Genomic DNA, 281173 nt, shown 5'->3' with positions numbered 1-281173 from the left:
CTCCTGAGCCGCTTCCTCCAAGAGAAAAATGCAGAGCATCCTAAGTACAGTTTATCCATGGTGAGTTCCAGAGGTGGAGCTTGGACTCCTAACCCTAACCCTTTGGGGGTGGGGGGTGGGTATATTTTCAGTTACACAAACAGTCTAAAGTCACCATGGAAGTTCTAAGAGGAATGCTGTTGAAGAATCAGGAGAGGGTTAGAGAAAAGATAATAGTGAACTAGCCTTGAAATATGTGTCGGGTTTGAATAAAGGTGAGGAAGACAAGGGGGCATTTTCCATGTGCAGAGAGCAGCCAAGGCCATGCTGTTTGGTGGGGTTGGCCCATGGGCAGCCTGCCTAGGTGAGGTCACATCCCTCTCCAGAGCCAGAGCGGTTGTGCAGAGCGCCTGCGTGGGGGTTGCGTGCGTGCCGTGGCGTGCGAGGGGGTTGCGTGCGTGCCGTGGCGTGCGTGGGGGTTGCGTGCGTGCCGGGGAAGGGAGCCCCCGGAGCGACTGCTGAGGGACACCGCGGCGAGCGAGCATGGGTGAAGGAGCTGAGGGCGTGAGCAGGGCTGCAGCGGGCAGGTCCAAGGTAGGTTTGTGTTTATCTTTTTGAGAAGGGAAGAGGGTGCCTAGGATGCTTGGGAAAAGGGGAGGGAAGGTCCCAGGAAGTGTTTGGGGGAAAGGTGCGTGGTTGGGGAGGGACCGGCTTCAGTGCAGGGCAGGTATGGGGGTTGAGTGCAGGAGGGTTAGCTGCGTGGAGGGGAAGGGAGCTCAGAGGGAATGGGGAGGGCCACCGCGAGCGTGGGGGAGGGAGGTGAGGATGGCAGCGGAGCCCCAACTGAGAGGTTGAAGTTAGGGTTAGTTTTGAGAGGCAGGAAGAGGGTGGATGGGATCCCTTGGAAAAGTGGAGGCGAGGTCCTAGGAAGGGTTGGGCCTGTGCGAGTGCGGGGAGCGTGGAGGCGGGCAGGCACCCCTTGCCCCCCGAGCGTGCGTGGGGGTTGCGTGGGTGCAGGGGAAGGGAGGCCGGAGGGAATGGAGAGGGACACGGAGAGCCTGGGGCCCTGCGGGGAGGTTGTGAGGGGCATTCTAGGGGATAGGTTCAAGGTAGGTTTTGGTGGCTGCTGTGGTGGTGGTGGTGGTGGTGGTTTTTGTTGTTGGTTTTTGGTTTTTGGTTGGTTGTTGTGAAGGGGGAAGAGGGTGGAGGATGAGGACCCCTTAGCACATGGGAGCGGAAGGATGTCAGGAAAGGAGCCCAGAGGGGTTCCTGTGGGAATGGGCCAGGGCAGCTGGGAGGGGCTTGTGGGTAGTGCCTGAACAGAGGGGAAGGGAGAGCTGAAGGGAGTGCTGAGGGCCAGAGCGAGCAGGGGGGGACTGAGGTAAGGCTGTCAGTGGAGTTCCAGCAGACAGGTTCAAGTGAGGTGTTTTTTGTTTTGGTTTTTGGCTTGCTGTGTGTGTTTGTTCGTTTGATTGTTTGTTTGAGAAGGGGGTAGAGGGGTGGGTAGGTTGGATGCCTTTGAGCTGATGGGGAAAGTTTCCAGGAAGGGGGGGGGTGTGGGTGGGGGCAGAGAGGGGCGAGGGGGGCGGGGACGCGGTTGTGCAGAGCGCGTGCGTGGGGGTTGCGTGCGTGCCGTGGCGTGCGAGGGGGTTGCGTGCGTGCCGTGGCGTGCGTGGGGGTTCGCGTGCGTGCCGGGGAAGGGAGCCCCCGGAGCGACTGCTGAGGGACACCGCGGCGAGCGAGCATGGGTGAAGGAGCTGAGGGCGTGAGCAGGGCTGCAGCGGGCAGGTCCAAGGTAGGTTTGTGTTTATCTTTTTGAGAAGGGAAGAGGGTGCCTAGGATGCTTGGGAAAAGGGGAGGGAAGGTCCCAGGAAGTGTTTGGGGGAAAGGTGCGTGGTTGGGGAGGGACCGGCTTCAGTGCAGGGCAGGTATGGGGGTTGAGTGCAGGAGGGTTAGCTGCGTGGAGGGGAAGGGAGCTCAGAGGGAATGGGGAGGGCCACCGCGAGCGTGGGGGAGGGAGGGTGAGGATGGCAGCGGAGCCCCAGCTGAGAGGTTGAAGTTAGGGTTAGTTTTGAGAGGCAGGAAGAGGGTGGATGGGATCCCTTGGAAAAGTGGAGGCGAGGTCCTAGGAAGGGTTGGGCCTGTGCGAGTGCGGGGAGCGTGGAGGCGGGCAGGCACGCCTTGCCCCCCGAGCGTGCGTGGGGGTTGCGTGGGTGCAGGGGAAGGGAGGCCGGAGGGAATGGAGAGGGACACGGAGAGCCTGGGGCCCTGCGGGGAGGTTGTGAGGGGCATTCTAGGGGATAGGTTCAAGGTAGGTTTTGGTGGCTGCTGCGGTGGTGGTGGTTTTTGTTGTTGGTTTTTGGTTTTTGGTTGGTTGTTGTGAAGGGGGAAGAGGGTGGAGGATGAGGACCCCTTAGCACATGGGAGCGGAAGGATGTCAGGAAAGGAGCCCAGAGGGGTTCCTGTGGGAATGGGCCAGGGCAGCTGGGAGGGGCTTGTGGGTAGTGCCTGAACAGAGGGGAAGGGAGAGCTGAAGGGAGTGCTGAGGGCCAGGGGAGCAGGGGGGGACTGAGGTAAGGCTGTCAGTGGAGTTCCAGCAGACAGGTTCAAGTGAGGTGTTTTTTGTTTTGGTTTTTGGCTTGCTGTGTGTGTTTGTTCGTTTGATTGTTTGTTTGAGAAGGGGGTAGAGGGGTGGGTAGGTTGGATGCCTTTGAGCTGATGGGGAAAGTTTCCAGGAAGGGGGGGGGTGTGGGTGGGGGCAGAGAGGGGCGAGGGGGGCGGGGACGCGGTTGTGCAGAGCGCGTGCGTGGGGGTTGCGTGCGTGCCGTGGCGTGCGAGGGGGTTGCGTGCGTGCCGTGGCGTGCGTGGGGGTTCGCGTGCGTGCCGGGGAAGGGAGCCCCCGGAGCGACTGCTGAGGGACACCGCGGCGAGCGAGCATGGGTGAAGGAGCTGAGGGCGTGAGCAGGGCTGCAGCGGGCAGGTCCAAGGTAGGTTTGTGTTTATCTTTTTGAGAAGGGAAGAGGGTGCCTAGGATGCTTGGGAAAAGGGGAGGGAAGGTCCCAGGAAGTGTTTGGGGGAAAGGTGCGTGGTTGGGGAGGGACCGGCTTCAGTGCAGGGCAGGTATGGGGGTTGAGTGCAGGAGGGTTAGCTGCGTGGAGGGGAAGGGAGCTCAGAGGGAATGGGGAGGGCCACCGCGAGCGTGGGGGAGGGAGGTGAGGATGGCAGCGGAGCCCCAGCTGAGAGGTTGAAGTTAGGGTTAGTTTTGAGAGGCAGGAAGAGGGTGGATGGGATCCCTTGGAAAAGTGGAGGCGAGGTCCTAGGAAGGGTTGGGCCTGTGCGAGTGCGGGGAGCGTGGAGGCGGGCAGGCACCCCTTGCCCCCCGAGCGTGCGTGGGGGTTGCGTGGGTGCAGGGGAAGGGAGGCCGGAGGGAATGGAGAGGGACACGGAGAGCCTGGGGCCCTGCGGGGAGGTTGTGAGGGGCATTCTAGGGGATAGGTTCAAGGTAGGTTTTGGTGGCTGCTGCGGTGGTGGTGGTTTTTGTTGCTGGTTTTTGGTTTTTGGTTGGTTGTTGTGAAGGGGGAAGAGGGTGGAGGATGAGGACCCCTTAGCACATGGGAGCGGAAGGATGTCAGGAAAGGAGCCCAGAGGGGTTCCTGTGGGAATGGGCCAGGGCAGCTGGGAGGGGCTTGTGGGTAGTGCCTGAACAGAGGGGAAGGGAGAGCTGAAGGGAGTGCTGAGGGCCAGGGGAGCAGGGGGGGACTGAGGTAAGGCTGTCAGTGGAGTTCCAGCAGACAGGTTCAAGTGAGGTGTTTTTTGTTTTGGTTTTTGGCTTGCTGTGTGTGTTTGTTCGTTTGATTGTTTGTTTGAGAAGGGGGTAGAGGGGTGGGTAGGTTGGATGCCTTTGAGCTGATGGGGAAAGTTTCCAGGAAGGGGGGGGGTGTGGGTGGGGGCAGAGAGGGGCGAGGGGGGCGGGGACGCGGTTGTGCAGAGCGCGTGCGTGTGGGTTGCGTGCGTGCAGGGGAAGGGAGCCCCCGGAGCGACTGCTGAGGGACACCGCGGCGAGCGAGCATGGGTGAAGGAGCTGAGGGCTTGAGCAGGGCTGCAGCGGGCAGGTCCAAGGTAGGTTTGTGTTTATCTTTTTGAGAAGGGAAGAGGGTGCCTAGGATGCTTGGGAAAAGGGGAGGGAAGGTCCCAGGAAGTGTTTGGGGGAAAGGTGCGTGGTTGGGGAGGGATCGGCTTCAGTGCAGGGCAGGTATGGGGGTTGAGTGCAGGAGGGTTAGCTGCGTGGAGGGGAAGGGAGCTCAGAGGGAATGGGGAGGGCCACCGCGAGCGTGGGGGAGGGAGGGTGAGGATGGCAGCGGAGCCCCAGCTGAGAGGTTGAAGTTAGGGTTAGTTTTGAGAGGCAGGAAGAGGGTGGATGGGATCCCTTGGAAAAGTGGAGGCGAGGTCCTAGGAAGGGTTGGGCCTGTGCGAGTGCGGGGAGCGTGGAGGCGGGCAGGCACCCCTTGCCCCCCGAGCGTGCGTGGGGGTTGCGTGGGTGCAGGGGAAGGGAGGCCGGAGGGAATGGAGAGGGACACGGAGAGCCTGGGGCCCTGCGGGGAGGTTGTGAGGGGCATTCTAGGGGATAGGTTCAAGGTAGGTTTTGGTGGCTGCTGCGGTGGTGGTGGTTTTTGTTGCTGGTTTTTGGTTTTTGGTTGGTTGTTGTGAAGGGGGAAGAGGGTGGAGGATGAGGACCCCTTAGCACATGGGAGCGGAAGGATGTCAGGAAAGGAGCCCAGAGGGGTTCCTGTGGGAATGGGCCAGGGCAGCTGGGAGGGGCTTGTGGGTAGTGCCTGAACAGAGGGGAAGGGAGAGCTGAAGGGAGTGCTGAGGGCCAGGGGAGCAGGGGGGGACTGAGGTAAGGCTGTCAGTGGAGTTCCAGCAGACAGGTTCAAGTGAGGTGTTTTTTGTTTTGGTTTTTGGCTTGCTGTGTGTGTTTGTTCGTTTGATTGTTTGTTTGAGAAGGGGGTAGAGGGGTGGGTAGGTTGGATGCCTTTGAGCTGATGGGGAAAGTTTCCAGGAAGGGGGGGGTGTGGGTGGGGGCAGAGAGGGGCGAGGGGGGCGGGGACGCGGTTGTGCAGAGCGCGTGCGTGGGGGTTGCGTGCGTGCCGTGGCGTGCGAGGGGGTTGCGTGCGTGCCGTGGCGTGCGTGGGGGTTCGCGTGCGTGCCGGGGAAGGGAGCCCCCGGAGCGACTGCTGAGGGACACCGCGGCGAGCGAGCATGGGTGAAGGAGCTGAGGGCGTGAGCAGGGCTGCAGCGGGCAGGTCCAAGGTAGGTTTGTGTTTATCTTTTTGAGAAGGGAAGAGGGTGCCTAGGATGCTTGGGAAAAGGGGAGGGAAGGTCCCAGGAAGTGTTTGGGGGAAAGGTGCGTGGTTGGGGAGGGACCGGCTTCAGTGCAGGGCAGGTATGGGGGTTGAGTGCAGGAGGGTTAGCTGCGTGGAGGGGAAGGGAGCTCAGAGGGAATGGGGAGGGCCACCGCGAGCGTGGGGGAGGGAGGTGAGGATGGCAGCGGAGCCCCAGCTGAGAGGTTGAAGTTAGGGTTAGTTTTGAGAGGCAGGAAGAGGGTGGATGGGATCCCTTGGAAAAGTGGAGGCGAGGTCCTAGGAAGGGTTGGGCCTGTGCGAGTGCGGGGAGCGTGGAGGCGGGCAGGCACCCCTTGCCCCCCGAGCGTGCGTGGGGGTTGCGTGGGTGCAGGGGAAGGGAGGCCGGAGGGAATGGAGAGGGACACGGAGAGCCTGGGGCCCTGCGGGGAGGTTGTGAGGGGCATTCTAGGGGATAGGTTCAAGGTAGGTTTTGGTGGCTGCTGCGGTGGTGGTGGTTTTTGTTGTTGGTTTTTGGTTTTTGGTTGGTTGTTGTGAAGGGGGAAGAGGGTGGAGGATGAGGACCCCTTAGCACATGGGAGCGGAAGGATGTCAGGAAAGGAGCCCAGAGGGGTTCCTGTGGGAATGGGCCAGGGCAGCTGGGAGGGGCTTGTGGGTAGTGCCTGAACAGAGGGGAAGGGAGAGCTGAAGGGAGTGCTGAGGGCCAGAGCGAGCAGGGGGGGACTGAGGTAAGGCTGTCAGTGGAGTTCCAGCAGACAGGTTCAAGTGAGGTGTTTTTTGTTTTGGTTTTTGGCTTGCTGTGTGTGTTTGTTCGTTTGATTGTTTGTTTGAGAAGGGGGTAGAGGGGTGGGTAGGTTGGATGCCTTTGAGCTGATGGGGAAAGTTTCCAGGAAGGGGGGGGGTGTGGGTGGGGGCAGAGAGGGGCGAGGGGGGCGGGGACGCGGTTGTGCAGAGCGCGTGCGTGGGGGTTGCGTGCGTGCCGTGGCGTGCGAGGGGGTTGCGTGCGTGCCGTGGCGTGCGTGGGGGTTCGCGTGCGTGCCGGGGAAGGGAGCCCCCGGAGCGACTGCTGAGGGACACCGCGGCGAGCGAGCATGGGTGAAGGAGCTGAGGGCGTGAGCAGGGCTGCAGCGGGCAGGTCCAAGGTAGGTTTGTGTTTATCTTTTTGAGAAGGGAAGAGGGTGCCTAGGATGCTTGGGAAAAGGGGAGGGAAGGTCCCAGGAAGTGTTTGGGGGAAAGGTGCGTGGTTGGGGAGGGACCGGCTTCAGTGCAGGGCAGGTATGGGGGTTGAGTGCAGGAGGGTTAGCTGCGTGGAGGGGAAGGGAGCTCAGAGGGAATGGGGAGGGCCACCGCGAGCGTGGGGGAGGGAGGGTGAGGATGGCAGCGGAGCCCCAGCTGAGAGGTTGAAGTTAGGGTTAGTTTTGAGAGGCAGGAAGAGGGTGGATGGGATCCCTTGGAAAAGTGGAGGCGAGGTCCTAGGAAGGGTTGGGCCTGTGCGAGTGCGGGGAGCGTGGAGGCGGGCAGGCACGCCTTGCCCCCCGAGCGTGCGTGGGGGTTGCGTGGGTGCAGGGGAAGGGAGGCCGGAGGGAATGGAGAGGGACACGGAGAGCCTGGGGCCCTGCGGGGAGGTTGTGAGGGGCATTCTAGGGGATAGGTTCAAGGTAGGTTTTGGTGGCTGCTGCGGTGGTGGTGGTTTTTGTTGTTGGTTTTTGGTTTTTGGTTGGTTGTTGTGAAGGGGGAAGAGGGTGGAGGATGAGGACCCCTTAGCACATGGGAGCGGAAGGATGTCAGGAAAGGAGCCCAGAGGGGTTCCTGTGGGAATGGGCCAGGGCAGCTGGGAGGGGCTTGTGGGTAGTGCCTGAACAGAGGGGAAGGGAGAGCTGAAGGGAGTGCTGAGGGCCAGGGCGAGCAGGGGGGGACTGAGGTAAGGCTGTCAGTGGAGTTCCAGCAGACAGGTTCAAGTGAGGTGTTTTTTGTTTTGGTTTTTGGCTTGCTGTGTGTGTTTGTTCATTTGATTGTTTGTTTGAGAAGGGGGTAGAGGGGTGGGTAGGTTGGATGCCTTTGAGCTGATGGGGAAAGTTTCCAGGAAGGGGGGGGGTGTGGGTGGGGGCAGAGAGGGGCGAGGGGGGCGGGGACGCGGTTGTGCAGAGCGCGTGCGTGGGGGTTGCGTGCGTGCCGTGGCGTGCGTGGGGGTTCGCGTGCGTGCCGGGGAAGGGAGCCCCCGGAGCGACTGCTGAGGGACACCGCGGCGAGCGAGCATGGGTGAAGGAGCTGAGGGCGTGAGCAGGGCTGCAGCGGGCAGGTCCAAGGTAGGTTTGTGTTTATCTTTTTGAGAAGGGAAGAGGGTGCCTAGGATGCTTGGGAAAAGGGGAGGGAAGGTCCCAGGAAGTGTTTGGGGGAAAGGTGCGTGGTTGGGGAGGGACCGGCTTCAGTGCAGGGCAGGTATGGGGGTTGAGTGCAGGAGGGTTAGCTGCGTGGAGGGGAAGGGAGCTCAGAGGGAATGGGGAGGGCCACCGCGAGCGTGGGGGAGGGAGGTGAGGATGGCAGCGGAGCCCCAGCTGAGAGGTTGAAGTTAGGGTTAGTTTTGAGAGGCAGGAAGAGGGTGGATGGGATCCCTTGGAAAAGTGGAGGCGAGGTCCTAGGAAGGGTTGGGCCTGTGCGAGTGCGGGGAGCGTGGAGGCGGGCAGGCACCCCTTGCCCCCCGAGCGTGCGTGGGGGTTGCGTGGGTGCAGGGGAAGGGAGGCCGGAGGGAATGGAGAGGGACACGGAGAGCCTGGGGCCCTGCGGGGAGGTTGTGAGGGGCATTCTAGGGGATAGGTTCAAGGTAGGTTTTGGTGGCTGCTGCGGTGGTGGTGGTTTTTGTTGCTGGTTTTTGGTTTTTGGTTGGTTGTTGTGAAGGGGGAAGAGGGTGGAGGATGAGGACCCCTTAGCACATGGGAGCGGAAGGATGTCAGGAAAGGAGCCCAGAGGGGTTCCTGTGGGAATGGGCCAGGGCAGCTGGGAGGGGCTTGTGGGTAGTGCCTGAACAGAGGGGAAGGGAGAGCTGAAGGGAGTGCTGAGGGCCAGGGGAGCAGGGGGGGACTGAGGTAAGGCTGTCAGTGGAGTTCCAGCAGACAGGTTCAAGTGAGGTGTTTTTTGTTTTGGTTTTTGGCTTGCTGTGTGTGTTTGTTCGTTTGATTGTTTGTTTGAGAAGGGGGTAGAGGGGTGGGTAGGTTGGATGCCTTTGAGCTGATGGGGAAAGTTTCCAGGAAGGGGGGGGGTGTGGGTGGGGGCAGAGAGGGGCGAGGGGGGCGGGGACGCGGTTGTGCAGAGCGCGTGCGTGGGGGTTGCGTGCGTGCAGGGGAAGGGAGCCCCCGGAGCGACTGCTGAGGGACACCGCGGCGAGCGAGCATGGGTGAAGGAGCTGAGGGCTTGAGCAGGGCTGCAGCGGGCAGGTCCAAGGTAGGTTTGTGTTTATCTTTTTGAGAAGGGAAGAGGGTGCCTAGGATGCTTGGGAAAAGGGGAGGGAAGGTCCCAGGAAGTGTTTGGGGGAAAGGTGCGTGGTTGGGGAGGGATCGGCTTCAGTGCAGGGCAGGTATGGGGGTTGAGTGCAGGAGGGTTAGCTGCGTGGAGGGGAAGGGAGCTCAGAGGGAATGGGGAGGGCCACCGCGAGCGTGGGGGAGGGAGGGTGAGGATGGCAGCGGAGCCCCAGCTGAGAGGTTGAAGTTAGGGTTAGTTTTGAGAGGCAGGAAGAGGGTGGATGGGATCCCTTGGAAAAGTGGAGGCGAGGTCCTAGGAAGGGTTGGGCCTGTGCGAGTGCGGGGAGCGTGGAGGCGGGCAGGCACCCCTTGCCCCCCGAGCGTGCGTGGGGGTTGCGTGGGTGCAGGGGAAGGGAGGCCGGAGGGAATGGAGAGGGACACGGAGAGCCTGGGGCCCTGCGGGGAGGTTGTGAGGGGCATTCTAGGGGATAGGTTCAAGGTAGGTTTTGGTGGCTGCTGCGGTGGTGGTGGTTTTTGTTGCTGGTTTTTGGTTTTTGGTTGGTTGTTGTGAAGGGGGAAGAGGGTGGAGGATGAGGACCCCTTAGCACATGGGAGCGGAAGGATGTCAGGAAAGGAGCCCAGAGGGGTTCCTGTGGGAATGGGCCAGGGCAGCTGGGAGGGGCTTGTGGGTAGTGCCTGAACAGAGGGGAAGGGAGAGCTGAAGGGAGTGCTGAGGGCCAGGGGAGCAGGGGGGGACTGAGGTAAGGCTGTCAGTGGAGTTCCAGCAGACAGGTTCAAGTGAGGTGTTTTTTGTTTTGGTTTTTGGCTTGCTGTGTGTGTTTGTTCGTTTGATTGTTTGTTTGAGAAGGGGGTAGAGGGGTGGGTAGGTTGGATGCCTTTGAGCTGATGGGGAAAGTTTCCAGGAAGGGGGGGGTGTGGGTGGGGGCAGAGAGGGGCGAGGGGGGCGGGGACGCGGTTGTGCAGAGCGCGTGCGTGGGGGTTGCGTGCGTGCCGTGGCGTGCGAGGGGGTTGCGTGCGTGCCGTGGCGTGCGTGGGGGTTCGCGTGCGTGCCGGGGAAGGGAGCCCCCGGAGCGACTGCTGAGGGACACCGCGGCGAGCGAGCATGGGTGAAGGAGCTGAGGGCGTGAGCAGGGCTGCAGCGGGCAGGTCCAAGGTAGGTTTGTGTTTATCTTTTTGAGAAGGGAAGAGGGTGCCTAGGATGCTTGGGAAAAGGGGAGGGAAGGTCCCAGGAAGTGTTTGGGGGAAAGGTGCGTGGTTGGGGAGGGACCGGCTTCAGTGCAGGGCAGGTATGGGGGTTGAGTGCAGGAGGGTTAGCTGCGTGGAGGGGAAGGGAGCTCAGAGGGAATGGGGAGGGCCACCGCGAGCGTGGGGGAGGGAGGTGAGGATGGCAGCGGAGCCCCAGCTGAGAGGTTGAAGTTAGGGTTAGTTTTGAGAGGCAGGAAGAGGGTGGATGGGATCCCTTGGAAAAGTGGAGGCGAGGTCCTAGGAAGGGTTGGGCCTGTGCGAGTGCGGGGAGCGTGGAGGCGGGCAGGCACCCCTTGCCCCCCGAGCGTGCGTGGGGGTTGCGTGGGTGCAGGGGAAGGGAGGCCGGAGGGAATGGAGAGGGACACGGAGAGCCTGGGGCCCTGCGGGGAGGTTGTGAGGGGCATTCTAGGGGATAGGTTCAAGGTAGGTTTTGGTGGCTGCTGCGGTGGTGGTGGTTTTTGTTGTTGGTTTTTGGTTTTTGGTTGGTTGTTGTGAAGGGGGAAGAGGGTGGAGGATGAGGACCCCTTAGCACATGGGAGCGGAAGGATGTCAGGAAAGGAGCCCAGAGGGGTTCCTGTGGGAATGGGCCAGGGCAGCTGGGAGGGGCTTGTGGGTAGTGCCTGAACAGAGGGGAAGGGAGAGCTGAAGGGAGTGCTGAGGGCCAGAGCGAGCAGGGGGGGACTGAGGTAAGGCTGTCAGTGGAGTTCCAGCAGACAGGTTCAAGTGAGGTGTTTTTTGTTTTGGTTTTTGGCTTGCTGTGTGTGTTTGTTCGTTTGATTGTTTGTTTGAGAAGGGGGTAGAGGGGTGGGTAGGTTGGATGCCTTTGAGCTGATGGGGAAAGTTTCCAGGAAGGGGGGGGGTGTGGGTGGGGGCAGAGAGGGGCGAGGGGGGCGGGGACGCGGTTGTGCAGAGCGCGTGCGTGGGGGTTGCGTGCGTGCCGTGGCGTGCGAGGGGGTTGCGTGCGTGCCGTGGCGTGCGTGGGGGTTCGCGTGCGTGCCGGGGAAGGGAGCCCCCGGAGCGACTGCTGAGGGACACCGCGGCGAGCGAGCATGGGTGAAGGAGCTGAGGGCGTGAGCAGGGCTGCAGCGGGCAGGTCCAAGGTAGGTTTGTGTTTATCTTTTTGAGAAGGGAAGAGGGTGCCTAGGATGCTTGGGAAAAGGGGAGGGAAGGTCCCAGGAAGTGTTTGGGGGAAAGGTGCGTGGTTGGGGAGGGACCGGCTTCAGTGCAGGGCAGGTATGGGGGTTGAGTGCAGGAGGGTTAGCTGCGTGGAGGGGAAGGGAGCTCAGAGGGAATGGGGAGGGCCACCGCGAGCGTGGGGGAGGGAGGGTGAGGATGGCAGCGGAGCCCCAGCTGAGAGGTTGAAGTTAGGGTTAGTTTTGAGAGGCAGGAAGAGGGTGGATGGGATCCCTTGGAAAAGTGGAGGCGAGGTCCTAGGAAGGGTTGGGCCTGTGCGAGTGCGGGGAGCGTGGAGGCGGGCAGGCACGCCTTGCCCCCCGAGCGTGCGTGGGGGTTGCGTGGGTGCAGGGGAAGGGAGGCCGGAGGGAATGGAGAGGGACACGGAGAGCCTGGGGCCCTGCGGGGAGGTTGTGAGGGGCATTCTAGGGGATAGGTTCAAGGTAGGTTTTGGTGGCTGCTGCGGTGGTGGTGGTTTTTGTTGTTGGTTTTTGGTTTTTGGTTGGTTGTTGTGAAGGGGGAAGAGGGTGGAGGATGAGGACCCCTTAGCACATGGGAGCGGAAGGATGTCAGGAAAGGAGCCCAGAGGGGTTCCTGTGGGAATGGGCCAGGGCAGCTGGGAGGGGCTTGTGGGTAGTGCCTGAACAGAGGGGAAGGGAGAGCTGAAGGGAGTGCTGAGGGCCAGGGCGAGCAGGGGGGGACTGAGGTAAGGCTGTCAGTGGAGTTCCAGCAGACAGGTTCAAGTGAGGTGTTTTTTGTTTTGGTTTTTGGCTTGCTGTGTGTGTTTGTTCATTTGATTGTTTGTTTGAGAAGGGGGTAGAGGGGTGGGTAGGTTGGATGCCTTTGAGCTGATGGGGAAAGTTTCCAGGAAGGGGGGGGGTGTGGGTGGGGGCAGAGAGGGGCGAGGGGGGCGGGGACGCGGTTGTGCAGAGCGCGTGCGTGGGGGTTGCGTGCGTGCCGTGGCGTGCGTGGGGGTTCGCGTGCGTGCCGGGGAAGGGAGCCCCCGGAGCGACTGCTGAGGGACACCGCGGCGAGCGAGCATGGGTGAAGGAGCTGAGGGCGTGAGCAGGGCTGCAGCGGGCAGGTCCAAGGTAGGTTTGTGTTTATCTTTTTGAGAAGGGAAGAGGGTGCCTAGGATGCTTGGGAAAAGGGGAGGGAAGGTCCCAGGAAGTGTTTGGGGGAAAGGTGCGTGGTTGGGGAGGGACCGGCTTCAGTGCAGGGCAGGTATGGGGGTTGAGTGCAGGAGGGTTAGCTGCGTGGAGGGGAAGGGAGCTCAGAGGGAATGGGGAGGGCCACCGCGAGCGTGGGGGAGGGAGGTGAGGATGGCAGCGGAGCCCCAGCTGAGAGGTTGAAGTTAGGGTTAGTTTTGAGAGGCAGGAAGAGGGTGGATGGGATCCCTTGGAAAAGTGGAGGCGAGGTCCTAGGAAGGGTTGGGCCTGTGCGAGTGCGGGGAGCGTGGAGGCGGGCAGGCACCCCTTGCCCCCCGAGCGTGCGTGGGGGTTGCGTGGGTGCAGGGGAAGGGAGGCCGGAGGGAATGGAGAGGGACACGGAGAGCCTGGGGCCCTGCGGGGAGGTTGTGAGGGGCATTCTAGGGGATAGGTTCAAGGTAGGTTTTGGTGGCTGCTGCGGTGGTGGTGGTTTTTGTTGTTGGTTTTTGGTTTTTGGTTGGTTGTTGTGAAGGGGGAAGAGGGTGGAGGATGAGGACCCCTTAGCACATGGGAGCGGAAGGATGTCAGGAAAGGAGCCCAGAGGGGTTCCTGTGGGAATGGGCCAGGGCAGCTGGGAGGGGCTTGTGGGTAGTGCCTGAACAGAGGGGAAGGGAGAGCTGAAGGGAGTGCTGAGGGCCAGGGCGAGCAGGGGGGGACTGAGTTAAGGCTGTCAGTGGAGTTCCAGCAGACAGGTTCAAGTGAGGTGTTTTTTGTTTTGGTTTTTGGCTTGCTGTGTGTGTTTGTTCGTTTGATTGTTTGTTTGAGAAGGGGGTAGAGGGGTGGGTAGGTTGGATGCCTTTGAGCTGATGGGGAAAGTTTCCAGGAAGGGGGGGGGTGTGGGTGGGGGCAGAGAGGGGCGAGGGGGGCGGGGACGCGGTTGTGCAGAGCGCGTGCGTGGGGGTTGCCTGCGTGCCGTGGCGTGCGAGGGGGTTGCGTGCGTGCCGTGGCGTGCGTGGGGGTTCGCGTGCGTGCCGGGGAAGGGAGCCCCCGGAGCGACTGCTGAGGGACACCGCGGCGAGCGAGCATGGGTGAAGGAGCTGAGGGCGTGAGCAGGGCTGCAGCGGGCAGGTCCAAGGTAGGTTTGTGTTTATCTTTTTGAGAAGGGAAGAGGGTGCCTAGGATGCTTGGGAAAAGGGGAGGGAAGGTCCCAGGAAGTGTTTGGGGGAAAGGTGCGTGGTTGGGGAGGGACCGGCTTCAGTGCAGGGCAGGTATGGGGGTTGAGTGCAGGAGGGTTAGCTGCGTGGAGGGGAAGGGAGCTCAGAGGGAATGGGGAGGGCCACCGCGAGCGTGGGGGAGGGAGGGTGAGGATGGCAGCGGAGCCCCAGCTGAGAGGTTGAAGTTAGGGTTAGTTTTGAGAGGCAGGAAGAGGGTGGATGGGATCCCTTGGAAAAGTGGAGGCGAGGTCCTAGGAAGGGTTGGGCCTGTGCGAGTGCGGGGAGCGTGGAGGCGGGCAGGCACCCCTTGCCCCCCGAGCGTGCGTGGGGGTTGCGTGGGTGCAGGGGAAGGGAGGCCGGAGGGAATGGAGAGGGACACGGAGAGCCTGGGGCCCTGCGGGGAGGTTGTGAGGGGCATTCTAGGGGATAGGTTCAAGGTAGGTTTTGGTGGCTGCTGCGGTGGTGGTGGTTTTTGTTGCTGGTTTTTGGTTTTTGGTTGGTTGTTGTGAAGGGGGAAGAGGGTGGAGGATGAGGACCCCTTAGCACATGGGAGCGGAAGGATGTCAGGAAAGGAGCCCAGAGGGGTTCCTGTGGGAATGGGCCAGGGCAGCTGGGAGGGGCTTGTGGGTAGTGCCTGAACAGAGGGGAAGGGAGAGCTGAAGGGAGTGCTGAGGGCCAGGGGAGCAGGGGGGGACTGAGGTAAGGCTGTCAGTGGAGTTCCAGCAGACAGGTTCAAGTGAGGTGTTTTTTGTTTTGGTTTTTGGCTTGCTGTGTGTGTTTGTTCGTTTGATTGTTTGTTTGAGAAGGGGGTAGAGGGGTGGGTAGGTTGGATGCCTTTGAGCTGATGGGGAAAGTTTCCAGGAAGGGGGGGGTGTGGGTGGGGGCAGAGAGGGGCGAGGGGGGCGGGGACGCGGTTGTGCAGAGCGCGTGCGTGGGGGTTGCGTGCGTGCCGTGGCGTGCGAGGGGGTTGCGTGCGTGCCGTGGCGTGCGTGGGGGTTCGCGTGCGTGCCGGGGAAGGGAGCCCCCGGAGCGACTGCTGAGGGACACCGCGGCGAGCGAGCATGGGTGAAGGAGCTGAGGGCGTGAGCAGGGCTGCAGCGGGCAGGTCCAAGGTAGGTTTGTGTTTATCTTTTTGAGAAGGGAAGAGGGTGCCTAGGATGCTTGGGAAAAGGGGAGGGAAGGTCCCAGGAAGTGTTTGGGGGAAAGGTGCGTGGTTGGGGAGGGACCGGCTTCAGTGCAGGGCAGGTATGGGGGTTGAGTGCAGGAGGGTTAGCTGCGTGGAGGGGAAGGGAGCTCAGAGGGAATGGGGAGGGCCACCGCGAGCGTGGGGGAGGGAGGTGAGGATGGCAGCGGAGCCCCAGCTGAGAGGTTGAAGTTAGGGTTAGTTTTGAGAGGCAGGAAGAGGGTGGATGGGATCCCTTGGAAAAGTGGAGGCGAGGTCCTAGGAAGGGTTGGGCCTGTGCGAGTGCGGGGAGCGTGGAGGCGGGCAGGCACCCCTTGCCCCCCGAGCGTGCGTGGGGGTTGCGTGGGTGCAGGGGAAGGGAGGCCGGAGGGAATGGAGAGGGACACGGAGAGCCTGGGGCCCTGCGGGGAGGTTGTGAGGGGCATTCTAGGGGATAGGTTCAAGGTAGGTTTTGGTGGCTGCTGCGGTGGTGGTGGTTTTTGTTGTTGGTTTTTGGTTTTTGGTTGGTTGTTGTGAAGGGGGAAGAGGGTGGAGGATGAGGACCCCTTAGCACATGGGAGCGGAAGGATGTCAGGAAAGGAGCCCAGAGGGGTTCCTGTGGGAATGGGCCAGGGCAGCTGGGAGGGGCTTGTGGGTAGTGCCTGAACAGAGGGGAAGGGAGAGCTGAAGGGAGTGCTGAGGGCCAGAGCGAGCAGGGGGGGACTGAGGTAAGGCTGTCAGTGGAGTTCCAGCAGACAGGTTCAAGTGAGGTGTTTTTTGTTTTGGTTTTTGGCTTGCTGTGTGTGTTTGTTCGTTTGATTGTTTGTTTGAGAAGGGGGTAGAGGGGTGGGTAGGTTGGATGCCTTTGAGCTGATGGGGAAAGTTTCCAGGAAGGGGGGGGGTGTGGGTGGGGGCAGAGAGGGGCGAGGGGGGCGGGGACGCGGTTGTGCAGAGCGCGTGCGTGGGGGTTGCGTGCGTGCCGTGGCGTGCGAGGGGGTTGCGTGCGTGCCGTGGCGTGCGTGGGGGTTCGCGTGCGTGCCGGGGAAGGGAGCCCCCGGAGCGACTGCTGAGGGACACCGCGGCGAGCGAGCATGGGTGAAGGAGCTGAGGGCGTGAGCAGGGCTGCAGCGGGCAGGTCCAAGGTAGGTTTGTGTTTATCTTTTTGAGAAGGGAAGAGGGTGCCTAGGATGCTTGGGAAAAGGGGAGGGAAGGTCCCAGGAAGTGTTTGGGGGAAAGGTGCGTGGTTGGGGAGGGACCGGCTTCAGTGCAGGGCAGGTATGGGGGTTGAGTGCAGGAGGGTTAGCTGCGTGGAGGGGAAGGGAGCTCAGAGGGAATGGGGAGGGCCACCGCGAGCGTGGGGGAGGGAGGGTGAGGATGGCAGCGGAGCCCCAGCTGAGAGGTTGAAGTTAGGGTTAGTTTTGAGAGGCAGGAAGAGGGTGGATGGGATCCCTTGGAAAAGTGGAGGCGAGGTCCTAGGAAGGGTTGGGCCTGTGCGAGTGCGGGGAGCGTGGAGGCGGGCAGGCACGCCTTGCCCCCCGAGCGTGCGTGGGGGTTGCGTGGGTGCAGGGGAAGGGAGGCCGGAGGGAATGGAGAGGGACACGGAGAGCCTGGGGCCCTGCGGGGAGGTTGTGAGGGGCATTCTAGGGGATAGGTTCAAGGTAGGTTTTGGTGGCTGCTGCGGTGGTGGTGGTTTTTGTTGTTGGTTTTTGGTTTTTGGTTGGTTGTTGTGAAGGGGGAAGAGGGTGGAGGATGAGGACCCCTTAGCACATGGGAGCGGAAGGATGTCAGGAAAGGAGCCCAGAGGGGTTCCTGTGGGAATGGGCCAGGGCAGCTGGGAGGGGCTTGTGGGTAGTGCCTGAACAGAGGGGAAGGGAGAGCTGAAGGGAGTGCTGAGGGCCAGGGCGAGCAGGGGGGGACTGAGGTAAGGCTGTCAGTGGAGTTCCAGCAGACAGGTTCAAGTGAGGTGTTTTTTGTTTTGGTTTTTGGCTTGCTGTGTGTGTTTGTTCGTTTGATTGTTTGTTTGAGAAGGGGGTAGAGGGGTGGGTAGGTTGGATGCCTTTGAGCTGATGGGGAAAGTTTCCAGGAAGGGGGGGGGTGTGGGTGGGGGCAGAGAGGGGCGAGGGGGGCGGGGACGCGGTTGTGCAGAGCGCGTGCGTGGGGGTTGCGTGCGTGCCGTGGCGTGCGTGGGGGTTCGCGTGCGTGCCGGGGAAGGGAGCCCCCGGAGCGACTGCTGAGGGACACCGCGGCGAGCGAGCATGGGTGAAGGAGCTGAGGGCGTGAGCAGGGCTGCAGCGGGCAGGTCCAAGGTAGGTTTGTGTTTATCTTTTTGAGAAGGGAAGAGGGTGCCTAGGATGCTTGGGAAAAGGGGAGGGAAGGTCCCAGGAAGTGTTTGGGGGAAAGGTGCGTGGTTGGGGAGGGACCGGCTTCAGTGCAGGGCAGGTATGGGGGTTGAGTGCAGGAGGGTTAGCTGCGTGGAGGGGAAGGGAGCTCAGAGGGAATGGGGAGGGCCACCGCGAGCGTGGGGGAGGGAGGTGAGGATGGCAGCGGAGCCCCAGCTGAGAGGTTGAAGTTAGGGTTAGTTTTGAGAGGCAGGAAGAGGGTGGATGGGATCCCTTGGAAAAGTGGAGGCGAGGTCCTAGGAAGGGTTGGGCCTGTGCGAGTGCGGGGAGCGTGGAGGCGGGCAGGCACCCCTTGCCCCCCGAGCGTGCGTGGGGGTTGCGTGGGTGCAGGGGAAGGGAGGCCGGAGGGAATGGAGAGGGACACGGAGAGCCTGGGGCCCTGCGGGGAGGTTGTGAGGGGCATTCTAGGGGATAGGTTCAAGGTAGGTTTTGGTGGCTGCTGCGGTGGTGGTGGTTTTTGTTGCTGGTTTTTGGTTTTTGGTTGGTTGTTGTGAAGGGGGAAGAGGGTGGAGGATGAGGACCCCTTAGCACATGGGAGCGGAAGGATGTCAGGAAAGGAGCCCAGAGGGGTTCCTGTGGGAATGGGCCAGGGCAGCTGGGAGGGGCTTGTGGGTAGTGCCTGAACAGAGGGGAAGGGAGAGCTGAAGGGAGTGCTGAGGGCCAGGGGAGCAGGGGGGGACTGAGGTAAGGCTGTCAGTGGAGTTCCAGCAGACAGGTTCAAGTGAGGTGTTTTTTGTTTTGGTTTTTGGCTTGCTGTGTGTGTTTGTTCGTTTGATTGTTTGTTTGAGAAGGGGGTAGAGGGGTGGGTAGGTTGGATGCCTTTGAGCTGATGGGGAAAGTTTCCAGGAAGGGGGGGGGTGTGGGTGGGGGCAGAGAGGGGCGAGGGGGGCGGGGACGCGGTTGTGCAGAGCGCGTGCGTGGGGGTTGCGTGCGTGCAGGGGAAGGGAGCCCCCGGAGCGACTGCTGAGGGACACCGCGGCGAGCGAGCATGGGTGAAGGAGCTGAGGGCTTGAGCAGGGCTGCAGCGGGCAGGTCCAAGGTAGGTTTGTGTTTATCTTTTTGAGAAGGGAAGAGGGTGCCTAGGATGCTTGGGAAAAGGGGAGGGAAGGTCCCAGGAAGTGTTTGGGGGAAAGGTGCGTGGTTGGGGAGGGATCGGCTTCAGTGCAGGGCAGGTATGGGGGTTGAGTGCAGGAGGGTTAGCTGCGTGGAGGGGAAGGGAGCTCAGAGGGAATGGGGAGGGCCACCGCGAGCGTGGGGGAGGGAGGGTGAGGATGGCAGCGGAGCCCCAGCTGAGAGGTTGAAGTTAGGGTTAGTTTTGAGAGGCAGGAAGAGGGTGGATGGGATCCCTTGGAAAAGTGGAGGCGAGGTCCTAGGAAGGGTTGGGCCTGTGCGAGTGCGGGGAGCGTGGAGGCGGGCAGGCACCCCTTGCCCCCCGAGCGTGCGTGGGGGTTGCGTGGGTGCAGGGGAAGGGAGGCCGGAGGGAATGGAGAGGGACACGGAGAGCCTGGGGCCCTGCGGGGAGGTTGTGAGGGGCATTCTAGGGGATAGGTTCAAGGTAGGTTTTGGTGGCTGCTGCGGTGGTGGTGGTTTTTGTTGCTGGTTTTTGGTTTTTGGTTGGTTGTTGTGAAGGGGGAAGAGGGTGGAGGATGAGGACCCCTTAGCACATGGGAGCGGAAGGATGTCAGGAAAGGAGCCCAGAGGGGTTCCTGTGGGAATGGGCCAGGGCAGCTGGGAGGGGCTTGTGGGTAGTGCCTGAACAGAGGGGAAGGGAGAGCTGAAGGGAGTGCTGAGGGCCAGGGGAGCAGGGGGGGACTGAGGTAAGGCTGTCAGTGGAGTTCCAGCAGACAGGTTCAAGTGAGGTGTTTTTTGTTTTGGTTTTTGGCTTGCTGTGTGTGTTTGTTCGTTTGATTGTTTGTTTGAGAAGGGGGTAGAGGGGTGGGTAGGTTGGATGCCTTTGAGCTGATGGGGAAAGTTTCCAGGAAGGGGGGGGTGTGGGTGGGGGCAGAGAGGGGCGAGGGGGGCGGGGACGCGGTTGTGCAGAGCGCGTGCGTGGGGGTTGCGTGCGTGCCGTGGCGTGCGAGGGGGTTGCGTGCGTGCCGTGGCGTGCGTGGGGGTTCGCGTGCGTGCCGGGGAAGGGAGCCCCCGGAGCGACTGCTGAGGGACACCGCGGCGAGCGAGCATGGGTGAAGGAGCTGAGGGCGTGAGCAGGGCTGCAGCGGGCAGGTCCAAGGTAGGTTTGTGTTTATCTTTTTGAGAAGGGAAGAGGGTGCCTAGGATGCTTGGGAAAAGGGGAGGGAAGGTCCCAGGAAGTGTTTGGGGGAAAGGTGCGTGGTTGGGGAGGGACCGGCTTCAGTGCAGGGCAGGTATGGGGGTTGAGTGCAGGAGGGTTAGCTGCGTGGAGGGGAAGGGAGCTCAGAGGGAATGGGGAGGGCCACCGCGAGCGTGGGGGAGGGAGGTGAGGATGGCAGCGGAGCCCCAGCTGAGAGGTTGAAGTTAGGGTTAGTTTTGAGAGGCAGGAAGAGGGTGGATGGGATCCCTTGGAAAAGTGGAGGCGAGGTCCTAGGAAGGGTTGGGCCTGTGCGAGTGCGGGGAGCGTGGAGGCGGGCAGGCACCCCTTGCCCCCCGAGCGTGCGTGGGGGTTGCGTGGGTGCAGGGGAAGGGAGGCCGGAGGGAATGGAGAGGGACACGGAGAGCCTGGGGCCCTGCGGGGAGGTTGTGAGGGGCATTCTAGGGGATAGGTTCAAGGTAGGTTTTGGTGGCTGCTGCGGTGGTGGTGGTTTTTGTTGTTGGTTTTTGGTTTTTGGTTGGTTGTTGTGAAGGGGGAAGAGGGTGGAGGATGAGGACCCCTTAGCACATGGGAGCGGAAGGATGTCAGGAAAGGAGCCCAGAGGGGTTCCTGTGGGAATGGGCCAGGGCAGCTGGGAGGGGCTTGTGGGTAGTGCCTGAACAGAGGGGAAGGGAGAGCTGAAGGGAGTGCTGAGGGCCAGAGCGAGCAGGGGGGGACTGAGGTAAGGCTGTCAGTGGAGTTCCAGCAGACAGGTTCAAGTGAGGTGTTTTTTGTTTTGGTTTTTGGCTTGCTGTGTGTGTTTGTTCGTTTGATTGTTTGTTTGAGAAGGGGGTAGAGGGGTGGGTAGGTTGGATGCCTTTGAGCTGATGGGGAAAGTTTCCAGGAAGGGGGGGGGTGTGGGTGGGGGCAGAGAGGGGCGAGGGGGGCGGGGACGCGGTTGTGCAGAGCGCGTGCGTGGGGGTTGCGTGCGTGCCGTGGCGTGCGAGGGGGTTGCGTGCGTGCCGTGGCGTGCGTGGGGGTTCGCGTGCGTGCCGGGGAAGGGAGCCCCCGGAGCGACTGCTGAGGGACACCGCGGCGAGCGAGCATGGGTGAAGGAGCTGAGGGCGTGAGCAGGGCTGCAGCGGGCAGGTCCAAGGTAGGTTTGTGTTTATCTTTTTGAGAAGGGAAGAGGGTGCCTAGGATGCTTGGGAAAAGGGGAGGGAAGGTCCCAGGAAGTGTTTGGGGGAAAGGTGCGTGGTTGGGGAGGGACCGGCTTCAGTGCAGGGCAGGTATGGGGGTTGAGTGCAGGAGGGTTAGCTGCGTGGAGGGGAAGGGAGCTCAGAGGGAATGGGGAGGGCCACCGCGAGCGTGGGGGAGGGAGGGTGAGGATGGCAGCGGAGCCCCAGCTGAGAGGTTGAAGTTAGGGTTAGTTTTGAGAGGCAGGAAGAGGGTGGATGGGATCCCTTGGAAAAGTGGAGGCGAGGTCCTAGGAAGGGTTGGGCCTGTGCGAGTGCGGGGAGCGTGGAGGCGGGCAGGCACGCCTTGCCCCCCGAGCGTGCGTGGGGGTTGCGTGGGTGCAGGGGAAGGGAGGCCGGAGGGAATGGAGAGGGACACGGAGAGCCTGGGGCCCTGCGGGGAGGTTGTGAGGGGCATTCTAGGGGATAGGTTCAAGGTAGGTTTTGGTGGCTGCTGCGGTGGTGGTGGTTTTTGTTGTTGGTTTTTGGTTTTTGGTTGGTTGTTGTGAAGGGGGAAGAGGGTGGAGGATGAGGACCCCTTAGCACATGGGAGCGGAAGGATGTCAGGAAAGGAGCCCAGAGGGGTTCCTGTGGGAATGGGCCAGGGCAGCTGGGAGGGGCTTGTGGGTAGTGCCTGAACAGAGGGGAAGGGAGAGCTGAAGGGAGTGCTGAGGGCCAGGGCGAGCAGGGGGGGACTGAGGTAAGGCTGTCAGTGGAGTTCCAGCAGACAGGTTCAAGTGAGGTGTTTTTTGTTTTGGTTTTTGGCTTGCTGTGTGTGTTTGTTCATTTGATTGTTTGTTTGAGAAGGGGGTAGAGGGGTGGGTAGGTTGGATGCCTTTGAGCTGATGGGGAAAGTTTCCAGGAAGGGGGGGGGTGTGGGTGGGGGCAGAGAGGGGCGAGGGGGGCGGGGACGCGGTTGTGCAGAGCGCGTGCGTGGGGGTTGCGTGCGTGCCGTGGCGTGCGTGGGGGTTCGCGTGCGTGCCGGGGAAGGGAGCCCCCGGAGCGACTGCTGAGGGACACCGCGGCGAGCGAGCATGGGTGAAGGAGCTGAGGGCGTGAGCAGGGCTGCAGCGGGCAGGTCCAAGGTAGGTTTGTGTTTATCTTTTTGAGAAGGGAAGAGGGTGCCTAGGATGCTTGGGAAAAGGGGAGGGAAGGTCCCAGGAAGTGTTTGGGGGAAAGGTGCGTGGTTGGGGAGGGACCGGCTTCAGTGCAGGGCAGGTATGGGGGTTGAGTGCAGGAGGGTTAGCTGCGTGGAGGGGAAGGGAGCTCAGAGGGAATGGGGAGGGCCACCGCGAGCGTGGGGGAGGGAGGTGAGGATGGCAGCGGAGCCCCAGCTGAGAGGTTGAAGTTAGGGTTAGTTTTGAGAGGCAGGAAGAGGGTGGATGGGATCCCTTGGAAAAGTGGAGGCGAGGTCCTAGGAAGGGTTGGGCCTGTGCGAGTGCGGGGAGCGTGGAGGCGGGCAGGCACCCCTTGCCCCCCGAGCGTGCGTGGGGGTTGCGTGGGTGCAGGGGAAGGGAGGCCGGAGGGAATGGAGAGGGACACGGAGAGCCTGGGGCCCTGCGGGGAGGTTGTGAGGGGCATTCTAGGGGATAGGTTCAAGGTAGGTTTTGGTGGCTGCTGCGGTGGTGGTGGTTTTTGTTGTTGGTTTTTGGTTTTTGGTTGGTTGTTGTGAAGGGGGAAGAGGGTGGAGGATGAGGACCCCTTAGCACATGGGAGCGGAAGGATGTCAGGAAAGGAGCCCAGAGGGGTTCCTGTGGGAATGGGCCAGGGCAGCTGGGAGGGGCTTGTGGGTAGTGCCTGAACAGAGGGGAAGGGAGAGCTGAAGGGAGTGCTGAGGGCCAGGGCGAGCAGGGGGGGACTGAGTTAAGGCTGTCAGTGGAGTTCCAGCAGACAGGTTCAAGTGAGGTGTTTTTTGTTTTGGTTTTTGGCTTGCTGTGTGTGTTTGTTCGTTTGATTGTTTGTTTGAGAAGGGGGTAGAGGGGTGGGTAGGTTGGATGCCTTTGAGCTGATGGGGAAAGTTTCCAGGAAGGGGGGGGGTGTGGGTGGGGGCAGAGAGGGGCGAGGGGGGCGGGGACGCGGTTGTGCAGAGCGCGTGCGTGGGGGTTGCCTGCGTGCCGTGGCGTGCGAGGGGGTTGCGTGCGTGCCGTGGCGTGCGTGGGGGTTCGCGTGCGTGCCGGGGAAGGGAGCCCCCGGAGCGACTGCTGAGGGACACCGCGGCGAGCGAGCATGGGTGAAGGAGCTGAGGGCGTGAGCAGGGCTGCAGCGGGCAGGTCCAAGGTAGGTTTGTGTTTATCTTTTTGAGAAGGGAAGAGGGTGCCTAGGATGCTTGGGAAAAGGGGAGGGAAGGTCCCAGGAAGTGTTTGGGGGAAAGGTGCGTGGTTGGGGAGGGACCGGCTTCAGTGCAGGGCAGGTATGGGGGTTGAGTGCAGGAGGGTTAGCTGCGTGGAGGGGAAGGGAGCTCAGAGGGAATGGGGAGGGCCACCGCGAGCGTGGGGGAGGGAGGGTGAGGATGGCAGCGGAGCCCCAGCTGAGAGGTTGAAGTTAGGGTTAGTTTTGAGAGGCAGGAAGAGGGTGGATGGGATCCCTTGGAAAAGTGGAGGCGAGGTCCTAGGAAGGGTTGGGCCTGTGCGAGTGCGGGGAGCGTGGAGGCGGGCAGGCACCCCTTGCCCCCCGAGCGTGCGTGGGGGTTGCGTGGGTGCAGGGGAAGGGAGGCCGGAGGGAATGGAGAGGGACACGGAGAGCCTGGGGCCCTGCGGGGAGGTTGTGAGGGGCATTCTAGGGGATAGGTTCAAGGTAGGTTTTGGTGGCTGCTGCGGTGGTGGTGGTTTTTGTTGCTGGTTTTTGGTTTTTGGTTGGTTGTTGTGAAGGGGGAAGAGGGTGGAGGATGAGGACCCCTTAGCACATGGGAGCGGAAGGATGTCAGGAAAGGAGCCCAGAGGGGTTCCTGTGGGAATGGGCCAGGGCAGCTGGGAGGGGCTTGTGGGTAGTGCCTGAACAGAGGGGAAGGGAGAGCTGAAGGGAGTGCTGAGGGCCAGGGGAGCAGGGGGGGACTGAGGTAAGGCTGTCAGTGGAGTTCCAGCAGACAGGTTCAAGTGAGGTGTTTTTTGTTTTGGTTTTTGGCTTGCTGTGTGTGTTTGTTCGTTTGATTGTTTGTTTGAGAAGGGGGTAGAGGGGTGGGTAGGTTGGATGCCTTTGAGCTGATGGGGAAAGTTTCCAGGAAGGGGGGGGTGTGGGTGGGGGCAGAGAGGGGCGAGGGGGGCGGGGACGCGGTTGTGCAGAGCGCGTGCGTGGGGGTTGCGTGCGTGCCGTGGCGTGCGAGGGGGTTGCGTGCGTGCCGTGGCGTGCGTGGGGGTTCGCGTGCGTGCCGGGGAAGGGAGCCCCCGGAGCGACTGCTGAGGGACACCGCGGCGAGCGAGCATGGGTGAAGGAGCTGAGGGCGTGAGCAGGGCTGCAGCGGGCAGGTCCAAGGTAGGTTTGTGTTTATCTTTTTGAGAAGGGAAGAGGGTGCCTAGGATGCTTGGGAAAAGGGGAGGGAAGGTCCCAGGAAGTGTTTGGGGGAAAGGTGCGTGGTTGGGGAGGGACCGGCTTCAGTGCAGGGCAGGTATGGGGGTTGAGTGCAGGAGGGTTAGCTGCGTGGAGGGGAAGGGAGCTCAGAGGGAATGGGGAGGGCCACCGCGAGCGTGGGGGAGGGAGGTGAGGATGGCAGCGGAGCCCCAGCTGAGAGGTTGAAGTTAGGGTTAGTTTTGAGAGGCAGGAAGAGGGTGGATGGGATCCCTTGGAAAAGTGGAGGCGAGGTCCTAGGAAGGGTTGGGCCTGTGCGAGTGCGGGGAGCGTGGAGGCGGGCAGGCACCCCTTGCCCCCCGAGCGTGCGTGGGGGTTGCGTGGGTGCAGGGGAAGGGAGGCCGGAGGGAATGGAGAGGGACACGGAGAGCCTGGGGCCCTGCGGGGAGGTTGTGAGGGGCATTCTAGGGGATAGGTTCAAGGTAGGTTTTGGTGGCTGCTGCGGTGGTGGTGGTTTTTGTTGTTGGTTTTTGGTTTTTGGTTGGTTGTTGTGAAGGGGGAAGAGGGTGGAGGATGAGGACCCCTTAGCACATGGGAGCGGAAGGATGTCAGGAAAGGAGCCCAGAGGGGTTCCTGTGGGAATGGGCCAGGGCAGCTGGGAGGGGCTTGTGGGTAGTGCCTGAACAGAGGGGAAGGGAGAGCTGAAGGGAGTGCTGAGGGCCAGAGCGAGCAGGGGGGGACTGAGGTAAGGCTGTCAGTGGAGTTCCAGCAGACAGGTTCAAGTGAGGTGTTTTTTGTTTTGGTTTTTGGCTTGCTGTGTGTGTTTGTTCGTTTGATTGTTTGTTTGAGAAGGGGGTAGAGGGGTGGGTAGGTTGGATGCCTTTGAGCTGATGGGGAAAGTTTCCAGGAAGGGGGGGGGTGTGGGTGGGGGCAGAGAGGGGCGAGGGGGGCGGGGACGCGGTTGTGCAGAGCGCGTGCGTGGGGGTTGCGTGCGTGCCGTGGCGTGCGAGGGGGTTGCGTGCGTGCCGTGGCGTGCGTGGGGGTTCGCGTGCGTGCCGGGGAAGGGAGCCCCCGGAGCGACTGCTGAGGGACACCGCGGCGAGCGAGCATGGGTGAAGGAGCTGAGGGCGTGAGCAGGGCTGCAGCGGGCAGGTCCAAGGTAGGTTTGTGTTTATCTTTTTGAGAAGGGAAGAGGGTGCCTAGGATGCTTGGGAAAAGGGGAGGGAAGGTCCCAGGAAGTGTTTGGGGGAAAGGTGCGTGGTTGGGGAGGGACCGGCTTCAGTGCAGGGCAGGTATGGGGGTTGAGTGCAGGAGGGTTAGCTGCGTGGAGGGGAAGGGAGCTCAGAGGGAATGGGGAGGGCCACCGCGAGCGTGGGGGAGGGAGGGTGAGGATGGCAGCGGAGCCCCAGCTGAGAGGTTGAAGTTAGGGTTAGTTTTGAGAGGCAGGAAGAGGGTGGATGGGATCCCTTGGAAAAGTGGAGGCGAGGTCCTAGGAAGGGTTGGGCCTGTGCGAGTGCGGGGAGCGTGGAGGCGGGCAGGCACGCCTTGCCCCCCGAGCGTGCGTGGGGGTTGCGTGGGTGCAGGGGAAGGGAGGCCGGAGGGAATGGAGAGGGACACGGAGAGCCTGGGGCCCTGCGGGGAGGTTGTGAGGGGCATTCTAGGGGATAGGTTCAAGGTAGGTTTTGGTGGCTGCTGCGGTGGTGGTGGTTTTTGTTGTTGGTTTTTGGTTTTTGGTTGGTTGTTGTGAAGGGGGAAGAGGGTGGAGGATGAGGACCCCTTAGCACATGGGAGCGGAAGGATGTCAGGAAAGGAGCCCAGAGGGGTTCCTGTGGGAATGGGCCAGGGCAGCTGGGAGGGGCTTGTGGGTAGTGCCTGAACAGAGGGGAAGGGAGAGCTGAAGGGAGTGCTGAGGGCCAGGGCGAGCAGGGGGGGACTGAGGTAAGGCTGTCAGTGGAGTTCCAGCAGACAGGTTCAAGTGAGGTGTTTTTTGTTTTGGTTTTTGGCTTGCTGTGTGTGTTTGTTCGTTTGATTGTTTGTTTGAGAAGGGGGTAGAGGGGTGGGTAGGTTGGATGCCTTTGAGCTGATGGGGAAAGTTTCCAGGAAGGGGGGGGGTGTGGGTGGGGGCAGAGAGGGGCGAGGGGGGCGGGGACGCGGTTGTGCAGAGCGCGTGCGTGGGGGTTGCGTGCGTGCCGTGGCGTGCGTGGGGGTTCGCGTGCGTGCCGGGGAAGGGAGCCCCCGGAGCGACTGCTGAGGGACACCGCGGCGAGCGAGCATGGGTGAAGGAGCTGAGGGCGTGAGCAGGGCTGCAGCGGGCAGGTCCAAGGTAGGTTTGTGTTTATCTTTTTGAGAAGGGAAGAGGGTGCCTAGGATGCTTGGGAAAAGGGGAGGGAAGGTCCCAGGAAGTGTTTGGGGGAAAGGTGCGTGGTTGGGGAGGGACCGGCTTCAGTGCAGGGCAGGTATGGGGGTTGAGTGCAGGAGGGTTAGCTGCGTGGAGGGGAAGGGAGCTCAGAGGGAATGGGGAGGGCCACCGCGAGCGTGGGGGAGGGAGGTGAGGATGGCAGCGGAGCCCCAGCTGAGAGGTTGAAGTTAGGGTTAGTTTTGAGAGGCAGGAAGAGGGTGGATGGGATCCCTTGGAAAAGTGGAGGCGAGGTCCTAGGAAGGGTTGGGCCTGTGCGAGTGCGGGGAGCGTGGAGGCGGGCAGGCACCCCTTGCCCCCCGAGCGTGCGTGGGGGTTGCGTGGGTGCAGGGGAAGGGAGGCCGGAGGGAATGGAGAGGGACACGGAGAGCCTGGGGCCCTGCGGGGAGGTTGTGAGGGGCATTCTAGGGGATAGGTTCAAGGTAGGTTTTGGTGGCTGCTGCGGTGGTGGTGGTTTTTGTTGTTGGTTTTTGGTTTTTGGTTGGTTGTTGTGAAGGGGGAAGAGGGTGGAGGATGAGGACCCCTTAGCACATGGGAGCGGAAGGATGTCAGGAAAGGAGCCCAGAGGGGTTCCTGTGGGAATGGGCCAGGGCAGCTGGGAGGGGCTTGTGGGTAGTGCCTGAACAGAGGGGAAGGGAGAGCTGAAGGGAGTGCTGAGGGCCAGGGCGAGCAGGGGGGGACTGAGTTAAGGCTGTCAGTGGAGTTCCAGCAGACAGGTTCAAGTGAGGTGTTTTTTGTTTTGGTTTTTGGCTTGCTGTGTGTGTTTGTTCGTTTGATTGTTTGTTTGAGAAGGGGGTAGAGGGGTGGGTAGGTTGGATGCCTTTGAGCTGATGGGGAAAGTTTCCAGGAAGGGGGGGGGTGTGGGTGGGGGCAGAGAGGGGCGAGGGGGGCGGGGACGCGGTTGTGCAGAGCGCGTGCGTGGGGGTTGCCTGCGTGCCGTGGCGTGCGAGGGGGTTGCGTGCGTGCCGTGGCGTGCGTGGGGGTTCGCGTGCGTGCCGGGGAAGGGAGCCCCCGGAGCGACTGCTGAGGGACACCGCGGCGAGCGAGCATGGGTGAAGGAGCTGAGGGCGTGAGCAGGGCTGCAGCGGGCAGGTCCAAGGTAGGTTTGTGTTTATCTTTTTGAGAAGGGAAGAGGGTGCCTAGGATGCTTGGGAAAAGGGGAGGGAAGGTCCCAGGAAGTGTTTGGGGGAAAGGTGCGTGGTTGGGGAGGGACCGGCTTCAGTGCAGGGCAGGTATGGGGGTTGAGTGCAGGAGGGTTAGCTGCGTGGAGGGGAAGGGAGCTCAGAGGGAATGGGGAGGGCCACCGCGAGCGTGGGGGAGGGAGGGTGAGGATGGCAGCGGAGCCCCAGCTGAGAGGTTGAAGTTAGGGTTAGTTTTGAGAGGCAGGAAGAGGGTGGATGGGATCCCTTGGAAAAGTGGAGGCGAGGTCCTAGGAAGGGTTGGGCCTGTGCGAGTGCGGGGAGCGTGGAGGCGGGCAGGCACCCCTTGCCCCCCGAGCGTGCGTGGGGGTTGCGTGGGTGCAGGGGAAGGGAGGCCGGAGGGAATGGAGAGGGACACGGAGAGCCTGGGGCCCTGCGGGGAGGTTGTGAGGGGCATTCTAGGGGATAGGTTCAAGGTAGGTTTTGGTGGCTGCTGCGGTGGTGGTGGTTTTTGTTGCTGGTTTTTGGTTTTTGGTTGGTTGTTGTGAAGGGGGAAGAGGGTGGAGGATGAGGACCCCTTAGCACATGGGAGCGGAAGGATGTCAGGAAAGGAGCCCAGAGGGGTTCCTGTGGGAATGGGCCAGGGCAGCTGGGAGGGGCTTGTGGGTAGTGCCTGAACAGAGGGGAAGGGAGAGCTGAAGGGAGTGCTGAGGGCCAGGGGAGCAGGGGGGGACTGAGGTAAGGCTGTCAGTGGAGTTCCAGCAGACAGGTTCAAGTGAGGTGTTTTTTGTTTTGGTTTTTGGCTTGCTGTGTGTGTTTGTTCATTTGATTGTTTGTTTGAGAAGGGGGTAGAGGGGTGGGTAGGTTGGATGCCTTTGAGCTGATGGGGAAAGTTTCCAGGAAGGGGGGGGGTGTGGGTGGGGGCAGAGAGGGGCGAGGGGGGCGGGGACGCGGTTGTGCAGAGCGCGTGCGTGGGGGTTGCGTGCGTGCCGTGGCGTGCGTGGGGGTTCGCGTGCGTGCCGGGGAAGGGAGCCCCCGGAGCGACTGCTGAGGGACACCGCGGCGAGCGAGCATGGGTGAAGGAGCTGAGGGCGTGAGCAGGGCTGCAGCGGGCAGGTCCAAGGTAGGTTTGTGTTTATCTTTTTGAGAAGGGAAGAGGGTGCCTAGGATGCTTGGGAAAAGGGGAGGGAAGGTCCCAGGAAGTGTTTGGGGGAAAGGTGCGTGGTTGGGGAGGGACCGGCTTCAGTGCAGGGCAGGTATGGGGGTTGAGTGCAGGAGGGTTAGCTGCGTGGAGGGGAAGGGAGCTCAGAGGGAATGGGGAGGGCCACCGCGAGCGTGGGGGAGGGAGGTGAGGATGGCAGCGGAGCCCCAGCTGAGAGGTTGAAGTTAGGGTTAGTTTTGAGAGGCAGGAAGAGGGTGGATGGGATCCCTTGGAAAAGTGGAGGCGAGGTCCTAGGAAGGGTTGGGCCTGTGCGAGTGCGGGGAGCGTGGAGGCGGGCAGGCACCCCTTGCCCCCCGAGCGTGCGTGGGGGTTGCGTGGGTGCAGGGGAAGGGAGGCCGGAGGGAATGGAGAGGGACACGGAGAGCCTGGGGCCCTGCGGGGAGGTTGTGAGGGGCATTCTAGGGGATAGGTTCAAGGTAGGTTTTGGTGGCTGCTGCGGTGGTGGTGGTTTTTGTTGTTGGTTTTTGGTTTTTGGTTGGTTGTTGTGAAGGGGGAAGAGGGTGGAGGATGAGGACCCCTTAGCACATGGGAGCGGAAGGATGTCAGGAAAGGAGCCCAGAGGGGTTCCTGTGGGAATGGGCCAGGGCAGCTGGGAGGGGCTTGTGGGTAGTGCCTGAACAGAGGGGAAGGGAGAGCTGAAGGGAGTGCTGAGGGCCAGGGCGAGCAGGGGGGGACTGAGGTAAGGCTGTCAGTGGAGTTCCAGCAGACAGGTTCAAGTGAGGTGTTTTTTGTTTTGGTTTTTGGCTTGCTGTGTGTGTTTGTTCGTTTGATTGTTTGTTTGAGAAGGGGGTAGAGGGGTGGGTAGGTTGGATGCCTTTGAGCTGATGGGGAAAGTTTCCAGGAAGGGGGGGGGTGTGGGTGGGGGCAGAGAGGGGCGAGGGGGGCGGGGACGCGGTTGTGCAGAGCGCGTGCGTGGGGGTTGCGTGCGTGCCGTGGCGTGCGAGGGGGTTGCGTGCGTGCCGTGGCGTGCGTGGGGGTTCGCGTGCGTGCCGGGGAAGGGAGCCCCCGGAGCGACTGCTGAGGGACACCGCGGCGAGCGAGCATGGGTGAAGGAGCTGAGGGCGTGAGCAGGGCTGCAGCGGGCAGGTCCAAGGTAGGTTTGTGTTTATCTTTTTGAGAAGGGAAGAGGGTGCCTAGGATGCTTGGGAAAAGGGGAGGGAAGGTCCCAGGAAGTGTTTGGGGGAAAGGTGCGTGGTTGGGGAGGGACCGGCTTCAGTGCAGGGCAGGTATGGGGGTTGAGTGCAGGAGGGTTAGCTGCGTGGAGGGGAAGGGAGCTCAGAGGGAATGGGGAGGGCCACCGCGAGCGTGGGGGAGGGAGGGTGAGGATGGCAGCGGAGCCCCAGCTGAGAGGTTGAAGTTAGGGTTAGTTTTGAGAGGCAGGAAGAGGGTGGATGGGATCCCTTGGAAAAGTGGAGGCGAGGTCCTAGGAAGGGTTGGGCCTGTGCGAGTGCGGGGAGCGTGGAGGCGGGCAGGCACCCCTTGCCCCCCGAGCGTGCGTGGGGGTTGCGTGGGTGCAGGGGAAGGGAGGCCGGAGGGAATGGAGAGGGACACGGAGAGCCTGGGGCCCTGCGGGGAGGTTGTGAGGGGCATTCTAGGGGATAGGTTCAAGGTAGGTTTTGGTGGCTGCTGCGGTGGTGGTGGTTTTTGTTGTTGGTTTTTGGTTTTTGGTTGGTTGTTGTGAAGGGGGAAGAGGGTGGAGGATGAGGACCCCTTAGCACATGGGAGCGGAAGGATGTCAGGAAAGGAGCCCAGAGGGGTTCCTGTGGGAATGGGCCAGGGCAGCTGGGAGGGGCTTGTGGGTAGTGCCTGAACAGAGGGGAAGGGAGAGCTGAAGGGAGTGCTGAGGGCCAGGGGAGCAGGGGGGGACTGAGGTAAGGCTGTCAGTGGAGTTCCAGCAGACAGGTTCAAGTGAGGTGTTTTTTGTTTTGGTTTTTGGCTTGCTGTGTGTGTTTGTTCGTTTGATTGTTTGTTTGAGAAGGGGGTAGAGGGGTGGGTAGGTTGGATGCCTTTGAGCTGATGGGGAAAGTTTCCAGGAAGGGGGGGGTGTGGGTGGGGGCAGAGAGGGGCGAGGGGGGCGGGGACGCGGTTGTGCAGAGCGCGTGCGTGGGGGTTGCGTGCGTGCCGTGGCGTGCGTGGGGGTTCGCGTGCGTGCCGGGGAAGGGAGCCCCCGGAGCGACTGCTGAGGGACACCGCGGCGAGCGAGCATGGGTGAAGGAGCTGAGGGCGTGAGCAGGGCTGCAGCGGGCAGGTCCAAGGTAGGTTTGTGTTTATCTTTTTGAGAAGGGAAGAGGGTGCCTAGGATGCTTGGGAAAAGGGGAGGGAAGGTCCCAGGAAGTGTTTGGGGGAAAGGTGCGTGGTTGGGGAGGGACCGGCTTCAGTGCAGGGCAGGTATGGGGGTTGAGTGCAGGAGGGTTAGCTGCGTGGAGGGGAAGGGAGCTCAGAGGGAATGGGGAGGGCCACCGCGAGCGTGGGGGAGGGAGGTGAGGATGGCAGCGGAGCCCCAGCTGAGAGGTTGAAGTTAGGGTTAGTTTTGAGAGGCAGGAAGAGGGTGGATGGGATCCCTTGGAAAAGTGGAGGCGAGGTCCTAGGAAGGGTTGGGCCTGTGCGAGTGCGGGGAGCGTGGAGGCGGGCAGGCACCCCTTGCCCCCCGAGCGTGCGTGGGGGTTGCGTGGGTGCAGGGGAAGGGAGGCCGGAGGGAATGGAGAGGGACACGGAGAGCCTGGGGCCCTGCGGGGAGGTTGTGAGGGGCATTCTAGGGGATAGGTTCAAGGTAGGTTTTGGTGGCTGCTGCGGTGGTGGTGGTTTTTGTTGTTGGTTTTTGGTTTTTGGTTGGTTGTTGTGAAGGGGGAAGAGGGTGGAGGATGAGGACCCCTTAGCACATGGGAGCGGAAGGATGTCAGGAAAGGAGCCCAGAGGGGTTCCTGTGGGAATGGGCCAGGGCAGCTGGGAGGGGCTTGTGGGTAGTGCCTGAACAGAGGGGAAGGGAGAGCTGAAGGGAGTGCTGAGGGCCAGGGCGAGCAGGGGGGGACTGAGGTAAGGCTGTCAGTGGAGTTCCAGCAGACAGGTTCAAGTGAGGTGTTTTTTGTTTTGGTTTTTGGCTTGCTGTGTGTGTTTGTTCGTTTGATTGTTTGTTTGAGAAGGGGGTAGAGGGGTGGGTAGGTTGGATGCCTTTGAGCTGATGGGGAAAGTTTCCAGGAAGGGGGGGGGTGTGGGTGGGGGCAGAGAGGGGCGAGGGGGGCGGGGACGCGGTTGTGCAGAGCGCGTGCGTGGGGGTTGCGTGCGTGCCGTGGCGTGCAAGGGGGTTGCGTGCGTGCCGTGGCGTGCGTGGGGGTTCGCGTGCGTGCCGGGGAAGGGAGCCCCCGGAGCGACTGCTGAGGGACACCGCGGCGAGCGAGCATGGGTGAAGGAGCTGAGGGCGTGAGCAGGGCTGCAGCGGGCAGGTCCAAGGTAGGTTTGTGTTTATCTTTTTGAGAAGGGAAGAGGGTGCCTAGGATGCTTGGGAAAAGGGGAGGGAAGGTCCCAGGAAGTGTTTGGGGGAAAGGTGCGTGGTTGGGGAGGGACCGGCTTCAGTGCAGGGCAGGTATGGGGGTTGAGTGCAGGAGGGTTAGCTGCGTGGAGGGGAAGGGAGCTCAGAGGGAATGGGGAGGGCCACCGCGAGCGTGGGGGAGGGAGGTGAGGATGGCAGCGGAGCCCCAGCTGAGAGGTTGAAGTTAGGGTTAGTTTTGAGAGGCAGGAAGAGGGTGGATGGGATCCCTTGGAAAAGTGGAGGCGAGGTCCTAGGAAGGGTTGGGCCTGTGCGAGTGCGGGGAGCGTGGAGGCGGGCAGGCACCCCTTGCCCCCCGAGCGTGCGTGGGGGTTGCGTGGGTGCAGGGGAAGGGAGGCCGGAGGGAATGGAGAGGGACACGGAGAGCCTGGGGCCCTGCGGGGAGGTTGTGAGGGGCATTCTAGGGGATAGGTTCAAGGTAGGTTTTGGTGGCTGCTGCGGTGGTGGTGGTTTTTGTTGTTGGTTTTTGGTTTTTGGTTGGTTGTTGTGAAGGGGGAAGAGGGTGGAGGATGAGGACCCCTTAGCACATGGGAGCGGAAGGATGTCAGGAAAGGAGCCCAGAGGGGTTCCTGTGGGAATGGGCCAGGGCAGCTGGGAGGGGCTTGTGGGTAGTGCCTGAACAGAGGGGAAGGGAGAGCTGAAGGGAGTGCTGAGGGCCAGGGCGAGCAGGGGGGGACTGAGGTAAGGCTGTCAGTGGAGTTCCAGCAGACAGGTTCAAGTGAGGTGTTTTTTGTTTTGGTTTTTGGCTTGCTGTGTGTGTTTGTTCGTTTGATTGTTTGTTTGAGAAGGGGGTAGAGGGGTGGGTAGGTTGGATGCCTTTGAGCTGATGGGGAAAGTTTCCAGGAAGGGGGGGGGTGTGGGTGGGGGCAGAGAGGGGCGAGGGGGGCGGGGACGCGGTTGTGCAGAGCGCGTGCGTGGGGGTTGCGTGCGTGCCGTGGCGTGCAAGGGGGTTGCGTGCGTGCCGTGGCGTGCGTGGGGGTTCGCGTGCGTGCCGGGGAAGGGAGCCCCCGGAGCGACTGCTGAGGGACACCGCGGCGAGCGAGCATGGGTGAAGGAGCTGAGGGCGTGAGCAGGGCTGCAGCGGGCAGGTCCAAGGTAGGTTTGTGTTTATCTTTTTGAGAAGGGAAGAGGGTGCCTAGGATGCTTGGGAAAAGGGGAGGGAAGGTCCCAGGAAGTGTTTGGGGGAAAGGTGCGTGGTTGGGGAGGGACCGGCTTCAGTGCAGGGCAGGTATGGGGGTTGAGTGCAGGAGGGTTAGCTGCGTGGAGGGGAAGGGAGCTCAGAGGGAATGGGGAGGGCCACCGCGAGCGTGGGGGAGGGAGGTGAGGATGGCAGCGGAGCCCCAGCTGAGAGGTTGAAGTTAGGGTTAGTTTTGAGAGGCAGGAAGAGGGTGGATGGGATCCCTTGGAAAAGTGGAGGCGAGGTCCTAGGAAGGGTTGGGCCTGTGCGAGTGCGGGGAGCGTGGAGGCGGGCAGGCACCCCTTGCCCCCCGAGCGTGCGTGGGGGTTGCGTGGGTGCAGGGGAAGGGAGGCCGGAGGGAATGGAGAGGGACACGGAGAGCCTGGGGCCCTGCGGGGAGGTTGTGAGGGGCATTCTAGGGGATAGGTTCAAGGTAGGTTTTGGTGGCTGCTGCGGTGGTGGTGGTTTTTGTTGTTGGTTTTTGGTTTTTGGTTGGTTGTTGTGAAGGGGGAAGAGGGTGGAGGATGAGGACCCCTTAGCACATGGGAGCGGAAGGATGTCAGGAAAGGAGCCCAGAGGGGTTCCTGTGGGAATGGGCCAGGGCAGCTGGGAGGGGCTTGTGGGTAGTGCCTGAACAGAGGGGAAGGGAGAGCTGAAGGGAGTGCTGAGGGCCAGGGCGAGCAGGGGGGGACTGAGGTAAGGCTGTCAGTGGAGTTCCAGCAGACAGGTTCAAGTGAGGTGTTTTTTGTTTTGGTTTTTGGCTTGCTGTGTGTGTTTGTTCGTTTGATTGTTTGTTTGAGAAGGGGGTAGAGGGGTGGGTAGGTTGGATGCCTTTGAGCTGATGGGGAAAGTTTCCAGGAAGGGGGGGGGTGTGGGTGGAGGCAGAGAGGGGCGAGGGGGGCGGGGACGCGGTTGTGCAGAGCGCGTGCGTGGGGGTTGCGTGCGTGCCGTGGCGTGCGAGGGGGTTGCGTGCGTGCCGTGGCGTGCGTGGGTGTTCGCGTGCGTGCCAGGGAAGGGAGCCCCCGGAGCGACTGCTGAGGGACACCGCGGCGAGCGAGCATGGGTGAAGGAGCTGAGGGCGTGAGCAGGGCTGCAGCGGGCAGGTCCAAGGTAGGTTTGTGTTTATCTTTTTGAGAAGGGAAGAGGGTGCCTAGGATGCTTGGGAAAAGGGGAGGGAAGGTCCCAGGAAGTGTTTGGGGGAAAGGTGCGTGGTTGGGGAGGGACCGGCTTCAGTGCAGGGCAGGTATGGGGGTTGAGTGCAGGAGGGTTAGCTGCGTGGAGGGGAAGGGAGCTCAGAGGGAATGGGGAGGGCCACCGCGAGCGTGGGGGAGGGAGGTGAGGATGGCAGCGGAGCCCCAGCTGAGAGGTTGAAGTTAGGGTTAGTTTTGAGAGGCAGGAAGAGGGTGGATGGGATCCCTTGGAAAAGTGGAGGCGAGGTCCTAGGAAGGGTTGGGCCTGTGCGAGTGCGGGGAGCGTGGAGGCGGGCAGGCACCCCTTGCCCCCCGAGCGTGCGTGGGGGTTGCGTGGGTGCAGGGGAAGGGAGGCCGGAGGGAATGGAGAGGGACACGGAGAGCCTGGGGCCCTGCGGGGAGGTTGTGAGGGGCATTCTAGGGGATAGGTTCAAGGTAGGTTTTGGTGGCTGCTGCGGTGGTGGTGGTTTTTGTTGTTGGTTTTTGGTTTTTGGTTGGTTGTTGTGAAGGGGGAAGAGGGTGGAGGATGAGGACCCCTTAGCACATGGGAGCGGAAGGATGTCAGGAAAGGAGCCCAGAGGGGTTCCTGTGGGAATGGGCCAGGGCAGCTGGGAGGGGCTTGTGGGTAGTGCCTGAACAGAGGGGAAGGGAGAGCTGAAGGGAGTGCTGAGGGCCAGGGCGAGCAGGGGGGGACTGAGGTAAGGCTGTCAGTGGAGTTCCAGCAGACAGGTTCAAGTGAGGTGTTTTTTGTTTTGGTTTTTGGCTTGCTGTGTGTGTTTGTTCATTTGATTGTTTGTTTGAGAAGGGGGTAGAGGGGTGGGTAGGTTGGATGCCTTTGAGCTGATGGGGAAAGTTTCCAGGAAGGGGGGGGTGTGGGTGGGGGCAGAGAGGGGCGAGGGGGGCGGGGACGCGGTTGTGCAGAGCGGGTGCGTGGGGGTTGCGTGCGTGCAGGGGAAGGGAGCCCCCGGAGCGACTGCTGAGGGACACCGCGGCGAGCGAGCATGGGTGAAGGAGCTGAGGGCGTGAGCAGGGCTGCAGCGGGCAGGTCCAAGGTAGGTTTGTGTTTATCTTTTTGAGAAGGGAAGAGGGTGCCTAGGATGCTTGGGAAAAGGGGAGGGAAGGTCCCAGGAAGTGTTTGGGGGAAAGGTGCGTGGTTGGGGAGGGACCGGCTTCAGTGCAGGGCAGGTATGGGGGTTGAGTGCAGGAGGGTTAGCTGCGTGGAGGGGAAGGGAGCTCAGAGGGAATGGGGAGGGCCACCGCGAGCGTGGGGGAGGGAGGTGAGGATGGCAGCGGAGCCCCAGCTGAGAGGTTGAAGTTAGGGTTAGTTTTGAGAGGCAGGAAGAGGGTGGATGGGATCCCTTGGAAAAGTGGAGGCGAGGTCCTAGGAAGGGTTGGGCCTGTGCGAGTGCGGGGAGCGTGGAGGCGGGCAGGCACCCCTTGCCCCCCGAGCGTGCGTGGGGGTTGCGTGGGTGCAGGGGAAGGGAGGCCAGAGGGAATGGAGAGGGACACGGAGAGCCTGGGGCCCTGCGGGGAGGTTGTGAGGGGCATTCTAGGGGATAGGTTCAAGGTAGGTTTTGGTGGCTGCTGCGGTGGTGGTGGTTTTTGTTGTTGGTTTTTGGTTTTTGGTTGGTTGTTGTGAAGGGGGAAGAGGGTGGAGGATGAGGACCCCTTAGCACATGGGAGCGGAAGGATGTCAGGAAAGGAGCCCAGAGGGGTTCCTGTGGGAATGGGCCAGGGCAGCTGGGAGGGGCTTGTGGGTAGTGCCTGAACAGAGGGGAAGGGAGAGCTGAAGGGAGTGCTGAGGGCCAGAGCGAGCAGGGGGGGACTGAGGTAAGGCTGTCAGTGGAGTTCCAGCAGACAGGTTCAAGTGAGGTGTTTTTTGTTTTGGTTTTTGGCTTGCTGTGTGTGTTTGTTCGTTTGATTGTTTGTTTGAGAAGGGGGTAGAGGGGTGGGTAGGTTGGATGCCTTTGAGCTGATGGGGAAAGTTTCCAGGAAGGGGGGGGGTGTGGGTGGGGGCAGAGAGGGGCGAGGGGGGCGGGGACGCGGTTGTGCAGAGCGCGTGCGTGGGGGTTGCGTGCGTGCCGTGGCGTGCGAGGGGGTTGCGTGCGTGCCGTGGCGTGCGTGGGGGTTCGCGTGCGTGCCGGGGAAGGGAGCCCCCGGAGCGACTGCTGAGGGGCACCGCGGCGAGCGAGCATGGGTGAAGGAGCTGAGGGCGTGAGCAGGGCTGCAGCGGGCAGGTCCAAGGTAGGTTTGTGTTTATCTTTTTGAGAAGGGAAGAGGGTGCCTAGGATGCTTGGGAAAAGGGGAGGGAAGGTCCCAGGAAGTGTTTGGGGGAAAGGTGCGTGGTTGGGGAGGGACCGGCTTCAGTGCAGGGCAGGTATGGGGGTTGAGTGCAGGAGGGTTAGCTGCGTGGAGGGGAAGGGAGCTCAGAGGGAATGGGGAGGGCCACCGCGAGCGTGGGGGAGGGAGGTGAGGATGGCAGCGGAGCCCCAGCTGAGAGGTTGAAGTTAGGGTTAGTTTTGAGAGGCAGGAAGAGGGTGGATGGGATCCCTTGGAAAAGTGGAGGCGAGGTCCTAGGAAGGGTTGGGCCTGTGCGAGTGCGGGGAGCGTGGAGGCGGGCAGGCACCCCTTGCCCCCCGAGCGTGCGTGGGGGTTGCGTGGGTGCAGGGGAAGGGAGGCCGGAGGGAATGGAGAGGGACACGGAGAGCCTGGGGCCCTGCGGGGAGGTTGTGAGGGGCATTCTAGGGGATAGGTTCAAGGTAGGTTTTGGTGGCTGCTGCGGTGGTGGTGGTTTTTGTTGTTGGTTTTTGGTTTTTGGTTGGTTGTTGTGAAGGGGGAAGAGGGTGGAGGATGAGGACCCCTTAGCACATGGGAGCGGAAGGATGTCAGGAAAGGAGCCCAGAGGGGTTCCTGTGGGAATGGGCCAGGGCAGCTGGGAGGGGCTTGTGGGTAGTGCCTGAACAGAGGGGAAGGGAGAGCTGAAGGGAGTGCTGAGGGCCAGGGCGAGCAGGGGGGGACTGAGGTAAGGCTGTCAGTGGAGTTCCAGCAGACAGGTTCAAGTGAGGTGTTTTTTGTTTTGGTTTTTGGCTTGCTGTGTGTGTTTGTTCGTTTGATTGTTTGTTTGAGAAGGGGGTAGAGGGGTGGGTAGGTTGGATGCCTTTGAGCTGATGGGGAAAGTTTCCAGGAAGGGGGGAGTGTGGGTGGGGGCAGAGAGGGGCGAGGGGGGCGGGGACGCGGTTGTGCAGAGCGGGTGCGTGGGGGTTGCGTGCGTGCAGGGGAAGGGAGCCCCCGGAGCGACTGCTGAGGGACACCGCGGCGAGCGAGCATGGGTGAAGGAGCTGAGGGCGTGAGCAGGGCTGCAGCGGGCAGGTCCAAGGTAGGTTTGTGTTTATCTTTTTGAGAAGGGAAGAGGGTGCCTAGGATGCTTGGGAAAAGGGGAGGGAAGGTCCCAGGAAGTGTTTGGGGGAAAGGTGCGTGGTTGGGGAGGGACCGGCTTCAGTGCAGGGCAGGTATGGGGGTTGAGTGCAGGAGGGTTAGCTGCGTGGAGGGGAAGGGAGCTCAGAGGGAATGGGGAGGGCCACCGCGAGCGTGGGGGAGGGAGGTGAGGATGGCAGCGGAGCCCCAGCTGAGAGGTTGAAGTTAGGGTTAGTTTTGAGAGGCAGGAAGAGGGTGGATGGGATCCCTTGGAAAAGTGGAGGCGAGGTCCTAGGAAGGGTTGGGCCTGTGCGAGTGCGGGGAGCGTGGAGGCGGGCAGGCACCCCTTGCCCCCCGAGCGTGCGTGGGGGTTGCGTGGGTGCAGGGGAAGGGAGGCCGGAGGGAATGGAGAGGGACACGGAGAGCCTGGGGCCCTGCGGGGAGGTTGTGAGGGGCATTCTAGGGGATAGGTTCAAGGTAGGTTTTGGTGGCTGCTGCGGTGGTGGTGGTTTTTGTTGTTGGTTTTTGGTTTTTGGTTGGTTGTTGTGAAGGGGGAAGAGGGTGGAGGATGAGGACCCCTTAGCACATGGGAGCGGAAGGATGTCAGGAAAGGAGCCCAGAGGGGTTCCTGTGGGAATGGGCCAGGGCAGCTGGGAGGGGCTTGTGGGTAGTGCCTGAACAGAGGGGAAGGGAGAGCTGAAGGGAGTGCTGAGGGCCAGGGCGAGCAGGGGGGGACTGAGGTAAGGCTGTCAGTGGAGTTCCAGCAGACAGGTTCAAGTGAGGTGTTTTTTGTTTTGGTTTTTGGCTTGCTGTGTGTGTTTGTTCGTTTGATTGTTTGTTTGAGAAGGGGGTAGAGGGGTGGGTAGGTTGGATGCCTTTGAGCTGATGGGGAAAGTTTCCAGGAAGGGGGGGGGTGTGGGTGGGGGCAGAGAGGGGCGAGGGGGGCGGGGACGCGGTTGTGCAGAGCGCGTGCGTGGGGGTTGCGTGCGTGCCGTGGCGTGCAAGGGGGTTGCGTGCGTGCCGTGGCGTGCGTGGGGGTTCGCGTGCGTGCCGGGGAAGGGAGCCCCCGGAGCGACTGCTGAGGGACACCGCGGCGAGCGAGCATGGGTGAAGGAGCTGAGGGCGTGAGCAGGGCTGCAGCGGGCAGGTCCAAGGTAGGTTTGTGTTTATCTTTTTGAGAAGGGAAGAGGGTGCCTAGGATGCTTGGGAAAAGGGGAGGGAAGGTCCCAGGAAGTGTTTGGGGGAAAGGTGCGTGGTTGGGGAGGGACCGGCTTCAGTGCAGGGCAGGTATGGGGGTTGAGTGCAGGAGGGTTAGCTGCGTGGAGGGGAAGGGAGCTCAGAGGGAATGGGGAGGGCCACCGCGAGCGTGGGGGAGGGAGGTGAGGATGGCAGCGGAGCCCCAGCTGAGAGGTTGAAGTTAGGGTTAGTTTTGAGAGGCAGGAAGAGGGTGGATGGGATCCCTTGGAAAAGTGGAGGCGAGGTCCTAGGAAGGGTTGGGCCTGTGCGAGTGCGGGGAGCGTGGAGGCGGGCAGGCACCCCTTGCCCCCCGAGCGTGCGTGGGGGTTGCGTGGGTGCAGGGGAAGGGAGGCCGGAGGGAATGGAGAGGGACACGGAGAGCCTGGGGCCCTGCGGGGAGGTTGTGAGGGGCATTCTAGGGGATAGGTTCAAGGTAGGTTTTGGTGGCTGCTGCGGTGGTGGTGGTTTTTGTTGTTGGTTTTTGGTTTTTGGTTGGTTGTTGTGAAGGGGGAAGAGGGTGGAGGATGAGGACCCCTTAGCACATGGGAGCGGAAGGATGTCAGGAAAGGAGCCCAGAGGGGTTCCTGTGGGAATGGGCCAGGGCAGCTGGGAGGGGCTTGTGGGTAGTGCCTGAACAGAGGGGAAGGGAGAGCTGAAGGGAGTGCTGAGGGCCAGGGCGAGCAGGGGGGGACTGAGGTAAGGCTGTCAGTGGAGTTCCAGCAGACAGGTTCAAGTGAGGTGTTTTTTGTTTTGGTTTTTGGCTTGCTGTGTGTGTTTGTTCGTTTGATTGTTTGTTTGAGAAGGGGGTAGAGGGGTGGGTAGGTTGGATGCCTTTGAGCTGATGGGGAAAGTTTCCAGGAAGGGGGGGGGTGTGGGTGGAGGCAGAGAGGGGCGAGGGGGGCGGGGACGCGGTTGTGCAGAGCGCGTGCGTGGGGGTTGCGTGCGTGCCGTGGCGTGCGAGGGGGTTGCGTGCGTGCCGTGGCGTGCGTGGGTGTTCGCGTGCGTGCCGGGGAAGGGAGCCCCCGGAGCGACTGCTGAGGGACACCGCGGCGAGCGAGCATGGGTGAAGGAGCTGAGGGCGTGAGCAGGGCTGCAGCGGGCAGGTCCAAGGTAGGTTTGTGTTTATCTTTTTGAGAAGGGAAGAGGGTGCCTAGGATGCTTGGGAAAAGGGGAGGGAAGGTCCCAGGAAGTGTTTGGGGGAAAGGTGCGTGGTTGGGGAGGGACCGGCTTCAGTGCAGGGCAGGTATGGGGGTTGAGTGCAGGAGGGTTAGCTGCGTGGAGGGGAAGGGAGCTCAGAGGGAATGGGGAGGGCCACCGCGAGCGTGGGGGAGGGAGGTGAGGATGGCAGCGGAGCCCCAGCTGAGAGGTTGAAGTTAGGGTTAGTTTTGAGAGGCAGGAAGAGGGTGGATGGGATCCCTTGGAAAAGTGGAGGCGAGGTCCTAGGAAGGGTTGGGCCTGTGCGAGTGCGGGGAGCGTGGAGGCGGGCAGGCACCCCTTGCCCCCCGAGCGTGCGTGGGGGTTGCGTGGGTGCAGGGGAAGGGAGGCCGGAGGGAATGGAGAGGGACACGGAGAGCCTGGGGCCCTGCGGGGAGGTTGTGAGGGGCATTCTAGGGGATAGGTTCAAGGTAGGTTTTGGTGGCTGCTGCGGTGGTGGTGGTTTTTGTTGTTGGTTTTTGGTTTTTGGTTGGTTGTTGTGAAGGGGGAAGAGGGTGGAGGATGAGGACCCCTTAGCACATGGGAGCGGAAGGATGTCAGGAAAGGAGCCCAGAGGGGTTCCTGTGGGAATGGGCCAGGGCAGCTGGGAGGGGCTTGTGGGTAGTGCCTGAACAGAGGGGAAGGGAGAGCTGAAGGGAGTGCTGAGGGCCAGGGCGAGCAGGGGGGGACTGAGGTAAGGCTGTCAGTGGAGTTCCAGCAGACAGGTTCAAGTGAGGTGTTTTTTGTTTTGGTTTTTGGCTTGCTGTGTGTGTTTGTTCGTTTGATTGTTTGTTTGAGAAGGGGGTAGAGGGGTGGGTAGGTTGGATGCCTTTGAGCTGATGGGGAAAGTTTCCAGGAAGGGGGGGGGTGTGGGTGGGGGCAGAGAGGGGCGAGGGGGGCGGGGACGCGGTTGTGCAGAGCGCGTGCGTGGGGGTTGCGTGCGTGCCGTGGCGTGCGAGGGGGTTGCGTGCGTGCCGTGGCGTGCGTGGGGGTTCGCGTGCGTGCCGGGGAAGGGAGCCCCCGGAGCGACTGCTGAGGGACACCGCGGCGAGCGAGCATGGGTGAAGGAGCTGAGGGCGTGAGCAGGGCTGCAGCGGGCAGGTCCAAGGTAGGTTTGTGTTTATCTTTTTGAGAAGGGAAGAGGGTGCCTAGGATGCTTGGGAAAAGGGGAGGGAAGGTCCCAGGAAGTGTTTGGGGGAAAGGTGCGTGGTTGGGGAGGGACCGGCTTCAGTGCAGGGCAGGTATGGGGGTTGAGTGCAGGAGGGTTAGCTGCGTGGAGGGGAAGGGAGCTCAGAGGGAATGGGGAGGGCCACCGCGAGCGTGGGGGAGGGAGGTGAGGATGGCAGCGGAGCCCCAGCTGAGAGGTTGAAGTTAGGGTTAGTTTTGAGAGGCAGGAAGAGGGTGGATGGGATCCCTTGGAAAAGTGGAGGCGAGGTCCTAGGAAGGGTTGGGCCTGTGCGAGTGCGGGGAGCGTGGAGGCGGGCAGGCACGCCTTGCCCCCCGAGCGTGCGTGGGGGTTGCGTGGGTGCAGGGGAAGGGAGGCCGGAGGGAATGGAGAGGGACACGGAGAGCCTGGGGCCCTGCGGGGAGGTTGTGAGGGGCATTCTAGGGGATAGGTTCAAGGTAGGTTTTGGTGGCTGCTGCGGTGGTGGTGGTTTTTGTTGTTGGTTTTTGGTTTTTGGTTGGTTGTTGTGAAGGGGGAAGAGGGTGGAGGATGAGGACCCCTTAGCACATGGGAGCGGAAGGATGTCAGGAAAGGAGCCCAGAGGGGTTCCTGTGGGAATGGGCCAGGGCAGCTGGGAGGGGCTTGTGGGTAGTGCCTGAACAGAGGGGAAGGGAGAGCTGAAGGGAGTGCTGAGGGCCAGGGCGAGCAGGGGGGGACTGAGGTAAGGCTGTCAGTGGAGTTCCAGCAGACAGGTTCAAGTGAGGTGTTTTTTGTTTTGGTTTTTGGCTTGCTGTGTGTGTTTGTTCGTTTGATTGTTTGTTTGAGAAGGGGGTAGAGGGGTGGGTAGGTTGGATGCCTTTGAGCTGATGGGGAAAGTTTCCAGGAAGGGGGGGGGTGTGGGTGGAGGCAGAGAGGGGCGAGGGGGGCGGGGACGCGGTTGTGCAGAGCGCGTGCGTGGGGGTTGCGTGCGTGCCGTGGCGTGCGAGGGGGTTGCGTGCGTGCCGTGGCGTGCGTGGGTGTTCGCGTGCGTGCCGGGGAAGGGAGCCCCCGGAGCGACTGCTGAGGGACACCGCGGCGAGCGAGCATGGGTGAAGGAGCTGAGGGCGTGAGCAGGGCTGCAGCGGGCAGGTCCAAGGTAGGTTTGTGTTTATCTTTTTGAGAAGGGAAGAGGGTGCCTAGGATGCTTGGGAAAAGGGGAGGGAAGGTCCCAGGAAGTGTTTGGGGGAAAGGTGCGTGGTTGGGGAGGGACCGGCTTCAGTGCAGGGCAGGTATGGGGGTTGAGTGCAGGAGGGTTAGCTGCGTGGAGGGGAAGGGAGCTCAGAGGGAATGGGGAGGGCCACCGCGAGCGTGGGGGAGGGAGGTGAGGATGGCAGCGGAGCCCCAGCTGAGAGGTTGAAGTTAGGGTTAGTTTTGAGAGGCAGGAAGAGGGTGGATGGGATCCCTTGGAAAAGTGGAGGCGAGGTCCTAGGAAGGGTTGGGCCTGTGCGAGTGCGGGGAGCGTGGAGGCGGGCAGGCACCCCTTGCCCCCCGAGCGTGCGTGGGGGTTGCGTGGGTGCAGGGGAAGGGAGGCCGGAGGGAATGGAGAGGGACACGGAGAGCCTGGGGCCCTGCGGGGAGGTTGTGAGGGGCATTCTAGGGGATAGGTTCAAGGTAGGTTTTGGTGGCTGCTGCGGTGGTGGTGGTTTTTGTTGTTGGTTTTTGGTTTTTGGTTGGTTGTTGTGAAGGGGGAAGAGGGTGGAGGATGAGGACCCCTTAGCACATGGGAGCGGAAGGATGTCAGGAAAGGAGCCCAGAGGGGTTCCTGTGGGAATGGGCCAGGGCAGCTGGGAGGGGCTTGTGGGTAGTGCCTGAACAGAGGGGAAGGGAGAGCTGAAGGGAGTGCTGAGGGCCAGAGCGAGCAGGGGGGGACTGAGGTAAGGCTGTCAGTGGAGTTCCAGCAGACAGGTTCAAGTGAGGTGTTTTTTGTTTTGGTTTTTGGCTTGCTGTGTGTGTTTGTTCGTTTGATTGTTTGTTTGAGAAGGGGGTAGAGGGGTGGGTAGGTTGGATGCCTTTGAGCTGATGGGGAAAGTTTCCAGGAAGGGGGGGGGTGTGGGTGGGGGCAGAGAGGGGCGAGGGGGGCGGGGACGCGGTTGTGCAGAGCGCGTGCGTGGGGGTTGCGTGCGTGCCGTGGCGTGCGAGGGGGTTGCGTGCGTGCCGTGGCGTGCGTGGGGGTTCGCGTGCGTGCCGGGGAAGGGAGCCCCCGGAGCGACTGCTGAGGGACACCGCGGCGAGCGAGCATGGGTGAAGGAGCTGAGCGCGTGAGCAGGGCTGCAGCGGGCAGGTCCAAGGTAGGTTTGTGTTTATCTTTTTGAGAAGGGAAGAGGGTGCCTAGGATGCTTGGGAAAAGGGGAGGGAAGGTCCCAGGAAGTGTTTGGGGGAAAGGTGCGTGGTTGGGGAGGGACCGGCTTCAGTGCAGGGCAGGTATGGGGGTTGAGTGCAGGAGGGTTAGCTGCGTGGAGGGGAAGGGAGCTCAGAGGGAATGGGGAGGGCCACCGCGAGCGTGGGGGAGGGAGGGTGAGGATGGCAGCGGAGCCCCAGCTGAGAGGTTGAAGTTAGGGTTAGTTTTGAGAGGCAGGAAGAGGGTGGATGGGATCCCTTGGAAAAGTGGAGGCGAGGTCCTAGGAAGGGTTGGGCCTGTGCGAGTGCGGGGAGCGTGGAGGCGGGCAGGCACGCCTTGCCCCCCGAGCGTGCGTGGGGGTTGCGTGGGTGCAGGGGAAGGGAGGCCGGAGGGAATGGAGAGGGACACGGAGAGCCTGGGGCCCTGCGGGGAGGTTGTGAGGGGCATTCTAGGGGATAGGTTCAAGGTAGGTTTTGGTGGCTGCTGCGGTGGTGGTGGTTTTTGTTGTTGGTTTTTGGTTTTTGGTTGGTTGTTGTGAAGGGGGAAGAGGGTGGAGGATGAGGACCCCTTAGCACATGGGAGCGGAAGGATGTCAGGAAAGGAGCCCAGAGGGGTTCCTGTGGGAATGGGCCAGGGCAGCTGGGAGGGGCTTGTGGGTAGTGCCTGAACAGAGGGGAAGGGAGAGCTGAAGGGAGTGCTGAGGGCCAGGGCGAGCAGGGGGGGACTGAGGTAAGGCTGTCAGTGGAGTTCCAGCAGACAGGTTCAAGTGAGGTGTTTTTTGTTTTGGTTTTTGGCTTGCTGTGTGTGTTTGTTCGTTTGATTGTTTGTTTGAGAAGGGGGTAGAGGGGTGGGTAGGTTGGATGCCTTTGAGCTGATGGGGAAAGTTTCCAGGAAGGGGGGGGGTGTGGGTGGAGGCAGAGAGGGGCGAGGGGGGCGGGGACGCGGTTGTGCAGAGCGCGTGCGTGGGGGTTGCGTGCGTGCCGTGGCGTGCGAGGGGGTTGCGTGCGTGCCGTGGCGTGCGTGGGTGTTCGCGTGCGTGCCGGGGAAGGGAGCCCCCGGAGCGACTGCTGAGGGACACCGCGGCGAGCGAGCATGGGTGAAGGAGCTGAGGGCGTGAGCAGGGCTGCAGCGGGCAGGTCCAAGGTAGGTTTGTGTTTATCTTTTTGAGAAGGGAAGAGGGTGCCTAGGATGCTTGGGAAAAGGGGAGGGAAGGTCCCAGGAAGTGTTTGGGGGAAAGGTGCGTGGTTGGGGAGGGACCGGCTTCAGTGCAGGGCAGGTATGGGGGTTGAGTGCAGGAGGGTTAGCTGCGTGGAGGGGAAGGGAGCTCAGAGGGAATGGGGAGGGCCACCGCGAGCGTGGGGGAGGGAGGTGAGGATGGCAGCGGAGCCCCAGCTGAGAGGTTGAAGTTAGGGTTAGTTTTGAGAGGCAGGAAGAGGGTGGATGGGATCCCTTGGAAAAGTGGAGGCGAGGTCCTAGGAAGGGTTGGGCCTGTGCGAGTGCGGGGAGCGTGGAGGCGGGCAGGCACCCCTTGCCCCCCGAGCGTGCGTGGGGGTTGCGTGGGTGCAGGGGAAGGGAGGCCGGAGGGAATGGAGAGGGACACGGAGAGCCTGGGGCCCTGCGGGGAGGTTGTGAGGGGCATTCTAGGGGATAGGTTCAAGGTAGGTTTTGGTGGCTGCTGCGGTGGTGGTGGTTTTTGTTGTTGGTTTTTGGTTTTTGGTTGGTTGTTGTGAAGGGGGAAGAGGGTGGAGGATGAGGACCCCTTAGCACATGGGAGCGGAAGGATGTCAGGAAAGGAGCCCAGAGGGGTTCCTGTGGGAATGGGCCAGGGCAGCTGGGAGGGGCTTGTGGGTAGTGCCTGAACAGAGGGGAAGGGAGAGCTGAAGGGAGTGCTGAGGGCCAGAGCGAGCAGGGGGGGACTGAGGTAAGGCTGTCAGTGGAGTTCCAGCAGACAGGTTCAAGTGAGGTGTTTTTTGTTTTGGTTTTTGGCTTGCTGTGTGTGTTTGTTCGTTTGATTGTTTGTTTGAGAAGGGGGTAGAGGGGTGGGTAGGTTGGATGCCTTTGAGCTGATGGGGAAAGTTTCCAGGAAGGGGGGGGGTGTGGGTGGGGGCAGAGAGGGGCGAGGGGGGCGGGGACGCGGTTGTGCAGAGCGCGTGCGTGGGGGTTGCGTGCGTGCCGTGGCGTGCGAGGGGGTTGCGTGCGTGCCGTGGCGTGCGTGGGGGTTCGCGTGCGTGCCGGGGAAGGGAGCCCCCGGAGCGACTGCTGAGGGACACCGCGGCGAGCGAGCATGGGTGAAGGAGCTGAGGGCGTGAGCAGGGCTGCAGCGGGCAGGTCCAAGGTAGGTTTGTGTTTATCTTTTTGAGAAGGGAAGAGGGTGCCTAGGATGCTTGGGAAAAGGGGAGGGAAGGTCCCAGGAAGTGTTTGGGGGAAAGGTGCGTGGTTGGGGAGGGACCGGCTTCAGTGCAGGGCAGGTATGGGGGTTGAGTGCAGGAGGGTTAGCTGCGTGGAGGGGAAGGGAGCTCAGAGGGAATGGGGAGGGCCACCGCGAGCGTGGGGGAGGGAGGGTGAGGATGGCAGCGGAGCCCCAGCTGAGAGGTTGAAGTTAGGGTTAGTTTTGAGAGGCAGGAAGAGGGTGGATGGGATCCCTTGGAAAAGTGGAGGCGAGGTCCTAGGAAGGGTTGGGCCTGTGCGAGTGCGGGGAGCGTGGAGGCGGGCAGGCACCCCTTGCCCCCCGAGCGTGCGTGGGGGTTGCGTGGGTGCAGGGGAAGGGAGGCCGGAGGGAATGGAGAGGGACACGGAGAGCCTGGGGCCCTGCGGGGAGGTTGTGAGGGGCATTCTAGGGGATAGGTTCAAGGTAGGTTTTGGTGGCTGCTGCGGTGGTGGTGGTTTTTGTTGTTGGTTTTTGGTTTTTGGTTGGTTGTTGTGAAGGGGGAAGAGGGTGGAGGATGAGGACCCCTTAGCACATGGGAGCGGAAGGATGTCAGGAAAGGAGCCCAGAGGGGTTCCTGTGGGAATGGGCCAGGGCAGCTGGGAGGGGCTTGTGGGTAGTGCCTGAACAGAGGGGAAGGGAGAGCTGAAGGGAGTGCTGAGGGCCAGGGCGAGCAGGGGGGGACTGAGGTAAGGCTGTCAGTGGAGTTCCAGCAGACAGGTTCAAGTGAGGTGTTTTTTGTTTTGGTTTTTGGCTTGCTGTGTGTGTTTGTTCATTTGATTGTTTGTTTGAGAAGGGGGTAGAGGGGTGGGTAGGTTGGATGCCTTTGAGCTGATGGGGAAAGTTTCCAGGAAGGGGGGGGGTGTGGGTGGGGGCAGAGAGGGGCGAGGGGGGCGGGGACGCGGTTGTGCAGAGCGCGTGCGTGGGGGTTGCGTGCGTGCCGTGGCGTGCGTGGGGGTTCGCGTGCGTGCCGGGGAAGGGAGCCCCCGGAGCGACTGCTGAGGGACACCGCGGCGAGCGAGCATGGGTGAAGGAGCTGAGGGCGTGAGCAGGGCTGCAGCGGGCAGGTCCAAGGTAGGTTTGTGTTTATCTTTTTGAGAAGGGAAGAGGGTGCCTAGGATGCTTGGGAAAAGGGGAGGGAAGGTCCCAGGAAGTGTTTGGGGGAAAGGTGCGTGGTTGGGGAGGGACCGGCTTCAGTGCAGGGCAGGTATGGGGGTTGAGTGCAGGAGGGTTAGCTGCGTGGAGGGGAAGGGAGCTCAGAGGGAATGGGGAGGGCCACCGCGAGCGTGGGGGAGGGAGGTGAGGATGGCAGCGGAGCCCCAGCTGAGAGGTTGAAGTTAGGGTTAGTTTTGAGAGGCAGGAAGAGGGTGGATGGGATCCCTTGGAAAAGTGGAGGCGAGGTCCTAGGAAGGGTTGGGCCTGTGCGAGTGCGGGGAGCGTGGAGGCGGGCAGGCACCCCTTGCCCCCCGAGCGTGCGTGGGGGTTGCGTGGGTGCAGGGGAAGGGAGGCCGGAGGGAATGGAGAGGGACACGGAGAGCCTGGGGCCCTGCGGGGAGGTTGTGAGGGGCATTCTAGGGGATAGGTTCAAGGTAGGTTTTGGTGGCTGCTGCGGTGGTGGTGGTTTTTGTTGTTGGTTTTTGGTTTTTGGTTGGTTGTTGTGAAGGGGGAAGAGGGTGGAGGATGAGGACCCCTTAGCAAATGGGAGCGGAAGGATGTCAGGAAAGGAGCCCAGAGGGGTTCCTGTGGGAATGGGCCAGGGCAGCTGGGAGGGGCTTGTGGGTAGTGCCTGAACAGAGGGGAAGGGAGAGCTGAAGGGAGTGCTGAGGGCCAGGGCGAGCAGGGGGGGACTGAGGTAAGGCTGTCAGTGGAGTTCCAGCAGACAGGTTCAAGTGAGGTGTTTTTTGTTTTGGTTTTTGGCTTGCTGTGTGTGTTTGTTCGTTTGATTGTTTGTTTGAGAAGGGGGTAGAGGGGTGGGTAGGTTGGATGCCTTTGAGCTGATGGGGAAAGTTTCCAGGAAGGGGGGGGGTGTGGGTGGAGGCAGAGAGGGGCGAGGGGGGCGGGGACGCGGTTGTGCAGAGCGCGTGCGTGGGGGTTGCGTGCGTGCCGTGGCGTGCGAGGGGGTTGCGTGCGTGCCGTGGCGTGCGTGGGGGTTCGCGTGCGTGCCGGGGAAGGGAGCCCCCGGAGCGACTGCTGAGGGACACCGCGGCGAGCGAGCATGGGTGAAGGAGCTGAGGGCGTGAGCAGGGCTGCAGCGGGCAGGTCCAAGGTAGGTTTGTGTTTATCTTTTTGAGAAGGGAAGAGGGTGCCTAGGATGCTTGGGAAAAGGGGAGGGAAGGTCCCAGGAAGTGTTTGGGGGAAAGGTGCGTGGTTGGGGAGGGACCGGCTTCAGTGCAGGGCAGGTATGGGGGTTGAGTGCAGGAGGGTTAGCTGCGTGGAGGGGAAGGGAGCTCAGAGGGAATGGGGAGGGCCACCGCGAGCGTGGGGGAGGGAGGTGAGGATGGCAGCGGAGCCCCAGCTGAGAGGTTGAAGTTAGGGTTAGTTTTGAGAGGCAGGAAGAGGGTGGATGGGATCCCTTGGAAAAGTGGAGGCGAGGTCCTAGGAAGGGTTGGGCCTGTGCGAGTGCGGGGAGCGTGGAGGCGGGCAGGCACCCCTTGCCCCCCGAGCGTGCGTGGGGGTTGCGTGGGTGCAGGGGAAGGGAGGCCGGAGGGAATGGAGAGGGACACGGAGAGCCTGGGGCCCTGCGGGGAGGTTGTGAGGGGCATTCTAGGGGATAGGTTCAAGGTAGGTTTTGGTGGCTGCTGCGGTGGTGGTGGTTTTTGTTGTTGGTTTTTGGTTTTTGGTTGGTTGTTGTGAAGGGGGAAGAGGGTGGAGGATGAGGACCCCTTAGCACATGGGAGCGGAAGGATGTCAGGAAAGGAGCCCAGAGGGGTTCCTGTGGGAATGGGCCAGGGCAGCTGGGAGGGGCTTGTGGGTAGTGCCTGAACAAAGGGGAAGGGAGAGCTGAAGGGAGTGCTGAGGGCCAGGGCGAGCAGGGGGGGACTGAGGTAAGGCTGTCAGTGGAGTTCCAGCAGACAGGTTCAAGTGAGGTGTTTTTTGTTTTGGTTTTTGGCTTGCTGTGTGTGTTTGTTCGTTTGATTGTTTGTTTGAGAAGGGGGTAGAGGGGTGGGTAGGTTGGATGCCTTTGAGCTGATGGGGAAAGTTTCCAGGAAGGGGGGGGGTGTGGGTGGGGGCAGAGAGGGGCGAGGGGGGCGGGGACGCGGTTGTGCAGAGCGCGTGCGTGGGGGTTGCGTGCGTGCCGTGGCGTGCGAGGGGGTTGCGTGCGTGCCGTGGCGTGCGTGGGGGTTCGCGTGCGTGCCGGGGAAGGGAGCCCCCGGAGCGACTGCTGAGGGACACCGCGGCGAGCGAGCATGGGTGAAGGAGCTGAGGGCGTGAGCAGGGCTGCAGCGGGCAGGTCCAAGGTAGGTTTGTGTTTATCTTTTTGAGAAGGGAAGAGGGTGCCTAGGATGCTTGGGAAAAGGGGAGGGAAGGTCCCAGGAAGTGTTTGGGGGAAAGGTGCGTGGTTGGGGAGGGACCGGCTTCAGTGCAGGGCAGGTATGGGGGTTGAGTGCAGGAGGGTTAGCTGCGTGGAGGGGAAGGGAGCTCAGAGGGAATGGGGAGGGCCACCGCGAGCGTGGGGGAGGGAGGGTGAGGATGGCAGCGGAGCCCCAGCTGAGAGGTTGAAGTTAGGGTTAGTTTTGAGAGGCAGGAAGAGGGTGGATGGGATCCCTTGGAAAAGTGGAGGCGAGGTCCTAGGAAGGGTTGGGCCTGTGCGAGTGCGGGGAGCGTGGAGGCGGGCAGGCACCCCTTGCCCCCCGAGCGTGCGTGGGGGTTGCGTGGGTGCAGGGGAAGGGAGGCCGGAGGGAATGGAGAGGGACACGGAGAGCCTGGGGCCCTGCGGGGAGGTTGTGAGGGGCATTCTAGGGGATAGGTTCAAGGTAGGTTTTGGTGGCTGCTGCGGTGGTGGTGGTTTTTGTTGTTGGTTTTTGGTTTTTGGTTGGTTGTTGTGAAGGGGGAAGAGGGTGGAGGATGAGGACCCCTTAGCACATGGGAGCGGAAGGATGTCAGGAAAGGAGCCCAGAGGGGTTCCTGTGGGAATGGGCCAGGGCAGCTGGGAGGGGCTTGTGGGTAGTGCCTGAACAGAGGGGAAGGGAGAGCTGAAGGGAGTGCTGAGGGCCAGGGCGAGCAGGGGGGGACTGAGGTAAGGCTGTCAGTGGAGTTCCAGCAGACAGGTTCAAGTGAGGTGTTTTTTGTTTTGGTTTTTGGCTTGCTGTGTGTGTTTGTTCATTTGATTGTTTGTTTGAGAAGGGGGTAGAGGGGTGGGTAGGTTGGATGCCTTTGAGCTGATGGGGAAAGTTTCCAGGAAGGGGGGGGGTGTGGGTGGGGGCAGAGAGGGGCGAGGGGGGCGGGGACGCGGTTGTGCAGAGCGCGTGCGTGGGGGTTGCGTGCGTGCCGTGGCGTGCGTGGGGGTTCGCGTGCGTGCCGGGGAAGGGAGCCCCCGGAGCGACTGCTGAGGGACACCGCGGCGAGCGAGCATGGGTGAAGGAGCTGAGGGCGTGAGCAGGGCTGCAGCGGGCAGGTCCAAGGTAGGTTTGTGTTTATCTTTTTGAGAAGGGAAGAGGGTGCCTAGGATGCTTGGGAAAAGGGGAGGGAAGGTCCCAGGAAGTGTTTGGGGGAAAGGTGCGTGGTTGGGGAGGGACCGGCTTCAGTGCAGGGCAGGTATGGGGGTTGAGTGCAGGAGGGTTAGCTGCGTGGAGGGGAAGGGAGCTCAGAGGGAATGGGGAGGGCCACCGCGAGCGTGGGGGAGGGAGGTGAGGATGGCAGCGGAGCCCCAGCTGAGAGGTTGAAGTTAGGGTTAGTTTTGAGAGGCAGGAAGAGGGTGGATGGGATCCCTTGGAAAAGTGGAGGCGAGGTCCTAGGAAGGGTTGGGCCTGTGCGAGTGCGGGGAGCGTGGAGGCGGGCAGGCACCCCTTGCCCCCCGAGCGTGCGTGGGGGTTGCGTGGGTGCAGGGGAAGGGAGGCCGGAGGGAATGGAGAGGGACACGGAGAGCCTGGGGCCCTGCGGGGAGGTTGTGAGGGGCATTCTAGGGGATAGGTTCAAGGTAGGTTTTGGTGGCTGCTGCGGTGGTGGTGGTTTTTGTTGTTGGTTTTTGGTTTTTGGTTGGTTGTTGTGAAGGGGGAAGAGGGTGGAGGATGAGGACCCCTTAGCAAATGGGAGCGGAAGGATGTCAGGAAAGGAGCCCAGAGGGGTTCCTGTGGGAATGGGCCAGGGCAGCTGGGAGGGGCTTGTGGGTAGTGCCTGAACAGAGGGGAAGGGAGAGCTGAAGGGAGTGCTGAGGGCCAGGGCGAGCAGGGGGGGACTGAGGTAAGGCTGTCAGTGGAGTTCCAGCAGACAGGTTCAAGTGAGGTGTTTTTTGTTTTGGTTTTTGGCTTGCTGTGTGTGTTTGTTCGTTTGATTGTTTGTTTGAGAAGGGGGTAGAGGGGTGGGTAGGTTGGATGCCTTTGAGCTGATGGGGAAAGTTTCCAGGAAGGGGGGGGGTGTGGGTGGAGGCAGAGAGGGGCGAGGGGGGCGGGGACGCGGTTGTGCAGAGCGCGTGCGTGGGGGTTGCGTGCGTGCCGTGGCGTGCGAGGGGGTTGCGTGCGTGCCGTGGCGTGCGTGGGTGTTCGCGTGCGTGCCGGGGAAGGGAGCCCCCGGAGCGACTGCTGAGGGACACCGCGGCGAGCGAGCATGGGTGAAGGAGCTGAGGGCGTGAGCAGGGCTGCAGCGGGCAGGTCCAAGGTAGGTTTGTGTTTATCTTTTTGAGAAGGGAAGAGGGTGCCTAGGATGCTTGGGAAAAGGGGAGGGAAGGTCCCAGGAAGTGTTTGGGGGAAAGGTGCGTGGTTGGGGAGGGACCGGCTTCAGTGCAGGGCAGGTATGGGGGTTGAGTGCAGGAGGGTTAGCTGCGTGGAGGGGAAGGGAGCTCAGAGGGAATGGGGAGGGCCACCGCGAGCGTGGGGGAGGGAGGTGAGGATGGCAGCGGAGCCCCAGCTGAGAGGTTGAAGTTAGGGTTAGTTTTGAGAGGCAGGAAGAGGGTGGATGGGATCCCTTGGAAAAGTGGAGGCGAGGTCCTAGGAAGGGTTGGGCCTGTGCGAGTGCGGGGAGCGTGGAGGCGGGCAGGCACCCCTTGCCCCCCGAGCGTGCGTGGGGGTTGCGTGGGTGCAGGGGAAGGGAGGCCGGAGGGAATGGAGAGGGACACGGAGAGCCTGGGGCCCTGCGGGGAGGTTGTGAGGGGCATTCTAGGGGATAGGTTCAAGGTAGGTTTTGGTGGCTGCTGCGGTGGTGGTGGTTTTTGTTGTTGGTTTTTGGTTTTTGGTTGGTTGTTGTGAAGGGGGAAGAGGGTGGAGGATGAGGACCCCTTAGCACATGGGAGCGGAAGGATGTCAGGAAAGGAGCCCAGAGGGGTTCCTGTGGGAATGGGCCAGGGCAGCTGGGAGGGGCTTGTGGGTAGTGCCTGAACAGAGGGGAAGGGAGAGCTGAAGGGAGTGCTGAGGGCCAGGGCGAGCAGGGGGGGACTGAGGTAAGGCTGTCAGTGGAGTTCCAGCAGACAGGTTCAAGTGAGGTGTTTTTTGTTTTGGTTTTTGGCTTGCTGTGTGTGTTTGTTCGTTTGATTGTTTGTTTGAGAAGGGGGTAGAGGGGTGGGTAGGTTGGATGCCTTTGAGCTGATGGGGAAAGTTTCCAGGAAGGGGGGGGGTGTGGGTGGGGGCAGAGAGGGGCGAGGGGGGCGGGGACGCGGTTGTGCAGAGCGCGTGCGTGGGGGTTGCGTGCGTGCCGTGGCGTGCGTGGGGGTTCGCGTGCGTGCCGGGGAAGGGAGCCCCCGGAGCGACTGCTGAGGGACACCGCGGCGAGCGAGCATGGGTGAAGGAGCTGAGGGCGTGAGCAGGGCTGCAGCGGGCAGGTCCAAGGTAGGTTTGTGTTTATCTTTTTGAGAAGGGAAGAGGGTGCCTAGGATGCTTGGGAAAAGGGGAGGGAAGGTCCCAGGAAGTGTTTGGGGGAAAGGTGCGTGGTTGGGGAGGGACCGGCTTCAGTGCAGGGCAGGTATGGGGGTTGAGTGCAGGAGGGTTAGCTGCGTGGAGGGGAAGGGAGCTCAGAGGGAATGGGGAGGGCCACCGCGAGCGTGGGGGAGGGAGGTGAGGATGGCAGCGGAGCCCCAGCTGAGAGGTTGAAGTTAGGGTTAGTTTTGAGAGGCAGGAAGAGGGTGGATGGGATCCCTTGGAAAAGTGGAGGCGAGGTCCTAGGAAGGGTTGGGCCTGTGCGAGTGCGGGGAGCGTGGAGGCGGGCAGGCACCCCTTGCCCCCCGAGCGTGCGTGGGGGTTGCGTGGGTGCAGGGGAAGGGAGGCCGGAGGGAATGGAGAGGGACACGGAGAGCCTGGGGCCCTGCGGGGAGGTTGTGAGGGGCATTCTAGGGGATAGGTTCAAGGTAGGTTTTGGTGGCTGCTGCGGTGGTGGTGGTTTTTGTTGTTGGTTTTTGGTTTTTGGTTGGTTGTTGTGAAGGGGGAAGAGGGTGGAGGATGAGGACCCCTTAGCAAATGGGAGCGGAAGGATGTCAGGAAAGGAGCCCAGAGGGGTTCCTGTGGGAATGGGCCAGGGCAGCTGGGAGGGGCTTGTGGGTAGTGCCTGAACAGAGGGGAAGGGAGAGCTGAAGGGAGTGCTGAGGGCCAGGGCGAGCAGGGGGGGACTGAGGTAAGGCTGTCAGTGGAGTTCCAGCAGACAGGTTCAAGTGAGGTGTTTTTTGTTTTGGTTTTTGGCTTGCTGTGTGTGTTTGTTCGTTTGATTGTTTGTTTGAGAAGGGGGTAGAGGGGTGGGTAGGTTGGATGCCTTTGAGCTGATGGGGAAAGTTTCCAGGAAGGGGGGGGGTGTGGGTGGAGGCAGAGAGGGGCGAGGGGGGCGGGGACGCGGTTGTGCAGAGCGCGTGCGTGGGGGTTGCGTGCGTGCCGTGGCGTGCGAGGGGGTTGCGTGCGTGCCGTGGCGTGCGTGGGGGTTCGCGTGCGTGCCGGGGAAGGGAGCCCCCGGAGCGACTGCTGAGGGACACCGCGGCGAGCGAGCATGGGTGAAGGAGCTGAGGGCGTGAGCAGGGCTGCAGCGGGCAGGTCCAAGGTAGGTTTGTGTTTATCTTTTTGAGAAGGGAAGAGGGTGCCTAGGATGCTTGGGAAAAGGGGAGGGAAGGTCCCAGGAAGTGTTTGGGGGAAAGGTGCGTGGTTGGGGAGGGACCGGCTTCAGTGCAGGGCAGGTATGGGGGTTGAGTGCAGGAGGGTTAGCTGCGTGGAGGGGAAGGGAGCTCAGAGGGAATGGGGAGGGCCACCGCGAGCGTGGGGGAGGGAGGTGAGGATGGCAGCGGAGCCCCAGCTGAGAGGTTGAAGTTAGGGTTAGTTTTGAGAGGCAGGAAGAGGGTGGATGGGATCCCTTGGAAAAGTGGAGGCGAGGTCCTAGGAAGGGTTGGGCCTGTGCGAGTGCGGGGAGCGTGGAGGCGGGCAGGCACCCCTTGCCCCCCGAGCGTGCGTGGGGGTTGCGTGGGTGCAGGGGAAGGGAGGCCGGAGGGAATGGAGAGGGACACGGAGAGCCTGGGGCCCTGCGGGGAGGTTGTGAGGGGCATTCTAGGGGATAGGTTCAAGGTAGGTTTTGGTGGCTGCTGCGGTGGTGGTGGTTTTTGTTGTTGGTTTTTGGTTTTTGGTTGGTTGTTGTGAAGGGGGAAGAGGGTGGAGGATGAGGACCCCTTAGCACATGGGAGCGGAAGGATGTCAGGAAAGGAGCCCAGAGGGGTTCCTGTGGGAATGGGCCAGGGCAGCTGGGAGGGGCTTGTGGGTAGTGCCTGAACAAAGGGGAAGGGAGAGCTGAAGGGAGTGCTGAGGGCCAGGGCGAGCAGGGGGGGACTGAGGTAAGGCTGTCAGTGGAGTTCCAGCAGACAGGTTCAAGTGAGGTGTTTTTTGTTTTGGTTTTTGGCTTGCTGTGTGTGTTTGTTCGTTTGATTGTTTGTTTGAGAAGGGGGTAGAGGGGTGGGTAGGTTGGATGCCTTTGAGCTGATGGGGAAAGTTTCCAGGAAGGGGGGGGGTGTGGGTGGGGGCAGAGAGGGGCGAGGGGGGCGGGGACGCGGTTGTGCAGAGCGCGTGCGTGGGGGTTGCGTGCGTGCCGTGGCGTGCGAGGGGGTTGCGTGCGTGCCGTGGCGTGCGTGGGGGTTCGCGTGCGTGCCGGGGAAGGGAGCCCCCGGAGCGACTGCTGAGGGACACCGCGGCGAGCGAGCATGGGTGAAGGAGCTGAGGGCGTGAGCAGGGCTGCAGCGGGCAGGTCCAAGGTAGGTTTGTGTTTATCTTTTTGAGAAGGGAAGAGGGTGCCTAGGATGCTTGGGAAAAGGGGAGGGAAGGTCCCAGGAAGTGTTTGGGGGAAAGGTGCGTGGTTGGGGAGGGACCGGCTTCAGTGCAGGGCAGGTATGGGGGTTGAGTGCAGGAGGGTTAGCTGCGTGGAGGGGAAGGGAGCTCAGAGGGAATGGGGAGGGCCACCGCGAGCGTGGGGGAGGGAGGGTGAGGATGGCAGCGGAGCCCCAGCTGAGAGGTTGAAGTTAGGGTTAGTTTTGAGAGGCAGGAAGAGGGTGGATGGGATCCCTTGGAAAAGTGGAGGCGAGGTCCTAGGAAGGGTTGGGCCTGTGCGAGTGCGGGGAGCGTGGAGGCGGGCAGGCACCCCTTGCCCCCCGAGCGTGCGTGGGGGTTGCGTGGGTGCAGGGGAAGGGAGGCCGGAGGGAATGGAGAGGGACACGGAGAGCCTGGGGCCCTGCGGGGAGGTTGTGAGGGGCATTCTAGGGGATAGGTTCAAGGTAGGTTTTGGTGGCTGCTGCGGTGGTGGTGGTTTTTGTTGTTGGTTTTTGGTTTTTGGTTGGTTGTTGTGAAGGGGGAAGAGGGTGGAGGATGAGGACCCCTTAGCACATGGGAGCGGAAGGATGTCAGGAAAGGAGCCCAGAGGGGTTCCTGTGGGAATGGGCCAGGGCAGCTGGGAGGGGCTTGTGGGTAGTGCCTGAACAGAGGGGAAGGGAGAGCTGAAGGGAGTGCTGAGGGCCAGGGCGAGCAGGGGGGGACTGAGGTAAGGCTGTCAGTGGAGTTCCAGCAGACAGGTTCAAGTGAGGTGTTTTTTGTTTTGGTTTTTGGCTTGCTGTGTGTGTTTGTTCATTTGATTGTTTGTTTGAGAAGGGGGTAGAGGGGTGGGTAGGTTGGATGCCTTTGAGCTGATGGGGAAAGTTTCCAGGAAGGGGGGGGGTGTGGGTGGGGGCAGAGAGGGGCGAGGGGGGCGGGGACGCGGTTGTGCAGAGCGCGTGCGTGGGGGTTGCGTGCGTGCCGTGGCGTGCGTGGGGGTTCGCGTGCGTGCCGGGGAAGGGAGCCCCCGGAGCGACTGCTGAGGGACACCGCGGCGAGCGAGCATGGGTGAAGGAGCTGAGGGCGTGAGCAGGGCTGCAGCGGGCAGGTCCAAGGTAGGTTTGTGTTTATCTTTTTGAGAAGGGAAGAGGGTGCCTAGGATGCTTGGGAAAAGGGGAGGGAAGGTCCCAGGAAGTGTTTGGGGGAAAGGTGCGTGGTTGGGGAGGGACCGGCTTCAGTGCAGGGCAGGTATGGGGGTTGAGTGCAGGAGGGTTAGCTGCGTGGAGGGGAAGGGAGCTCAGAGGGAATGGGGAGGGCCACCGCGAGCGTGGGGGAGGGAGGTGAGGATGGCAGCGGAGCCCCAGCTGAGAGGTTGAAGTTAGGGTTAGTTTTGAGAGGCAGGAAGAGGGTGGATGGGATCCCTTGGAAAAGTGGAGGCGAGGTCCTAGGAAGGGTTGGGCCTGTGCGAGTGCGGGGAGCGTGGAGGCGGGCAGGCACCCCTTGCCCCCCGAGCGTGCGTGGGGGTTGCGTGGGTGCAGGGGAAGGGAGGCCGGAGGGAATGGAGAGGGACACGGAGAGCCTGGGGCCCTGCGGGGAGGTTGTGAGGGGCATTCTAGGGGATAGGTTCAAGGTAGGTTTTGGTGGCTGCTGCGGTGGTGGTGGTTTTTGTTGTTGGTTTTTGGTTTTTGGTTGGTTGTTGTGAAGGGGGAAGAGGGTGGAGGATGAGGACCCCTTAGCAAATGGGAGCGGAAGGATGTCAGGAAAGGAGCCCAGAGGGGTTCCTGTGGGAATGGGCCAGGGCAGCTGGGAGGGGCTTGTGGGTAGTGCCTGAACAGAGGGGAAGGGAGAGCTGAAGGGAGTGCTGAGGGCCAGGGCGAGCAGGGGGGGACTGAGGTAAGGCTGTCAGTGGAGTTCCAGCAGACAGGTTCAAGTGAGGTGTTTTTTGTTTTGGTTTTTGGCTTGCTGTGTGTGTTTGTTCGTTTGATTGTTTGTTTGAGAAGGGGGTAGAGGGGTGGGTAGGTTGGATGCCTTTGAGCTGATGGGGAAAGTTTCCAGGAAGGGGGGGGGTGTGGGTGGAGGCAGAGAGGGGCGAGGGGGGCGGGGACGCGGTTGTGCAGAGCGCGTGCGTGGGGGTTGCGTGCGTGCCGTGGCGTGCGAGGGGGTTGCGTGCGTGCCGTGGCGTGCGTGGGTGTTCGCGTGCGTGCCGGGGAAGGGAGCCCCCGGAGCGACTGCTGAGGGACACCGCGGCGAGCGAGCATGGGTGAAGGAGCTGAGGGCGTGAGCAGGGCTGCAGCGGGCAGGTCCAAGGTAGGTTTGTGTTTATCTTTTTGAGAAGGGAAGAGGGTGCCTAGGATGCTTGGGAAAAGGGGAGGGAAGGTCCCAGGAAGTGTTTGGGGGAAAGGTGCGTGGTTGGGGAGGGACCGGCTTCAGTGCAGGGCAGGTATGGGGGTTGAGTGCAGGAGGGTTAGCTGCGTGGAGGGGAAGGGAGCTCAGAGGGAATGGGGAGGGCCACCGCGAGCGTGGGGGAGGGAGGTGAGGATGGCAGCGGAGCCCCAGCTGAGAGGTTGAAGTTAGGGTTAGTTTTGAGAGGCAGGAAGAGGGTGGATGGGATCCCTTGGAAAAGTGGAGGCGAGGTCCTAGGAAGGGTTGGGCCTGTGCGAGTGCGGGGAGCGTGGAGGCGGGCAGGCACCCCTTGCCCCCCGAGCGTGCGTGGGGGTTGCGTGGGTGCAGGGGAAGGGAGGCCGGAGGGAATGGAGAGGGACACGGAGAGCCTGGGGCCCTGCGGGGAGGTTGTGAGGGGCATTCTAGGGGATAGGTTCAAGGTAGGTTTTGGTGGCTGCTGCGGTGGTGGTGGTTTTTGTTGTTGGTTTTTGGTTTTTGGTTGGTTGTTGTGAAGGGGGAAGAGGGTGGAGGATGAGGACCCCTTAGCACATGGGAGCGGAAGGATGTCAGGAAAGGAGCCCAGAGGGGTTCCTGTGGGAATGGGCCAGGGCAGCTGGGAGGGGCTTGTGGGTAGTGCCTGAACAGAGGGGAAGGGAGAGCTGAAGGGAGTGCTGAGGGCCAGGGCGAGCAGGGGGGGACTGAGGTAAGGCTGTCAGTGGAGTTCCAGCAGACAGGTTCAAGTGAGGTGTTTTTTGTTTTGGTTTTTGGCTTGCTGTGTGTGTTTGTTCGTTTGATTGTTTGTTTGAGAAGGGGGTAGAGGGGTGGGTAGGTTGGATGCCTTTGAGCTGATGGGGAAAGTTTCCAGGAAGGGGGGGGGTGTGGGTGGGGGCAGAGAGGGGCGAGGGGGGCGGGGACGCGGTTGTGCAGAGCGCGTGCGTGGGGGTTGCGTGCGTGCCGTGGCGTGCAAGGGGGTTGCGTGCGTGCCGTGGCGTGCGTGGGGGTTCGCGTGCGTGCCGGGGAAGGGAGCCCCCGGAGCGACTGCTGAGGGACACCGCTGCGAGCGAGCATGGGTGAAGGAGCTGAGGGCGTGAGCAGGGCTGCAGCGGGCAGGTCCAAGGTAGGTTTGTGTTTATCTTTTTGAGAAGGGAAGAGGGTGCCTAGGATGCTTGGGAAAAGGGGAGGGAAGGTCCCAGGAAGTGTTTGGGGGAAAGGTGCGTGGTTGGGGAGGGACCGGCTTCAGTGCAGGGCAGGTATGGGGGTTGAGTGCAGGAGGGTTAGCTGCGTGGAGGGGAAGGGAGCTCAGAGGGAATGGGGAGGGCCACCGCGAGCGTGGGGGAGGGAGGTGAGGATGGCAGCGGAGCCCCAGCTGAGAGGTTGAAGTTAGGGTTAGTTTTGAGAGGCAGGAAGAGGGTGGATGGGATCCCTTGGAAAAGTGGAGGCGAGGTCCTAGGAAGGGTTGGGCCTGTGCGAGTGCGGGGAGCGTGGAGGCGGGCAGGCACCCCTTGCCCCCCGAGCGTGCGTGGGGGTTGCGTGGGTGCAGGGGAAGGGAGGCCGGAGGGAATGGAGAGGGACACGGAGAGCCTGGGGCCCTGCGGGGAGGTTGTGAGGGGCATTCTAGGGGATAGGTTCAAGGTAGGTTTTGGTGGCTGCTGCGGTGGTGGTGGTTTTTGTTGTTGGTTTTTGGTTTTTGGTTGGTTGTTGTGAAGGGGGAAGAGGGTGGAGGATGAGGACCCCTTAGCACATGGGAGCGGAAGGATGTCAGGAAAGGAGCCCAGAGGGGTTCCTGTGGGAATGGGCCAGGGCAGCTGGGAGGGGCTTGTGGGTAGTGCCTGAACAGAGGGGAAGGGAGAGCTGAAGGGAGTGCTGAGGGCCAGGGCGAGCAGGGGGGGACTGAGGTAAGGCTGTCAGTGGAGTTCCAGCAGACAGGTTCAAGTGAGGTGTTTTTTGTTTTGGTTTTTGGCTTGCTGTGTGTGTTTGTTCGTTTGATTGTTTGTTTGAGAAGGGGGTAGAGGGGTGGGTAGGTTGGATGCCTTTGAGCTGATGGGGAAAGTTTCCAGGAAGGGGGGGGGTGTGGGTGGAGGCAGAGAGGGGCGAGGGGGGCGGGGACGCGGTTGTGCAGAGCGCGTGCGTGGGGGTTGCGTGCGTGCCGTGGCGTGCGAGGGGGTTGCGTGCGTGCCGTGGCGTGCGTGGGTGTTCGCGTGCGTGCCGGGGAAGGGAGCCCCCGGAGCGACTGCTGAGGGACACCGCGGCGAGCGAGCATGGGTGAAGGAGCTGAGGGCGTGAGCAGGGCTGCAGCGGGCAGGTCCAAGGTAGGTTTGTGTTTATCTTTTTGAGAAGGGAAGAGGGTGCCTAGGATGCTTGGGAAAAGGGGAGGGAAGGTCCCAGGAAGTGTTTGGGGGAAAGGTGCGTGGTTGGGGAGGGACCGGCTTCAGTGCAGGGCAGGTATGGGGGTTGAGTGCAGGAGGGTTAGCTGCGTGGAGGGGAAGGGAGCTCAGAGGGAATGGGGAGGGCCACCGCGAGCGTGGGGGAGGGAGGTGAGGATGGCAGCGGAGCCCCAGCTGAGAGGTTGAAGTTAGGGTTAGTTTTGAGAGGCAGGAAGAGGGTGGATGGGATCCCTTGGAAAAGTGGAGGCGAGGTCCTAGGAAGGGTTGGGCCTGTGCGAGTGCGGGGAGCGTGGAGGCGGGCAGGCACCCCTTGCCCCCCGAGCGTGCGTGGGGGTTGCGTGGGTGCAGGGGAAGGGAGGCCGGAGGGAATGGAGAGGGACACGGAGAGCCTGGGGCCCTGCGGGGAGGTTGTGAGGGGCATTCTAGGGGATAGGTTCAAGGTAGGTTTTGGTGGCTGCTGCGGTGGTGGTGGTTTTTGTTGTTGGTTTTTGGTTTTTGGTTGGTTGTTGTGAAGGGGGAAGAGGGTGGAGGATGAGGACCCCTTAGCACATGGGAGCGGAAGGATGTCAGGAAAGGAGCCCAGAGGGGTTCCTGTGGGAATGGGCCAGGGCAGCTGGGAGGGGCTTGTGGGTAGTGCCTGAACAGAGGGGAAGGGAGAGCTGAAGGGAGTGCTGAGGGCCAGGGCGAGCAGGGGGGGACTGAGGTAAGGCTGTCAGTGGAGTTCCAGCAGACAGGTTCAAGTGAGGTGTTTTTTGTTTTGGTTTTTGGCTTGCTGTGTGTGTTTGTTCGTTTGATTGTTTGTTTGAGAAGGGGGTAGAGGGGTGGGTAGGTTGGATGCCTTTGAGCTGATGGGGAAAGTTTCCAGGAAGGGGGGGGGTGTGGGTGGAGGCAGAGAGGGGCGAGGGGGGCGGGGACGCGGTTGTGCAGAGCGCGTGCGTGGGGGTTGCGTGCGTGCCGTGGCGTGCGAGGGGGTTGCGTGCGTGCCGTGGCGTGCGTGGGTGTTCGCGTGCGTGCCGGGGAAGGGAGCCCCCGGAGCGACTGCTGAGGGACACCGCGGCGAGCGAGCATGGGTGAAGGAGCTGAGGGCGTGAGCAGGGCTGCAGCGGGCAGGTCCAAGGTAGGTTTGTGTTTATCTTTTTGAGAAGGGAAGAGGGTGCCTAGGATGCTTGGGAAAAGGGGAGGGAAGGTCCCAGGAAGTGTTTGGGGGAAAGGTGCGTGGTTGGGGAGGGACCGGCTTCAGTGCAGGGCAGGTATGGGGGTTGAGTGCAGGAGGGTTAGCTGCGTGGAGGGGAAGGGAGCTCAGAGGGAATGGGGAGGGCCACCGCGAGCGTGGGGGAGGGAGGTGAGGATGGCAGCGGAGCCCCAGCTGAGAGGTTGAAGTTAGGGTTAGTTTTGAGAGGCAGGAAGAGGGTGGATGGGATCCCTTGGAAAAGTGGAGGCGAGGTCCTAGGAAGGGTTGGGCCTGTGCGAGTGCGGGGAGCGTGGAGGCGGGCAGGCACCCCTTGCCCCCCGAGCGTGCGTGGGGGTTGCGTGGGTGCAGGGGAAGGGAGGCCGGAGGGAATGGAGAGGGACACGGAGAGCCTGGGGCCCTGCGGGGAGGTTGTGAGGGGCATTCTAGGGGATAGGTTCAAGGTAGGTTTTGGTGGCTGCTGCGGTGGTGGTGGTTTTTGTTGTTGGTTTTTGGTTTTTGGTTGGTTGTTGTGAAGGGGGAAGAGGGTGGAGGATGAGGACCCCTTAGCACATGGGAGCGGAAGGATGTCAGGAAAGGAGCCCAGAGGGGTTCCTGTGGGAATGGGCCAGGGCAGCTGGGAGGGGCTTGTGGGTAGTGCCTGAACAGAGGGGAAGGGAGAGCTGAAGGGAGTGCTGAGGGCCAGAGCGAGCAGGGGGGGACTGAGGTAAGGCTGTCAGTGGAGTTCCAGCAGACAGGTTCAAGTGAGGTGTTTTTTGTTTTGGTTTTTGGCTTGCTGTGTGTGTTTGTTCGTTTGATTGTTTGTTTGAGAAGGGGGTAGAGGGGTGGGTAGGTTGGATGCCTTTGAGCTGATGGGGAAAGTTTCCAGGAAGGGGGGGGGTGTGGGTGGGGGCAGAGAGGGGCGAGGGGGGCGGGGACGCGGTTGTGCAGAGCGCGTGCGTGGGGGTTGCGTGCGTGCAGGGGAAGGGAGCCCCCGGAGCGACTGCTGAGGGACACCGCGGCGAGCGAGCATGGGTGAAGGAGCTGAGGGCGTGAGCAGGGCTGCAGCGGGCAGGTCCAAGGTAGGTTTGTGTTTATCTTTTTGAGAAGGGAAGAGGGTGCCTAGGATGCTTGGGAAAAGGGGAGGGAAGGTCCCAGGAAGTGTTTGGGGGAAAGGTGCGTGGTTGGGGAGGGACCGGCTTCAGTGCAGGGCAGGTATGGGGGTTGAGTGCAGGAGGGTTAGCTGCGTGGAGGGGAAGGGAGCTCAGAGGGAATGGGGAGGGCCACCGCGAGCGTGGGTGAGGGAGGTGAGGATGGCAGCGGAGCCCCAGCTGAGAGGTTGAAGTTAGGGTTAGTTTTGAGAGGCAGGAAGAGGGTGGATGGGATCCCTTGGAAAAGTGGAGGCGAGGTCCTAGGAAGGGTTGGGCCTGTGCGAGTGCGGGGAGCGTGGAGGCGGGCAGGCACCCCTTGCCCCCCGAGCGTGCGTGGGGGTTGCGTGGGTGCAGGGGAAGGGAGGCCGGAGGGAATGGAGAGGGACACGGAGAGCCTGGGGCCCTGCGGGGAGGTTGTGAGGGGCATTCTAGGGGATAGGTTCAAGGTAGGTTTTGGTGGCTGCTGCGGTGGTGGTGGTTTTTGTTGTTGGTTTTTGGTTTTTGGTTGGTTGTTGTGAAGGGGGAAGAGGGTGGAGGATGAGGACCCCTTAGCACATGGGAGCGGAAGGATGTCAGGAAAGGAGCCCAGAGGGGTTCCTGTGGGAATGGGCCAGGGCAGCTGGGAGGGGCTTGTGGGTAGTGCCTGAACAGAGGGGAAGGGAGAGCTGAAGGGAGTGCTGAGGGCCAGAGCGAGCAGGGGGGGACTGAGGTAAGGCTGTCAGTGGAGTTCCAGCAGACAGGTTCAAGTGAGGTGTTTTTTGTTTTGGTTTTTGGCTTGCTGTGTGTGTTTGTTCGTTTGATTGTTTGTTTGAGAAGGGGGTAGAGGGGTGGGTAGGTTGGATGCCTTTGAGCTGATGGGGAAAGTTTCCAGGAAGGGGGGGGGTGTGGGTGGGGGCAGAGAGGGGCGAGGGGGGCGGGGACGCGGTTGTGCAGAGCGCGTGCGTGGGGGTTGCGTGCGTGCCGTGGCGTGCGAGGGGGTTGCGTGCGTGCCGTGGCGTGCGTGGGGGTTCGCGTGCGTGCCGGGGAAGGGAGCCCCCGGAGCGACTGCTGAGGGACACCGCGGCGAGCGAGCATGGGTGAAGGAGCTGAGGGCGTGAGCAGGGCTGCAGCGGGCAGGTCCAAGGTAGGTTTGTGTTTATCTTTTTGAGAAGGGAAGAGGGTGCCTAGGATGCTTGGGAAAAGGGGAGGGAAGGTCCCAGGAAGTGTTTGGGGGAAAGGTGCGTGGTTGGGGAGGGACCGGCTTCAGTGCAGGGCAGGTATGGGGGTTGAGTGCAGGAGGGTTAGCTGCGTGGAGGGGAAGGGAGCTCAGAGGGAATGGGGAGGGCCACCGCGAGCGTGGGGGAGGGAGGTGAGGATGGCAGCGGAGCCCCAGCTGAGAGGTTGAAGTTAGGGTTAGTTTTGAGAGGCAGGAAGAGGGTGGATGGGATCCCTTGGAAAAGTGGAGGCGAGGTCCTAGGAAGGGTTGGGCCTGTGCGAGTGCGGGGAGCGTGGAGGCGGGCAGGCACCCCTTGCCCCCCGAGCGTGCGTGGGGGTTGCGTGGGTGCAGGGGAAGGGAGGCCGGAGGGAATGGAGAGGGACACGGAGAGCCTGGGGCCCTGCGGGGAGGTTGTGAGGGGCATTCTAGGGGATAGGTTCAAGGTAGGTTTTGGTGGCTGCTGCGGTGGTGGTGGTTTTTGTTGTTGGTTTTTGGTTTTTGGTTGGTTGTTGTGAAGGGGGAAGAGGGTGGAGGATGAGGACCCCTTAGCACATGGGAGCGGAAGGATGTCAGGAAAGGAGCCCAGAGGGGTTCCTGTGGGAATGGGCCAGGGCAGCTGGGAGGGGCTTGTGGGTAGTGCCTGAACAGAGGGGAAGGGAGAGCTGAAGGGAGTGCTGAGGGCCAGGGCGAGCAGGGGGGGACTGAGGTAAGGCTGTCAGTGGAGTTCCAGCAGACAGGTTCAAGTGAGGTGTTTTTTGTTTTGGTTTTTGGCTTGCTGTGTGTGTTTGTTCGTTTGATTGTTTGTTTGAGAAGGGGGTAGAGGGGTGGGTAGGTTGGATGCCTTTGAGCTGATGGGGAAAGTTTCCAGGAAGGGGGGAGTGTGGGTGGGGGCAGAGAGGGGCGAGGGGGGCGGGGACGCGGTTGTGCAGAGCGGGTGCGTGGGGGTTGCGTGCGTGCAGGGGAAGGGAGCCCCCGGAGCGACTGCTGAGGGACACCGCGGCGAGCGAGCATGGGTGAAGGAGCTGAGGGCGTGAGCAGGGCTGCAGCGGGCAGGTCCAAGGTAGGTTTGTGTTTATCTTTTTGAGAAGGGAAGAGGGTGCCTAGGATGCTTGGGAAAAGGGGAGGGAAGGTCCCAGGAAGTGTTTGGGGGAAAGGTGCGTGGTTGGGGAGGGACCGGCTTCAGTGCAGGGCAGGTATGGGGGTTGAGTGCAGGAGGGTTAGCTGCGTGGAGGGGAAGGGAGCTCAGAGGGAATGGGGAGGGCCACCGCGAGCGTGGGGGAGGGAGGTGAGGATGGCAGCGGAGCCCCAGCTGAGAGGTTGAAGTTAGGGTTAGTTTTGAGAGGCAGGAAGAGGGTGGATGGGATCCCTTGGAAAAGTGGAGGCGAGGTCCTAGGAAGGGTTGGGCCTGTGCGAGTGCGGGGAGCGTGGAGGCGGGCAGGCACCCCTTGCCCCCCGAGCGTGCGTGGGGGTTGCGTGGGTGCAGGGGAAGGGAGGCCGGAGGGAATGGAGAGGGACACGGAGAGCCTGGGGCCCTGCGGGGAGGTTGTGAGGGGCATTCTAGGGGATAGGTTCAAGGTAGGTTTTGGTGGCTGCTGCGGTGGTGGTGGTTTTTGTTGTTGGTTTTTGGTTTTTGGTTGGTTGTTGTGAAGGGGGAAGAGGGTGGAGGATGAGGACCCCTTAGCACATGGGAGCGGAAGGATGTCAGGAAAGGAGCCCAGAGGGGTTCCTGTGGGAATGGGCCAGGGCAGCTGGGAGGGGCTTGTGGGTAGTGCCTGAACAGAGGGGAAGGGAGAGCTGAAGGGAGTGCTGAGGGCCAGGGCGAGCAGGGGGGGACTGAGGTAAGGCTGTCAGTGGAGTTCCAGCAGACAGGTTCAAGTGAGGTGTTTTTTGTTTTGGTTTTTGGCTTGCTGTGTGTGTTTGTTCGTTTGATTGTTTGTTTGAGAAGGGGGTAGAGGGGTGGGTAGGTTGGATGCCTTTGAGCTGATGGGGAAAGTTTCCAGGAAGGGGGGGGGTGTGGGTGGGGGCAGAGAGGGGCGAGGGGGGCGGGGACGCGGTTGTGCAGAGCGCGTGCGTGGGGGTTGCGTGCGTGCCGTGGCGTGCAAGGGGGTTGCGTGCGTGCCGTGGCGTGCGTGGGGGTTCGCGTGCGTGCCGGGGAAGGGAGCCCCCGGAGCGACTGCTGAGGGACACCGCGGCGAGCGAGCATGGGTGAAGGAGCTGAGGGCGTGAGCAGGGCTGCAGCGGGCAGGTCCAAGGTAGGTTTGTGTTTATCTTTTTGAGAAGGGAAGAGGGTGCCTAGGATGCTTGGGAAAAGGGGAGGGAAGGTCCCAGGAAGTGTTTGGGGGAAAGGTGCGTGGTTGGGGAGGGACCGGCTTCAGTGCAGGGCAGGTATGGGGGTTGAGTGCAGGAGGGTTAGCTGCGTGGAGGGGAAGGGAGCTCAGAGGGAATGGGGAGGGCCACCGCGAGCGTGGGGGAGGGAGGTGAGGATGGCAGCGGAGCCCCAGCTGAGAGGTTGAAGTTAGGGTTAGTTTTGAGAGGCAGGAAGAGGGTGGATGGGATCCCTTGGAAAAGTGGAGGCGAGGTCCTAGGAAGGGTTGGGCCTGTGCGAGTGCGGGGAGCGTGGAGGCGGGCAGGCACCCCTTGCCCCCCGAGCGTGCGTGGGGGTTGCGTGGGTGCAGGGGAAGGGAGGCCGGAGGGAATGGAGAGGGACACGGAGAGCCTGGGGCCCTGCGGGGAGGTTGTGAGGGGCATTCTAGGGGATAGGTTCAAGGTAGGTTTTGGTGGCTGCTGCGGTGGTGGTGGTTTTTGTTGTTGGTTTTTGGTTTTTGGTTGGTTGTTGTGAAGGGGGAAGAGGGTGGAGGATGAGGACCCCTTAGCACATGGGAGCGGAAGGATGTCAGGAAAGGAGCCCAGAGGGGTTCCTGTGGGAATGGGCCAGGGCAGCTGGGAGGGGCTTGTGGGTAGTGCCTGAACAGAGGGGAAGGGAGAGCTGAAGGGAGTGCTGAGGGCCAGGGCGAGCAGGGGGGGACTGAGGTAAGGCTGTCAGTGGAGTTCCAGCAGACAGGTTCAAGTGAGGTGTTTTTTGTTTTGGTTTTTGGCTTGCTGTGTGTGTTTGTTCGTTTGATTGTTTGTTTGAGAAGGGGGTAGAGGGGTGGGTAGGTTGGATGCCTTTGAGCTGATGGGGAAAGTTTCCAGGAAGGGGGGGGGTGTGGGTGGAGGCAGAGAGGGGCGAGGGGGGCGGGGACGCGGTTGTGCAGAGCGCGTGCGTGGGGGTTGCGTGCGTGCCGTGGCGTGCGAGGGGGTTGCGTGCGTGCCGTGGCGTGCGTGGGTGTTCGCGTGCGTGCCGGGGAAGGGAGCCCCCGGAGCGACTGCTGAGGGACACCGCGGCGAGCGAGCATGGGTGAAGGAGCTGAGGGCGTGAGCAGGGCTGCAGCGGGCAGGTCCAAGGTAGGTTTGTGTTTATCTTTTTGAGAAGGGAAGAGGGTGCCTAGGATGCTTGGGAAAAGGGGAGGGAAGGTCCCAGGAAGTGTTTGGGGGAAAGGTGCGTGGTTGGGGAGGGACCGGCTTCAGTGCAGGGCAGGTATGGGGGTTGAGTGCAGGAGGGTTAGCTGCGTGGAGGGGAAGGGAGCTCAGAGGGAATGGGGAGGGCCACCGCGAGCGTGGGGGAGGGAGGTGAGGATGGCAGCGGAGCCCCAGCTGAGAGGTTGAAGTTAGGGTTAGTTTTGAGAGGCAGGAAGAGGGTGGATGGGATCCCTTGGAAAAGTGGAGGCGAGGTCCTAGGAAGGGTTGGGCCTGTGCGAGTGCGGGGAGCGTGGAGGCGGGCAGGCACCCCTTGCCCCCCGAGCGTGCGTGGGGGTTGCGTGGGTGCAGGGGAAGGGAGGCCGGAGGGAATGGAGAGGGACACGGAGAGCCTGGGGCCCTGCGGGGAGGTTGTGAGGGGCATTCTAGGGGATAGGTTCAAGGTAGGTTTTGGTGGCTGCTGCGGTGGTGGTGGTTTTTGTTGTTGGTTTTTGGTTTTTGGTTGGTTGTTGTGAAGGGGGAAGAGGGTGGAGGATGAGGACCCCTTAGCACATGGGAGCGGAAGGATGTCAGGAAAGGAGCCCAGAGGGGTTCCTGTGGGAATGGGCCAGGGCAGCTGGGAGGGGCTTGTGGGTAGTGCCTGAACAGAGGGGAAGGGAGAGCTGAAGGGAGTGCTGAGGGCCAGGGCGAGCAGGGGGGGACTGAGGTAAGGCTGTCAGTGGAGTTCCAGCAGACAGGTTCAAGTGAGGTGTTTTTTGTTTTGGTTTTTGGCTTGCTGTGTGTGTTTGTTCGTTTGATTGTTTGTTTGAGAAGGGGGTAGAGGGGTGGGTAGGTTGGATGCCTTTGAGCTGATGGGGAAAGTTTCCAGGAAGGGGGGGGGTGTGGGTGGAGGCAGAGAGGGGCGAGGGGGGCGGGGACGCGGTTGTGCAGAGCGCGTGCGTGGGGGTTGCGTGCGTGCCGTGGCGTGCGAGGGGGTTGCGTGCGTGCCGTGGCGTGCGTGGGGGTTCGCGTGCGTGCCGGGGAAGGGAGCCCCCGGAGCGACTGCTGAGGGACACCGCGGCGAGCGAGCATGGGTGAAGGAGCTGAGGGCGTGAGCAGGGCTGCAGCGGGCAGGTCCAAGGTAGGTTTGTGTTTATCTTTTTGAGAAGGGAAGAGGGTGCCTAGGATGCTTGGGAAAAGGGGAGGGAAGGTCCCAGGAAGTGTTTGGGGGAAAGGTGCGTGGTTGGGGAGGGACCGGCTTCAGTGCAGGGCAGGTATGGGGGTTGAGTGCAGGAGGGTTAGCTGCGTGGAGGGGAAGGGAGCTCAGAGGGAATGGGGAGGGCCACCGCGAGCGTGGGGGAGGGAGGTGAGGATGGCAGCGGAGCCCCAGCTGAGAGGTTGAAGTTAGGGTTAGTTTTGAGAGGCAGGAAGAGGGTGGATGGGATCCCTTGGAAAAGTGGAGGCGAGGTCCTAGGAAGGGTTGGGCCTGTGCGAGTGCGGGGAGCGTGGAGGCGGGCAGGCACCCCTTGCCCCCCGAGCGTGCGTGGGGGTTGCGTGGGTGCAGGGGAAGGGAGGCCGGAGGGAATGGAGAGGGACACGGAGAGCCTGGGGCCCTGCGGGGAGGTTGTGAGGGGCATTCTAGGGGATAGGTTCAAGGTAGGTTTTGGTGGCTGCTGCGGTGGTGGTGGTTTTTGTTGTTGGTTTTTGGTTTTTGGTTGGTTGTTGTGAAGGGGGAAGAGGGTGGAGGATGAGGACCCCTTAGCACATGGGAGCGGAAGGATGTCAGGAAAGGAGCCCAGAGGGGTTCCTGTGGGAATGGGCCAGGGCAGCTGGGAGGGGCTTGTGGGTAGTGCCTGAACAGAGGGGAAGGGAGAGCTGAAGGGAGTGCTGAGGGCCAGGGCGAGCAGGGGGGGACTGAGGTAAGGCTGTCAGTGGAGTTCCAGCAGACAGGTTCAAGTGAGGTGTTTTTTGTTTTGGTTTTTGGCTTGCTGTGTGTGTTTGTTCGTTTGATTGTTTGTTTGAGAAGGGGGTAGAGGGGTGGGTAGGTTGGATGCCTTTGAGCTGATGGGGAAAGTTTCCAGGAAGGGGGGGGGGTGTGGGTGGAGGCAGAGAGGGGCGAGGGGGGCGGGGACGCGGTTGTGCAGAGCGCGTGCGTGGGGGTTGCGTGCGTGCCGTGGCGTGCGAGGGGGTTGCGTGCGTGCCGTGGCGTGCGTGGGTGTTCGCGTGCGTGCCGGGGAAGGGAGCCCCCGGAGCGACTGCTGAGGGACACCGCGGCGAGCGAGCATGGGTGAAGGAGCTGAGGGCGTGAGCAGGGCTGCAGCGGGCAGGTCCAAGGTAGGTTTGTGTTTATCTTTTTGAGAAGGGAAGAGGGTGCCTAGGATGCTTGGGAAAAGGGGAGGGAAGGTCCCAGGAAGTGTTTGGGGGAAAGGTGCGTGGTTGGGGAGGGACCGGCTTCAGTGCAGGGCAGGTATGGGGGTTGAGTGCAGGAGGGTTAGCTGCGTGGAGGGGAAGGGAGCTCAGAGGGAATGGGGAGGGCCACCGCGAGCGTGGGGGAGGGAGGTGAGGATGGCAGCGGAGCCCCAGCTGAGAGGTTGAAGTTAGGGTTAGTTTTGAGAGGCAGGAAGAGGGTGGATGGGATCCCTTGGAAAAGTGGAGGCGAGGTCCTAGGAAGGGTTGGGCCTGTGCGAGTGCGGGGAGCGTGGAGGCGGGCAGGCACCCCTTGCCCCCCGAGCGTGCGTGGGGGTTGCGTGGGTGCAGGGGAAGGGAGGCCGGAGGGAATGGAGAGGGACACGGAGAGCCTGGGGCCCTGCGGGGAGGTTGTGAGGGGCATTCTAGGGGATAGGTTCAAGGTAGGTTTTGGTGGCTGCTGCGGTGGTGGTGGTTTTTGTTGTTGGTTTTTGGTTTTTGGTTGGTTGTTGTGAAGGGGGAAGAGGGTGGAGGATGAGGACCCCTTAGCACATGGGAGCGGAAGGATGTCAGGAAAGGAGCCCAGAGGGGTTCCTGTGGGAATGGGCCAGGGCAGCTGGGAGGGGCTTGTGGGTAGTGCCTGAACAGAGGGGAAGGGAGAGCTGAAGGGAGTGCTGAGGGCCAGAGCGAGCAGGGGGGGACTGAGGTAAGGCTGTCAGTGGAGTTCCAGCAGACAGGTTCAAGTGAGGTGTTTTTTGTTTTGGTTTTTGGCTTGCTGTGTGTGTTTGTTCGTTTGATTGTTTGTTTGAGAAGGGGGTAGAGGGGTGGGTAGGTTGGATGCCTTTGAGCTGATGGGGAAAGTTTCCAGGAAGGGGGGGGTGTGGGTGGGGGCAGAGAGGGGCGAGGGGGGCGGGGACGCGGTTGTGCAGAGCGGGTGCGTGGGGGTTGCGTGCGTGCAGGGGAAGGGAGCCCCCGGAGCGACTGCTGAGGGACACCGCGGCGAGCGAGCATGGGTGAAGGAGCTGAGGGCGTGAGCAGGGCTGCAGCGGGCAGGTCCAAGGTAGGTTTGTGTTTATCTTTTTGAGAAGGGAAGAGGGTGCCTAGGATGCTTGGGAAAAGGGGAGGGAAGGTCCCAGGAAGTGTTTGGGGGAAAGGTGCGTGGTTGGGGAGGGACCGGCTTCAGTGCAGGGCAGGTATGGGGGTTGAGTGCAGGAGGGTTAGCTGCGTGGAGGGGAAGGGAGCTCAGAGGGAATGGGGAGGGCCACCGCGAGCGTGGGGGAGGGAGGTGAGGATGGCAGCGGAGCCCCAGCTGAGAGGTTGAAGTTAGGGTTAGTTTTGAGAGGCAGGAAGAGGGTGGATGGGATCCCTTGGAAAAGTGGAGGCGAGGTCCTAGGAAGGGTTGGGCCTGTGCGAGTGCGGGGAGCGTGGAGGCGGGCAGGCACCCCTTGCCCCCCGAGCGTGCGTGGGGGTTGCGTGGGTGCAGGGGAAGGGAGGCCGGAGGGAATGGAGAGGGACACGGAGAGCCTGGGGCCCTGCGGGGAGGTTGTGAGGGGCATTCTAGGGGATAGGTTCAAGGTAGGTTTTGGTGGCTGCTGCGGTGGTGGTGGTTTTTGTTGTTGGTTTTTGGTTTTTGGTTGGTTGTTGTGAAGGGGGAAGAGGGTGGAGGATGAGGACCCCTTAGCACATGGGAGCGGAAGGATGTCAGGAAAGGAGCCCAGAGGGGTTCCTGTGGGAATGGGCCAGGGCAGCTGGGAGGGGCTTGTGGGTAGTGCCTGAACAGAGGGGAAGGGAGAGCTGAAGGGAGTGCTGAGGGCCAGAGCGAGCAGGGGGGGACTGAGGTAAGGCTGTCAGTGGAGTTCCAGCAGACAGGTTCAAGTGAGGTGTTTTTTGTTTTGGTTTTTGGCTTGCTGTGTGTGTTTGTTCGTTTGATTGTTTGTTTGAGAAGGGGGTAGAGGGGTGGGTAGGTTGGATGCCTTTGAGCTGATGGGGAAAGTTTCCAGGAAGGGGGGGGGTGTGGGTGGGGGCAGAGAGGGGCGAGGGGGGCGGGGACGCGGTTGTGCAGAGCGCGTGCGTGGGGGTTGCGTGCGTGCCGTGGCGTGCGAGGGGGTTGCGTGCGTGCCGTGGCGTGCGTGGGGGTTCGCGTGCGTGCCGGGGAAGGGAGCCCCCGGAGCGACTGCTGAGGGACACCGCGGCGAGCGAGCATGGGTGAAGGAGCTGAGGGCGTGAGCAGGGCTGCAGCGGGCAGGTCCAAGGTAGGTTTGTGTTTATCTTTTTGAGAAGGGAAGAGGGTGCCTAGGATGCTTGGGAAAAGGGGAGGGAAGGTCCCAGGAAGTGTTTGGGGGAAAGGTGCGTGGTTGGGGAGGGACCGGCTTCAGTGCAGGGCAGGTATGGGGGTTGAGTGCAGGAGGGTTAGCTGCGTGGAGGGGAAGGGAGCTCAGAGGGAATGGGGAGGGCCACCGCGAGCGTGGGGGAGGGAGGTGAGGATGGCAGCGGAGCCCCAGCTGAGAGGTTGAAGTTAGGGTTAGTTTTGAGAGGCAGGAAGAGGGTGGATGGGATCCCTTGGAAAAGTGGAGGCGAGGTCCTAGGAAGGGTTGGGCCTGTGCGAGTGCGGGGAGCGTGGAGGCGGGCAGGCACCCCTTGCCCCCCGAGCGTGCGTGGGGGTTGCGTGGGTGCAGGGGAAGGGAGGCCGGAGGGAATGGAGAGGGACACGGAGAGCCTGGGGCCCTGCGGGGAGGTTGTGAGGGGCATTCTAGGGGATAGGTTCAAGGTAGGTTTTGGTGGCTGCTGCGGTGGTGGTGGTTTTTGTTGTTGGTTTTTGGTTTTTGGTTGGTTGTTGTGAAGGGGGAAGAGGGTGGAGGATGAGGACCCCTTAGCACATGGGAGCGGAAGGATGTCAGGAAAGGAGCCCAGAGGGGTTCCTGTGGGAATGGGCCAGGGCAGCTGGGAGGGGCTTGTGGGTAGTGCCTGAACAGAGGGGAAGGGAGAGCTGAAGGGAGTGCTGAGGGCCAGGGCGAGCAGGGGGGGACTGAGGTAAGGCTGTCAGTGGAGTTCCAGCAGACAGGTTCAAGTGAGGTGTTTTTTGTTTTGGTTTTTGGCTTGCTGTGTGTGTTTGTTCGTTTGATTGTTTGTTTGAGAAGGGGGTAGAGGGGTGGGTAGGTTGGATGCCTTTGAGCTGATGGGGAAAGTTTCCAGGAAGGGGGGAGTGTGGGTGGGGGCAGAGAGGGGCGAGGGGGGCGGGGACGCGGTTGTGCAGAGCGGGTGCGTGGGGGTTGCGTGCGTGCAGGGGAAGGGAGCCCCCGGAGCGACTGCTGAGGGACACCGCGGCGAGCGAGCATGGGTGAAGGAGCTGAGGGCGTGAGCAGGGCTGCAGCGGGCAGGTCCAAGGTAGGTTTGTGTTTATCTTTTTGAGAAGGGAAGAGGGTGCCTAGGATGCTTGGGAAAAGGGGAGGGAAGGTCCCAGGAAGTGTTTGGGGGAAAGGTGCGTGGTTGGGGAGGGACCGGCTTCAGTGCAGGGCAGGTATGGGGGTTGAGTGCAGGAGGGTTAGCTGCGTGGAGGGGAAGGGAGCTCAGAGGGAATGGGGAGGGCCACCGCGAGCGTGGGGGAGGGAGGTGAGGATGGCAGCGGAGCCCCAGCTGAGAGGTTGAAGTTAGGGTTAGTTTTGAGAGGCAGGAAGAGGGTGGATGGGATCCCTTGGAAAAGTGGAGGCGAGGTCCTAGGAAGGGTTGGGCCTGTGCGAGTGCGGGGAGCGTGGAGGCGGGCAGGCACCCCTTGCCCCCCGAGCGTGCGTGGGGGTTGCGTGGGTGCAGGGGAAGGGAGGCCGGAGGGAATGGAGAGGGACACGGAGAGCCTGGGGCCCTGCGGGGAGGTTGTGAGGGGCATTCTAGGGGATAGGTTCAAGGTAGGTTTTGGTGGCTGCTGCGGTGGTGGTGGTTTTTGTTGTTGGTTTTTGGTTTTTGGTTGGTTGTTGTGAAGGGGGAAGAGGGTGGAGGATGAGGACCCCTTAGCACATGGGAGCGGAAGGATGTCAGGAAAGGAGCCCAGAGGGGTTCCTGTGGGAATGGGCCAGGGCAGCTGGGAGGGGCTTGTGGGTAGTGCCTGAACAGAGGGGAAGGGAGAGCTGAAGGGAGTGCTGAGGGCCAGGGCGAGCAGGGGGGGACTGAGGTAAGGCTGTCAGTGGAGTTCCAGCAGACAGGTTCAAGTGAGGTGTTTTTTGTTTTGGTTTTTGGCTTGCTGTGTGTGTTTGTTCGTTTGATTGTTTGTTTGAGAAGGGGGTAGAGGGGTGGGTAGGTTGGATGCCTTTGAGCTGATGGGGAAAGTTTCCAGGAAGGGGGGGGGTGTGGGTGGGGGCAGAGAGGGGCGAGGGGGGCGGGGACGCGGTTGTGCAGAGCGCGTGCGTGGGGGTTGCGTGCGTGCCGTGGCGTGCGAGGGGGTTGCGTGCGTGCCGTGGCGTGCGTGGGGGTTCGCGTGCGTGCCGGGGAAGGGAGCCCCCGGAGCGACTGCTGAGGGACACCGCGGCGAGCGAGCATGGGTGAAGGAGCTGAGGGCGTGAGCAGGGCTGCAGCGGGCAGGTCCAAGGTAGGTTTGTGTTTATCTTTTTGAGAAGGGAAGAGGGTGCCTAGGATGCTTGGGAAAAGGGGAGGGAAGGTCCCAGGAAGTGTTTGGGGGAAAGGTGCGTGGTTGGGGAGGGACCGGCTTCAGTGCAGGGCAGGTATGGGGGTTGAGTGCAGGAGGGTTAGCTGCGTGGAGGGGAAGGGAGCTCAGAGGGAATGGGGAGGGCCACCGCGAGCGTGGGGGAGGGAGGGTGAGGATGGCAGCGGAGCCCCAGCTGAGAGGTTGAAGTTAGGGTTAGTTTTGAGAGGCAGGAAGAGGGTGGATGGGATCCCTTGGAAAAGTGGAGGCGAGGTCCTAGGAAGGGTTGGGCCTGTGCGAGTGCGGGGAGCGTGGAGGCGGGCAGGCACCCCTTGCCCCCCGAGCGTGCGTGGGGGTTGCGTGGGTGCAGGGGAAGGGAGGCCGGAGGGAATGGAGAGGGACACGGAGAGCCTGGGGCCCTGCGGGGAGGTTGTGAGGGGCATTCTAGGGGATAGGTTCAAGGTAGGTTTTGGTGGCTGCTGCGGTGGTGGTGGTTTTTGTTGTTGGTTTTTGGTTTTTGGTTGGTTGTTGTGAAGGGGGAAGAGGGTGGAGGATGAGGACCCCTTAGCACATGGGAGCGGAAGGATGTCAGGAAAGGAGCCCAGAGGGGTTCCTGTGGGAATGGGCCAGGGCAGCTGGGAGGGGCTTGTGGGTAGTGCCTGAACAGAGGGGAAGGGAGAGCTGAAGGGAGTGCTGAGGGCCAGGGCGAGCAGGGGGGGACTGAGGTAAGGCTGTCAGTGGAGTTCCAGCAGACAGGTTCAAGTGAGGTGTTTTTTGTTTTGGTTTTTGGCTTGCTGTGTGTGTTTGTTCGTTTGATTGTTTGTTTGAGAAGGGGGTAGAGGGGTGGGTAGGTTGGATGCCTTTGAGCTGATGGGGAAAGTTTCCAGGAAGGGGGGGGGTGTGGGTGGGGGCAGAGAGGGGCGAGGGGGGCGGGGACGCGGTTGTGCAGAGCGCGTGCGTGGGGGTTGCGTGCGTGCCGTGGCGTGCGAGGGGGTTGCGTGCGTGCCGTGGCGTGAGTGGGGGTTCGCGTGCGTGCCGGGGAAGGGAGCCCCCGGAGCGACTGCTGAGGGACACCGCGGCGAGCGAGCATGGGTGAAGGAGCTGAGGGCGTGAGCAGGGCTGCAGTGGGCAGGTCCAAGGTAGGTTTGTGTTTATCTTTTTGAGAAGGGAAGAGGGTGCCTAGGATGCTTGGGAAAAGGGGAGGGAAGGTCCCAGGAAGTGTTTGGGGGAAAGGTGCGTGGTTGGGGAGGGACCGGCTTCAGTGCAGGGCAGGTATGGGGGTTGAGTGCAGGAGGGTTAGCTGCGTGGAGGGGAAGGGAGCTCAGAGGGAATGGGGAGGGCCACCGCGAGCGTGGGGGAGGGAGGGTGAGGATGGCAGCGGAGCCCCAGCTGAGAGGTTGAAGTTAGGGTTAGTTTTGAGAGGCAGGAAGAGGGTGGATGGGATCCCTTGGAAAAGTGGAGGCGAGGTCCTAGGAAGGGTTGGGCCTGTGCGAGTGCGGGGAGCGTGGAGGCGGGCAGGCACCCCTTGCCCCCCGAGCGTGCGTGGGGGTTGCGTGGGTGCAGGGGAAGGGAGGCCGGAGGGAATGGAGAGGGACACGGAGAGCCTGGGGCCCTGCGGGGAGGTTGTGAGGGGCATTCTAGGGGATAGGTTCAAGGTAGGTTTTGGTGGCTGCTGCGGTGGTGGTGGTTTTTGTTGTTGGTTTTTGGTTTTTGGTTGGTTGTTGTGAAGGGGGAAGAGGGTGGAGGATGAGGACCCCTTAGCACATGGGAGCGGAAGGATGTCAGGAAAGGAGCCCAGAGGGGTTCCTGTGGGAATGGGCCAGGGCAGCTGGGAGGGGCTTGTGGGTAGTGCCTGAACAGAGGGGAAGGGAGAGCTGAAGGGAGTGCTGAGGGCCAGGGCGAGCAGGGGGGGACTGAGGTAAGGCTGTCAGTGGAGTTCCAGCAGACAGGTTCAAGTGAGGTGTTTTTTGTTTTGGTTTTTGGCTTGCTGTGTGTGTTTGTTCGTTTGATTGTTTGTTTGAGAAGGGGGTAGAGGGGTGGGTAGGTTGGATGCCTTTGAGCTGATGGGGAAAGTTTCCAGGAAGGGGGGGGGTGTGGGTGGGGGCAGAGAGGGGCGAGGGGGGCGGGGACGCGGTTGTGCAGAGCGCGTGCGTGGGGGTTGCGTGCGTGCCGTGGCGTGCAAGGGGGTTGCGTGCGTGCCGTGGCGTGCGTGGGGGTTCGCGTGCGTGCCGGGGAAGGGAGCCCCCGGAGCGACTGCTGAGGGACACCGCGGCGAGCGAGCATGGGTGAAGGAGCTGAGGGCGTGAGCAGGGCTGCAGCGGGCAGGTCCAAGGTAGGTTTGTGTTTATCTTTTTGAGAAGGGAAGAGGGTGCCTAGGATGCTTGGGAAAAGGGGAGGGAAGGTCCCAGGAAGTGTTTGGGGGAAAGGTGCGTGGTTGGGGAGGGACCGGCTTCAGTGCAGGGCAGGTATGGGGGTTGAGTGCAGGAGGGTTAGCTGCGTGGAGGGGAAGGGAGCTCAGAGGGAATGGGGAGGGCCACCGCGAGCGTGGGGGAGGGAGGGTGAGGATGGCAGCGGAGCCCCAGCTGAGAGGTTGAAGTTAGGGTTAGTTTTGAGAGGCAGGAAGAGGGTGGATGGGATCCCTTGGAAAAGTGGAGGCGAGGTCCTAGGAAGGGTTGGGCCTGTGCGAGTGCGGGGAGCGTGGAGGCGGGCAGGCACCCCTTGCCCCCCGAGCGTGCGTGGGGGTTGCGTGGGTGCAGGGGAAGGGAGGCCGGAGGGAATGGAGAGGGACACGGAGAGCCTGGGGCCCTGCGGGGAGGTTGTGAGGGGCATTCTAGGGGATAGGTTCAAGGTAGGTTTTGGTGGCTGCTGCGGTGGTGGTGGTTTTTGTTGTTGGTTTTTGGTTTTTGGTTGGTTGTTGTGAAGGGGGAAGAGGGTGGAGGATGAGGACCCCTTAGCACATGGGAGCGGAAGGATGTCAGGAAAGGAGCCCAGAGGGGTTCCTGTGGGAATGGGCCAGGGCAGCTGGGAGGGGCTTGTGGGTAGTGCCTGAACAGAGGGGAAGGGAGAGCTGAAGGGAGTGCTGAGGGCCAGGGCGAGCAGGGGGGGACTGAGGTAAGGCTGTCAGTGGAGTTCCAGCAGACAGGTTCAAGTGAGGTGTTTTTTGTTTTGGTTTTTGGCTTGCTGTGTGTGTTTGTTCGTTTGATTGTTTGTTTGAGAAGGGGGTAGAGGGGTGGGTAGGTTGGATGCCTTTGAGCTGATGGGGAAAGTTTCCAGGAAGGGGGGGGGTGTGGGTGGGGGCAGAGAGGGGCGAGGGGGGCGGGGACGCGGTTGTGCAGAGCGCGTGCGTGGGGGTTGCGTGCGTGCCGTGGCGTGCAAGGGGGTTGCGTGCGTGCCGTGGCGTGCGTGGGGGTTCGCGTGCGTGCCGGGGAAGGGAGCCCCCGGAGCGACTGCTGAGGGACACCGCGGCGAGCGAGCATGGGTGAAGGAGCTGAGGGCGTGAGCAGGGCTGCAGCGGGCAGGTCCAAGGTAGGTTTGTGTTTATCTTTTTGAGAAGGGAAGAGGGTGCCTAGGATGCTTGGGAAAAGGGGAGGGAAGGTCCCAGGAAGTGTTTGGGGGAAAGGTGCGTGGTTGGGGAGGGACCGGCTTCAGTGCAGGGCAGGTATGGGGGTTGAGTGCAGGAGGGTTAGCTGCGTGGAGGGGAAGGGAGCTCAGAGGGAATGGGGAGGGCCACCGCGAGCGTGGGGGACGGAGGGTGAGGATGGCAGCGGAGCCCCAGCTGAGAGGTTGAAGTTAGGGTTAGTTTTGAGAGGCAGGAAGAGGGTGGATGGGATCCCTTGGAAAAGTGGAGGCGAGGTCCTAGGAAGGGTTGGGCCTGTGCGAGTGCGGGGAGCGTGGAGGCGGGCAGACACCCCTTGCCCCCCGAGCGTGCGTGGGGGTTGCGTGGGTGCAGGGGAAGGGAGGCCGGAGGGAATGGAGAGGGACACGGAGAGCCTGGGGCCCTGCGGGGAGGTTGTGAGGGGCATTCTAGGGGATAGGTTCAAGGTAGGTTTTGGTGGCTGCTGCGGTGGTGGTGGTTTTTGTTGTTGGTTTTTGGTTTTTGGTTGGTTGTTGTGAAGGGGGAAGAGGGTGGAGGATGAGGACCCCTTAGCACATGGGAGCGGAAGGATGTCAGGAAAGGAGCCCAGAGGGGTTCCTGTGGGAATGGGCCAGGGCAGCTGGGAGGGGCTTGTGGGTAGTGCCTGAACAGAGGGGAAGGGAGAGCTGAAGGGAGTGCTGAGGGCCAGGGCGAGCAGGGGGGGACTGAGGTAAGGCTGTCAGTGGAGTTCCAGCAGACAGGTTCAAGTGAGGTGTTTTTTGTTTTGGTTTTTGGCTTGCTGTGTGTGTTTGTTCGTTTGATTGTTTGTTTGAGAAGGGGGTAGAGGGGTGGGTAGGTTGGATGCCTTTGAGCTGATGGGGAAAGTTTCCAGGAAGGGGGGGGGTGTGGGTGGGGGCAGAGAGGGGCGAGGGGGGCGGGGACGCGGTTGTGCAGAGCGCGTGCGTGGGGGTTGCGTGCGTGCCGTGGCGTGCGAGGGGGTTGCGTGCGTGCCGTGGCGTGAGTGGGGGTTCGCGTGCGTGCCGGGGAAGGGAGCCCCCGGAGCGACTGCTGAGGGACACCGCGGCGAGCGAGCATGGGTGAAGGAGCTGAGGGCGTGAGCAGGGCTGCAGCGGGCAGGTCCAAGGTAGGTTTGTGTTTATCTTTTTGAGAAGGGAAGAGGGTGCCTAGGATGCTTGGGAAAAGGGGAGGGAAGGTCCCAGGAAGTGTTTGGGGGAAAGGTGCGTGGTTGGGGAGGGACCGGCTTCAGTGCAGGGCAGGTATGGGGGTTGAGTGCAGGAGGGTTAGCTGCGTGGAGGGGAAGGGAGCTCAGAGGGAATGGGGAGGGCCACCGCGAGCGTGGGGGAGGGAGGGTGAGGATGGCAGCGGAGCCCCAGCTGAGAGGTTGAAGTTAGGGTTAGTTTTGAGAGGCAGGAAGAGGGTGGATGGGATCCCTTGGAAAAGTGGAGGCGAGGTCCTAGGAAGGGTTGGGCCTGTGCGAGTGCGGGGAGCGTGGAGGCGGGCAGGCACCCCTTGCCCCCCGAGCGTGCGTGGGGGTTGCGTGGGTGCAGGGGAAGGGAGGCCGGAGGGAATGGAGAGGGACACGGAGAGCCTGGGGCCCTGCGGGGAGGTTGTGAGGGGCATTCTAGGGGATAGGTTCAAGGTAGGTTTTGGTGGCTGCTGCGGTGGTGGTGGTTTTTGTTGTTGGTTTTTGGTTTTTGGTTGGTTGTTGTGAAGGGGGAAGAGGGTGGAGGATGAGGACCCCTTAGCACATGGGAGCGGAAGGATGTCAGGAAAGGAGCCCAGAGGGGTTCCTGTGGGAATGGGCCAGGGCAGCTGGGAGGGGCTTGTGGGTAGTGCCTGAACAGAGGGGAAGGGAGAGCTGAAGGGAGTGCTGAGGGCCAGGGCGAGCAGGGGGGGACTGAGGTAAGGCTGTCAGTGGAGTTCCAGCAGACAGGTTCAAGTGAGGTGTTTTTTGTTTTGGTTTTTGGCTTGCTGTGTGTGTTTGTTCGTTTGATTGTTTGTTTGAGAAGGGGGTAGAGGGGTGGGTAGGTTGGATGCCTTTGAGCTGATGGGGAAAGTTTCCAGGAAGGGGGGGGGTGTGGGTGGGGGCAGAGAGGGGCGAGGGGGGCGGGGACGCGGTTGTGCAGAGCGCGTGCGTGGGGGTTGCGTGCGTGCCGTGGCGTGCAAGGGGGTTGCGTGCGTGCCGTGGCGTGCGTGGGGGTTCGCGTGCGTGCCGGGGAAGGGAGCCCCCGGAGCGACTGCTGAGGGACACCGCGGCGAGCGAGCATGGGTGAAGGAGCTGAGGGCGTGAGCAGGGCTGCAGCGGGCAGGTCCAAGGTAGGTTTGTGTTTATCTTTTTGAGAAGGGAAGAGGGTGCCTAGGATGCTTGGGAAAAGGGGAGGGAAGGTCCCAGGAAGTGTTTGGGGGAAAGGTGCGTGGTTGGGGAGGGACCGGCTTCAGTGCAGGGCAGGTATGGGGGTTGAGTGCAGGAGGGTTAGCTGCGTGGAGGGGAAGGGAGCTCAGAGGGAATGGGGAGGGCCACCGCGAGCGTGGGGGAGGGAGGGTGAGGATGGCAGCGGAGCCCCAGCTGAGAGGTTGAAGTTAGGGTTAGTTTTGAGAGGCAGGAAGAGGGTGGATGGGATCCCTTGGAAAAGTGGAGGCGAGGTCCTAGGAAGGGTTGGGCCTGTGCGAGTGCGGGGAGCGTGGAGGCGGGCAGGCACCCCTTGCCCCCCGAGCGTGCGTGGGGGTTGCGTGGGTGCAGGGGAAGGGAGGCCGGAGGGAATGGAGAGGGACACGGAGAGCCTGGGGCCCTGCGGGGAGGTTGTGAGGGGCATTCTAGGGGATAGGTTCAAGGTAGGTTTTGGTGGCTGCTGCGGTGGTGGTGGTTTTTGTTGTTGGTTTTTGGTTTTTGGTTGGTTGTTGTGAAGGGGGAAGAGGGTGGAGGATGAGGACCCCTTAGCACATGGGAGCGGAAGGATGTCAGGAAAGGAGCCCAGAGGGGTTCCTGTGGGAATGGGCCAGGGCAGCTGGGAGGGGCTTGTGGGTAGTGCCTGAACAGAGGGGAAGGGAGAGCTGAAGGGAGTGCTGAGGGCCAGGGCGAGCAGGGGGGGACTGAGGTAAGGCTGTCAGTGGAGTTCCAGCAGACAGGTTCAAGTGAGGTGTTTTTTGTTTTGGTTTTTGGCTTGCTGTGTGTGTTTGTTCGTTTGATTGTTTGTTTGAGAAGGGGGTAGAGGGGTGGGTAGGTTGGATGCCTTTGAGCTGATGGGGAAAGTTTCCAGGAAGGGGGGGGGTGTGGGTGGGGGCAGAGAGGGGCGAGGGGGGCGGGGACGCGGTTGTGCAGAGCGCGTGCGTGGGGGTTGCGTGCGTGCCGTGGCGTGCAAGGGGGTTGCGTGCGTGCCGTGGCGTGCGTGGGGGTTCGCGTGCGTGCCGGGGAAGGGAGCCCCCGGAGCGACTGCTGAGGGACACCGCGGCGAGCGAGCATGGGTGAAGGAGCTGAGGGCGTGAGCAGGGCTGCAGCGGGCAGGTCCAAGGTAGGTTTGTGTTTATCTTTTTGAGAAGGGAAGAGGGTGCCTAGGATGCTTGGGAAAAGGGGAGGGAAGGTCCCAGGAAGTGTTTGGGGGAAAGGTGCGTGGTTGGGGAGGGACCGGCTTCAGTGCAGGGCAGGTATGGGGGTTGAGTGCAGGAGGGTTAGCTGCGTGGAGGGGAAGGGAGCTCAGAGGGAATGGGGAGGGCCACCGCGAGCGTGGGGGACGGAGGGTGAGGATGGCAGCGGAGCCCCAGCTGAGAGGTTGAAGTTAGGGTTAGTTTTGAGAGGCAGGAAGAGGGTGGATGGGATCCCTTGGAAAAGTGGAGGCGAGGTCCTAGGAAGGGTTGGGCCTGTGCGAGTGCGGGGAGCGTGGAGGCGGGCAGACACCCCTTGCCCCCCGAGCGTGCGTGGGGGTTGCGTGGGTGCAGGGGAAGGGAGGCCGGAGGGAATGGAGAGGGACACGGAGAGCCTGGGGCCCTGCGGGGAGGTTGTGAGGGGCATTCTAGGGGATAGGTTCAAGGTAGGTTTTGGTGGCTGCTGCGGTGGTGGTGGTTTTTGTTGTTGGTTTTTGGTTTTTGGTTGGTTGTTGTGAAGGGGGAAGAGGGTGGAGGATGAGGACCCCTTAGCACATGGGAGCGGAAGGATGTCAGGAAAGGAGCCCAGAGGGGTTCCTGTGGGAATGGGCCAGGGCAGCTGGGAGGGGCTTGTGGGTAGTGCCTGAACAGAGGGGAAGGGAGAGCTGAAGGGAGTGCTGAGGGCCAGGGCGAGCAGGGGGGGACTGAGGTAAGGCTGTCAGTGGAGTTCCAGCAGACAGGTTCAAGTGAGGTGTTTTTTGTTTTGGTTTTTGGCTTGCTGTGTGTGTTTGTTCGTTTGATTGTTTGTTTGAGAAGGGGGTAGAGGGGTGGGTAGGTTGGATGCCTTTGAGCTGATGGGGAAAGTTTCCAGGAAGGGGGGGGGTGTGGGTGGGGGCAGAGAGGGGCGAGGGGGGCGGGGACGCGGTTGTGCAGAGCGCGTGCGTGGGGGTTGCGTGCGTGCCGTGGCGTGCAAGGGGGTTGCGTGCGTGCCGTGGCGTGCGTGGGGGTTCGCGTGCGTGCCGGGGAAGGGAGCCCCCGGAGCGACTGCTGAGGGACACCGCGGCGAGCGAGCATGGGTGAAGGAGCTGAGGGCGTGAGCAGGGCTGCAGCGGGCAGGTCCAAGGTAGGTTTGTGTTTATCTTTTTGAGAAGGGAAGAGGGTGCCTAGGATGCTTGGGAAAAGGGGAGGGAAGGTCCCAGGAAGTGTTTGGGGGAAAGGTGCGTGGTTGGGGAGGGACCGGCTTCAGTGCAGGGCAGGTATGGGGGTTGAGTGCAGGAGGGTTAGCTGCGTGGAGGGGAAGGGAGCTCAGAGGGAATGGGGAGGGCCACCGCGAGCGTGGGGGACGGAGGGTGAGGATGGCAGCGGAGCCCCAGCTGAGAGGTTGAAGTTAGGGTTAGTTTTGAGAGGCAGGAAGAGGGTGGATGGGATCCCTTGGAAAAGTGGAGGCGAGGTCCTAGGAAGGGTTGGGCCTGTGCGAGTGCGGGGAGCGTGGAGGCGGGCAGGCACCCCTTGCCCCCCGAGCGTGCGTGGGGGTTGCGTGGGTGCAGGGGAAGGGAGGCCGGAGGGAATGGAGAGGGACACGGAGAGCCTGGGGCCCTGCGGGGAGGTTGTGAGGGGCATTCTAGGGGATAGGTTCAAGGTAGGTTTTGGTGGCTGCTGCGGTGGTGGTGGTTTTTGTTGTTGGTTTTTGGTTTTTGGTTGGTTGTTGTGAAGGGGGAAGAGGGTGGAGGATGAGGACCCCTTAGCACATGGGAGCGGAAGGATGTCAGGAAAGGAGCCCAGAGGGGTTCCTGTGGGAATGGGCCAGGGCAGCTGGGAGGGGCTTGTGGGTAGTGCCTGAACAGAGGGGAAGGGAGAGCTGAAGGGAGTGCTGAGGGCCAGGGCGAGCAGGGGGGGACTGAGGTAAGGCTGTCAGTGGAGTTCCAGCAGACAGGTTCAAGTGAGGTGTTTTTTGTTTTGGTTTTTGGCTTGCTGTGTGTGTTTGTTCGTTTGATTGTTTGTTTGAGAAGGGGGTAGAGGGGTGGGTAGGTTGGATGCCTTTGAGCTGATGGGGAAAGTTTCCAGGAAGGGGGGGGGTGTGGGTGGGGGCAGAGAGGGGCGAGGGGGGCGGGGACGCGGTTGTGCAGAGCGCGTGCGTGGGGGTTGCGTGCGTGCCGTGGCGTGCGAGGGGGTTGCGTGCGTGCCGTGGCGTGAGTGGGGGTTCGCGTGCGTGCCGGGGAAGGGAGCCCCCGGAGCGACTGCTGAGGGACACCGCGGCGAGCGAGCATGGGTGAAGGAGCTGAGGGCGTGAGCAGGGCTGCAGCGGGCAGGTCCAAGGTAGGTTTGTGTTTATCTTTTTGAGAAGGGAAGAGGGTGCCTAGGATGCTTGGGAAAAGGGGAGGGAAGGTCCCAGGAAGTGTTTGGGGGAAAGGTGCGTGGTTGGGGAGGGACCGGCTTCAGTGCAGGGCAGGTATGGGGGTTGAGTGCAGGAGGGTTAGCTGCGTGGAGGGGAAGGGAGCTCAGAGGGAATGGGGAGGGCCACCGCGAGCGTGGGGGACGGAGGGTGAGGATGGCAGCGGAGCCCCAGCTGAGAGGTTGAAGTTAGGGTTAGTTTTGAGAGGCAGGAAGAGGGTGGATGGGATCCCTTGGAAAAGTGGAGGCGAGGTCCTAGGAAGGGTTGGGCCTGTGCGAGTGCGGGGAGCGTGGAGGCGGGCAGGCACCCCTTGCCCCCCGAGCGTGCGTGGGGGTTGCGTGGGTGCAGGGGAAGGGAGGCCGGAGGGAATGGAGAGGGACACGGAGAGCCTGGGGCCCTGCGGGGAGGTTGTGAGGGGCATTCTAGGGGATAGGTTCAAGGTAGGTTTTGGTGGCTGCTGCGGTGGTGGTGGTTTTTGTTGTTGGTTTTTGGTTTTTGGTTGGTTGTTGTGAAGGGGGAAGAGGGTGGAGGATGAGGACCCCTTAGCACATGGGAGCGGAAGGATGTCAGGAAAGGAGCCCAGAGGGGTTCCTGTGGGAATGGGCCAGGGCAGCTGGGAGGGGCTTGTGGGTAGTGCCTGAACAGAGGGGAAGGGAGAGCTGAAGGGAGTGCTGAGGGCCAGGGCGAGCAGGGGGGGACTGAGGTAAGGCTGTCAGTGGAGTTCCAGCAGACAGGTTCAAGTGAGGTGTTTTTTGTTTTGGTTTTTGGCTTGCTGTGTGTGTTTGTTCGTTTGATTGTTTGTTTGAGAAGGGGGTAGAGGGGTGGGTAGGTTGGATGCCTTTGAGCTGATGGGGAAAGTTTCCAGGAAGGGGGGGGGTGTGGGTGGGGGCAGAGAGGGGCGAGGGGGGCGGGGACGCGGTTGTGCAGAGCGCGTGCGTGGGGGTTGCGTGCGTGCCGTGGCGTGCGAGGGGGTTGCGTGCGTGCCGTGGCGTGAGTGGGGGTTCGCGTGCGTGCCGGGGAAGGGAGCCCCCGGAGCGACTGCTGAGGGACACCGCGGCGAGCGAGCATGGGTGAAGGAGCTGAGGGCGTGAGCAGGGCTGCAGCGGGCAGGTCCAAGGTAGGTTTGTGTTTATCTTTTTGAGAAGGGAAGAGGGTGCCTAGGATGCTTGGGAAAAGGGGAGGGAAGGTCCCAGGAAGTGTTTGGGGGAAAGGTGCGTGGTTGGGGAGGGACCGGCTTCAGTGCAGGGCAGGTATGGGGGTTGAGTGCAGGAGGGTTAGCTGCGTGGAGGGGAAGGGAGCTCAGAGGGAATGGGGAGGGCCACCGCGAGCGTGGGGGACGGAGGGTGAGGATGGCAGCGGAGCCCCAGCTGAGAGGTTGAAGTTAGGGTTAGTTTTGAGAGGCAGGAAGAGGGTGGATGGGATCCCTTGGAAAAGTGGAGGCGAGGTCCTAGGAAGGGTTGGGCCTGTGCGAGTGCGGGGAGCGTGGAGGCGGGCAGGCACCCCTTGCCCCCCGAGCGTGCGTGGGGGTTGCGTGGGTGCAGGGGAAGGGAGGCCGGAGGGAATGGAGAGGGACACGGAGAGCCTGGGGCCCTGCGGGGAGGTTGTGAGGGGCATTCTAGGGGATAGGTTCAAGGTAGGTTTTGGTGGCTGCTGCGGTGGTGGTGGTTTTTGTTGTTGGTTTTTGGTTTTTGGTTGGTTGTTGTGAAGGGGGAAGAGGGTGGAGGATGAGGACCCCTTAGCACATGGGAGCGGAAGGATGTCAGGAAAGGAGCCCAGAGGGGTTCCTGTGGGAATGGGCCAGGGCAGCTGGGAGGGGCTTGTGGGTAGTGCCTGAACAGAGGGGAAGGGAGAGCTGAAGGGAGTGCTGAGGGCCAGGGCGAGCAGGGGGGGACTGAGGTAAGGCTGTCAGTGGAGTTCCAGCAGACAGGTTCAAGTGAGGTGTTTTTTGTTTTGGTTTTTGGCTTGCTGTGTGTGTTTGTTCGTTTGATTGTTTGTTTGAGAAGGGGGTAGAGGGGTGGGTAGGTTGGATGCCTTTGAGCTGATGGGGAAAGTTTCCAGGAAGGGGGGGGGTGTGGGTGGGGGCAGAGAGGGGCGAGGGGGGCGGGGACGCGGTTGTGCAGAGCGCGTGCGTGGGGGTTGCGTGCGTGCCGTGGCGTGCGAGGGGGTTGCGTGCGTGCCGTGGCGTGCGTGGGGGTTCGCGTGCGTGCCGGGGAAGGGAGCCCCCGGAGCGACTGCTGAGGGACACCGCGGCGAGCGAGCATGGGTGAAGGAGCTGAGGGCGTGAGCAGGGCTGCAGCGGGCAGGTCCAAGGTAGGTTTGTGTTTATCTTTTTGAGAAGGGAAGAGGGTGCCTAGGATGCTTGGGAAAAGGGGAGGGAAGGTCCCAGGAAGTGTTTGGGGGAAAGGTGCGTGGTTGGGGAGGGACCGGCTTCAGTGCAGGGCAGGTATGGGGGTTGAGTGCAGGAGGGTTAGCTGCGTGGAGGGGAAGGGAGCTCAGAGGGAATGGGGAGGGCCACCGCGAGCGTGGGGGAGGGAGGTGAGGATGGCAGCGGAGCCCCAGCTGAGAGGTTGAAGTTAGGGTTAGTTTTGAGAGGCAGGAAGAGGGTGGATGGGATCCCTTGGAAAAGTGGAGGCGAGGTCCTAGGAAGGGTTGGGCCTGTGCGAGTGCGGGGAGCGTGGAGGCGGGCAGGCACGCCTTGCCCCCGAGCGTGCGTGGGGGTTGCGTGGGTGCAGGGGAAGGGAGGCCGGAGGGAATGGAGAGGGACACGGAGAGCCTGGGGCCCTGCGGGGAGGTTGTGAGGGGCATTCTAGGGGATAGGTTCAAGGTAGGTTTTGGTGGCTGCTGCGGTGGTGGTGGTTTTTGTTGTTGGTTTTTGGTTTTTGGTTGGTTGTTGTGAAGGGGGAAGAGGGTGGAGGATGAGGACCCCTTAGCACATGGGAGCGGAAGGATGTCAGGAAAGGAGCCCAGAGGGGTTCCTGTGGGAATGGGCCAGGGCAGCTGGGAGGGGCTTGTGGGTAGTGCCTGAACAGAGGGGAAGGGAGAGCTGAAGGGAGTGCTAAGGGCCAGGGCGAGCAGGGGGGGACTGAGGTAAGGCTGTCAGTGGAGTTCCAGCAGACAGGTTCAAGTGAGGTGTTTTTTGTTTTGGTTTTTGGCTTGCTGTGTGTGTTTGTTCGTTTGATTGTTTGTTTGAGAAGGGGGTAGAGGGGTGGGTAGGTTGGATGCCTTTGAGCTGATGGGAAAAGTTTCCAGGAAGGGTGGGGGTGTGGGTGGGGGCAGAGAGGGGCGAGGGGGGCGGGGACGCTGTTGTGCAGGGCGCGTGCGTGGGGGTTGCGTGCGTGCCGTGGCGTGCGAGGGGGTTGCGTGCGTGCCGTGGCGTGCGTGGGGGTTGCGTGCGTGCCGGGGAAGGGAGTCCCCGGAGCGACTGCTGAGGGCCACCGCGGCGAGCGAACGTGGGTGTAGGAGCTGAGGATGTGAGCAGGGCTGCAGCGGGCAGGTCCAAGGTAGGTTTGAGTTTTATCTTTGTGAGAAGGGAAGAGGGTGCCTAGGATGCTTGGGAAAAGGGGGATGGAAGGTCCCAGGAAGTGTTTGGGGGAAAGGTGCGTGTTTGGGGCGGGACGAGGGGGGCGGGGAGCGGCTTGGGGGCCCGCGCAGGCATGGGGGTTGGGTGCGTGCAGGGGAAGGGAGCGCGCAGGGACTGTGGAGGGCCACTGCGAGCGTGGGGGCGGGAGGTGAGGATGGCAGCGGAGCCCCAGCTATGTATAGATTTCTAAGGTATCTCCAGACTCTTCTCCATAGTGGCTGTACCAGTTTACATTCCCCCCAGCAGTGTAGGAGGGTTCCCTTTTCTCCACAGCCCTTCCAGCACTTGTTCTTTGTGGTTTTATTAATGGTCATTCTGACTGGTGTGAGGTGATATCTCATGGTTGTTTTGATTTGTATTTCTCTTATAATCAACGATGTTGAGCATTTTTTCATGTGTTTTTTGGCCGTCTGTGTATCTTCTTCGGAGAAATGTGTATTCAGGTCTTTTTCCCATTTTTCCATTGATTGATTGGTTTTTTTGCTGTTGGGTTGTATAAGTTGCTTATATATTCTAGAGATTAAGCCCTTGTCAGTTGCATCATTTGAAACTATCTTCTCCCATTCTGTAAGTTGTCTTTTTGTTTTGGGTTTCCTTTGCTGTTCAAAATCTTTTCAGTTTGATTAGGTCCCATGGGTTTATTTTTGCTCTAATTTCTATTGCTTTGGGAGACTGACCTGAGAAAACATTCATGATGTTGATGTCAGAGAGTGTTTTGCCTATGTTTTCTTCTAGGAGTTTGATGGTGTCCTGTCGTATATTTAAGTCTTTCAGCCATTTTGATTTTATTTTTGTGCATGGTATGAGGGTGTGTTCTAGTTTCATTGCTTTGAATGCAGCTGTCTAGGTTTCCCATCAATGCATGCTGAATAGACTTTCCTTTTCCCATTTTATGTTCTTGCCTCCCTTGTCAAAGATTAATTGACCATAGGTGTCAGGGTTTATTTCCGGATTCTCTATTCTGTTCCATTGGTCTGTCTGTCTGTTTTGATACCAGTACCACACTGTTTTGATGACTGTGGCTTTGTAGTATTTCTTGAAGTCTGGGAGAGTTATGCCTCCTGCTTGGTTTTTGTTTCTCAGGATTGCTTTGGCGATTCTGGGTCTTTTGTGGTTCCATATAAAATTTTGGATTGTTTGTTCTAGTTCTGTGAAAAATGTCATGGGTAATTTGATCGGGATTGCAATGAATCTGTAGATTGCTTCTGGTAGAATGGCCATTTTCACAATATTGATTTTTCCAATCCAGGACATTGGAACATCTTTCCATTTCTTTATATCTTCTTTGATTTCTTTGATTAAAGTTTTATAGTTCTTGGCATATAGGTCTTTTACCTCCTTGGTCAGGTGTCTTCCGAGGTATTTGATTTTGTGAGGTGCAATTTTAAAAGGTATCATACTTTTGTATTCCTTTTCTAATATTTCGTTGCTGGTATACAGAAATGCAACTGACTTCTGAATGTTAATCTTATATCCTGCCACTTTGCTGAATTTATTAATCAGTTCAAGGAGTTTTGGGGTTGAGTCCTTAGGGTTTTCTAGGTATAGAATCATGTCATCTGCATACAGTGACAGTTTTAACACTTCTCTTCCTATATGGATGCCTTTTATTTCTTTTGTTTGTCTCATTGCTGTGGCTAAGACTTCCAAAACGATGTTGAAGAGCAGTGGTGAGAGTGGGCATCCCTGTCTTGTTCCAGATTTGAGTGAGAAGGCTTTCAGTTTTTCCCCATTGAGGATTATATTTGCTGTGGGTTTATCATAAATGGCTTTGATTATATTCAGGAATGTTCCTTCTATACCCACTTTGGCGAGGGTCTTGATCATGAATGGATGTTGAACTTTGTCAAATGCTTTTTCTGCGTCTATTGAGATGATCCTATGATTTTTGACTTTTTTTTTGTGAATGTGGTGTATGATGCTGATTGATTTGCGTATGTTGAACCATCCTTGTGCACCTGGGATGAACCCAACCTGGTCATGGTGTATACTTTTTTTGATATGTTGTTGGATTCGGTTGGCTAAGATTTTGTTGGTTTTTTGTATTTCTGCAGTATCCGTTGTGATTTCTCCTTTTTCATTTATAATTTTGTTTATTTGGGTTCTTTCTCTCCTCTTTTTAGTGAGTCTGGCCAGGGGTTTGTCAATTTTGTTCACCGTTTCAAAGAACCAGCTCTTGGTTTTATTAATTTTCTCTATTGTTTTTTGAATCTCTATTTTATTGATTTCTTCATTGATCTTTATAATTTCCTTCCTTCTGCTGACTTTAGGACTTTTTTGTTCTTCTTTTTCTAATTCGTTTAGGTGGAGGGTTAAGTTGTCCATTTGGGATCTTTCTTCTTTTTTGAGAAAGGCCTGTATTGCTATAAATTTCCCTCTGAGCACTGCTTTCGCAGCATCCCATAGATTTTGAGAGGTTGTGTCTTCATTATCATTTGTTTCAAGGTAGTTTTTAATTTCCTTCTTGATTTCTTCATTGACCCATTGGTTTTTAAGTAGCATGTTGTTTAGTGTCCATGGAGTAGGTTTTTTCTCTTTGCTTTTCCCATGGTTGATTTCTAAGTTCATGGCATTGTGGTCAGAGAAGATACTTGAGATAATTTCTATGCTCCTAAATTTATTGAGATTCGCTTTATGTCCCAATATGTGATCGATTCTTGAGAATGTTCCATGAGCATTTGAAAAGAATGTGTATTCTGATTTTTTTGGATGTAGTGTCCTGAAGATATCAATGAAGTCTAACTTTTCTATTGTTTCCTTTAGGATCTCTGTTGCTTTATTGGTTTTCTGTCTAGAGGGTCTGTCCATTGATGTGAGGGGGGTGTTTAGGTCTCCTACTATGATTGTATTCTCATCAATATCTCCCTTTATGTCTGTTAATATTTGTTGTATGTATCTGGGTGCTCCTATGTTTGGGGCATATATGTTGATGATAGTAACATCCTCTCCTTGGATGGATCCCTTAATCATTAAGTAGTGTCCTTCTTTGTCTTTCTTTATGTCTTTTGTTTTAAAGTCTATTTTGTCTGATATGAGCGTTGCGACTCCTACTTTTCTGTCATGTCTATTGACGTGAAATACTTTTCCCCACCCTTTCACTTTCAATCTATATGTATCTTTTGTCCTAAGGTGAGTTTCTTGTAGGCAGCATATTGAAGGTTTTTGCCTTTTTATCCACTCAGCCACTCTGTGTCTTTTGATTGGGGCATTCAGTCCATTGACATTTAAGGTGATAATTGATAGATGATTATTTATTGCCATTTGAACCTCGTGTTCCAGTTGATTCTATGGTTCTCCATTCTTCCTTTCTTTTTTTTTTTTGTTGGATGGTCTCCTGTTATTATCTGCTTGAGTGTATTTTTTTTTTCATTTTTTGTAAATGCAATGTTTGGTTTTGGCTTGTGGTTGCCCTGTTTTTTAAGTATGCTAACCCCTTCCCATAATTGTGTGTTTTAGCCTGATGGTCCTGTAAGTTCAAACACTTCATTACTATATTAAAAATTAAGAAGAGAGACATACATACAAACAAAAAGGGTTATTTACCTCCTAACATCCCTTGCCCACATTTTGTGGTTTTGATGACTCTTTTATTTTTTTCTTTTTAATTTTATTTTGTTTGAAGTATGTTCATGATTAAATCTGTATGCTGGCTTATTTGAGTGACTGCTCTCTGATTGCAATTTCCTCAGTCCTAGTTCTTCCTCTTCTTCTTCTTCTTTTTTTTTTCTTTTCTTTTTTCTTCCCTTTCCTTCCTTTTTGGTTTAGAGAAGCTCTTTCAAAATTTCCTTTAACCTGGGTTTTGTGTTGCTGTATTCTTTAAGTTTTCGTTTGTTGGGAAAAATTTTTATTTCCCCTTCTATTTTAAATGATATTCTTGCTGGATAAAGTATTCTAGGTTGCATATGTTTTCCTTGTAGCACTTTAAATATCTCTTGCCATTCCCTCCTGGCCTGTAGTGTTTCTGTAGAGAAATCAGCTGATATTCTTATGGGGGTTCCCTTGTAGGTAACATTCTGTTTTTCTCTTGCTGCCTTTAGGATCCTCTCTTTATCACTAACTTTTGCCATTTTTATTATGATGTGTGTTGGTGTGGGTCTGTTTGGGTTCAGTTTGTTTGGGGCCCTCTGTGCTTCTTGTATCTTGAACCCAGTATCCTTTAGATTTGGGAAGTTTCCATCGATAATTTCTTCAAATATATTTTCCATTCCCTTATCATTTTCTACTCCTTCTGGAATTCCTATTATGCGTAGATTGGCCAGCTTTCTATTATCCCATAGGTCTCTTATATTGCTTTCCAGTTTTTTGATTCGGTTTTCTGTCTGTTGACCGGATTGAGTGATTTCCATTATTCTATCTTCCATATCACTGATTTGTTCTTCTGCATTATTCATTCTGGTTTTTACTGCCGTTAGTTCAGTTTGCGTCTCTGCAAATGAATGTTCTAGTTTCTCTTGGCTCCTCCTTATATTTTCTAGTTCCTTTCTGAGGGTATCTGCGTTACTGTTCATATCTTCTCTTAATTCCTTCAGTATTTTCCCTATTTCTCTTTTGAACTCCAGGTCTGTCAGACTGCAGAGATCTGTTTCATTGTTGACTGTTTGAGGTGAGTTCTCCTGTTGGTTTGACTGGGGGTGGTTTCTCAGCTTCTTCATCTTGCTTGTTGTTTTCTTTCTCCTTTTGGAGTTGTACTCTCCGTGATCGGGTAGTGTTTGCCTTGTCACTGCCGTGGAATATTTCCTGAGGGCTGGCGTTGTTGGTCAATCTTTTTTAAGGCAGTGTGGCTTTTCTGGAGTGTTGATGGGGCTAACAGTGTTTCTTTGAAGCAATGGAGGACTTCCTGAGGGCAGACAGGACTGGGAGGTCCACCCCACGATGGTAGCAGATTTCACTTGGTCATGCAGAGCTTGCTCTGGTGTTTTTAGGCTGTGGGGTTCTTGCAGGGAGTTGGCGGTGTTGGGCAGCTGCTCTTCAGGGGTGCATCACCCCCTGGGGGCTGGAGAAGCTATCTGGGTCACTGAGAACCTGAGAGGCTCTTCCCTAGGGCAGCCCAACTCAGAAGGACAGCCTGAGGATGTAGGTGAATCTTTTCACAGTCTGGCTGAGCTTGTTGCAGCTTTTCTGGGCCGCAGGGGCCCTTCCAGGGGGCTGGTGGTGCTGAGCAGTTATTTCACGGGAGTGGGGCATCCCCTGGGAGCTTGGGCGGGTAGCAGGGCCCTTGGAGACCCAAGAGGCTCCTCCCCAGGGCAGCCCGACTCAGAAAAACCGTCTGAGATCTTTTCCCAACTCGGCCAGGCTTGTTGCAGCTTTTCTGTGCTGCAGGGGGTGCTGCCTGGAGCTGGCAGTCCTATGCAGCTGGTCCACTAGGTCTCAGCACCCCCTGGGGGCTTGGGCGGGTAGCAGGGCCCTTGGAGACCCAAGAGGCTCCTCCCCAGGGCAGCCCGACTCAGAAAAACCGTCTGAGATCTTTTCCCAACTCGGCCAGGCTTGTTGCAGCTTTTCTGGGCTGCAGGGGGTCCTGCCTGGAGCTGGCAGTCCTATGCAGCGGGTCCACTAGCTCTCAGCACCCCCTGGGGGCCTGGGCGGGTAGCAAGGCCCTTGGAGACCCAAGAGGCTCCTCCCCGGGGCAGCCCGTCTCAGAAAAACCGTCAGAGAATTAGGCCGATCTATTCACAGTCTGGCTAGGCTTGTTCTAGCTTTTCTGGGCTGCAGGCCTTTTCTAGGGTGCTGGTGGTGTTTGGTGCTGCTCTGCAGAAGTGTAGCCCCTCCAAAGGGCAAGCAGGCCTGTGCAGGGACAGCCCCTGTGGTGGTAGGCTTCAGGCAATTGTTGAGACCAGCCCTCCTGGATGGCAGGTTGCCCCAGGTCCAGCGAGAGCATAGGGGGTGGTGGGGGCGGGGGGGATGCACTGGGAAGCGCAGCTTTCTGCTAGCTAGCGGACCTGTAAGCTTGCTGTGGTGTGGGGGGTATTCTATGGGGACCCACCCCTTCTTCTCTCCCCTCCCCAGCACGGGTGCAGACCAGGCTCTTCTCCCAGGTTCCCTCTGAGGCGGCTTTCCACTTCCCCGCCCTTAGAGTATTGCTCCCTTCCTCTGCGACAGCTTTGTTTTCTAGTCTCCCAGGCAGTCTCTGCCCCTTCAAATGGTTTAGAGACCTCCCAAGCAGTTTCCGCTCTGCCCCGCCCCCTAGCCCGGGGACTAATCTCTGGAGCCAAGGTCTTGGTACCCAGCCCCCACCCAGGCGTCCCCCGGCCTCCTCTCGGGGACTAACCTTCAGAGGCAAGGTCTCGGTGCCCAGCCCCCAACCAGGCGTCTCAATTTTTGGTGACTTTGCCCGTAGTTCAGATGGTCCGTTGGGTTCTTGATGGGTTTTTCCGTACTCCAACTTACTGACTGCTACACTCTTCTCTGCATCTGGAGATTCCTCCGGTTCGTTTGATCTTTCCCCCGTGTAGGTGACTTTCCAGGGTGCGGGATCCCTTTCTCCTCCGCAGTTCCCTTTCGGGAGCGCCCATCCCACTCGGATTCACCTTCTCTCACTCTCCTCTTTTCTCCCGTTCTGCCCAATAATTTCACGAACTTCTTGCCGTTATTGGAGTTTAGGTTCCTCTGCCAGCGATTGGTTGCTGTTCTGTGTGAGTCATTTCTTCTGTAGATGTGCTTTTTTTGTTGTGTTTGTGTGAGAGGGCGAGCGTGTCCCCCTACTCCTCCGCCATCTTGTCCTCCCGTATCGGATTTTTCTTATTCTTTAGCTCACCTTTAGTCCTTTACCCTAAGGAATAATCATACTTTGCATCTCTGCAGAAAGTTTTGTAGCAACCTAAGACTGTAAAATAAGACTTTGGCTAAAAAATGGTCTGTATCAATAAAACGGAAATTTATGTAGTGATGTATAATGATATTTTAGAAAATAATGTCAGGTTCATGATGCATTGTTATGGAAAAACAAAGGTTACAATAAAACACTATGTAAAGCAAGACCTGTTATTTTAAACATACAAATCAGAAAATAGAGGCTAGCATACAGAGAAGACTAGAAAGAAATTTATCAAAATATTAATAGTGATTATCTATGGGTAGTGGATTTCCTAGTATTTTTTTTTGTTTTGTTTTCCCTGTGCAACTAGATATTCCAAATGAACATTATGTTATCATTATAATTAATAAATTATTAAAAAATGCTGCCTTGAACATTGATAATATTTATTTGTGACAGTGTTATTTTACTGTTAGCTTATTTAATATTCTACTGTATCTTTTGGCTCCTAAAGTAACTCTTCCTTGAGAAAGTTAATTGAGCTGTTAGGTATGTAAACTTAGTATCTCAGGCTGTGTATAACTTCAGTTCAGGTCCTTTATATTGGTGGGTAAATTTAACCTTTGATAGACTTATCTATTGTCTTACTCAAAGTAGTTTCTTCAATAAAATTAGAATTTTCTATTTTACTTTAACCGATCATTTGGGAACTAGAGTAAAGTAATCCTTACTGAAGTTATCTTTAATTTTACTTTTCTAAAAGGAGTTGAATAAAGTCACTACTCAACTGGCTCAGGTCACTACACATTTGCAGGATAAGCAAGAATATGGCAGTCAGGTGAAAAGTCATCTTAAAGAATATAAAGAGAAACATCTCTCTTTAGAACAGAAGACTGAAGAATTAGAAGGTCAAATTAGGGTTTGTATAAAAGAAACTGAATTTCGCCATATTTTCTGTTCCTGTAGCAATGTAATTGATGACTCAGATGGAATCTAAGATTTCAAACTTTCAAACAAAGGTTAAGCTGTGATGTAAAAGTTTTAAAAATTAAAAAAAAAGAAAGATTTCTCATCATGGTGCAGGGGTTAACAAATCCGACGAGGAACCAAGAGTTTGCGGGTTCGGTCCCTGCCCTTGCTCAGTGGGTTAAGGATCCGGCGTTGCCATGAGTTGTGGTGTAGGTCGCAGATGCAGCTCGGATTCCATGCTGCTGTGGCTCTGGCGTACGTAGGCCAGCAGCTACAGCTCCGATCAGACCCCTAGCGTGGGAACCTCCATATGCCACGGGAGCTGCCCAAGAAATAGCAAAGAGACAAAAATAAATTAAATAAATAAATAAATAAATAAATATATATATAAATGGAGTTCCCATCGTGGCGCAGCAGAAATGAGTCCAACTAGGAACTATGAAGTTTCAGGTTCAATCCCTGGCCTTGCTCAGTGGGTTAAGGATCTGGCGTTGCCATGAGCTGTGGCGTAGGTTGCAGATTTGGCTTGGATTTGATGTTGCTGTAGGCTGTGACATTGCTAGGTGTAGGCTATAGCTCTGATTTGACCCCTAGCCTGGGAACCAAAAAAAATTACCTGTGCTTTTTCTTGTTTGATTTTTGAATTCCATCTTTACTTTTAACTTCTTTGTTAAAGGAGGGCTTTTGCAAATAGCAGTTAACATATATACTGGTTCCATGGTATGTGTAAATATTTCAAAGAGACAGCCAACCAGGGATCTACTCTGTAATTATGAGGAACTTATTTTTTGTTTTGCTATATCATTCCTGTCTCTTTCCCTCTTTATTCCAGTATAATATTCAGGGATGGCATATTTCTTCCTATTTTAAACTTTACATTTATACTCTTTGGGTTTTGTTTCTAATTTAATATCATTTAAATTTATTATAATTTACACTATGGTAAACTTCTTTCTTTAATACAACTCCAGATGAAAGTTTGGAGCTAAAGAGATTAAGTGGCTACACATATGAGAGAAGGATTTGACCTGAGTCCCTTGTCCTTTAAATTAAAACTGCTGTAAGTTAAAAATTTCTCAAGTTACTATATATATAAGTTATACCTCCACTGTCAGATAAAGCACTTCTGTACAACTGTAGAATCCTGGGCTTTGAATTTGTATACATCCACATCCACATCAGTATAACGTGGAAGAAGAAAATTACATTTTCAGATCTTCTCTGCATTCCTTTTTTTATTTTCTTTATGGTCAATAACATGGCATGACAAATTACTCGACATAATGGTTGAAAAAAACAAAAAACTAATTTTTTAGATGAAGGCGTCTCATGAGAAGTCTATTTAAGTATCTTTTAAAAATAGTTATTTAGAACCAATAATATTTATTGTAACCTATCACAACATTGGATATTAGATATTTTTTCTAATCATTGTTTTAGGACGTATTCCATCTGTTACATAGAATTAACATAGTTACATTGAGTGTCAAATATAAGCCTTGAGTAAGAACTACAGGTACCTAGATTGGCTTATAAAATATTTAGGGCACAAAATTTTTTACTGCTATACAAGAAAATGTCTTGCTCATAGATTTTTGAACTATGTACTTAACAGTTTGACTTTTTTTTGGCTTCACCTATGGAATGTGGAAGGGCCTCAGCCAGGGATCAAACTTGCACCACCGCAGCAACCTGAGCTGCAGCAGTGACAATGCCGGATCCTTAATCTGCTGAGCCATTAGGGAACTCCTGACTTTTGTGAATTTGTAAAAGTGCCCACAGTTATATCTACATGAATGACACAAAAATCACACTGTGAAGAACAATGATCTCTAGATGAAGAGATTGAAGAAGCAAAATCAGAAGTTTAATTGGTTTTATGTTTAGGGTCAATAGGTGTTAATGAGAAGGATGACATGACAACTGCATTTTAGTTGTGAATAGTTCTAATTATCTCAGTATTATTAACTGTGATTATAAAGGAGTACATATTTTAAGTGGGCCCATGTGTGAACCTGTTACTTAGTTTTTTCGGACTTTAGTTCATAAATTTTACGCAGGTAACAAATATAATTATTTTAAGTTTTTCTCTTAGAGTTAATTTTGAAAATTAAAAACTCAGTGACTGCTTCTCCTATAGGAAGCCTGCTGCTAGGTTTTCTTAAATATTCCATGATAAATGGCAGCTTTATTCAGTGAAAGCTTCAGAGTGTATTTTTTATTATAACAGATATTTTTGGCTATTTTTGTGTGTTATGTCAACACCAGTTTGAATGTAAACAAAAGTGGTATAATGTTATAGTAGATAATTGACATTAAAGTTGTTATTATATTTCTTCAATAGAAATTGGAAGCTGATTCACTTGAAGTTAAAGCAAGCAAGGAGCAAGCTTTGCAGGATCTACAACAGCAAAGACAACTGAACACAGATTTAGAGCTTAGAGCTACAGAATTGAGTAAACAAGTTGAAGTGGAGAAAGAAACATAAGCTTAATGACTTAAGGGGGAGCATTGTAAACTAAGAATTAACATATTTTTAAGATTTCAATTTTATCATCACATCTTTAAGGATTTACTTGATTCTATAAACTGCTTATATTAACATGAATAAAAATAAATCCATATAATATGGTTAAATAGGAGGGCTTGTTACCAGTCACATTTCAGCAGACTTTGTCTTTAAATGCCAAATATTCCATTCCGACTGTGTTGACGGACTTGATCTGTGGCAAGAGCATGAAGATTTTTGACTCTCAGTAGTAAAGATGGAAGTTGGGTGCGTGGGAAAGTTACCTTTCAGAGAAATGAAATAAAACCCATCAATAATTAAGTTGTTTTACACCTTCATGGTTGCATCCTTGTTTTGGGAGGGATGACAAAATTTTTTTGTTCTCATATCTAGTACATTGGGTCCTGATACTGTGAATTTGAGGATATACAGGTGCAAATGGCATTTCTTCTCACTGATAACATCATAGTTTCCAGTGCTGACGTTTGGAGAGTACACCTGATCCTTTGTATCACCCACTAACTTGGTTGTCACCTCTGGAAGCCAGTCATGTGTCTTTGAAGGTGACCTCTGAGTTGCTTCTTGTTCTCTTTCCCAAGGACACTTATGGGATCAGTGGTTCTTTCCACTTCTACTAAGGTTTTTTTTGTTTGTTTTTTTGTTTTTTCCCTTTATACGAACATTTCCTATGTTGGGTCCTGCCTTTCTAGAGTACTACCTAAGAAAGGCAAGCTAGGTAAACATATCTAGAGTTTGACTAAACCCTCAACCTTGGTTGAAAGGCTCAGCCCACATAACAGGGCACAGGGCCCACCTTTCTCAAGGGCCACTGATGCTATTCAAGCCCACCAACTTCCATCTTATATTTTCATTCCTCTGCAGTTTAATATATTTTCAAATATCTTTTGTGATTTCTTCTTTGATCATGGTTAGTTAGAAGTATTTTGTTTACTTGTCAAATATTTGGGATTCTTGTAGATATCTTACTGTTACTGGTTTCTCATTTAATTCCACTGAGGTCAGAGAACATACTCAGACTTTTCAAACTGTTTTATTTAGGGCCCAGTATATGGCTTATCTTGGTTAATTTTCCATGGGTACACATATGTGTTGTTGGGTAAAGTATTCCATAAATATCAATTAGGTTGAGGTAGTTGATAATATTGTTCTAATCTTCCATATCCTTGCCATTTTTTCCCTTCTGGTCATTTCTATCAGTTTCTGAGAACGGAGTGTTAAGGTTTCCCAGATCATGTGTGGTTTTTTTTTTTTCATTTTGATTTGTTTTGTTTTTTTATTACTAAGTGACTTTAAAAAAACAGCTAAGTTTTGCAGTCACTATGAAGGCCTTTATTTCTATTGCTGTCTTTGATTCACATAGTCATATGATTTTATAATAATTATTTGTGGGAAAGTTAAATAGCATAGTGAATAAATATATCAAGTCCTAATTTCAAGGTTGCTTGACATGGATTTTAATTATATTAAAATGGTAAAGTAATAATTAGTACAATGACTTTTCTGTTTAGACCTTTAAAAATCAGTGCGGTACAGGATCCTATGAATGTAGTTCACTTTTCTAGCTACTTTTTAGAAAGTAAAAGTAAGTTTCTGGGACTAAAAGTTCGAAATTTTCAAGGTATATGTGCAGCTCTGGTATTGTATTAATACCTAACTTCAATTATGTGGCTGATATAGCTTTTAATAATCTCTCTTTAACATATTGTTCAATTTATAGTAAGTACATTGATGGTAAAATACACTAGAAAGAGGATACATTCTAGAAATACTACTTTGCATCTGGTTTTATTTTCTCTTTAGAAACTTGTTGATCTTTAATATGTGCTTTTCCTTTGATATGCATATAAACATAATTGTATTCATTTTATGAAAAGAGAAGTCTTTAACTCTTACAGCAATATGTGCATTTCCTTATTCTTATAAATTTTTACTGATTTAGCTACAGAAAGCATTTTTTTAAGGGGCAAATAATAACAAATCTCTTACATAATCTGCTAGGTTCTAAGATTACAATAAATCTTTTGTCCTTCCTCTATCTGAAATGAGATATTCTTCTATTTTTTTCCTACTTACCTTATGTGTTTTGAAGTTTAAGTCGTTTCAAAGATATAATGTGTTTTATGTTTTCAAGGAAGGAGGCAAATTTCTGTATGTTCAGGGGCTAATAGGTTCTTTAGAGTACAGGGAAAACTTTTCTGGCTGTCGTAGGCTAGGTTTGCTCTATGCACAGTTTTCTTTGGGGATTAAGTCAGGGGCGTTAGATGGTCTTGACTTTACCACTAATTTATTTACTTGAGGTAAATCTTCTTTATCTGTTAAATAGTCAGAACAGATGTTCTACGGCATTTTTTTGGTTGTGTGGTTTTATTATTTTTTGACTAAATTTTTTTTGCTTTTTTTAAAAAAAAAATTACAGTTAATTTATAATGTTGTACCAACTTCTGCTGTACAGAAAAGTGACCCAGTCATATACATGTATATATACATACACACACACACATATATACATATTACTTTTCTTATATTATCTTCCAAGATATAGTTCCCTGAGACTTGATATAGTTCCTGTGTTATACAATAGGACCTCATTGCTTATCCATTCTAAATGTAATAGTTTGCTTCTACTAACCTCAAACTCCCAGTCTGTCCCATTTCCCCTTGGCAACCACAAATCTGTAAGTCTGGGAGTCTGTTACTCTTTTGTAGATAGGTTCATTTTGTGCCATTTTTTTGAGGGGGGAGGGGCTGCCCATGGAGCTCCTGGGCCAGAGATCAGATTTAAGCTGCAGCTGAGACCTATGCCTCAGCTGCACCAATGCTGGATCCTTTAACCCACTGTGCTGGGCCAAGGATTGAACCTGCATCCTACCAATTCCATTGCGCCACAGTGGGAACTCCTGTGCCGTATTTCAGATTCTGCGTTTAAATGAAATAGGGTATTTGTCTTCCTCTTTTTTCTTAATTTCACTTGGTATGAGAATCTCTTGTTCCATATGTGTTGCTACAAATGGCATTACTTCATTCATTTTTATGGCTGAGTAGTATTCCATTGTATATATGTACCATATCTTCTTAATCCATTAATCTGTAGATGGACATTTAAGTTGTTTCCATGTCATGGCTATCGTGAATAGTGCTGCAGTGAACATGGGAGTGCATTTATCTTTTTGAATGAAAGTTTTGTCTCGATATATGGCCAGGAATAGGACTGCTGGGTCATATGGTAGTTCTGTATTTAGTTTTCTGAGGAATCTCCATATTATTGAACCTCCATGGTGGTTGTACCAATTTACATTCTCACCAACAGTGTAGGAAGGTGCCCTTTTCTCCACACCCTCTCCAGCCTTTGCTATTTGTAGACTTACTAATGATGGCCATTCTGACTGGTGTGAGGTGGTACTGGCTTGATACATTAAATTATTATTTTTACTTCTTAAGGATACAAAAAAGTTTAAAAAAGTAATAATTTATTTTGAATGGTAAATTAGAGGTGATAAATTATGCATTATTAAATTTTTTCTTAAATAGCATATCCAGTACAAAGTTGGATCTACAGAAGAAATCTGAAGCACTTGAAAATATTAAGCAAGTGCTTACCAAGCAAGAAGAAGGAAAAAAAAATCCTTAAACAAGAAAATAGAAAATTTAAGTCAAAATGCAAAAATGCAGCAGGAAGAATTGAATAACAAAATTCAAGCAGCAGTGACAGAACTACACAAAGTGAAGATGGAGAAAGAAACTCTAGTAACAGAGCTTTCTGGAGCAAAAGAGGAATTATCAAAAGTTTCTGATTCTTTGAAGAACTCCAGAAGTGAATTTGAAAAGGAAAGTCAGAAGGGAAAAGCTGCTATATTAGATATGGTTAGTTGTTTATATTTACTTTTTTTTTTAAGCAGAAGTGATAATATTTAAAATGTACTGATTCTTCTGCCTAATTCATATTTGACATTTTCTTTTTTGCTTTATAGGGCCACACCCATGGCATGTGAAAATTCCCACAGGAGGGGTTGGATTGGAGCCACAGCTGCAGGCCTACAACACAGCCACAGCAATGTGGGATCTGAGCTGCATCTGTGACCTACACAACAGCTCATGGCAATGCCAGATCCTTAACCCACTGGGTGAGGCAAAGGCCAGGGATCAAACCCGTACCGTCATGGTTACTAGTTGGATTCATTTCTGCCAAGCCACAATGGAAACTCCTAAAAAAAAGATTTTCATGTTACTTTTATGTTCCTTTCTGTTTGGAGAAAACATCTATCTGTACACATTCCCTCTTAAAGTATATGTGATTATTTTTATTTATCATTTCAACACTTTCTTTTTAAGAATTTCCTTGCTTCCTTTTTTTTGAAGCATATTATTCTACGTTTAAAATAGCATAATTTGGAATTACCTGGTGGCTCAGGGAGTTAAGGATCCAGCATTGTCATTGCTGTGGCTTGGGTCATTGCCGTGGTGTGCATGGGTTTGATCCCTGGCCAGAGAACTTTTGCACACCACAGATGTGATCAAAAAAACCAAACCATATCCACAACCACATAAGTTATTTAATTTAATTAATTCTGTGACAAAAAATGTGGCTTCCAAACCAAAGTTTTCTAAAATCTTGCCCAAATACTATCTAAATTATTTATTGTGACTCTTGGTTGATGATTGAAACACTTAGCCTTTTCCTGTTCCTCCTTCCTTACTGCTATAATACTTGCCTGTTTTTATTAATGAAATGGGATTATTTTGTCCCATCTTCAATGATCAGCAATTCTGGTTTATTTCCTTCTAACGACCTTATAAGCTTGTAAACCAAAAGTCTTATTTTACTACAGATATTTTCGGCATAATATAGTTTCCATTTTTTTAGGAGAAAACCTGCAAAGATTTAAAGCATCACCTTGAAGTACAGATAGAATGCGCACATAAGGAACAGAATGAACTGAAAAACTCACTTGAAAAAGAGGAGCTAAGATTTTCTTTTTCTGTAACAAAATATGTTATAGCATAATAAGGTATTTATATTTTCAAAATATTTTCAGTGATAATTAGGTCAAAAGAAGGTTTATTTCATTTGTGTTCTACCGACTACTAAAAAGATTTAACCTAGTTTTTGATAAGAGGCCTAAAATAAAAGTAGTTAATTAAAGATGGAAAATTGAGTAATCTAACTATAGAGTTATAATTAGATAATTTAGATTAAGGCAGACTACTATGGATAAAAAAAAGTCTTGATAGGCTTTCCATAGAAATGAAATTTTAAGGGCAATTTCATGGACATTGATATTAATATATTTGATAATGGTTGTTTAACAATGAAGAGATTTGTTGGCGTTCCTGTCATGGCTCAATGGTTAACAAACCCGACTAGTGTCTATGAGGATGCAGGTTTGATCCCTGGCCTCGCTTCGTGGGTTAAGGATCCAGCGTTGCCATGAGCTGTGGTGTAGGTTGCAGATACAGCTTGGATCTGCTGTTGCTGTAGCTGTGGTGGAGACAGGCATTTACAGCTCCGATTTGACCCCTAGCCTGGGAATCTCCATGTGCCACAAGTGCGGCCCTAAAAAGACAAAAAAAAAAAAAAAAAAAAGATTTTCTGTGGTTAATACTTCTGTTGTTCTCCATCAAAAGAAGCAAGAGTATAATATACATTAAGCGAGTATAGTAATATGTTGCTATTTTTTCTGAAGGCATACCTCCAGCAGCCAGAGTCCAGGCATGTAGCTTTCTAGAGATCTGATTTGATAAAGTAGTGAAACCTGGTCCTGACACATCTGTAGTGTTGTGTTCTGGTTGTTGCTTGAAAGAAGACACCTGTGTTTTAGATGCCAACATGTAACTGGCAAAATTATGGTGGTTTAGTGTATAAGTTCTGAATCCAGATTGTCCAGATTTATATCCTGGTTGTGCCACTTAATAGCTGTGCTGTCTTGCCTTGTCTTAGGCTGACAACTTGATCTCTCTGTGTTCCAGTTTTCTCAGTAGAAGATAAGGCTAATAAGAGAATGTTCACTATAGAATTATTTTGAGAAATAAATTGGTTAATATATTTCAAAGTGCTTAGAAAACCAGCTTAACAAAATAAATGGTCAAATGTTAGCTATTACTTTGTCATTGGTTATCATAACCAGTGGTACTTGTTAATCATTATTGTTATACTACCTGATTCCTGCTTTGCACAAAATATTTCCCTTTGTGTTGGAGATAAGCTGAAGCACTGAATTTTTTTCAAAAGTTACTCAGAATACGGTCAAATTGCTCAAATTATGTTCATAGTGAAATATGCATAAAACATGAAACATGACCTTAGCTAGAAATGTCGGAGAATGTGTAGTTCTCCTTGGCCACAGAGGAACCTCTCTTAGCTTCTATATGATGTCTAATTTTGAACAGAACTATATCCTAGTAGATTGTAAAAAGAAGGTATTAACAAAATATTCCTCAGATCTCTAAATGACAAATTGTGTGCGGTATAGTTTAGTTTCATCAAATACTAAACATATTTGCCAAAATTATTTTGGTTTTATTGCAGTTAATATGAAGCTGTCCTTTCTGATGGTGGCTAACAGGCTCAGGTAGCATTTGCATATCCTTGAAAGGCAGTAGACATTTCAGCAATCTAGAGATGAATGCTGTTTTTCCCTATGTTATGATGTAAAGGAATAGTCCATTTCCAAGCTCTATCCAAATATATAAGTTAAAAAGGAAAGGAGGATTAAACAAATATTGAAGATTAATTCAGCATGCCATCTAATAGTGTATAGTGTCAGTCATGAAAGCTCTGTGAGGACAGGGATTTTTCTTTTGTGGTTTACTAGTGGATTGTTTATGGCCATCAGACCCAGTAGTTTCTACTTAGAGTAGTGCTTAGCTTGAAGTAGGGTGAATGGATAAAAGAATGCTAAACAGATTTTTATTTTCTTTTAGACTTCTCATCAGTTGAAATTGGAGTGCAATTCAATGCAGGGACAACTAATGCAGGCCCAGAAGAGTTTAAAACAAAAGGAAAAAGAAGAACAACGACTTCAGGGTAACAGAAATGAGTTAAAGCAACTGACTGAACAGAAGAAAAAGCAAATTGAAGCACTCCAAGGAGAGATTAAAAGGTAGTGATATTTGTTTTCTTTTTATGGGAAGATAGTGATATTTGTTTTCTTTTTATGGGAAGATAGTGATATTTGTTTTCTTTTTATGGGAAGCAAAATTGTGCATTGAAAATAGTAACATGATAATTAACACAGATGAGGTGCAACAAAGAAAAATTTATACATGCTCAAATTTTTTGAAGTTAAAATACACAACTGTACTTCTATGATTGACTAAGTCTGGATTTCCATTCACTGTAATCATGTTGTTCGATAATTCTTATAACACTAATCATTTGTTTGATAGACAAAACTTTTTGTAAAATAAGATACAACAACATTGAGAAAAATGTATAAACATCTCTAGTGTATTAGAAAATTTTAAAGGAATTTAGCAATAAATTATCCTTATTAAGGGAAATAATCAAGATAAAAAATCACAATGTGAGATATATTTATATCTACTATAACGTATATAATGTAGGTTTCATATGGTTATAATTGTTTGATACTTTTAAGTTAAATCATAATGGTTTTTATTTCCAAACCTATGATAAGTTATTATTAAGCATCTGTTCTTCATTCTTAAATATGTTTTAATATTTGTCCAGACCAAGAGTTGATAAAAGTGGAATGAACTTAGTGTTTGAACAAAATGAGGTTTTCCTCATGGTTGTTCTATGTTAATTCATGCAGGGAGAAGGGAGATATAAAATCCTTAATATGTAGAACCAAATACTTCATAGCATTAAGAGCTGGCTTGTCATATTACTAGAGGAAAAAAAATAACCCCACAAATACATTCTTTTATGTGGACCTCTGTTTTACAACCATTATTATGGCTGCTTTACAAAAGAGTAATTTTCTAATGACCCTTTATTCTTTTTTTGTGTGTTATCATATGTAATCAGAAGTCAGGATATAATTATCACAATATGTATTTTGGTTTATGATTTGATATCTTGAGTTCATTTGTTTTTTCAAAATCCATTAGCCTCAAGAGTTCCCATTGTGGCTCAGGGGTTAAAGAATCTGACTAGGAACCATGAGGTTTCAAGTTCGATCCCTGGCCTTTCTCAGTGGGTTAAGGATCTGGCAGTTGTGGTGAGCTATGGTGTAGGTTGTAGACGAGGCTCAGATCTGGCATGGCTGTGGCTGTGGCATAGGCTGGCAGTTGCAGCTCCAATTAGACCCCTAGTCTGGGAACCTCAATATGCCTTGGGTGCAGTGCTAGAAAAAGACAAAAACAAACAAACCAAAGAAATCCATTAGTCTCATATTAAAGTATTCCTTAGATCATTTTTATAGCACCTGATTTAATAAGTAAAAAGTCTTAACAACTATTAGCACATTTTCTTTCTTTTAAATTACTAGCTACAACAAGATTTCTTCCAGATTTATGGTTAATGTATATTTCTTCTACTTTGCATGGCTTTACTAGATACCACCTTAAGAATTATGAGATTTAGAGGAAGTGTTGTTATCAGTAGTTGTCTTACATGGGTCTGTTAAAACAAATATACCATAGACTAGGTGGCTTAACACAATAAGCATTGATTTCTCAGAGTTCTGGAGACTGGGAAACTTAGAATAAAGGTACTTGGCATAGCTAGTGTCTGATGAGGGTCCACTCTGGCTTGTAGACAGCTGTATCCTGATATGACTGAGAACAGTTATCTCATTCCTTCTTAGAAGGGCACTAATCCCATTCACAAGGATTCCACCCCCATCATCTAATGATCTCCCAAAGATCCACTTCTACATACCATTACATTGGGGATCTAGGCTTAAACGTGCATTTTGGAGACATTCATTCACAGTAAGTAGTTCACTTATGCTAGTGCATGGATGCCAGAAAAAGGGACACAATTTTTAACCCTGAGGGAGTGCTGGGTGGATATCCAGTCTCTAAATTAGTTTTGGAATTTGGAGTAACTAGAGAATCATTGAGAGGCAAGAGTAGTTTGGCTTTATTGAGGAGCAGCATAATATCCTGGAAAGAAGGTAAATTTTAGAGTCAGGCAGATCTGAATTTAAATTTCATGTTATACGTATTATTAGGTTTATGGTCACAGGGAAGTGATTCATCTTTCTGAATTAATATAATGGGGTCATAGAGTTGTTGTCTACTCTGCCAGTGTCATGTTGCAAACAAAATAGTTGTGGGATAGTATATGGAAGTAGGCAAGCTGTGATCCAAGACTGTCAGTGCGCACGGCAAACCACACAGTGATGGTCTGTGGAAACTTATTAGTGGGCCACAGGGAAATAGGAAAAACAGGGATAAAGTTTAGGGTATAGATGTGTATGTGTACATACACTATATATAAGACACACATGCATATACTTCCTTTTTTTTAATGTGATTGTTTGGGAACCACTGAACAAGGATCCAGCACGGCTGTAAGTTATCGGTTCCTACAGCAACTTTATTTGAAACCTAATGTGGGAATACAGATTGAATAGGATATGGCCCCTATTCTTAAGTAGCTTATAATTTAATGAGGAAGCTGGTATGTAAGGACAAAGAAAATTGTAATAAAAAAGAGAAAAAAATAGAGCTCAGTAGAAGTTTTGGCTGGCTTTTTAGAGGAGCTGGCATTTCAACTGGATCTTTAAAGATGATTATAATTTTGAAAAGTTAAAAAAAGGAAGAAGGAGTTCCCATTGTGGCTAAGTGGTAACGCACCTGACCAGTACCCATGAGAATTCGGGTTTGATCCCTGGCCCTGCTCAGTGGGTTAAGGATCCAGCATTGCCAGAAGCTGTGGCACAGATGCGGCTTGAATCTGGTGTTGCCATGCCTGTGGTGTAGGCTGGCAGCCTCAGCTCCGAATTGTCCCCTAGCCTGGGAACTTCTATATGCCATGGGTTCTGCCCTAAATAAATGAAGAAAGCAGATATTTCAAGGAGGAAGCAATACTAGCAAAGTTTTTGAAACTTAAAAAGATGTCATTATAGGAGGTTCGCTATTGGAATACATGGTAAGTGGAGAAGTGAGGGGAGATAAGGCTACAGAATTGGGTGAAGTAAGATCAGAGTAGATGGATAACTGTTTCTACATTAAATACTTGATATTGGAAGGTTAAAGGTTTTTAAGAAGGGGGAAATGTGATCATACCTGTTTTAGTACAAAAACTGATCACTGTGTGAAGGGTAAATTGCAAATGACGGACCCTCCTGTATTCTCCTTTGGAATGTTGGATTTAATTCCATTAAAATAATTATCAAACTGTTACATTGACCTGTTGTTTTTTTTAACCTACCCACTAATAAATTTGAATTTCCAAAATCAGAGAACTGTGTTTTCTAACAAATAAGCTATCAGTGATTTAAAAAGAATGAATGGATGAATCAATGAATGAGCCTGTCATTTGGAGTTGATAAAATGAAGGTCCAAATATAAGCCCCAGAGGGCAATGATGATCATTGTTAAGACTTTGTAGAGTACTTTGGTGAATAAAGAGAAAGAAATCTGGATTTGTGGGGGGGTGATGTTAAAGTAGTAGTCTACCAAAAAAAAAAAATGCAGTATAGTCTTCAACATGAAAAATAATGTCATAATGAAGAATCATTGGAGGGGATATGGGGTATTATCTGATAATGTATGGGTGATCAATGCCCTTCCCCCCCTTAGGCATCCCCTTCCCCCCCATCTCCCAGCAATCTGCTTCCTAACTCAGTTGCACCTATCTCTTTTTATTTATTTTTTTTGGCTGCACCCATGGCACTCAGAAGTTCCTGGGCCAGGCACTGAATCTGAGCTGCAGCTGCAGCCTATGCCACAGCTGTAGCAATGCGAGATTGCTTCACCCACAGCACCACAGTGGGACTCCTCTATCTCCTTTTCTTATTTCCCAACTTCCATAATCTTTGTCCAGGTTTTGTCTTATATGGACTATTATAAGATCCTCTTAGTGGAGTTTTGGGCTCTATTTGTCCACTTCCCATCTATTTGTCATTCATTCATTCAAGAAATATTACTAGGTATGTATTTTATGCCATGGGCACATTTCTGGGTGTTGGAGATGTGGCTGTGAGCATACAAGTAACCTGTTCTCATGGATTTACACCTTCTTGAGGGGGGAAGAGGCTTCACAAAAGACAGTGATGGATTTAGCCCTGCTAAAAGGCTGGGTGATCAAAGAAGCTTCTCTGAAGAGGTTTGAGCTGGTACATGAAATACACGAGCCATACATACAGTGCTCAGGAGAACAAGTACAGAGATCTTTGGCTACAGCAAGCATGGTAGTTTCTAAAAACAAGTATAGTAGGAGAGAGGAAGAGTCATATGAGCTGAGCTCAGCGAAGCAGACAAAGCATAAACATGCAAACTTGTAGATTATAACAGAATGATATATTTTATTTGAAGGACAATTAGAATCAATTAGGAAATTTTGAGCAGAAAATGATGGGATATGACTGAAGGGAGATAAAGGAGCAAGCAAGGAGGGCACTGAAAAACTATTGCAGTAGTCCAGAAAGTCCATGATGATGGCATGAACTAAAGTGTTACAAGTGAATGATTTGGAAGTGTCTTTTGGAAGTTAAATCATCAGGGCTTGCTGATAGATTGGATGGTGAGAGATGCTGGAAAGAAGAGTCAGGAATAACTCTAGGTTTCTGGCTTGTGAAGGTGGATGGATGGCCATATTTATTGGGGGAAATAGTAGCTTTTTGAGGAGGAGGATTGTTGTCAGGAGTCAAGAATTCTGCTTGAGGTAGATATCTATCAGTCAGTCAAGGGAAGATGTCTGGGAAGTCCTTTGATATAATGAGCTCAAAGTTCAGGCAGAGGTTGGAGCTAGAGACTTAAATTCAGAAGTCAACTGTAAATAAAGTACTTAAAGCTATGAGTCTAGTTAGGATATTCTAAAGAGAGACTGTTTATAGAATAAAAGCAGCCTAGGGATGGAACCCTGGGGTCTTGTACTACAGAGCGATCAAAGGCAGTAGTAAGAGATTTTAGGAAGGAAGAATAACCAGTGAGGTAATAGGTTAACCTAAAACACAAGATGTTTTGGAAACCAGGTTCAAGAAATGTTTCTAGCAGGGACCATCATCAGCTATTTTAAGGACTGCTGGAATGTTCAGTAAGATGTGGACAAGAACATGAATATTGGATTGTGGAACAAAAAGGTTGCTGATAAATTCAACAGCAGGTTCATGGAAGTAGTAAGTTTATTTTAAAAGCCAAGTGCTTCTTCTCATACTATACATACATATCTTCTAATTACATCATAATTTGTGCACATCTCTTGAATCTTCTTAAAGACTGAAAACAAGTTTAGAGGAGTTGGACCTTTGCAGGATTTTCATTTCTTTTTCTGCCTTGATGTTAATGAACATGCCCTTAGAAATTTCTTGGGTCATTCTTGAATTTTAGGGAGCAGAAACAATACACTTGAGCTCAGTAATGGCTTTGAAATTCTTTCATGCAGAAAATTCCTCTAGTTCAACCTTAACTTTCAGCATCTTCTAAAGCATGCATAGCACTCTATCTTCCATCAGAAAGTAGTTGTTACTCTCAGTCTCCTGAGACCTTGGTACTTGACACTTACCAGTGAAAATATTTTTTTCTTTACTTAATTCTTTTTTTAATTGGGACTTGTCAGATTTTGTAATTCTTTAATTTTGTATTTCTAAGTAAGATACTCTTTATTACAGTAGAATTTTAAGACATAACTTTAGTTTGTTCTCAGGAATCTTAGTTATTGGATTTCATTCTGTATTTGTAACTGGATTTTTGTATGCATACTGTTTTAAATAACTTGTATGTTTCAGATAGAACTTGAGAATAAACTACAGCAGCAGTCAACACAAGCAGCACAGGAACTTGCAGCAGAGAAAGAGAAAATATCAGTGTTACAAAATGCCTATGAAAAAAATCAGGAAACTCTAAAGCAGCTTCAGTCTGATTTCTATGGGAAGGAATCTGAACTTCTTGCCACAAGCAAGATCTCAAGGTATCATAAAAACTCACTATGTTATTGATAAATATTAAATGATTGATCTGAACCCAGATGGGCAGGGAATGTTAGTATTTGTGGAATATCATACTTGTTTTCTTTTGAATTATTTTTGGAGAAATATGCTTTTTAAAAAATAAGTTGTGGGAATTCGTGTCGTGGCTCAGTGGTAACAAACCCAACTAGTATCCATGAAGGTGAGGTTTTGATCCCTGGCCTTTCTTAGTGGGTTAAGGTTCCAGTGTTGCCATGAGCTGTGGTGTAGGTCGCAGATGCAGCTTGGGTCCCGTGTTGCTGTGGTGTAGGCTGGCAACTGTAGCCCTGATTTGTCCCTTAGCCTGTGAACTTCCATATCCATGGGTGCAGCCCTAAAAAGGCAAGGAAGAAAAGGAAGGAAGAAAGGAAAAGAGAAAAGAAAAAGAATTCTACTGCAGTGCCTTGGGGAGGCATGGGTTTGATCCCTGGCCTGGAGCAGGGGGTTCAAGGACAGCTGCCACTCAGATTCAATCCCTGGCTTGGGACCTTCCATATGCCATGGGTGTGGCCATTTAAAAACAACCACAAAACCCCATACAAATGTATCTTTTAATAGTGAAACAATTTGGAAATATGTTAACTGTCGTATTAGCTTATCAAAGGACTTTGCTGCCTATGTAAAAAAAATAACTTATAAAGGACTGCTGTTAGAAAATCCAAGGAGTTTTCAATGTAAACCACTTGTGAAAATGGAAGCAATTTTATTGTTGCTTCTCAAGAAAGACTGACTTTAATTTTATGGATTTGTTAACTTCCCAAGACTATTGGAATGCATAATGGTTAAAATCGGGAGATTATAACTCAAAGTAAATTTAACCTTAATTATCTAAACATATCTGGATACCTTGTCCTTGGCAATACTATTTGATTAGATAAAGTATCATTAAAATGAATGATATACAAAAAAGGTAAATAATTTTTATGTAGCATTAAGTTATCAGTTCTCTACAGGAGATGGAACATTTCTATTCTCTCAAAGAAGACTTAGCCAGTCCTCTTTTTTGTCGTGGTGAAATATTATGCTTTTTGATCCTTTAATGTGTATGGTTTTTTGTTTGTTTGTTTCTTTGTATAAAGTGCCTTATTGACAAATTTTGTCAAATCACAGAATATTTATAATATACATAAATATACTATGTTTTATTCATAAGCTGTTTTAGGGAAGGCTTTATGAAGGAGGTAGGACTTGACCAGGTCCTGAAGGATCTAAGAATTTGAATACCCAGAGTCCTGAGAGAGATCCGTTCACTCAGGGGCACATTTGAGAAAAGGTGCTGCAGCAGGAACCAGCAAAGCTGGGAGTCAACATAATTGTCTTGCCAGAGTGATGGTTGGTGTCTGGAAGTTTAAAAGGTTGGGTTCAAATTGTGAAGTATCTTAGATGCCTAGCAGGGATGACTGGAGTTTATATTTGGGGGAGAGGAGAAGAGTCATCTAAGCAGAGGAATAAAATGAAAAAAAAAATTTGTAGGCAACTTAACCTGGAAGTTGTTTAAAGACAGCTTAGTTTGGACCTGAGGTAAATTAGTGCCATGGAGATTAAAGAGGCTGTCTCCCTTCCTCCTCCATAAACTCCAGCAGTCTAGGTGTGAATTGATTATGACTGGGGTTAAAAAGGTTGGAACAGAAGAGATTAATGGGAGAGAGACAATGAAACAAAAAGGATGAATAACATATAGGTAGAGAGGAGGTGAAGGAATTGTTGGTGACTAATGATCTGACAAAGAAACAGGAGATTGGGTAAAAGAATTTTCATAGGGCCAACAATAGATATTTTATATATATCAAGTTCAAAATCAACAAGTTGTTTTAAGGAAAAAAATACCACCTCGACATTTAGAAAGCATCTTACTTGCTGTATTCTCTAAGTAGCTTTAAATTACTATTTTTTTTCCCTTTAGAACACTATTGAAAGTTGGGGAGGGTTGGTGGAAGAGTTTGGACTTTATCCTAAAAGAAGGAGGATTTGCAAGGATTTGTATTTTATTTAGGCCAATAACTGGCAGCAGGATAAGGATGGATTGTAGGGGAACCTGGGTGAATGTGGGGATGAGACAGAGGAGACTGTGCCATAGTCCAAGTGAAGATGATGGTGGCTTGAGCTGGTAGGAGGAAGGATGGGAAATGCAGATGAACTGGAAGGACTATTTGGTGACAGAGAAGATGATATCTAAAGACTGACTGTAAAAGATCTACAGAAATCACACTTTTTCTTCATATGTATGTTATTTACGCATGAGAATAACAACAAGTCTTAGATCTTTTAAATCAGTATTTTTTCATTAAGCCAACTATTTTTGTCTAAAATGTTATGTCTTGTTCTAATTTTATACCTGAAAGAATGCAAATGTAAATATGGGAAGAAGAGAAAGACAGAGGGCTAAGGCTGCCATGGAGTTTTACAACTGCTGAGAGGCCATGAATAGATCTTTCTTCCAAAGATCTATTCATGAGACTGAAGCCCTGCTTGGCTGGTGACAGGCCTAATGTTTGCACAATAACAGAACTGTGACTGGATCTCAGCTCTTCTGATTCATGATTCTTTTACCATCATTTCACTAAATTTTTTTTTAATAGAAGTATTGACATTTAATTCCTTCCAAAGTGAGAAGTTATCTGAACTACTTAATAAAAGGAATTCCTAGGAACATTCAAATCAAATTTATAGGTCAGAATAAAGGATGGTTATTGGCCATTCTTTTGCTTCCGTGATTTTTTCAATTTTATGATTCTTATTTTTTCCATTATAGTTGGTTTAGTGTTCTGTCAATTTCTCCCACACAGCATCGTATTTGTTAAATAATCTTGTGTACAAGAGAGAAAAGGAAGAAGTTCAGAACCATGTAACATGACACCCAAGTCAGGGGTGCCATCTGTGGGCATGTGGTGTATCTAGACACCAGTGAAATGCAAGTCCGGCTGGCTTGATCTATGCCTTTAGCCCCATCTGCTGGATTATTAATGAAATACTAAAGTTTGTGACTGGGTATTCCAAATTGGCCATGCTGTAGGTTATTCTTTCTTGTCAAGAAAGTTCATAGACATGGAATTTAACTATAGATTTTGTACCGTGAATGAAGTGAGAATTCTAGGATAGTAAGTTTAAAATTAAATATAAACCTTGTTAGCCTAATACTATTCCTTATATCATTTCATCAGATATCAAGAATAAGTAACAACTAAAATTTCTAAAATTTTATTTTGAAAAAAGAAAAATTTTTGGACCAAAAAAAGCTACCACAGAATAATGCAGAAATTCCTTTTTGGCTACACTACTATGTGTTTAGGGTATTCCAGGATCAGGTTTGGTATTTGTTCTACTCAGGAATTTGCTTATTCTGGTGGGAGTCAGTGGGTTACAGTAGCCCCAGTAAAACCACTAAATGAGAGAAGGAGTTCTCCAACGTAAAAAGATCCTGAGCAGATGAAAATATCCTGGCCTGCAGCCAGGAAAAGGAATATATAGCAGTGTATTGCTGAATGACACAAATGAATATTTAGAGGCAAAGTCGAAGAGTATGTCTTGGCATCTTCAGAAAATAGTAGCACAGATTTTGAGCTTGATTTTAAAAGATTTAGTCATTAGGTTTTTGTGAGAGTTTACAATGTTATAGGCAGCTATTTAAACCACAGGCATTTTGGAGTTTGTATATTATCTTGCTCAAGGGCATAACATACTATCTTTTTAGAGTGTACTGCTTTCTACTGTGCATATGTTAACTGTTATGTTTCTATAGAAATTTACTAAACAATGACATATAATAATCTGGGGAAATTTTTTTATAAGTCTGTGAAAGAGACGCTTTCTCTAGCATAGGAGGGCTTGATTTCAAACAGGAATCAAATTGGAAACCAAAATAAACTGATTCGAGAACTGAAGACTGCCAGGACTTCTTTGGAGCAAGATTCAGCCAAGAAAGAAGAGCAGTTGAAGGAGCAGTAGAAACCACTACAAGATGTTCAGAAAGAAAAGGTATTTTATTTTCTAACTAAATCTAGAATCTTCAGAGTTACAATGGCCATAGAGATCATCTAGTCAAACCTCTTAACCAGTAAAGGCATCACCTTATATTCAACAGCTAAGATGGGCATCAAGGTTATAAATAAGAGACTCTTGGTGACTGTAATTCTAATCCTAGGAGGTTATTCTTTACAGCTTCCTTGCCATTTCTTATTGCTCTTTTTAGTTATACAAAGGAGTCTGTTTTTTTATATCATAGACCCTTGGTTATTCAAAAAAAGATACTATAGCTCCTCAATTATTTCTCATATAACATGTTATCCTCTGGATATAGAAATCAGGTATGAAAGGTCTAGGAATAATTGAGTGTGTTAAGAATTCTTAATATTAATAACCAGCTTTTTTCTAAGAGGAAGTGTGGGTTTATTTTATATAAATGATGCTAAGTTATAAAGTTGAAAGTACTGGTTATATGACCAGTACACATAATGATCAGTTATATTTCTATATAAAAGATAAATGCAGATTCTAAGAAACATTTGATTTTTGGTTTCATAACTGAGATCATGTATTTCCATCAGTGGATAGAATATTCTTAAGTGTACAATTTATGAAGGTATTTGTGTGTGTGTGTGTGTGTGTGTGTGCGCACTTGTATGTATATCTGTTAATTGTGCAGTTCCTGGAAATTATCTTCAACTAAAAACTAGGGGGATGTTTTTGTGGGGATGGGACCGGTGAAGCTGGAATGAAATTTATGACTTATGCCACAAGTTTAGAAAATTCTGACAGAACTATAGTTTACAGGCCTTTAATTACAAGGGCATGAGATCATGCAGCTCTTGTTTTAGTTTTGGTTCTACTTCTAATAGATTATTGAACTTTTCTAAGCCTTTGTCCCTTTACCTATAAAATGAGGATTAAAAGGAGCTATGTGGTATAGAGATTAGATTAGACATATAGTTCTCCTCTTTAGGTGCCTTATGTAAAGATAGTGAGAGTAATAATATTAATAAGCATAAGAAGGTGTTTTAGCTCAAGTTTGGCCAGACACTATTTACTTTATAGTATTAACTATTTAGTCCTTATAACATTATTATTGTTCATATTGTATAAACAAGGACACAGGAACAAGAGAAGGTAGGTAATTTGCTCAAGTTAACTTAGGTTAAAGGGGCAGAGACAGTCATAAACAGTAGCAGTCATTTTTGTTAATTTTCAGTTAAGTAGTTAAAATTATTTTTTTAATAAGTTATTTTTCTATAGTCACTGAAAAAGAACTAGTAAATGAAAAATCTAAATTGGCAGAGATTGAGGAAATTAAATGTGGACAAGAAAAATAAATTGCTAAATTGAGTGAAGAACCTAAGTCTCACAAGCAAGAAAGCATAAAGATATGTGAAGATAATCATTGTTTTTCCTCTGTATTTTTTAGTGCTTGTTAAAAAAAAGTGTATATATATACACACACACACATTTATTTATTAAGAACATACTTTGTGGGAGTCCCCACCATAGCCCAGTGGGTTAGGAATCAAACTGCAATGGCTCGGGTTGCTGCAGAGGTGTCAGGTTTGATTCCAAGAGCAGTGGGAATTGCCTTGGCTTAGGTCACAACTGCAGCTCAGATTCAATCCCTGGCCTGGGAACTTCCATATGATGTGGGTGCAGCCATAAAAAGAAAAAAACAACATACTTTATGCCAGGAACCATTGTTTTGTTATTTTTGACAAATATTCTTGCTCTCAGTGCTTTTGTGTTGCAGAATATCTATACATATATTGAAACTGTTACTTCTGTTTTCAGATGACTAAATAATGAGAAGTAACCCTAAAAATTTAGATTTTATTGAGATGCTAATCAAGAAAGCTATCAATTAAAAGAATTATGTGCGTTCCCATCATTGCTCAGTGGTTAACAAATCCAACTAGGAACCACGAGTTTGTGGGTTCAATCCCTGGCCTCGATCCGTCATTGCCGTGAGCTGTGGTGTAGGTCACAGATGTGGCTCAGATCCTGTGTTGCTGTGGCTGTGGTGCAGGTGGGTGGCTACAGCTCTGATTAGACCCCTGGCCTGGGAACCTCCATATGCTGCAGGAGTGGCCTTAGAAAAGGCAAAAAGACAAAAAATAAAAGAGTTATAGATAGCAAACTTCAAAATATCTAAGTTTAGAATTAAGATTTTAAGAGATTCTGTTTTTATAATTGTTTTTCTTCCTAAAATACTTAAATCTCTTTTTTTTTTTTTTTGTTTGGGGCAAGGAGTAGCAAATTTGTTAGGACTGAGAAGATTGTGTAGTAGTGCCCCAAAGAACCATTTCACTGAAGGTGGAATTTAGGTGGTATATATACACAATGGAATACTACTCAGCCATAAAAACGAACGACATAATGCCATTGGCAGCAACATGGATGGAACTAGAGAATCTCATCCTGAGTGAAGTGAGCCAGAAAGACAAAGACAAATACCATATGACATCACTTATAACTGGAATCGAATATCCAGCACAAATGAACATCTCCTCAGAAAAGAAAATCATGGACTTGGAGAAGGGACTTGTGGCTGCCTGATGGGAGGGGGACGGAGTGGAAGGGATCGGGAGCTTGGGCTTATCAGACACAACTTAGAACAGATTTACAAGGAGATCCTGCTGAATAGCATTGAGAACTTTGTCTAGATACTCATGTTGCCACAGAAGAAAGCGTGGGGAAAAAATGTAATCGTAATGTATACATGTAAGGATAACTTGATCCCCTTGCTGTACAGTGGGAAAAAAAGCAGATGAAAAAGGAAGAAGTTGAACTGAGGAAAGAATTTATGGAGAAGGGAGCTAAACTGGTCAGTAAGTTAATGGTGGGAGGTGTGTTTTTTTAATTTTTTTTTAAGGTACAGTTGATTCATAATCATGTGCCAATTGCTGCTGTACAGCAAAGTGACCCAGTCATCCATATATACACATTCCTCTTCCTGTAGTATCATCCATCATGTTCTATCCCAAGATTAGATATAGTTCCCTTTGCTGTACAGTACAATGGGAGGTTTTGTAATTGATTTTGTAAATTAATTCAGTGAGAGAGGATTTTTCTACTTAAAAGTTATAATTCAAGTGCTCAACTGACACTTTACTGTTCAATTTAAGACTGATGTGATTGACTTAAATAGCTGACATGTGATAGGAAATATAATTTTTGGCTTATGTAAGTGAAAGTTCAGTAGAACATAATTAAAAAAAAAAAAAAAAAACCTTTTAGTGCCAGTAAAACAAACTAACCTCTAACTATGTAGTCTGCGGTAGATGGCATGAACGTTAGTTATATTGAACTCATTTTTTTGGTCACAGTGAATGCTGATAAGGGGAAGTGGAGATTTCAGTTGGGAATTGTGATGACCAATTGTGTGACCAAAAGTCTACTTTCCCCTCCCTAACTTGCGTGTGCCAAATGGGAAGCATCTGGCTTTCCTCTAGTGAATGAGGTCCAAATAGCCCCAGATAACTTGACTGTGGAATGTTTTCATTGAATTGCAATTTCAGGTTCACACAGTGATTTGAAGTATTGTGTTTTTGGCATGTTGATGGAGACCAAGGGATGCATGTGTAATTTAAGACATAAGAAAAGTCGAGCTTTATCTCCAGGGCACCTTGCTATCCCTGATTATGGTTATTCTTCTGCTGTAGTGGAAAAAAGGAAAATCTTAAATTGATTTACTTCAGCTTGATTTTATAAGAAACCTGCTGAACATCATTTCAGCATTGTGGCCTTTAAGCCAGTTCAAAATACACAGATATTTGTGGAATCCATTCTACTAGTGTCTTCTTTCCCAAAGAAGTAGTAGTAGTTATGCAGCTGGTATTTTAAATTCGACAAATTTATTTTTTTTACTTTATTTTTGTAATAGATTTTTTTTACTCACCGTTTTTCCTATTCTCAGCATTCTGAAAGAAAAGAAAAAGAAGTAGCAGTGCAGAAGCATGAGGAAAACTAGGCTAAACATACCATGCAGATAGCTGCATTAAATGAAAACCTGGGCACTGTAAAGAAGGAGTGGCAGTCCAGTCAGCAGTGAGTCAGTGAGCTCAAGAAGCAGATGGGGGAGTTCCCGTCGTGGCTCAGTGGTTAACGAATCTGACTAGGAACCATGAGGTTGTGGGTTCGATCCCTGGCCTTGCTCAGTGGGTTAAGCATCCGGCGTTGCCATGAGCTGTGGTGTAGGCCGCAAATGCAGCTGGGATCCCCCGTTGCTGTGGCTTTGGCCCTCCATATGCTGCGAGGTGTGGCTCTAGAAAAGAAAAAAAAAAAAAAAAAAACCAGATGGATGACTTACAGGGAAAAATCATGGTATTGGAAGCAACAGTTCAGAATAATCATGATGAAAGAAGGGCACTACCAGAAAGGTGACTGATGTCTAATAAAAATAATTTATTTCCATTCTAAGTGATAAAGACTTACATATTGCACATTGAAAAAAACTGAAGTCTTGAGAATAGTGCTCCAACAGGTATTTAAGTAGCCATTTAGAAACTACTCATTACAACAGATGGTTGAAATTCATGTATTATGCTTCAGACTGCTAAAGTAGTTCATTATCTGTGTTGGGGGGTCTTTAATTATTTTTTTAATGTTTTTGTGATTTGTTCTAGGTGTCTTAAAGGAGAAGGTAAAATAGAAAAGCTTCAAACCAAAGTACTAGAGTTGCAAAGAAAGCTGGATAATAAAACTGCAGCAGTGCAGGAGCTGGGCAAAGAGAATCAGTCCCTTCAGGTAAGTCGCCTGGTGATGTGCAGCAGTTTTTTAGTCTAGAATTTACCTCTTAGTAAAAAGCATATTTTGAACATTAAAAAATCTCATATATACATACTTTTAAATGGCTGCTGTCTGTGTAATAATATTGTAGGTGTTATGGGTAATTAAATACAAGATTTAAAGACTTCAGGGATTCCAAGGATTATAGAGACATGTCATTCATGAATTGTCAGTATTAGGAGAAGTCAAGAACACAAAGGCATGAATGAGTTGCTGTGTGTTAAAGAAGTGATCTGAATATATATGCTTGGAGTCTCAAGGAAGGATTGCTCCCTAGGGTTAGAATAAATGGGAAATTACCAAAGGTTAGAAATTTCCAGTGCTTTTGAGAGATAAAATTTGCTTTGCTTTATTGTCATTCAGACTTAAGATTGTAGCACTTTTTGATAATGGAAGATGACCAAATTATTTCTGATTTTCAAAATGTTATCCATTTGAAAACTTGGGCACCAATCATTCTTAAAAGTGTGGAATATTATAATGTGCTGAAACTTTTTAAAATAGATCAGACCTACACAAACACTGAATAGAAAGTGGGCTAACGACAATGAAGTACAGAGCTGAAGCACCTGTGGGAAAGGCTTTTCAGTCACAGTGAGATGGGATTTTATTCCACAGTTGACTGTTTTAACCATCAGAATTGTCCTGCATTTGATAGACTTTAAAAGTTTTGCCATTTATTAACTTTAACTTATAACTACGTAGAACAATTAAATTTATGCAGTCTAGTTTCTGATTAGCATATATTTTAACTTTAAATTCATTTGTTGCCTTCCTACTGATTCACTTTCTAGAATAATCATTTTCTGAACCACAGCATCATTATTAAACTCATACATTTTATCATCATTGAGTTATTTTAAAGGAAGAAAAAGCAGAGATTAAAAAAATCATTTTAAATAATACCATCATGTGATGTTTCAAATTTATATTCTGATTGTAGAAATGATGCCTGAAATATTTGGCAAGTAGAAATAGTTTTTCACCTGATAGGACTGTTTTATTAACACTTTAAAAATGCCTCGCATGGTTTTTTGAAAATTCTAAGATCAATCTCATATTGAAATTTTTAGTGTAGTATATAACTAGTAAGCATTCAAATTAATCAAAGGATTAAATCAGCATTGAGATTTGTTATTAAATAAACCTTGAAATAGTATACTTTCAAAGTGCAGTTGGCCTATTCTTGTAGTCTCATAATTTTGATATAGTTGTTATGCTTGAAAATGTTTATTTTTTTGTTGTTGTTTACAGCATCACTGCAGACAATGTGGAAATATCTTCTGTGCTGAGTGTTCAGCCAAAAATGCCTTAACTCCTTCTTCTAAGAAGCCTGTTTGTATCTTTGATGCATGTTTCAGTGACTTCCAAGGATAATGGGTTGTCACAACTTCAGAGTAATAATACACTAACATTCAATTTTTAATAAATGCACTTCATAGAGGTCTTGGACTACTACTATTTGATTTGGACAGTGGTTGCAATACTAAACCAAATTAGAATTTATATCTTTTGGAATGTTATCAAGTAAAACTCTTCTATTTTTGTGAGACTTGGGCTCATCTTTCATTACGTTTTTCTGTTTCACCCTGGAACAGCTTACACGCCAAGTTTAGAATTAGCCAATGAAATATAAATAAACTTTGGATGGAAAATAGGAATGTATTTTTTAATTATAATTTCATTGTTCACAAATGACACAACTACATTTCCATAGCTTACTTCTCCCAAATTTACAGAAAGGTACGTGAGTACTGTTACCATATAATATGTGCCGCACAATGACACATATTTTCTTTGTGAAGTTTGGCATAGAACTATAAAGCTTTCTTTTTTCTTATATAATCTGTATGCTGCCTTATTTGAGTGACTGCTCTCTGATTGCGTTTTCCTCAGTCCTAGTTCTTTCTCTTCTTCTTTTTTTTTTTCTCTTCTTTTTTCTTCCCTTTCCTTCCTTTCTTTTTGGTTTAGAGAAGCTCTTTCAAAATTTCCTTTAACCTGGGTTTTGTGTTGCTGTATTCTTTAAGTTTTCGTTTGTTGGGAAAAATTTTTATTTCCCCTTCTATTTTAAATGATATTCTTGCTGGATAGAGTATTCTAGATTGCATATTTTTTCCTTTTAGCACTTTAAATATCTCTTGCCATTCCCTCCTGGCCTGTAGTGTTTCTGTAGAGATATCAGCTGATATTCTTATGGGGGTTCCCTTGTGGGTAACATTCTGTTTTTCTCTTGCTGCCTTTAGGATCCTCTCTTTATCACTAACTTTTGCCATCTTTATTATGATGTGTGTTGGTGTGGGTCTGTTTGGGTTCAGTTTGTTTGGGGCCCTCTGTGCTTCTTGTATCTTGGACCCAGTATCCTTTAGATTTGGGAAGTTTCCATCGATAATTTCTTCAAATATATTTTCCATCCCCTTATCTTTTTCTACTCCTTCTGGAATTCCTATTATGCGTAGATTGGCCAGCTTTCTATTATCCCATAGGTCTCTTATATTGCTTTCCAGTTTTTTGATTCGGTTTTCTGTCTGTTGACCGGATTGAGTGATTTCCATTATTCTATCTTCCATATCACTGATTTGTTCTTCTGCATTATTCATTCTGGTTTTTACTGCCGTTAGTTCAGTTTGCGTCTCTGCAAATGAATGTTCTAGTTTCTCTTGGCTCCTCCTTATATTTTCTAGTTCCTTTCTGAGGGTATCTGCGTTACTGTTCATATCTTCTCTTAATTCCTTCAGTATTTTCCCTATTTCTCTTTTGAACTCCAGGTCTGTCAGTCTGCAGAGATCTGTTTCATTGTTGACTGTTTGAGGTGAGTTCTCCTGTTGGTTTGACTGGGGGTGGTTTCTCAGCTTCTTCATCTTGCTTGTTGTTTTCTTTTTCCTGGTGGAGTTGTACCCTCAGTGGCCGGGCAGTGTTTGCCTTGTCACTGCCATGGAATATTTTCTGAGGGCTGGTGATGGTATGCAGCTGATCCTCTAGAGCTTGGCACCCCCTGGGGCCTTGGGCGGGTAGCAGGGCCACTGGAAATCCAAGAGGCTCCTCCCCAGGGCAGCCCGACTCCGAAAAACCATGTGAGAATTAGGCAGACTTATTCACAGCCTGGCTAGGCTTGTTCTAGCTTTTCTGGGCTGCAGGCCTTTTCTCGGGGGCTGGTGGTGATTGGTGCTGCTCTGCGGAAGTGTAGCCCCTCCAAAGGGCAAGCAGGCCTGTGCAGGGACAGCCCCTGTGGTGGTAGGCTTCAGGCAATTGTTGAGGCCAGCCCTCCTGGATGGCAGGTAGCCCCAGGTCCAGCGAGAGCATAGGGGGTGGTGGGGGTGGGGGGGAAGCACTGGGAAGCGCAGCTTTCTGCTAGCTAGTGGGCCTGTAAGCTTGCTGTGGTGTGGGGGGTATTCTATGGGGACCCACCCCTTCTTTTCTCCCCTCCCCAGCACGGGCGCAGACCAGGCTCTTCTCCCAGGTTCCCTCTGATGCAGCTTTCCACTTCCCCGCCCCTAGAGTATTGCTCCCTCCCTCTGCCACAGTTTTGTTTTCTAGTCTCCCAGGCAGTCTCTGCCCGGTCAAAAAGTTTCTAGACTTCCAAGCAGTTTCCGCTCCGCCCTGCCCCCCCAGCCCTGGGACTAACCTCTGGAGCCGAGGTCTTGGTGCCCAGCCCCCACCCAGGCATCTCAATTTTTGGTGACTGTGCCCATAGTTCAGATGGTCCGTTCGGTTCTTGATCGGCTTTTCCGTACTCTGACTTACTGCTATTCTCTTCTCTGCATCTGGAGATTTCTCTGGTTCGTTTGATCTTCCCCCCGTGGAGGTGACTTTCCAGCGTGCGGGATCCCTTTCTCCTCCTCAGTTCCCTTTCGGGAGCGCCCATCCCGCTCGGATTCACCTTCTCTCACTCTCCTCTTTTCTCCCGATCTGCCCAGTAATGTCACGAACTTCTTGCCGTTACTGGAGTTTAGGTTCCTCTGCCAGCGATTGGTTGCTGTTCTGTGCAAGTCATTTATTCTGTAGATGTGCTTTTTTTGTTGTGTTTGTGGGAAAGGGTGAGCGTGTCCCCCTACTCCTCTGCCATCTTGTCCTCTCTCCCCCATAATTTCTACTAATCTGTCCTCCACCTCGTTTATTCATTCTTCTGCCTCCTGTATCCTGCTGTTAGCTGCTCCTCGTGAATTTTTTATTTCAGTTGTTGTATTTTGCATCTCTTCTTGTTTGAGTTTTATATCTTGTATCTCTTTGCTCAGTGTTTCCTGTTAACTACCCATCTTTGCCTCCAGTTTATTTCCAATGTCTTGCATCATCTTCAGCATCAACAGTCTAAAGTTTTTTCCTGGAGGCTGAGACTCTCCTCATCACTTAGCTGATATTCTGGGGGTTTTCCTTTCTCCCTCATCAGAGTTATAGTTCTCTGTCTTTTCATTTTTATAGGTTTTTGGTGCAGTGACCTTTTGACAGGGAATAGAATTGTAGCCTCTGTTCCTTCTGGTGTCTGCCCTCCTTGTGGCTGAGGTTGGTATGGAGCCTTGCTGTAGGCTTCCTGATGGGAAGGGCTGATGCCTGCCCACCGGTTCGTGGGGCTGATTCTGATTCTCCTCCCTCTAGTGGGTGGGGCTTTGTCTCTGGATGGGATTAGAGGTGTCTGTGTGCCTGAGGGTTCTTTAGGCAGCTTGTTTACTGAGGGATGGGGCTGTGATCCTACCTGGATTGCTGTTTGCCCTGGGGCTTCTCAGCACTGACTGGTGGGGCCAGATTTTGCCAAAATGGCCACCCTCCAGAGAAAGGCATGCTGCTGAATATTCCTGAGAGCTTTGTTCCCAATGTCCCTCCCTCGCAACAAGCCACATTCACCCCTGTTTTCCCAGGATGTTCTCCAAGAACTGCATTCAGTTTTGACCAGATTCCTATGGAGACTTTGCTTTGCCCTGAGACTCGGTGCACGTGAAAGTCTGTGTGCGCCTTTTAAGAGTGGGGTCTCCTTTTCCCCCAGTCCCGTGGAGTTCCTGCACACATGCCCCACTGGCCTTCAATGCCAGATGCTCTGGGGCTCTTTCTCCCAGTGCCAGATCCCTGCATGTGAGGATTTGATGTGGGGCTCAGAACTCTCACTCCTGTAGGTCTCTGTGAACCAGTTAGTTTCCAGTCTGGGGGGCTTCCCACCTGGGAGGTATGGGGTTGTTTGTATCACAAAATCATCCCTCCTACCTCTTGATGTGGCCTCCTCTTTCTCTTCCGGAGTAGGATGTCTTTTTGAAGGTTTCTGGTCCATTTGGGTGAAGATTGCTCAGCCTTTAGTCGTGACTTTTGTTGTTTTTAGGAGAGAAGTTGAGCTCCAGTCCTCTTCCGCCATCTTAATCCCATCTCCTACATCCAACTTTCAAAAACCTGAAATGTGCCCATGACATCACTACCATGGACACTTACTGCACCACAGACAATGCATGTCTGTATTACTAATTTGCCTGCAAAAACTCCAGACTGGATTCTTGGCTGCATTGTTGAAAGAAAGAAAATAGCCGTTAACAGTGATTTCCCAAACAGAATGGTTTTACTCTTTGGGAAGATAAAACCCTTTGACTCAGTTCCTGCTGTGATTTACTAACATGCCTTTGGTGTGCCTGTTGGTCCTAGGTGGAGTGGGGAACACACACCTCGTTCCTGTCTTCAAGCAACCTAGGATCTATTCTGCAGACAAAACATGGATCCATCCAAAAGGTAAGTCACAAGTAATGATGGTGTGTTGTGAATTTCTGCAAGGAGTGGAAGAGCCCACAGAGTTCTCAGCTTAAGACTCAGTTGTCTTCCCAGCTCTCTGAAGTCTTTCCTCACAGCAGCCCAGACACCCTGTGATGATCTCTGCCCTGACCATTCTCATTCACGTTCATTGGACTGTCCCCAGGTTTAACAGATAAGAACAAGATAGGCCCAGTTACATTGGCATTTCAGATAAACAACAGATATATTTTAAGTATACGGATGCCTCATGCAATATTTGAGACCTACTCAAAAGTATTCCATGTTTCCCTGAAATGCATATGGATATATACCACATCTTTCTTGGCTCATCCTTCTGTAGATGCTTGGGTTGTTTTCTTGTCCTGGTGATTGTAACTCTGTTGTGATGAAATAGAGGTGCGTATGATCGTCAAGCGAGTGTTTTCGATAAATTGCCAGAAGTGGAATTGCTGGGTCACACTGTAGTTCTGATTTTAATTTTTTGAGCAGTCTCATGCTGTTTTCCACTGTGGCTGCACCAGTAATGTTCCTTTTTCTCCACATGCTCTCCAACATTTATTGCTTGTGTGTGTGTGTGTTTATAATAACCATTCTCTAAGGGATGAGGTTGAAACATTATTGTGGTTTTGGTTTGTAGTTCCATTAGTGTGGTTTAACCTCTTGTCATAAGCCTGTTGGCCATTTTCTGTTTTCTTTGGAAAATGTCTATTCAGATCCTCTGCCCCAGTTTTTTGTTTGTTTGTTTTTTGTTTGTTTTGTGCCACACCCAAGGCACACAGAAGTTCCCAGGTAAGGGACGGAACCAGCAGCGCCCCATGGCACCGTAGTAACAATAGCAGATTTTTTGTATTTTTGCCACGTTCTTGGGCCGCTCTTGGGGCATATGGAAGTTCCCAGGCTAGGGGTTGAATCGGAGCTCTAGCCGCTGGCCCACACCACAGCCACAGCAATGCCAGATCTGAGCCGTGTCTGCGACCTACACCACAGCTCACAGCAACGCCAGATCCTTAACCCACTGAGCAAGGCCAGGGATCAAACCCACGACCTCATGGTTCCTAGTCAGATCCGTTAACCACTGAGCCACAATGGGAACTCCATTCCGCTGGTTTAATTTTCCCTTTCTATCACTTGCCTTTGAGGTCAGAGCCAAGTGTAAGCAGACAGATGTCCATGTGCTTACCACCTATGTTTTCTCCTAGACATTGTATGGTTTCATTTCTTCCATTTGAGTCTTTAGTCCATTTTAATTTGGGGATGTGTTGTAAGGTAGGGGTCTCGTTCCGTTCCTTGCATGTGCCTGTGCAGTTCTTCCAGCACCATTGATTGAAGAAACTGTCCCTTGTCCATTGTATGCTCTGTGGTCCTTTGTTGGAAATGACTTGTCTGTGTCTGTGTTGGTTTTCCTTCTGGGCTGTCAGTGTTGTTTCACTGGTCTGTCTGTTTTGTTTTTGTGCCAGTCCTGATCTGTTTTGCTATCTATAGCTTTGTAGTGTAGTTTGAAATCAGGAAATGTAATCCTTCCAGCTTTGCTGCTCTTTCTCAAGATGGTTGTAGCTGATGGGGATCTATTGTGGTTCCATACAAATTTTAGAAGGGTTTCTCCTAGGTCTGTGCAATGTGCAGTTGGGATTTTGGTGGAGAGTGCATTGAGTCTCTGTTGCTTTTGGTAATCTGGACATTTGAATGATGTGAATTCACTCATAAACATGAAATATCTTTCCATTAATTTGTGCCTTTAATTTCTTTCCTCAACAGCATATAGTTTAGAGTGTACAAGTCTTTACCTTGCCTGGTTAAATTTATCTCTAGGTACTTTAGTTTTTTCTTTTACTTTCATTTTATTTATTTTTATCTATTTATTTATTTATTTTATTTTATTATTATTATTATTTTTTTTTTTTGCTATCTCTTTGGGCGGCTCCCACGGCATATGGAGGTTCCCAGGCTAGGGGTCGAATCGGAACTGTAGCCACCGGCCTATGCCAGAGCCACAGCAATGCGGGATTTGAGCCGCGGCTGCAATCTACACCACAGCTCATGGCAACGCCAGATCGTTAACCCACTGAGCAAGGGCAGGGACCAAACCTGCAACCTCATGGTTCCTAGTCAGATTCCTTAACCACTGGGCCTTGACGGGAACTCCTAGGTACTTTATTTTTGATGCAATCATAAATACGATTTTTTGGTTTGTTTCTGTTTTAAATCTTCTATGTTTTTGTTTAGTTTTTCTTGTAATGTGTTGATCTTTGCCTCCAGTTTTTGTCTGAGCTCTTGGATCCTCTTCACAATCATTATTCTAAAGTCATTTTGCATGGAGGTGGGTGTGGGGGTTGTCTTGTTCCTTCATCTGGTTCATATTTCTCTGCCTTCTCATTTTGTATGCTTTTTGCATGATCTCCTTTTTGTAGGTTAGAGGTGTGTAGCCTGTCTTGCTTCTAGTGTCTGCCTTCTTGTAGGTAAAATAGAGGCGTTTATGGCCAGCTTCCTGATGGGAGGGACAGGTGCCTGCCCACTGGTAGGTGGAGCTGAGCCTTGTCCCTCTAGGGGGTGGACCTTTGTCTGTGGGTGTGATGTGGAGCACTTTAGGTACCTGTTTGTTGATCAGTGGGTCTGTGTTCCCAGCCTGTTTGTTGTTTGGCCTGGGGCTTCTCAGCCCTAACTTGTGGGACCAGATTGTTCCAAAAGGGCCACCTCCAGGGGAGCTCATGCCAACAACTATTCCTGGGACCTCTGCCTAGACTGTCCTGCCCTACAGTGTTTCCCAGTCACCCCCTCCTTTCCCAGGAGACCCTCCATGATTGGCCAGGTCATTCTGACCCAGATTCTTCTTGAGTGCCTGCTTAGCCCTGGGACCCAGTGCACATGAAAGCCTGTGTGCACCCTCCAGGAGTGGAGTTTCTGTCTCCCCCAGTCCTGTGGAGCTCTTGCACACAAGCCTCACTGGCCTTCAATGTCATGTGTCCCAGGGGCTCCTCCTTCCCGTGCCAGACTCCCTGGCTTAGGCACCTGCTGTGGGGTTCAGAAGTCTCCTGTGGGAAAGCCTCTGAAATAGAGTTCTTTTCCAGTTTGTGGGCTGCCCATGCAGGGGGTATGGGATTACTTCTACCATGAATGAGCACCTCCTGCTGTCTCAGTGTGGCTCCTTATTGCCTTTGGGTGTAGGATATCTTGTTCTTGGTAGTTTCCAGTCTATTTTGTTGATGGTCATTCGGCACATAGTTGTAATTTTGGTGTTTTCATGAGAGGAGGGGAGCTTGAGTCCTCCTACTCTGCCATCTTGTCTATTACTTTCTTTCTTTTTTTTTTTTTTTTTTTGTCTTTTTATCTGTTCTGTGGAGGTTCCCAGGCTAGGGGTCTAATCAGAGCTGTAGCTGTGGGCCTACACCAGAGCCACAGCAATTCAGGATCCTCAACCCACTGAGCGAGGCTAGGGATCGAACCCACAACAGCATGGTCCCTAGTCAGATGCGTTAACCACTGAGCCACAACAGGAACTCCGTGTCTGTTTCTCTTCTTGGGGTTTTGTTTTGTTTTGTTTGTTTTTAGGGCTGCACTTGCAGCATGTACAAGTTTCCAGGTTAGGGGTTGAATCAGAGCTGTAGCTACCAGCCTACACCACAGCCACATGGGGTCTGAGCTGCATCTGCAACTACACCACAGCTCAAGGCAACACAGGATCCTTCACCCACTGAGCAAGGCCAGGGATTGAACCTGTGTCCTCATGGGTACTGTTGTGTTTTTTAACCATTGAACCATGACAGAAACGCCTGTTTCTCTTTTTGATGTTTTGTTATTATTGTATAGAAATGCCACTGATATGTACGTTGATTATGTAAACTGAAACATAACTGAATGTATTCATTCAAACAGTTTTTTGCTAGAGTATGTAGGATTTTCTATTATAGTATCATGTAATCGGCAAAAAGGACACTTTTACTTTTTTCATTTATGATTCAGATTCCTTTTATTTCTTTTTCTTGTCTAATTGTTAGTAGGACTTCAAATCCTATGTGGAATAAAAGGGGCAAGAGTGGGCATCCTTCTCTTGTTCATCATCTTAGAGGAGAAAAAGCGTTCAGCTTGTCACAGTTGAGTGGAATGTTAGCTGTAGGTTTGCAGTTGATGGCCTTTATTAAGTTGAGGTCCATTCCCTTTATACTTGCTTTGTTGAGACTTTAACATAAGTGGATGTAGAAGTTTATCTCATGGGTTTCTTTGCATCTATGGAAATAATCATATGGTTTTTACCCTTTTTGTTTTTCGGTTTTAGTTTTAGGAATGCACCCACATCATACAGAGGTTCCCAGGTTAGGGGTCTAATCAGAGCTAGAGCTGCAGGCCTACACCACAGCCAAGCAAGTTCTGTTTCCCTTCCCAGATGATGGAAGATTTTAGGCATTATTTCTTCCATTAATTTTTCTGTTCTGTTCTCTTTCTCTTCTTCTGGAACCACCCCTGTAATGCAAATGTTATTCTGCTTGATGGTATCCCATAGGTCCTTTAAAGTAGCCTAATTTTTTAAAAATTCTTTTTTCATTTTGCCTCTCTATCTGATTGAGTTCCATTGTTTTGTCAGGCAGGTCTCTGATTAATTCTCCTTCATCCAGTCTGCTGTCAAAGCCCTCGAGTGTGTTTTTCAGTTCATTAATAACTTCTCTTTGGTTCTTTCCTCTGCTTCCTGTCTCTTCATTGAAGATCTCTTTGTGTTCATTCCTTCTTCTGAGTTCAGTAAGCATCTTTATGTCCATGACTTCTGACTCTTTCTCAGGTCGATGGCTTATTTCCACTTCATTTTGTTCTTATTCTGTGATTTTGCCTTGTGTTTGTTTTGTTTTTTTTTTTAGAAAGATATCCCTGTGTTTCATTTTGCCTAATTTTCTGTGTGTGTTTCCATGCATTAGGTCCATTTGCCATCTCTCCCAGTCTTGAAGGAGAGGATATACTTGGGAGCTGTCCTGTAGGGCCCAGAGGCGCCATCCCACTTGGCCACAAGAGCCAGGCACTCAAGGAGTGTCTCCTCTGTGGTCTGTGTGAACCCTCCTGTTGTGGTGGGGGCCCAGCTGTGATTCTCTTTGCTGGGAAGTGGGGAAGCACCGGTCTGGGACACAAGGTGCCTAGCTGCGGTGGGTGCGAAGCCCTGATTTTTTCATGTTCTCTCTGCTTGAAAGCCCTTGTGTCCTGATGTTTAATTTCGAACATAGTTCCTCCATTGTTCCAGAGCTGGCTTTTCTCCCATGTGGACTAAGGGGGGCGATCTAGGGCCCTGGTCCTCAGGAAGGCTTTGCAGCCTCTCTGGGTTGCTTTCTTCCCTTTCCCTTGCTTCAGACAGTGTTGCTACAGCCACAGCTGAGCAGCATGTCCACAACTGCCATACTTATACACACACCAGCCCTTGCCAAGCAGAAGTGTGGGAATGGGGTTCCTCTCAGTCAGCAGGAAGGGGAGGCTGTTTCTCAGAGCCCATTTCCCTCCTAGCCATGGAGATGCACCCGCGAATGAGCTCCAGTGCTGAGCAGGTCAGCTTCCTTTTCTCAGAGAGTCAGGGGGCTGTGTGTTCATGTTTTCCTCTGTGGGACTGAATATGAAGGTGAAAAATAGGATTTCTTTTTTTGTCTTTATGCTATTTCTTTGGGCCACTCCCACAGCATATGGAGGTTCACAGGCTAGGGGTCTCATCAGAGCTGTAGCCCCTGGCCTACGCCAGAGCCACAGCAGCACGGGATCCGAGGCACATCTGCAACCTACACCACAGCTCATGACAACGCCAGATCATTAACCCACTGAGCAAGGCCAGGGACCATACCCACAACCTCATGGTTCCTAGTCGGATTTGTTAACCACTGAGCCATGACGGGAACTCCTGAAGTTTGCTTTTTAAATAAATTTAAGTTAAATATGTGTCCCTTTGAAGAATTCATTCCTACTTACAGCAAAGTATGCCTAAGGGTCATGTTTAAAAACATGTTCCCTGAGACTTTTTCTACCTGTATAGAATCCAGTAGTAAAGAAAAGAAAAGGAATACCGCCATGAACTACCACATGAGGTAAAATGAGGTAGGATGTATTGTTTGATGAGAACCTCAGTAGTGTATCTTAATTGTGGAATTTCATCCAAAAAAAACGGAACCAAAACTCTCATAAGATTCAGCAAATCCATTGCTAGGGCTTCTGATGAAAACGAACATCCTAATTTGAAAAGATAGGAGCAGCTCTGTCCACTGAAGTGTCCCTTAGACTTTTTCTCTCACATAACTTCTTTTCACAACAGCGAGTGATAATGTGTAGACCAGCCAGGTCATGGCAGCAGCCTGTGTCCACTGAGGGATGAGTCAAGAAGATGTGGTGTCCATATGCAGTGCAGTGGTATTCGGCCAGAAAAGAGAGTGGCCTCTTGCCATTTGCTGCACCTTGGGTGAGCCTAGAAAGTATTATGCTGAAGGCCACAGTCAGACAAATCAGGATACTATGTGATGTCCCTGATTTGTGCAGTCTAATACCCAAAACCAATGATCAAACACACCAAAGAGTAACAGACTCATAGATACAGGGAGGAAAAGAGGACTCCATCTCCCTTGTTGTCCTATCAGAAGAGCGATGCATTTGGTCTCTCAATTTTAGATACTTGGGGAGAATCAGCCATGGCAGAGTTGTCTCTCACAGCCTCCCATACCTTACACCCTCCCTGCTTGGCTTGAAATATTGCAGTGCTCTCAGTTTTCTCCAGGAATTGTCTCATGTTCCATGTGGGCTGGTGCTCAGTTTGTTCTCGAGCCAGATTTCATGACACTGTCCCAGGCACTGGTGTGATGAGGGGTTGAATTTTGAGAAGAATACATTTCATCCTAGAACTTTGAGTTAGCTAAAGTTTGTTGCTTAGAAAATTATGAGATATGTGTTTTAAGGCAACCCACTGTTGAAAGTAGGGTGAGTCCTTGTTTCCTAACTGTTCAAGGCATAGTAAGTTTTGTACGTATACAATGACAGGGACACTGTTAATGAAGAACCAGTGGAAAGATAATGAAGTGTACAGATTGTTGCATCCAGAGAAAAATTCTACACACGGTCATTGAGTGAAGACTTTTGCAACTTGATGAACATATGCTTAGTGTGTGGCATTTTACAATTTAATTTCTATAACTACTCCTTTTCTTCTGGACAAATGTTACCTATGGAGTGTAAAAATGTCTGGTGCCTCAACTACCAGAAATGAGTGGAAATGGTATTTCCATCAAAAAATGGGAGCCCTTTTAAATCTCACCATGGTAGGATTTTGCAATTCCCCTAAACGTTGAAGACCCATTATATTTGGGGAGGTCTTTTTCTCTCCAGTAATGTCTTTTCAAAACAGAGAGTAATACTGTTTGATTGTAGGATGCAGTTTTTGAAATAAAATGTTGACCCTGTCCAGGGAAACGGCCACTAGGCTATATAGAGCAGGTGGACCCAGAGGGGGCAGAGTTGCCTTCCCTCTGAAAGTTCCAGGCCTCTGACCAGTTTCCACGGCAATGGAATGCTGCCCACGGAGCCTTGTGGTTCAACTGCCAGTCTGTGAGAAGAGACGTGTGTGTTGGCCACAGCTGGGAGGCTCTCCCCTTCACTGCTCAAGTGTCAGACGATGGGCAACCTTAGCTGTTGTTGCGGAGGTATGTTGCTACTGTTCTAAAGGCTGTTTCCTCAGATGGGTGGTTCATTTTGACTAAACATATTATCTCCATCTTTATCTCCATTGCCACCAGTCTCATCAGTCTCTCAAGCCATAGGTCTGTTATACAGGCTTGCTGTATGACTAAGGTATATCTTAATGCTCCGAGTGAGCCAACTGCCTCAAGTATTTTCCTAAATGTGAGAAAAGACTCGTGTCTCGTGGCAGTTTGAAACACGTTCTCCCAGAGCACAGAGACGGCAAACATGCCCCTCTGCCTTTTTCGAAGCACGAGGCCCTCGCTGTCAGCCCTGCAGTAGACATTCAAAAGAGGGACGTTACAGCGCCACTCTTCTCAGTGTACATGTCGATGTCTTAATGCACATGCTAGCAGTCCAAAGGCAGAGGAATTTCGATGGAGCAAGAAACGGGGATTTTTCAGGTTGGATTTCCCCGGGTTGATGAGGACTAGCCCACTGGCTCTTTGGGTGTTAGCTGGTAGTGTGGTGACAAGGGCCAGTGCCAGCAGGTTAGTGGGGTGAACATTGGGTAAGGAAAGGAAGGAAGGTCTCTCTGGTGATCCTCAGAGAGACCCAGGGTGGGGTCTTCAAGCTGAGGTCTGGAGGGGGTCTCTCTAGGAGGAGCACTGTCCCTGCCACTCTCAGGTCTAGAGAAGGATGAGGAGTGTCCAGAGTATAGAGTGGGTTTGGGTGACAGAAGACTTGCACTCTGGCCCATTGTCAGCCAGACCTTCGTCAAGGTTGCTCAGACTGGTGCTCTGATGCAACGTCAGTGAGACCTGGAGAGTCACAGATTTCCTTTCCTAACCCCGCCCCCCAGCAGGCACTCATCCGGATGGCCACCTCCCCAGTGAGTCCACAGGACTTGATCATCCAGGTGTGGTCTGCCGCAGGAAAGCTGATTCTTGCTAGAGCCGTCATGTGAACTTGAAGGTGTTTTGATCCCTGAGTCAAATTGGGGATCCAAGCAGACCGCTGTTCACATGAGGTGGTCAGCTGGTCACTGTGAAGGGCTGCCAAGGGAAGATTGGGGGAGGATGGGCCGAGTTGGGGTTTGTCTAGTCCTCCAGAGGAGCTCTTTTTGGATGAATGTTTGTATTTTGGGTTGTGGGTCAGAAGATAGAGGCAAAATGTTGGGTAAAGAATTGGACTGCTCTCCTGGCTCTGATATGTTCTCCAGGATCACCCCAGGACATCTTGGGGGCAGCAGGATTCAACAGAGAGAGAGAAAGTGGAGTTCTGGATTCAAGCAAGAGTCCAGGGCATGATCTCAGCGCCAAGCAGGCTTCAGTGGTTCAGGGGGATGTGTGACCTGAGGGAACCAACTGCACTCTTGTCCCAGATCTGCTCACACATGATTGGCGCGACTCTTGAGAAGATGCTCTAAGTTTCAGTGCTGTCCACTGGAAGATAGGGGTTCGAGCCCCTGTTTTGAACCCTCTTCCTCTAAAGTGGCATGATGTGCAGATCAGGGAACGTGACAGGAGACATTCTCCCTGAGCCATAAAGCCCCCTTCCCATGGAAAGGCCTTCTCCTGTTTGGTTCTTCCTCACTCTTTAATTATTGTCTGTATCTGGTCTATTTGGAATGTGGGTCTTTTTCTCTCACCTGTCTTGTGTTCTCAAGCAGAGAGTAACACTGTGTGGTTCTGGGATGCATTTTTTGAGACAACATGTTGACCCTGCACTGCCATCCCTGTCCGTAGAAAGACACATTAGTCTAGACAGAGCAGGTGGGCCCAGAGGGGGCAGAGTTGCCTTCCCTCTGAAAGTTCCAGGCCTTGACTGGTTGCCACAGCAATAGGATGATACCCACGGGGTCCTGCGGTCCAACTGCCACTCTGTGAGTGGAGAGGTGTGTGTTGGGCCACAACTGGGAGGCTCTCCCCTTCACCCCTCAAGAGTTGGACGATGGGCAACCTGAGCTGTTGTTGGGGAGGTATGTTGATACTGATCTAAAGGCTGTTCCATCAGATGGCATAGTTTACCCTGATGGAAAATGTTCTCTGATTTTTTTTTTCATTTCCACCACTTCAATTTGTGTACAGAGATGTAAATCTCTTATACAGCCATTTTGTATTACTCTTAAGATTTTTAATTATTTCTTCCTGGTTGGGCGCCTCAATTTTTTTCTTAATTTATACAATACTCCTTCCTATTTCCCATGTACAAACCTTCTCCCATCACACTAACCCTGGTAATACCCTACTCTGCCTTTATTCAGTGCAGAGGGACCCTGATTCCATTCTTCAATACACATGATGGAAATGGGCATTTATAGCTCCACTCTTCTGAATGCACATATCAACGTCTGAAGCCAATTGCAATTTTTTTGTCCCTTTTGCTATTTCTTGGGCTGCTGCCACGGCATATGGAGGTTCCCAGGCTAGGGGTCGAATCGGAGCTGTAGCCGCCAGCCTACACCAGAGCCACAGCAACTCGGGATCCAATCCATATCTGCAACCTACACCACAGCTCAGAGCAATGCCGGATCTTTAACCCACTGAGCAAGGGCAGGGACCGAACCTGCAACCTCATGGTTCCTATTTGGATTCGTTAACCACTGCTCAACAACGGGAACTCCCAATAATTGCATTTTAAATGTAGAAATTGATTGTAAGGAGTGAAACTTGGATTTTCAAGTAGGATTTCCATGGGTTGATGATGATAAGCTCCCTGGGTAGTTGGCTATTCGCTGGTAGTGTGCTGAGAACACACAGTGCTGGTAGGTTCGTGGGGTGACCATTTGGTAACTGAGGGAAGGAGGGTCCGACTGGTGATCCACAGAGGGAGACTTAGGGTCAGGTCTTCAAGCTGAGAGTCTCTAAAGGGTCCCTTTTAGAGGATAGAAGACTATCCCTGCCACTGCAGGGTCTGAAGAAGGATGAGGAGTTTCCAGGGTACAGATTGGGTTTGGGTGAAGAATGACTTGAGCTCCTGCTCATTCTCAGCCAGACCTTGGTCCAGGCTGCAGAGGAGGAGCTCAGACTCCTATTGCTGTACAGCAGCAAGGGGTACAACATTGTCAGTCAACAGTATTTTCATCACAACAATTTTTTAAAGAAAATTGTGTGAGACATTGACAGTCAGAGATTTTAATTTACTAAACAGTCAGAGCACTGGCCCAGATGGTCTCCTCCCGAGTGAATTCCCAGGAACCTCTTATCCAGGCATGATTAGCTGAAGGGAAGCTCATTCTTGGCATTCAGTCGAGACTGTTCTAAGCTCTGAGCCATCTTGGGAGTGAAACAGACCCCTAGTCGCTGGAGGTTGTCAGCTGGTTGTCATGAAAGTGTAATGTGATGCAGTGGATGACATGAAGATTTGGGGGAGAATGCCTGGGTTGGAGTATCCACGGAGCCAGGGCAAAGCCTCGGTCCTTCAGAGGGGCTTTGTTTGGAGGAAAATGTTGGATTCAGATCAGGGATTAAAGCATGGAGACAAAGGGCTGGATAAGGGTTTGGACTGATGTCTTGGTTCAGCATCTCCTGCAGGGAAGGCATCAGAGCTTGCCCACTAAAACCTTGGGATGGGAGGACTTGTGGGAGAGTGAGAAGATCTCTTGATTCAAGGGTCCAGGGCATGGTCTTGGCCCTGAGCAGGTGTCCGGCCTTCAGGGTTCAGGGATTTCTGTCCTCAAGGAACCAACTACATTCTTGGCCCACATCCATCCTTCAACATTGCCGTGATTCTTGGCAAGTTAGTCTAAAGTTCAATGCCCTCTACTGTCAAATCAGGCTTACACTCTCTGGGTTGCACCCCCTTCGCCTGCAACCGGGCCAACTTGGGGATGAGAGGAGATGATGAGAGAGACGCTACATGACCTGGAAAGCTTCCTTCCCGTGATGTTCTTCCATACTCTCTTGCTGTGGAGCTATTCAAACCCCCTCTTTTGATCCAACCAGCCCCAAGACTCAAGCTTATGCAGGTAGTCATTCAATGAAACCAATCCCAAATGTTAACAAGAGATCCGTGGATAAACCAAAGGCAGTATGAATCCACATAGGAATAAAATTCTACCGGAGAAAAAATTGTAATTATGTTAAATATGTTGCTACATGGATGATCCAAAATGAAACACACTTTTAACAATAGTGAAGTCAGACAGACACAGGAAAAGAAATATTGAACAATTCAACAGATAGGCGGTAAGTAGATTAGGCAGATTGTCAAAGGTGGAAAGTAGAGAGGGCTAAGACTTGGCAGCAGGGCTGAAGGGGGAGTCATTGCTGAATGGGTGCAGAGGTCCTATAAGTTATGATGAGAAAGGTTGTTATGGACAGTGGTGCAAAGTACATGGCTTGTGAAGGCATGCCCGACCCCTGAATTTCCTATTGCCAAAGTATTCCAAAGAGAAGCATTATGTATCTAAGAAAAGAAAAGAGGTGAAACATCCCAGAGGATGGCGTGTGAACACAGGAGCACCCTGTGGGAAGAGTAGGGAAGCTGAAATGATCTCCTGCCATTTCAGAAGATGGAGGAATGTGGCTGGAGAGGAAAATGGGCAGGAGGATTCACGAGACTCTGTCATGGCAGCAGAGCCTGCATGCTCGTGTTGGCCATTTCTCAGATGGAGAATATGCCACGGAGAGGTTCCCTTTAGCAAGAGAGGCAGAGGCTCCCTTTCTCAGGTCTTTCAAGGTGCTCTCTGCCGTCCTTCAAAACGTTTACCCGGGAGGATGGGCCAAGAGAAGCTCTATCCATGCTTCATCCCACCCCCACCCCTTGACTCCCAGCCCATGTCCAGTCAGGTGTGGCACCCAGAGTACCTCCTGATCAGCATCACTGCCTTGCTGACAGTGACTGTGTGTCCCCCTAGAAACACACGACAATGTTGTGGAGGCCAGTGGGAGTGAGAAGACCGAAGAGGAGGCCCCAGCCAGGGAAAATGAGGAGGAGGAAGGCTCGCCCAATAACAAGGTGGAGGAGGAGGCCACAACAAGTGGAAATAACGAGGAGGAGTCCCCAGCCAGCGACAGGGCCGAGCAAGAAGCCCAGACTGCCCCCAAGGTAAGCTCACTTTTCATGATCTGAGATTTAAAAAGGTGCCTCCTTTCTTCTTGGATGTGCCTACTTCAGAAATGGAAATCGGAGGAAGTCCATTATAGAGGATATATGCAGATTCCTCTTTGAAGGGATGTTGAGTCAAAGTTTGGTACCAACCAATAACTCCTTGCAAGGGGCATTGGCAAAAGTGACCCTATCAGTTCTGCAGTGTATGGTAGGGAGCATTTTTCTTTGAAGAAGACCAAAATTTTTTTAAATGAACATGACCTTGAGAGATCTTCCTTGAAAAGCTGGTGCCTTTTCCAAAGGTGTCTTTGCTGTCTTCTTTTGGGGAAACAGACTCAACTCTGCCTTCTGTCTGTGTGCCTGCGGTCCGCAACCACAGGAAGACCTGTGGCCACAGTGCAGAGGATGCTGTGACACTCACAGTGTTTTCTTTTCTCTCATCACAGGTGGACGGGATGGACGATGAAAGCCGTAAGTATTCTGGAACCCGGCTCTGCTGAGGAGAAGTCCAGGTGTTGAGGAAGGGCGGGGGGTGCTTTCCTGCCCCTTTGGTTGCAGAGACACCCTGATTCTGGGTTCCTCCTGGGAAAGGGGGTGAAGGATGGGGTGAAAGAGACTGACTTCCCACAAAAGGGCCATCCCAAGTCCTCGGGTCCCTGGAGGAAAGGAGGCTCTTTGTATGGTGGGGGTAGGTGTCCGGGAACATTGGGGGGTGTGCGTGTGAGGGCCTGTTGGTGTGATTGTGAACCAGTGTGAGTGGGTGTGTTTTGTGGGGAGTCACTTGTGCCTTAGCACCACATAGCTGTCCAGTTTCTCGTTGAACAGTCTCATGATGACCGCAGGCTAACTGTCCATTCCCTCATTCTCCCTGCACCCGCTGGGAGCAAGATTTGGGGAAAAGGCTTTCCTTCCTCTGTTGGTCTTTCGTTTCCTCTTTTCTTCCCCCTCTGCTTGGTGCAGACTTTCATGCTGTTGTTTCAAATATGTGCCGTGAAGTCGAGCCTCTTGAGGTTGTAAGTGTCCCGAGGGAGTGTTGTGAACGCTGTGCTCCCCCCGCACCTCCTGCCCACTCGGGGCAGCCACCCTTCCAGCCTCTGCTCAGGAGTGGTCTTTCAGACACCTCATGTGCATGACATCAGAGAGTCTTTGTCCTTCTGTGTCTGACTGGCTTCACTTGAAGTGATGTCCTCCAGCGAGTTCCTGTTGAGGCTCAGAGCTCATGAACCTGACCAGTACCTATGAGGACACGGGTTCGACCCTTGACCTTGCTCAGTGGGTTAAGGATCTGACTTTTCCCTGAGCCACGGTGTAGGTTGCAGACATGGCTCAGATCCCAAGTTGCTGTTGCTGTAGCATAGGCAAGCAGCTGTAGCTCTGATTCAGCTCCTAGCCTAGGAACCTCCAAATGCCTCAAGCGAGGCCCTAAAAAGACCAAAAGAAATGATATTGAGATTTTGATATGTGTTGTAGTGTACCTGCTGTTTTTTCATGTAGTATGAAATGTCAATGATATTCCGTCTTCCAATCTATTTTTTTTATTTTTCTGTATTTTTCAGGCCTTGCTCATGACATAATGAAGTTCCCAGGTGAGGGGTCAAATCTGAGCTATTTATGCCAAACTACACCAGAGCCACATCCACACCTACAACACACGTCTGTGACCTACACCACAGCTCAAATCAACACTGGACCCTTAACCCACTGAGTGAAGCCAGGGATTGAACCTGCTTCATCATGGATATTAGTTGGGTTCATTCCTGATGAGCCACAATGGGCACTCCTCCTTCCCCTCTGTGAACATGGAATGTCATTTGAATTCTTTGTGACTTATTCAGTTCTTTCAGCAATGTTTTGTAGTTTTCAGTGTAAAAGTTGTTTCCTTTCTTAGAGCCCTGAGCCTGCTTTCCAGCTACTCCAGCAGCACCATGAGAAGGACGGGCTCGTGAAAACATTGGCGTGTCCCTCACTGCCTCTGCACTGAGCTCTGATTATGGCAGCACAGGTGTTGTGGGCCATACACAGCACCTCTGCTTACCCGTGGGTTCTGCTAGGAATCGGTCTAGAATGTCACCGTTGCCATCTCTCTTTGGGGGTCTGCAGGGCCTCCCAGAATTCCTGGCACAGGTTCATGAGCACAGGAGATACATACAGATGAATGATCAGGTCAGACCAGCCAACTGGTCTGCAGTAAAGCATGTCCGGGGAGGGGAGGTCATATCTTGCTCATCTTTGAATCTCCACCCTGAACACGATGCCTGATGTGGCAGTCACTGGCAGATCACCTCTTTATACTTCATGGAATTCTGTAATAAATAGTGCAATCCATTCATATAAAACACAGCACCGTTCAATTGCTTACTCAGCTATCCCCTTTTCAGTGTGTGTAGAGGTGGAATTTCAGGTGTGTCAGTTTAGAGGTAGGAGCTATAAATGGCCATAGAAGGAAGAAGTTGAAAGGTCATTCCTTCAGCACGTTGCTGTCCTTCGAATGTTGGCATCTGTGCTCACCTTGTGTGGAAGGGTCTCAGTCCATGGAGCAGAGGGAAGGTCTGGGAGCCTGGAGGAAAACCCAGGGTGATGCTCTGTAACCTGCAGTCACCTCAGGGAAGCAGGAGGAATGGGAGGGTCACTCTTTCTAACTCAATTCCCCACGTGGTGTATTTCTACAGAGTCAGTGGTGGAGAGCCTGAGCAGCCGCCAGGATGAGGAGGCTGCAGGTAGGGAAGAGCACGCAGCTGGGATCCAGTGGGAGAGGGTTCCTGGGAGCACCTGGGTTCCGCCTGCTGCCGGGAGAGGGAGGAAGTGGGGGATAGGACTTGGCGGGTGAGTGGGTGGGTGGCCTAATGAGTGGCACTCTGCTGTGGTGTTTTCCCCTGTGAAATGGATACCACGAAGAAGACTTGGGTCCCTGGTCTTTGTTGTGCTGTGTTTGTATTCCTCTCTCCTTTTCTTTGAGAGGGAGAATCGATTTTCCCTCCCAAAGCTGCTCCTTCCTGCTTTGGTCTCTGCCCGTTGTGCAAGTTTGCTTTGTGATTGGCACCGTGAGGGCCCAGTGCACAAGAGCTGTTGACTTGGTTTCCTTTATTGGCCTTGAGGGACCTGAAGTGGTGGCACCTGAAGTGGTGGCACCTTGACCCTGGAGACCAAGTTGGTCGAGTGAGTGTCAGGTGGTGGGTGAGAAGGCAGCTCTCTGGCTCTGCATGTTTGGGATTTCTGACCTCCCTGTCCTATTGTGTCCTCACGGTGTGTCCTGAGGGAAGGGGCGTTCCCAGAGTTGGATGCCCAGAACAGGGAACTGAGGCACAGACAGATCTACATCTCCTTTTGTGGCATGTGTTTCTTCTACAGGGGATGTGAGGAGTTCCCTAGTGTCCTAGAGGCTAAAGATCGAGTGTTCGATCCCTTCCGTGGTGCAGAATCAAGTGCCTGGGTTGGGAACCACTGCATCCCCTGGGAGTGGTGACAATCAATCAGTCAACCAATGGGATTGACATCAGACCATTCTGCATGGTCATTATCTAGGTTGTCTCCGCTACCCAGAGGCATTTTCACACGAAACCTGTGTGGGGAGGTAATGTTTTGAAGTGCACCCCAAAGAGCAAGATCTTTCTAAGTAGAACTTGGATTCTGAAGGCTCTTCTGGGCGGCCGGGTGTTATGGGCTTTGAGGGCTTGGCCTGGGAGTCAATTATTAGTCATTTCCCTGTTATCTTCTGCAATCAGGATGTCACTCGTTCTCTCTGTTGTCATGTATTTTCCAGAATCTTGCTTTGGAAACCTAGGATCTTGCTTCAGAAGTCTGAGGGCAATTTTGTTCTTTACCACCTTGGCTGGAATAATCCCATGGTGGCCACACAACAGGGTGCACCCTGCCAATGAGCCAGATGAAGGTACTGTGGAACCTGACTCAATACATCCAGGCCTGAACAATGATTCTAGTTCATTCCGTGTTCCAAATTTCAGAACAAACTCTACAAATGCTACGCCACATCTTTCTTTTATTCCATGATGCAAATTCAAACGAACTAACTCGGAGTTCCCATCGTGGCGCAGTGGTTAATAAATCCGACTAGGAACCATGAGGTTGTGAGTTTGATCTCTGGCCTTGCTCAGTGGGTTAAGGATCCAGGGTTGCCGTGAGCCATGGTGTAGGTTGAAGATGTGGCTCGGATCCTGAGTTGCAGTGGCAGTGGTCACTGTAGGCCACTACAACTCTGATTAGACCCGTATCCTGGGAATCTCCATATGCTGAGGGAAGCAGGCCTAGAAAAGGCAAAATGACAAAAAAAGCAAAAAATAAATTGAATAACTCAGTTGGTAATTTCCCAACTATGGAAATAATGATTCATTTAAAATCGACATTTGGTTCCTGGTTAATAGCAAAGGTGACCTCACTCATTTTATGACATTTGCTGATATTTAACATTTCCAGTTGTAATAGATCCCTGCATGGAACCACATTTCCCAATTTGAAAACAATACTAGAAATGATTTAGAACAAGATTATATTAACAAGAAATGGTGGATATTACAGAAAGCTCCTCTAACCCATTGCTCCAATTTCCACCAATGACAACGTCCAGCACTGAATGGGGAACTCATGGTACACTGAGCAGCAAAAGATTCCTATAATTTTAATTAATGAAAAGTTCCCCATTTACATTCACATTCAGTTTTTGGGCTGTGCCAGTAGTTGAGGTTGGACACATGCAAAATATTAGGAGGCCCCAGTATGTTACCATAGAGAACGTGTACACTCCCATTTGTAGAAGGACGTTATTCCCAACAGCAAAGAGATGAAACCAATCACAAATGACAAGAGATCAGGAGAGAGATCAAATGCGATATGTAAACAGAAGAGAACAGTATTCTACCGGAAACAAAAGTAAAATTTTAAATAGGATACCAAGAGGATGATCCAAAAAAAAAAAAAACTAAGTACTGTTTGACCAAAAGTGAGGAGTTCCCATCATGGCGTGCCAGCAGTGAAACCGATTAGGAAGCATGAGATTGTGAGTTTGACCCCTGGCCACAATCAGGGGGATAAGGATCTGGTGATGCCGTGAGCTGTGGTGTAGGTGGCAGATGCAGCTGGGATCCTGCCTTGCTGTGGCTCTGACATAAAATGGCAGCTACGGCTCCTATTAGACCCCTAGCCTGGGAACCTCCATATGGCATGTGTGTGGCCCTAAAAAGCAACAAGTATCAATAGAAAAAAAAAATAGAGAAATCAGGCAGCACAGAGAAGGAAATATCGTGCAACTCAACATATAGGCGGTAACCAGACTCGGCAGAGTGTCAGAGATGGAAAGTAGAAATGGCCAAGACCTGGCAGCAGGGCTGAAGGGGGAGTCATTCCTGAATGGGTGCAGAGGTCCTATGAGTTATGATGAGAAAAGTTGTTATGGACAGTGGTGCAAAGTACATAGCATTGGGAAGGCCTGCTCTCCCCGTGAGTTTCCTATTGCCAAAGTATTCCAAAGAGAAGCATTATGTATCTAAGAAAAGAAAAGAGGCGAAACATCCCAGAGGATGGCGTGTGAACACAGGAGCACCCTGTGGGAAGAGTAGGGAAGCTGAAATGATCTCCTGCCATTTCAGAAGATGGAGGAATGTGGCTGGAGAGGAAAATGGGCAGGAGGATTCACGAGACTCTGTCATGGCAGCAGAGCCTGCATGCTCGTGTTGGCCATTTCTCAGATGGAGAATATGCCACGGAGAGGTTCCCTTTAGCAAGAGAGGCAGAGGCTCCCTTTCTCAGGTCTTTCAAGGTGCTCTCTGCCGTCCTTCAAAACGTTTACCCGGGAGGATGGGCCAAGAGAAGCTCCATCCGTGCTTCATCCCACCCCCACCCCTTGACTCTCAGCCCATGTCCAGTCAGGTGAGGTGCCCAGAGTACCTCCCGAGCAGCACCACCGCCTTGCTGACAGTGACTGTGTGTCCCCCTAGCAACCCTCGATGATGTTGTGGAGGCCGGCGGGAGTGAGAAGACGGAGGAAGAGGCCCTGGCTGGGGCAAATGAGGAGGAGGTGGGGCCGGGAACTGAGAAGGTGCAGGAGGAGGCTGCCTGCATTGACGAGGCAGAGGAGGAGGCAGGCCCATCCCTTGAAAATGACGAGGAGTCCCCAGCCAGCGACCTGGTTGAGCAGGAAGACCAGCTTGCCCCCAAGGTAAGCTCACCTTTCTTGATCGGAGATTTAAAAAGGTGCCTCCTTTCTTCTTGGATGTGCCTACTTCAGAAAAGGAAATCTGAGCAAGTCCATTATAGAGGATATATGCACATTCCTCTGTGGAGGAATGTTGAGTCAAAGTTTGGTACCAACCAATAACTCCTTCCAAGGGGCATTGGCAAAAGGGACCACATCAGTTCCCAAGTGTACATAGGGAGCATTTGTCTTTGAAGAAGCCTGAATGTTTTGTTTTGTTGTCTTTTTGCCTTTTCTAGGGCCACTCCTGTGGCATATGGAGGTTCCCAGGCTCAGGGTCAAACCAGAGCTGTAGCCACCGGCCTGCGCCAGAGCCACAGCAACGCGGGATCCGAGCAACGTCTGCAACCTACACCTCAGCTCACGGCAATGCCGGATCCTTAACCCACTGAGCAAGGCCAGGGATCGAACCCGCAACCTCATGGTTCCTGGTCGGATTCGTTAACCACTGCGCCACGACGGGAACTCCAAAGAAGCCTGAATGTTTTTTAAATGAACGTGGACTTGGGAGGTCTTCCATGAAAAGCTGGTGCCTTTTCCACAGGTGTCTTTGCTGTCTTCTTTTGGGGAAACAGACTCAACTCTGCCTTCTGTCTGTGTGCCTGCGGTCCGCAACCACAGGAAGACCTGTGGCCACAGTGCAGAGGATGCTGTGACACTCACAGTGTTTTCTTTTCTCTCATCACAGGTGGACGGGATGGACGATGAAAGCCGTAAGTATTCTGGAACCCGGCTCTGCTGAGGAGAAGTCCAGGTGTTGAGGAAGGGCGGGGGGTGCTTTCCTGCCCCTTTGGTTGCAGAGACACCCTGATTCTGGGTTCCTCCTGGGAAAGGGGGTGAAGGATGGGGTGAAAGAGACTGACTTCCCACAAAAGGGCCATCCCAAGTCCTCGGGTCCCTGGAGGAAAGGAGGCTCTTTGTATGGTGGGGGTAGGTGTCCGGGAACATTGGGGGGGTGTGCGTGTGAGGGCCTGTTGGTGTGATTGTGAACCAGTGTGAGTGGGTGTGTTTTGTGGGGAGTCACTTGTGCCTTAGCACCACATAGCTGTCCAGTTTCTCGTTGAACAGTCTCATGATGACCGCAGGCTAACTGTCCATTCCCTCATTCTCCCTGCACCCGCTGGGAGCAAGGTTTGGGGAAAAGGCTTTCCTTCCTCTGTTGGTCTTTCGTTTCCTCTTTTCTTCCCCCTCTGCTTGGTGCAGACTTTCATGCTGTTGTTTCAAACATGTGCCATGAACTCGAGCCTCTTGAGGTTGTAAGTGTCCCGAGGAGTGTTGTGAACGCTGTGCTCCCCCCGCACCTCCTGCCCACTCGGGGCAGCCACCCTTCCAGCCTCTGCTCAGGAGTGGTCTTTCAGACACCTCATGTGCATGACATCAGAGAGTCTTTGTCCTTCTGTGTCTGACTGGCTTCACTTGAAGTGATGTCCTCCAGCGAGTTCCTGTTGAGGCTCAGAGCTCATGAACCTGACCAGTACCTATGAGGACACGGGTTCGACCCTTGGCCTTGCTCAGTGGGTGAAGAATCCCGCATTGCGGTGAGCTGCGGCAGAGGTCCCAGACGCGGCTGGTATCCAGCTTGGCTGTGGCTGTGGTGTCGGCCGGTGGCCACAGCTCTGATTTGCCGCCTCGCCTGGGAATTTCCATCTGCTGCGGGGGCAGCCCTCAAGCCCAAAAGTGAATCAGTCAATAATGTCCTGGAGTTCTCTGTGCATTGCTGCAATGGGTAGGGTTTCCTTCTTCTGTGACAACGGAATACCTTGCTATGGTCTGTATCCACCCCGTTGTCTTTCTCAGTCTGTGTGCCCGTGGACACTGGGGCTCTGTTTCTGTTGGGCTCTTGTGTATGGCGCTGCCGTGATCCTGGGATGGCAGGTCTCTTTACCCGACACTGATGGATCTTCCTTTACATGTCCATGCAGCAGTGGGATTGCAGGGTCCTGCCGTGGTGTTTCCCGTCCTGGCTGGCCCCGTTGACATTCCCTGCTACAGTGTCCAGAAGTCCCAGGCAGTCACATCTTCCCAAACATCTGTTCAGGTTTGAAAACACTCCGTGTCCTACCAGGTGGGAGGTGATACCTCGTGGTGCCTTTGCTTTGCCTTTCCATTGTGATAGGCGACTTTGGGAAACATGCCCTCTGTGTGCTGCTCTCTGTGGTCTTCTTGGACGGTGGGTCTCTCCCAGGCTTCCACTCATCTACAACTGAGGTATTTGCCTTTTGATTCAATTGATTTGTAGTTGTTTCCCATATATTCCAAATATGAGCCCCTGTTTCAAATACAAGATTTACAAATATCCTCTTCTGTAGGTTGTCTTTCCATTCAGTGGATTGTTAGCCACTGTCCTTTCTGTTTGTTTCTATTTTAATGGAGGTACAGTGTTGTTTCACTCTCTGCTGTGGAGCAACGTTCCCCAGTCGTGTGTGTCCATTAACGTATGTTCCTTTTTTGATATTATTGCCGTCTGAGATCAGGTCGATTACAGGAGATTGGATCTCGTTCTCCGTGTGCTGCAACAGGAGGACCTTGTTGTCTCTCCATTCTCAATGCCGTAGTTGGCATCAACTGCCCCCAAACTCCCAGTCCGTGCCCTTCACAACCACAAGTCTGTTCTCTGCATCCGTGGGTTCTGTGGACAGGTTCCTTTGTGCCGTGCTTTAGATTCCACCTCTAAGTGAGATCAGGTGGTATCCGTCTTTCTCTTTGTCACGTACTTCACTTTGCACGAGAATCTCCCGATCCATCCCTATTGTTTTGAGTGGCATTGGTTTCTTCTTCGATTTTCTGGCTGAGTCGTGAATTCCATCATCTATGTGGACCACATCGTCATGAGCCATTCATCTGTCTGTGGACATGAGGTGGCTTCCCTGTCTTGGCTGTTGTGAACAGTGCTGCCATAAACATAGAGGGGCATATGTCTTTTTCCTGGATACATTTGTCCTGATATTTCCCAGGGTGCTCGGCTTGCTAGGTCGCATGCCCTGCTGTGTTCAGTTTTCGCAGGACCCTCCATGGTGTCTTCCATAGTGGTTGTACCAGTGTACGTTCGCATCGGCAATGCTGGGGCGGGGGAGCCTTTTCTCCACCCGTATCTGCGACCGACACCAGAGCTCTCGGCAACGCTGGATCCTTAACCCCCCTCAGCGAGGCCAGGGATCAACCCCGCAAGCTCGTGGTTCCTAGTCGGATTCGTTTCCGCTGTGCCCTGACGGGAACTCCTGGGTGGTTTCTTTGCTGTTGTTGTTGTGGAGGTGTGTGAGTTTTCTTTATATATGTTTTGGAGGTGAACCTCACGGGCAGTGGTCCCTTTCTCCTCAGTGCTTCTGTAGAGCTGCTGTCCACAGTGTGCCAGCCACTGGCCAGAAGGAGCCATTTCTGCTTAATTGAGTTCAGTCAGTAGTTAGGTCTGCCTCTTGCAGTGAACAGAATAAAGCAGCCTATGGTTCACTCCCAGGGGCCACCACACAAGTGTGTCCATGCAGCTGGAATTTCAGGTGTGTCACCCTGGAGCTGAGGCCTCCAGATGGACTCGTAGAAGGGAGATGTGTAAGGCTCCATCCCTCAGCAGCCCACGATCTCTGAAGGTTTGCCACTGTGGCCAATGTTTTATGGAAGCTTCTGAGGCCGTAGAGCAGAGGGAAGTTCTGAGCACACGGAGGACAAGCCAGGGTGGTGCTGTGTGGCCGCAAACAACCCTAAGTAGGGGATACGTGTGGGGGACAGGCTCTAACACCTTGATTCCTTATGTCTGTGTCTCTGCAGTATGTTTCATGGAGAGTCTGAGTGACAGCAACCATGATGAAAGTGATACAGGTAAGAACAGCTCTCAGGTAGGAGCCAATGGGAGAGGGATCCCGGGACACTTGGGTGACGCCTGCTGCTTGGAGTGTGGGGCAGGTGAGTCTGAAACTTAAAAACAGAAAGAAATTGATGTAAAGCTGTTCACCGCCTACTTTAATAAGGAGAGGGAGCAGATAGGAGATGCCTGAATGTTGGCATCTGTGCTCACCTTGTGTGGAAGGGTCTCAGTCCATGGAGCAGAGGGAAGGTCTGGGCACCTGGAGGAAAAACCAGGGTGATGCTCTGTACCCGTAGTCACCTCAGGGAAGCCGGAGAAACGGGAGGGCCACTCTTTCTAACTCCTTGATTCCCCTGATGGTGTGTTTCTACAGACTCAGTGGTGGAGAGCCTGAGCAGCCGCCAGGATGAGGAGGCTGCAGGTAGGGAAGAGCACGCAGCTGGGATCCAGTGGGAGAGGGTTCCTGGGAGCACCTGGGTTCCGCCTGCTGCCGGGAGAGGGAGGAAGTGGGGGATAGGACTTGGCGGGTGGGTGGGTGGGTGGCCTAATGAGTGGCACTCTGCTGTGGTGTTTTCCCCTGTGAAATGGATACCACGAAGAAGACTTGGGTCCCTGGTCTTTGTTGTGCTGTGTTTGTATTCCTCTCTCCTTTTCTTTGAGAGGGAGAATCGATTTTCCCTCCCAAAGCTGCTCCTTCCTGCTTTGGTCTCTGCCCGTTGTGCAAGTTTGCTTTGTGATTGGCACCGTGAGGGCCCAGTGCACAAGAGCTGTTGACTTGGTTTCCTTTATTGGCCTTGAGGGACCTGAAGTGGTGGCACCTGAAGTGGTGGCACCTTGACCCTGGAGACCAAGTTGGTCGAGTGAGTGTCAGGTGGTGGGTGAGAAGGCAGCTCTCTGGCTCTGCATGTTTGGGATTTCTGGCCTCCCTGTCCTATTGTGTCCTCACGGTGTGTCCTGAGGGAAGGGATGTTCGCAGAGTTGGATGAGTTAAAGGAGGCATACTTGGAGTTCCAGTGGTTAAGGAATCCAACTAGGAACCATGAGATTGCGGGTTCGATCGCTGGCCTCACTCAGTGAGTTAAGGATCCAGTAATGCCGTGAGCTGTGGTGTAGGTGGCAGATGCAGCTGGGATCCTGCCTTGCTGTGGCTCTGACATAAAATGGCAGCTACGGCTCCTATTAGACCCCTAGCCTGGGAACCTCCATATGGCATGTGTGTGGCCCTAAAAAGCAACAAGTATCAATAGAAAAAAAAAATAGAGAAATCAGGCAGCACAGAGAAGGAAATATCGTGCAACTCAACATATAGGCGGTAACCAGACTCGGCAGAGTGTCAGAGATGGAAAGTAGAAATGGCCAAGACCTGGCAGCAGGGCTGAAGGGGGAGTCATTCCTGAATGGGTGCAGAGGTCCTATGAGTTATGATGAGAAAAGTTGTTATGGACAGTGGTGCAAAGTACATAGCATTGGGAAGGCCTGCTCTCCCCGTGAGTTTCCTATTGCCAAAGTATTCCAAAGAGAAGCATTATGTATCTAAGAAAAGAAAAGAGGCGAAACATCCCAGAGGATGGCGTGTGAACACAGGAGCACCCTGTGGGAAGAGTAGGGAAGCTGAAATGATCTCCTGCCATTTCAGAAGATGGAGGAATGTGGCTGGAGAGGAAAATGGGCAGGAGGATTCACGAGACTCTGTCATGGCAGCAGAGCCTGCATGCTCGTGTTGGCCATTTCTCAGATGGAGAATATGCCACGGAGAGGTTCCCTTTAGCAAGAGAGGCAGAGGCTCCCTTTCTCAGGTCTTTCAAGGTGCTCTCTGCCGTCCTTCAAAACGTTTACCCGGGAGGATGGGCCAAGAGAAGCTCCATCCGTGCTTCATCCCACCCCCACCCCTTGACTCTCAGCCCATGTCCAGTCAGGTGAGGTGCCCAGAGTACCTCCCGAGCAGCACCACCGCCTTGCTGACAGTGACTGTGTGTCCCCCTAGCAACCCTCGATGATGTTGTGGAGGCCGGCGGGAGTGAGAAGACGGAGGAAGAGGCCCTGGCTGGGGCAAATGAGGAGGAGGTGGGGCCGGGAACTGAGAAGGTGCAGGAGGAGGCTGCCTGCATTGACGAGGCAGAGGAGGAGGCAGGCCCATCCCTTGAAAATGACGAGGAGTCCCCAGCCAGCGACCTGGTTGAGCAGGAAGACCAGCTTGCCCCCAAGGTAAGCTCACCTTTCTTGATCGGAGATTTAAAAAGGTGCCTCCTTTCTTCTTGGATGTGCCTACTTCAGAAAAGGAAATCTGAGCAAGTCCATTATAGAGGATATATGCACATTCCTCTGTGGAGGAATGTTGAGTCAAAGTTTGGTACCAACCAATAACTCCTTCCAAGGGGCATTGGCAAAAGGGACCACATCAGTTCCCAAGTGTACATAGGGAGCATTTGTCTTTGAAGAAGCCTGAATGTTTTGTTTTGTTGTCTTTTTGCCTTTTCTAGGGCCACTCCTGTGGCATATGGAGGTTCCCAGGCTCAGGGTCAAACCAGAGCTGTAGCCACCGGCCTGCGCCAGAGCCACAGCAACGCGGGATCCGAGCAACGTCTGCAACCTACACCTCAGCTCACGGCAATGCCGGATCCTTAACCCACTGAGCAAGGCCAGGGATCGAACCCGCAACCTCATGGTTCCTGGTCGGATTCGTTAACCACTGCGCCACGACGGGAACTCCAAAGAAGCCTGAATGTTTTTTAAATGAACGTGGACTTGGGAGGTCTTCCATGAAAAGCTGGTGCCTTTTCCACAGGTGTCTTTGCTGTCTTCTTTTGGGGAAACAGACTCAACTCTGCCTTCTGTCTGTGTGCCTGCGGTCCGCAACCACAGGAAGACCTGTGGCCACAGTGCAGAGGATGCTGTGACACTCACAGTGTTTTCTTTTCTCTCATCACAGGTGGACGGGATGGACGATGAAAGCCGTAAGTATTCTGGAACCCGGCTCTGCTGAGGAGAAGTCCAGGTGTTGAGGAAGGGCGGGGGGTGCTTTCCTGCCCCTTTGGTTGCAGAGACACCCTGATTCTGGGTTCCTCCTGGGAAAGGGGGTGAAGGATGGGGTGAAAGAGACTGACTTCCCACAAAAGGGCCATCCCAAGTCCTCGGGTCCCTGGAGGAAAGGAGGCTCTTTGTATGGTGGGGGTAGGTGTCCGGGAACATTGGGGGGGTGTGCGTGTGAGGGCCTGTTGGTGTGATTGTGAACCAGTGTGAGTGGGTGTGTTTTGTGGGGAGTCACTTGTGCCTTAGCACCACATAGCTGTCCAGTTTCTCGTTGAACAGTCTCATGATGACCGCAGGCTAACTGTCCATTCCCTCATTCTCCCTGCACCCGCTGGGAGCAAGGTTTGGGGAAAAGGCTTTCCTTCCTCTGTTGGTCTTTCGTTTCCTCTTTTCTTCCCCCTCTGCTTGGTGCAGACTTTCATGCTGTTGTTTCAAACATGTGCCATGAACTCGAGCCTCTTGAGGTTGTAAGTGTCCCGAGGAGTGTTGTGAACGCTGTGCTCCCCCCGCACCTCCTGCCCACTCGGGGCAGCCACCCTTCCAGCCTCTGCTCAGGAGTGGTCTTTCAGACACCTCATGTGCATGACATCAGAGAGTCTTTGTCCTTCTGTGTCTGACTGGCTTCACTTGAAGTGATGTCCTCCAGCGAGTTCCTGTTGAGGCTCAGAGCTCATGAACCTGACCAGTACCTATGAGGACACGGGTTCGACCCTTGGCCTTGCTCAGTGGGTGAAGAATCCCGCATTGCGGTGAGCTGCGGCAGAGGTCCCAGACGCGGCTGGTATCCAGCTTGGCTGTGGCTGTGGTGTCGGCCGGTGGCCACAGCTCTGATTTGCCGCCTCGCCTGGGAATTTCCATCTGCTGCGGGGGCAGCCCTCAAGCCCAAAAGTGAATCAGTCAATAATGTCCTGGAGTTCTCTGTGCATTGCTGCAATGGGTAGGGTTTCCTTCTTCTGTGACAACGGAATACCTTGCTATGGTCTGTATCCACCCCGTTGTCTTTCTCAGTCTGTGTGCCCGTGGACACTGGGGCTCTGTTTCTGTTGGGCTCTTGTGTATGGCGCTGCCGTGATCCTGGGATGGCAGGTCTCTTTACCCGACACTGATGGATCTTCCTTTACATGTCCATGCAGCAGTGGGATTGCAGGGTCCTGCCGTGGTGTTTCCCGTCCTGGCTGGCCCCGTTGACATTCCCTGCTACAGTGTCCAGAAGTCCCAGGCAGTCACATCTTCCCAAACATCTGTTCAGGTTTGAAAACACTCCGTGTCCTACCAGGTGGGAGGTGATACCTCGTGGTGCCTTTGCTTTGCCTTTCCATTGTGATAGGCGACTTTGGGAAACATGCCCTCTGTGTGCTGCTCTCTGTGGTCTTCTTGGACGGTGGGTCTCTCCCAGGCTTCCACTCATCTACAACTGAGGTATTTGCCTTTTGATTCAATTGATTTGTAGTTGTTTCCCATATATTCCAAATATGAGCCCCTGTTTCAAATACAAGATTTACAAATATCCTCTTCTGTAGGTTGTCTTTCCATTCAGTGGATTGTTAGCCACTGTCCTTTCTGTTTGTTTCTATTTTAATGGAGGTACAGTGTTGTTTCACTCTCTGCTGTGGAGCAACGTTCCCCAGTCGTGTGTGTCCATTAACGTATGTTCCTTTTTTGATATTATTGCCGTCTGAGATCAGGTCGATTACAGGAGATTGGATCTCGTTCTCCGTGTGCTGCAACAGGAGGACCTTGTTGTCTCTCCATTCTCAATGCCGTAGTTGGCATCAACTGCCCCCAAACTCCCAGTCCGTGCCCTTCACAACCACAAGTCTGTTCTCTGCATCCGTGGGTTCTGTGGACAGGTTCCTTTGTGCCGTGCTTTAGATTCCACCTCTAAGTGAGATCAGGTGGTATCCGTCTTTCTCTTTGTCACGTACTTCACTTTGCACGAGAATCTCCCGATCCATCCCTATTGTTTTGAGTGGCATTGGTTTCTTCTTCGATTTTCTGGCTGAGTCGTGAATTCCATCATCTATGTGGACCACATCGTCATGAGCCATTCATCTGTCTGTGGACATGAGGTGGCTTCCCTGTCTTGGCTGTTGTGAACAGTGCTGCCATAAACATAGAGGGGCATATGTCTTTTTCCTGGATACATTTGTCCTGATATTTCCCAGGGTGCTCGGCTTGCTAGGTCGCATGCCCTGCTGTGTTCAGTTTTCGCAGGACCCTCCATGGTGTCTTCCATAGTGGTTGTACCAGTGTACGTTCGCATCGGCAATGCTGGGGCGGGGGAGCCTTTTCTCCACCCGTATCTGCGACCGACACCAGAGCTCTCGGCAACGCTGGATCCTTAACCCCCCTCAGCGAGGCCAGGGATCAACCCCGCAAGCTCGTGGTTCCTAGTCGGATTCGTTTCCGCTGTGCCCTGACGGGAACTCCTGGGTGGTTTCTTTGCTGTTGTTGTTGTGGAGGTGTGTGAGTTTTCTTTATATATGTTTTGGAGGTGAACCTCACGGGCAGTGGTCCCTTTCTCCTCAGTGCTTCTGTAGAGCTGCTGTCCACAGTGTGCCAGCCACTGGCCAGAAGGAGCCATTTCTGCTTAATTGAGTTCAGTCAGTAGTTAGGTCTGCCTCTTGCAGTGAACAGAATAAAGCAGCCTATGGTTCACTCCCAGGGGCCACCACACAAGTGTGTCCATGCAGCTGGAATTTCAGGTGTGTCACCCTGGAGCTGAGGCCTCCAGATGGACTCGTAGAAGGGAGATGTGTAAGGCTCCATCCCTCAGCAGCCCACGATCTCTGAAGGTTTGCCACTGTGGCCAATGTTTTATGGAAGCTTCTGAGGCCGTAGAGCAGAGGGAAGTTCTGAGCACACGGAGGACAAGCCAGGGTGGTGCTGTGTGGCCGCAAACAACCCTAAGTAGGGGATACGTGTGGGGGACAGGCTCTAACACCTTGATTCCTTATGTCTGTGTCTCTGCAGTATGTTTCATGGAGAGTCTGAGTGACAGCAACCATGATGAAAGTGATACAGGTAAGAACAGCTCTCAGGTAGGAGCCAATGGGAGAGGGATCCCGGGACACTTGGGTGACGCCTGCTGCTTGGAGTGTGGGGCAGGTGAGTCTGAAACTTAAAAACAGAAAGAAATTGATGTAAAGCTGTTCACCGCCTACTTTAATAAGGAGAGGGAGCAGATAGGAGATGCCTGAATGTTGGCATCTGTGCTCACCTTGTGTGGAAGGGTCTCAGTCCATGGAGCAGAGGGAAGGTCTGGGCACCTGGAGGAAAAACCAGGGTGATGCTCTGTACCCGTAGTCACCTCAGGGAAGCCGGAGAAACGGGAGGGCCACTCTTTCTAACTCCTTGATTCCCCTGATGGTGTGTTTCTACAGACTCAGTGGTGGAGAGCCTGAGCAGCCGCCAGGATGAGGAGGCTGCAGGTAGGGAAGAGCACGCAGCTGGGATCCAGTGGGAGAGGGTTCCTGGGAGCACCTGGGTTCCGCCTGCTGCCGGGAGAGGGAGGAAGTGGGGGATAGGACTTGGCGGGTGGGTGGGTGGGTGGCCTAATGAGTGGCACTCTGCTGTGGTGTTTTCCCCTGTGAAATGGATACCACGAAGAAGACTTGGGTCCCTGGTCTTTGTTGTGCTGTGTTTGTATTCCTCTCTCCTTTTCTTTGAGAGGGAGAATCGATTTTCCCTCCCAAAGCTGCTCCTTCCTGCTTTGGTCTCTGCCCGTTGTGCAAGTTTGCTTTGTGATTGGCACCGTGAGGGCCCAGTGCACAAGAGCTGTTGACTTGGTTTCCTTTATTGGCCTTGAGGGACCTGAAGTGGTGGCACCTGAAGTGGTGGCACCTTGACCCTGGAGACCAAGTTGGTCGAGTGAGTGTCAGGTGGTGGGTGAGAAGGCAGCTCTCTGGCTCTGCATGTTTGGGATTTCTGGCCTCCCTGTCCTATTGTGTCCTCACGGTGTGTCCTGAGGGAAGGGATGTTCGCAGAGTTGGATGAGTTAAAGGAGGCATACTTGGAGTTCCAGTGGTTAAGGAATCCAACTAGGAACCATGAGATTGCGGGTTCGATCGCTGGCCTCACTCAGTGAGTTAAGGATCCAGTAATGCCGTGAGCTGTGGTGTAGGTGGCAGATGCAGCTGGGATCCTGCCTTGCTGTGGCTCTGACATAAAATGGCAGCTACGGCTCCTATTAGACCCCTAGCCTGGGAACCTCCATATGGCATGTGTGTGGCCCTAAAAAGCAACAAGTATCAATAGAAAAAAAAAATAGAGAAATCAGGCAGCACAGAGAAGGAAATATCGTGCAACTCAACATATAGGCGGTAACCAGACTCGGCAGAGTGTCAGAGATGGAAAGTAGAAATGGCCAAGACCTGGCAGCAGGGCTGAAGGGGGAGTCATTCCTGAATGGGTGCAGAGGTCCTATGAGTTATGATGAGAAAAGTTGTTATGGACAGTGGTGCAAAGTACATAGCATTGGGAAGGCCTGCTCTCCCCGTGAGTTTCCTATTGCCAAAGTATTCCAAAGAGAAGCATTATGTATCTAAGAAAAGAAAAGAGGCGAAACATCCCAGAGGATGGCGTGTGAACACAGGAGCACCCTGTGGGAAGAGTAGGGAAGCTGAAATGATCTCCTGCCATTTCAGAAGATGGAGGAATGTGGCTGGAGAGGAAAATGGGCAGGAGGATTCACGAGACTCTGTCATGGCAGCAGAGCCTGCATGCTCGTGTTGGCCATTTCTCAGATGGAGAATATGCCACGGAGAGGTTCCCTTTAGCAAGAGAGGCAGAGGCTCCCTTTCTCAGGTCTTTCAAGGTGCTCTCTGCCGTCCTTCAAAACGTTTACCCGGGAGGATGGGCCAAGAGAAGCTCCATCCGTGCTTCATCCCACCCCCACCCCTTGACTCTCAGCCCATGTCCAGTCAGGTGAGGTGCCCAGAGTACCTCCCGAGCAGCACCACCGCCTTGCTGACAGTGACTGTGTGTCCCCCTAGCAACCCTCGATGATGTTGTGGAGGCCGGCGGGAGTGAGAAGACGGAGGAAGAGGCCCTGGCTGGGGCAAATGAGGAGGAGGTGGGGCCGGGAACTGAGAAGGTGCAGGAGGAGGCTGCCTGCATTGACGAGGCAGAGGAGGAGGCAGGCCCATCCCTTGAAAATGACGAGGAGTCCCCAGCCAGCGACCTGGTTGAGCAGGAAGACCAGCTTGCCCCCAAGGTAAGCTCACCTTTCTTGATCGGAGATTTAAAAAGGTGCCTCCTTTCTTCTTGGATGTGCCTACTTCAGAAAAGGAAATCTGAGCAAGTCCATTATAGAGGATATATGCACATTCCTCTGTGGAGGAATGTTGAGTCAAAGTTTGGTACCAACCAATAACTCCTTCCAAGGGGCATTGGCAAAAGGGACCACATCAGTTCCCAAGTGTACATAGGGAGCATTTGTCTTTGAAGAAGCCTGAATGTTTTGTTTTGTTGTCTTTTTGCCTTTTCTAGGGCCACTCCTGTGGCATATGGAGGTTCCCAGGCTCAGGGTCAAACCAGAGCTGTAGCCACCGGCCTGCGCCAGAGCCACAGCAACGCGGGATCCGAGCAACGTCTGCAACCTACACCTCAGCTCACGGCAATGCCGGATCCTTAACCCACTGAGCAAGGCCAGGGATCGAACCCGCAACCTCATGGTTCCTGGTCGGATTCGTTAACCACTGCGCCACGACGGGAACTCCAAAGAAGCCTGAATGTTTTTTAAATGAACGTGGACTTGGGAGGTCTTCCATGAAAAGCTGGTGCCTTTTCCACAGGTGTCTTTGCTGTCTTCTTTTGGGGAAACAGACTCAACTCTGCCTTCTGTCTGTGTGCCTGCGGTCCGCAACCACAGGAAGACCTGTGGCCACAGTGCAGAGGATGCTGTGACACTCACAGTGTTTTCTTTTCTCTCATCACAGGTGGACGGGATGGACGATGAAAGCCGTAAGTATTCTGGAACCCGGCTCTGCTGAGGAGAAGTCCAGGTGTTGAGGAAGGGCGGGGGGTGCTTTCCTGCCCCTTTGGTTGCAGAGACACCCTGATTCTGGGTTCCTCCTGGGAAAGGGGGTGAAGGATGGGGTGAAAGAGACTGACTTCCCACAAAAGGGCCATCCCAAGTCCTCGGGTCCCTGGAGGAAAGGAGGCTCTTTGTATGGTGGGGGTAGGTGTCCGGGAACATTGGGGGGGTGTGCGTGTGAGGGCCTGTTGGTGTGATTGTGAACCAGTGTGAGTGGGTGTGTTTTGTGGGGAGTCACTTGTGCCTTAGCACCACATAGCTGTCCAGTTTCTCGTTGAACAGTCTCATGATGACCGCAGGCTAACTGTCCATTCCCTCATTCTCCCTGCACCCGCTGGGAGCAAGGTTTGGGGAAAAGGCTTTCCTTCCTCTGTTGGTCTTTCGTTTCCTCTTTTCTTCCCCCTCTGCTTGGTGCAGACTTTCATGCTGTTGTTTCAAACATGTGCCATGAACTCGAGCCTCTTGAGGTTGTAAGTGTCCCGAGGAGTGTTGTGAACGCTGTGCTCCCCCCGCACCTCCTGCCCACTCGGGGCAGCCACCCTTCCAGCCTCTGCTCAGGAGTGGTCTTTCAGACACCTCATGTGCATGACATCAGAGAGTCTTTGTCCTTCTGTGTCTGACTGGCTTCACTTGAAGTGATGTCCTCCAGCGAGTTCCTGTTGAGGCTCAGAGCTCATGAACCTGACCAGTACCTATGAGGACACGGGTTCGACCCTTGGCCTTGCTCAGTGGGTGAAGAATCCCGCATTGCGGTGAGCTGCGGCAGAGGTCCCAGACGCGGCTGGTATCCAGCTTGGCTGTGGCTGTGGTGTCGGCCGGTGGCCACAGCTCTGATTTGCCGCCTCGCCTGGGAATTTCCATCTGCTGCGGGGGCAGCCCTCAAGCCCAAAAGTGAATCAGTCAATAATGTCCTGGAGTTCTCTGTGCATTGCTGCAATGGGTAGGGTTTCCTTCTTCTGTGACAACGGAATACCTTGCTATGGTCTGTATCCACCCCGTTGTCTTTCTCAGTCTGTGTGCCCGTGGACACTGGGGCTCTGTTTCTGTTGGGCTCTTGTGTATGGCGCTGCCGTGATCCTGGGATGGCAGGTCTCTTTACCCGACACTGATGGATCTTCCTTTACATGTCCATGCAGCAGTGGGATTGCAGGGTCCTGCCGTGGTGTTTCCCGTCCTGGCTGGCCCCGTTGACATTCCCTGCTACAGTGTCCAGAAGTCCCAGGCAGTCACATCTTCCCAAACATCTGTTCAGGTTTGAAAACACTCCGTGTCCTACCAGGTGGGAGGTGATACCTCGTGGTGCCTTTGCTTTGCCTTTCCATTGTGATAGGCGACTTTGGGAAACATGCCCTCTGTGTGCTGCTCTCTGTGGTCTTCTTGGACGGTGGGTCTCTCCCAGGCTTCCACTCATCTACAACTGAGGTATTTGCCTTTTGATTCAATTGATTTGTAGTTGTTTCCCATATATTCCAAATATGAGCCCCTGTTTCAAATACAAGATTTACAAATATCCTCTTCTGTAGGTTGTCTTTCCATTCAGTGGATTGTTAGACACTGTCCTTTCTGTTTGTTTCTATTTTAATGGAGGTACAGTGTTGTTTCACTCTCTGCTGTGGAGCAACGTTCCCCAGTCGTGTGTGTCCATTAACGTATGTTCCTTTTTTGATATTATTGCCGTCTGAGATCAGGTCGATTACAGGAGATTGGATCTCGTTCTCCGTGTGCTGCAACAGGAGGACCTTGTTGTCTCTCCATTCTCAATGCCGTAGTTGGCATCAACTGCCCCCAAACTCCCAGTCCGTGCCCTTCACAACCACAAGTCTGTTCTCTGCATCCGTGGGTTCTGTGGACAGGTTCCTTTGTGCCGTGCTTTAGATTCCACCTCTAAGTGAGATCAGGTGGTATCCGTCTTTCTCTTTGTCACGTACTTCACTTTGCACGAGAATCTCCCGATCCATCCCTATTGTTTTGAGTGGCATTGGTTTCTTCTTCGATTTTCTGGCTGAGTCGTGAATTCCATCATCTATGTGGACCACATCGTCATGAGCCATTCATCTGTCTGTGGACATGAGGTGGCTTCCCTGTCTTGGCTGTTGTGAACAGTGCTGCCATAAACATAGAGGGGCATATGTCTTTTTCCTGGATACATTTGTCCTGATATTTCCCAGGGTGCTCGGCTTGCTAGGTCGCATGCCCTGCTGTGTTCAGTTTTCGCAGGACCCTCCATGGTGTCTTCCATAGTGGTTGTACCAGTGTACGTTCGCATCGGCAATGCTGGGGCGGGGGAGCCTTTTCTCCACCCGTATCTGCGACCGACACCAGAGCTCTCGGCAACGCTGGATCCTTAACCCCCCTCAGCGAGGCCAGGGATCAACCCCGCAAGCTCGTGGTTCCTAGTCGGATTCGTTTCCGCTGTGCCCTGACGGGAACTCCTGGGTGGTTTCTTTGCTGTTGTTGTTGTGGAGGTGTGTGAGTTTTCTTTATATATGTTTTGGAGGTGAACCTCACGGGCAGTGGTCCCTTTCTCCTCAGTGCTTCTGTAGAGCTGCTGTCCACAGTGTGCCAGCCACTGGCCAGAAGGAGCCATTTCTGCTTAATTGAGTTCAGTCAGTAGTTAGGTCTGCCTCTTGCAGTGAACAGAATAAAGCAGCCTATGGTTCACTCCCAGGGGCCACCACACAAGTGTGTCCATGCAGCTGGAATTTCAGGTGTGTCACCCTGGAGCTGAGGCCTCCAGATGGACTCGTAGAAGGGAGATGTGTAAGGCTCCATCCCTCAGCAGCCCACGATCTCTGAAGGTTTGCCACTGTGGCCAATGTTTTATGGAAGCTTCTGAGGCCGTAGAGCAGAGGGAAGTTCTGAGCACACGGAGGACAAGCCAGGGTGGTGCTGTGTGGCCGCAAACAACCCTAAGTAGGGGATACGTGTGGGGGACAGGCTCTAACACCTTGATTCCTTATGTCTGTGTCTCTGCAGTATGTTTCATGGAGAGTCTGAGTGACAGCAACCATGATGAAAGTGATACAGGTAAGAACAGCTCTCAGGTAGGAGCCAATGGGAGAGGGATCCCGGGACACTTGGGTGACGCCTGCTGCTTGGAGTGTGGGGCAGGTGAGTCTGAAACTTAAAAACAGAAAGAAATTGATGTAAAGCTGTTCACCGCCTACTTTAATAAGGAGAGGGAGCAGATATGAGATGCCTGAATGTTGGCATCTGTGCTCACCTTGTGTGGAAGGGTCTCAGTCCATGGAGCAGAGGGAAGGTCTGGGCACCTGGAGGAAAAACCAGGGTGATGCTCTGTACCCGTAGTCACCTCAGGGAAGCCGGAGAAACGGGAGGGCCACTCTTTCTAACTCCTTGATTCCCCTGATGGTGTGTTTCTACAGACTCAGTGGTGGAGAGCCTGAGCAGCCGCCAGGATGAGGAGGCTGCAGGTAGGGAAGAGCACGCAGCTGGGATCCAGTGGGAGAGGGTTCCTGGGAGCACCTGGGTTCCGCCTGCTGCCGGGAGAGGGAGGAAGTGGGGGATAGGACTTGGCGGGTGGGTGGGTGGGTGGCCTAATGAGTGGCACTCTGCTGTGGTGTTTTCCCCTGTGAAATGGATACCACGAAGAAGACTTGGGTCCCTGGTCTTTGTTGTGCTGTGTTTGTATTCCTCTCTCCTTTTCTTTGAGAGGGAGAATCGATTTTCCCTCCCAAAGCTGCTCCTTCCTGCTTTGGTCTCTGCCCGTTGTGCAAGTTTGCTTTGTGATTGGCACCGTGAGGGCCCAGTGCACAAGAGCTGTTGACTTGGTTTCCTTTATTGGCCTTGAGGGACCTGAAGTGGTGGCACCTGAAGTGGTGGCACCTTGACCCTGGAGACCAAGTTGGTCGAGTGAGTGTCAGGTGGTGGGTGAGAAGGCAGCTCTCTGGCTCTGCATGTTTGGGATTTCTGGCCTCCCTGTCCTATTGTGTCCTCACGGTGTGTCCTGAGGGAAGGGATGTTCGCAGAGTTGGATGAGTTAAAGGAGGCATACTTGGAGTTCCAGTGGTTAAGGAATCCAACTAGGAACCATGAGATTGCGGGTTCGATCGCTGGCCTCACTCAGTGAGTTAAGGATCCAGTAATGCCGTGAGCTGTGGTGTAGGTGGCAGATGCAGCTGGGATCCTGCCTTGCTGTGGCTCTGACATAAAATGGCAGCTACGGCTCCTATTAGACCCCTAGCCTGGGAACCTCCATATGGCATGTGTGTGGCCCTAAAAAGCAACAAGTATCAATAGAAAAAAAAAATAGAGAAATCAGGCAGCACAGAGAAGGAAATATCGTGCAACTCAACATATAGGCGGTAACCAGACTCGGCAGAGTGTCAGAGATGGAAAGTAGAAATGGCCAAGACCTGGCAGCAGGGCTGAAGGGGGAGTCATTCCTGAATGGGTGCAGAGGTCCTATGAGTTATGATGAGAAAAGTTGTTATGGACAGTGGTGCAAAGTACATAGCATTGGGAAGGCCTGCTCTCCCCGTGAGTTTCCTATTGCCAAAGTATTCCAAAGAGAAGCATTATGTATCTAAGAAAAGAAAAGAGGCGAAACATCCCAGAGGATGGCGTGTGAACACAGGAGCACCCTGTGGGAAGAGTAGGGAAGCTGAAATGATCTCCTGCCATTTCAGAAGATGGAGGAATGTGGCTGGAGAGGAAAATGGGCAGGAGGATTCACGAGACTCTGTCATGGCAGCAGAGCCTGCATGCTCGTGTTGGCCATTTCTCAGATGGAGAATATGCCACGGAGAGGTTCCCTTTAGCAAGAGAGGCAGAGGCTCCCTTTCTCAGGTCTTTCAAGGTGCTCTCTGCCGTCCTTCAAAACGTTTACCCGGGAGGATGGGCCAAGAGAAGCTCCATCCGTGCTTCATCCCACCCCCACCCCTTGACTCTCAGCCCATGTCCAGTCAGGTGAGGTGCCCAGAGTACCTCCCGAGCAGCACCACCGCCTTGCTGACAGTGACTGTGTGTCCCCCTAGCAACCCTCGATGATGTTGTGGAGGCCGGCGGGAGTGAGAAGACGGAGGAAGAGGCCCTGGCTGGGGCAAATGAGGAGGAGGTGGGGCCGGGAACTGAGAAGGTGCAGGAGGAGGCTGCCTGCATTGACGAGGCAGAGGAGGAGGCAGGCCCATCCCTTGAAAATGACGAGGAGTCCCCAGCCAGCGACCTGGTTGAGCAGGAAGACCAGCTTGCCCCCAAGGTAAGCTCACCTTTCTTGATCGGAGATTTAAAAAGGTGCCTCCTTTCTTCTTGGATGTGCCTACTTCAGAAAAGGAAATCTGAGCAAGTCCATTATAGAGGATATATGCACATTCCTCTGTGGAGGAATGTTGAGTCAAAGTTTGGTACCAACCAATAACTCCTTCCAAGGGGCATTGGCAAAAGGGACCACATCAGTTCCCAAGTGTACATAGGGAGCATTTGTCTTTGAAGAAGCCTGAATGTTTTGTTTTGTTGTCTTTTTGCCTTTTCTAGGGCCACTCCTGTGGCATATGGAGGTTCCCAGGCTCAGGGTCAAACCAGAGCTGTAGCCACCGGCCTGCGCCAGAGCCACAGCAACGCGGGATCCGAGCAACGTCTGCAACCTACACCTCAGCTCACGGCAATGCCGGATCCTTAACCCACTGAGCAAGGCCAGGGATCGAACCCGCAACCTCATGGTTCCTGGTCGGATTCGTTAACCACTGCGCCACGACGGGAACTCCAAAGAAGCCTGAATGTTTTTTAAATGAACGTGGACTTGGGAGGTCTTCCATGAAAAGCTGGTGCCTTTTCCACAGGTGTCTTTGCTGTCTTCTTTTGGGGAAACAGACTCAACTCTGCCTTCTGTCTGTGTGCCTGCGGTCCGCAACCACAGGAAGACCTGTGGCCACAGTGCAGAGGATGCTGTGACACTCACAGTGTTTTCTTTTCTCTCATCACAGGTGGACGGGATGGACGATGAAAGCCGTAAGTATTCTGGAACCCGGCTCTGCTGAGGAGAAGTCCAGGTGTTGAGGAAGGGCGGGGGGTGCTTTCCTGCCCCTTTGGTTGCAGAGACACCCTGATTCTGGGTTCCTCCTGGGAAAGGGGGTGAAGGATGGGGTGAAAGAGACTGACTTCCCACAAAAGGGCCATCCCAAGTCCTCGGGTCCCTGGAGGAAAGGAGGCTCTTTGTATGGTGGGGGTAGGTGTCCGGGAACATTGGGGGGGTGTGCGTGTGAGGGCCTGTTGGTGTGATTGTGAACCAGTGTGAGTGGGTGTGTTTTGTGGGGAGTCACTTGTGCCTTAGCACCACATAGCTGTCCAGTTTCTCGTTGAACAGTCTCATGATGACCGCAGGCTAACTGTCCATTCCCTCATTCTCCCTGCACCCGCTGGGAGCAAGGTTTGGGGAAAAGGCTTTCCTTCCTCTGTTGGTCTTTCGTTTCCTCTTTTCTTCCCCCTCTGCTTGGTGCAGACTTTCATGCTGTTGTTTCAAACATGTGCCATGAACTCGAGCCTCTTGAGGTTGTAAGTGTCCCGAGGAGTGTTGTGAACGCTGTGCTCCCCCCGCACCTCCTGCCCACTCGGGGCAGCCACCCTTCCAGCCTCTGCTCAGGAGTGGTCTTTCAGACACCTCATGTGCATGACATCAGAGAGTCTTTGTCCTTCTGTGTCTGACTGGCTTCACTTGAAGTGATGTCCTCCAGCGAGTTCCTGTTGAGGCTCAGAGCTCATGAACCTGACCAGTACCTATGAGGACACGGGTTCGACCCTTGGCCTTGCTCAGTGGGTGAAGAATCCCGCATTGCGGTGAGCTGCGGCAGAGGTCCCAGACGCGGCTGGTATCCAGCTTGGCTGTGGCTGTGGTGTCGGCCGGTGGCCACAGCTCTGATTTGCCGCCTCGCCTGGGAATTTCCATCTGCTGCGGGGGCAGCCCTCAAGCCCAAAAGTGAATCAGTCAATAATGTCCTGGAGTTCTCTGTGCATTGCTGCAATGGGTAGGGTTTCCTTCTTCTGTGACAACGGAATACCTTGCTATGGTCTGTATCCACCCCGTTGTCTTTCTCAGTCTGTGTGCCCGTGGACACTGGGGCTCTGTTTCTGTTGGGCTCTTGTGTATGGCGCTGCCGTGATCCTGGGATGGCAGGTCTCTTTACCCGACACTGATGGATCTTCCTTTACATGTCCATGCAGCAGTGGGATTGCAGGGTCCTGCCGTGGTGTTTCCCGTCCTGGCTGGCCCCGTTGACATTCCCTGCTACAGTGTCCAGAAGTCCCAGGCAGTCACATCTTCCCAAACATCTGTTCAGGTTTGAAAACACTCCGTGTCCTACCAGGTGGGAGGTGATACCTCGTGGTGCCTTTGCTTTGCCTTTCCATTGTGATAGGCGACTTTGGGAAACATGCCCTCTGTGTGCTGCTCTCTGTGGTCTTCTTGGACGGTGGGTCTCTCCCAGGCTTCCACTCATCTACAACTGAGGTATTTGCCTTTTGATTCAATTGATTTGTAGTTGTTTCCCATATATTCCAAATATGAGCCCCTGTTTCAAATACAAGATTTACAAATATCCTCTTCTGTAGGTTGTCTTTCCATTCAGTGGATTGTTAGACACTGTCCTTTCTGTTTGTTTCTATTTTAATGGAGGTACAGTGTTGTTTCACTCTCTGCTGTGGAGCAACGTTCCCCAGTCGTGTGTGTCCATTAACGTATGTTCCTTTTTTGATATTATTGCCGTCTGAGATCAGGTCGATTACAGGAGATTGGATCTCGTTCTCCGTGTGCTGCAACAGGAGGACCTTGTTGTCTCTCCATTCTCAATGCCGTAGTTGGCATCAACTGCCCCCAAACTCCCAGTCCGTGCCCTTCACAACCACAAGTCTGTTCTCTGCATCCGTGGGTTCTGTGGACAGGTTCCTTTGTGCCGTGCTTTAGATTCCACCTCTAAGTGAGATCAGGTGGTATCCGTCTTTCTCTTTGTCACGTACTTCACTTTGCACGAGAATCTCCCGATCCATCCCTATTGTTTTGAGTGGCATTGGTTTCTTCTTCGATTTTCTGGCTGAGTCGTGAATTCCATCATCTATGTGGACCACATCGTCATGAGCCATTCATCTGTCTGTGGACATGAGGTGGCTTCCCTGTCTTGGCTGTTGTGAACAGTGCTGCCATAAACATAGAGGGGCATATGTCTTTTTCCTGGATACATTTGTCCTGATATTTCCCAGGGTGCTCGGCTTGCTAGGTCGCATGCCCTGCTGTGTTCAGTTTTCGCAGGACCCTCCATGGTGTCTTCCATAGTGGTTGTACCAGTGTACGTTCGCATCGGCAATGCTGGGGCGGGGGAGCCTTTTCTCCACCCGTATCTGCGACCGACACCAGAGCTCTCGGCAACGCTGGATCCTTAACCCCCCTCAGCGAGGCCAGGGATCAACCCCGCAAGCTCGTGGTTCCTAGTCGGATTCGTTTCCGCTGTGCCCTGACGGGAACTCCTGGGTGGTTTCTTTGCTGTTGTTGTTGTGGAGGTGTATGAGTTTTCTTTATATATGTTTTGGAGGTGAACCTCACGGGCAGTGGTCCCTTTCTCCTCAGTGCTTCTGTAGAGCTGCTGTCCACAGTGTGCCAGCCACTGGCCAGAAGGAGCCATTTCTGCTTAATTGAGTTCAGTCAGTAGTTAGGTCTGCCTCTTGCAGTGAACAGAATAAAGCAGCCTATGGTTCACTCCCAGGGGCCACCACACAAGTGTGTCCATGCAGCTGGAATTTCAGGTGTGTCACCCTGGAGCTGAGGCCTCCAGATGGACTCGTAGAAGGGAGATGTGTAAGGCTCCATCCCTCAGCAGCCCACGATCTCTGAAGGTTTGCCACTGTGGCCAATGTTTTATGGAAGCTTCTGAGGCCGTAGAGCAGAGGGAAGTTCTGAGCACACGGAGGACAAGCCAGGGTGGTGCTGTGTGGCCGCAAACAACCCTAAGTAGGGGATACGTGTGGGGGACAGGCTCTAACACCTTGATTCCTTATGTCTGTGTCTCTGCAGTATGTTTCATGGAGAGTCTGAGTGACAGCAACCATGATGAAAGTGATACAGGTAAGAACAGCTCTCAGGTAGGAGCCAATGGGAGAGGGATCCCGGGACACTTGGGTGACGCCTGCTGCTTGGAGTGTGGGGCAGGTGAGTCTGAAACTTAAAAACAGAAAGAAATTGATGTAAAGCTGTTCACCGCCTACTTTAATAAGGAGAGGGAGCAGATATGAGATGCCTGAATGTTGGCATCTGTGCTCACCTTGTGTGGAAGGGTCTCAGTCCATGGAGCAGAGGGAGGGTCTGGGCACCTGGAGGAAAAACCAGGGTGATGCTCTGTACCCGTAGTCACCTCAGGGAAGCCGGAGAAACGGGAGGGCCACTCTTTCTAACTCCTTGATTCCCCTGATGGTGTGTTTCTACAGACTCAGTGGTGGAGAGCCTGAGCAGCCGCCAGGATGAGGAGGCTGCAGGTAGGGAAGAGCACGCAGCTGGGATCCAGTGGGAGAGGGTTCCTGGGAGCACCTGGGTTCCGCCTGCTGCCGGGAGAGGGAGGAAGTGGGGGATAGGACTTGGCGGGTGGGTGGGTGGGTGGCCTAATGAGTGGCACTCTGCTGTGGTGTTTTCCCCTGTGAAATGGATACCACGAAGAAGACTTGGGTCCCTGGTCTTTGTTGTGCTGTGTTTGTATTCCTCTCTCCTTTTCTTTGAGAGGGAGAATCGATTTTCCCTCCCAAAGCTGCTCCTTCCTGCTTTGGTCTCTGCCCGTTGTGCAAGTTTGCTTTGTGATTGGCACCGTGAGGGCCCAGTGCACAAGAGCTGTTGACTTGGTTTCCTTTATTGGCCTTGAGGGACCTGAAGTGGTGGCACCTGAAGTGGTGGCACCTTGACCCTGGAGACCAAGTTGGTCGAGTGAGTGTCAGGTGGTGGGTGAGAAGGCAGCTCTCTGGCTCTGCATGTTTGGGATTTCTGGCCTCCCTGTCCTATTGTGTCCTCACGGTGTGTCCTGAGGGAAGGGATGTTCGCAGAGTTGGATGAGTTAAAGGAGGCATACTTGGAGTTCCAGTGGTTAAGGAATCCAACTAGGAACCATGAGATTGCGGGTTCGATCGCTGGCCTCACTCAGTGAGTTAAGGATCCAGTAATGCCGTGAGCTGTGGTGTAGGTGGCAGATGCAGCTGGGATCCTGCCTTGCTGTGGCTCTGACATAAAATGGCAGCTACGGCTCCTATTAGACCCCTAGCCTGGGAACCTCCATATGGCATGTGTGTGGCCCTAAAAAGCAACAAGTATCAATAGAAAAAAAAAATAGAGAAATCAGGCAGCACAGAGAAGGAAATATCGTGCAACTCAACATATAGGCGGTAACCAGACTCGGCAGAGTGTCAGAGATGGAAAGTAGAAATGGCCAAGACCTGGCAGCAGGGCTGAAGGGGGAGTCATTCCTGAATGGGTGCAGAGGTCCTATGAGTTATGATGAGAAAAGTTGTTATGGACAGTGGTGCAAAGTACATAGCATTGGGAAGGCCTGCTCTCCCCGTGAGTTTCCTATTGCCAAAGTATTCCAAAGAGAAGCATTATGTATCTAAGAAAAGAAAAGAGGCGAAACATCCCAGAGGATGGCGTGTGAACACAGGAGCACCCTGTGGGAAGAGTAGGGAAGCTGAAATGATCTCCTGCCATTTCAGAAGATGGAGGAATGTGGCTGGAGAGGAAAATGGGCAGGAGGATTCACGAGACTCTGTCATGGCAGCAGAGCCTGCATGCTCGTGTTGGCCATTTCTCAGATGGAGAATATGCCACGGAGAGGTTCCCTTTAGCAAGAGAGGCAGAGGCTCCCTTTCTCAGGTCTTTCAAGGTGCTCTCTGCCGTCCTTCAAAACGTTTACCCGGGAGGATGGGCCAAGAGAAGCTCCATCCGTGCTTCATCCCACCCCCACCCCTTGACTCTCAGCCCATGTCCAGTCAGGTGAGGTGCCCAGAGTACCTCCCGAGCAGCACCACCGCCTTGCTGACAGTGACTGTGTGTCCCCCTAGCAACCCTCGATGATGTTGTGGAGGCCGGCGGGAGTGAGAAGACGGAGGAAGAGGCCCTGGCTGGGGCAAATGAGGAGGAGGTGGGGCCGGGAACTGAGAAGGTGCAGGAGGAGGCTGCCTGCATTGACGAGGCAGAGGAGGAGGCAGGCCCATCCCTTGAAAATGACGAGGAGTCCCCAGCCAGCGACCTGGTTGAGCAGGAAGACCAGCTTGCCCCCAAGGTAAGCTCACCTTTCTTGATCGGAGATTTAAAAAGGTGCCTCCTTTCTTCTTGGATGTGCCTACTTCAGAAAAGGAAATCTGAGCAAGTCCATTATAGAGGATATATGCACATTCCTCTGTGGAGGAATGTTGAGTCAAAGTTTGGTACCAACCAATAACTCCTTCCAAGGGGCATTGGCAAAAGGGACCACATCAGTTCCCAAGTGTACATAGGGAGCATTTGTCTTTGAAGAAGCCTGAATGTTTTGTTTTGTTGTCTTTTTGCCTTTTCTAGGGCCACTCCTGTGGCATATGGAGGTTCCCAGGCTCAGGGTCAAACCAGAGCTGTAGCCACCGGCCTGCGCCAGAGCCACAGCAACGCGGGATCCGAGCAACGTCTGCAACCTACACCTCAGCTCACGGCAATGCCGGATCCTTAACCCACTGAGCAAGGCCAGGGATCGAACCCGCAACCTCATGGTTCCTGGTCGGATTCGTTAACCACTGCGCCACGACGGGAACTCCAAAGAAGCCTGAATGTTTTTTAAATGAACGTGGACTTGGGAGGTCTTCCATGAAAAGCTGGTGCCTTTTCCACAGGTGTCTTTGCTGTCTTCTTTTGGGGAAACAGACTCAACTCTGCCTTCTGTCTGTGTGCCTGCGGTCCGCAACCACAGGAAGACCTGTGGCCACAGTGCAGAGGATGCTGTGACACTCACAGTGTTTTCTTTTCTCTCATCACAGGTGGACGGGATGGACGATGAAAGCCGTAAGTATTCTGGAACCCGGCTCTGCTGAGGAGAAGTCCAGGTGTTGAGGAAGGGCGGGGGGTGCTTTCCTGCCCCTTTGGTTGCAGAGACACCCTGATTCTGGGTTCCTCCTGGGAAAGGGGGTGAAGGATGGGGTGAAAGAGACTGACTTCCCACAAAAGGGCCATCCCAAGTCCTCGGGTCCCTGGAGGAAAGGAGGCTCTTTGTATGGTGGGGGTAGGTGTCCGGGAACATTGGGGGGGTGTGCGTGTGAGGGCCTGTTGGTGTGATTGTGAACCAGTGTGAGTGGGTGTGTTTTGTGGGGAGTCACTTGTGCCTTAGCACCACATAGCTGTCCAGTTTCTCGTTGAACAGTCTCATGATGACCGCAGGCTAACTGTCCATTCCCTCATTCTCCCTGCACCCGCTGGGAGCAAGGTTTGGGGAAAAGGCTTTCCTTCCTCTGTTGGTCTTTCGTTTCCTCTTTTCTTCCCCCTCTGCTTGGTGCAGACTTTCATGCTGTTGTTTCAAACATGTGCCATGAACTCGAGCCTCTTGAGGTTGTAAGTGTCCCGAGGAGTGTTGTGAACGCTGTGCTCCCCCCGCACCTCCTGCCCACTCGGGGCAGCCACCCTTCCAGCCTCTGCTCAGGAGTGGTCTTTCAGACACCTCATGTGCATGACATCAGAGAGTCTTTGTCCTTCTGTGTCTGACTGGCTTCACTTGAAGTGATGTCCTCCAGCGAGTTCCTGTTGAGGCTCAGAGCTCATGAACCTGACCAGTACCTATGAGGACACGGGTTCGACCCTTGGCCTTGCTCAGTGGGTGAAGAATCCCGCATTGCGGTGAGCTGCGGCAGAGGTCCCAGACGCGGCTGGTATCCAGCTTGGCTGTGGCTGTGGTGTCGGCCGGTGGCCACAGCTCTGATTTGCCGCCTCGCCTGGGAATTTCCATCTGCTGCGGGGGCAGCCCTCAAGCCCAAAAGTGAATCAGTCAATAATGTCCTGGAGTTCTCTGTGCATTGCTGCAATGGGTAGGGTTTCCTTCTTCTGTGACAACGGAATACCTTGCTATGGTCTGTATCCACCCCGTTGTCTTTCTCAGTCTGTGTGCCCGTGGACACTGGGGCTCTGTTTCTGTTGGGCTCTTGTGTATGGCGCTGCCGTGATCCTGGGATGGCAGGTCTCTTTACCCGACACTGATGGATCTTCCTTTACATGTCCATGCAGCAGTGGGATTGCAGGGTCCTGCCGTGGTGTTTCCCGTCCTGGCTGGCCCCGTTGACATTCCCTGCTACAGTGTCCAGAAGTCCCAGGCAGTCACATCTTCCCAAACATCTGTTCAGGTTTGAAAACACTCCGTGTCCTACCAGGTGGGAGGTGATACCTCGTGGTGCCTTTGCTTTGCCTTTCCATTGTGATAGGCGACTTTGGGAAACATGCCCTCTGTGTGCTGCTCTCTGTGGTCTTCTTGGACGGTGGGTCTCTCCCAGGCTTCCACTCATCTACAACTGAGGTATTTGCCTTTTGATTCAATTGATTTGTAGTTGTTTCCCATATATTCCAAATATGAGCCCCTGTTTCAAATACAAGATTTACAAATATCCTCTTCTGTAGGTTGTCTTTCCATTCAGTGGATTGTTAGCCACTGTCCTTTCTGTTTGTTTCTATTTTAATGGAGGTACAGTGTTGTTTCACTCTCTGCTGTGGAGCAACGTTCCCCAGTCGTGTGTGTCCATTAACGTATGTTCCTTTTTTGATATTATTGCCGTCTGAGATCAGGTCGATTACAGGAGATTGGATCTCGTTCTCCGTGTGCTGCAACAGGAGGACCTTGTTGTCTCTCCATTCTCAATGCCGTAGTTGGCATCAACTGCCCCCAAACTCCCAGTCCGTGCCCTTCACAACCACAAGTCTGTTCTCTGCATCCGTGGGTTCTGTGGACAGGTTCCTTTGTGCCGTGCTTTAGATTCCACCTCTAAGTGAGATCAGGTGGTATCCGTCTTTCTCTTTGTCACGTACTTCACTTTGCACGAGAATCTCCCGATCCATCCCTATTGTTTTGAGTGGCATTGGTTTCTTCTTCGATTTTCTGGCTGAGTCGTGAATTCCATCATCTATGTGGACCACATCGTCATGAGCCATTCATCTGTCTGTGGACATGAGGTGGCTTCCCTGTCTTGGCTGTTGTGAACAGTGCTGCCATAAACATAGAGGGGCATATGTCTTTTTCCTGGATACATTTGTCCTGATATTTCCCAGGGTGCTCGGCTTGCTAGGTCGCATGCCCTGCTGTGTTCAGTTTTCGCAGGACCCTCCATGGTGTCTTCCATAGTGGTTGTACCAGTGTACGTTCGCATCGGCAATGCTGGGGCGGGGGAGCCTTTTCTCCACCCGTATCTGCGACCGACACCAGAGCTCTCGGCAACGCTGGATCCTTAACCCCCCTCAGCGAGGCCAGGGATCAACCCCGCAAGCTCGTGGTTCCTAGTCGGATTCGTTTCCGCTGTGCCCTGACGGGAACTCCTGGGTGGTTTCTTTGCTGTTGTTGTTGTGGAGGTGTGTGAGTTTTCTTTATATATGTTTTGGAGGTGAACCTCACGGGCAGTGGTCCCTTTCTCCTCAGTGCTTCTGTAGAGCTGCTGTCCACAGTGTGCCAGCCACTGGCCAGAAGGAGCCATTTCTGCTTAATTGAGTTCAGTCAGTAGTTAGGTCTGCCTCTTGCAGTGAACAGAATAAAGCAGCCTATGGTTCACTCCCAGGGGCCACCACACAAGTGTGTCCATGCAGCTGGAATTTCAGGTGTGTCACCCTGGAGCTGAGGCCTCCAGATGGACTCGTAGAAGGGAGATGTGTAAGGCTCCATCCCTCAGCAGCCCACGATCTCTGAAGGTTTGCCACTGTGGCCAATGTTTTATGGAAGCTTCTGAGGCCGTAGAGCAGAGGGAAGTTCTGAGCACACGGAGGACAAGCCAGGGTGGTGCTGTGTGGCCGCAAACAACCCTAAGTAGGGGATACGTGTGGGGGACAGGCTCTAACACCTTGATTCCTTATGTCTGTGTCTCTGCAGTATGTTTCATGGAGAGTCTGAGTGACAGCAACCATGATGAAAGTGATACAGGTAAGAACAGCTCTCAGGTAGGAGCCAATGGGAGAGGGATCCCGGGACACTTGGGTGACGCCTGCTGCTTGGAGTGTGGGGCAGGTGAGTCTGAAACTTAAAAACAGAAAGAAATTGATGTAAAGCTGTTCACCGCCTACTTTAATAAGGAGAGGGAGCAGATAGGAGATGCCTGAATGTTGGCATCTGTGCTCACCTTGTGTGGAAGGGTCTCAGTCCATGGAGCAGAGGGAAGGTCTGGGCACCTGGAGGAAAAACCAGGGTGATGCTCTGTACCCGTAGTCACCTCAGGGAAGCCGGAGAAACGGGAGGGCCACTCTTTCTAACTCCTTGATTCCCCTGATGGTGTGTTTCTACAGACTCAGTGGTGGAGAGCCTGAGCAGCCGCCAGGATGAGGAGGCTGCAGGTAGGGAAGAGCACGCAGCTGGGATCCAGTGGGAGAGGGTTCCTGGGAGCACCTGGGTTCCGCCTGCTGCCGGGAGAGGGAGGAAGTGGGGGATAGGACTTGGCGGGTGGGTGGGTGGGTGGCCTAATGAGTGGCACTCTGCTGTGGTGTTTTCCCCTGTGAAATGGATACCATGAAGAAGACTTGGGTCCCTGGTCTTTGTTGTGCTGTGTTTGTATTCCTCTCTCCTTTTCTTTGAGAGGGAGAATCGATTTTCCCTCCCAAAGCTGCTCCTTCCTGCTTTGGTCTCTGCCCGTTGTGCAAGTTTGCTTTGTGATTGGCACCGTGAGGGCCCAGTGCACAAGAGCTGTTGACTTGGTTTCCTTTATTGGCCTTGAGGGACCTGAAGTGGTGGCACCTGAAGTGGTGGCACCTTGACCCTGGAGACCAAGTTGGTCGAGTGAGTGTCAGGTGGTGGGTGAGAAGGCAGCTCTCTGGCTCTGCATGTTTGGGATTTCTGGCCTCCCTGTCCTATTGTGTCCTCACGGTGTGTCCTGAGGGAAGGGATGTTCGCAGAGTTGGATGAGTTAAAGGAGGCATACTTGGAGTTCCAGTGGTTAAGGAATCCAACTAGGAACCATGAGATTGCGGGTTCGATCGCTGGCCTCACTCAGTGAGTTAAGGATCCAGTAATGCCGTGAGCTGTGGTGTAGGTGGCAGATGCAGCTGGGATCCTGCCTTGCTGTGGCTCTGACATAAAATGGCAGCTACGGCTCCTATTAGACCCCTAGCCTGGGAACCTCCATATGGCATGTGTGTGGCCCTAAAAAGCAACAAGTATCAATAGAAAAAAAAAATAGAGAAATCAGGCAGCACAGAGAAGGAAATATCGTGCAACTCAACATATAGGCGGTAACCAGACTCGGCAGAGTGTCAGAGATGGAAAGTAGAAATGGCCAAGACCTGGCAGCAGGGCTGAAGGGGGAGTCATTCCTGAATGGGTGCAGAGGTCCTATGAGTTATGATGAGAAAAGTTGTTATGGACAGTGGTGCAAAGTACATAGCATTGGGAAGGCCTGCTCTCCCCGTGAGTTTCCTATTGCCAAAGTATTCCAAAGAGAAGCATTATGTATCTAAGAAAAGAAAAGAGGCGAAACATCCCAGAGGATGGCGTGTGAACACAGGAGCACCCTGTGGGAAGAGTAGGGAAGCTGAAATGATCTCCTGCCATTTCAGAAGATGGAGGAATGTGGCTGGAGAGGAAAATGGGCAGGAGGATTCACGAGACTCTGTCATGGCAGCAGAGCCTGCATGCTCGTGTTGGCCATTTCTCAGATGGAGAATATGCCACGGAGAGGTTCCCTTTAGCAAGAGAGGCAGAGGCTCCCTTTCTCAGGTCTTTCAAGGTGCTCTCTGCCGTCCTTCAAAACGTTTACCCGGGAGGATGGGCCAAGAGAAGCTCCATCCGTGCTTCATCCCACCCCCACCCCTTGACTCTCAGCCCATGTCCAGTCAGGTGAGGTGCCCAGAGTACCTCCCGAGCAGCACCACCGCCTTGCTGACAGTGACTGTGTGTCCCCCTAGCAACCCTCGATGATGTTGTGGAGGCCGGCGGGAGTGAGAAGACGGAGGAAGAGGCCCTGGCTGGGGCAAATGAGGAGGAGGTGGGGCCGGGAACTGAGAAGGTGCAGGAGGAGGCTGCCTGCATTGACGAGGCAGAGGAGGAGGCAGGCCCATCCCTTGAAAATGACGAGGAGTCCCCAGCCAGCGACCTGGTTGAGCAGGAAGACCAGCTTGCCCCCAAGGTAAGCTCACCTTTCTTGATCGGAGATTTAAAAAGGTGCCTCCTTTCTTCTTGGATGTGCCTACTTCAGAAAAGGAAATCTGAGCAAGTCCATTATAGAGGATATATGCACATTCCTCTGTGGAGGAATGTTGAGTCAAAGTTTGGTACCAACCAATAACTCCTTCCAAGGGGCATTGGCAAAAGGGACCACATCAGTTCCCAAGTGTACATAGGGAGCATTTGTCTTTGAAGAAGCCTGAATGTTTTGTTTTGTTGTCTTTTTGCCTTTTCTAGGGCCACTCCTGTGGCATATGGAGGTTCCCAGGCTCAGGGTCAAACCAGAGCTGTAGCCACCGGCCTGCGCCAGAGCCACAGCAACGCGGGATCCGAGCAACGTCTGCAACCTACACCTCAGCTCACGGCAATGCCGGATCCTTAACCCACTGAGCAAGGCCAGGGATCGAACCCGCAACCTCATGGTTCCTGGTCGGATTCGTTAACCACTGCGCCACGACGGGAACTCCAAAGAAGCCTGAATGTTTTTTAAATGAACGTGGACTTGGGAGGTCTTCCATGAAAAGCTGGTGCCTTTTCCACAGGTGTCTTTGCTGTCTTCTTTTGGGGAAACAGACTCAACTCTGCCTTCTGTCTGTGTGCCTGCGGTCCGCAACCACAGGAAGACCTGTGGCCACAGTGCAGAGGATGCTGTGACACTCACAGTGTTTTCTTTTCTCTCATCACAGGTGGACGGGATGGACGATGAAAGCCGTAAGTATTCTGGAACCCGGCTCTGCTGAGGAGAAGTCCAGGTGTTGAGGAAGGGCGGGGGGTGCTTTCCTGCCCCTTTGGTTGCAGAGACACCCTGATTCTGGGTTCCTCCTGGGAAAGGGGGTGAAGGATGGGGTGAAAGAGACTGACTTCCCACAAAAGGGCCATCCCAAGTCCTCGGGTCCCTGGAGGAAAGGAGGCTCTTTGTATGGTGGGGGTAGGTGTCCGGGAACATTGGGGGGGTGTGCGTGTGAGGGCCTGTTGGTGTGATTGTGAACCAGTGTGAGTGGGTGTGTTTTGTGGGGAGTCACTTGTGCCTTAGCACCACATAGCTGTCCAGTTTCTCGTTGAACAGTCTCATGATGACCGCAGGCTAACTGTCCATTCCCTCATTCTCCCTGCACCCGCTGGGAGCAAGGTTTGGGGAAAAGGCTTTCCTTCCTCTGTTGGTCTTTCGTTTCCTCTTTTCTTCCCCCTCTGCTTGGTGCAGACTTTCATGCTGTTGTTTCAAACATGTGCCATGAACTCGAGCCTCTTGAGGTTGTAAGTGTCCCGAGGAGTGTTGTGAACGCTGTGCTCCCCCCGCACCTCCTGCCCACTCGGGGCAGCCACCCTTCCAGCCTCTGCTCAGGAGTGGTCTTTCAGACACCTCATGTGCATGACATCAGAGAGTCTTTGTCCTTCTGTGTCTGACTGGCTTCACTTGAAGTGATGTCCTCCAGCGAGTTCCTGTTGAGGCTCAGAGCTCATGAACCTGACCAGTACCTATGAGGACACGGGTTCGACCCTTGGCCTTGCTCAGTGGGTGAAGAATCCCGCATTGCGGTGAGCTGCGGCAGAGGTCCCAGACGCGGCTGGTATCCAGCTTGGCTGTGGCTGTGGTGTCGGCCGGTGGCCACAGCTCTGATTTGCCGCCTCGCCTGGGAATTTCCATCTGCTGCGGGGGCAGCCCTCAAGCCCAAAAGTGAATCAGTCAATAATGTCCTGGAGTTCTCTGTGCATTGCTGCAATGGGTAGGGTTTCCTTCTTCTGTGACAACGGAATACCTTGCTATGGTCTGTATCCACCCCGTTGTCTTTCTCAGTCTGTGTGCCCGTGGACACTGGGGCTCTGTTTCTGTTGGGCTCTTGTGTATGGCGCTGCCGTGATCCTGGGATGGCAGGTCTCTTTACCCGACACTGATGGATCTTCCTTTACATGTCCATGCAGCAGTGGGATTGCAGGGTCCTGCCGTGGTGTTTCCCGTCCTGGCTGGCCCCGTTGACATTCCCTGCTACAGTGTCCAGAAGTCCCAGGCAGTCACATCTTCCCAAACATCTGTTCAGGTTTGAAAACACTCCGTGTCCTACCAGGTGGGAGGTGATACCTCGTGGTGCCTTTGCTTTGCCTTTCCATTGTGATAGGCGACTTTGGGAAACATGCCCTCTGTGTGCTGCTCTCTGTGGTCTTCTTGGACGGTGGGTCTCTCCCAGGCTTCCACTCATCTACAACTGAGGTATTTGCCTTTTGATTCAATTGATTTGTAGTTGTTTCCCATATATTCCAAATATGAGCCCCTGTTTCAAATACAAGATTTACAAATATCCTCTTCTGTAGGTTGTCTTTCCATTCAGTGGATTGTTAGACACTGTCCTTTCTGTTTGTTTCTATTTTAATGGAGGTACAGTGTTGTTTCACTCTCTGCTGTGGAGCAACGTTCCCCAGTCGTGTGTGTCCATTAACGTATGTTCCTTTTTTGATATTATTGCCGTCTGAGATCAGGTCGATTACAGGAGATTGGATCTCGTTCTCCGTGTGCTGCAACAGGAGGACCTTGTTGTCTCTCCATTCTCAATGCCGTAGTTGGCATCAACTGCCCCCAAACTCCCAGTCCGTGCCCTTCACAACCACAAGTCTGTTCTCTGCATCCGTGGGTTCTGTGGACAGGTTCCTTTGTGCCGTGCTTTAGATTCCACCTCTAAGTGAGATCAGGTGGTATCCGTCTTTCTCTTTGTCACGTACTTCACTTTGCACGAGAATCTCCCGATCCATCCCTATTGTTTTGAGTGGCATTGGTTTCTTCTTCGATTTTCTGGCTGAGTCGTGAATTCCATCATCTATGTGGACCACATCGTCATGAGCCATTCATCTGTCTGTGGACATGAGGTGGCTTCCCTGTCTTGGCTGTTGTGAACAGTGCTGCCATAAACATAGAGGGGCATATGTCTTTTTCCTGGATACATTTGTCCTGATATTTCCCAGGGTGCTCGGCTTGCTAGGTCGCATGCCCTGCTGTGTTCAGTTTTCGCAGGACCCTCCATGGTGTCTTCCATAGTGGTTGTACCAGTGTACGTTCGCATCGGCAATGCTGGGGCGGGGGAGCCTTTTCTCCACCCGTATCTGCGACCGACACCAGAGCTCTCGGCAACGCTGGATCCTTAACCCCCCTCAGCGAGGCCAGGGATCAACCCCGCAAGCTCGTGGTTCCTAGTCGGATTCGTTTCCGCTGTGCCCTGACGGGAACTCCTGGGTGGTTTCTTTGCTGTTGTTGTTGTGGAGGTGTGTGAGTTTTCTTTATATATGTTTTGGAGGTGAACCTCACGGGCAGTGGTCCCTTTCTCCTCAGTGCTTCTGTAGAGCTGCTGTCCACAGTGTGCCAGCCACTGGCCAGAAGGAGCCATTTCTGCTTAATTGAGTTCAGTCAGTAGTTAGGTCTGCCTCTTGCAGTGAACAGAATAAAGCAGCCTATGGTTCACTCCCAGGGGCCACCACACAAGTGTGTCCATGCAGCTGGAATTTCAGGTGTGTCACCCTGGAGCTGAGGCCTCCAGATGGACTCGTAGAAGGGAGATGTGTAAGGCTCCATCCCTCAGCAGCCCACGATCTCTGAAGGTTTGCCACTGTGGCCAATGTTTTATGGAAGCTTCTGAGGCCGTAGAGCAGAGGGAAGTTCTGAGCACACGGAGGACAAGCCAGGGTGGTGCTGTGTGGCCGCAAACAACCCTAAGTAGGGGATACGTGTGGGGGACAGGCTCTAACACCTTGATTCCTTATGTCTGTGTCTCTGCAGTATGTTTCATGGAGAGTCTGAGTGACAGCAACCATGATGAAAGTGATACAGGTAAGAACAGCTCTCAGGTAGGAGCCAATGGGAGAGGGATCCCGGGACACTTGGGTGACGCCTGCTGCTTGGAGTGTGGGGCAGGTGAGTCTGAAACTTAAAAACAGAAAGAAATTGATGTAAAGCTGTTCACCGCCTACTTTAATAAGGAGAGGGAGCAGATATGAGATGCCTGAATGTTGGCATCTGTGCTCACCTTGTGTGGAAGGGTCTCAGTCCATGGAGCAGAGGGAAGGTCTGGGCACCTGGAGGAAAAACCAGGGTGATGCTCTGTACCCGTAGTCACCTCAGGGAAGCCGGAGAAACGGGAGGGCCACTCTTTCTAACTCCTTGATTCCCCTGATGGTGTGTTTCTACAGACTCAGTGGTGGAGAGCCTGAGCAGCCGCCAGGATGAGGAGGCTGCAGGTAGGGAAGAGCACGCAGCTGGGATCCAGTGGGAGAGGGTTCCTGGGAGCACCTGGGTTCCGCCTGCTGCCGGGAGAGGGAGGAAGTGGGGGATAGGACTTGGCGGGTGGGTGGGTGGGTGGCCTAATGAGTGGCACTCTGCTGTGGTGTTTTCCCCTGTGAAATGGATACCACGAAGAAGACTTGGGTCCCTGGTCTTTGTTGTGCTGTGTTTGTATTCCTCTCTCCTTTTCTTTGAGAGGGAGAATCGATTTTCCCTCCCAAAGCTGCTCCTTCCTGCTTTGGTCTCTGCCCGTTGTGCAAGTTTGCTTTGTGATTGGCACCGTGAGGGCCCAGTGCACAAGAGCTGTTGACTTGGTTTCCTTTATTGGCCTTGAGGGACCTGAAGTGGTGGCACCTGAAGTGGTGGCACCTTGACCCTGGAGACCAAGTTGGTCGAGTGAGTGTCAGGTGGTGGGTGAGAAGGCAGCTCTCTGGCTCTGCATGTTTGGGATTTCTGGCCTCCCTGTCCTATTGTGTCCTCACGGTGTGTCCTGAGGGAAGGGATGTTCGCAGAGTTGGATGAGTTAAAGGAGGCATACTTGGAGTTCCAGTGGTTAAGGAATCCAACTAGGAACCATGAGATTGCGGGTTCGATCGCTGGCCTCACTCAGTGAGTTAAGGATCCAGTAATGCCGTGAGCTGTGGTGTAGGTGGCAGATGCAGCTGGGATCCTGCCTTGCTGTGGCTCTGACATAAAATGGCAGCTACGGCTCCTATTAGACCCCTAGCCTGGGAACCTCCATATGGCATGTGTGTGGCCCTAAAAAGCAACAAGTATCAATAGAAAAAAAAAATAGAGAAATCAGGCAGCACAGAGAAGGAAATATCGTGCAACTCAACATATAGGCGGTAACCAGACTCGGCAGAGTGTCAGAGATGGAAAGTAGAAATGGCCAAGACCTGGCAGCAGGGCTGAAGGGGGAGTCATTCCTGAATGGGTGCAGAGGTCCTATGAGTTATGATGAGAAAAGTTGTTATGGACAGTGGTGCAAAGTACATAGCATTGGGAAGGCCTGCTCTCCCCGTGAGTTTCCTATTGCCAAAGTATTCCAAAGAGAAGCATTATGTATCTAAGAAAAGAAAAGAGGCGAAACATCCCAGAGGATGGCGTGTGAACACAGGAGCACCCTGTGGGAAGAGTAGGGAAGCTGAAATGATCTCCTGCCATTTCAGAAGATGGAGGAATGTGGCTGGAGAGGAAAATGGGCAGGAGGATTCACGAGACTCTGTCATGGCAGCAGAGCCTGCATGCTCGTGTTGGCCATTTCTCAGATGGAGAATATGCCACGGAGAGGTTCCCTTTAGCAAGAGAGGCAGAGGCTCCCTTTCTCAGGTCTTTCAAGGTGCTCTCTGCCGTCCTTCAAAACGTTTACCCGGGAGGATGGGCCAAGAGAAGCTCCATCCGTGCTTCATCCCACCCCCACCCCTTGACTCTCAGCCCATGTCCAGTCAGGTGAGGTGCCCAGAGTACCTCCCGAGCAGCACCACCGCCTTGCTGACAGTGACTGTGTGTCCCCCTAGCAACCCTCGATGATGTTGTGGAGGCCGGCGGGAGTGAGAAGACGGAGGAAGAGGCCCTGGCTGGGGCAAATGAGGAGGAGGTGGGGCCGGGAACTGAGAAGGTGCAGGAGGAGGCTGCCTGCATTGACGAGGCAGAGGAGGAGGCAGGCCCATCCCTTGAAAATGACGAGGAGTCCCCAGCCAGCGACCTGGTTGAGCAGGAAGACCAGCTTGCCCCCAAGGTAAGCTCACCTTTCTTGATCGGAGATTTAAAAAGGTGCCTCCTTTCTTCTTGGATGTGCCTACTTCAGAAAAGGAAATCTGAGCAAGTCCATTATAGAGGATATATGCACATTCCTCTGTGGAGGAATGTTGAGTCAAAGTTTGGTACCAACCAATAACTCCTTCCAAGGGGCATTGGCAAAAGGGACCACATCAGTTCCCAAGTGTACATAGGGAGCATTTGTCTTTGAAGAAGCCTGAATGTTTTGTTTTGTTGTCTTTTTGCCTTTTCTAGGGCCACTCCTGTGGCATATGGAGGTTCCCAGGCTCAGGGTCAAACCAGAGCTGTAGCCACCGGCCTGCGCCAGAGCCACAGCAACGCGGGATCCGAGCAACGTCTGCAACCTACACCTCAGCTCACGGCAATGCCGGATCCTTAACCCACTGAGCAAGGCCAGGGATCGAACCCGCAACCTCATGGTTCCTGGTCGGATTCGTTAACCACTGCGCCACGACGGGAACTCCAAAGAAGCCTGAATGTTTTTTAAATGAACGTGGACTTGGGAGGTCTTCCATGAAAAGCTGGTGCCTTTTCCACAGGTGTCTTTGCTGTCTTCTTTTGGGGAAACAGACTCAACTCTGCCTTCTGTCTGTGTGCCTGCGGTCCGCAACCACAGGAAGACCTGTGGCCACAGTGCAGAGGATGCTGTGACACTCACAGTGTTTTCTTTTCTCTCATCACAGGTGGACGGGATGGACGATGAAAGCCGTAAGTATTCTGGAACCCGGCTCTGCTGAGGAGAAGTCCAGGTGTTGAGGAAGGGCGGGGGGTGCTTTCCTGCCCCTTTGGTTGCAGAGACACCCTGATTCTGGGTTCCTCCTGGGAAAGGGGGTGAAGGATGGGGTGAAAGAGACTGACTTCCCACAAAAGGGCCATCCCAAGTCCTCGGGTCCCTGGAGGAAAGGAGGCTCTTTGTATGGTGGGGGTAGGTGTCCGGGAACATTGGGGGGGTGTGCGTGTGAGGGCCTGTTGGTGTGATTGTGAACCAGTGTGAGTGGGTGTGTTTTGTGGGGAGTCACTTGTGCCTTAGCACCACATAGCTGTCCAGTTTCTCGTTGAACAGTCTCATGATGACCGCAGGCTAACTGTCCATTCCCTCATTCTCCCTGCACCCGCTGGGAGCAAGGTTTGGGGAAAAGGCTTTCCTTCCTCTGTTGGTCTTTCGTTTCCTCTTTTCTTCCCCCTCTGCTTGGTGCAGACTTTCATGCTGTTGTTTCAAACATGTGCCATGAACTCGAGCCTCTTGAGGTTGTAAGTGTCCCGAGGAGTGTTGTGAACGCTGTGCTCCCCCCGCACCTCCTGCCCACTCGGGGCAGCCACCCTTCCAGCCTCTGCTCAGGAGTGGTCTTTCAGACACCTCATGTGCATGACATCAGAGAGTCTTTGTCCTTCTGTGTCTGACTGGCTTCACTTGAAGTGATGTCCTCCAGCGAGTTCCTGTTGAGGCTCAGAGCTCATGAACCTGACCAGTACCTATGAGGACACGGGTTCGACCCTTGGCCTTGCTCAGTGGGTGAAGAATCCCGCATTGCGGTGAGCTGCGGCAGAGGTCCCAGACGCGGCTGGTATCCAGCTTGGCTGTGGCTGTGGTGTCGGCCGGTGGCCACAGCTCTGATTTGCCGCCTCGCCTGGGAATTTCCATCTGCTGCGGGGGCAGCCCTCAAGCCCAAAAGTGAATCAGTCAATAATGTCCTGGAGTTCTCTGTGCATTGCTGCAATGGGTAGGGTTTCCTTCTTCTGTGACAACGGAATACCTTGCTATGGTCTGTATCCACCCCGTTGTCTTTCTCAGTCTGTGTGCCCGTGGACACTGGGGCTCTGTTTCTGTTGGGCTCTTGTGTATGGCGCTGCCGTGATCCTGGGATGGCAGGTCTCTTTACCCGACACTGATGGATCTTCCTTTACATGTCCATGCAGCAGTGGGATTGCAGGGTCCTGCCGTGGTGTTTCCCGTCCTGGCTGGCCCCGTTGACATTCCCTGCTACAGTGTCCAGAAGTCCCAGGCAGTCACATCTTCCCAAACATCTGTTCAGGTTTGAAAACACTCCGTGTCCTACCAGGTGGGAGGTGATACCTCGTGGTGCCTTTGCTTTGCCTTTCCATTGTGATAGGCGACTTTGGGAAACATGCCCTCTGTGTGCTGCTCTCTGTGGTCTTCTTGGACGGTGGGTCTCTCCCAGGCTTCCACTCATCTACAACTGAGGTATTTGCCTTTTGATTCAATTGATTTGTAGTTGTTTCCCATATATTCCAAATATGAGCCCCTGTTTCAAATACAAGATTTACAAATATCCTCTTCTGTAGGTTGTCTTTCCATTCAGTGGATTGTTAGCCACTGTCCTTTCTGTTTGTTTCTATTTTAATGGAGGTACAGTGTTGTTTCACTCTCTGCTGTGGAGCAACGTTCCCCAGTCGTGTGTGTCCATTAACGTATGTTCCTTTTTTGATATTATTGCCGTCTGAGATCAGGTCGATTACAGGAGATTGGATCTCGTTCTCCGTGTGCTGCAACAGGAGGACCTTGTTGTCTCTCCATTCTCAATGCCGTAGTTGGCATCAACTGCCCCCAAACTCCCAGTCCGTGCCCTTCACAACCACAAGTCTGTTCTCTGCATCCGTGGGTTCTGTGGACAGGTTCCTTTGTGCCGTGCTTTAGATTCCACCTCTAAGTGAGATCAGGTGGTATCCGTCTTTCTCTTTGTCACGTACTTCACTTTGCACGAGAATCTCCCGATCCATCCCTATTGTTTTGAGTGGCATTGGTTTCTTCTTCGATTTTCTGGCTGAGTCGTGAATTCCATCATCTATGTGGACCACATCGTCATGAGCCATTCATCTGTCTGTGGACATGAGGTGGCTTCCCTGTCTTGGCTGTTGTGAACAGTGCTGCCATAAACATAGAGGGGCATATGTCTTTTTCCTGGATACATTTGTCCTGATATTTCCCAGGGTGCTCGGCTTGCTAGGTCGCATGCCCTGCTGTGTTCAGTTTTCGCAGGACCCTCCATGGTGTCTTCCATAGTGGTTGTACCAGTGTACGTTCGCATCGGCAATGCTGGGGCGGGGGAGCCTTTTCTCCACCCGTATCTGCGACCGACACCAGAGCTCTCGGCAACGCTGGATCCTTAACCCCCCTCAGCGAGGCCAGGGATCAACCCCGCAAGCTCGTGGTTCCTAGTCGGATTCGTTTCCGCTGTGCCCTGACGGGAACTCCTGGGTGGTTTCTTTGCTGTTGTTGTTGTGGAGGTGTATGAGTTTTCTTTATATATGTTTTGGAGGTGAACCTCACGGGCAGTGGTCCCTTTCTCCTCAGTGCTTCTGTAGAGCTGCTGTCCACAGTGTGCCAGCCACTGGCCAGAAGGAGCCATTTCTGCTTAATTGAGTTCAGTCAGTAGTTAGGTCTGCCTCTTGCAGTGAACAGAATAAAGCAGCCTATGGTTCACTCCCAGGGGCCACCACACAAGTGTGTCCATGCAGCTGGAATTTCAGGTGTGTCACCCTGGAGCTGAGGCCTCCAGATGGACTCGTAGAAGGGAGATGTGTAAGGCTCCATCCCTCAGCAGCCCACGATCTCTGAAGGTTTGCCACTGTGGCCAATGTTTTATGGAAGCTTCTGAGGCCGTAGAGCAGAGGGAAGTTCTGAGCACACGGAGGACAAGCCAGGGTGGTGCTGTGTGGCCGCAAACAACCCTAAGTAGGGGATACGTGTGGGGGACAGGCTCTAACACCTTGATTCCTTATGTCTGTGTCTCTGCAGTATGTTTCATGGAGAGTCTGAGTGACAGCAACCATGATGAAAGTGATACAGGTAAGAACAGCTCTCAGGTAGGAGCCAATGGGAGAGGGATCCCGGGACACTTGGGTGACGCCTGCTGCTTGGAGTGTGGGGCAGGTGAGTCTGAAACTTAAAAACAGAAAGAAATTGATGTAAAGCTGTTCACCGCCTACTTTAATAAGGAGAGGGAGCAGATAGGAGATGCCTGAATGTTGGCATCTGTGCTCACCTTGTGTGGAAGGGTCTCAGTCCATGGAGCAGAGGGAGGGTCTGGGCACCTGGAGGAAAAACCAGGGTGATGCTCTGTACCCGTAGTCACCTCAGGGAAGCCGGAGAAACGGGAGGGCCACTCTTTCTAACTCCTTGATTCCCCTGATGGTGTGTTTCTACAGACTCAGTGGTGGAGAGCCTGAGCAGCCGCCAGGATGAGGAGGCTGCAGGTAGGGAAGAGCACGCAGCTGGGATCCAGTGGGAGAGGGTTCCTGGGAGCACCTGGGTTCCGCCTGCTGCCGGGAGAGGGAGGAAGTGGGGGATAGGACTTGGCGGGTGGGTGGGTGGGTGGCCTAATGAGTGGCACTCTGCTGTGGTGTTTTCCCCTGTGAAATGGATACCACGAAGAAGACTTGGGTCCCTGGTCTTTGTTGTGCTGTGTTTGTATTCCTCTCTCCTTTTCTTTGAGAGGGAGAATCGATTTTCCCTCCCAAAGCTGCTCCTTCCTGCTTTGGTCTCTGCCCGTTGTGCAAGTTTGCTTTGTGATTGGCACCGTGAGGGCCCAGTGCACAAGAGCTGTTGACTTGGTTTCCTTTATTGGCCTTGAGGGACCTGAAGTGGTGGCACCTGAAGTGGTGGCACCTTGACCCTGGAGACCAAGTTGGTCGAGTGAGTGTCAGGTGGTGGGTGAGAAGGCAGCTCTCTGGCTCTGCATGTTTGGGATTTCTGGCCTCCCTGTCCTATTGTGTCCTCACGGTGTGTCCTGAGGGAAGGGATGTTCGCAGAGTTGGATGAGTTAAAGGAGGCATACTTGGAGTTCCAGTGGTTAAGGAATCCAACTAGGAACCATGAGATTGCGGGTTCGATCGCTGGCCTCACTCAGTGAGTTAAGGATCCAGTAATGCCGTGAGCTGTGGTGTAGGTGGCAGATGCAGCTGGGATCCTGCCTTGCTGTGGCTCTGACATAAAATGGCAGCTACGGCTCCTATTAGACCCCTAGCCTGGGAACCTCCATATGGCATGTGTGTGGCCCTAAAAAGCAACAAGTATCAATAGAAAAAAAAAATAGAGAAATCAGGCAGCACAGAGAAGGAAATATCGTGCAACTCAACATATAGGCGGTAACCAGACTCGGCAGAGTGTCAGAGATGGAAAGTAGAAATGGCCAAGACCTGGCAGCAGGGCTGAAGGGGGAGTCATTCCTGAATGGGTGCAGAGGTCCTATGAGTTATGATGAGAAAAGTTGTTATGGACAGTGGTGCAAAGTACATAGCATTGGGAAGGCCTGCTCTCCCCGTGAGTTTCCTATTGCCAAAGTATTCCAAAGAGAAGCATTATGTATCTAAGAAAAGAAAAGAGGCGAAACATCCCAGAGGATGGCGTGTGAACACAGGAGCACCCTGTGGGAAGAGTAGGGAAGCTGAAATGATCTCCTGCCATTTCAGAAGATGGAGGAATGTGGCTGGAGAGGAAAATGGGCAGGAGGATTCACGAGACTCTGTCATGGCAGCAGAGCCTGCATGCTCGTGTTGGCCATTTCTCAGATGGAGAATATGCCACGGAGAGGTTCCCTTTAGCAAGAGAGGCAGAGGCTCCCTTTCTCAGGTCTTTCAAGGTGCTCTCTGCCGTCCTTCAAAACGTTTACCCGGGAGGATGGGCCAAGAGAAGCTCCATCCGTGCTTCATCCCACCCCCACCCCTTGACTCTCAGCCCATGTCCAGTCAGGTGAGGTGCCCAGAGTACCTCCCGAGCAGCACCACCGCCTTGCTGACAGTGACTGTGTGTCCCCCTAGCAACCCTCGATGATGTTGTGGAGGCCGGCGGGAGTGAGAAGACGGAGGAAGAGGCCCTGGCTGGGGCAAATGAGGAGGAGGTGGGGCCGGGAACTGAGAAGGTGCAGGAGGAGGCTGCCTGCATTGACGAGGCAGAGGAGGAGGCAGGCCCATCCCTTGAAAATGACGAGGAGTCCCCAGCCAGCGACCTGGTTGAGCAGGAAGACCAGCTTGCCCCCAAGGTAAGCTCACCTTTCTTGATCGGAGATTTAAAAAGGTGCCTCCTTTCTTCTTGGATGTGCCTACTTCAGAAAAGGAAATCTGAGCAAGTCCATTATAGAGGATATATGCACATTCCTCTGTGGAGGAATGTTGAGTCAAAGTTTGGTACCAACCAATAACTCCTTCCAAGGGGCATTGGCAAAAGGGACCACATCAGTTCCCAAGTGTACATAGGGAGCATTTGTCTTTGAAGAAGCCTGAATGTTTTGTTTTGTTGTCTTTTTGCCTTTTCTAGGGCCACTCCTGTGGCATATGGAGGTTCCCAGGCTCAGGGTCAAACCAGAGCTGTAGCCACCGGCCTGCGCCAGAGCCACAGCAACGCGGGATCCGAGCAACGTCTGCAACCTACACCTCAGCTCACGGCAATGCCGGATCCTTAACCCACTGAGCAAGGCCAGGGATCGAACCCGCAACCTCATGGTTCCTGGTCGGATTCGTTAACCACTGCGCCACGACGGGAACTCCAAAGAAGCCTGAATGTTTTTTAAATGAACGTGGACTTGGGAGGTCTTCCATGAAAAGCTGGTGCCTTTTCCACAGGTGTCTTTGCTGTCTTCTTTTGGGGAAACAGACTCAACTCTGCCTTCTGTCTGTGTGCCTGCGGTCCGCAACCACAGGAAGACCTGTGGCCACAGTGCAGAGGATGCTGTGACACTCACAGTGTTTTCTTTTCTCTCATCACAGGTGGACGGGATGGACGATGAAAGCCGTAAGTATTCTGGAACCCGGCTCTGCTGAGGAGAAGTCCAGGTGTTGAGGAAGGGCGGGGGGTGCTTTCCTGCCCCTTTGGTTGCAGAGACACCCTGATTCTGGGTTCCTCCTGGGAAAGGGGGTGAAGGATGGGGTGAAAGAGACTGACTTCCCACAAAAGGGCCATCCCAAGTCCTCGGGTCCCTGGAGGAAAGGAGGCTCTTTGTATGGTGGGGGTAGGTGTCCGGGAACATTGGGGGGGTGTGCGTGTGAGGGCCTGTTGGTGTGATTGTGAACCAGTGTGAGTGGGTGTGTTTTGTGGGGAGTCACTTGTGCCTTAGCACCACATAGCTGTCCAGTTTCTCGTTGAACAGTCTCATGATGACCGCAGGCTAACTGTCCATTCCCTCATTCTCCCTGCACCCGCTGGGAGCAAGGTTTGGGGAAAAGGCTTTCCTTCCTCTGTTGGTCTTTCGTTTCCTCTTTTCTTCCCCCTCTGCTTGGTGCAGACTTTCATGCTGTTGTTTCAAACATGTGCCATGAACTCGAGCCTCTTGAGGTTGTAAGTGTCCCGAGGAGTGTTGTGAACGCTGTGCTCCCCCCGCACCTCCTGCCCACTCGGGGCAGCCACCCTTCCAGCCTCTGCTCAGGAGTGGTCTTTCAGACACCTCATGTGCATGACATCAGAGAGTCTTTGTCCTTCTGTGTCTGACTGGCTTCACTTGAAGTGATGTCCTCCAGCGAGTTCCTGTTGAGGCTCAGAGCTCATGAACCTGACCAGTACCTATGAGGACACGGGTTCGACCCTTGGCCTTGCTCAGTGGGTGAAGAATCCCGCATTGCGGTGAGCTGCGGCAGAGGTCCCAGACGCGGCTGGTATCCAGCTTGGCTGTGGCTGTGGTGTCGGCCGGTGGCCACAGCTCTGATTTGCCGCCTCGCCTGGGAATTTCCATCTGCTGCGGGGGCAGCCCTCAAGCCCAAAAGTGAATCAGTCAATAATGTCCTGGAGTTCTCTGTGCATTGCTGCAATGGGTAGGGTTTCCTTCTTCTGTGACAACGGAATACCTTGCTATGGTCTGTATCCACCCCGTTGTCTTTCTCAGTCTGTGTGCCCGTGGACACTGGGGCTCTGTTTCTGTTGGGCTCTTGTGTATGGCGCTGCCGTGATCCTGGGATGGCAGGTCTCTTTACCCGACACTGATGGATCTTCCTTTACATGTCCATGCAGCAGTGGGATTGCAGGGTCCTGCCGTGGTGTTTCCCGTCCTGGCTGGCCCCGTTGACATTCCCTGCTACAGTGTCCAGAAGTCCCAGGCAGTCACATCTTCCCAAACATCTGTTCAGGTTTGAAAACACTCCGTGTCCTACCAGGTGGGAGGTGATACCTCGTGGTGCCTTTGCTTTGCCTTTCCATTGTGATAGGCGACTTTGGGAAACATGCCCTCTGTGTGCTGCTCTCTGTGGTCTTCTTGGACGGTGGGTCTCTCCCAGGCTTCCACTCATCTACAACTGAGGTATTTGCCTTTTGATTCAATTGATTTGTAGTTGTTTCCCATATATTCCAAATATGAGCCCCTGTTTCAAATACAAGATTTACAAATATCCTCTTCTGTAGGTTGTCTTTCCATTCAGTGGATTGTTAGCCACTGTCCTTTCTGTTTGTTTCTATTTTAATGGAGGTACAGTGTTGTTTCACTCTCTGCTGTGGAGCAACGTTCCCCAGTCGTGTGTGTCCATTAACGTATGTTCCTTTTTTGATATTATTGCCGTCTGAGATCAGGTCGATTACAGGAGATTGGATCTCGTTCTCCGTGTGCTGCAACAGGAGGACCTTGTTGTCTCTCCATTCTCAATGCCGTAGTTGGCATCAACTGCCCCCAAACTCCCAGTCCGTGCCCTTCACAACCACAAGTCTGTTCTCTGCATCCGTGGGTTCTGTGGACAGGTTCCTTTGTGCCGTGCTTTAGATTCCACCTCTAAGTGAGATCAGGTGGTATCCGTCTTTCTCTTTGTCACGTACTTCACTTTGCACGAGAATCTCCCGATCCATCCCTATTGTTTTGAGTGGCATTGGTTTCTTCTTCGATTTTCTGGCTGAGTCGTGAATTCCATCATCTATGTGGACCACATCGTCATGAGCCATTCATCTGTCTGTGGACATGAGGTGGCTTCCCTGTCTTGGCTGTTGTGAACAGTGCTGCCATAAACATAGAGGGGCATATGTCTTTTTCCTGGATACATTTGTCCTGATATTTCCCAGGGTGCTCGGCTTGCTAGGTCGCATGCCCTGCTGTGTTCAGTTTTCGCAGGACCCTCCATGGTGTCTTCCATAGTGGTTGTACCAGTGTACGTTCGCATCGGCAATGCTGGGGCGGGGGAGCCTTTTCTCCACCCGTATCTGCGACCGACACCAGAGCTCTCGGCAACGCTGGATCCTTAACCCCCTCAGCGAGGCCAGGGATCAACCCCGCAAGCTCGTGGTTCCTAGTCGGATTCGTTTCCGCTGTGCCCTGACGGGAACTCCTGGGTGGTTTCTTTGCTGTTGTTGTTGTGGAGGTGTATGAGTTTTCTTTATATATGTTTTGGAGGTGAACCTCACGGGCAGTGGTCCCTTTCTCCTCAGTGCTTCTGTAGAGCTGCTGTCCACAGTGTGCCAGCCACTGGCCAGAAGGAGCCATTTCTGCTTAATTGAGTTCAGTCAGTAGTTAGGTCTGCCTCTTGCAGTGAACAGAATAAAGCAGCCTATGGTTCACTCCCAGGGGCCACCACACAAGTGTGTCCATGCAGCTGGAATTTCAGGTGTGTCACCCTGGAGCTGAGGCCTCCAGATGGACTCGTAGAAGGGAGATGTGTAAGGCTCCATCCCTCAGCAGCCCACGATCTCTGAAGGTTTGCCACTGTGGCCAATGTTTTATGGAAGCTTCTGAGGCCGTAGAGCAGAGGGAAGTTCTGAGCACACGGAGGACAAGCCAGGGTGGTGCTGTGTGGCCGCAAACAACCCTAAGTAGGGGATACGTGTGGGGGACAGGCTCTAACACCTTGATTCCTTATGTCTGTGTCTCTGCAGTATGTTTCATGGAGAGTCTGAGTGACAGCAACCATGATGAAAGTGATACAGGTAAGAACAGCTCTCAGGTAGGAGCCAATGGGAGAGGGATCCCGGGACACTTGGGTGACGCCTGCTGCTTGGAGTGTGGGGCAGGTGAGTCTGAAACTTAAAAACAGAAAGAAATTGATGTAAAGCTGTTCACCGCCTACTTTAATAAGGAGAGGGAGCAGATATGAGATGCCTGAATGTTGGCATCTGTGCTCACCTTGTGTGGAAGGGTCTCAGTCCATGGAGCAGAGGGAGGGTCTGGGCACCTGGAGGAAAAACCAGGGTGATGCTCTGTACCCGTAGTCACCTCAGGGAAGCCGGAGAAACGGGAGGGCCACTCTTTCTAACTCCTTGATTCCCCTGATGGTGTGTTTCTACAGACTCAGTGGTGGAGAGCCTGAGCAGCCGCCAGGATGAGGAGGCTGCAGGTAGGGAAGAGCACGCAGCTGGGATCCAGTGGGAGAGGGTTCCTGGGAGCACCTGGGTTCCGCCTGCTGCCGGGAGAGGGAGGAAGTGGGGGATAGGACTTGGCGGGTGGGTGGGTGGGTGGCCTAATGAGTGGCACTCTGCTGTGGTGTTTTCCCCTGTGAAATGGATACCACGAAGAAGACTTGGGTCCCTGGTCTTTGTTGTGCTGTGTTTGTATTCCTCTCTCCTTTTCTTTGAGAGGGAGAATCGATTTTCCCTCCCAAAGCTGCTCCTTCCTGCTTTGGTCTCTGCCCGTTGTGCAAGTTTGCTTTGTGATTGGCACCGTGAGGGCCCAGTGCACAAGAGCTGTTGACTTGGTTTCCTTTATTGGCCTTGAGGGACCTGAAGTGGTGGCACCTGAAGTGGTGGCACCTTGACCCTGGAGACCAAGTTGGTCGAGTGAGTGTCAGGTGGTGGGTGAGAAGGCAGCTCTCTGGCTCTGCATGTTTGGGATTTCTGGCCTCCCTGTCCTATTGTGTCCTCACGGTGTGTCCTGAGGGAAGGGATGTTCGCAGAGTTGGATGAGTTAAAGGAGGCATACTTGGAGTTCCAGTGGTTAAGGAATCCAACTAGGAACCATGAGATTGCGGGTTCGATGCCTTGCCTCACTCGGTGTCTTAAATATCCAGCATTTTTGTGAGCTATGGTGTTTGTCGCAGATACAGCTTGCATCCTGTATTTCGTGGCTGTGGTTTCGACTGGCAGCTGCAGCTCCCATTTTGTCCCTAGCCTGGGAACCTCCATATCCTGTCAGAGTTGCCCTAGAATAAAGAAAAAGACAAAAATAGTATAAAATAAAATAAAGGAGAAGTCATCTGGGGTTGCTGCATAGGATCCAGTACCCTTGAGTCCTGTCCACCTGCACAGCTGACCCCAGGCTGCTGTCATGACTCTCCTCCCCTCTGGGAGAGGTCCATGTCCAGCTGCCCAAAGAGACCACCCCTGGCCAGCAGGAATTTGGGGGACTGTGTGAAGGAGCTGCTGGCCTTGCTTCAGACCCTTTCTCTCCTGGCCCTGTGACCTCATCTCCTGGGATTGACCATGTCCCAGACAGAGCCTCTGGCAGCAGGACCAGGTGGTCACAGCTCCTGTTGGATCCCCCTCTTCCCATCAGACTGCTATCCCCTGATCCCCAAATCCCAGTCATGTTGACCCTGTGTCCCTTCCTAGCCTGGCCCTGGTCTCCTCCCTCCCAGGTCCCCGAGGCTCAGGCCAAATGGAGGCAGGTGGTGAGCATTCACATCGGGTCTGTACTGAACCAATCTCAGCCTGAGAGAAGTGACACAGGGTCCTTTCCCTCTGAGTTTGTGTCAGCCTCTCTAAGGCCTCCCTCATGTCGGGGCTCCAGAAAACAATCAAGATGAAGGCATCTATCCCTCAGTGCTCATGTACGAAGAGTGGCTCACCTGGCCCAGCCCTGCATCCTTGTGGATGCTTAGTGCTCCTGGCATCACACAGAAGACATGGCAGGATCCCAACCTGAGTGGGAATTTCCAGGGTCTGGGTCTTCCCTCAGTCTCTGTAAGGCCCAGGGATGGCCTGGGCCATCCCATGCCACCCATTCTCAAACTGAGGTTGGAACTTCTGTAAATTCTTTGACATAGATGACAAGTTCAAATGCAGCAACCCCTGAGGCAATTCAGTTCTGTGTTCTCTTGGGAAAAGTGAAAGGCTAGGATTCAAATTTGTTGTATTCCTTTCAGTGACTTTTCACTGTGTCATCTAATAACATGAATGTAACTTGTTTTAGTACACTTTCAAAAGCATTGTCTTCTCAGAGTTCCTGCTGTGGCTCAGTGGGTTAAAAACAGGACATGGTGTCCATGAAGATGCAGGTTCAATCCCTGGCCTCGCTCAGTCAGTTGAAGAATCTGGCATTGCTGCAAGCTGTGGCATACATTGCAAAGGCGATTCAAATCCCACCTTGTGGCATCTGTTTTAGGCCTGCAGAGGCAGCTTGTCCCTGACCCCTAGCCCATGAACGTCCATATGCTGCAGGTGTGGCTGAAAAAAGAAAAAGAGAATACCTTTCTTCTATATACTTTTCATGCAGCAATAGAATAAAAAGATAAATTTATATTTCTACTACCACATCTTCATGATTTTTTGAAACTCTTAATACTGAAAAATATTTATTGAATTTCTTTTGCTATAGATTATTTACTGTATTGTGTTAGTTTCAGGTGTACAGCTTCAAATTCTTTTTCTTTACAGGTTATGAGAAGATATTGCATAGAGTTCCATGTGCTACACAGTGAATCCTTGTTGCTTCTCTATTAATCTCACACTCCCAATTGATCCCTTCCCTTCCTTTCCCTTTCCCCTTTGCTAATGGAAGTTTGCTTCCCATGTCTGTGCGTTGTTTCAGTTTTGTAAAAAAGCTGGATTGTAGTCATGTTTCAGATTCAGCATAGAAGTGTTAGAACTTTCATCTTTGTCTAACTTACTTCACGTAGTATGATAATCTCTAGGTCTGTCCATGTTGCTGCAAATTGCATGGCTTCATTCTTTCTTATGGCTGAGTGTGACTCCTATATATACATGAAGTATTTTTTGAAGAAGTGAGGTATTTTTGTACCTATTTCTGCTGTACAGCAAAGGGACCCAGTCACACCTATTTATACATTATTTTTCTCTTCTTATGTTCCATTGTGTTCTCTCCAAAGAGACTGAATACAGTTCCCTGTGCTACAGCGTAGGGCCTCATTGCTTATCCATCCTAAATGTAAGCGTTTGCATCGACCAACCCCAAATTCCCAGTCCATCCCACTTCCTCTCCCCTCCCCCTTGGCTCCCCACACGTCTGTCCTCTAGATCTGTGAGTCTGTTTCTGTTCTGGAGATATGTTCCTTTGTGCCCTATCTTGGCTTCTGCATGGAAGTGATGTCATGTGGTATTTGTCATTGTCTTTCTGACTTGTGCCACATACCATGATAACTTTAGTGGCATCGCTGTTGCTGCCAATGGCATTGTTTCTTTCTTGTACACAGCTGAGTGGTACGACATTGTATATGTGTACCCCATCGTCTTCATCCATCCATCTGTTGGTGGACATTTAGATTGCTTCCATGCCTTGGCTCTTGTGAATTGTGCCATGAACATACAGGGGCATGTGTTTTTTGAGGGGGGTTTGGGTTTTTTTTTGTTTTTCATTTTTTTGTGTTTTTACCATTTCTTGGGCCGCTCCCGTGGAATATGGAGGTTCCCAGGCTAGGGGTCAAATCGGAGCTGGAGCTGCTGGCCTACACCACAGCCACAGCAATGCAGGATCCGAGCTGTGTCTGCAAACTACACCACAGCTCATGGCAACGCCGGATCCTTAACCCACTGAGCAAGGCCAGGGATTGAACCCGCAACCTCATGTTTCCTAGTTGGATTCGTTAACCACTGAGCCACGATGGGAACTCCACAGGAGCATGTGTCTTTTTGAGTGAAAGTTTTGTCTGGATAGATGCCCAGGTGTGGGATCGCTGGATCATATAGGGTAGTACTGTATTGAGTTTTCTGAGGAACCCCCATACTCTTTTCCAGAGTGGTCACACTGATTTCCACTGCCACCAACAGTGTAGGAGGGTTCCCCTTTCTCCACACCCCCTCCAGCATTTGTTATCTATCAACTTCTTAATGACGGCCATTCTAACAGGTGTGGGGTGGTCCCTCGCTGCAGTTTTGATGTGTAGTCCCCTCGTACCAAGCAAGGTTGAGCATCTCTTCATGTGCCTATTGGCCATCCCTAAGCCTCATCTGGAGAAATGTCTCTTTAGGTCTTCCGGCTCTTTTTGCATTGAGTTGTTTGGTTTTTGTGGTGGTGGATGAGTTGTATGTGTTGTTTCTCTATTTTGAAGGTAAAGCCATTGGTGGGTGAATCATGTACAAATACTCTCTCCTAGAATAGATTTACAAGGAGATCCTGCTGAATAGCATTGAGAACTATGTCTAGATACTCATGTTGCAACAGAAGAAAGGGTGGGGGGAAAACTGTAATTGCAATGTATATATGTAAGGATAACCTGACCCCCTTGCTGTACAGTGGGAAAATAAAAAAAAAAAAAAACAAATATTCTCTCCCATTCTGTGGAGTTTTTCTTTTTTAAAAAAAGGTCTCCTTTGCTGTGCAAACGCTTTTGAGCTTAATTAGTTCCTACTGATTTAGTTGTGTTTTTATTGTCATTATTCTAGGAGGCATATCAAACAAGATCTTGATGCGATTTATGTCCAAGAGCATTCTGCCTGTTGTTCTCTAGGGGTTTTCTAGTATCTGGCCTTACATGGAGGTCGCCCAGCCATTTGGAGTTTATTTCTGTGTATGGTGTTAGTGAATGTTCTCACTGCACTTTTGACAGGTACCTGTCCGGTTTTCCCAGCACTACTGATGGAAGACAATGTCTTTCCTCCAGTGTATGTTCTTGCCTCCTTTGCCATAGAGCAGTTGACCCTTGGTGCTTGGGTTTATTTCTGGGCTTTCTGACTGATCAGTGTTGCTGCTTTTTCGCCAGGATCATAGAGTTGAATGACTGTAGCTTTGTAGTATAGTCTGAATACAGGAAGACTGATTTCTCCACTTCTTCCCCCCCCCCTTGAAAAGCACAAGCGAGAATGGCCAGGAGGTAGAAAGCATTCTCAGGGTAAAAGGAGGTCTTCAGGCCTCTGTCCATTTCTGCCACGCAGGTCTCATGGTTAGTGGTATAAAGCATGGGCTGCAGGGGCTGGTTACCCCTTCCCTTGGGTTATCAGATGTCCTGCTCCTCCCAGGGCCCCACTGGGAGGGACTACATCCTTGTCTCCTGGAGCCTCCCCTTTCCGCTGCATCTGTTTCACTGTGCAGGGTTCAGTCCCTTGAAGGCTGCCCAGCCCAATGCACAGGGAACTCGCTCCTGGAGGACAATTGTATTCCCTCTTTGCTAACAGAAAACCTCCTCAGCTAAGCACAGCATAGACGGCAGTGCCACGGGGATCTGAGCCCTGGGGAGTTCCAGGCCCTGAGGAGCCTGACGGACCCACACATCCACCCAGGGGAGCCCTCCTTCCATCTGACTCTGCACCTCCTCGGTGATGGCATCCCTGTGTTTGTGTTGCAGACTCCTCTGGGACACCTTGAAGCCTCAGCCTGGGACTGGAAGAGTCCAAAAGTTTCCATCTTGACCAGGATACAAGATTGACCTCACTCTTCATCTATTACGAGCCAACTTTAGTATAAGCTTAGTTCTTTATTGTCTAGATTTAGTATTAAGTTCTGATACATGTTTACTACTTGGTATATAAGATTTTGGTAGAATGTAAGATTGTGTATTAAATAATTGTTACCTATCCATTTGCTTTTTTTAAAACTAGTTTTCAATAAAATAAACACAGGTATAGGAAAGCCCCCTTAAGCAGAGGTAGAACTTAATGCACTGGAGTCAGGCAGTCACCCTAGTGTCCACCCCCTGTCCTGTCACCCGCATCAGTCCTGACTGAAGAAGGGGACTGTGGATTTAGTCCTGACCAACTGCCCTCAAGCCAGTTTCTTTCCAAGGATTCTGTGGCCTCATGTCGGTTTGTACCTTTGACCATGGGAACTCTGTCACGCTCCCTCTTTCAGGATGACATGGTTGGCCGAGCCTTGCATGCCCAGACCCTGGCTGCTGGAACATCCATATCTCACCTTTTCCCTCCTCATGTCTCTGACATGTTTCTTTATATCCCATGCCTGGAGTTGGTATTTTTAAAACATGTAGAGTGACACCGAATGAGACACAGATAAAAACTGTAAAAGTAATTTTAATAAAGTACACTTTGATTGCAAAGCAAGTGTGTTTTGTGTTAATGGATCCCTTGGGAGGATAAAGAATGGCATACCCAAGTATGGAAGGCAGAGATAGGAAACATGAGAGAAGGCATGAACGTGCAGATTTTTCGGCAAAGGCCAAGAGAAACATTTCTTTGTCCACAGAAGGAAGATGCGGTGCTGCAGAATTGGGTGGCAAGAGTATTTTCTCTATTCCAAAATCTGAGAGTGAATCCCAAGGTTAACACTTTTCCCCTCCCCAGAATGCGTTGTCACACCTTTCCATTGTCCACGCATCGTCGTGCTCTGCTCTCCCTGCCTTGCAGGACTCTGGGTTCTGCATGATCAGGGTTGCACCTGAAACAACAAAGAAAGAGAGGGAAAGACCAGCTGTCTTTGCCTTGGCTTCTCAAACCCCTCGGGCTCTCCTGGGCTTCCTGGCTTTCCGTGTCTAAAGATGCTCCTAGTGGGAAGCTGAGTCCTGGTCATTCAGATAGGACGTGGGATGGCCAAACTGGGTTCACCCCTGGGAACAGACTTTGCACACTTCCCCAGGTTGTAATGCACATCCCGGCCCCAACCCCACCTACCCCCATGCTCCAGTGCTTCTACTGGGCGACCACAAAAAGAGGAGGCTTTTTCCACCGTCCACCAGCAACAAAAACAGAGGAGACAGAGACCAAAAGGAAGACAGACAGGGAGAGAGAGAGAGAGAGGGCTGAGCATAAAATGGGGAGAAAGTGGAAACAAGAGTGAGAGAAAGACACCAAAAATTCAGAGAGAAAGAGAGGGAAGAGAGGCAGTTGACATAGTGGCCTTAGCATCGGGCTCAAGTCACCCCTAGTGACCAAAGCTGTCACAAGTCTGAGCTATCTCAAGGTGTTTTTCGTCCTGGTGAAGCATCTCCCCTGGGGAAGCCATTCTGAAGTTGGCAGAGGGGTTGAGGGGCCTGCAGCTCCTGGGGTCCCTGCTGGGCCGATCAGGATCAGGTCAGGTTCTCCCCCAGATTTCCACAGACACTCACCCAGCATCTGAAGGGGATGCAGTCCATCCAAAAAGATGTGCTCCCAACCATGCTGCCTGAAGAGCCCCAAGAAGGGAACCAAAACACCTGCCTTTCATGTTCTGGGAACCAGACAGCTATCAGCAGGATACTCCTAGCATGGACTGCTCTAATGCAGTCAGGTCAAGCCAGGAAGCATGGCTGAGAGCTAAAAGAAGAGCTGTTGGCCAAAGGGAAAGGAAACTCCAATAAGGTGCGAAGTACAGTGATAGACCCCCAGGCTCCAAGATCAACAGAGACTGGACGTGCAGAGTTCCCTCCGCCTCCCACAGCAGAACCTTGGTCTGCACTGGCCTTGGGCACCTGCCAGCGTGAGTTACCTGCTCCTCTCAGTGCCCCAAAATGAATACCAGTTGCAAAGTTGGCTGGGCCTCTCACCCAACCCGACACCACCCTATGCCCTGAAATCAGCAACCCCTCTTTTTAAATCAAGTGAGCAGGCTTTGAGTCATCAGCACCCTTCAGACCTGAGATCCAGACAAATCAAGGACCACCCAGCTTGTATCCACATGACCTGGATTCAGGTAGCTTCCTTCTAACGAGGGTGCCACAGAGGAGGAAGAGGCTCAGACGGAGAAGGAAGAAGGCGAGTGTGGAGCTCTCTGGAGAGAAAGGGCACAGGGATGAGCACAGCCTGCCCCCAAAATACCACCACGTGGACACACTGTGCTCATGACCAGAAGCCAAATTCCATGCCAGCCTGATTCTAGGAAGCTGCACCTCCAGGATTCAAGCCAGGTACATCTGGACCAAGAATGCTGCCTCCAAGTCATCAAAGGGCCCTCAGAGCCCCCTGATAGCCTGTCCAACTCTCTAGGCACTGGGCTGCCCAACCAGACAGGAATGGAACCACAGGTGTGAAAGGGGAACTATGTCCCCTCTCTGAGTTGAGGCAAAGAGGGCCAGAGTATCAGAGGCTGCATGTACCCAGGTGCAAGGCCCTGGGCACTTCCATGAGGTTCAACCCACCTGTCTCCAACCCCATCTCTGAGCCTGAAGGCACAGCCAGGGAGCTGCAGAGGGACTCTGCTGGTGTCTGGCACCATCTGGTGGCCATGTGCTCTGAGACCAATGCTCCACTTTTCCTACTGTTTCCTAATACAGACCCCCTGTCCCCACTGGCCTTGGGGCATTTGCCAGCATGACTTCCTTAACCCTCTCCCTCTCAGTACACTGAGAAGCACTGCAGGTGGGGATAAGCCTATCTCAAGGTCTCCCAGGGCTCTCTCCCCACTCGAAACCACCCCACTCGCTGAAATCTGTGAGCCTTGCCTTTTTTTGTGTGTGTCTTTTTAGGGCAGTATCCTTGGCATGTGGAGGTTCCCAAGTTAGGGGTCTAATTGGAGCTGTAGCTGCCAGCCTACACCAGAGCCACAGCAATGCAGGATCCGAGCCGAGTCTGTGACTGACACCACAGCTCATGGCAACATGGGATCCTTAACCCACTGAGTGAAGCCAGGGAGCAAACCTTTGTCCTCATGGGTGCTAGTCAGATTCATTTCTGCTGAAACACGATGGGAACTCCTGGCACTGCATTTCTAAACATTCATACTGAACCATCAGGAAAAGAACGAAAACAACCCTATTCACCACTGCATCCAAAAGAACAAGGAGTTCACACTGGGGTGCAAAGGGATCGGTGGCGCCTTGGGACCCCTGGGAGGCACGTTCCATCACAGAGGGTTAAGGATCCAGTGTTGGAGCAAGACAGCAGAAGCATAAGAGGACACGCTCACCCTCTCCCACAAACACATCAGAAAAACACATCTGCACGTACAATGACTCGCACAGAACATCCACTGCCTGCTGGCAGAGGAACCTAAACCTCCAAAAAGGGCAACTCTTGAGAGAACTGGGAAGAACCAAAGACAAAAAGAGAGGGTAAAGGAATCAGGGCGGGACTAGCATTCCTGAGAGGGAGCTCTGAAGGAGAAAAGGATCCCACCTCCTGGGAAGGCAGCTAACTGACAGGGAGATAAGCTGAGATGGAGGAATCTCAAAGTCACCACGAAAAGCACAGCAGCTGGACTGAGGAAGGCAAAGCAGAGTGAGAGCTGCATCTGAACCACTGGCCGGGACACCCCAGCCAGAGATGCGCAGACGGGCTGGGTGCTGAGACTCTGGCTCCAGAGGGGAGTCCTGGGGAGAGGACTGAGGCTGGCATGTGGGGACAGCCTGAGGGGCTAAGCAGCTGTGCAGCACAGGCTGAGGAGAGGAATGCCAGGGCAGAGGGAATCCAGGAGAAGGGCCAACCCACACGAGAGGCCAGGCACCATTGCTGGGGAAGGGAGGGGGATGGGTGGACCCAAAGGAAGCTCCAGGCACCAGAGCTGCCCATGCCCCAGGCTCAGAGGACCAGGTGGCTCTGTGCAGGTTCCCAGCAGGCGGTGAGAAGCCTCTTGCTCCTCGAAGGGAGACTGGGCACTTCTTCTGCAGGCTGCCAGTGGTCAGGCACCTCTTGTGTGGCCTAAGAGCATCAGGGGGCTGAGTGCTGTGTGGTGCCTCTTGCACCATCTACAGGCAGCAGGGACAGGCCTCAGCGGTTGCCTCAGAGGCCAGAGAGAAGCATGGCCTGCCACCACTGGGGACATGTGAGTGGGCTCCACCTGCAGTCACCTCAGGGGTTGGCAAAAAGAAGAGGGCACTGCACCCAAGCACCATACACTTTTGCTCTCACTCCCCTGGGAACACACCTGCCCTGCAGCTGCCATTGCCAAATGCTCTGGGCAGCACCCAGAGATGGTCATCTGTCCCTTCCCAAGACTCTACAACTAGGAGCAGCTGGCGCAGCACCTCCTGTGGGGGATAGGCAGAACAGGGTGCTTCTTGTATGGTCTGCATGTGGTGGGGGCAAACCACCACAGTTATCTCTGACTCCAGAGGCAGTCATGGCCCGCTCCCACTAGGGGTCCCTGAACAAGCACCACCTCACCTGTGGTTCCAATCACCTCAGAGGAGGGCATTGCAATTGAACACTGCTGCTGCTACTGCCAAATGCTCTGGACTCCTCGTAGATCTGCCTAGAGCTCATTACCACTTACTCGGACCCTGCAACTATGAGTAGCCTGTACCACATTCCTGCAGGTCCTTGCTGCTGTTTTGAACCCAATGACCAGGCACTGACTGCTGGCCCTACCCACTTCCTCCTTCTCCCTGAAAACACACTGAGTGTCCTGGAAATAACAGTCTGCTCACACCAAAGAAAGAGACAGAAACTATTCAAACTCGCACACCAAAAATAGCCACCCTCCCCCCCACAAAAAAAGAATACATAGAAGTAGCCTTGCAAGACTACAGTTTGGCTTCCCTAAACTCACAGACAAAGAAAAACATAAGCAAGATGAAGACGCTCAGAAACCAATCCCAGTTAAAGGAAAAGAGGAATTCACCTAAAGAAGTCAACAATGAAACAGACCTCTGAAGTCTGACAGACATTGAGTTCAAAAGGGAGATAGTGAAAATACTGAAGGAACTAATGCTGATCAAGGAATTAAGAGAGGATATGAATAGTAATGCAGATTCCTTTAGAAAGGAACTAGAAAATATAAGAAGGAGCCATGAAAAACTAGAAAATTCATGTGCAGAGATGCAAACTGAGCTAAAGGCACTAAAAAGCAGAATGAATGATGCAGAGAAATTAGTGACTTGGAAGACAGAATAATGGAAATCACCCAATCAGGACAGCAGACAGGAAACCAAATGAAAAAACATGAAAGCAATATAAGATATCTGTGGGATAATATAAAGCAGGCCAATCTACAAATAATAGGAATTCTAGAAGGAGAAGAAAAAAAGGGGGGATTGAAAATGTGTTTGAAGAAATGATGTCTGAAAACTTTCCAAATCTAAAGGAAACTGATATGAAGATACAGGAAGTACAGAGGGCCCCAAACAAGGTGAACTCAAACAGGCCCACGCCAAAACATAAGAAAAATGGCAAAAGTTAAAGATCAAGAGAGGATTCTAAAGGCAGCAAGAGAAAAGCAAAGCATTAATGATAAGCAAAGCCATAAGGCTATCAGCTATTTTTCTCTGTAGAAACCCTACAGGCCAGAACAGAGTGGCAAGATAGATTTCAAGGGCTGAGAGGAAAAAAATCTGCAACCTAGAATACTCTATCCAGCAAGAATATCATTTAAAATAGAAGGGAAAATACAGAATTTCTCCAGCAAACAAAAGCTGAAAGACTACAGCAATACTAAACCCATTCAAACAGAAATACGGAGGAGTTCCCGTTTTGGTGCAGTGGTTAACAAATCTGACTAGGAACCATGAGGTTGCAGGTTCGATCCCTGGCCTTGCTCAGTGGGTTAAGGATCCGGCATTGCCGTGAGCTGTGGTGTAGGTTGCAGATGCAGCTCGGATCCCGTGTTGCTGTGGCTCTGGCGTAGGCTGGCAGCTACAGCTCTGATTGGACCCCTAGCCTGGGAATCTCCATATGCCACGGGAGCAGCCCTAGAAAAGGCAAAAAGACAAAAAAAAAAAAAAAAGAAATACGGAAAGGGCATCTCTAAATAAACAAAAAAAAAAAAAAAAAGGAAGAAGAAATAGGATGGAAGGAACCATAATTGGAAAGCAATCCCTTAAGTAAGTCAGCATATAGATCTAAACATGAAGATGTTAAAAAAAGGACTTCAAAATCATACAATGTAGGGAAGGAAATTAAGAAAATATAGATTCTGTTTTTATTTTAATGAGGTGTTCGAGGCTATGTGACCATCAGGCTAAAGCAAGCAGATATAGGAAGGGGTTAAGAACATACTTTAACAACAGGGCAATCCAAATCAAAACTGAACATTACATTCACAAAACCTGAAAAGAAAAGTACTCAAGCATAAAATAAATGGAAATCATTTAGCCAAAAAAGGAAGGGAAGAAAAGAGAAACATAGAAGCGACAGGAAAACCAGGTTGAAAATGGCAATAAATACCTATCTATCAATAATCACCTTGGATTTCCTGTCATGGTAGAGTGGAAATGAATCTGACTAGGAATCATGAGGTTGCCGGTTCTATCCATGGCCTTGCTCAGTTGGTTAAGGATCCAGCGTTGCTGTGAGCTGTGGTATAGGTCACAAACACTGCTTGGATCCCACTTTGCTGTAGCTGTGGTGTAGGCCAGCAGCTACAGCTCCAATTAGACCCCTAGCCTGGGAACCTCCATATGCTGCAGATGCGGCCCTAAAAGTCTAAATAAGAATAGGAATAATAAGAATCACCTTAAATGTCAATGGACTGAATTCTCTGATCAAAAGACACAGAGTGGTAGATTGGATTAAAAAAAGCAAAAAGCATCCATCTGCTGTCTACAAGAGAGTCACCGCAGGGAAAAGGGCACATATAGTTTGAAAGTGAGGGGACAGGAAAAGATATCTCATGTCAATGGACAAGACAGGAGAGCAGGAGTTGCAATACTCATATCAGACAAAATCAACTTTAGAATGAAGGCCATAAAGAAAGACAAAGAAGGACAGCATTTAATGGTAAAAGGATCCATTCAAGAAGAAGATATTACAATCCTCTATATATATGCCCCTAATATAGGAGCATCTCGATACCTATAACAAATACTAAGAGACATAAAAGGAGAAATTTATGGGAATACAATCATAGCAGGAGACTTTAACACCCCACTCACATCAATGACAATCCTCTCGAGAGAAAATCAATAAGGCAACAGAGATCCTAAAGGACACACTTTAGAAACATTGGACTTAACATTATCAGGGCATTACATCCAAAAAAATCAGAATATGCATTCTTCTCAAGTGCACATGGAACATTCTCAAGGATCGATCACATACTGGGGCACAAAGCTAACCTCGACAAATTTAAGAGTATAGGAATTACTTCAATTATCTTCTCTGACCACAATGGCATGAAACTAGAAGTCACCCACAGGAAAAGAAATGAGAAAAAAACTTACTACATGGAGATGAAACAATATGCTACTAAAAAAACCTATGGGTCAATGAGGACATCAAGGAGGAAATTAAGGAGTTTCCATTGTGGTGCAGTGCAAATGAATCCTACTAGGAAAAATGAGGTCTTGGGTTCAATCCCTGGCCTCACTCACTAGGTTAAGGATCAGGTGTTCCTGAGAGCTGTGATGTAGGTCACAGATGTGGCTTGGATCTGGCATTGCTGTGGCTGTGGTGTAGGCTGGCATATGCCACAACATATGGCTCTAAAAACCAAAAGAGAAAGAAAGAAAGAAAGAAAGAAAGAAAGAAAGAAAGAAAGAAAGAAAGAAAGAAAGAAAGAAAGAAAGAAAGAAAGAAAGAAAGAAAGAAAGAAAAAGAAGGAGGAAATTAAAAAATACATCAAGACAAATGACAATGAAGACATAGCTACTCAAAATCTATGGGATGCCACAAAAGCAGTGCTCAGAGGGAAGTTCAGAGAAATACAGGACTTCCTCAAAAAAGAAGAAAAATCTCATGTTGACAACTTAACCCACCACCTAAATGAATTAGAAAAAGAACAACAAGCAAAACCTAAAGTCAGCAGAGGAAGGAAATCATAATGATCAGAGAGAAAATCCATAAAACAGACATTCAAAAAACAATAGAAAAAATCAATAAAACTAACACCTGGTTCTTTGAAACAGTCAACAAAATTGACAAACCTCTTGCCAGACTCACCAAGAAAAGGAGAGGAAAAAACCCAAATAAAGTCAGAAATGAAAAAGGAGACGTCACAACGGAAACTACAAAAATACCAAAAAAAAGAAAAAAGAAAAAAACCATGAGAGAATACTCTCAACAATTATATGTCAACAAGTTTGACAAACTAGAAGAAACAGAAACCTTTCTAGAGACTTATACAGCCTTCCAAAACTGGATCAAGAAGAAATAGATCAACTGAGCACCCTGCTCACTAGAAATGAAATTGAGTGTGTCATAAAAACACTCCCTACAAATAAAATTCCCAGGACCAGATGGCTTCACAGGAGAATTCTACCAAACATACAAAGAGGAACTTACACCCACCCTCCTTAAACTTTTTCAAAAGGTTGCAGAAGAAGGAACACTCCCAAAGACATTCTATGATGCCACCATAACCCTAATTCCAAAACCAGACAGAGATACCACCAACAAAGAAAACTATAGGCCAATATCTTTGATGAATACAGACTTGAAAATTCTCAACAAAATTTTGGCCACCTGAATCCAACATATCAAAAAGATCATACACCACGACCAGGATGGATTCACTCCAGGTTCACAAGGATGGTTCGACATGTGCAAATCAATCAACATCAAACACCACATTAACAAAAGAAAAGTCAAAAACCACATGATCATCTCAATAGATGCAGAAAAATCATTTGACAAAGTCCAACATCCACTCACCCTAAAAATTCTTGCCAAAGTGTGTCTAGAGGGAACATACCGTAACATAAAAAAAGCCATTTATGACAAACTCACAGCAAATGTAATACTCGATGGAGAAAAGATGAAAGCCTTCCCACTCAAATCTGGAACAAGATGAGGATGCCCACTCTCGCCACTGTTACTCACCAAAGTATGGGAAGTTCCTAGCCACAGCAACCAGACAAACAAAAGAAATAAAAGGCATCCAACTAGGAAGAGAAGAGGTAAAGCTGTCACCGTATGCCTACAAAGACATGATACTGGATATAGAAAACCCTAAGGACTCAACCCAGAAACTGCTTGAACTGATCAACAAATTCAGCAAAGTAGCAGGATATAAGATGAACATTCAGAAATCAGTTTCATTTTCAGATGCTACCAATGAAATATTAGAAAAGGAACACAAAAATACAATACCTTTCAAAAATACAATACAATACCCCAAAAATCAAATGCATGGGAATACCACAGACCAAGGAGGTGAAACACACATATGCTGAGACCTAGAAAACATTAATCAAGGAAATTAAAGAGGATTCAAAGAAATGGGAAGAGAGTCCATGCTCCTGGGTTGGAAGAATTAATACTGTAAAAATGTACTTACTACCCAAAGCAATCTACAGATTCAACGCAATCCCTATCAAATGACCCATGACATTTTTCACAGAACTACAACAGACAATCCAAAGATTTATATGGAACCACAAAAGAACCAAAATTGCTAAAGCCATCCTGAGGACCAAAAACCAAGCAGGAGGCTTAACTCCCCAGACTTCAGGCAATATCACAAAGCCACAGGAAACAAGAAAGTGTGGTGCTGGTTCCAAAACAGACAGACAAACCAATGGAACAGAAGAGAGAACCCAGAAATAAACCCAGACACCTATGGTCAATTAATCTTTGACAAAGGAGGCAAGAATATAAAATGGGAAAAAGACATCTTTTCAGCACGTATTGCTGGGAAACCCAGACAGGTGCACACACATCAATGAAACTAAAACACAACCTCACACCATGCACAAAAATAAACTCAAGATGGCTTCAAGACTTAAATGTGTGACAAGACACCATCAAACTTCTGGAAGAGAACATAGGCAAAACATTCTCTGACATCAGCCTTACAAGTGTTTTCTCAGGTCAGTCTCCCAAAGCAACAGAAATAAAATCCAAATTAATCCAATGGGACCTAATCAAACAGACAAGTTTTACACAGCAAAGGAAACCAAGAAGACAACTTACAGAAAGGGAGAAAATAGTTTCAAATGATGCAACTGACAAGGGCTTAATCTCTAAAATATACAAACAACTTATACAAATCAACAGCAAAAAAGCCAACAGCCCAATTGAAAAATGCACAAATGACCTGAATAGACATTTCTCCAAGGAAGATATACAGTTGGCCAACAGGCACATGGAAAAATGCTCAACATCCTTGGTTATTAGAGAAATGCAAATCAAAACTACCATGAGATACCACCTCGCACCAGCCAGAATGGCTATCATTCATCAGTCCACAAATAACAAATGCTGGAGGGGGTGTGGAGAAAAGGGAACCCTCCTGCACTGTGGGTGGGAATGTAAGTTGGTGCAACCACTATGGAGAACAGTATGGAGGTACCTTAGAAAACCACATAGAACTACCATATGACCCAGCAATCCCACTCTTGGGCATATATCTGGACAAAACTTTTCTTGACAAAGACCCATGCACCCACATGTACATTGCAGCACTATTCACAATAGCCAAGACACGGAAAAATTCTAACTGTCCAGCAACAGATGATTGGATTAGGAAGAGGTGGTAAATATGTACAATGGAATTCTACACAGCCAGAAAAAGAACAAAATAATGCCATTTGCAGCAACACAGTTGGAACTAAAGACTCTCCTACTAGGTGAATTAAGTCAGAAAGAGAACAAGTACCATAAGATATCACTTGTATCTGGAATTGGATATATGGCACCAATGAATCTTTCCACAGAAAAGAAACTCATGGACTTGCAGAATAGACTTGTGGTTGCCAGGGGGGAGGGGGAGGGAGTGGGATGGATGGGGTGCTTGGGGTTAATAGATGCAGACTCTTGCCTTTGGAATGGATAAGCAATGAAATCCTGCTGTGTAGCACTGGGAACTATATCCAGTCACTTATGATGTAGCATGATAACGTGAGGAAAAAGAATGTGTGTGTGTAACTGGGTCACCATGCTGTGCAGCAGAATATTGACAGAACACCGCAAACTAGCTATACTAAAAATAAATAAAAATCATTATATATATATCCAGTGTTGCCACAGCTGTGGCATGGGTTGCAACTGTGCTCAGATCTGATCCCTGGCCCAGGAGCTCCACATGCCACAGGGCAGCCAAAAAAGGGAAAAAAGGAACAAAAGAATACATTTAACCAAGGACATGAAAGACTGAAACACTTTCAGACAGTGATGAAGCCCCTGAAAACTATGACACACATAAAAGGAAAGATGCCTTGTGCTCTTGGAAAAATTCACATTGTTCAAATGTTCATTCTGCCCAAGGAAATGAACATGTGAATGCCAGCCCCTCCCCAAATTCCAACAGTCTTTTTCCAAGAAATAGAGCAAATCCTCCTACAGTTTGTGTGGAGCCACAAAAGACCTCAAGGAGCCAAAGCAACCCTCAGAAAGGACAAGAGGCTGGAGGCATCTCCCTGCCTGACTTCACCCTATGTTGTGAAGCTACAGTCACCAACAGAGTGTGGAACTGGCTCAAAAACAGGTGCCTGGCCCAGAGCAAGAGGACAGAGCCCAGAATTCAACCCACACTGAGCGGGTCGGTGTGTTCACAACAAAGGGGCCAAGGCCACGTCGTCCCCACAGGAAGTGCTGCTGGGAAAACTCAACACCACATACCATGTAAAGACAGTGGACACCATCCATACCACACACACAATGGACCAAAAAACCCCAGCTTTCAACCCAGAGCCCCTCCTGCATCCTCTGAAGGTGGACCCCCCCTCTGGTGCACATGGGAAGCTAAATTCTTCTGCTACCTTTTCCTCCTGTGCCACCCAATTGGCAGGAAACCTGGCTCCCATCAGTGTAGACACTGCCCCTTGATGTCCTAAAGCTGAAAGCCCCTGAAGTCTGAAGAAGACAGAGCTCTGACAGCAGAGATGCCACCAATCATCCCAGCAAAGCAGAAGCCATGGGCCCAAGGAGCCTCAACTCCCTTCATCTGTGCAAAGCAGGGTCCTCCAGGACCGCACCTGCCCCGTGGGTGCCACCACGGGAACTCCTAGAGTATTTGGTTTGGTCTGGTTTTTTTAGGGCTGCAGAAGTTCCTGGGCTAGGGGTCAAATGGATTTTGTAAAATTAAAGATTTCTCCTCTGTGAAAGGCCTTACTCAGAAAATCAAAAAGCAAGTCACAAACCGAGAGAAAACTATTTGCAAACACATACACAACAAAGGATTTGTTTCAAAATATGCAAAGAATTCTAACAAAACAACACCATTAAAAACAGAGAAAGCTCTGGAGTTTCCTTCATAGCTCAGCAGTTAACGAACCTGACTAGGATCCATGAGGATGTGGGTTCGCTCCCTGGCCTTGCTTAGTGGGTTAAGGATCTGGCATTGCTGTGACCTGTGGTGTAGGTTGCAGACACAGCTTGGATCCTGCACTGCTGTGGCTATGATATAGGCTGGCAGCTGTAGCTCTGATTTGACTCCTAGCCTGGGAACATCCATGTGACTTGGGTGCAGCCTAAAAAGAAAAAAGGAAGAAAGAAAACCATCCCCAAGAAATAGAGGTATCAAGAAAGCTGATTTATAATAGAGACAGCACTCTGCAAGTGGGTGGGGAAGGATGTTCACTTGAATAAACAGGGCCAGGATGGATGGTCACCCACATAAGAAAACTAGTATTACTGGAAACCTAACACAGTCCCACCTAAAAGACCCCTCCTACACCACTGCAAGAATAAGTAGGAGATGGCGTTCCTGTCATGGCACAGTGGTTAGCAAATCCAACTAGGAACCATGAGGTTGCAGGTTTGATCCCTGGCCTTGCTCGGTGGGTTGGGGATCTGACATTGCTGTGAGCTGTGGGTGCAGGTTGCAGATGCAGCTTGGATCCCATGTTGCTGTGACTCTGGTGTAGCCAGTAGCTTCAGCTCTGGCTGGACCCCTAGCCTGGGAACCTCCATATGCCCTGGGAAGCAGCCCTAGAAAAGGCAAAAAGACAAAAAAAAAAGAAAGAATAAGTAGGAGACTATCATGATGACCTCAGGGCTGGGGGAGGGGACACAATGTGATACTATTTACAGTGTAGCAAAAATAGAGTGCAGAAATGCTTAGAGTAAAAACAGCCTCATGCTGACAGTTGCTGGATTTTGACAAGATGCCAAGTAAATCAAAAGGTAAGAGAGGAGTTTCTGTCATGGCTCAGTGGTTAAGGAACCTGACTAGCATCCATGAGGTTGTGGGTTCGATCCCTGGCCTGGCTCAGCAAGGTAAGGATCCAGTGTTTCGGTGAGCTGTGGTATAGGTTGGAGATACGGCTCAGATCTGGTGTTGCTCTGGCTGTAGTGTAGGCCGGTGGCTACAGCTCCGATTAGACCCCTAGCCTGGGAATCTCCATAAGTGGCAGGTGTGGCCCTAAAAAAAAGATAAACCACCAAAAAAAAAAAAAAAGTAAGGGAAAGGGGTGCTGAAACAAATATATATCAGTGCAAAGAAGTGAAACTCAACCCCTACCTCATTCCATATGCAAATATGAATTTGAGACAAACACCTAAATTTTAAAAGTAACACGAGCAATTCTCATTGTGGTGCAGCGGAAACTAATCTGACTAGGATCCATGAGGATGTGGGTTCCATCCCTGGCCTCACTCAGTGGGGTAAGGATCTGGCATTGCCGTGAGCTGTGGTGTAGGTCGCAGAGACGGCTTGGATCCTGTATTGCCATGGCTGTGGTGTAGGCCGGCAGCTACAGCTCTGATTCAACCCCAAGCCTGGGAACCTCATATGTCACAAGTGTGGCCCTAAAAAATAAAAAATAAAAAAATAAAAAAATAAATAAAAGTAGCACTATGTTTAGCACAGCAAAGGAAACCATCAACAAAATGAAGAGACAGCCTACTGAATAGAAGATATTTGCAAACCATTTAAATGACAAGGGGTTAATATCCAAAATATGTATGAAGGTCATATAACTCAATAGCAAAAAACCAAATAACACAGTTAAAAATGAACAAAGGGAGTTCCCATTGTGGCTCAGCAATAATGAAACCCAACTAGTAATCATGAGGTTGCAGGTTCAATATCTGGCCTTGCTCTGTGGGTTAAGGATCCAGCGTTGCTGTGAGCTGTGGTGTAGGTTGCAGACACAGCTCAGATCTTGCAGTGCTGTGGCTGTGGACTGCAGCTGCAGCTCAGATTTGACCCCTAACCTGGGAACTTCCAAACACCATGGGTTTGGCCCTAAAAAGAAAAAAAAATCAAAGAAGACATTTCTCAAAAGAAGACATACATATGGCCAACAGGTACATGAAAAGATTCTCAACATCACCAGTCATCAGGGAAATTCAAACCAAAACCACAATGAGATATCACCTCATTTCTTGTGGTGAGGATGTGGGGGAAAGTGAAACTCTGTACACTTAGTGGGAATATAAATTGGTGCAGCCGTTACATAAGTTCCTCAAAAAATTAAAACTAGAACTAACAGGAGTGAAATAAAGACCCAGTGGCTCTGCAGGTTAAGAACCTGACTAGCATCCATGAGGACTTGGGTTCAATCCCTTGCCTCACTCAGTGGGTTAAGATCCAGTGTTGCTGAAAGCTGCAGCATAGATTGCAGGTACAGCTTGGATCCTGAGTTCCTTTGGCTGTGGTGTAGGCCAGCAGCTGCAGCTCCAAATAGATCCCTAGCCTTGGAACTTCCATGAACTACAAGTGCAGGCCTTAACAAAAAAGACTAAGTTATGATCTAGCAGTTCCACTTTTCAAGATGTATGTGTCCAAAGGAATTGAAGTCAGAATCTCAAAAGGATATCTGTACCCCTATGTTCACTGCACCAGAGTTCAGAATGCCCAGATGTGGAGACAATCTAAATGTCTATTGGCAGAAGAACAGAGAAAGAAAATGTGATGTATAAACACATACAATAAAGTATTCTGCAGCCTTTAAAAATGTGGAAATCCAGGAGTTCCCATCGTGGCTCAGCAGTTAATGAACCCAACTAGGATCCATGAGGATGTGGGTTTGATCCCTGGCCTTGCTCAGTGGGTTAAGGACCTGGCGTTGCCATCAGTTGTGGTGTAGGTCACAGATGCAGCTCAGATCTGGTGTTGCTGTGGCTGGGATGTAGACCAGCAGCTACAGTTCTGATTCGGCCCCTAGCCTGGGAACCACCATATCAGTGCAAAGAAATGAAACTCAACCCCATACCTAATTTTAGGTGCAGCCCTAAAAAGACCAAAAAAAAAAAAAAAAAAAAACCTGAAAGGAAAAAACCCTATGTAAAATCTTATCCTAAATTCTATTTTTTGCATCTCAAAAGCTGAAGAGGCAAGATAGGATATCATCTGGTCATCTTCTTTTCTTAGTGAAAGGCTACAACTACAGTTCATGTAATGCTCAGCTAAGCATGGTGAGGGGATGGAAGAGTGAGAAAGAAATGAAATATATTCTTAGTAATGGCAAAAAAAGAGAGAAGAAAAGTCAACTTCAGAGGCCCTTTGAGCCATTCTGGGCCTTGGAAAGAACTGGAGATTCGAGGAGCCATTTGGGGTGTGTACAAGACACAGCCAGCAGCTGGGGTGACTGCAGCCTGGGCAGGGTAGGGCAGGATGGGGGCACTCCCTCCTCATCCATTTGAGTCAGACTGATCATTCATTTCCAATCTTCTGGGTTTGAGGGAAAAGGCTGGAAAGCTGGCTTTCCAACTGTATCCCTGCCTCATCCAGAAGCAGGTGCTTGGTATGAGGCTGGTGTGGTGAGCAGTCCCCATTCAAAGAGAACGGTGATTGACAAGCAGGGTCTCCTGGGAGGGGTGTCTAGGTGCTGCTACCTCTGAAGAGCCCACTGGGCCCCTATCCTGCAGCATTGAGGTCTTTTCTCCTTGATTTCAGAGGAATCCCTGCTCTCTGATAAACCTTTAAGCCACATTTTCTATGAGACACAAAGACCCCAGTGGAGCTAGCCTTCCAAACATGGTAAAGACTTTCACAGGATGAGAAGGTTCTAGTCACTTTTAGCTTTCCATCTTCTGCACCACTCCAGGACGGAAGAAAGCTGTGTACAAACTAGTTTCCCTTGGTCCTTCTGATTTGATCCCAAACTTCGGAATCTTCCAATCATGATCCTGGGAAGAATCAGCCACAAATGTAGGGGGGGAGCTAACATATGAGACCCAACTTATTGGCCAATTACACCCAGGTGGGGACTGGCTTGAGCTTGCAGTTTGGGCAAGGGTTGGTTCATCCCTAAGCCTTGCTTTCCTCTTCCTGGCAACACATCCCTCTGGTCAGGTCTCTGCTCCAAGAGTGAAGAAATGACAGAAACTTCTCTAGTCTCACCTGGAAGCCTGGATGAGAGGTGAGGAGGGCAGAAGCTGGACAGAGCCAAACTCCAGGACTTTTGTCTCCCCTCTGGAGGCTGCTGCATGTATGTACAAGGAGATTGAAGTGGGTGGGAAAGGGCAGGGAGTCATCTGGAAGTGGCATTGGTGGAGGTGGGAAGGGGGCAGGAGGACCCAGGACCCACTGCCTGCCATCTCCACAGAGCTTCTTGGGCCCCAGCACCATGCGGCACTGCCCGTAAAAATGTTTCCTGGATGCTGTGTCCTTGATCCTCCTGAGCCGCTTCCTCCAAGAGAAAAATGCAGAGCATCCTAAGTACAGTTTATGCATGGTGAGTTCCAGAGGTGGAGCTTGGACTCCTAACCCTAACCCTTTGGGGGTGGGGGGTGGGTATATTTTCAGTTACACAAACAGTCTAAAGTCACCATGGAAGTTCTAAGAGGAATGCTGTTGAAGAATCAGGAGAGGGTTAGAGAAAAGATAATAGTGAACTAGCCTTGAAATATGTGTCGGGTTTGAATAAAGGTGAGGAAGACAAGGGGGCATTTTCCATGTGCAGAGAGCAGCCAAGGCCATGCTGTTTGGTGGGGTTGGCCCATGGGCAGCCTGCCTAGGTGAGGTCACATCCCTCTCCAGAGCCAGAGCCATCATAATTCCCATCCATCACATGCAGGAAACCCCCCAAAAATGCCCCAATTATAGCCCCTGCACGTGGAGACCACCAATCCAGCACAGGTCACATGCAAGCCCCAGGGTCCAGGTTTTCCTCCAGAGCACAGCCTAAGTGGATGTGGGCAGGTGAGTCAGAGATGTGTGTATGTGTGCACAGAATTGAGCCAAAGAAAGGACTTTAGAATGGAGGTACCATGTGTAACTTCCTTGGGGACAGAACTGGCTTTCAACATCTGCCACAGAACCTAGCACAGTCCACGCCGAGTTAGGTGATGTCTGCCAGCCTGATAATGGAAGGGGGTTAGATGTGGGCCATGGCAGGCATGGGCCCCTTCTCACTCTGCACAAGCCCAGGACTTTCCCATAAGCATTCTGCACAACACCCGAGGGGCCCCTCCATTGACTCTGGGTCCCACCACCGCTTCTGAAAAGCCCTGTGTGCCCCCATGATGAGGGGGATAGTGGTTGACTATATCCTGGGGCTTGCCTGGCATGGCCTCAAAAGGGAATCTGACCCTCAACCGACTCCAGAGATCTAAGGAAAAATCTCAGAGCTGATGCTTATCTTACTCTGAGCAGGAGGGAAATAAGGTGGTACTGGGGCAGCTAGATGAGAAGCAAAGCATTTCTGAAATCAAGAACCTTCTGAAGACCTTCAAGGACTTGCAGAAAACCTCCCCTTTACTCCAACATGCCGAGTACAGATTCCTGGTGGGAGCTCCTCCCCAGGAAAAGAGTGAGTACATGGGAGGCAGGGGTCAGACTGGGGGAAGGTGAGACAAGATACTATTCTGCCAAGAAACAGGAAGGGCAGAGCTCCAGCTGTGGCACAACAGGATAGGTGGTGTCTGCAGCACTAGGACGCAGGTTTGGGCCCCGGCCCGGCCCAGTGGTTTAAAGGACTCCCACTGCTACAGCTGTGGCGTAGGAAGCTCACACACATGGCTGTGATCTGATCCCTGGCCTGGGAACTCTGTATACCTAGGGGTGGCCAAAAAGAGGGGGTGAAGAGGGGAAATGATCTGGCAAGGAAGATGGGTGCTCAGAGGCAGGGCCACCCTGCAGAACTGGAATGCGGGGCAGGTTATAAGCCCAAGTGCATTTTCTTCCTGCTGCCACCCCCTTGAATGACAAATGTCCAGAGGCTCAGAATGGCTGGTAAGGAGGCACTCATCCAAGTTCCCATTGTGGCTGAGTGGTTAATGAACCCAACTAGGATCCATGAGGATGCAGGGTCCATCTCTGGCCTTGCTCAGTGGGTTAAGGATCCGGCATTGCAATGAGCTGTGGTGTAGATCACAAACACAGCTTGGATCCTGCATTGCTGTGGCTGTGGTGTAGGCTGACCGTGGTAGCTTTGATTTGACCCCTAGCCTATGTCCATATGCCTCAGGTGTGGCCCCCTCAGCGAAACTCGCTCAGGGCAGGGAGCACAGGAATCATGGGCACAAGAGTGCCACAACCCTTGGGTCCAGCCCTGGATCCTCCAATCCAGGCCTGGTGGCTCCTCAGTCACTGAGATGATGCTGAGATCAAGGCCAGCAAACTTCCCTTTGGTACCTGACAGCCTTTCCCCTCAGAGGGAGCCTTGTCCCCGCAAGGACTCCCCAGCAGCCTTTCCAAGTAGTGATCAAAGAAACCACCTGACTACTGTGCAGAGATGAGCTCTCCCAGAAAAGGGAACTGTGAGTTTGGCCCAGGTCCTCGTCTCGAGGGCAGCCATGGGCAGAGGGGCCTGGGAGTAACTCAACTCTCACTCCCCTCCACACTCCCCAGAGCTGCTGACTGTGGGCATCTCCTCAATGCAGCATCCCCAAGGGACCCGTCTGCTGAACACCCTGCAACTTCTGTTCCAGGCTTCCTCAGAACCGGAGCTGGAGTGTATCGTGGTGCTGGTCTGCCTGTCCAACTCTGAGCTGGAATGGCTCAACCAGGTTGCGGCCAACATCTCAGACCTCTTCAGAGGACACATTGAGGCCCAGCAGCTGCTCGTAGTCCATGGCCACCTCGGCGGCCCCCCTCTCCCAGAAGATCTGGATGAGGCTCATCCGCCCTCGCCCCGCAAAGGCCTTCACAACCAGCAGAAAAGGGATCTGGCCCTCCTCATGAACTTGGCCACCAACTTCTCTGAATACTTTCTGCTGCTGGAAGACCAGGTTTCTCTCATTTCCAAGTTTATCTCAACCATCTATTGGGTGTTATTAGCCTGGAAAAACCTCCCTTGGGTGATCCTGGACTTCTCTAACCTGAGCCTCTCCGGGAAAGTCTTCCACACCAGTGACTTCCCCCGCCTGACCTCTCTCTTCCTCCTTTTCCAAAAGGACACTCCAATGCACCTGCTTCTCTCTGAATTCCGTCTTCTTTTGGCCCAACCCATGCCAATCCATTTTAGTTCCTTGGTCCTCGACCAAACACATTCTGAGCTTGAGGACGTCTGCTTTCCTGGAAAGAAGAAGAAGGTTTTGGTGAACCAGACAACCCCACTGCCAGCATCATCACAGACATGCTGACCATATCAGACAATGTACCACAGTATGCTTACACGCTGAACAAGGAGTGCTACTCCACCTTCAATCCCATGAAAGGCAACCACCTTACAGTGATTTTGGAGAGGCCACACAAAGTCATCCGGATCGAGGTGCTGACAGGTTCCAACAAACCAAGACAGTACCATCTGGAGCAAGGGCAGGTGGAGCTGGGCTTTTACACCCTGGAGGGTTTCAAAGGCTGTGCCCGCTATACCCTGCTGCAACCACTGGTAGATGGACATTTGGACCAGATAGTATCTTATGAAGAAGCCTCCGCAGAGCAGTTGAGTTGCATCTGGCTGCTGGTGCTAGCACCCCAGGAGTCCTGGCTCCTGATCAGGCAGATTAAAGTCTGGACCAGCAAGTATGAGGAAGAGAAGTTGTAGACAACTCAGTGGGAATCTGGAAGGACAGGGTTTGGAAATGGAGTCTATCTGGTGAGCAAGAAATAAAGCTAGGAATTTTGATCAAGGGCTGCTCACTCTGACATGGGTGACCATTAATTTGTTGGTCTCACTGGGACATTTTGAGAAGGGAAGGAAGCTCCAGTAAAAACTACACTGGAGGAGTTCCTATTGCGGCACAGCAGAAACAAATCAGACTAGGAACCATGAGTTCAGGTTCAATCCCTGGCCTTGCTCAGTGGGTGAAGATTCTGGTGTTGCCATGAGCTATGGTGTAGGTTGCAGATGTGGCATTGCTATGGCTGTGGTGTAGACTGCAGGTTCAATCCCTGGCCTTGCTCAGTGGGTTAAGATTCTGGTGTTGCCATGAGCTGTGGTTTAGGTTGCAGATGTGACATTACTATGGCTGTGGTGTAGGCTGGCTGCTGTAGCTCTGATTGGACCTGTAGCCTGGGAACCTCCAGATGCCACCAGTGCAGCCCTAAAAAAACAAATAACAAAGATCATACAAACAAAAAACTACACTAGACCACAGACATAAACCAGGATTGTCCCAGACAAGCTGAGATGTAAGGTCACTCCAATTCTTCTTTTGTAGGATGCTCAAGACAGAGGCCACAGTCTGATAAAGGACACAAATCAGACACTAGCCTTCAGCTGCTTAAAGCCAGAGGGAGGGAAGGGATCTGCCTGAACTGCCTCAATTCTTAGCTACACACAAGGATAACACCCCAAGATCTTCCTGGGAAAGAAGTGCAGCAGTCTTGATAGCTCCATGATCATGGAGCAGAGACTGACTTTGGCTCATGTCTACAGACCTGTCTCAGCCTCTTCCAGATGCTATAACAGAATGCCATCAATTGAGTGGCTTAGGAACAGCATAGCTTTGTTTCTTACGGTTCTGGAGGCCAGAGTCCTGGATCAAGGTTCTGGTGGATTCCGTATTTGGCAAGAGCCAGCCTCTCAGTTCACAGACTCCATCTTTCCACGCTGTCCTCACAGGTGCCTGCCCAAGGGGGTGAGTGAGCTGTCTGGCTTCTTGTCTGAGAACACTCATCCCATTCCTGAGGGCTCCTCCCTAAAGGCCTAATCACCTCCCAAAGACTCCACCTCCTAAAACCCCTTGGGGGTACAGATTCCAACATGTGGATCCTGGGGGGACATATTTAGACAATAGAAAGACTCAAGCCTCCAATGCATCAAGGTTAAGTCCTTGCTGGAGCAAAGTTGTCTTAGCTGGGATTCAGGAATAGATGTTTCTAGGATTTATGAATCTTCTAGAACTGTGTGCGAAATTTGGTATGAATGCACACGTGCATTATTTTTCTTTCTTTCCTTTTTTTTTCTTTTGCTTTTTAGGGCCACACTCATGGCATATGGAGGTTCCCAGGCTAGGGGCCCAATCGGAGCTATAGCTGCTGGCCTACACCACAGCCACAACAACATGGGATCTGAGCCGCCATCTGTGACCTACACCACAGCTCATGGCAATGCCAGATCCTTAACCCACTGAGCAAGGCCAGGGATTGAACACATGTCCTCATGGATTGTAGTCAGGTTCTTAACACACTGAGCCACAATGGGAACCCCTATTCACCCTATCTTTAACTGCACTGAAACCTTAAGTTTGCAGAGTTCCCTTCATGGCTCAGTGGTTAACAAACCCAACTAGGATCCATGAGGATGTGGGTTCAATCCCTGGCCTCACTCAGTGGGTGAAGAATCTCTCATTGATGTGAGCTGTGGTGTAGGTCACAGACATGGCTCGGATCCCATGTTGCTGTGGCTGTGGGATAGGCTGGCATCTGTAGCTCCAATTCGACCCCTAGCCTGGGAACCCTCCATATGCCTTGGGTGCAGTCCTAGAAAGAAAAAAAAGGGGGGGGTGACACAGAAAGTTTCTTGTACCCAGGAGCCCCACAGGGCCTCACCCAGTTTCAGAATCTATGGGGGACTCCGGTTCAATCTCTGGCCTCACTCGGTGGGTCAGGGGTCTGGTGTTACTGTGGCTATGGTGTATGCTGGCAGCTGTAGCTCCGATTTAACCCCTAGCCTTGGAACCTCCATATACCACAGGTGCTGCCCTATAAAGCAAATAAAATAAAATAAAATAAATGGTGTAGTCATATAAGGGAGTAATAGTCAGTAATAAAAATGAACAATCTATGATCACAACATGGATAAATCTCATAATCACAACACAAAAGAAGTTAGATGCAAAGGAATACATACCATATAATCCCATTTATATAAATTCCTAAAAGAGGCAAAACCAGTTTGTGGCTGGAAGTCTCGACAGTGGTTGCATCTGAGAGTTGGGGAGTGGGTGTGAGTACAGAAGTTTCTGAGGAGCTGGCAACCACCTACTTCCTGATCTGTGTGGGTGTGTTGACTTGGTGAAAACTTGACATCTGCCTAGCGGCTGATAAGGGGTAAAAATCTGATTAGATTGAGTCTAAGAGCACTGCAGGAGGAGAAATTGGAAGCAGAAAAACTGGAAACAACGATTTGGAGGAGTTTTGCTGCCAAGGAAGACAGAAAAATCCCCACATGATGCATTCTTTATATTTTTGCATAGTGAAGAGCAGCAGAGGAAATGGAGAAGACAAAAGATTTCTTTCTTTTTGAAGAATGCAGGGGGTGGAGTTCCTTTCATGCCTCAGAGAAAACGAACCTGACTAGTATCCATGAGGACACAGGTTCGATCCCTGCCCTGGCTCAGTGGGTTAAGGATCTGGGGTTGCCATGAGCTGTGGTGTAGGTCATAAATGCGGCTTGGATCCTGCTGTTGCTGTGGTGTAGGCCAGCAGCTATAGCTCCGATTTGATGCCTAGCCTAGGAACCTTCATATGCCATGCGTGCAGCCCTTAAAAAAAAAAAGACAGAATGCAGGGGGTAGTGACCTAGTAAGGCATGAAGAGCTGATGCTAGAGAAGACAGAAAGCAGAGCTACTAGAGCGACATCTTTTTTTTTTTTTTCTTTTTTGGTCTTTCTTTTTTGGTCCTTTTAGGGCCACATCCATGGCATGTGGAGGTTCCCAGGCTAGGGGTCTAATCAGAGCTGCTGCTGCTGGCCTACACCACAGCCACAGCAATGAGGGATCTGAGCCTCACCTTCAACCTACACCAAAGCTCACAGCAACACTGGATCCTTAACCGACTGAGCAAGGCCAGTGATTGAACCTGAGTCCTCATGGATACTAGTCAGATTCATTGCTGCTGAGCCACGACAAGAACTCCTGCTCTTTCTCTTAACATTAGGCACAAAGCAAGATGCCCACTCTTACCACTCCTTCACAACACTGCACTGGAGGTCGTAGTGCAATAAGGCAAGAAAAAAGAAACGGCATAGGGACTGAAAAGGAAGAAACACGGCTGTCCCCTGGAGCTCCCTGGTGGACTAGCACTTAAGGATTCAGTGTTGTCACTGCTGTGGCTCTGGTTGGATCCCTGGCCTGGGAAATTCGGCATGCTGTGGGTGCAGCCAAACAAAAATGAAAACAAAAATCCCACAACTATCCCTATTTCCAGATGACATGATTTTCTATATAGAAAATTCCAAGAAATCTACAAAAAAAAATCTCTTGAACTAATGAATGAGTTTAGCAAAGTCACAGAATACAAGGTCAACCCACAGAAATAATTGTTTCTATAGACTAATAAAGAACGACTGGAAATCAAAATCTTAATAAAGGAATAACATTTAAATTAGCACCCCCTTAAGTTCCCTGTTGGTTAAGCAGGTTAGTAATCCAGCATTGTCAGTGCTGTGGGCTCTGGAGCAACTCTGGCACAGGTTCAGTCCCTGGGTGGGGAACTTCAACATGATGAAAGTGCAGCAGAAAAAAAAAAAAATAGCACCACCTGGAGTTCCCATCGTGGTGCAGTGGTTAATGAATCCAATTAGGATCCATGAGGTTGGGGATTCTATCCCTGGCCTTGCTCAGTGGGTTAAGGATCTGGTGTTGCTGTGGGCTGCAGTGTTGGTCACAGACAAGGCTTGGATCCTGAGTTGCAGTGGCTTTGGCGTAAGCTGGTGGCTGCAGCTCCAATTAGACCCCTAGCCTGGGAACCTCCATATGCAGCAGGAAGCAGCCCTAGAAAAGGCAAAAAAAAAAAACCTCCCTGTTATAGACTGAATTGTATTCTCCCAAATTCATATGTTGACGTCCAGCCCTAGACCTTAGAATGTGATGGATTGCAGATTCTTTTTTTTTTTTTTTTTTTTTTTTTTTTTTGTCTTTTCTAGGGCTGCACCCATAGCACATGGAGGCTCCCAGGCTACGGGTCTAATCAGAGCTGTAGCTGCCAGCCTACACCACAGCCACAGCAATATGGGATCCAAGCCACATCTGCAACCTACACCACAGCTCATGGCAACAACGGATCCTTGACCCACTGATGGAGGCCAGAGATCAAACCCACAACCTCATAGTTCCTAGTAGGATTTGCTAAACATTGAGCCAGGACAGGACCTCCAGAGATAGTCTTTAAAGAGATAAAATGTACCCCAAATATTTATTTTTTCTCAGCTTATAAATAAGCATTATCATACTGAGTAATACTGGAGCACAAGACATAAGGCAAAATTACTAATACTGATCCTGTATTTATTTAAAATTTTGTATTGTGTTCATCGTCATGAATTTTTGCATTAATTGTGATTTTTAAAATATATTGCATTCATTATTTCTCTTGAAAAAAAAGAAATAAAATGAAGTCATAGAGTTGGGCCTAAATCCAATATGACTGGTGTCCTTATAAGAAAAGGAATTTAGGTCAAAACATGCGTGGACAGAAGACCATGCGAAGACATAGAAGATGGGCATCTACAAGCCATGGAGAGACACCTCAGGAGAAACCACCAGCAAATGTCGATCTGGCTGGGAAACTGTATGGAAAAAAAATGGCCATCTTGGCAAAGGTGTGGCTCCAGGCTCTAGGGGTCTATTTCTGACTCTTGCCTGTGCTTCTGCTGCCAACAGAGCTCAACCCTAAGTCCCTAAATGAGTATCAGTACCATCTCCAGAATCATTGCAGCAGCTGACACTTGGTTAGTGTTTTGCTCACTCCACTCCCCTTTCCCCACCTGGCTTGGGTCCTCCAGGTTGTGTGGTGCCCCCAGGGTATGGCTTCTGTGCCCCCAGACATTTGTAAGTCTCAGCAGCCTCCCTCCATCCTGCAGGATTTGCTCACATCTCCTCTGAGCAAATACTAATCTTTTCCCCATCACCCAGGCCCTCAATCACTACGAAGGCTCTGGCAGTCATTGGTACAAGTTCCTGCACTGGGGAGTTTTTGGTGGAAGGGCTCCAGCTGGGGCATCAGAGGGGCAGTCCTCCCCACCCAATAGTTTCTTGGGACGCCAGCAGGAAGCAAGGCACTTTTGCCCTCTCAAAACATCCCATAGTATTTTGAAAGGTAACAGGAATGCAGCCAGTCCACAGCAGCCCTTGTGTATCTCTGCACGTGGTCCCCAGGCAAACATGTCTACCTCTCTGCCTGCATCAACGGCAGTCTTGTCATCAGGCCCTACACTCCCATCACCAGCGATGAGGACCAAGGCTACGTGGATCGTGTCATCAAGGTAAGGAGGGTAGGAAGGAGCTCCAGGAGCCCCTCACCCTCCTCTCTCTGGGATTTGTAGAAACTTCCAAGATGTATTTGATAGCAGGAGATGCATGTCATTTGGGGACATGGGGAGAGTATGTGGACTGGGAAAAGAGCACCTGTGTCATTCCTGCCCAGCTCCAGGCAGGTTCTAGTCAACAGGGGCCTCAGAAACCAGGGACATTCCAAATAAAATTCTTCCCGTTCTATCTTAACAGGTCTACTTGAAGGGCATGCACCCCAAATTTCCTGAGGGTGGAAAGGTGTCTCTGTACCAGAATAGCCTGAAGCTTGGGGATGTGGTGGAGATTTGAGGGTCCAGTGGGTTGCTTACTTACACTGGGAAAGGTAATGGCCCAGCTTCCACTCCAGTGCCCCTGGTCCTCCATACGCAGTGTGGGTCTGAGTGTTCATGCGCCTGTGCGCAGGGATAAGGGCAGGTGGCCGCTCCTACAGACACAGCACTGAAACCATTGGAGGTATGTTCTTCAGTCCCATTTGCTGCAGAGATCCATTCCCTCCCTGTCCCCATGAATTCACCAGGCCTGACAGCTGTGGCGATGACTAAAACAAACCAGATCCTTAACTCTCTGAGTGAGGCCAGGGATCAAACCTGCAGCCTCATGCATCCTAGTTGGATTCATTTCCACTGTGCCATGATGGGAACTCCCAGTTTGTCTTATTTATGCTTTATTAATAATTGACTATCAAATTTTATTTTGCCCATATGTTTACTTAATTCTCCTGAGTCTGATGGCTGAGTTTATAAACAGTAGCTCTTACTCAGGCTGATGATCCTCCGTGTGCCCCCTGCAGCACACCAGTATCATGGAAATGGTTTCACTGGTCACTGAACAATCTCAATGGGTTTGCTGGGTACTAGTTTCCTCTGGAATAATAGCTACTTTCCCATTTGGCTGATTTTAGGAGTGGAACCAAAACTGGACCCTGATGGAGTTAAGAATCATATTTTTGTGAGCTCTGCATTGATTCAACATCTAGTTCTCCAGGAAGCCATGCTAATAGAGGAAGGGGCTGGAATTAGGTTTTGCGTGCTCTTTTATGTTGTTATTGTGTTACAGAGGTGGAGTCTTCACTCCTGGAGCTGCCTTCTGCAGAACAAAGTGAATAAAGTTGATCAAAAGACTCAACCAATGCGGTATTGAATTTAGTGTCATTAGCAGCTCTGAAGTCTAAATAGGTGAATATTTAACTGAAGTCATAAAGAGCATGAATTAACAGCTTTTTAATTTGGTATTTGAAATTCTATAATCCTACCTGACTATATGTGGAGAAGATTGTCAATCTAAAATATGTGTACCATAAAAGCAGGAAATTGTACTTGCTTAACATAAATTTCAGATTGTAGCTGTTTTGTGATTTGATTGCTTATGAGAGAAAACTAGTATTTGACTGACTTTTTCATTGAAGAATTTATGGTCAGTTTTTATAGGGAAGCTGGTAGATCCAAGGGTAGGATGGGTGGCTGTGTGTTGCTGACACATCTCTTGATGAAACACCCAGGCTGGTGGTCATATCAGGCAGTAACTGTGTTTTTCTTGCCATAATAATGAATGCCATCTCACTTTCCCATGAGTTTGACTGCAAAGTGTAGGCCTTTGCTATTTTAGCCTAGTTTTTCACCCATCTGTGCTGGCTAAGTTAAATAATAAAGGATTATTGATTAAACAGTGGTTTTGTGTTAGGATGTGCCTGTGTATTTGAGTAGTGGTAGAAATGTGTTTCCTAAGTAGTCTATGTACTGCTAATAATGGGCTCGTCATTCATCATTTTCCCTGGTTCTGTAACTGTGTTGAGTTTTAAAGATATAGCTGGTAAATTTTGATTGACTTCCTTTTTTTTTGTCCTTTTCAGGCTGCACCCATGGCATATAGAGGTTCCCAGGATAGGGGTCAAATCAGAGCTGTAGCAGCTGACCTACACCACAGCCACAGCAACACCAGATCCGAGCTGCATCTGTGACCTACACCACAACTCATGGCAACACCACATCCTCAACCCACTGAGCGAGGCCAGGGATCAAACCTACATCCTCATGCACACTGGTCAGTTCCTTAACCCACTGAGCCACAAAGGGAACTCCCAGGAGTTGTAGTTCTTAACCCTCTCAGCATCATTAGTTTCAAGTCAGCTGATGGAAGCCACAGGACATGACCACTACAGTTGGGGGGGTCTTAAATCAAGGCCTTATTTTAAAATAACAGTCATGGGAAGGATTATGTTGGATTTGCTTTTCCTTTGTTTCTGCATTCCCTCCATTTTGTAGTTAGTAACCACCTGAATCTGCCATTTTGAACTTAGGGAATGTCTAGAAGACTAAAACATTTTTCTACAAAAAGCAATGGGGGACACAGCAGGGCTTTTGTACCTTGGAGGACCGCACAGGGTCCTGCTTTGTTCAGTGATGTGAGTAGACTCATATCATGGCAGTAAAAGTATTGTGTGTGGACACGAGTGGGGTGTCCTGGGAGTTCTCCCTTTGGGCTAGAAAGTTGCATTTGAAAGCTGCTACCAGAGGCCTGTCACATAGTCACCTAGGAGCATGTTTGGTTTCAGGAAGTCTGATTGAATGGCCCTTTTCTTACTGCCAACAGGCAAAATTGGTGGGATATCCAAATATTTGAGATTGGTGTGTATTCTTTTAATACTGTAGAAGTTCTGAGGTTTGCAAAGGATTGTCTGGGGTGGGAGTTCTCCCACTGATGTGGTTTCATATTCATTTCCCTTTCCCCTGATCATTAATGAAATGCCTGCTCAGATGCTTTGGTCATTTTTTTTCCAATGCGTTTTCCAATGCATTGTCTTTTATTTTAAAAGTATGCAGTTGTTGGAGTTCCCATCGTGGCACAGCAGGAGCAGATCCAACTAGGAGCCATGAGGTTGCAAGGTTGATCCCTGGCCTCACTCATTGGGTGGAGGATCTGGCCTTGCCATGAGCTGTGGTGTAGGTCCTAGACATAGCTCAGATATGGTGTTGCTGTGGCTCTGGCATAGGCTGGCAGCTGCAGCTCCTATTGGACCCCTGGCCCAGAACTTAAATATGCCAAAAAAGACCTAAATAAATAAAAAACCAAATAAATGAATAAGTTGCAGCACTTAGGTATGAATGTGAGTTCAGCATGTGTAATTCTGAAAGGATGGGAGGAGCTGAGCCTCCTAACAAAGACAAAATGGCTAAATAAACTATGGCACACCGACATCCTGGGAGGCATGCTGCCTTGTAGATGTTCTTGGGGATATTTACTTGTCGATGGTGATGCTGAATGTAGATAGATAGATGATAGATAGGTAGATGATAGAAAGAAATTAGTGTGTATTATATTTAAGTTAATGTGCAAGACTTCATATTTTACCCTTTAGATTTTTCCTAAAAATATATATATCTATTCTGAAAATAGAGCTAAATGTACTTGGTAAAAGGATATTTTCCTGTAAATTATTATTTTTATTTTAGTGCTTACTTTATTCAAATTTATTTCAGGAGCTGTTTCATTTATGTGCACAGTATTCTTGCATTCTTTGCTTTATAAACTCAGGCACTCAACCAGGAGAAGCTTCAAGGGTTGGGCTGACCCAAAGTTCTGTGAACTTTGAAGTTTTCAGCATTACTGGGCCACAGTGAAGGTTAGATTACTTGCCCTCTTCCAGGCTTTAAGTTTAGGTGTAAACTTTCCTGAAAAGCATCAAGAGAGCTAAGCTTCCAAGGATGAAATCAAATCTGATTCAGTATATTTGCTACTGTGAAAAACTTCCCCAGCTCAGACCTGCACTAGCACAAGTTAATCTCAAAGTGGTACCAGAGAAACATTTCATGCATAGAGTTTGGTTGTTTACCTGGGTTGGGGAAACAATAGCAGGTGAAACTATTGTGGGAGAATTGGTGCTTCTGTGCCCATTGGCTTCTGGAAGAAGAGGCAGGGGGTCATGTTTCACAGCAACCACAACCACCGCATCCACAGGCTCTGAGGGGTGGATACAAAATCTTTTGGGAGAAGAGGGGCCACAGATTTCCCCAGACCCAAACACGGACTCATACAGAGCGTGCTTGTGCTCAGCCTTAGATTTCACGTTGGGCCCAACCTGGCTGACTCTGGGGAGGATATAGGTGTTCCCCAGCCAGGGTGGCTGGGGGCAGTGGTGGTGGGAGGAATGAGTGGGGGTATGGTGGGAGTGGTGGCAAGCCACCCCATTCAGAGCCTCAGTATAGCAGCCTTGCTGGGCGAGCGAGCCCAATTTACTACTGATGCCCATGATGCTGTTGAGCGTGGTGATGGAGACTGCCCCGATGCAGTGGTTGGTGTAGGTCTTGGAGAGCTTGGCCACCTTGGAGAGCATCTACATCCTGGTGCCCAGTAAGTTGTTGCTGATGTCTTTGTCCTCATACCAGGTCATATTGCCCTCGCTGCAGTGGTCGCAGGGCAGCTGGAAGAATGCCTTGCAGAGGGGTTTGTGCTTCGACAGGTACTTGACGAAGCTTGTGTAAGGGCAGAACTCGGTTCCTGTCTCATACATGAGGGGCAATTTCTCCTCGTCACTGCTCTCGGCATGCTTCTTGCTCCAAGACAATGAGCACAATTTGTGGTAGGGCCCGAAGTACTTAAAGTAGACGAACTTGCCACCATCCTCATCCATCATCAGCCCAAAGGAGTCCTTGAGCTCACGCTGGTTCTCACGGCCTCACATGCAGAAGTACATGCACGTCTCGAACTAGACCTTGTTGAGCAGTCTGAAGGGCATGTTGGTGCGGAAGACGCTGGAGATTTAGAGCTTGCCCAGGTCAGCCCGCGTGATGGATTGCTTCTGCACCTCTGGCGGGGCACCCTGTTCCTCGAGCTTGCACATGACCACAGCCAGTCAAGTTGCTGCTGCACAGCTTGGGGTCCTTGGTGAGGTCGAGCGTGCGGCAGTAAGGGGACTCATTGAGGTAGTGGTTGAGGGAGCTGTGGATGATGATGAGCAACGGCATGCTGTAGAGCTGGCCACTCTTGGAGTGGGCCTCTGCATAGAATGCATAGGACAAGCACAGCATGTGGCACAGAGCCCCCTTGTCCATGGTCTCCAAGTCTGGGCTCTGTGCCTTCTTGCTCAGGTACTCCTGGAAGATGCGCAAATCATAGTGGGTTGCCAGCTGGGTGTTCTTGCTCAGCCAGGCCCACTCGGGGCGCCATCCCCTGGGCGGCCCACCATGGGCCTGGGGCGCCAGCAGTTGCAGTGGCGCCTAGGGCTTCAGCATAGAGCTCTGGTCCATATTGATCATATGGACTAGCTCAGGCTCCAGCTCCTCCCCAGCCAAGTCCTCAGGCTCCAAGGGCTGGTCCCAGTCCAGCCCCATCTCTTCCTCCTCCTCCTCCTCCAGACCCCCACCTCCACCCTCCTCCTCCTCATCCCCCGTTATCTGCACCTCCTGGATCTCCTCCTCCTCTTCCTCTTCCTCCTCCTCCTCACCAGCGCTGCAGTAGTGCAGGTGGCAGTGGCGGCGGCTGCGGCCCCCAGCACCGTGCTCGCCCTCACCCTCCTCCCCATTGTTCTTGGCAGCGGTGGCAGTGGCGGCGGTGCTGGTGCTGCGGCCCATGCTGGTGTTACAGTCCCGGCTGCCAGGCATTCTTGCCATATTGCTGTCTCTCTGCCTCCTGTAAGTTACTCACCTTCCTAGTGTCTGCCTGGAGAGGATACAACATCTAAATCACAAGAGGAGAGACCACTGTGGGTGTGCCTGCAGCACTGCTGTCTATGGTAAACAGCCTGCTGCTGACACTTTATAAAAGGAAAACTCTATCTCTCTTCTTGATCTGAAAGTGCCAACCAATGAACACTATCTAAACAATACTAACTCATAAAATGTTACTAAATGAAAAAAAAATCCTGTTGTAGTTTATAGAGTAAGATCCCCATTAAAAAAAAATTACACCACACAACTGTGTCTGAAGATACACGAATATGAAAAAGTCTGAAAACTCCCAGGATACCCCATGGTGTATGCCTACTTTCACTGTTGGTACTGTCTCTAGCTTTTGGGACTTTTAAAGAAAAGCAGAAAAATACAAATGAAAAGCCAAACATGGGTGTTCCCATCAATGCTTGGTGGAAACAAATCTGACTAGCATCCATGCGGACACAGGTTAAACCCCTGGCCTAGCTCAGTGGGTTAAGGATCCAGCATTGGCCTCAAACAGTGGTGTATGTCACAGACATGGCTCGATCTGGCATTGCTGTGGCTGTGGCTGTGGTGTAGGCTGGTGGCTACAGCTCCAGTTCAAACCCTAGCCTGGAAACCTCCATGTGGCATGAGTGTGGCCCTAAAAAGAAAAAAGAAGGAAAGAAAAAGAAAAGCCAAATACATCCTAGAGAGGTGCTGGAAGGGGTTCAGGACACTGCTTTTGGTGCCTGGTAGGCCTGGGTTCAAAGTCAGATTCTGTCATTTACCAGATAAGATTCTGGGCAAGGGGCTTTATAGCTCCAAGTCTCAGTTTCTTCTTCTTTAAATTAGGGTTCATTGTGCTCACCTTACAGTGTTATCAGACCATAAAAGTGATACCATAAAGTCTTTCACAAAATGACTGCCAACAGCAAAGTAAATGGGCATTGGTTTTAACAAAAATAATCACCTTTATTGAGATCAATTGCACATAATAAAATGCAATTGAGCTACACAGTGCTGTGGCTGTAGCCTCTCCTCCCATCACCACAGATTAAATTTGCCATTTCTATAGTTTTGTGTAGATGAAATCACAAGGATATGCTTCCTTCCCTTTTTGAGATTCAGTTGGGTTGTTGTTCCAGGTATCATTAGTTTAGTTCCTAAGAGCCCCAAATGTCTACGAGCAGGTAAAGGCTGTACAGTGATGAATTATCCAAAGAAAGTTCTGACCTTCCACTTTCAGTTCCTGGGAGGTGATCTTTAGGATGCTGGAATAGCCTGCTTCATGGGACTGGTTGCCCAACAGTCCCACAACATGATTTATGATGGATGGGTCTTTGGAACACACTCTATCAATTCCAGCCTCTGGGAGAGGCTGGAGATGATCAGCCATGTGGCAATAGGTGATCAAGCTCCAGTATAAACTCTGGAAACAATGCATGAGTGATCCTCCTGAATCAGCAGTATTCTGTGCACTCTGCTATGCACTGATGCCGGGGGGGGGGGGGAGTAACACATCCTGAGAAAATGGAAACCATGTTGGAAACCCTTCCAGATTTGGCCCTATGTGGTGGGAACACTTGGTTGATTCTAATTTGTATCCCTTTGCTATAGGAAAAACATAATTCTAAATGGAGCACTTTCCTGAGTTCTGTGAATTGTTCTAGCAAATTATGGAACCTGAGAGTGGTGGTGGAGACTCCCAAATTTGTTTCTGAAGTGAGGAGGGTGTGGGTATTCCCAGACTTGTGGCTGGTGCCTGAGCTGAGAACGTCTTGTAGGAATTCTGCCCTCAGACTTTTCAGTTTGGCAAACTCCCTGCCCATGGATAAATGTATTGTGGTATGTACCATGGAAGGGTACTCAGTGATTTGAAAAAGGACATACTATTGATGCATGCATGGGACACAGAAATGAATCTCAAAACTATTGTGTGTGTGGGTTTAATGCTGCAATTCATCAACTGATCCAGATAACAGGTGACCACGGATGCCCTCCACCTGGGCTTATTGCACAGAAAAATGCCATGCCAGGAAGGCAAGTTGCCATGGTTTGTGGGTGAGGAGGGTGAGAGCTTCATTGGGAAGTGAAACATTGCTGGGGCCCAGAGGATAGAGTGATATGGAAGCCATGAGGGCACTTCCTTCTAACACAGATGGATAAGCCTGGCAGGAGAATGGACACTAGGGCTCAGGGAAAATAAAGCAAGGCTAGGGGTCAGTGAGAATTTGGACTCACCTGTAAGGTGTGAGGTGACCCTAGCATTTTCAGAGCTGGATGGAGGTTGCCATGTGATGAAAGTAAGGTGGTGGAGTCTCCACTGTGGCTCAGTAGAAATGAATCTGACTAGCATCCATGAAGACTCAGGTTCAATCCCTGGCCTTGTTCAGTGGGCTAAGGATACAGCATTGCCTCAAACTATGGTGTAGGTTGCAGAATAATCTTGGATCCTGAATTGTTGTGGCTGCAGTGTAGGCAGGTGGCTAGAGCTTTGATTCAACCCCTAGCCTGGGAACCTCCATATGCCACAGGGATGCCCCCCAAAAAAAGATCAAAAAAAAGTAAGGTGGAAAGAAAAATTTGCTCCCTATTGTTGTACCTGGTTGAAGAATAATATTGTTGTACCCACTGGAGAATAATTGGAATGGTTGGGCAAAGGGTATTTGCTCTGAATATAGCTGTCAGCAACCCATGCACATTTCAATACCCAGTGAAGTGCTTTTCAGACTTTTCTCAACAGCAACTGAAAAATAAATTTTGCATCAATACTCAGTATGCATACAAATGAAACAAAATTTCACCAAACAATATGTGCTCTTACAGCATGCAGTGCATTCTAAAATTTCCTTTCTATCCTGGTCTATGGTTTCTTTTTCTTGCGTTTCTTTTTCTCTTGGTCTTGCCCTCTTTCTTTCTTTCCTTCCTTCCTTTTGCTTTTCAGGGCCACAGCCAAGGCGTATGGAGTTTTCCAGCCTAGGGGTCAAATCAGAGCTGTAGCTGCTGGCCTACACCACAGCCACAGCAATGCAGGATCCAATCCAGGTCTGTGACCTATAACACAGCTCACCACAATGCCAGATCCTTAATCCACTGAGGGAGGCCAGTGATCAAACTGCATCCTCATGGAAAATAGTTGGAGTTGTTACCAATGAGCCACAATGGGAACTCCTAGGATTTCTTTTTAAAAAACATACTGGTGATTAAGCACTAATTTTTTTCCTGGCTAAATACATTTGACCCCTTCCACGTCCTATAGTGAAACTGCTTTTCTGGGTGGATGGGGGCGGGGGGCATTGGTGTTTCTGCAGAGCTGCAGGGATGGGCTGTGGTGTGGCTCTGACAGTGAGCCTGGGATGGGGGGAGAGCAGTTATGGGGACTGGCTCTGCCTCTCATGTGGCCATAGGCACATCTTGTCACCTCTGACCCTGACTTGCCAACTCTTCAGAGGGACTGGCCACACCTGCCCTGCCTCTGAGTGGCCCTCAGAGTTGAGACCAGGTACTTGAAAGCTTCTTGGAGCTGCTATGAGCTATTTGAGGGAAAGGAATTATGTCCCTGTTTTTGTAATGCCCCCCACACCCTTCCCACAGACACCTGGTAACCACTGCAATGGATGCATATCACAAAGCAAGCATGGGAGTGTCACAGCATAGGTGATTTTAAAAGTCTGAGCATCCCCTCCAAGGCAGGTAGGACTACACATTTTAGATACATGGTCTGTAAACATCACTCAGGTATTCTTTGTGGGAAGTTATTATGCTCATCATATGGGTGAGGAAACAGAGGCTCAGAGAGAGGAGAATGTTGCAATGATTGCATGGGTGAGAGATTTAAAAGCCCAGAGCACTCTGCCCCACTGTGAAGTCCTTGAACTTCAACAGCCAGGCCCAGGGCATTTAGGGAAGTGTGTTAGCCGCAGACAGCCATGGATGAACACTGCAGCCCGAGGTGCCCCCCAGTGCTCTGGAGAGCTCTCATGTATATAGATATGTCTCTGTCATTGAATCTGGCTTCCCAAATTATGATCATGGCAACTGCAAACACGCAGGGCACCCAGCTCAGCTTTGTTCAGACCCTTGACTCCTTATGGCAGACATGGTTGTTACACCTGCTCTAACAATGTTGGGAGGGTTGAGATGACTTTCCCAAAGTCACACAGCTGATAAGGAGCTGAGCTGAAACTTGAACTCCACTTGATCCCCAGACCTCCAATTATGACAATTTCAACCACTATGTCTTGGAGATTTAAGGAACAAGAGAATGGGAAGGAATAGAGAAGGCTGATGCTCAATTCTGAGGATATCATGAGTGCTCTCAAGGAAAGCCAAAGTGCAAGAAGAGAAACATAGACTGAGAGAGCTGAGGGCCAATCAGGTCAGAGTGTACAGCATAACCCAGATTCCAGCAACCGCCCCCCAAAGCATTCTATTATTCTCTCTTTTTCTTTTTCTTCTTGTTAGGGCTGCACTCATGGTATATGTAAGTTCCTAGGCTAGGGGTCAAATCAGAGCTGAAGCTGCCAGCCTAAGCCACAGCCACAGCATCACCAGATCCAAAGCACATCTGCAACCTACACCACAGCTCACAGCAAAGATGGATCCCTGCTAGAACAGCCTTGGCTGTGGACTCTCCTCCAGGCAGGTGGATTTTTCATAAACACTTTGTTGTCAGTCTCAAGAAGAGGAGAATTACAGTCTCAGGGCTCTGACAGCATGGTGCCCCAGAACACACTCTCCATACTCCTGTCCCATGTGCATGGTGGGGTCACTGGGGGCCTGCCAGCCAGAGGAGGAGACTGGAGGGGAGGGTGGGCAGCTTCAGAGAAGGGAAAGTCTTTATAAATAACTCCATCCTCCCTCTGCCTTGAAATCACAGCACTATGACAGGCTGTGAAATTAAATGAAGAGCAGCCAGGGCTACGGCATCAGTGGGGAGAGAGGGTGCAGGATGGGGATAAGCTGGAGAGGCAGGTTAATGATAACACAGGTAAACAGGTGACCCCTGAGAGGAGTCAAGAAGCCCTGGGATGTGCACATGTCTGAGTGTGTGTGTGTGTATTTGTGTGTGTGTGTGTGTGTGTGTGTGTAAGATATACACACAGAAGGAGAGAGAGGGAGAAGGCCATGAAATCCACTTGTATTTCATCCCTCCCTCTTTTTTTTTCTTGATTTTTAGGGCCACACTGGCAACATATGGAGGTTCCAAGGTTAGGGGTTGAATTGGAGCTGTACCTTCCAGTCTACACCACAGCCACAGCAACATGGGATCCAAGCTCCGTCTATGACCTACACCACAGTTCATGGCAATGCTGGATCCTTAACTGGCTGAGCGAGGCCAGGGATTGAACACACTTCCTCATGGATAGTAGCCAGATTCATTACCCACTGAGCCACAATGGGAACTCCTGATCAGAGTATTCTGAACACACTTGGCCCAAGCACTTCCAAGCCAGCTACACAAACTCTCACGCACACAAACACTATTTTCATCCTTAAATCTTGGTAGCTAAGCTGTACAACCACATGAGATGAAGTCAAGAGAAGTGTGCAGCCTGAGTTGGTTTCTCTGGAGCTCTCAATGTGACCCTGATAAGTGGCATCCTGTGGGTTAAGCTGACTAACTAGACCAGGGGCTCCTGCCCCAGTGGCCACACAGCCACCTGGGGAAAACATTCTTGGCCTGGGAGCTTTCCATCAGTTTGATTCAGATTGAGCCCAACCTCTTTCTCAGGAAGATTTTGTCTTCTTGCTCATGGCCTTCCTTCCCTTATTTAAATAATTGCCTTATGTTTTTTTCTCCTAGTCTAACTGGGGACAGACTCTTGTTCACTTAAGGACAATCCTTTTAATGTTTTTGTCTTTTTGCCTTTTCTAGGGCCACTCCCATGGTATATGGAGGTTCCCAGGCTAGGGGTCTAATCAGAGCTGTAGCCACTGGCCTGCACCAGAGACACAGCAATGTGGGATCCAAGCTGCATCTGCAACCTACAGCACAGCTCACAGCAATGCCATATCCTTAACCCACTGAGCAAGGCCAGGGATCAAACCCACAACCTCATGGTTCCTAGTTGGAACCACAAACCTGTTAACCACTGAGCCACAACAGGAACTCCCAAGGACAATCCTTGAGTGACATTTTCCACTATAGTCCCTTCTAGATATAGGACTGATGTTTTCACCAGCAATTCTGGGATTCTCTTACAGAGAGAGACTTGATGTTAAATCCAGTTTTTCCTTCATAGGAGGGGCCAGTAGTTACAAATGCTCAGAAAGCTATTCCAGAGCACAGGCTACCCATACCAAGAAATCTGCCTGGGCTACTCAGATTCAGCCAGAGTCCATTTACACAACACTAACTGAGAGTTCTCCACACAGAGAACTTAAACATCCCCAGAAAAACAGCTCTGCAAGGAGAAAGTGCAAATTATGACTTAGGGCCCACATCTATTTTTGCACAGTGCATACCAATGTGGTTTTGCTCTTTAGCTAGGGCAATGCAACTACTAATTCCTTGACATAGAGCTACCCAGATGCAAGAATTTGTTTCCTGAGACTGTTACAAGAAATAAAGACCATTAGGAATTTGGTTTTCCCTTCAGAAATCCAGCAGGCATGATGGGGCTAGATGTGGAGTGTTTAAGCACTGTCTCTTAGAGCATAGTTTGAGCAGGACTGAAGAGGTTAAAGCAGGCCCAGAGAAAGGGGGCAGGCATTCAGGTGGGCTGGAATGTGCTAAGCTTGTGTCAGAGACTTTTATCATCAAGGTTGCCCCCCTGCTGAGGATGATATGGTGGGGAGGCTCCACATATCCCAGACAAGGAGCTGAAGAAGCGACCAACAGTTGCAGACAAAAGAAAGAAACAAACAAACAAGAAAAGCCTGCTCTCGAGCCAAAGGCTGGGGAGAGAGGCAGGCTAGAAAGACACAAATCTTTTAGACAGTAACCATTCTACTCCAAATGCTACAGAGAGACAACCTGTCAACCAAGGTCTAGGGAGGAGCATGGCCTTCTGACCTCATGAGATTTGGAAGAGGTACCCCAACACCTATGCCACAGTGGTGACTGGACAGATCAAATAGGGAGCCTGAGTTATCATCTCAAATAGCTGGTCACAAGGAATCCCTGACCCTGACCGAGGTATGAGTAGACGTCACATGTAAGTCTGCAACTCCAGCCCTCACTTGGCAGTGAGGGACACTTGCTTCAAGTCTCAGTGGGGTCTGACCTGTACCCCAACTGGCAGGAAGAAGGCAGTGACTCAAGGATCTTGCCTGACTTCTTTAAGTGACTGAACTGACATGTAAACCCAGGTCTGTTGGCTTTCAATGCCCAGGAGTTTAAGCAGAAGCCAGGGTCCCCTCCAGGCATGTGGCACCCACTCTAGGCATGGGGCAAACCTGAAGCTGATATCTGGAAACCATTGTTAGGGGCCCATGTGGGACTGGGGAGGCCAGAGCCCCCCAAGAGGCCAGGGATGCTCATCGGAGACAGTGTTTGGCCAAAATGGAGAAGCAGGTGCTAGGATGAGGGGACTTGTGAATTAAGGGTTGATGTTAGACAAGCATCTGGTTCAGTGACTACAAGGATGGCTTGTCAGCACTTAGACACAGAAGTGATGGTGAATAAAAATCACTGATCCTGAGTTAACAAAGAATGAGTTATGCCAGACTGACCTCATTCCTCTCCATGGTTTTGCCCTTCTGATGATCTATGGGAGGTAGAGGGGAACTCATAGATGGCCACACTATAAATGTCTGCTGTATGCCTCCTGACATTTGCAAGGACACCTTTGGAATGTGAGCTTGATGCCACCAAGGAAGGCTGCTTTCAGGTGAGTTGAGTACTTGTGCCCCAGGGGGCCCACTTAGCCACCACAAGCTCAGAGGAAGTCTCAGGAGCAAAGTGGAGATGGTTCAATAACCAATAAGGAAAATGTCACTGTGAACTGCTTGCAGAGAAAGCAAAGCACCTTGGAGCAGGCAGATTTACCTTTATATCTGGGGTGTCAGAGGGGTACCAATAGCATTGGGTGGGTGAAACCATAGCAGTAACAGCTGACACTGTGGAGTCTGCTCTAGGCCCCCCTACTCACTGTGCATAGATTCATCAGTTGCTCCTGACAAGCCTATGAAGTAGGTCCTGTTATTTGCCATGTTTTACACTTGGGGAAACTGAAGCAGTGAAAGGGGTCAAGGCCAACAGACCCCTGAGACTGAGTCCCTTCCGTTATTTATTTATCTATGCATTTATTTTTTTGGCCACCCCGAGGTACCTGGAGTTCCCAGGCCAGGGATAAAATCCAAGCCCCAGATGTGACCTAAGCTGCAACTCTGGCAGTTCTGGAACCTCAACCCACCAATCTGGGCCAGGGATTGAACCTGTGTCTTGGTGCTCCTAAGATGCTGCTGATCCCATTGCACCACAGCAGGCACTCCAGGACTGAGTCCCTTTAGACTGAGATTGCCCTCTATGGTGGGGAAAGTGTACCTAGTTTATGCATAAAAAGATGGCCCTTTACAGCAAGGGGCTCCCCATACACAGCTCTGGGAAACCCTCCCTGCCCCCCAGGCAGAGTTGGGGATCCCTCCATGTGCTGGCATGGTACCAGGGATGTGGTGCCATTGTCACACCCCGCAGCTGCCCTGGTTTATCATTTCCTGTGTGTACAGGCCACGTCATCCATTTAGGGGGGACCGTCTGTGTGTATCTTAGTGATGCTTCAGAGTTTTTCATCAATGTTGGCAGGTGTTGGGGACTGAAGATGGAAGGTGTGGCAAAGCATGGAGGACAGAGAGAAGTCCTAGGGCTGTGGAGCCTGAGTGTTCACATGTGCAACAGAATCACTGGTAGAGGCCAGCTGAAGGGACAACAAATGAAGAAGTTTGTCAAATCCCCAGTGTTGTCTCAAGGGCAGCTGTGGAATGTTCTTTCCTGAGTCCTTGAATGGCCTGGGGAGAGGACCCCATAAGAGATGCCCCGGCCTCTCCCATTCTCCAGCCCACAAGCCAAGAAGCCTGCGAAGACTTTGAAGTTTCTACTTGTGAAAATCGGGCTGCTTTCCTTGTCCTTTGCACAGCTCAGAGCTCTGAAAGACACAGAGGATTCCTATGTGCTTATTGCTAAGGGAAAGGAGCCATTCAGATAATGCCACATACTGTCTGATTCCAGCTATGTGACATTCAGGAAAAGGCAACATAATGGAGACCATCAAAAGGTCAGTGGCTGCGCATTCCCATTGTGGCTCAGTGGCAACGAATCCAACTAGTGTCCATGAGGATGTGGGTTTGATCCCTGACCTCACTCAGTGGGTTAAGGATCTGGCATTGCTGTGGCTGTGGTGTAGGCTGGTAGCTACAGCTCTGATTTGACCCCTAGCCTGGAACTTCATACACCACAAGTGTGGCCCTAAAAACAACAACAACAGTAACAACAACAGCAAAAACCAAAAAAAGATCGGTGCTGCCAAGTGTTCAAGGGGAGAGAGGGGTGAGCAGGTGGAGCCCAGGGCATGTTCAGGACAGGGACACAGCACTCTATGACACATGTCATTGTGCAGTTGTCTAAACCCAGAGAATGGATGACACCAACAGTGAACCTTGATGTAGAGGTTAGTTAACACTAAGTACTGGCTCATCAATTGTGGCCAGGGTACCTCACAAAGGCAGAGGTTACTAATGGGCAAAACTGCACTGAGAGGGGGTCATATGGGAAATCTGTATTTTCTGTACAACTTTTCTATAAACCAATGACAGCTCTACAAAGAAAGCCTCTTTGAAAAACAGAGCTCTGTGTCTGACCTGGAGCATGAGCTGGAAACAGGGCCAGCCCACTGATGTGAAGTCATAGGAATGTGAGAACTCTGGGGAAGGGCAGATCCTCACTGCCCACGGTGGGTTTAAAAACAGGCAGCACCAATGTCATCATGACACTTGTCAGCTTCCTTGCTGTCTCCTGGGCCAAAGACACAATGGGCAAGCAGGCTTCATAGACCTGGAAATGCTCCAGTAATACTGTGTGAGCAAAATCAATCTGATAGATTTGTTTGGGCATTTAGTTGCTTGAAGTCATCCTAGCCAAATGGACTCTGTGATGGGCACCTTTAACACCTGTTTATGGCTGAGGAGTCCAGGTAACTGCCCCAGGAGGGCAGAAGTGCTGAGGCTGGTGGTGTCTCTTGTCCCTCACCCCCATCGCAACTGATGCAGTGGCAGAGTGTTTAGAGCATGGAGCTCCCTCCTAAGGGGATGTTGGGCAGGATCTGCTCCTAAGCCCCAGATGCTCATTGGGAGGAGGAGCTGGGAGGAGTGTGGACATGGAGGGGAGGGGCAGGAGTGGGCTGCTAAGAGAGACCTCAGGCATGGGGCTGGGTGATGTTTGACTGGATCTTTTAAAAAAGCCAGGAAAGAGGAGTTCCCCTCATGGCACAGTGGAAACAAATCCAACTAGGAAACATGAGGTTTTGGGTTCGACCGTGGCCTCACTCAGTGGGTTAAGGATCCGGCATTGCCATGAGCTGTGGTCTAGGCTATCAGCTGTAGCTCGGATTTGACCCTTCTCCTGGGAACCTCCATATGCCATGGGTGCAGCCCTAAAAATAAAAAAGCCAGGAAAGAGAATTTCACCATGTAAAAGCTGAGGAATTTTTTGAGGCCATCTGTTCCCCCTTCACAGGACCACTGAGCAACCAGGGCTCAGAGGTTTCTGAGACACACAGTGGTGCCCTCAGCAGGATCAAGGTGTCCCTGACTCCTAGGCTTTGCAGGTGAGCAGACCTTCTCCTGTGCCCCCATCTCACCCCAGCTCTTTTCTGCTTCCCACTCCCCACAGGGAACCACCATCCTCAACCTGGCACCAGCCTCCAGGTCTAGCCCTGAGTTACCTCTCCATCCCCAGCCCTCAGCTGCCCATGCACCCCACTCAGATTGCTCCAACCACACTGCTATGTCTGCTGCAGCCTCTGAGAGCCCAGGTTGGGAGACCTTGTCCTTAGCTTCAGAGTTCTGGGTTTGTCCTGCCTGTTTGCCCCAGTCCTCATTTCCACTGGATCAGAGATGGCAAACTCAGCCTGGCCCATAGCAGGTGCTTTATAAATATTTATTGACTGAACAGGGTCTATAAATATTTCTTATGGGCTCTAAGCAGACATTATCAGCTTCCTTCCTTCAAGCCCCATCCCCCCTCACTCCAAGCTATATTTTTTCTCCATTTTTGCTGCCCTGTTGCATAGGGAGCTCCAAGGCCACGGATCAGAACCAAGCCACAGTTGCAAGCTAAGCTGAAGCTAACGCAGCACTGGATCCTTAACCCACTGTGCCTGGCTCAGGGATTGAACCTGCATCCCAGCACTCCAAATATCCTGATCCTGTGGCACCATGGTGGGAACTCCACCCCAAGCTCTTCTTGCATCTGCTGGTGCTGACATTTCTTTATCCCAGGGTCTTGAAGGACCTGGGACCAGGGTTCTGCATGCTCTGAACACACAGATGAGGCCCTGAACAGGGCCAGTTCGGCTGGTACTCAAGAAGCTGGGCATGCCTCTGGCCACTTAACACTGCACACTGCAGCTGCCCAGGGACAGGTTTCCAGCCCGGTGAATGCTACCTGCCACAGCAGCTGAACATGGCCTGGCAATGCCACATGCTCTGTGTCAACTTTTACGGTTTCAGTGCAATGGTGCCCAGCATCAGCCATCCTGCTGAGCAACTGCTGCTCCCGGGGGCCTGTTCTGCCTGCTGGAGCAGCATCTTTGCCTCCCACTTCCTTCTCTATCACCTTGAAATGCATGGGCATTAACTTTTATGCCCTAATTTGAAAACAGAAAATAAAATTAGGGAAGCAGGTTAGTGTTAATCTCTGGGACTGCCCATGCAGGTGACCTGAGTCCTTCAGAGTCCTTGGGGGAATTTCTAAGGTTGTCCTGTCTTCTCACCTCCACTCCCCACCCCAGCAGAACTTTCTGTAGCACTCAGAGAGGGGCTGTGCTGGGAAGGAGAGCAAATGCCCCAAAGGCTAAGGATGACAACTTCCCTCCACAAAGAGAAGCCAGGCAGGTGCTCCTAGGATGAGGGGCCAGAGGAAAGGGCACATTTTATCCCATCACTCTAGGGCAGCCCAGACAATCTTTGTCTGCAAGCACATTTGAAGGACCAAGGCAGAGGCACACACCTATGGACACACACCTGAGTTAATCACTTACATGATACCCTCTCTCAACAAGGGAGAGAAGTGGACATTTATTGAACACCTCTTGTGTGCTGTGACACACCTTAGCTGTCATCCTCACAGCCCAGCATGAAGGTAGAGGTAGACCATCCCCAGAATCTTCATGGACATACTGAAGTTGGTCATGGGGTGGGGGAAGCTCAAGTCCACAGCTGGTTAGTGGCAGAAGCAGGTTTTTTTTTTTTTTTGGTATGTTTTAGGGCCACACCTATGACATATGGAGGTTGCCAGGCCTGGGGTCAAATCTGAACTGTAGCAATTGGCCTATACCACAGCCACAGCAACTCAGGATCTGAGCTGCATCTGTGACTTACAGCACAGCTCATGGCAATGCTGGATCCTTAACCCACAGAGTGAGGCCAGGGATCGAACTTGAATCCTCATGGATACTAGTCAGATTCATTTCTGCTGAGCCATGACAGGAACTCCCAGAAGCATGTTTTGAAGCAGGTGATGGCCCATTCCAAAGCCTGTGTTCTCCCAGGATGGCACACTGGCTCTGCAGGGGATGGCTTGGGGGATGGCTTGGGACCTGGGTGTCTAGTAGGAGGGCTGTGTCACACAGCTGTGTGTGGGGGATTGGGCTGCAGGCTGTGGCCTGTGAGCCTTTGTGTGTCACTCCCAGCTGTTCTGGGCTGCTGTGTGGTTGGGGGCAAAACCCTTCTGCTGGAATAGGAGGCAGCTCTGGCTATGAGCTAGCTGCTGAGATGGGTGTAATTAGTGGGATGCAACCTTGCAATGAAATAAAACTTCCATGGGAGCTTCCCTGTGGCACAGCAGGTTAAGGACCCAGTATTGTCACTGCAGTGGCTTGGCTTGCTGCTGTGGGGCGGGTTCGACCCCTAGTCTGGGAATTTCCACAGTTCCAAGGTGTGGCCAAAAATAAATAAATAAATAAATAATGAAAGAATAGTAAAGAAAAAAAGCTACATGGAAGTGAAGTATGAATACGTCTCATGTGTAGAATGGGGAGTCAGTCAGCCGGAAAACCACTGCCCTGCAGTTCCTTCATACACGCACCTGTGCAAACCTGCCAACACCATGGGTTCTTGGCACTGGCTCCTGATCACTGGCCTGGGGGTGCCACCCTCTCCCCAAACAGAAAGAGCTTTAGGGGGAGCAGGTGGCTCTGTCACAGCACCCTTCTGCATTCCAATTCACAATCCAGCCAGGTTTATTCTATTACCTACTAATTCCTGAGGCTGGCTGAGAGGGGTTGGTGCTGTCCATAGCCAGAGGGCCTCCGGGACTTTTACATGAACAGTCAGATTCACCACATGCTTGGGTATCATGAGGACATTTTCTTGCCACATAAACTCACTACAATGACAAAAAATCATGGGAAACAGTATTTGCGAGTGAGACTCAGATGTGGCCACATACTAAAGGACCAAGGGGATGACCCAGGTAATTTGGTTGGACAGCGTCTGATGCCATCCCTGAGCAGGTGCTTCCTTCCCGCCAGCATCTGTGCTTAGAACAATGTTGACATGGACGTGGTATGTATGTGTCACTTGTGTTGTTACCTGTCTCGCAGGTGTGCAGGCTGGAGATGCACGGCTGTGCTCTGCTCACAGGCTGCATGCTTCTGATCTCTACTTTTGGAGAAAGAACATTCTCAGGAAGGAGAGGACAAGACCCAGAGACAGCCCTGTAGGCCTCTTGGGTGGGAAACAAGGCACTTACCTGGTGGTCTCTGAGACACACCCTCCACTTACGTGGGATCAGGGTAGGACAGGTGTGGCATGGAGAAGAGCTGAGACCCGCCCAACAGGAATCCTGGGAAGGCTGCTGTGGCCAGGGTGGGGGTGGGGGTAGCTACTACAGTGAACTCTGGCTCCCCCCACCCCCACACCCAGCCACCCACGCTCTCTTTGAGCTGGCCAGATGGGGTTTAAGCATGGACATGTATGAAATCCAGCTTTCATGGTGAAACACCATTATTATTACCAAACACCTTTACCCACATGCTCAGCACACTGCTGCTGCTGCTGCTGATGGTGGCACCCCCGCCCATGGCACTGGGTGAGGCACAGCCTGTCTAGTCCCCTCCCTCCTTCAGCCTCTGGTTCTGGCCCTGCACTGTCTCCACCCCCCACATCACTGTCACTGCCCGCCCAACTCCACTCTGCTATTAAAGTCATGCTTCAAACTGTCATTTTCTTTTTAATTTTTAATAAGTCTGTGTTGAGAAAAAAATTGGGGATTTGGTCAAGCTTCCAGCTCTCATGATTGTATCAGCATAGCAATTTGATGAATCAGAGTTTTGTCTGTATTTGTCTAAAACCCAGAGGAGAAAAGGAATCAACTCCACAGATCAGCATGTATTTGAAGAGACTCCTCAGGACTCAGGGAATTCTTTTTTTATCAATCATCTTCTTAGGAACAACACCCAGTGGGCACCGGGAGAGCATGAAGAGGGGAAGCTGGGTTGACAGGGAGGTGAGGCAGCCAGAGGCACCAGGAGCACAAGCAGAAATCATCTTTCTTTAGGCTGGGTGGCCAGCCTGTGGACCTGCCAGGACAAAATTAAAGGAAAAAAAAATCCCACCTCACATTTTATTTGGAGCAGGAGGAATGTGCTTTCAGAAACAATTTCTGTTTTGAAAAATTAAATATGGCTGATTTGGAAGCAAGGGCAACAACCCTAAGAGGTAACTAGACAGGGACTAAACGATTGAGATAAACTTTTGAGTAGGATCTTTTAAAAATGCCCCGACAAACATTACTGTGATAACTTCTCCACCACGAGATGTATTTGGACATATTCTGATCATGTGTAAGGTCGCAAGATTTACCCAATGCCATGGATCCCTGTGGTAGACCATGAATACAAATATGATATCTCAGCAAAGGACAGTCCAGAGGACAAGAACTCTTCTTTTTGAAGGAATTTACAGAGGCAGAGTCTGCCCGAGTCTTTCTTTTTTCACTGGAACTGCCAAATCCCACTTTAGTCTTGCATTGCACAGAACTGTCCAGCGCAAGAAGACCATCCAAGAGACATGTGAGAATCTTTCCCTCTGGGAGCCCACAGGGGGCACTCTCCTGCTCCTCCTGCCGAGGCTGATCCATAATCTGGAGTCCAGAAGACAGCTTGAAGCAGATTTTAGAAGTGATTTACATAATGTGACATGTTTTCAGAGGACGCAGGTAGTACTCATAACATAAGTCAATGGGGGATGTGGGAGCCAGGCTGAACACCTTCCTCTAGGACCATGCAGGCTTTCCCCTCATCCTTTTGTTCCTCACTCATCCTGTAGATCCTCAAGTTTCATGGAAAACCCTTCCCCCACCGTTTGCCAGCCTCACTGTTGAGTCCGAGGACGTATGATGTGATAAAGCTGTCCCCATGTTGATAAATCAGAAAACATCCCCCATCCCCCATGCTCTGTCCTTCCAATGCCTCAGTCCATGTACAATGTTAACATCCCCCAAGGGGCAGAAGAATCACCCAGACTTTGCCCAGTTATGGATCATCTTCCATTAGGGGGATCTCTGTAAAAGAAGAGGTGGTTATTATGTTAATCCACCAAAAAACACTGCCAAGATCTGGAATTGGGAGTTTTAGTAACATATCTACAATCAATCAATCAATTTTTAAAAAAAAATTAAGTCACACCCAGATGGGCAGTATCTCTGGAGCTCCGGGCTGCAGGTTTGATCCCTGTGGAGCACAGTGGGTTACAGGCGGATCAAGCATTGCCACAGCTGCAATGTAGGTCACAGTGTGGCTCCAATCTCATCCCTGGACCCAGAATGGCCAAAAAAGGAAAAAAAACATTTCTTGAAATCAGCGAGAAGAAGAAAGAGTTAAGCACATAAACCAAGCCCTCTGCACAACATTATCCACTGGAACATCTCACACCCAGCTCATCAAAAATAAATTCTAAGGCTTCAACCATGCACCCTAACAGTCATACAAACCAAAAGGATGGTATGAAGTAGAGGAACGCTATGGGTAACCAGGAGAGACCCTGTTTCCACTCATGATTGTTGCTACTTCCTGTCAGTATCAGCTGGAATCAGTGCTTTGCTTTGCAAAGTGGGGCCGGTGCCTGCTCCCCCAGCAACAGAGCCCTAATTCACCTGATGCATTTTTACTATTTTCCCATGAGCTGCCATCTGCCTTTCCTTGCGATAGGCACATATACATCTTTCATTTTATACCTGGTACACATCACCTGTTGTATCCAGAACCTCTCCAGGGCTGGGCCCTCCTGCCTGCATCTGGAGCTTCACTTCTAGCAGGTGTGTGTCTTCTGATCCTAAGCACCCCTCTCAGAAGCCCTGCCTAATTAAGCAAGAAAGGAGAAGAGCCTCTTGGCTCCCATGGATGACCTGAGAGCCGAGTGTCTCCCACTGAAGCCTGTGGCTGGGTGCTCTTTTGTGCCTCCTGAAATTTCAGTTAATGGGCTCAGTGCTTGCAAGAGGAGGCTCATTCCTTCCTGTAAGTGGCCTTGCCCACGGCCTCCACAAGCAGAGAGAGCAAGATGCCTTTATGCGAAGGTGGAAGCACTGATCTGGCTCTGAGCTCAGGTCAGGGAGGGGGCTGTTCAGGGGCAGCTCAGGCTCCTGGGCAGATGCTTACCATCGGTGATGGTGATGCCCGGGCTGGTGGATGCCACCTCCCCTGCCATGCTGGGAACCATGTCAGGATTGTCAGAAGTGGGGCGGGTGCCCCCTTGACATGTGGGCTTTGACTAGACTCTGGAGAAGCTCCAAAGAGCCTAAGATGCTGTCACAGGTTTCCAACTCCCCTGGGACAGTGTCTGTGTCCTCTGAGCTGGGGTACACTGGGGGGCTCTGGTGGTCCATGGGTAAGGGGAAGCCTGGCCCAGGGAGGCCAGGTACCCAGGGCCTAAGGCACTCAAGCTGCCACTCACAGCCTCATCATAGGACAGGAGCATGACAGGCACACCATCCACCACCACAAAGTCAGGGTTGCTGCTGGAACTCCTGGGAGGCCCCCTGTGGGGAGGAAAGCAGCGCCAACCTGTCAGGGGACACAGGATCATCCCCCACTGCAGGTTGGGTCCCCAGAGGAGCCCTTCTGGGATGTGGTGCAGGAGCTTTAGCTTCCCTGGCAGGTCCCCTATGGCAGCTGGGGTCCCCCAGGGCCATGCTGCTGGCAGGAGGGGTTTTCTTTTCCTCACTCCTGCCCTCTGGCCTCCCTCTGCTCTTCCTCACCTCCTCTGGTCCCCACAGTCTCCTCATGCTTCCTTCTCCCCAATTTGGCCTCATGGCTGTAATCTCCTGGGCAAGGGACCATGTGGCCCATTCCCACACATTATCAAAAAGTGGCCATGTAGTGTCCCTTGGAGGGCTGCTGGAAATGGAAAAGCTTGGCAAACTATGAAACCCAAGTGTCCCTTTTCAGTTACCCCTGGGCTGCTTCTGCCTCTTGTTTGTTTTCTGCTACAGTATAAAAATCACACATTTTTCATCAAGACAGAAAAACAACAAGAACAGGAACAAAAAGGAACTCGGAGCACCTGGTCAAGCTCTCTGGGCTCACGGTTGCCTCCTGACCCTGAGGGCACCTAAGCTTCACCCATGCTGCCCAGGAGTGTGGGTTACACTCATGGCTCCCAGCCTCGCCCTGGGCCTCCTGTCCCCAGAACCTGCAACACTGAGTGGCTGAGTGTGGGCTGTCTGTTGCCAAAGCCATAGCTCCAAGGACCACTCTGCTCCTGGCCCCAGAAGCACCAGGGGGGATAGTAAGTGGCCAGTGGAACTCGGATCCTTAGTCCTCTGTTTGGAACTGGTTCTGAGTGAGGTGACCAGAGGTAAAAGAGCAGAAAGAAAAGACAACCCAGCTGGGGGGCAGCCCCACACCCAGTGTGCCAGCACCAGGGGCTCCAAAACCTGAGGAACGAGACTCCAGACACTGGCATCTGAGGTGGAGGGAAGCCTCAGGCCACCTCCCTCTGATGCTTGAGTTTGAGTCCACTGGCTTTTCCCTTTTTTTCCCTCAATACATTTTTTTTTCTTTCTACTGTACAGCATGGTGACCCAGTCACATATACATATATACATTCTTTTTTCTCACATTCTCAATCTCCCAGGACTCAGCAGGATCTCATTGCTAATCCATTCCAAAGGCAAGAGTCTGCATCTGTTAACCCCAAGCTCCCAGACCATCCTACTGCCTCCCCCACCCCACTGGCCTTTTAGAGCATCTCGTTTAGGGATTCTGGTGGAGGGGGCTGGATCCACCCTTCTTAAGGCCACCCAGAGACTGGGGGAGCCTGTGGGGCCCATTCACCCCCCCAAAGGCAGGAACCCAGAGGAAAGGCAGAGTTTGCTCCAATTCTGTCTTCTCTGCTCTTTCACAGCCCTTGTTAGTAGATCCTGGACAAGCCAAGCTGCTCACCTCCCTGCCTCCATGGTCTTATGCTGGCCTCCTTTCTCACTCTGGCATCCCTCCCTCCTCACCATCCCTTTCACTTACAGGCCCCCTGGGTGAGCACCCCGATGCCTCTGTGCTCCCTTTTGCCTTAATAATGTCCAGCACCCAGACCCTCTGAAGTGGCAGCTCCTCCCCACCCCCCACTCCTCAGTCTGTCATCAGCATCTCTTCAGCACCTAGCCCTCTGGGACCTGGAGGAAAAAGTCATTCCTGGACCTGCCCCTGAGAATCTTCTTATCAATTTGCATTGCAGAGACCAACTTTTCTACAACCAGAGAGGAACCCAAGATGGAAAGACTCAAGGGGTTTTAAAAAAATGAAATTTTGTGAAAGAGTTTTAGGGAATTTCTTTTTTAGGGCTGTACCTGCAGCCTATGGAAGTTTCCAGGCTAGGAGTAAAATCAGAGCTGCAGCTGCCAACCTATACAACAGCCACATCAACTCAGGATCTGAGCCACTTCTGCAACCTCCACCACAGCTCACAGCAATGCCAGACCGTCAACCCACTGAGCGAGGCCAGTATGATATCACTTATATCTGGAATCTAATATATGGCACAAATGAAACTTTCCACAGAAAAGAAAATCATGGACTTGGAGAATAGACCTGTGGTTGCCAAGGGGGAGAGGAGGGAGTGGGGTGGATTGGGAGTTTGGAGTCAATAAATGCAAACTATTGCCTTTGGATTGGATTAGCAATGAGATCCTGCTGTGCAGCACTGGGAATTATGTCTAGTTACTTATGATGGAGCATGATAATGTGAGAAAATAGAATGTGTACATGTATGTGTAACTGGGTCACCCTGCTGCACAGTCAAAAAAATTTTTATTGGGGAAGTAACAATTAAAAAAAAACAAAAAAATTACAACTAATAAATTCTGGGGTGGGTGTGAAGAAAAGGGAGATCTTCTCCACTTTTGGTGGGAAAATAAATTGGTACAGCCACTACAGAAAACAGTATGGGGTTGTCTTGAAAAACTAAATATGTACTTTTCATGTTATCCAGCAATACTACTCCTAGGCAAATATCCTGAGAAACATATACTTCAAAGAGATAAGTACACAACCACGTTCATAGTGGTACTATTTAAAAGAGCCAAGACATGGAAGCAACCTAAATATCCATGGAAAGATGCATTGATATAGAAAATGTAGTATATGTACCCAAAGGACTACTACTCAGACATAAAAAGAATGATATAATGCCTTTTGTAGCAACATGGATAGATTTAGATATTATGATACTAAGTTAAGTTACTCATACAGAGAAGGATAAATATGTGGTATCACTTTTTTGTGTAATCTAAAATGTATACAAATGAAATTATTTACCCAGTAGAATCATACTCACAGAAACAGAAAACAGTCATACATTTACTAAAGAGGAATGGGGGTGAGACAGGAAAAATTAGAAGTTTGGGATTAATATATACATACCATTATATGTAAAATTCAAAATACATTCATGATAAAAACTCTTATTTAAGAGTTAAAAACCAAAGAGGGATGGAACAAAAGAGATAAAATTATAAACAACAAAGTACTACTGTATAGCATAGGGAACTATATTCAACATCCTATAATAAATGATAATGGAAAAAAAGATTTACCATAAATCTCAAATAAGCCAGCTAGTGTGATAGAATGTTAATAAATTGATCTAAAGTATGAATTTTTTATAAATATATCAATGTAATCCAATGCAGAAAGAATAGATGTTTCAACAAATGCTGAATCAATTGAATATCCATATGATTAACAAAAAATGAACTTCAGGAACTACCTCAAACTATAAACAAAAATTAACACAAAGTGAGTCAGAGAACTAAATGTTGAACCTAAACTTGTAAAAATTATAGAAGAAATATTTTTGACCAGAGGTAGATCAATATTTGAGACATGACACAATAAGCACATACCATAAGGAACACTAAAAAATGAACCTTGGTGATAATTATAATCTTCTGCTGATCAGATCCCATTGCTTTTAAAAAATATAAAAGCTCTCTATAGACCAGGAGAATGTGTGTGTTTGTGTAAACACATACATCTATGCATAAATTTATATAGGATAAGTACATATATTCATAAAGTTTCTATATAAATATATTTTCTATTTATGTTACAAATACAATATATGTGACAAAATACCTCTACCTAGAATACATAAGTAGCTCTTAGAAATTATTAATAGGAAACTCTGAATTCCTGCTTTTATTTTATTTTTTTATGATTTTATTTTTTCCATTGTAGTTTACGGTGTTCTACCAATTTCTACTCTAAAGCAAAGTGACTCAGACACACGTACATATATATCTATATACACATGTACATATATGTGTGTGTGTGTATATATATATATGTATATATATTCTTTTTCTCACATTACTCTCCATCATGTTCCATCACAAGTGACTGGATATATTTCCCTGTGCTATATAGCAGAAGCTCATTGCTTATCCACACCAAATGCAATACTTTTCATCTATTAACCACAGACTCCCAGTCCATCTCACTCTCTCCTCCTCCTCCTTGGTGACCACAAGTCTGTTCTCCAAGTCCTTGAGTTTCTATTCTGTGGAAAATTTCATTTGTGCCTTATATTAGATTCCAGATAAAGGTGATATCATATGGTGTTTGTTTTTCTCTTTCTGACTTATAACACTTAGCATGAGAATCTCTAGTTCCATCCAAGTTGCTTTTTTATCATTTTTATTAGATTTAACATATACATGATGGCATTATTTTGTTGTCTTTTATGGTGGATGAGTATATATACTGTGTATATATACCAGAATTCCTACTTTAAACTTATGCCAAGCACTTGAAAAGAATCTTTCAGGAGTTCCTGTCATGGCACAGTGGAAGTGAATCTGAGTAGGAGACATGAGGTTGAGGGTTCAATCCCTGGCCTCACTCAGTGGGTTAAGGATCTGGCATTGCCCTGAGCTGTGGTGTAGATCAGATCCTGCATTGCTGTGGCTCTAGTGTAGGCCAGCAGCTGTAGCTCCAACTGCACCCCTAGCCTGGGAACTGCCATATGTTGTAGGGGCAGCAATAAAAAGCAAAAAAAAAAAAAAAGAAGAAGAAAAGAATCTTTCAGAAAAAAGTGATTCACAAGTGGCCAATAACATTGTTTTAAATGTTCAACATTATTAGTCTTCAGGGAAAGCAAACTATAAACTCCAATAATTTATCACTTCATACATCCTAGAATGATGAAAAGAAAAAGAAGGAGTTCCCGTCGTGGCGCAGTGGTTAACGAATCCAACTAGGAACCATGAGGTTGCAGGTTCGGTCCCTGCCCTTGCTCAGTGGGTTAACGATCCGGCATTGCCGTGAGCTGCGGTGTAGGTTGCAGACGCGGCTCGGATCCCGCATTGCTGTGGCTCTGGCGTAGGCCGGTGGCTACAGCTCCGTTTCAACCCCTAGCCTAGGAACCTCCATATGCCACGGGAGCGGCCCAAGAAATAGCAACAACAACAACAGCAAAAAGACAAAAGACAAAAAAAAAAAAAAAAAAAAAAAAAAGAAAAAGAAAATACTGAGTGAAAATGTGGAACAATTCTTATGTTTGAATTTAGAACCACAGTCTTTTTTTAATTTACTTAATTTTATTAGATTATACTTGACTTACAAAGTTGTATCAGTTTCAGGTGTACAGCAAAGTGAATTAGTCATACAAACATACGCATATATACATATAGCCATTCTTTTTTCCCATATAGGTTATTACAAACTATTAAGCTGATTTTCCTGTGACTATACATTAGATTCTCATTAATCATCTATTTTATACAGTAAAATGTATATGGTATTCCCATTCTTCCAATTCTTCCCTTCCCACCTGCAACCATTTCACTACAGTAATCATAAGATTTGTTTTGAAATCTGTGAGTTTATTTCTGTTCTATAAATAAGATTTTTTATCATTTTTGTTAGATTCAACATGTACATATCATATGATATTTGTCTTTCTGTCTTATTTACTTCACATAGTATTATCTCCATGTCCATACATGTTGCCCAAAATAGCATTATTTTGTTCTGTTTTTATGGCTAAGTAATATTGCAATGTATATATGTACCAGTTGTTCTTTATTCATTCATCTGTCAGTGGATATTTAGATTGTTTCCATGTCTTGGCCATTGTAAACAGTGCTGCAATGAAAAACTGGGTGAACCTATATTTTTGAATTATGGATTTCTCTGGATATATGCCCACAAGTGGGAAAGCTGGATCATATGTTAGTTATACATATTGTATTTAAGGAACCTCCATACTGTCCTCCATAGTGGTTGCACAAATTTATAGTCCCACCAACAGTGTAGGAGGATTCCCTTTTCCCTATACCCTCTCCACCATTCATTGTTTGTAGCCTTTTTTTTTTTGTCTTTTTTTTTTGTCTTTTTTTTTTGTTGTTGTTGTTGTTGTTGCTATTTCTTGGGCCGCTCCCGTGGCATATGGAGGTTCCCAGGCTAAGGGTTGAATTGGAGCTGCAGCCACCGGCCTATGCCAGAGCCACAGCAATGCGGGATCCGAGCCGCATCTGCAACCTACACCACAGCTCACGGCAACGCCGGATCGTTAACCCACTGAGCAAGGGCAGGGGCCGAACCCGCAACCTCATGGTTCCTAGTCGGATTCGTTAACCACTGCACCACGACGGGAACTCCTGTAGCCTTTTTAATGATGGACATTCTGACTGATTTGAGATGGTACCTCACTGTATTTAGGCTTTCATTTTCTAATTATTTGTGACATTGAATATCTTTTCATGTGTTTTTAGCCATGTGTCTGTTTTCTTTGGAGAGATGTCTATTTAGATCTTCTGCCATTTTTTTTTTTGTCTTTTTGCCATTTCTAGGTCTATTCCCATGGCATATGGAGGTTCCCAGGCTAGGGGTCTAATCCCAGCTGTAGTTGCTGGCCTATGCCAGAGCCACAGCAATGCAGGATCCGAGCCATGTCTGTAACCTACACCACAGCTCATGGCAACACGGGTCCTTAACCCACTGAACAAGGCCAGGGATGGAACCCACAACCTCATGATTCCTAGTAGGATTAGTTAACCACTGAGCCATGACAAGAACTCCCTTATGACATATTTAATTGTTTGTTGTTGTTGGTTTTTGATAGAAAGCTACATGAGATGTTTGTATATTTTGGAGATTAATCCCTTATAAATCACTTTGTTCGCAAAGATTTTCTCCCATTCTGTGCATTGCCATTTCTTTTCCCCCCCTATGTTTTATTTTGCTCTGCAAAGGCTATTAAGTTTAATTAGGTCCCATATATTTTTTGCTTTTACTTTCATTATTCTAGGAGGTGGATCAAAGAAGATATTGCTGAAAATTACATCAAAATGTGTTCTGGATATATTTTCTCAAGGAGTTTTATAGTATCTTGTCTTATGTTTAGATCCTTAATCCATTTGAGTTTATTTTTGTATGGTGTAAGATAAAGTTTTAACTTAATTCTTTAACATGTAGCCATCCAATTTTCCCAGAATCACTTATTGAAGAGATTGTATTTTCCCCACTGTATGTTCTTGCCTCTTTTTTCATAAGTTGGTTGACCATAAGTGCTAGAACCTAGTCTTATGCTTTGGAAATCTCTCCACATTTTTAAGGTCACCTGGTAGTCCATAATGACTGCCACATGTGTCCTAAAATTATTTACCCAGAACCTTTTAGATTTTTGTTTATTTTCATACCCCTGGGAAAAACACATTTTGGCCTTAAGTATTTTTTTATTGTTATTTCCCCAATACAATATTTTTTCTACTGTACTGCATGATGACCCAGTTACTACCATTAAGGTTATGCCCTCAATGCTTTAGTTCTTAGGCCCTGGGTACTAGGTTTACTTAAATGTCTTCAAATGGATAAGGCAGGAGTTCTCTGACATGAGTATTGAGATTTAACTATATCATAGTTCCTCATGCTGGAATTATCCAATTCTTCCTATTTACATGACATTCAGCTTTCTCAGAAACTCAGGTATAGAGAGAGAGAGGGGACTCACATGTTTGGTGTGATGCAGTGAATAAAATTCCCTACTTAAGAATGAGTGTTTCTCAAGTATGTATCTCTAGAATACCTGCTTCTAAGATGAAGCCTTTCCATCAAAAAATAATAATTAATTCCTAAGAGAGAAACTGTAGCTAAAGGACAAGGTAATTGAACATTTGGGGAAACCTCTTTAAATATCCATGCATTGTAGGTAAACATCTTTTTTTTGTTGTTGTTTATATCTACAGAGCAAGATTCATCAAGGGGAAAATGACCATTTGAATGTGTTTCCACCACATCCTCTGCCTCCTGCCTATGGGACAAGAGCCATCTATAGAAGATCATTTCTCCATAGTGTTCCAAATGAGTCCATTCTGAATTCAAGTCCCAGATTTTCGGTGAAAACTACGGGAGGTTATGAAAATTATCAGAACCTGTGAAAACTATTGGAGGCTTTAAAAGAAAAGATTTAGACTTACAAGAAAAGTTACTTTTCCACTATTGATTTTATATTGAATTATCTAAACAGTCTTCTTCTGTGTGTGCCATGTCTTTTAGACTGAAAGGTACTTATTCCAAGAGGAGTTTACTTTGAAGATGGGATTATTTTTGAACACCCCCAAATAACATTAAGACCATCTAAGCCAGAAGTTAGGTTTTTCAATAGTTTTGATGCTTCTAAAGATTGTTACATTCCATATACAGCACTCATTGTTTCACAGTCCTAATAATAGAGCATTTTATCTTCACTACTGTCCTCAAAGGATGGTAAATATTGTTAGCCTAATTTGACAGATGAAAAAGCTCACAGACATTAAGAAACTTATAGGATGCAGCTCTCTAACACCTGATATCCTATTTTTTCCCTGAAGTACTTTAATGATTAAGACTAATTATGAGCAAATATCATTTTCAATGGTGAAAAGCTGAAAGAATTCCCACTGAGATCAGGAAAAAGTCAAGGATGTCTACTTTTGCCAGTACTCTTCAACATAGTTTTGGAAGTCCTAGCCACAGCAATGAGAGAAGTAAAAGAGAACAAAGGAATCCCAATTGGAAAGGAAGAAGTAAAACTATCACTCTTTGCAGATGACACGATAATATACCTAGTGAATCCTGAAGACTCTACCAGAAAACTGTTGGATCTCATCCATGAATTTGGCAAAGTCAAAGGATACAAAATTAATACACAGAAATTGAGAGCTGAAAGAGAAATTAGGGAAGCAATCCCATTTACAATCACATCCAAAAGAATAAAATACCTAGGAGTAAACCTACCTAAAGAGACAGAAGATCTGTACTATGAAAACTATAAGACACTGATGAAAGAAATCAAAAATGATACAAATAGATGGAAAGGTATACCATGCTCCTGGATTGGAAGAGTTAATATTATCAAAATGACTATGCTAACTAAGGCAATCTACAGCTTCAATGTAATCCCTATCAAATTACTAAGGACATTTTTCACAGAACTTGAACAAAATAGTTCAAAGTTTGTTTGGAAGCACAAAAGACCCAGAATAGCCAAAGACATCCTGAAAAAGCAAAATGGAGCTGGAGGAATCAGGCTCCAGGACTTCAGACTATACTACAAAGCAACGATCCTGAAAACCATATATGGTACTGGCACAAAGACCGAAATATAGATCAGTGGAACAGGATACAAAGCCCTGAATTAAACCCACGCACCTACAGCCAACTAATCTAGGACAAAGGAGGCAAGAATATACAATAGAGAAACAACAGCATGTTCAATAAGTGGTGCAGCCACATGGAAAAGAATGAAATTAGAACACTCCCTAACACCATACACAAAAATAAATTCCAAATGGATTAAAGACCTAGATATAAGACCAGACACTCTAAAACTCTTAGAGGAAAACATAGGCCAAACACTCTCTGACATAAATGACAGCAACATCTTCTCAGATCCACCTCTTAGAGAGTAATGACAGTAAAAAGAAAAATAAACAAATGGGACCTAATCAAACTTCAAAGTTTCTGCACAGCAAAGGAAGCCCTAAACAACATGAAAAGACAACGCACAGAATGGGAGAAAATATTTGCGAGTGAATCAACTGACAAGGTATTAATCTCAAAATTTACAAACCCTTTCTGCAGCTCCATTCCAAAAAAACAAACAACCCCATCAAAAATTGGGCAGAAGATCTAAACAGACAGTTCTCTGAAGAAGACATATGGATGGCCACAAAACGCATGAAAAGTTGTTCAACATCACTCAATATTAGAGAAATGCAAATCAAAACCACTATGAGGTACCACCTTACACCAGCCAGAATGGCCATCATCAAGAAGTCTACAAATAAGAAGTGCTGGACAGGGTGTGGAGAAAAAGGAACCCTACTGCACTGTTGGTGGGATTGTAAATTGGTGCAACCACTGTGGAAAACAGTATGGAGACTCCTCAGAAAACTAAGACTAGAACTGTCATTTGATCCAGCAATCCCACTCCTGGGCATCTATCCAGAGAAAACCATGACTCGCAGAGACACATGCACTCCGATGTTCAGTGCAGCACTATTTGCAATAGCCAAGACATGGAAACAACCTAAATATCCATCGACAGAAGAGTGGATCAAGAATATGTGGTACATATTCACAATGGAATATGACTCATCCATTAAAAGGAACAAAATATCAGCATTTTTAGCAACATGGATGGACCTTGACATTATCATGCTAAGGGATGTCATGTCAGCTATACAATGAGACACTAACATCAAATGCTTTCACTGACATGGAATCTGAAAAAAGGACAGGCTGCACTTCTTTCTTCTTTGCAGAACAGATACTGACTCACAGACATTGAAAAACTTATGATCTCTGGAGGAGACAGTTTGTGGGTTGGGGGATGTGCTTGGGTTACGGGATGGAAATCCTGTGAAATTGGAGTGTTATGATCATTATACAACTATAGATGTGATAAATTCATTTGAGTAATTTAAAAAAAGACTAAATATGGAATGAAAACATAATTTAAATACACTCCACATAAAAAATACATACATAGGAATATTAAATGATATAAATTGTAACCCATTTAGTCCAAATATAAATATGAAGAACTTATCCTAGGATGCACTCTTATGCATAATATGAGTCTATGTGGCTTCTTCATATGTCAAATTGTAAATGATTCTTCCACAGTTTATTGCATGGTTAAATGTTTCTCTGTGACTCTGCTCAAAAGGTGAATTTTTCCTACCCCTAGTTTCATAGAGTCATAAAAATAAATGAAGGTCTTTTGTTTATCCAGAGAGGTAAGGTGGATATGTTCATATATGTTTTCTCAATTATTCTCATACCTCGCTGTGAGGTGGACAGTATTATTCTTGCTTTATGTTAGAGGAAACAAAATGTAAGGGGGCAAGATATATACCCCAGATCAAGAAATTACAAGTGGGAAAAGGCAAGATTCTTATTTGAGCTTTCTGACTCTCAAAATAACATTCCTCATCACTGAGGTTTCATTTTCAAATTTTTTTCAGAAGAGAAGTGGGACTATGCTTTGCGGGGGAATCAAGGAGAGAAGAAATGAGGGTGAGAAAAAGACAAAGATAAAATGAACATTCAGTGAAAGAAGTACCACATAGTTATTGAAAATTTGGGATTCCGATATGTTATACTGCTTATATGTGCATATGTATATTTGTGTTTCTGTTGATGAGTTTGATTCATATATACTTGTCTCTGATATTTGATTAAAGTAATTATACTTATTACTTTCATATAAAAAGGAGTTTCCTAGTTAAACATTGTTTATTATAAAATAAGTTTATTGATCTTGGGTTAAATTGGAGGAAAAAAGGTCAAATCATGGTTCTGATCTTTATTATTTGCTTGGTATTAGAGAGGATCCTTAACTTTATGCTTCTCTTTATTATTGTATAAAACAAGCACAAAAATGACAGTAGTAATTATCTCACAAGTATGTAATGAGAGATAAACAACAAATGTCTGCAAAAACACCAAGATCAAGGTAACCGTTCTATAAGTTATTATTATTACTGTTACTATTACTGTGATTGTTTCTCAGATTGTTAGTTTCTGAGATTGTTTCTCATCTGCAAAATGGATGCAATCATAGCACCCACACAGGTTGCTATTGTGCCATGCATATAGCAAGTAATCACTAAAATTATTTTTATAAACTATTAGAAAGTTATTGGATTTAGACATGCTTTACCAAATCTATTGCAATAACTCCTGTATTCTTTCATTAGTTTCCCATCACCAATGCTCTGTGACACTTTATGTCAGCTATTATAATTGTCTGGTATTGGGGTTCCTGTCTCTGTCTTCCATATCCTTACAGAACCTCAGCCTACTTTATCCAAGTGACACAAATATCTTTACTAGAGTTGGATGCAGTATTGTCTCTTTTTCAAACCCTACCACTCTTATTCTCAATTACTTTTCTTGGTTTCCAATTTCTTAAAAATGAAGGGAAAATTATTTAGCTTGGAATTCATAGACTTTGCATACATTTTTAACCTCACTTTTTAGGCTTAGCTACACGCTTTGAGCTCTACTGCCTCACCTGAGGCTCTGAATCATCTCACAGGATAAAGTGTGCACCAAACATCTTCTGCCTCTGTGTTCACTACAGTCCTCGTTGCTATATTTAAAACATAAGCTTCCTTCGGGAGAGAATTTGAGTAAACTTCAAGAAATTTGACCCTTCTTTTTCTATCTAAAAAAAGTTATAGGAAGTTAGAACTCAAATTAATCTAGGTATTTCTTATTTTATACATGGAGGGACTTAATGAATTCAAGTTGAGCAATAAAAAGCGACTTTTTTCCAGGTGATATAATTAATCATAAATGAGAAATATGGAAAATAAAAACAATGTGACACAGTTTGTTCTACAGGGACCCATACAGAATCCAAAGATGTAGAAAATCATATTTTTTATGTTTTTGATCATCTACATCATCTCTATGGTAGGAAATATACTCACTATGGTCACTATCACAGCCAGCCCATTATTGGGGTTTCCTCTGTACCATTTCCTGGCTCATCTCTCTTTTATTGATGGTTGCTATTCCTGTGTTGATATCCCTAAACTGATTGTAAATTCACTCTATGAAAGGAAAATTAGCCCTTTCAGTGAATGCATGATCCAAATCTTTGGGGAACATTTATTTACAGGAGCTGATGTCATTGTGCTTACTGTGATGGCCTATAACCATTACGTGGGCATCTGCAAGTCCTTGAAACATACAACCATCATGAACTGGCAGCTGTGTGGCCTGCTAGTAGGAGTAGTGTGGGTGGGAGGTTTCTCTCTTGCAACCACACAGATCCTCTTCATCTTCAGATTACCATTCTGTGGTCCTAACATCAGAGATCACTTTATGTGTGATCTGAATCCTTTCTTGAATCTTGCACTGATACCCATACTCTAGGGCTCTTTGTTGCTGCCAACAGTGGTTTCATCTGCATGTTAAATTTCCTCTTTTTGACTGGCTCCCAAGCTCTCATTCTCCACTCTTTAAGGACTCAGAGCTTGGCAGCAAAGTAAAAAGCCCTCTCTACCTGTGTCTTCCACATCACAGAAATTGTCTTTTTCTTTGTGCCCTGCATATTTGTGTACCTAAGACCCACAGCTACTTTACCTATTGATAAAGCAGTTGCTATATTTTATACTGTAACTCCCATTTAAATACCCTAATCTCTATGCTGAGAAATGACCAAGTGAAAAATTCTAATAGGAAATTTTATGCTAGGAAAGTGATTCCAGGTGATCAATTAAATGTGCATGGACCCCAATGTCCATTCAACTGATGCAAAGGTCAAAAGAACATTGTTAGTGATCTCAGCAAAGAATATCTATGAGATAATAAATAATAATCCCTATAAATTATAGATACTGTAAGGAGGGGAGAAGAAATAGATGTAGGAAAAGAAAGAAAAATCTAGCTTGGGATGGATCTTAGCATATCAGAAAAGTTTTATAAAATTTCAGTTTAATTTTACTAGCTTCATCTTTGTTTATGGATTTATATGCTTTCATACCAATGAAATATAATAAATAAAAATACACTGATATTCAGCAGCAATCTTTATTACAATATAAAGTGGTAGGCACTGCTATTATCTCCATTTTATAGGTGAATAAACAAACAGAAAGGAGAGCATTTTGAAAAAGACATATTGATGAACTAGCAATCAGAATCTAACGGACCTCTCAGACCATGTTCTTAACTGTGGTGATAAACAGTTAGGCAATGATGATAGAAAAGCAACATGACTATACTAGTTAACATTTATTGAGACAGAGACTGTGCTGGACTATTCATTTATCCATTCTTCTGTCTATAAACATATATACATATACACACATAATATTTATAGATGATTAGTTATATATGTTAGTATATAGTTTATTATACACAGCCATATTAGATGCCTTCTCAAGGCACAGGGGAAAAATTAGTAACAGAAGTAAGTTGTTACAAAGAGCAACTAAAGCCATGTCCCTAATTGTTGTATTCTCTATTTTATTAATATATTTCTGTGTATCTATCTATACGCAAAATCTTTGTTTTCTTCTTTCTCTAATTACATCATGTAAAATGCCTTATGTTGATGATCACAGTATTTAAGTATTGCTAATTTTCCATCACAGTGTATAGGTTACAGGTTTTCAAGGAGAAGAGTATACATTATCCAAGTATTTGCTTTCCTTTCTTGGGAGGGACTCTGTGATTTCAGGTGTACACAGAAGAGCTGTGTCATGTTAGCTGGACTTTTTATCTTAGTATTATATTTACTTAGGGATTAACTAGGGTTGAAGAACATTTATATAGATGCTAAATTGACAAGTAATAGAGTTGTAATGGCTAATTTTATATGTTAACTTGACCAGGCCATGAGGTACTCAATATTTGTTCAAAAATTGTTTTGGGCTTTCTCTCTGAGGTTTTCCTGGATGGTATTAACAAATGAATTGGTAGACTGAGTAAAGCAGATAGTCCTCTCTACTGCAGGGAGTCCTCATCCAATTCATTCAATTAACTGAATATTTGCAATTAACAAAAGGCTGGCCTCCCCTGTGTATAAGATAATTTTCCTGCCTAAAGACTTCAAAATGAAATATCAACTCTTCCTGTCTGATGACTTTTGTGGTGACCCATCAATTCTTCATCATTGTGTAGAAGCTTCCTGCCTAGTGATCTGAACTGGGACATGAACTTTTACCAGTTTTCAGCAGTTTCTATCCTTTAGACTAAAACTGGGACAATGCCTCTGCAGATTTTGTACCTGTCAACTTGCATAATCACAAGATCCAATTCCTTATAGTTCTTACCTTTCAGAATCAATAACTACATATTGGTTTGGGAAAATACCATAATTTTGTGCACTGGAAAATTTAATATTGTTAAGACATGAGGAATAAAACTATGTAGATTTAAAGCAATACCTATCAAAATTTCTATGAGACTTTTTGCAAACATGGAAAATTATCTGGAAAATTAATATGGAATCTCAAGGGACACCATACCCAAAATAATCTTAAAAAGAAAAAAGAACATTAGACATTTCATACTTCCTTATTCAAAACTTAATATAGGAGTTCCCGTCGTGGTGCAGTGGTTAACGAATCCGACTAGGAACCATGAGGTTGCGGGTTCAGTCCCTGCCCCTGCTCAGTGGGTTAACGATCCGGCGTTGCCATGAGCTGTGGTGTAGGTTGCAGACGCAGCTCGGATCCCGTGTTGCTGTGGCTCTGGCATAGGCCGGTGGCTACAGCTTCGATTCGACTCCTAGCCTGGGAACCTCCATATGCCACGGGAGCGGCCCAAAGAAATAGCAAAAAGACAAAACAACAACAACAACAACAACAACAACAACAAAAACAAAACTTAATATAAACTATAGTAATCAAATCAGTGTGATACAGGCACAAAGGCAGGCTTATAGAGCAAAAGGAAAGATTAGATAGCTGAGAGATAAACCATTACATAAAAGGCTAAATGATTTTCTACAAGGGTCCAAAGATGATAAAATGGGGAAATGACAATTTTTTCAACAAAAACACAACTAGATGTCCATGTGAAGAAGAATGAAAGAGATCCATAAGCCCTATATGCAATATACCATATAACATAACATACACAATAAACTCAAGATCAAATACCTAAACACAAGAGCTAAAACTTTAAAATACTTGGATAATTAGAGAGCACAAGATTCAGATATTAGGTAAGGCAATCTTGCATGTGTGTGTGTTTGTGTGTACATGTGAGTTTGTGTATGTGACAACAAAAGCACAGATGGAAGAAGAAAAAAATGGGCAAATTGAACTACATCAAAAACCAACCAAACAAAAAAATTTTTGGTGTGGTAAGTGAAGACAGAGTAGAGAGACCCTGAGCTTACATGCTCTTGTGGGCACATGAAAATGACAGCAATTTATAGAACTACTACTGAAAAAGCTGGAAAAGTTCTACAACTTAAGAGATTTATAAAACCCACAGCAAGACAGGTATGAAGGTCATAAATGCAGTATAGTATGATTCTTATCTCCAGGCGGGCAACCCACAAGTGGGAGAATAATTACAATGGTAGATATTTTTCCCAAGAAATGAGGAGTTTGAGACTCACATTGAGCTCCCAAGCCCTGTGCCTACTATAGTGTTCATCTTTGAAATGGGGGGGTTAATTTTGGGACACCCAGAAGGCCGTGGGAAACAGAGTCTCCACTCTTAGAGGGTGCACACAAAATCTCATACCTCTGTGACCCAGGATAAAAACAGTAAATTGAAAAAAAACCTACCTACTGATATTTCAGAGTCTCCTAGAGAGGTGGGAGGCAATTAAAGCTCATGCATAGGGACATGGGCACTGGAGTCAGTCATTTCTGGGACATCATATGAACTCATGCTGGCAAGTGCTATATTGAAATTTTCTCTCTAGCTTATGAAATTCAGGACCAAGTCACACCCATGCCCACCAACCCATGGAACAACTAAGGAGAAAACTCAGGCCAAAAGACTAACTGGCCAAATAACTCACCTGTGAGCAGACAGGCTGTCTTAAGGTCCCATGAACCCTAAGCTATTCCTGGACATGGCCCTGCCCATCAGAGCAGGCCCCATTCACCAGTGTGCAGACACTAGTGCTAAAAATCCTCAGGGCCCTGTAGCCAGAGACCCTAGGACCCAGCTCCATATAATAGTGTTCATGCACTAGCCCCAGAATCCCTAGCCCTGCCACCGGCAATAATGCTGCAAGGCTTGGGCCTAACCTCATTCACCAGCAGGCACATATCAGCCCTAGGAAAAATCACATTCACAAAGCCTACAGACCCAGCCCACACAGAAGCAGGCCAAAACCAGCCCTGGGACCAGATGGGCCCTGGCCTTGTCCACCAATAGGCCAACACAAGCTTCAGGATAATCTTGGATCCCATAGTCAATTGTGTCAGCAACTGAGAACATCCACTCATAGTCTGACATCAGCTCCGAGACCCCTGGAGCTTACAGCCAGAACTAGGACTTGGCTTGGCCTGCCATTTAGTCAACACTAACCCAAGGACCTGGCTTCATCCACCAGTTGGCAGACACCAGGCCTGGGATTTCCTGGATCATGACACTGCAAACCACCAGCCCCAGGGCTATCCAGGCTTCTGCATCCAGTCATTTTGTGACCTGGCCCCAAGAAGCAGCAGCCAGAAACCTCCACACAAGGTAAGGCCTGGTGACCAACAAAAATATGGGTCAATCAAACCTAGCAGACTACTTACAATAGTCATCCTGACACAAAAGAAGGCCTCAAGGAGCCCACATAGGTGGCACCTGTAGAATACAGAGCTCTAGCACAGAGAGGTATGTACCATGGAATATATTTTCTAACTGTTTGTTAAAAACTTCTAATTTCTCACTCTGTGCATCCACTCTCCTCCTGAATTCTTTGATCATCTTTATGATCATTACTCTGCACTCTTTCTTGGTTGGATTGCCTATCTCTGTGTCATGTATTTTTTCTTGTGGAGTTTTATCTTGTTCCTTCTTGTGAAACATACACTTGTCACTTCATTTTGTCTAAATTGCTATTTGTATTTTTATGTATTTGGTAGGTTGGTTAGGATTCTAGACCTTGGTGAAGTGTCTCTCTTTAGAAGAAAACCAATGTATCCCACCAGTGCACTCACATATCTTCCAATGGCCAGGAGCCAGTAGTTCCCAGGGGAGTGTCTGGTCTGTGTTTGGGGACTTGGTCTGCAGGCTGAAGGACTATAGTTTTCTTGCTTCTGGTGTCTTCCCCCTGGTGGGTGAGGCTGGTCTAGTGGCTTGTACAAGTTTCCTGGTATAATGGGCTGGTGCCTGCCAATTGCTAGATGGAGCTGGGTCTTGGCCCTTTGGTGGGCAGGGCCATGTCTAGGGGCATGTCTGGAGGTAGCTATGGACTCAGGAAGGCTTTAGACAGTGTGTGTGCTATGTCCCTGACTTTTCTGTATTTCTCTGGAAGTCCTATTTTCCCTGTGGCTGATCCTTTTCATATTATACCACATTTTGTAGTAAATATATCCTAATGTGAAATAAAATAAAATTGTTTTGTCTATTTTAATGTGAAACTTCTATTAGATGTTTATTACATTCAAAAGACTCTGTGAAAGCTGATGATATGGGACAGAGAAAAAAATAATCATTTAAAATTATGATTGCTTTTTACAGCATTTTTCTTAACAGCTAAGTAATGGAAACAGTCTCAATGTCACCCACTATTAATGAAGAAAGAATAAAGAAGATATGGTATACATTTATGCAAGGGAATACTATTCTTCCATGAGAAAGAAGCAAATCCTGACATTTGTGACAATATGGTTGGACTGAGTGCACTATGCTAAATGAAATAGGATAAATCAAAAAAAGAAAAAAGAAAAACTACCCTTTGCAGGACATTTGGCTCTGCCCCAAGCATCCATATAACATTTGTTTCACATCAACGGGCCTGCAATATTTGGTCCTGTCCAAAATCATTTGCCATAGACCAAGTAGAACCATATTTCAAGGACCTTTTGGTGAGGACCAAATTTTTCACAGTCCCAAATATCTACTAGCCTAAATACCCAAATTGCATCACTTATATGCCACATCCATAAAAATAAAAAAAAAGGAAAATCATACTCATATATATAGAAATTAGAAAAGTGTTTGTCAGTGGCTAGGGTAGGGGATGTAAGAAATAGGGAGACATTGGTTAAAGAATATAAGTTTTCATCTAAAATATGAATAAAGTCTGAGGTTCTAACATACAACATGATGATTATATCAGATAACACTGTATTGTACAATTGAAATTTGCTAAGAGAGTAAAAATTAAACATTGTCACCAAATAAAAGAGAGAGAGAGAACTATGTGAGATAATGGATGTGCAATTAATTGCATGGGGAATTTTTTTCAACAAAAGAAAAAAGATTATTTAGAAATCTCTAAGCTATTTGACATCATCATTATGGGCTCTCCTCTGGTGCTGCTGATAACACAAGAATAGTCCATAAGTGTCTAAATTGACCCTCTCAATTGATGACTAGAAACAGATACAGGGTTGAGGAAAATGATGAGGGATAAGGAGAGAGTGACTGAACAGGAAGTCAGATAGAACTCCATCATACACAGCCATATCTGGTTCCCCAATCTTTCCTTTAAGTCACCTCCAAAACTTCTAAACATCTTTTATTCTGGTACTTGCTGACACATGGGATTTTAAAAAGTGAGTCTTTTAATATTAGTGTTCATTAGCTGGTTAAGGTATTCTGCTAATAAAATTTATTAATGGTGGATTTTTAAATTAAAGTCTTATTTAAATAGATTCTCATAAATTATACATTTTATAACAATTAAAATTTAATAAATATTCTGTATTCAGACTTATATGCTATGTATTTAGTTTGGCAGCTGTATTTGAAGATATCAAGCACTGTGCCATAGACAGGAAAGTGAATACTAAAAAGACCATCTAATAAGTAGCTAACTAATCTTATTTCAATGTATGTTTTTTATATAACTACTATGTGATGTAGTCATATTTTTGGCCAATAAAATCTTGTAGACCCTTGAGAAAAGAAAAGAAATGACAGTGAAAATGAGTGAGCTCTATTTGAGTATTGTGACAGGAGAGGGTGTTTTCCCCCAATACTTGATTTTAATTCATGCACATGGGAGTGTTATAGAACTTGGACCACAGTAGTGGGCAGATGGGAAAAAACAACAAATTGGTGAGTGATTGTTCAATGGAACAAATAAACTTATGTTTTGGGTGTTTAATTAGTAAGTAATTTAAGAAAAGTCTGGATGTGGGCATGAAATTAGTGAAGAAATAACAGAGTTTGCTGTTGAGGCTCCTTGACCCTTAATTCCTCCCCCTGGGTAGTGGAAAGATAAGGATGTCTTATAAGGATATCTTTCCACCACCCAGTACAGTAATCACATGAGAGACTATTTCCTGCTTTCAGGGACAAGAGATGATGTTCAAAGTGTCCCACCTGCATTGGCCATTTCTTAAGTTACTTTAACTCAATAATCAATATATCATGAGGCACATTTTATAGTGATCTTCCCTGGGTTACAGTAGTTGTGCAGCATTCTTTCTGATGAGATGAGTAAGTATTTCTTCTGACTCATCCTCAAGACCACCCAAACCCCCTGTACCATACCCACACAGACAGAAACATAAACACAGGCACAAATGTACACACTACATTCCTATACTTCTCTTTGTAAAATAATTACATTACCTCTAGTTAAACAAAACTTAGAATAAATAACTAGTCAGATGTATTCCTACAGAATAGATGGAAGGTTTTTCCCATTTATTCTATAGGTGTCCATGGCTCCAAGAAGAAAAAAATGTTATTGGATGTGTAAAAGTTATTAAATATCAATTAGCAAAAGAAGGGTTGTGACATTAAAGACAAACACTATTGCCTCTATGTTTTTCCTAGATTTTGCTTTTGCTGTTGGGCAGGAGTAAGTCAATCAAGGCAATTATGTATTGAAGCAATGTAGTCCTTCTACTTAGAAAAGCTTTGGTAGAGAATGATATTTTGAAAAATTGGAACCAAGACAAGGAGCTGAGATGGGGTCATGTGATCCAAATGATATGAGTCTAAATGATAAAACAGTACTTCCTTATTGCAAAAATAAGTGGGAAGACACTAGGGGGGTTAGGAGACTGTTGGATTCCATTCCCTCCTATAGACACATAGTAGTATATGTTAACATTTTAGCCTTACTGATGTTATTTATTTAAAAAAATGCATGATTATTAAAGACACAAGTGAAAATTCTAGATATATAAGATCAATGTATACAGTCAAATAAGAAGATAGTGCCTTTAAACTTAATTTAGTAACTATTTATTTACATCTTAATTTGCACAGGCTCAATGCTTATCAATAGAGAGAGACATGAAAAATAAAGATATAGTACATAAACTTCTGTCTCAAGCAAACTGGAAAAACTCAATTCATAAGAAGAAATACCAGTATTTGCATGTAAAACTATTTGAAATGAGTATACATATAGCTGAATAACAACAACAAAAAGAACAGAGACAGAACAAAAAATATGTGTGGTCTGTTGATGGAGCTGTAAAATCTTTTGAATGAGAAAATATTCGAAGTGTGAATTATACCCAAGACATGGACACTAAAGCATAGGGGTGGGTTCATTATAAGCAGAGGGGAGAGAGAAATAAGGCATATGAATAAGATTTTAGAGTATGTTTGCGGCATGCAGAGGGGTTCACTCTAGCTGGATGAAAGCATTCAAGCAAAGGTAAACAGATGAATAAACTAAGGTAAGGCAAAAATACCAACCATGACTCCCCAGTTTGTCATTTGCCCTGCTAAAACTTCATATGTGTTAGATAAAGGAATATTACTTCTTTATGGAAAACAAATGTTACTCATGTCATAGATATTTGAAAAAAAGATGCATATCAATAAAGCAAATTGCCAATACTCAGAGTCAGTAGTCACCTAGGTCTCCCTGACCACAAAGCCTATTACAGTAATTTATGCAAGTGATGTGTAATAATTTATACCGATCCTGTGACTTCTACAACGAGTAAATTCAACTTGGACCAATTTAGGAAGATATTTGATAAACAATTCGGAAGGCTGTATTTTATTTCAAGCAAAATATGGTTCCACAGCAATTTTTGGAAAGAGCTCTGATATCAGAAATGTGCTTTAGAAAGACATTTCTGTATGCCTCAGAGCCTTGGGATCATACCCAGAATCTAGTTGGAAACTTCAATGTGCAAACTGCAATCTGAATAACAGTGATTTGTTTCTTTGGTCCAACTTCCCCAAAAAAGCATAAATGTTTTCTATCTCAAACAATAAATTCCCTGGAGACACCAATCAAAGGTGAAATGAATACCATCTTATATACTTCAATTATGAGTGTGCTATTTTAGACCAATCCTTCTTCATGGCAATTTTCGTCTCCTCATTTCTAGAGTATAGATGAGAGGATTCAGCACAGGGGAAATCATAGTGGAAATCATAGAAATTTCCTTATCCTTGTTTTCATTCCCAGCAGGTAGAACATAAATCTGGATACCAGGAACAAAGAATAAAACCAAAACCATTACGTGAAAACCACATGTTTAGAGGGCTTTCTGTCACCCCAGAGAGGAGTGTGTTCTAAGATTATATAACATGGTTATATAAGAAACTACCAGTGCAAGAAAAACAACCACCACCACCACCCCTGAATCATTAAGATATTCACAATATGAATACTGCTGCATACTAGTTTCAAAAGTGGCTTCACATCACATAGGTAGGGATCTATCTGATTAGGACCATGGAAAGGTACACAGATTATCACCACCGGTAGAAAAATAGAGCACCCAAAACACACAGCTTGGGCCATGATAACCAACATAATGCACCTCTGCCAGTTCGTGATGAACACGTACTGCAGGGGCTTGACAACTGCAACACAGTGGTCAAAGCCATGGATACCAAGAAGAGTATTTACACACCTGCCATCAAGTAGGCACTGAAGAGCTGGGTCATGCCATTGTTATAAGAAATAATTTTTCTTTCTGCAGCTAAGTACTACTGCTCTTTTCCACCTCTATAAAGAATATGGGATCTTATGCCCTTCTGCTGTTAACTACCTGTGAAACTTCAAGCCCCTGTCTTGGCTATTGTGAATAGTGCTTCTATGAAAATATGGGTGCAAGTTTCTTTTTCAAGGAAAGTTTTGTCTGGATGTAGGCCCAGCACTGGGATTGCTAGATCATATGATAGTTCTATATTTAGTTTCCTGAGGTACCACTATACTGTTTTCCTTATTGGTTGTACCAATTTACATCACTACTAAGAGTAGAGGAGGGTACCTTTTTCTCTACACCCTCTCCAGCATTTATTATTTGTTGTCTTATTAATGATGGCCATTCTGACTGGTGTGAGGTGGTACCTCATTGGAGTTTTGTTTGTTTTTCTCTAATAATTAGTGACATTGAGCATTCTTTTCATATGCCTGTTGGCCATCCATATCTCTGCTTTGGAGAAATGTCTATTTAGGTCTCATGCCCATTTTTCAGTTGGGTTGTTTGTTTTTTGCTGTTGTTGAATTGCATGAATTGTTTGTATATTTTGGAGATCAGGCCCTTGTCGGTTGAATCATTGGCAAATATTTACTCCTGTTCTGCAGTCATCTTTTCTTTTTTTTTAATACTTTCCTTTGCTGTGCAAAAGCTTTTGGTTTCATTAGGTCCCACTGGTTTATTTCTGTCCTTATTGTCATTATACTAGGAAGTGGATCAAACAAGATGTTGCTTGATTTTATGTCAAAGAGTATTCTGCCTATGTATTCCTCTATGAGTTTTATAGCATCTGGCCTTATATTTAGGTCTTTAATCCATTTTGAGTTTATTTTTGTTTATGGTGTCAGTGCTCTACTTTCATTCTTTTACATGTAGCTTTCTAGTTTTCTCCGCCCCATTTATTGAAGAGGCTACTTTCTTCCACTGATTAATTTTGCTTTAGATTTATTTAAAAAAAGATTTTGGCAAATGAAGGAAAGAAATAAATTTGCTCAAACTGAAAAAATGCATTTGCATATAATTTACAGTTACCAGCATACTTCCTGGAATAATTAAAAGAGTAATGCCAAGTGACAAGAATGTGGAATTACAACATGTTATACTGTGTGTGTACATGTATATGTGTATCTTTGTGCCTGTCCATGAAATTGTTTTATATACACTTGACTCTGAAGTATTATTAAGTATTTATAATTCTTATGGTCTTTTCAAAAGGAGTTTACTAGTTTAACACAGTGTACTATAACATAACAATAAAGGACATGCACTAAGAACTTGGCGAAAAAATGGTAAAAATTATAATCTGATCTAATCTTAGCCCTGATCTTTATTAGATCTAATTTATGTTCTTGATCTTTATTAAATCTGCTTGATCTTGGGCAGGTTCCTCAACTTTTCTATGCTTCTATTTACTGATGTGTAAAATAAGTGTAAAATGATAGTATTAATAATTTCACAGGTTTCAAATGATGATTTGCAAATACACTTGGAGCACAAAAACATTCATGAAATTTTTGTTCATATTAAAATTAATATTACTATCAATTTTGATCTTTGATATGGCTTCTCATTTGCAAAATGGATGAAATAATACTACCCACACAGGTTTCTCTCATGCCATGTCCATGGCAATCAGTCATGAAAAGCATATTTGTTAGGTACTATAAAGTTGTTGGAAATCCTGTGAAATTAGATTGTTATGATCATTATACAACTACAGATGTGATAAATTCATTTGAGTGACAAAAAATGAAAAAATAAAATAAAATAAAGTTATTGGGAAGTTCCCATTGTGGCTCAGCAGTTAATGAATCCAACTAGTATCCATCCATGAGGATACAGGTTCATACCCTGGCCTGGTTCAGTGTGCTAAGGATCCAGTGTTTCTGTGAGCTGTGGTGTAGGTCACAGATGCAGCTTGGATCCTGTGTTGCTGTGGCTGACCATGAAAAGGATCTTGGTAAATACATTAAGAAACCCTAGTATTGGACTATCTGTAGTAGTTGCCCTTGCACTGTGCAACCATCATGTATTGGCAGCTATGTAGCCTTCTAGTAGGAGTGATGTATGTGGGAGCCTTTCTTCATGGATTTATCCAGACCCTCTTCATAATCAGATTACCCTTTTGCAGTCCTAACATCATAGGTCATTTTATGTGTGATCTGAACCCTTTGCTCAATCTTGTCTGCACTGATACCCACACAACAGGGCTCTTTGTTGCTCTTAGCAGTGGATTTATCTGTATATTAAACTTCATCCTCTTGACTGGCTTCTGTGTGGTCATCCTGCATGCTCCAAAGACAAAGACCTTGGAGGTGAGGCAAAAGGTCATCTCTATCTGTGTCTCCCATGTCATGGTGGTTGTCATATTTTTATGCCCTGCATATTTGTATACCTGAGACCTGTGGCTACTTCACCTGATGATAAAGCAGTTGCTATGCTCTACACTCTGATAACTTCCATGTTAGATCCTTTAATATATACTTTGAGAAATGCCCAAATGAAAAATTCTACTAGGAAACTTTGTAGTAGGCAAGCAATTTTAAGTGATAAATAAAATGTGCATTGTGCCTAATATTTGTTCAACTGATGCAAAGGTCAAAAGTTTATCATTGATGATGTTAGCAAAGAATGTTTATGATATAAAGAGGAAAAAATTACTGCCATAAATCATAGATTCTGCAAGGAAAGAAGAAAAAAATGAGTGTAAGAAAAATAAGAAAAACCTACCCCAGGATAAATCTTGGAATATTTGGAACATTTTACCAAATTGGAGCTTCGTTTTACCATCCTAATCAATGTATATAGATTCATAAGCTTTAATTTTAATGAAAAAATAAAGAAATACAACACATGTTGATATTAAGCAGTAAGCTCTAAAACAATCCATAGAGGTAGGCATATCCCCATTTTACAGATGAGGAAAAAAAACAAAAAAAATAAAACTCCAAATAAGAATATTGAATACACACACACACAGAACAAGAAAGAGAAAGAGAAAGATAAATACATACTACATAACATACCCATGCATTTTGTTATGTTTAATGTTATATATTAAATATATATTATTGCATAGACTATATATTATTTCATCATATATAGATAAATTCTAATAGTTTTCATTAAAAACTCTGCTAATTTTATATATCATAGTTATGGTAATATGTTAGCTGTAAGAATGTGATGTGAAACTACTCTAGGAATATAAAAGCAATGGGATATTTAACTTCTAAGAAGTAAAGTAATAAATATTATACCATGTTTTCAACATTCTTTGTTGCATTCTGAATCCTATTGTATTAATTGTGTAAAAGTCTTATGCTGAAAATATATCAGAGACATGTTTCAAATATATTGTATTGACAAATGGGAATTTCAATTAATTAAATAAATTGTCATAATTTATAAAGAAATTGCCTACCTGCTAACAACAGTTTCTACCAGTGTCATAATATTTGCTATGCAATATCTGGAACAGTATCTGATAAATATTGCATAGATAAATAAATATATAAGGAAGATACATGCATGTAATGAAATATGGAGCAGAAAAAGAATGAGGTTAGGACATTTTTTCTGCCTTCATATCCTTTAAACCATAAGAATTCTAGTTGTATTTCTTTGGGAAACCACATTTGTTTTTACTCTTGCTTAAACTGGGAAAAATAAAGAAATAGAAATCAAGTATTTTATCAGATGAACAAAGAGTTTACTTTGGTATTCTCCTTGCTTTTACCAAGATTTCATCATTTTCTGAATGTGGGATGTTTTTTGTTCCATTCACCTTTTAATTAGTTTCCTTTTTGGTAACATTTAATTATGAAAAGCTGTTTTTAAAAATCTGTAGCTTCTGATACACACAAATAAATTTCAGGGTAAATATATTCCATTCTTTTTTTTTTCCTTTCCTCATTAAGTAACAGATATTCTTAAACTCACAGAATGTATCAAGTACATTCATAGTCACCAGGGCTTCAGTGGTGAGTAAAGAGTAATATAAATGATTTCTTTGCAGAGCTTAGAACCACTAGGAGACTCCAAAATAAAGCAGAGAAATACCATACAGTGTTATAAATAGTAAGATAGTAGAAGCACAGGGGAGTGCTATGAAAGTATGTTTAGGGACACAAAACAATGTCCTGGGGAATCAGAAAAGATTCAAGTGTGAAAAGAATAAAAAAGGGGATGCAAAGGACATAAAGATCAATAGAATGAATAGGTATCATTTAGACAAAGATATTCCTAGGAGATGGAATATATAACCAAGGCAAGAAGGTGAAAATAAAAATGCAGAAATCCTGATAAATTTGATACAGCTATGGTTGTCAAATCAACTATTTATTTGAGTTATGTGCATTGTGTGCCAGGTAACATGCTAGGGGAAATAGCAAAATATGATGATAGAGAGATAGGAACAGGGAAGTCCAAGAAGGCTCTCATAATTGTGTTAAAGGCTCAAAGCTAAGTAGAGCGAAGAAAATTTTGGTAGTTTTTTTAAGCTAGCAAAGGATGCTGTTATATTTGAGATATAGAATGATGACTCTAGCTACAGAATAAATTGAAGAGGACAAGGCAGGCAGCAAAAGAGTAGTAAGGTGAATGTAATTAATTAGTAGTACAAGATGATGGAGACTATTGTCGACACTGCTGTGCCTGGTCAAATCTCATTCACTAGACCAGTGCCCCCAGGATTATCTGCTGTTTGTCTGGGCTGCTAACAGCTCACAGGTCCCATTGTTTCCAGAAAATTGCACAAGAGAGAATTGAAACTGCCTCACTTGGTGACTAGGCTCACCATCTGAAGGTCCACCAATGTCCAATTAATGACTGAAGAGGAGTAAAAGGAACTGGTATCCTTGCCTAAGGGTGAAACCTGGGCAATACTGTAATATATACTATAAGTATGAGGTCCCATGTATCCAGGCTGGAACCAAACTAATGGAGACTACACTTTTTTCCCCCCATAATAGGCAGCTCCCCCAACCCTTCCCCTTATAAATTACTTTCATAAAAATTCCATCCAAGCAGCTGCATTATAGGAAACCCAAACTAAAATGCAGATAAAGAAGGGTTGGAGAAATATTTTGGAGTTATAAAAAAAGAACTTAAAATAAGATGTAGACTTGAGAAAAAGTGTCTTGGATTAAATCTAGATTCTGGCTTTTATCACTGAATATTTGAAGAAATTGAGGAGAAGTAACAGAGAAAGGATGAGCATTCTTTGACAGTGGACAAGGCCTCTTCACACCCAGTGGGCATGGCAACTCACTCTCAGGCTAAAGGATTAACCCTTCATTGCCTGAAGAAACTGTAATGACCTGCCCTACCCTGCAATTGTTGCCATGAAAGACCATGCTGGTTCTCCTCAGGACCCACACAACAATAGCATTCAACCCCCTCTTCTTCTACTTCTGTAACTAGACACAGGTACCAGGAAGCTGATAAAAATTAGGTCCTACAGGGACTTCCCACTGTGGCTCATTGATCCCTGGCCTTGCTCACTGTGTTAAGGATCCAGTGTTGCCATGAGCTGTTATGTAGGCTGCAGATCTGGTGTTGCTGTGACTGTGGCAGAGGCCAGGAGCTGAAGCTCCAATCTGACCCCTAGCCTGGGAACTTCCATATGCCAGAGGTGCAGCCCTAAAAAGCAAAAGATAACTATATATTATATGATATCCTGTTGTAGAGCACAGGGAACTATATCCAATCTCTTGGGATAGAACATTATAGAAGATAGTATGGCAAAAAGAAGATATGTATGTATACACACACACACACACACACACACGCACACATTTATATATGGCTGGGTCACTATGCTGTTCCCCAGAAATTGACACAACACTGTAAATCATCTATACTTTAATAGAAATAAGTGAGATACAAAATGTGATATATTAGGAAGTTGCACTACACTCCCAAATAACTGCCTGAGTGTTCTAATGTATAAGACAAAAATACAGGATAATTGTAGAAAAATTATAAGTTTTGATCAGGCCTGATTTATTGATTGGCACTCACTAAGAAGAGATTCTGACTTTGCCATTGATACTGGGGGAAATAAGAAGGTCTCTAAAAGTTTCTGTGTTGGTGGTGGCTAACACATGAACCAAATGGTTGTCCACAGTGAGCAGCTGAGAAATGTAAGTCCTGCTTTGGTTTAATGTAGAGGAAGAGATTAAAAAGGCATACAGTGATTGGAAGACCAGAATGGATTTGTTTTTGAAGATAAACTCAGCTACCCTGAGAGGTTCTAGAACACACACTTTTCATCACAATCATGAAAAATAAATTTGTATCAGAGCCCTCAGCATCCATGAATTGCTCTGTAATGGCTCACAAAGAAAAGGGAAAAAAAGAAAGGAAAAAAATCTCTGTAGGATATCATGCAAGCTTCTCTGATCCAGTGGGTCCATGGTGTTTGGTATGTTAGTGGCAAATGGGGATGCCAGTGCATTTGGCAAGTCTCCACATGCAAACTGCACTGCAGGCACTTAGTATTTTGGAGCAAAGTATTTTGGAGCAAAGCTTGCCACCTTTTGCAGTTAAACATTCTCCTTTTAATAAATAGCACCTGGCCTGTTATTGGACATTAGTAGATTCTGACTGCCTTCACTAGGGCTACCAATTTACCATATAACCTGGGCTGCCCATCATGAACTTGCTCTTATCTGACCCATTAAAGAAATAAATTTGGGCATGCACAACAGTGCTCCATCATCAAATGGACTGGCACAAGTAAGACCTGAAGGCAAACTTATATTGTTAAGTGGCAACAATATAAGTTTGCCACATCCTATACTCCCTGTTCAAGACTGACCCTATCCTATGGGTCAGTCTTGACCCATCCTATACTCCCTGTTCTCTCCCTGCCTGCACCTATGAAGCCATGAGGAGTTGCCTACAGTTAGTTGACAGAGGAAGAAAAGACTAAGAACTTGTTTACAGATAGTTCCACAATGATAAGCAGGCATAACCTGAAAGAGGAGGAGTTCCTGTTGTGGCTCAGTGAGTGAAGAACCTGACTCCATGAGGATGCAGATTTGATCCATTGTCTCACTCAGTGGATTAAGGATCTAGTGTATGTTGCAAATGGGGCTCAGATCTGGCACTGCTGTGGCTGTGGTGTAGGCCACAGCTGCAGCATTGATTCTGTCCCTAACTAGAGAACTTCCATATGCCACAGGTGCAGCTCTAAAAAGAAAACAAACAAACAAACAAACAAACAAACAAACAATAATCTGAAAGTGGAAAGCTACAGTGCTGCAGCCCCATTCTGGAAAATTCCTAAAGGTCAATATTAATGGAAATTCTCCCAAAGGGTACAAGTTCAAGTAGTGCACCTAGTTGTTGACTTTTCTTGGAAAGAGAAATGTCCAGATGTGCAATATATACTGATTCATGATTTTTGACCACTGATTTAGCTGGATGTCCTGGGATATGGAAGGAACATGACAATAATTGGTAACCAAAAAAAAAAAAAATGAGGAAGATGTGTATTTATGTACTTCTCTGAAAGGACAAAATATATGAAAATATTTGTGTCTTGCAGCACTAAGTATAAAAATGGGAGTAGGACCATTCATGACTATTTTTAGTAACTATTAGTAAAAATGTTGCTTCCTATTTCCAGGAACAGGGAGATATTATGCTCTGCTGACTTAGAGGTTTTAGTTCCAAAGGGAGAAGTGCTTCCACCAGGAAACACAGAAAGTTTATCTTGAACTGTGATTTAAGCCTTCTGCCTGACCATTTTAGAACACTCCTGCCTCTGAATCAAGAGGCAAATGAAGTATTTTGAAGGTAGGAGTGATTGATATTTACTACAGGGGGAAACTGCACTACTACTTTTCAGCTGTGATGAGGAAAACTATGTCTGAAAGACAGGAACTCCTATAGAGCCTCTTTTAGTATCACCATGTATGATAACTAAGAATCATAGGAACTATGACAACCCAATCCAGGCAGAACTATTAAAAGCCCAGATTTTTCAGCAATAAAGGTTTATGTCCCCCCACCATACAAAGATCACTGTCAACTTAGATGTTGCTGAAGGCACAGAGAATGCAAAATGAGTGTGTAAAAGAAGGAATTAGTTATAAAGGCCAGTTACAACTATGTGACCAGTTACAGAAATGTAATTACATGTTCTATGTCTATGTTCTATGTCCTCTTTAATTTATGAATATGTTTGTGTATGTGTTATACAAATAACAATGTATATATATACACACATATATACCCATACACACATATAAACACACATATATGTTATATAGGTATGCATATACATATATATCTTTATTATCTTATTACTATATCACAAAAAATAAGATGTTAACTTTCATGGTATTTAAGTATTGTAATTTCCATCACAGTATTTACAGTTTTATGATATCAAGGACTCTACCTACTTAGAGGGGAAAGATTTGGTGCATTTTCACTGGTACACAGGATAGTTGTGCCATGTTAGGCAGAATTATGACTTCAGTGTTGTCCTTATTTGGAGATTAACTATGACAAAATTTGGTGCCTATAGGTACTAAAATGGCATGACATTGATTTGTAATGGCCAGTGTTTTGTGTTGACTATGCCACAAGATTCACAGATATATTTACCAAAACATTGCTTTCAGTTGTGTCTTTGTAGTTGTTCTAGATAAAATTAACATTCTAACTGCTGGACTGAGCAAATCATGTTGTCTTCTATGCTGTGGGTAGTCCTCATCCAATCAGCAGAAAGTCTGAAAGTAACAAATGGATGACCTCCCCTGAGTAGGAGATAATTTTTCAGCCTGAGAGCCTTCAAATTGAAACATAAGCCCTTTCTTCTGAAGGACTGCATACTGGCAAATTAGCTTTTCCTAATTCTACAGCAACTTCCTGACAATGAACTTGAACTGGGACATTGTCTGTTACTAGCATACAGCAGTTTCTGGCCTTTAGACTCAAATCAGGACTTTGCTCCTTCAGATTTTGCACTTGCCAGCTTCCATAATCACATGAGCCTGTTCCTTAAAGTAAACCTCTCCCTATGAGTCACTATTTGTTCTAAAATATATCACATTCTCATGCACTAGAAAACTTAATGTTTTAAGATATCAATAATACCTAAAACAATACAGATTCAAACAATCCCTGTCAAAACCCCAAGGACCCTTTTAGGAGATTGGGAAAAATCAGCTGAAAAATTAACATGGAATCTCAAGGGAATCTGCAAGCAAAGTAACCTTGAAAAATCAAAGTTGGAGATTTCACCCTTCATGCTTCAAAACATAGTATTCAAAAACAGTGTGGTACTACTGTAAAGACAGGCATATAGAACACAATAAAGAGCCAAGAAATATACCATCATGTTAATGGTCAAATGTCTTTCTACTGAAGTTCCAAGAACTTCCATGGAGGAAAGGACAGTTTTTTCAACAAATGGAGTGGGCATAACTAGATATGCACATGCAAAGGATTAAGGTGGACCTTTGAAGTACACCATATACACAATATTCTCAAAATGGACCAAAACTTAATCTAAGAGTGAAAAATATAAAACTCTTAGAAAACTTAGAGAGGAAAGTAGGACATTAGATTAGGCACTGATTTTTTTTTGTCTTTTGTCATCAGAGGCACACCCATGGCGTATGGATTTTCCCAGGCTAGGGATCTAATTCGAGCTGTAGCTGCTGGCCTAGACCACAGCCATAGCAACATGGGATCTGAGCCACATCTGCAACCTACATCACAACTCATGGCAATGCCAGATTCTTAACCCACTGAGCAAGGCCAGGGATCTAACCCACATCCTCGTGGACACTAGTTGGGTGTTCATTAACCACTGAGCCACGATAGGAACTTCAGCAATAAATTTTTAAATATGATGCTAAGTACACAGGTGACAGTATAAAAACATGTAAATTGGATGATATCAAAATTATAAGCTTCCAAGCATCAAAGTGCGAAAAGAGAGAAAAGGCAAACCACAGAATTGGAGGAAACACAAATCTCTGATAAGAAGAAAATATTCAGAATATCCAGGAATTATTACAACTCAGTAACATGTAAATGCCCAATTAATAAATAGACCAACAACTTGAATAGTTGTATTTCCAAAGAAGATGTACAAATGTTTAATAAGTACATGAAAAGTTGCCCAACATCATTAATCACACTTGTGCACTGTTCCTGAGGCTGTAAATGGTGCCACCACTATTAAAGTCAGTGAGGCAGTCTTCAAAAAATTTTAAATAAAATTAGAATATGATCCAGCATTTCCACTTCTGGGTATAAACCAAAAAGAACTGAAAGCAGAGACTTAAAGAGATATTTGTAAACCCATATTCATAAAAAGTTTTTCAGATCAGTCAAAATGGCTGAGGAACCTAAGTCTCCAACAGCACAGGGATAGATAAACAAAACATGGTATCCATACAATGGAATATTATTCAGCATTAAAATAAGTAGTATCAGGTGCATGCTACAACAGAAATAATATGTGAGCAATGTTAAATTAAGTTGTTCTTTTAAATTAATTTTATATTTTATAACTAGTTTATATTTACAGGTAGGTTGTAAAAATAGCACAGAGAATTTCCATATACCCCACATTCAGTTTCCGATGTTATTATATTAGTATGGTGCATTTGTCACAACAAATTAACCATCATTATTGCTTTTTTGTTTTGGGGGGGTTGTTTTTTGCTTTTTATGACCACACCCACAGCATTTGGAAGTTCAAATCAGAGCTACAGCTACCAGCCGATACCACAGCCACAGCAACATGTGATCCAAGCCAAATCTGTGACTTATACCACACATCATGGTAAAGCCATATCCCTGACCCACTGAGCAAGGCCAGGGATCAAATTTGCATCCTCATGGATAAAAGTTGGATTCATTTCTGCCTGGCCACAATGGGAACTCTGATTACACTATTTAAAAAAGTACTTTAACCAGATTGTTCATTGTTACTGATGCATTTTTCTCCTGAAGAATCTGATCCAGGAATTACGTTATATTCAGTTGTTAAGTTTTCTTGAGCTCCTCCAGAAATTGATGTTTTCTCTGATTTTTTTTGTCTTGGATAACCTTGATAGTTCTGAGGAGGACCAGTCAGATTTTGTGTAAAAACCCCTCCACTTAGGTATGTTATTTTACTCAAGATTAGACTGGGGTTACGGGTTATTGAAAGAAAGGCCACAGAGAAAAAGTACCATTTTTATCACATCATATAAGTGGGTATATATTCTCAATATGAATTGTCCTTGTTGATCTTAATCTTGATAACCTGAATGAGGTACTACTTGTCATAATTCTCCTTTGCAAATTTACTCTATTCTCTCTTTCCATAGAAGGATTTTTAAGTGTGTGCTCAGCTCACACTTGAGAACAGAGTATTTACATAAATCATTTAAAATTAATTCATCTATTTCCTCCTATTCTTTTGTCATTTATTCAATTATTTATATCATTATAATTCATGAATGTTTATTTGTGTTTTGAGTTATATCTCAATTCTCTGTTATACACTGTGTTGCTGATTTTTTTTCCATCTTTGGATTTTAGGGGTCTTTCATTTGGCTCCTGCGACCCTTTGTCATGTCCTCATCACTATGTGGGGAGGTTTATCTTAGCACTTCCATACTTTCTATCATTCTTAGCTGCCCCTGTTCATCTTTACATTCCCTGACCCAGACCTAAAATTAGTCATTTCTTCAAGAGAGCCTAATTCCTTCTATTGGAGTACAGTATTAGAAACCAAGTCTTGGGTAGTAGGAGAATATAATTTCTTATTCCAGTCAAAATATGTAATTTACAACCCACAGAAACATATTTATTTTTCAATAAGCCACCATTTTTTCTACATACTGTGATAAGACAAATTGTGTGTGAGTGGATTTCAGAAAGTGAGGGATGAATCTGGATCAACTTAGTCTGCCTTTTGGCATGTAGGTGAGAAGCAAAGTCTCCTTGTGAGATTTAAGACATCCTGGTTCTAGATAATCAAAGAGAATTTTAGGATTTTTTTTCTCACTTGAGTAAAGAGTATCCAAATTGCCTTGGGAAGAAAAGACAGCAACTAAACATCCTAACTTCTGCATGAACTCTTTCAAAAGTGGTTAAGGTTTGTACTGGAGATTAACTTAGTTTTATATAATATTCAGAGAAAGTGAATCTTATAATGTGAGTATCTAATTCATACAATGCATTTGTGGAAGGATAGAAAGTTCAGAACATTTTTAGGGGTATTCTACATTCTAAAGTGAGATGATGGAAATAAAAGCTGTGCAGACTCTCCTCAAAGAAAGGGGCACTGCTAGGTAACGGGTATTGGAATGGAGGGTGTAAGAGATAAGAATATAGAAATCATGCCTAACTACAGGAGTTTCAGGATATGCTTAGACACGATGACTTGTCAGCGATATAGTAGAATTCAGACTTCCCTTTACCTCCTTGCATTTCAGTATAGTAAAGTGTGGGACACTATTGGGTTGTATCTACAGGATATTTTCTCAGTTCTTCTCATTCACTCAAAAATATTTCAGCACTTATTTTATTCTAGATGCTGAAATACAGTAGTTTATAGATTAAAAACTATTCTTATGATGTTTCATTCTAATGTGTGTTAATTATATATATATATATATTTCTGATATGTTTATATTTCTATATCTACATAGACATGTAGGTATGTTATGCAAATTATACATATGTGACTATCTTTATATGGATATATATGTATAAATATACAGAAATAGATAAGTAGCAATATTTCTATAACATTCTTTTTTTTCTTTTTAGGGCTGCACTCATAACATGTGGAGATTCCCAGGCTAGGAGTCAAACTGGAGCTGTAGCTGCTGACCTACACCACAGCCACAGCCATGTGTGATCTGAGACATATCTTCTGCAACCTACATCACAGCTCAAGGCAGCACTGTATCCTTAACCTACTGAGTGAGGCCAGGGATCAAACCTGCATCCTCGTGGATGATAGATTCATTTCAACCGAGCCATGACAGGAACTCATATAACATTCTAAATTGATATAAACTGCAAATGATTTTTCATGTTTTTTGAAGAGCTCTGTCCAGATTTTATTTGGAAAACATCCAGAGAGTCAGTGAACCTGTACTTAAAGGCACTGTGATGATTTATTATGGGATTAAAAAGCCCTGAGTTCATACTCACCTCTATAGCTGACCCTACTTATGCTCTTGAGTCTTACTGTTCCCACACTCACCAAATATTGCTGTCCTTACTATTTACATCACAGGGCAGTTATTACGGCTCAGAATATGCCACTCTGAATAACAAGCTTTACTTTTACATGATAACACATAATAGTGATACATTTTCAAATTTGACCAAAGAGCACATTAAAAAAAGGGGATTGCTAATATATCTCTTGCCAAAAATGCAGTTTCCCCATACACAGAGTACAAATGCAAGTTTTGTTGGCATTCTTCCAAATACAATTCATTTATATATGATTTTGGGGGGTGTGACATATAATATCCTGCTTTTAATTAC

The 281173-nt window shown here is 50.3% G+C and overlaps 2 protein-coding genes and 1 pseudogene across 19 annotated transcripts; 2 read left to right on the top strand and 1 right to left on the bottom strand.

Moving 5' to 3' along the window:
- The first annotated feature begins 81834 nt into the window (after nt 1–81834).
- Nucleotides 81835–197045, top strand: LOC146398935 (uncharacterized). 18 transcript variants are annotated; one of them, XM_084980845.1, is made up of 45 exons: nt 85412–85561; nt 101803–102135; nt 103136–103280; nt 105193–105371; nt 111139–111316; nt 115193–115328; nt 119957–120077; nt 125736–125819; nt 138322–138512; nt 138962–138986; nt 141185–141232; nt 142276–142404; nt 144464–144684; nt 145409–145433; nt 148483–148533; nt 148893–148940; nt 150504–150724; nt 151449–151473; nt 154523–154573; nt 154933–154980; nt 156544–156764; nt 157489–157513; nt 160563–160613; nt 160973–161020; nt 162584–162804; nt 163529–163553; nt 166603–166653; nt 167013–167060; nt 168624–168844; nt 169569–169593; nt 172643–172693; nt 173053–173100; nt 174664–174884; nt 175609–175633; nt 178683–178733; nt 179093–179140; nt 180704–180924; nt 181649–181673; nt 184723–184773; nt 185133–185180; nt 186744–186964; nt 187689–187713; nt 190762–190812; nt 191172–191219; nt 196338–197045. In XM_084980845.1, exons 10-45 carry the CDS (start codon nt 138971–138973, stop codon nt 196355–196357), a joined length of 2973 nt encoding a protein of 990 aa, XP_084836971.1. In that variant the 5' UTR covers nt 85412–85561; nt 101803–102135; nt 103136–103280; nt 105193–105371; nt 111139–111316; nt 115193–115328; nt 119957–120077; nt 125736–125819; nt 138322–138512; nt 138962–138970; the 3' UTR covers nt 196358–197045. The 18 variants fall into 18 exon arrangements, with proteins under 18 accessions (XP_084836978.1, XP_084836979.1, XP_084836977.1 ...); XM_084980842.1 differs by having other exon boundaries at nt 111135–111316; XM_084980843.1 differs by lacking the exon at nt 85412–85561 and adding an exon at nt 86559–86754 and having other exon boundaries at nt 111135–111316.
- Nucleotides 197046–213448: 16403 nt separating this feature from the next.
- On the top strand, nt 213449–222550 carry LOC146398934 (alpha-1,3-mannosyl-glycoprotein 4-beta-N-acetylglucosaminyltransferase-like protein MGAT4E). The gene is given in 9 exon segments (XM_084979559.1): nt 213449–213490; nt 213725–213820; nt 214274–214430; nt 215471–216151; nt 216154–216604; nt 217629–217644; nt 221734–221779; nt 222107–222213; nt 222455–222550. Coding segments are annotated over 9 exon segments (1692 nt in total).
- A 16-nt stretch (nt 222551–222566) lies between these two features.
- On the bottom strand, nt 222567–227868 carry LOC146398933 (uncharacterized; annotated as a pseudogene).
- Nucleotides 227869–281173: the final 53305 nt, after the last annotated feature.

This window comes from Sus scrofa, chromosome 10, assembly GCF_054392235.1.
Source record: "Sus scrofa isolate SSC_HxYL_T2T_F1_AM1 chromosome 10, Sscrofa_HxYL_maternal_Yorkshire_Landrace_v2.0, whole genome shotgun sequence".
Classification (NCBI taxonomy): domain Eukaryota; kingdom Metazoa; phylum Chordata; class Mammalia; order Artiodactyla; family Suidae; genus Sus; species Sus scrofa.
This window is presented reverse-complemented; position numbering and strand designations above follow the sequence as displayed.

What these genes read in the sequence shown, in the direction of transcription:
- LOC146398935 (XM_084980841.1), top strand. Translation starts at nt 133,456, where the DNA reads ATGGGCAACCTTAGCTGTTGTTGCGGAG. An exon ending in CCATGATGAAAGTGATACAG is followed by an intron (nt 154,574 to 154,932) that starts GTAAGAACAGCT and finishes GTGTTTCTACAG; the next exon opens with ACTCAGTGGTGGAGAGCCTG. An exon ending in AAGACCAGCTTGCCCCCAAG is followed by an intron (nt 156,765 to 157,488) that starts GTAAGCTCACCT and finishes CTCTCATCACAG; the next exon opens with GTGGACGGGATGGACGATGA.